Source organism: Gymnogyps californianus, chromosome 21 (assembly GCF_018139145.2).
Source record: "Gymnogyps californianus isolate 813 chromosome 21, ASM1813914v2, whole genome shotgun sequence".
Lineage (NCBI taxonomy): Eukaryota > Metazoa > Chordata > Aves > Accipitriformes > Cathartidae > Gymnogyps > Gymnogyps californianus.
The window spans coordinates 2,326,069-2,588,505 of record NC_059491.1 but is presented as its reverse complement, the minus strand read 5'-3'; the positions used below and the strand labels follow the sequence as shown (position 1 = coordinate 2,588,505).

Sequence of the window (262,437 nt, the reverse complement as noted above, 5' to 3'; positions counted from 1 at the left end):
CTGAGCACCTTCAGTGTACGAGAGAACACAGTGCAAAAAAACTTGCAGTTATAAAGCTTGAGTAATTTCAAATGTCAGATGTTGTCTACCACTCACTCTAAATCTTGTCTTGTTCTTCCCATTGGATTAAGCACCAGCTTCAGGGAGCCAAGGATCAAACGTGATTATTTGCCTTGGACCTTGTTTCAGTTTTGTTTATAATATCACAGAAAGTAAATCACTAAAAAAAAAAAGAAGGAACTATGGTGAAAAATCAATGAAAGTTTAGATAAATATATACAGTTACATATTATTACAGTATGACTCAGTCAAGCACCAGCCAGTGTAGAAAAGGATCTGCTGCTGCCTACTTGCTCTTCACTCAACATGAATCCTTATTTTGCAAAAGAGACAAAAACTAAATATTAGAATTCTATAGATCTTAAAACGTTTGCTTTTGTAAACAAGGACTTGGAATTTATGTGATTGTTCTATCAGATGCAAGAATAGTATATATCGTAGCAATACTCATTTCCAGTGCAGAAAGGTACTCCACTACACTGCTAGATAGAAGCGGACATCAGAGTCTGATCTTAGCATGAATACCTTGTCAATCAAAATATCTTCATTAGAAACTCCAGATCCCAATTCCTACTTAAAGCAGAGGAGGAACACTGAAAAGGGCAAACACTTAGGATTAGAGCTGTGACAGGGTGTGTCAAAAATGTTGAGAGGGAGTTCAGAAATGGGGGGGTGGGGGTGGGTGTCAGGCAGAGAGAAGCGCAGGGAATTACTGAGGCTCTTCATGATCTCTGTCCATTATTTCCTAAATAACAGTTGGATTTAAAGTTGTCTAAGAGACCCTGCTCCAGTTAGCACTGACTGATTTTAACCTCTCCACCTCTGCCATCTGAAGTTTTTACATAAAAAAATTAGAAAAGAAAATCCCTATAAAAGTAAACATTAGGAAAAGCTTGTTTTGTTTGTAAGTCTTTATGGAAAAATCAGAACATCTTCAATGGACTCTGAAGATATACAAAGGAGGGGTTACACGTACTAGGAACACATATTGCAGTCAAATTCAGCACAGGCTTCTTTTGTCATGTACACTTTCTCTACACTGACCACCCATCTTCATTATGTTTTATACCACCAGATGGAGCTGCACTGTTTGTACTTCTATATGCAATTTTCATGAGAACTCAGCATTTTACCATCTTGAATGGTTCATCCTTTTTAACAGACTTTTTACTCCCTTATTTATTTTGCCATTTAGAAAACTGTTACATCAAATGAACTTTTCATTTTCCACTTCCAGCTCCACAGATGATTACCTCTCAGGGTCAATCACATCTCACTGCACTAATCTAGAGCAAATGGCTTATAATTAAAGAAGGAAAAAAAAAAAGATTCTCTTTGTTCTATTTTATGACAAAATTGACTTGGTTTAAGCCTGGAATTACTTGAATGAGTATTTTGCAGGGCCTGTGTTTCTAGAGGGTGAGTTTTTAGCAGCCAGCTCTCTAAGCAATGAGAAGCTCACCCAGCTTTTATTCACATTTCTATGGCTTCTGTTTTCCCCATGTAAGTGACATGGGGTCACTTTCATTGTAAAATTACTGGGTAATTTTACAAATACAGTCTGTGTTACTATCCCATACACACTTTCAAAATACTCCTTGGAGACTTTTTAGTATTGACTTTTGAAGAAAAAGTGAGCAGACAGTTTCAGAAGGATTCAACTTTGCCTTCCTTTAATGAACACACTTTGAATAGGCCCAGATTATCAGAGGGGAAGTGCTCTGGAACACCAACTCCTGATCTGGGACCCCACAATTTGTCAATATTTGACAAGAGTTTAGGAATCACCATGGGAAGTGTGAGCTGAAGCTTTCCTGCTTCCACTGAATTGATTTAACTCATAGAGCAAGTGCTACATGACAAAACTTCTCCCTGGTCTGCATTTCAACACTCTTAAATATGCATGGGTTACAAACTAGCAGGCAGCAAAGTACAGATCCAAACGTGAGGCCCTGTGGTCAGAAGGCCAGAAATCTGCCACTCATGTACCGTCTCCTGTCAGGAAACAGGAACTGCAGATTGTCCGAACCGCGTTTCCTGGAGAGATGGCTTAACACAAGCAGTTAAGCCTGGAACAACATGCAGCCATGTCAGAATCAAGGCTTTCATTTTCTCAGTCCAAGTGACTGATAGGGCAGGCCCATGGATTTTGATTTACCGGCGGATCAGGTTTCACAAGAACAGTAAGAAAAGAAAAAGACAGCACCCAGTAATGTTTAAGAAAAGACTGGAAGGAGACAGAGCAGGAATTTTTTAACTCATCAGGTACACTGGACCAAAGTAATAATATTTAAATCAGCAAACACTGCCAGAAAAAAAGCACATTTGACAGGATGCAAGCAGCTGCCGTTCAGGATACAAGATGTCGGCTCCCATCACTGAGCATACAGGGAATTTTCACATGACAGGGCCATTCAGAGCAGGGGTGACAAGGGAATGGGCTAAGCATCCCTGTTCTAGAACAGTGGAACTGAAATCTATTGTTTATTCTTTCCAAATTTTCTCCAGCTCTTCTTCCTCCCTCTCTTGTACAACCCTAAAGCAGAAAAAATTCAACTTTTCACATACTTTAGGAGAATTATTACACATTGGAATGTAATATAGATAGAAAGTGACCAATTCAACTCAGATCCATTGAGTAGCCTGATGTTCAAAGCAGAAGCAGACTTTCTAAAGATTATATGAAGAGAAGAAAAACAGAGCATCACTATGCAAAAATAGCCAACTGCTGTTAGAACTTGTTCATTAGTCGGTTCTTTTATTCTTTCCCCTCAAATCTGAATTCATGGTTACACCTACGCTAAAAACAGTGTTAATCATAATACCACGCAGGATCCTGATTTGTTTTAGACCAAGTCACACAGAACTCAGCAAGGGTGACAGGTTTTATTATTCTTTATTTACTCTGCCACTTCCCAGAAACCAGATCATTCTATTTTTAGCTCTTATAGGGCATGACTCCATCAGTAATTTTAAATACGTTTCACAGCTAATTTAAAACATACACTCTGGGGCAATTAATGGTCAAAAGTTAGAATGCCCAACTCACATCTTTTCTTCTACTCAGATCCTCAGATCTTTTAAAATACATTTAATTCACTAAGAAATTAAAGGCCATGAGGGGCACAGAAAACATAATAATTAAAAGTCTTAACTCTAGGTACTGAGATTGAGAAATCTGTTATCTCTTCCTTCACTTGACTCCTTCTCCCTAGCTCCATGGGAGGATTCCAGTCCCATGAAGTCCATTCTATTACCATGACACACTTTCCAAGCCAGGACCAGACAACTGTAACTCCTTTTCCCACCTCCACACCCACTCATTATCCAAATACCTCAGATCCATCGGTCTTGTCCACCTTCACCATCTAACATGCTTCATAAACACGTAAAGTTTTACTCCATTCTCCTTTGCAAAGACACCACTCCTCATCCTTTCATATATCTAATACATAGTCAGGAGCCCACGAGTAAGAAACTGCAAGCGCCGCCACTAAGACCAAGCAGAGACAAACCGTTTTCGCATACTGGTGTTATCAGTTTATGAAATCTTGCTCTAGAAATTTGCCAGCAGGTAGGTGAAGCTGCTCTTTTGGAACCACATCCCAGAATTATCTTTAAGTCAGAATTTTTTCAAAGCCTGGAGGAGCTACTATGTTACTGTGATTGCTATAGGTAAGATTACATAAGCCATTTTGATTTGGGTACTGATCCAAGCCCACCCTAAAATTAAAGGCATTCAAAACTCAAAGACTTGGCCCAAAGTCAAAGACGCAAGAGTTCAGTGCTTCTAACTTTGCATACCCATTTTTCTTCAGTTACAGCTCTGAATAACTAAGCATACAAAGACAGACAGATATTTAAATAATATAGTTTAAAGCTTCATATTTAACAGAAGCACTGTCTGTAATAAGAGGCATTTGCAACTGTTTGCATTTCAAATAAATCACACTGCACATTAGCCTCTTGACCCAAGAAGTTACTACCTTGGCAGGTATTTTATTGCCAGCAAAGGCATTCTCAGCACAGGCAGGAAGCTGTAATTTAACATATGGATGGAGATTAAGGAAAGTAAGACAGATCATGTCTGCATTGATTTTATTACAGACTAGACAAAGTCACATATGAAACATCCGTTGGAATAGAAATATACCACGTGAGTGGAAAAAACAGCTATACCATTTGGAATTGGAAAAGACTAAATTTGAATTCCCAAATTTAAGCATTTCCAGCCATGAGCTACTTACCAGTATTCTGCAGTCCAAAAACCCAAAGCTCACAGTTAACGGCTGCTAGTTAAGTAACGTCACCATCATATTTTCCATACTCACAGCTTTTAAAACCTTCTCCATTGAGGCTGAGAATTTCCATGTTTGGTATGAAACCAAGCCATGGCACTGGAATTTCTCTTGGTTGATGTGAAATGAGGGAAAATCCACTTTTGTTTAGGTCAGAACAAGAGAAGAGACTTTACACACTAAAAATATAAAACAAAACCCTCAAGTGGACCAATACAAGGTTGTTAAATCAATTGCTTTTCAACACTTCTTGTTTCAGGAATTTGCTTCTGTTGGTATAAAATCCATTTATTTTTTTTCTAAATATAATTCTGCCTTGTGGAGACTTTGTTCTTAATGAGGATTAAAATGACAACTACTTACCCTTCTCAATACCTACAGTAAGGACAGCTAACTGACAACAGAGCTTATTTGGCCAGATCCTCAAATGGCAATAACACAAGATGTTCCACTCAATTCTTTTCCTATTAAAGGACACAAAATTTTAAAAGAAGTTACTAAACATTTGCTCTGATTTCCTACTGCAGGTGTTACACTCTTTTATATTCCACAAAGCATTTTTGTGATGTATACCACATGAATCATACTAGCTCCTTTCATTTGGAGTTTGAGCTAAGAGAGCTACCAGCAGTTTTTGAGTAAGCTCTCAAGTAGCTCTAGCAATCAAACGAAGAAACATCCATCTTAACTATTTAAGAATGGAGGAAGCAAAATGCCTGCAGCCACTAAGTTCCACATACTTGCCATTCAGTGTTAGCATATATTGCACATTTACACATACATTTTCAGATACTGCTGGCGACACTTTCCAATAACAAAAATCGCGAGGATTTTAGTTCAATCTTGCAACTCTGTTTTTAGCTTTAAAACAAAACCCACATCCCTTCACATGAATACACACTTTCTAACACACTGCATATTCTGCCCAATTAACCATTAAAAATCCAAGCCATTTTAAAATACTGAACAATTTGTTTTGGGGCAGCATACACTTCTCTCATATGTTTATTTCATAACTCAAATCCTGCCAGAAGCCGTTTTGTGGGTTGAACAATAAGCTGCAAATCAGATCAGTCAAAACTCATGTCAAACTGCTTTATTACATCTTAAATAACATTACATTTTAATATAGTATCTATCTTGCATCCAGCTTTCTTGAAGTACACTGACTTTAAAATTAAATACAAAAGGTGAAGAGGGATACAGGGCGTGGAGAAAGCTCTACAGAGTAGTTTCATGAAAGAGAGTAAGAGGGAATTCATCTTTTATGCCAAATCCAGGCCTAACGCACAATTACAGCACATTTTTGTACAGAATGTTGCAGAAAAAACAAAATGGAGAAAAGCTACTACTGCTGCTAGGAAGGAGCATTTCTGGATACAGTGAGAAGATAGGAAAGTTTAACAGAACAATCTGCTGTCCAAACACTGCTGCTTTTAACATTTTATTTCAAAAGAAAGCCAGGAAAACCTGCTCATTACAAAAATGACTCTGATCAGATGCAAAGGACTCATCCTACAAGAGGAACTGGCTGTGAGGAACTGATTTATAAAGAAGATGGTCTAGGTTCCCTCCTCCCACACCCCAGAATCTTTGACAGCGATTGTTTGAACAGGCTGTTTCTTTAAAAAAAAAAAAGTGACTTATCACGCTACTCCAAAACGTGCATAGCTTTGTACTTGAGTTCTTCATAGATTTATGCACAGAGTAGCAACAATAAATGAATACAGCGACAATGGTTACAGTTTTTAAACAGGTTATTTCTTCAAAGAAAAAACATCTAAGGACTTAGTCCAATATGCACTTTTTAGCATTTCTACAGCATGCGATTCTAAGAGTAAACCCACCCAGTATGGCAAACAATCAAAAAAGGTTTTTTTTTGTTTAACTTAGAAAGTTCAAGATCATTATTTTCAAAACATTGATTTGTACATCATTTCATACACAAAGAATTGACTCAATACCCAAGTGTAGGATAGGTCTCTTTTGAAAACAGAGATTCCTGGTTGTTGAGACTTATAGGATAGTGTTAGGATATATAAACTGCCCTTTCAAGTGGACAAAACCAAAACAGATTAAAAAAATCAGTGTGGTGAAAAAGGGGGGGGCAGGAGGGACCAAGGATTGCATTTGTTATCCATAAAAGGTGAAAGGATTCTTTAAACAAGCATTCATTACCTTTTACAGCATGTGCTTGGTTACCTTACTGCTTAACATTATCCTATATATGCCAAGTTTTGTGCAACAATTATCTGTGATACTAGAAAATAAAATAAAAAAAGTAGGGACTAAATTTACAGCGTTAACAACCCCCAGATGCTCTGGGCTAGGACTCCCTTGTTCTGCTCAATTAAATACATAAAGAAATGTATTTAAAAAGGAAACTTGAAAAAAATCCTGCTACAAACATGACTTTAAAATTTGCAAGTGTGTGAGATAAAGTCCTTAACTTCAACTTGGAAACTACAGTGAAAGCTAACTGTTTCACAATTATGCTCAAGTTTATTTTCTGGTCATGCTTTTATGATAGTGTTTCATTTTTAAATTCTCAAGACAAAAAAAAATGGTCCCAAAAGGAATGCACAATTTCATTTTGCTTACAACACAGAAATTCTTCTTGGAAAGGTAATTGTGCTCTTCATTTCAGCAACAGGAGACGGAAAAGATCTTGCCCTTTGAAGTTGGGGAGGATGGGGGTCCAAGTTAGTATGGTTGGATTGGATATGCTATCATTTTTAATTTTCAACCGTTGGAAACTTCTTCCAGTCATGGAGTCCGCCGCTTTTCTGACACACAGAAAGATTTATTAAGAGTTGCACTTTGATAAACTGTAATCAAGTTTCAAGCTTTGCTCTCGCTACCCACTGATGCATTTAGCCATTATCTCACCATTTTCAAGAACGCCATTTATTTACTAACCCAGATTCAAAAGACCGTACAGTCATCCCTACCAGGAAAATAAAATATGCCAAAAATAGTTCATCACAAAAAAAGTCATTGCATACATTAAACAAATAGCCTTCTAAAAAAACAAACTGATTTTTTTTTTTCTCAAGGACTTTCCTAGTCTGAACTATAACCTTGCAGCATCAGTAAAACAGCACTGTTCGGACTTGGAAAAAAGCATTCTGAATACCAAACAAGGACAGCCTTAATTAATTGGATACCTACCTACTTCAGTTCCAGATCTTGAGGAAGCTGTCCCATGATCCTGTTGCCACTGCCATACCATCATCAGTCACACCTAAGCAACTGACACGGTTATCATGACCAGCAAGGACACCTATAAATAAGAACATGTAACAAACATATTACATTACTTTGATGATTTCGTATTTCAGTTCAAGTAACACTGAGGCACTCATGTTTGGATTAGTCAACCTATACATTCAAAAATCCTCAAACACGGTTGGATTTTTTAAATGCTTCTGATTTTATAAAGCACAAACTTAGATATAACTGGGTGGGTTTGCAAGGGGGTAATTCAGTAAATGCATTACTCCGAAGTTTTCCTTGTATATTCCCCACATTATGACCCTTACTGGTTTCTTGCAAGTTGTGAAATCACAGCCCCAAAAATTCTGCTGACAATGTCATAACAATAAATATAGTATAACCATGCATTGCATAGCTCTTAGTATTTCCTCTCCATAGTAATAAAGATCAGTTAGATTTTACAAAATCTTTTAATGTATAAAATCAGAAGTTAAGCTGAATTATGTTATGAACACTAAAGCATTTTTCATCTAATTTTATCTTACTACGTTTACAAGCACTTACAAGACAAACTCCTACATACAATCTATTTGTCAATACAGAGTTCTGCTACAATTCAATTATAGTACCATTAAAAAAAAGAATTGAGACACTAAACCAAAAAATTAAGGGAGCCAACATTCTCCTCTATCCCCTTTAATTTAACAGTTTCAAGGAGGTAAAAAGAAAACCTAATTATGTTCAAGCTCTTTCCAGTCCACAGCACTGAGCTAAGATATTCTTGGTAGACTTAAAATTAATCTTATACATCAATTACACTGCTCATAGGACTCTCTTCATTCATATTTTGGGCTTTTCCCCTCCATTTACTATTCTCCAATACCGAACATGAATTAAGTCAGTTTTTGTTCTTACACTAACTAATATGTTTAAAAATTAATATTTTTAACTGTTAATTCAGTGTAAAAATGAATACTTCATACACAAAGATTCTTGATGTTTGAAGAAGTAACATTTCTGATATACTTTATAAAAGCAGTAACGCTGTGTAACACCATTAATCTCCAGATCCTATGAAATCCATACAAGTGTCTAAGCCTCAGCACAGAACTGTGCACTTCTGCAGCAGAAGCCAAAGTGTTGAAGCGGACGATACAATCTTCAGTAATTCAGTGCGATACAGAAGCCAGCTGCCAGAGCTAACAGAAGTACCTAGGAGTTACCTAGAATTTACTGTGGAAATAGCATTAATATATCAAAATTCAGTCTACCATCAACATTAGTAAGTGCTGCAATTTGGTAAAACAAAGAGAGCGCCAACAAGTCTTCTACAATTTGAACGGAATACATAACCACAAAGGTGTTTAATATAGAATCAGGCACAATAGAAGTGTCAAATCTACTCAGAAATCTTAGGTCTCGGAACATTTCAATAAGCAGAATACTTGACAAAGTAGTTGTTTAAATTAGTTCTAAAACTTGGCAATAAAGAATCACACTTCATGAGTACATGGGCTGTAAACCCAGATCAGCATAAAGAATTGTTTCTCATTTCTACGGGTAAGCAAGATCACCACCTCCTTCTGTTCTTTTTCTTAATGAAGGTCTTTCAAAGAAAAGATACAGGAAAAACCACATAATTTGGAAGAAACAAAGAATAAAATCTGAGTGGTAAAACAAAGTTGCTAGAGACAGAAATTAACAAACCTAATGGAAACTATTTTGGTATATATATTTTTCATTCATAAACAATGCCATGAAGCCTAAAAAAAAAAAAAAAAAAATAGCCCTCCACCCCCAAAACCTTGTTTTTAATAGCAATCTTCCTGTTGTCAAGCATCCATTGTTCCTTTCTATCCTTTAGCAGTATTCCAATTTATTTGTTAACATCATTAAGCTACTTTCATCATCGGTCATCCTAAAACAGGTTATCACAAAGTTTTAAAGTTGAGACAGGGAATACTAACAGGTCTGTACATATGACTCAACTCTCACATTCAGTATTTCACACTGTGTTTATAGTATTTAAAACCAAAAACATTTACCTGCTCTATCAGCTTTCAGTGTGTCCCAGACATTGCAGTTGAAGTCATCATAACCAGCTAAGAGGAGACGTCCACTCTTGGAAAATGCTACAGAGGTGATGCCACAGATGATGTTATCGTGTGAATAAACCATAAGTTCCTGATCAGCCCGAAGATCAAAAAGCCTGCACGTAGCATCATCCGAGCCTGTGGCAAACGCATTGCCATTTGGGAAGAACTTTGGGGGTGGGAGGGAGGGGGAGGAAAAAAAGACACATCATTTCAGACTTGATTCCTCTGTCTCATCGAATATACCATTTTGTACAGACCAAGGGGAAAAAGAAAGCAGCAAAGAAGAGCATACACCTCTCCACTACTGGGATATGGGCAAAACCAGTGAAGTAATTAAGAGCATGTGAAGAACAGCCACTGTTTCCATTTACAACAATGGATCTGAAGTTGTACAAATTTCAGGTACTTTCCCCAGCTACAAAAACTATTAATTAAAGAAAATATGCCATAATACGACATCATACAGTACATGCTTAAGAGCCGAGACCAGAGAAATATAAACATATAAATTTAAATCCCATGTCCTCTGTTCAAGTCGATACATACACAGATGGCATTGATGTCCGACTCATGGCCAGTGAAGGTTTGCCGACACATTCCTTCTCTAACATCCCACAGTTTGGCAGAGGCATCACAGGCACCAGAAACAAAACACCGGGCATCAGGAGCAAGAGACAAACTCATGACATCTCCAGTGTGCCCGGTAAATGTAGTTGTCTGCTGACCAGTTTCTATGTCCCAGAGAGCACTTGAAAGAATAATTAAAAAGGCAAAAATCAACACATTTGTGCTCCATTAGAAGGTCTAGACAGCAATTCTTGTCTAAATCTGTTACTTTTTAGCAGTGATATAAATGAAAACTCCATAAAGTATTAACAAAAAATATACTGAGAGTAGAAAAACCAAAACATTCTTTGTTGAACTATTTGGCTACGTTACAGGATAACTGTGCATAGAAGATTTTAAAAGCCACCTTCTATTTTAAAATATTGGGGGGGTTAAATTGAAAAACAGTGAAAAAAATTACTAACACTCATGGTTGTTTATACACAAAGTTCTTGTGACATGCCAATGACTATTGTCCAATACTACTACAAGCTTGATTTAAAGCAGCAGTGGTAAGGCTACAGCAAAAGCTGAGTCAGCATTTCTCATTTTGAAAAACTCACTGAGGATATGTAACTTTGTGAATTGTGTCTGTCATCTTAAAGCTGCACCACTTCCCCAAGACAGCAAAAATCACTACTACAGTGACAATCAAAGAGTATAAAAAGATGAAAGAACAATATCACCTCCCTAACAAGAGATCTAAACATTTAAGGAATATTAAGGATTTTTAATTCCTGTAATTACTCAGTAAACCAGACCCATCAGTGGCAGATTTGCACTAGGTAAATAAGAGATGACTGTACTTTGATACTGTACTTTGAAGCTTGGCTGAAGTGATGTCAAGGACAAACTGTTATCCAGACAACTGTAGAGTTACTACAGTAACTCCTGAAGCAGCTGTATTCTCTTATAAAGAGCATAATTTTAACAAGTCTTGGTTGTTTTTTAAAAAAAAACCACCAACACGTATTTAGAAACCTTTTTGTATAAAACCAAATGTATATATTCAATAGCTACTCAGAATCAGTGGACTAATAGATGGGCATTCAAAGAGACTGACGCTGTGTAGGAGAGGTATTTATTAAGACAACCTTTGCTATAAGAACCACTGCTTGGGAGAGCTGTAATGCTTTTAAGAATTAAATATAATAGAAAAATCTATAAAAAAAGATTGAGGTCTTTTTTCGTTCAGAAGCTAGTATTTATTAAGGCATACACCTACATTCTCCTCAAAAAAACCATCTACTGTCACTGTAGAAATTGTCTAGGAGCTCTTCTGAAAAACAACATAAACTAAATTCTGTATTAGAAAAATCCAAATATGACTTTTTAAGTAATAAATACTGAATACTAAACAAGTTTGAGAAAATTCATTAGTCCAATGCACTTATTTCTGAAAGCTAAATAGTTATAGTAAAAAAAATTTCCCATGCCATCTTAACACAGAGAATTAGGTCAGGCTCTTCATCAGAACATGAGCATAACTAAACAGCCAAAGCTAACAAACTTGAAAGTCCAAGTTTTCCATTACTAATAAAACCGTGACATATGAACAATAATTAATCACATTTAGTCTTCTGGATGACTATCAGGTTTATGAAGAATAAAGTTTCCTTCAATAATAGAGTATAGCTGTGAAAAGTCATTACTGACAGTCATGTCAAAATTTTACTGCTTACCAAGTGGTGTCGCCAGAGCTGGTAACGATTTGATTATCATCCAAGAAACGACAGCATGACAAGTATCCTGAAAACAAAACAAAAAGTTGATGAATAAGACCAGAGATTCCTCTTCACGTTGCATACTGGCTTGCTTATATGTTGCTTCCTCCTCTCCTGAAGAGGCAGCAAGAACTACTATATAAGCCTAAAACACAACATAGACAATTTTGATATAGGAACCTCCAATGTTTTGGACAAAATGTAGTTTGGCTCTTTACAGACCATGCCCAATTCAACCACTACACTAGCACAGCGATACACTGGCATCACAGCAAGTTGACCTAAACAAAGATGTAACACAGAAGAAAATAAACTTAAGGAGCTTAACCAAACAGGGTAGACACTGTTTTGGAAATACCTTGCCAATTTTTCTTTCGGTAGAGAGTGGGGCGAGGAGGAGGAGGAACAGAAAGAGGGAGTAGTAAGGCAAAAGTGTGGAATCCACTGGCCAAGCTGGAGAGAAGCATGGGTAACCCTGCACTGTACACACTAAACTTTCTTAGAAAGTGGATCTGTACGTCACTGCATCCAGGAGCAACAAAGGCTTATGACCTCAACTGTATCATACAACTACCGAGAAAAAATAAACTACATTCTTGGTCAGTACAAAGAACAGAGCCTATACATTGGATGTTTCCCAACAGTGGCATCAAAGAATTTCATCTGAATGCTCTGAAGCATCTTTGTACTGAAGTACCACATGCCAAACTATCAACATAACAACTCTGATTACAAAATTAGTCTGTCCTGCCAGCCACCTCTATTTCACAAAGCACAAACATCTTCTGAAAATCCAAACTACAGCAAAATATGAAAACCTGTAAACATCAGCTTCCAGCTATAGGCTTTGTTCAATTCTGCAACAGAAAAGCAGCTCATTGAAACTGTTCCTTCGAGAAGATTCCACACAAACTGGTCAGGTCTCAAATGTACTCCTTTGATGTCCCTTGCATTACAGAAAAATTCTGCTTCTCATGTTATGTAAAAATTCATGTTTTCCCAGCTATACAGTTTATAATCATAAAGACCATTAAGCAGCTAGAATATCATAGAAATAATGCTCTTTTTATTGCTAAAATATTTTTCAGTATTTTGATACACACACACACACGGTCACATACTGAAAGCCAAAGCTCCCTGTGTCCAAACATCATTCCAATTTTCCCTGTGTCCTGAAGGGCAGGCAGGAGGCAGGGGAAGAAGAGTACCTTCTTAGAAATCACTTCACTGGTCACAACACAACCACTATCTGAAGGCCAAATCAGCACTGCATTCTCACACCCTTAACTACAACGCAGAGGGTAGACAATTCCTCTAAACTACATAAATCATGCTTTGTAAGAAAAACAGTTGAAAGAAAATTAAATAGCATTAAGTGTACTTTAATTCACATTTAACTTTTTCTGTATAAAAATTCATTACTGTATAACTATTTATTTCTGAGTAACCTTATTTTCCTTCAATGAACAGTCTTTATACCATTTTCTTTACTCTTTATAGTTAGAGGCTTGATCAGGCAGAAAACCAGCAAGACACAGAGCCCACCTGACCTTTTCTCTAAAGAACTGTTAGAGGTTTTCTCTGGAGCCAAGCTGACATCCTCTAGAGCAATCTACCTTTGTTTTGCTGTGTTTTGGATTACACTCTTTGTGGAAACAAAGAGACCGTAAAGGGGACGTGCAGCTTCAGAGCTGCAGCTTTAGGAGAAATGCCTAATTACAGTACATTCCCTTTCTCAGATTGTTGGAGGTATTACTGATTCTGCAAGAATGCAGAAGACTACTGATGTGTGCGACAGGCTCAGTACTACGCTAGTACTTTACAGGCTACCAGAGTGCCTACCAAATAGGCAGTGTTTTAATTTTCAGTGGAGTTCAAGAAACCACCCACCCAGCTTTCTTCTGAAAAATCTCCAATCCCATTCACAAAAAAATAAAAATACAATCTGTCCATTATCAGACAATATACAAAAGCAGTTCACATTTTCTAGGTTACTACTGCTTATAAGGTGCTCCTCTCCATTAGCTGTACATTCTTTAGGACGTGAGAATATCTTCAGCCACTGAATTTGCTTTTAAAGGTACTTTGTGACACTGAGTTTCTTGGTTTGTTCAGAAAGAAAAATTTTCATCTCATCCCCCACACTTAAAACACTAGCTTTTAAGCACCATGAGGGACTTTCTTGCTTCAGAAACTCTAATACCTGTGTTTCTACAATCCTTCTTACCTAAGAAGATGAATTGTGCTTCATCTGTCACTATGAGAACTTTGCAGCTACAGTTTACATCCTAATTCACCAGGCAAAGCCTACAAGTCTACCTGTCTCTTCTCATCAATCACAAGACAGTCCATCTTAGAAACAGAAACTGAAGGTAAAAATTCAGCTACTGTGTTCTGGGAAAAAGGGAGAGCAGGAGAAACAGAAGAGGAAGTAATGAGAACTCAAACTAACTTTTGCAACTAAAGAATAGCTCCACCAGAAGGCAGCTGTCTTACTTATGAAAAGTTAAAACACATTCTCATTACACTTCTTTTGTTCAAAGAGTATCATCCTTAAAAAAAGTTTTTAAAAAGGAGGGAGAAAAAGCCACTTAAAAACAGGCAGTATGAAGCTAAGGTCCCGCCTGAGAAATAGAGGTGCACAATGAAGTATATCTTTTTAATTAGGAAATGATATTTAAAAGATTTTTTTTTTTTTAAATCTTCACCAGGTGCTTAGGTAACTTAGATCATTCTGAACAGACACTCACCTGTGTGACCAGCTAGTTCACGGCTGACACGTACATTCCCTTCACGAGTTTTCAAGTTATAAATGGAACAGATGTTATCAAGACCACCACAAGCCACATAATTTCCAGAAGGAGCATATGCACAAGTCATGACCCAAGATGAACGCAGGGGAATAGCATGCACCTGAAACCAATACATTAATGTATTTAATCTGCAAAACAACTGGTTCAATAATTTACCATCAGGAAGTTTTTCACCTGTCTCTCAAGACATACATCATCTTTTTGTCAAAAGGACAAGAAGAAAACAGTGAAAAGGAAAGTCTTTCGCTGTTTGAGTATCAAACTATTTTGAGGGTAACTTGCATATATAGCTCGTCAGACCAAGTAATGATGTAATTAAATCCTCAGATTTGCCTTTCCTGAATCCAGTTTAATCAGCAATATTGCTAAAAACTGAATTATTTCATTTCAGTGCTCTGATTACTATTGGTTTATTATAGGTTCAGGAAAATATTGACTTCCAAGTACAGTCAGCAAAACTGCCAATTCCAGGCTTAGATGCTATGCTATGAATGAACAAGTAGTTGCCGGCTGGGGTTAAACCACGACATATCCTTATACATAATGTGAGATTTCATGCAATACTACTTAAAAAATGCAGGAAGATTGTTAAACAGTAAAGATTACTGTCTGTTCCTCTACTGCTACAGTATTCAGTGATCCTGCAGCAATCAGTAGTAAAAAACAATACCCTGCACTAAAACCACAACCAGCTCAGTTTTGGAAGTCTTCTACCAAGGAGCTAATTAGAATATTCACCTTAAGCCATTTTATTTTATCATTAGGAAAAGATCACATTTATGACAACTCTGTTACTTCCATTGTGTGCTGCAACTGCCAAAAGAACATCTGCAGACTATCATTCAAGTATTTTTGCACTAACTGCTTCGGAGTGCTACCTAGTCAAATTTAATACTGTTTCAACACCAAGCTGTTTGCTACCTATAATTCCAGAGGGTATGTGGTTTGGTTTTTCATGGGTTTTGTTTGTTTGGGGTTTTTTACTTGGGGGGGGGGGGGGGGGGGGGGGGGGGGGAGGTGGGTGGTGGTGTTTTTAACTCAATTGCTATTTCACTGAATCAATACTGCCAAGAGGTATGGGAGGAGGACATTTTTGCAGCTGAAGAGTTCTATTTCTCATTCTAGTAAAAATTTTACCAGTCAAGTAACAACCTCTGATTCCATCCCCCCCAGATAAGAAAGCTGCTTTCTGCCTCTTGGTGATGCCATGGATTAATTAGCATTCATTGAAGATACTAATATGGAAATCATGGTATACAGTGATTATTCTGCCATCTTATCTTTCAGTTATTACAGTAATTTAGATCACATTTATCTGCAGGCTGGGGTCAGAGGAGGAGGAGGAGGAAGGCAAAAAAGGGAGAGTTTATTTTTATTTTGCAAACAGTATTATCACTCTTTACTAAAGTTATGGATTCATTAGTTTCACAACTGGGATTCAGCAATAATCCCAGCTTTAGGAGTTGCTGCTGCAGTTATTTGTTTCTGCTTCTCTCTCCTCTGTAGCATGCCATTTGCTCAAGTGCATTGGCAAAACTGTTTTTAAGGCTATGATGAGCTAAGCCAGGAAAATTGACTTGAAATAAAGTCAGTTCCATACTCCTGCGCACAACAGACTTAAGCAGCTCTGTCAACCTAACTCAAAGGGGCAACATGTGAATTGTTGCTAGCCCCGATAACAGTAACCATAACCAGTAAATACCAATCACTATCACATGAAAGTAAAAGTAATCCTGAACTGCATCATGTGATCGCAGCCAGAAAGTGATGACCCATTATATATGTCAGGTCTTTCAATACTTAACTGCAGACAACAAATTACTATGGCTATGCTTAAATCTCTGACTGTTCTGGTGCAACATGCTGATTACTTCTTGCTCTCTGTTGATCAATTTCTGTGCAGTATCAAAACAAATCAAAACATTCTCTAGAATTAAGTATCTCATTGTTTTCCATTTGTGGTGCACATTTCCATACGCAATGCATTTAAGACACTGCTATATTCTTTAAATGCAAACTTTATTGTTTTGGAGAATTCGAAATTTGGTCTTAGGACTATGAAAGTAATGCAGCCAAAATCATGACAGGTAACATTTCCTTCCTTTGTATTTACAGTTGAATTACATAGCAACATATCAATTAGCCTTACCTTGTTTGTAGTATAGCTGTCCCAAATTATAAGTTTGCCATCCTGGGAGGCACTAACTAGAAGCCTAGAGAGGAAACAGGAGGTAAACACAATCATTGCAGGAAGACAAGAAGGGACATCTTTGTGATGGCATTTGTCTCCATTATCAAGGCCAAGGTACTTGAAACCATGTAAGTACGGTGCGGCATTACCCAGTTCAGTTATTAGCACTATAAAAATAATTTTGCAAGTACTCAATTTCAATGCTAAATATTATTGAAATGTGTGATGGAACACCTACATGTTAACACATTCTGACTTCAGGAAAAACTGTAGCCATTTAACTAACATCTCAGTCTTGAAAACTGAGGGAGAAAACTTGCATGGAATCAGTGCTTCTGTGTTCTGCACACAGGCTTCAGATTCATTGAGTTTGGGAATCTGCACTATCAACACATTCTCCTTTTTCCTACTTCTAAAATGGGAATTTAAGTTCTAAGACATCCAAAAACCCTGAATGAATGTCAGCACTGAAATACAATAGAAATGAAAATGAAACACAGCAAAGATATCACTAATGGAAGGGGTAGCGTTAGGAAGATTTTTACTCTAAATCAACACCACCTCAACCCCCACTCAGCAATCATGTTTGAAACATGATGCACCTAATTCATTGTTCAGAGCTCTCTTACCTGCTTTTATTCTGTTTAAAGATAGATCAGGTATACTGACATGAAAAATCTTTATAGTCTCCACATTTTCTAAGTCATTTTGGATAAAATACTCCAATATGGTATTCAAATTTGTTCTGTGCATCTTCTTCTGACCATTTCCAAGCTGAACAATACAGTGCAATCATTGAAGTACTCCAGTGTCTCTGCACTAATTTTTTTTTGCTCTAGGTTGTATTTTAGAGCTGTCTTGAAACACTTTTGCCAAACAAGAAACTGAATCCCCATCTTTTAAATCAGCTATATGCCAAAAAGATGCCTGAAGCAATGAATTCTACCTATCTGTGAGAAATTAGCTTCTTTCACAGGCATAGAAAATTGAGGTGCAAAACACTAAAGTTTAATTCAAAGTAACAATTTTGTTCACTCTGATTTTTAAGTACTAAGCAATTCAGAAACGAAAAGTATAACACATCATGAATTATTTTTCATCGTCATAATGCATACTGTCGTCTTTGTTAAACACTTGGTTATTTTGCTTTAGTGTATTTACTGTATGCATACACAGAAATGTTCATGCAGTTCTTTCATAAGGCACAGCTTGTTTACACAAATTTGGTAAGAAGGTAACTTTAACGACATCAAGCTTCCTTTGAAAATCTCTACTGAGTAGAAAGAGGCTAGCTGTAACTTACAAACTCCTTAGTTGTAACTTAAAAATTCCTAAGGGGAATTTTTTTTAATCTGTTCCTGCAAGGAAGCAGCAACATATTCTTTTAACTGAAGTTTGAAAATTTGCTGCCATTAGTGTGCCTTAAAATTCTTGTAAAGAAAAGAGAATGAAAGTAGCTGATAGTAGTATCATTTAGTTTCTCTCTAACTGAACATCAGTACTTAACAGGAAGCATTTAAGGAAAAAAGACAACTGATAATGAAATCTACTCTATCTCCACAGTTCCTCAGAACTCATGTGGTACCACAACTGTATTTTTCAGGCAAGTAGATGAAGACTGGTATTTTGGCACCAAATTTAGATTTGGATAACAAAAACATGGACATTAGGAGGAAAAAAGTTATATTAAGTGTTTCTGAATTCTCTTGGTTGTCCGAGTTCTCTTGGAATTAGTGGTTCCTAGTGGTAGGAACAGGAAAAATAACAGTCCTGTGCACTCAACTTTGCAAAGAACAGTGAAGCCACGTGATTCGATTTTGTATCACTAGCACCCACCTGGAATCAGTTCCCCAGTGCATTGCATAAATTTTAGCCAGGTGTCCCCGGAGTGTTCTTCTAGTGCGCATTTGAATTCTCCCCACTGGGTCAATATTGGCTGTGATCTGAAATAGGAATGGTGTCATACACTGAATTTTTTACTTCATAGTTCTAAAAGTAACACATCATATACAATTACATTTAAAAGAGCATTCCAATGCAGACCAAAGTCCCACATTTTGAATATTGACTGAGTTTTTAAAAATTGCCTAATCAAAAGTTACATCGTTTTTTGTTACATCATTTTTTCTTTATCAAATGAAGAAAGCAGCCTCTCTATCACATTTATAAAGACTCTCAGAAATTACTTCGTTTAAGTCATATCTTCTTAGACTTCTAGGATTTCAGACCTTTGATCTGGGTTTTCTACTCCTGTATAGATAAATGTGGTAGACTAACTTCCCCCCCGCCCCCCCCCCGAAAGGTGGGTGTGGGGAGGTGTATCAGGCTTTAAACATGTCTCCATTTTTAAAGGATGAATTAATAACTCGCTTTCAGATCCAAATGGCCTTCCCTTCCAAGTATAGGATTATTAAATTCACAGTATTCCTGATTTATTTAACTTCTTGAAGATAAAAGTAGTCTCTGGAATAAGTGAATAGCGAAGTAAGGAAGCAATCAGTTTAGCTGTCCTTACACTGTTAAATTTAATACAAGCAAGTCCTCCAGTCTGGAGAGTTCAAAAAAACCCCACAAAACAGCACAACACACTTCCAGTACTGTAAGTAGTACACATCACAACAAATCCAAGAGTTTGTAAGTTTATTTTATGGATAACATCTGCATACTTCTCATGTCTCTATGTTACAAAATTCTTTAGCAAGTGCATTTGAGTAAAGATCTCTGCTTCTTTTCAAAGGCTATCAACACAGCTTAGGACTCAGATGAACAGATAAGAATGTTTCTCTGACATAAAACTCCTTTCATGGTGGACATCTCTCATATTAACTAATACTGAAGCTTTTTTTTTTTTTTTCTTTTTCCATACTTTCACCCTGGAAAATACTCAACATTGCGCCTCACAAAAAAAATGAGGCCACAAGATACGTACACTCAAAAAAATGTTGGTGTTACCTTTATTACTTGATATTTTAGTGACATTTTAAATTAATTAACTGACATCAATCACTTCTGTACCAACTATCTTAAATCAGACACACAGGATTAATAGTCAACATTTAAGCAAATGGACTGAAATAGGTGACAAGAGTAAACTGATTCATGATATATCTAGGAAAAAAAAAAAAAGCAAAGGCTTGCCACCTCTTCCAATGCCATAATAATCTGTTTCAGTCTAAATTCCTACCAGATTTCTAGAAAAAAACCCACCGTATCCCCACGATATGTACTACAGAGTACAGATTTCCGTTTCCCCAAGTTAATGTTGACTGAAGCCAAGCCAATAGGGTCAAAATGTGACAGTACAGCAAGATGCAAAGGTATTAGCTCAGGTTCAGAAGCAGTTCAGACATAAGTGCAGCATTGTGTGGAAATTAGTAAGTAGGTTAACCTCAGCAGGTCTTATGGTTCAGATTATCATGGTAATGCAACTGTACTACCACCATATCCATAGCAGGACACCGGGGCTCCCCTGCATTATTTTCCATTGAGCAGCAGAGATGTGCCCTGAGTCACTTCTTAAAGAAAGTACTGCTCAAGGCTACTGCTCTCAGAAACTGGACAAACATAAACAATGTACTTTTTTCTGGAAAAAAACACCTAAAGGCAAAATAAAAAAATTGATAAAGGAGACAAAAAAGATTCACTTGCACTTACCTTTTTACACCATATTTTCTTTTTGTAAAGGAGACAAATTTTCATAATTCACGTTAAACTCTTAAATGCTTACCTGAGCCAGGGTGGCATCCGCACATGCTTTCCTAGCATCCTGCAACAAAAGAAAGTTAGAGAAATCGGAAGAAGTTCTGTACATTTCTTTATCTCTGTTTTGTCAAGTTGATCAAGCACCCTCAAAACAAGGTTCAAAAAGCGTTTCTGCTTGTCATCCAGAGAGGACCCATCCTAACTGCAGCATGAACATAATATGCTGTCTGCTGTCAAAACACATTGAGCATTTAACTTTGAAGTTTTCTTCTTCTTCTGACAGAAAGGTAACATGATTTTAACCACGAAGACAGTCAAGCAATGGAACTGCTTGTGCAGACAGGCTGTGCAGTCTCCATCCTCAGAGGTTTTCAAGACCTAACTGGACAAAGCCCTGAATAACTTTATATCTGACCTTATTTTAAGCAGGAAGTTTGCTTAACATTGGTTATGGTCTGGCTCAGAAAAACTTCAGTAAATGTTCATTTTGATCTAATCCATTTTGTGCATTATTTGTGTAACTACTATTTTCTAAGCAATATTAAAGACCAAAAAGTAATTTCCTAAGGCAGTTACATGTGCTTGCCCTTTCTAAATATCCACAACATTAACTTTGACATTGTGAAAACATTTAACTTAATGCATCATTTCTGTCCATCTCTGTTCTCCTCAAGATGCACAAATGACCATTCATCTGTACTGTGGCTTCAAGATCCACTGATACAATACATACTCTGATTTGGTTTTTCAGTTGTTCAGCCTCCTGGCGTAACTGGTCAAGCTCACTCATTTTCCTGTGCTAAAGGCGTGCTTCACTGCCACCTCTGAAACAACCAGAAATCTGAAAGACAGGTGATAACAATGAGAATTAGCAGAAGTCATAGCTTGAAATTACTAGAGTAGACAAATCCTTTCAACCATCTCAAACAACGCTTGAAAAAAGGCAGACTGGTTTTAAGTACTGGAATACAGGTGAAAATATTTCTCTGAAATCTCTTCAGAATAAGGTGTTACCACACACGAATGTGCTTAGCTTTTTTCCAGCCACACTAAATAAAATATAATTTGGACTTATTCCTTTCCTCCAGGCCTCTGTTTTGCATTTTTTTCATTAGTGTTTTTCTAATTCAGTTTTGTATAAACTCAAATTTCCCAAGAGTGAACCAGCAGATACCATTAATGTTAGACATGAAAGTCAGAACTTCTCTGTTGGTCTTAAGAATAGAGTAACGAATCCTCCTATCAAAGAATAAGCACCTTAAGTATTTACAGACTGACAAAAGCACTTGCAAAATGCTGTAAAAAGACCTATTATGAATGCTATCTATAACACAGCAGTTATGAGAAATGTTGTTCTGATATCTGGATAAAAGGAGAACACTCAAAATGTTGTTCAGGATTTTACTCGTTAACTGCTAAAATGTCTCCCTGAGATTTCCAGCATGGATTCTAACATTAACATGTTGTCAGAATAAAACTAGTATTTTTTGAATATTAGGTTGAGGGGAGGAGTTTGAGAAACCGCTGCCAACAGACATTTTCCCCCTCTAAGACTATTTTCCTAGCATCAATAAGCACCAAATTACTAAAATATATCACTCTGTCTGCTGTACTCTGTAGCCAGCAAGATAGAGGCTCAATAAAACATCACTATCACTGAACACCCTCAACTATTGCCTGTAGAGTTCCTCAACTATTGGACTGTTTTCCAATACAATAAGCATATAGATATCTTCCATTAAGCATACAACTTATCTTTAAAAGTCACTGTTCCAGAAAGATATTGTTGGCATTTTCACTAGCATTCCATACCTAAAACTCAGCTGTTCTTAACCTTTTTGTTTTGAAGTCTCTGCAGTTTGATACCAATATAAGATGCTAAAGAAATGTGCTGATGAAGTTTATCTTTTATTGCAGAACAAGGTAATTGGTTCCTTTTTCAAATGCTACATGGAGCACCTGGGGTTTATAAACAAACACAGGTAGAGTGTTTTTAGAACATTTTATTAGCCAGAATTGACGCTTTACTATTAAATAAAGCAAATGCTTTGCTAGCAGCTTTACATATTATTCTGTTAAGATTTAATCAGCTTATTTATCTTTGCAAGCAGGTGGGTTTTGTTTTTTTCCTAAAGCCCTTCCCAAGGAGGAAGATGAGGATAACTTCCAAATTTTTATCTAGTCACAGTAACAGAGAACATATTGTGAAGGCAAATTAAAGCAGTAGAGCAAACATCACTGATGAAAGAAAAGAAGTTTCAAAAGAGTTATTAAGACTTTAACATTCCCTAAATATTGCTATCCCACATAACCAGACTTATCTCAGAGCTCTCTTCATAGTAGCTAGTATTCCAAACCAAGGACCTCAAGACAAATCTGGTCATATCATCATCTACAAATTTATACTCTTCTCTGAAACACAAAATACTTTAGAAAAGGAATTTTAGTTAGCTTCTGTATCAAAACCTCCATTCATACAACTTCAAAGCCCTTTCACTTTATTGTGAAACTAGGTGTCTCCTTTCTCTCTTCTGGTTCCAGGGTCATCTTTAAGCCCCTTTACGATTGCTTGTTCAGCTTAGTCCAAAATCCAGTTAAGACAAAACCCATCAAGAGTGTTTTATTATCCTATAACCACCTTCTTTCCTTTTGAATGCTCTTTTGTCTCTCAAGATGTTTTGTTCATTCTACATTTAAGACAAAACACTCTGTGGCTGGGTCTCCACAGTTTTTAGCATGCAGTCATCACCGTCCACAGCTCCTGCGTAGTTCACACACACTGTGAAATAGTATGCACTACTCTTGTAATAAAGGAATTAAGAAATTCTAAAGACTGTTCTTAAGAATAAACTGCAAATTTTCAGATCTTCTAGCTTTTTGATATCCAGTTCTATTTCTGCCATTCTCTAAGTTAATATATAAGCCCATTTCCCACTAAACAAATACCAACCTCTCCAGACAGAGTAGAAAGAATTTAGAGATGGTATCAGTCTTATTTCAGAGAAAGAAATTACAATCCAAAACTTAAGCATTCTGCTCAAGGTCACAGCAACTCAACAACAGGATTAAGATAAAGATTTAGGACACCAGAATTCCAGCTGCAGAATTACAGATAACTACATTGCAGATTTACATGCAGCTTTATTTAAAAATATAATAGGATGAATAATCTAATGTCAATCAAAGCAGATATGTTCTCCTGTAACATACAGCTTAAAATAGTGCCAATTTATTTCTGCCAGAATTTGTGCACTATGCAATAGAATTCTCTTGCATTTAAATGAAACAAAACTTCTTTGTATGGAACAGGAAGAGGCCTGAGGAGATGAACACCAATCCTAGGAAAAAAGTCATATTGAGAAAGTTCACTTCACAGAAACTGAACCCTGTAGTTTCATTCTGGATTATTTGCATACACTGAGTTTAAAACAAATCATACAAGCTTATTTCATGCTTGTGCCTTATTGCTTAATAGCATGCACTGAAGGGTACTACTGCGAATGACAAAGCCAGATGAAGCAGCCCAATAGTGTCAAGTGTCTTCTGCAGTAACACAGAAGCAGTAACATTGATACAGCCATATAAGAAGCTGAAGGGACGTAAGTCACATCCCCCGGTTGATGGGGTATCATAGCTTAACTAGCACGTATATGTCTGTCTTCACACAAATAAAACCTCCATTACACTTTGAAAGGCCTAGCACAGTAACTATATGTACACTTTTGTTACAGAAGAAACTCTCACATCAAATTCAAGACAGTACTCTGCCTCAGCACTTTGCCTCCATTCTCTTCCAAGTCCAACTTTACACAGGGGCAGAACCACCCAAACTCCTTCACAATCTGTAAGAATTAACTAAACACAGTAACAGAACCCAACCTTCAGAGACATTTCACAAATGCACTTTATCATACAGTTAGTCAGACATGCATATACATAACCTGCCCTACTTACTGTGCAGCTAAGCTCCTAAAATGCTTTATTTGTGAACTCCACATTTGAGACAATCACTCACTAATGTTTTAAGGAAAGCTTCCTTTTAATGAACAACTTCAAAATGGTTTACCAACACTACAGAAACCTTTACACCTACATGCAGGCAGCAAGGAGTTCAAGGAACTTAACAGCTACTATTGTTAAAGTAGCTTCTATGGATCTTGACCTTCAGTCACGTGCTAGGTAGGACTCATGTTTCAATATTCACTGCGTGACAATTAGTAGCTGAACGCATCCAACCCTTGATGTCTTTCCCATCTGTAATATATTCATATGGTAAGTTCATATCTTGAAGTTAGATACACTTTTAGAGTTACAAGTTAGCCCCTATGCATTCCAAGCAACTCCAAACTCTGAACTGCGTTTCTGACAGCATCCATAGGAATTGTTTAAACCAGATTTCCATATTCCCTTTGTAGTCTTCGTTGTTTCAACATCAACAGGAAGTTCTAATTCCTGCCAACATAACTGAACTCACTAACACTCAGGAAACGAAAATCCTAATGGAGCCAAGGGCATTAAAATATAGTAGTTCTCTGAAGCAGACTGCAAAATTTATGGGACAACCAGCCAACCAACTTGGCTGTTCCTCTATTTCTTTTACACTAAGTCTTAGGCAATTAAATTTATGGCAGAAACCTGAGATCATGGGGGGGAAGAAGAATTCCATCTTCTTGTGTATTTTTCAGCGATACTGTAAAGCAGCAGAGCTTACTAGTACCTAGCATTAAAAAAAAAAAAAAAAAAAAAAAAATCTTTAAAAGAGCAAGAACTACAGGTAAGGTCAGGAAAGTGTATGGGAAAACAAATATTTTTATCTATTCTCACTTCATACATGGGAAATTTTTATATAGATTTATTCGTATTACAGACACAGAAGTAACAAGCAGAGACTGTTCAATATGTGATCTATGCTCATCGCAAACTAGCACAATTGAATATCATGAAATAATATATTTTTGTTTCTCAGCATGTTCTAAAGGCATTTAACTCCATTTCAAAAGAAGGTTTCTAGGAGAAACTGTAAGCTTGATATGGATGATGCTTCTATTTCTGGGGTTTTGAAAGAAGTTATTAAATTTCTAAATCAAGCAAATCTCATGCAAAAAGTCACTACTCAAGTTCCACACTCCTTTTTTCCAAGTTATCACCATAGCTGTGAAGAAATAGGTAGCAGCCAAACTCATGCTTACCTCACTTTCTTTTGAATATGTTACTGTGTTCTTGAAGGCAGGCGTCTCAAGAATAACACATTCACTTTGCTGAACTCACTCAAGACCTTTCCAGAGGCTGAAGTGCTTAAGTGTCTCTGCTCTAAGCCTAATTCCCCCTAATCCTGTTGACAAGCATACCTTGTAGATAATTCTCTTCTTGCTAGAGACAACAATATGCGTACTTGCAAGGTAGTTTACTATTCTTCACTACTCCAAATGATCTAAGTTTCTAATCTCTTCTTACAAGTTACCCATAGAAGAGTCACTTTGTTCCTCTGTTTCCCACATAGGAAAATCAAGTATTGACTTCACCTAATTTGTTACTTTCCATATATGATAAAACTTCACAATTCAACTATGTCAAAAGGATTTATCGTGTCACTCATCTCAAAGTAACAACTTCTGGGTTTGTTTTTCTCTAAGCTACATGAGCTATATTCCTATCTAAGAGGAAAGTTATATATGTCCAGGCAGTCAATTACGTGTTGAATGACTCTGCACAGAATCTTTGAACTGAATAGAAAGCCTTATGAAATCTACAAAACTTCCACACACTTCCTGCAAATGGAGATATACTCAGGATCTCAGTATAATAAATCTAATTTAAAGGTAAAGCTCACTACTCAGAAAACAGTGACAGAACAATTCAAAGGCTAAGGAAGAACTCAAATTCATTCATTTCATTGTTACAACTTTAATGTCCTTTCCAGAGCTCAAGCTGTTTATCCAATTAAGTCCAGTTACTGAAACCAAGGTATCATTAACACCATCACATTTATATGTAGACTGATGCTTGCCTACACTATAATAGAAATGGGAAGAGTTGAATACAACTCATCCAAACATACATTCTTGGGTTAAATATGATTCCTCTCTAAAACTACCTGGTAACAGCAATGAGGCAATACTTACTAAACAGTTATTGCATTTTCTCACACCATTCCTCTAAAAAAGAATAAAAAAGGATAGAGTCTTCCATCCTCTCCTAAATAGCCTGTCCTGTGAATAATCTCTACAGATTAAAAGAAGAGAACACAGATTTGAAATCACAGCTATCATTAAGTCAAATATTTAGAACTTCTGTCCCTTGATGGCTAAACTTTGTTTGCTATAAGGCATTTTTACTACAAATTACTACTACTAACAAGTAAAGTAATCCCACCAAGCCACTGTTGATGCAAAGTCTGGTAACACAGAGGGTTTAAATTTATATTGTTAGAGTATCAGCCAAGTACAGTAATTTCATAAGAAGGTTAGCCAAATCACCTTTCTCCCAAATGACCAGGCTGTCTGATATTTGTTCCCTCAACATCTTTCCTGTTAATACACATCACTCCAGTGTGTACGAAACAGCCAGAAGAAAAGCAAAACACATCATTTGCAAAAACAGAGCCACAACTTTACAGCCTTAATAATGAGTTCATGTTATGCCTACCAGACAGTCTCATAGCAGGTCATCTGATTAAATGAAGCTGTGCTAATCTATTAGATACCATAAATCCTATTAGCAACATGCACAGCAGCTTGTACTTTTTCACAATGACAAAGGAATTATGCACAATCTACTGTTAGTTCCAACGTTTTGACATCATATTGGCTTTGAAAAGCTGAGGGTTTTTTTGTTATTTAATTGGAAGTATATATTGATTCCTATTTGACTTTTATTCAATAGAAAACAAAGTAAGTGAGATCAGAATTGCTTGTGGAACAAATTTGAGGTGTTCTCTCTCCCATTTACATGATCCAAAATAGAAGACAAAAAAATTCAGGGGTGCCTTCTGATCCTGAAGTACACACATCTCCAGATATGGTGATCACCACAAGAGAAGGTATAGATAATTTTAGAAGTTAGAAATCATAGAAAAGGTATACAGGAACACAACATAAGAAATGTACAGAATCACACAAGCTTCTGTGATACAAACTTCATTTGAAGGGGGGAAAAAAACCCTGTAGAACATGCACTGAATAGCTCAAAGACATGGGCTTAATACCCAGCACTCGTTAAAACAAAAGGCTATATAGAAAATAGGACAGAAAATACTGAAAATACCGTAACGCCACTGAGTAAAAGCAATGGTTTGTCTACACTGGGAACACGGTGTTCAGTTTCAGTTTTTGCTCCTCCAAAAAAGAACACTGGAGGTGTCTAGGGTTGACCAAGGTTAACTAATTAGAGAACAACTCAGAAGACAGGTTTAGAGAAAGAGATGGGGGCTAGCTTGCTGCTTGCCTTTTCAATTACTAGATATTTACCTGTTTTTTAAAGTAACAAATTTAACTGAGCAAATACTTTCTACACAATACATGGCTAACTAGTAATGTTCCTCAGACTAAGGGGCTTCACAAGAGGCAGAAACAATTGAAGCTATAGTCTGGAAGGTAATGAAGGTTTCACTGTTCCAAGAACATTAGTAATAATTACAATTGCACAGAATATAAACTCTGAAACTTTTAGATTCTGTTTAAATAATACTGACACATTGAAAAGAACATTCTGACAAGAGCCACTTTGCTCAAAAGAAATTTGGCCTTCTTCTGTCAAACATGGCGGATAAGTAATTTTTCATTCATGAGAGAATAACTATTCTCATCATTTTATTTATTACAGTTCCCTGCCCCACTGAGATGAAACAGTTTCATCTATGGTCTCCCTCTGCTTTGCCAGTTCAATTTCTGAGAGAAGGCAGGCACTAACATCTATTATTTAGCAGGTTTCCTGGCCATTTTAAAATCCTTCCTGTTGACATAAGAATACACATGCTAAAGTAGAAAACAGGTACTTTAGGCCTGAACAGATTAACAGCTAAAAACCTGAAGTTAGCCACTTTTTAAAAATAGTATGAGTTTCTCGAGCACTAGAAAAAAGAATTACCTTACTTCTCTACTTACATTTTCTCTCACTGCAGTAGAAATCCAACTTCTGCTGTCAAACATGTAAATTCTAGAGAAAAAAACAAAACAAAACAAAACCAGAATTAGTACAGTTATCAAGAAATACCACCAAATTCTTAACAAATCTAGCAGAAATTAAAACACTATCAAAGCACAGATCATTTTTTGTTAGCTAACTTAAACAGCCAGCTTGTCTTCATGAAGGAAATGGGCATTGCTTTAATAATACTAACGTAACCAAAAGACTTGCTCATGTCAAGAAGCTTTTAACATTTTTTCCAAGAAAACTCTTGCAATCCTCAGATCATACTATTAGAGAGTTTAGGATTGTAACAAAACATTGTCTCACTCATACAAGACTGTAATTTTCACTGCGCTACAAAGTGCCCCACCATCTGCATTTTCAAAGCATTGAAATTATTTCTGCTTAATACCGTTCCTGAGGTATGCTTGCTTTCTAAGTACAGTTAAATATCAAGTTATCTATTTTATCAAAAGAAGTTAGATAAACCTCCTACTAATGAGCTCAAGTGAGAGCACAACACTCTTCTAGAAGAGTTATGACTTCTAATCACTAAAGATATTAAAAAGTAAAAAAGTAAAAATTTACATCTTAAGTAACACACACTTGCAGTCTAGAAGACTAATGATTTAACATACAAACTGGCTTTCTAGCAAGGTGAAAAAATTTCTTGTAAGAAATTTCGGAACAATTTTTTCCTCTGGCAGCACAAAGTAATAATTATAGTTTACCCCCAAGATTTGAAACATGGATAACCGCTTATACATTCAAAACATCTGCAATCTGTCTCTATCACACAGCAAGACAAGGGCTATGGGTGATGTCAATGGACACCTGAGCATACATCTTCAAACCCGCTGCATCAGGACAGTGGAAGATTATTCTAAGCACAAAGCAAGAATGTACTGAAGCAAAATAATCTTAAATGAGAAAGCCAGACTACAACTTCATATACTTTAAACTGAAATGCTTACATGTAATGCGTCTTTCTGATTTTACAGTTCACTATTAGCTGGAAAATTTACAAACCACTTCAGTGTCTGGTATGGAGGTTAAGCTACTTAGGATATGGATCATCCTCATCCAAGCTCATTTATAGATGAACAGTTTAATACCGTGATTATGAAACCATCACAGTGTAAGCAGTTTTGTTTGTTACTGCCAGAACACCACACTTTTAAACATAAAACAGTAACTCAGACTTAAGAGGCCAAACTCCACCCCCCGCAAGACACAAACACATGACATGACCACTTTAAGTTCTGAAAAAAGATCAACTATATTCAACTTTCAGAAGTCTTGACAGAAAAAATTTGCCCACACTGCAGAGATAAGGAAATCTAATGAAATTCTGAAAGAATTACCTGAAATGTAAACAAGTAAAATTATGCTGGAACACTAACAGCACACAGAATACACAATAGCAAAGGCCAAAACACACACCATTATTGTCCTGTGCTGCACCCTCATTAATGCAGGAGAGGTGTTGCAGATTTCATATGCCTTCTGCAAAAAAGAAAAACAAAAACAAAACAAAAAAGCTACTTTAACCAGCCTGCAAGAATAGTAAGGAAGCATAACAGCAAATTTTTCCACAAAGTTTACTTTATTTTTTAAACCAGGTTAAGTTTTCAGTTAGGTATGCTGAAAGCATCCTGTGATGCCTGCAGAAAGCAATCCTGGCAACTGAGATATTTTCAATTCTACATTAAAGATGGAGCTCATTTAAGAACAAAAGTAGACAAGCCACTTGAGAAAAGAGATCTGCATTGCCACAAGCTTCCATTTTTAGCTAAAATGTAGCCTGGTAAAAGCAACATGAAAATTACAGGCCAACTCATTCACCGCACCACAGTACTGATTCAGGAAAGAAAGAGTTCTTGTAACCAGCTTCATATACTCTGCCTTAATCAGCCCTTATAACCCTGCTCAGCTGAGAGCTTGAGGTTCTCAACATCAAGAACTGGGGTTTCTGAAACAGGAGAGAACAAAAAGTACCACAGAATACTTCAAGCATGGTTCAAGTGGTTAAACCATTATACCAAAGCACCTGGAGGCCAGTCAGCCCTACACATGGTTGGTATACCCAGTGTCCCCACGTTCCCACAGCCTTCTGCTCCAAGCAAAGCAGCACAGCAATTTGGACCAAAAAACAATAAAGTAAATCCAGAAGGCAAACGCATCATCATTTCTGGGTAAAGCTTCCCTACTACAGGCAGTCACTGCTATCAACCTAATACTCTTTTTTCTTTAAAGGTATTGAAGTAGTTACACTGAGGTGACAACCCAGCCTAAAAATTTATCTCAACTCTAACATCCACCAGAATACAAGTCTTCACATGAAGACCACTCTTCTGCAGAAGAGACTACAACTTTTTTCACGAGGTTGGGGAAAGCAGGGAAGAAAAGAGGGAAGAAAGGAAGAAAAGGGACTTTGAAGAGTAGGGAAAGCATCTAAAGTATTTTACTTTAACATCGTAGAAAATCTGAACAACCCTCCAAAATTAAGCAACTTCCTAGAATAAATACATTCACTGTAGCCTTCTCCAAAGCCATTAGCTGCATAAATACATTTTTCTTCTTGACCTATGGATTCAATGAGAGACTTAAAACCCAAATATTCTCTATGTTAATTCCACCTGCACACCTTCTTAAGACTGCTTTACACATACATTGACTAGATGCCAAGGCCAATATTTGAACTGCAGCAAAAGCATTCTAGCTTCTTAAAACACACCATTAATTCATACATAACCTGATGCGAGGCCAGGCACAGCACATCAGACAAGGCACCTGCTCACCGAGGGTTTGGCTCAGTCCCTGGGACAAGGTTTGACCAGGCTTCATAAGCAGCTGCCCCTGCTGTAAGGACACGGACAGAGCACAGGCAACACCAATTCTTCTTTAGCAGGCAGATCTCCAGCACAGCTGCAGGAAGGATCCCACCACAAATCAGTCCCCAAGAGAGGCACACCACTTCATGTTTTGGGGGTCCTGGCTGACTGCAAGTTGAACATGAGCCAACAATGCTCCCTCGTGGCAAAGACAGCCAACAGCATCCAGCGCTGCATTGGGAAGAGCATTACCAGCACGTCAAGGGAGGTGATCCTTCCCCTCTACTCAGCACTGGTGAGGCCACACCTGGAGTACTGTGTCCAGTTCCACGCTCCACAGTACACGAGAGACATGGAGCTACTGGAGAGAGTCCAGCGAAGGGCCCTGAAGATGATTAAGGGACTGGAGCACCTCTCATATGACGGGAGGCTGAGACACATGTTCAGCCTGAAGAAGGCTCAAAGGGGGATTTTATCAATGTGTGCAGTCTTCTGTATACACATGTATTTTGCGCAGCCTTATCAACATAGTTTAAAACGGATGTCAACCAACACTAGTAAAAACTAGGTTTCCATGACCATTACACCACTTGAATCTTAAAAATTTCTTGCATAACATATCCTCCTGCAAGAGCGGTACATAAGGTTGTTTTATCCAAGGCACTCAACAGGAGATGATTTCACTGGAGGGGAAAAAATAACCAAAACCAAAAACCTACTAGCAAACATCAATATTACTACTAAGGTAAAACAACAATTTCAAATAAAGTTATTTTGCTGCTCTGGTATATCTTCCTTACCAACATGCACCCATCTGAATGGTATGCATCCTACACCCAGCAAGGATGGCTGTATGTAGGCAGGCAGTTACTAATTTAGCATGCAGATGCTTCTGTTCAGGTACCCAACACTTATCACCACTATGATATATCAACTACATCGTAGAGATAATGTCTGTGAAACCAGGAATTGGAAGTTAGTTTATTAAAATTATTTCTTATAGTCTACATAGCTGATTATTATCATAGAACAGTACCTTGGTGCCCAAGAGATTACACGACCTTTCCAAAGCACCAACAACAAAACGAAATTCCAATTATGCCACCAGGCAACAGTAACTAGAAGTCTGAAATTTAAAGCTATGCTTCAAGACTATTCTGTACACATAAAACCCCCCTATCCTCAGTTTGATGGCTTGGTCCTAACTACCAACATAAACTGTTCTATCAGCTGGAAATGTGAAGGACGTTTTGATATCTGCATATGTATGTGCTCCTCCAGGAGTTAATTCTAGTACAGACTTTTCTTGTGGAGTACAGATCTGTATTCCAGAAAGCCTAGTCTTTGCTGTCACCTCCTACAAGAGCAGCTTTGAAGGACAGCCTACAGAAGTACAAAACAATAATTACAAATTCATAAATCTAAATATGCTCAAGTGAATGGATACAACCCCTTCTCATTTATTTGATGTCTTCTTTCTGCTGCGTCTATAATTTCCAAGCACATAAGCTTTGAAAAGCAAGCAATACCTTACTAACAGGTTTGCAAAACAGATTACCCTAGTAGGGACAATGCTAGATTGTACAACTCCTTCAAAAACTTACTGAAAACACTTCTGTAGTCAAAGGCTAGTATGGCTGGACCATTTCTGTGGGAGGTATTGGCTGCTTCTTGTGTTGAAGAATTGCCAAGTTTCCAGCTGAAGCATTGTGCTCAATAGACATTTTTCCATATATTAGTGTGAAGTACACACAAAATAAGCGAATATCAGGTCAGTACATGTTAATGCTCATTATGCAATAGTTACACTAGCTGGTTCAAGAGCTAAAAAATTTCTATTTTCAATATAGTGTGCAAGTACAAAATAGTAATTACACAAGCTAAAAATACCTGTAACTGAACCAACTGATTTCACAAATGCTTCATTATTACATATAGCTCAATTCTTGAATTACAGGTCCCATTTTAACTAGGCAGCTTCTACAAAGGTCACTGATATTAATACTTAAGGGATTTTGTGCATAAAAAACCCCCTGCAGAATACCTGGTAATGCAAGATTCTAAAAAATTAGGGGTTTTGTGTTTGTTCTGTCTGAAGACAAGTTTTTCTGGTAAATGAAATCCTTCACCTGTTTCCCAGGCACAAGATTTTGAGGAAAATACATTCAAACTCCACTCATGACTTAACAGTGTAAAGTTGCAGCCCTATTAAGAGCTATGATCTTCAAGATTACAACTGACATGTCCTTCCCCCCCCCCCCCCCCCCCCCATTTTAGTAGTAGAAATCTAGAAATGCTTTCCTCTTGAAGAAATTTGTGCACTTTTTCTACTCTGCTTGACGTATCTAGAAGACTGCATTAGGAAAAAAATTTTCTCATAGCTGCAGAGAACACAGGAAAATTGCTGGCTAAAGAATAAAGGTCAGTTTTACGGTCCTTCCAAAGTTCTGGCTACATTCCTTCATCTGTAACCTTATTCACACAAAACAGCACATATAACAGGAAAATCCAGGCATAACAGATCTACATGAAAGCTTCTGACCAGTCAACATGGCCTTCCATCAAACTGCCTTCAACTAAGCAGTGAGGACAGCAGTTTTAGCACTTCAGAATCCCAGACAAAAACAAAAAAAAAACCCAAGAAAGCCCATCCACCATAAATAGCTGCTAGTACTCAGGAAAAATAAAAATAAATAAAAAAAATAAGCTTTTATTTCAGAAAATTCAGGGGACAAGCCAGATATTAACAAATCTAGAAACCTTGCAAGACCTTGCAAAGCCCAAATTCAATAAGACAGTTTCACATTCAATGTCCCAAATTTGAATTACTGTCTCAGAGAAACAGTGCATTTTTGTCTCCTCCAAAAGTTACAGAATAAGAATAATTCACAAAAAAAGTTAACTTCTATGTGCAAATTCCTCAATATGCCAGAAGTTATTACTACACAGTAAAGCAAAACATCCACTGAAAATCACCAAACTCTAGCTATATATGCATAATCCATCAGCTTTTGCTTGCATGCTTAGATTTTCTAAGACCTGAGGACTCATCACTCCCTATGTTTAACAAGTATTTGAAAATAAACCTTTTGGATAGTTTACCACTGTCTCAAAAGAGAATACTAATCAGCAGACAACAATGCTTAAGATCGTGGCAGGGACACATGCTTGCAATAAACAGCTCTGTAGTGAAGTAGCCTGTCTCCTTCTGCCACCAACAGTGAACAAATTCAAGCTGTCTTCATGGAAGACAGCATCCCTATGTTGCCAAAATACTCACATTTCCTGATGCTAATCCCATGACCTACATCTAAAAAAAAAAAAATCATACTGATGCAATACTTAAGCATAAAAATCTGGACTGTAGCAGGTCACTTCATTAATCCTGTCTAAATGCATGGGCAAGCTATGTGCATTATTAAAAACAAAAATCTTAATTCTAGGTACAGTGGATAATTTATGTAAAAAATAAAAAACCTCATTATTACAAGTTTAACAGATGCCTAAAGCCAAATGCTTAAAATCACACTTCCTAAAAAGAGGGGTCTTAGGAGATCTTTGAAGTAGTTCACGAATATTAATAACTGTTGCTACTTTAGTGACCCAAGTCAAAAGATTTCCTAACTACATCTCTTCTTTTCTGCCTTGCTCTGAAAGAAATTCACATTTAAGAGCATTCTAACACTTCCTGATAAGTGGCGGGCATAGGAAGCTAACTTATTTTAAGAACAAAAGTTACTGATATTTAGTATAAGTTTTCAACAAACTTTTATTTATTAAGAATGTCAAAAGCCAATACTCTAGGTTTTATTCCTTTGTTCAAAATTATCTATATGCAATTACTCCTTCTGAAGAGCAACACATCTATCGATAAACTGCATCAAACTGGCCAGTGATGTTTTTGGCTGTCTTCTTTCCTGATCTTACAACTAAAAAAACCCCCAAAACCCACAGTAAGTCAGGAAAACTTAGAACCTACTGGTGCATAAATTTCTAGCCACTTTTATCAGAAAAATAAGTTACTGAAAATTGTCACTTAATAAACTATCCCCTTATCCAAAACCAAGCAATTTTGTTGTCACATACCACCAGACATCTCCCTTCAGACTGAAAAACAAAACCCAGGCAGCATTGAAGGAGAATACATTACTATTAATTAACCAACACAGAAGTGACTAAGCATTTATTACTAGATGCTTCTATCTGCAGAGTCTTACAGTAACTGAACAGTTGTTTCTTACTTCAACTGTCATCTTTCATTGCTTCCTTCAACTCTTTTATCATTAACCTCCAGTTTTTACTGGCATTTTCACTTCATTTGTAAACTGACCAAAATCTCTGTTTACCTAAACAGGGCAGACCACATGCACAACAGGGATATCACAGTCCTACTTTAATACTAACGCCACTGACACACACCATATTTGTCACTATTTAATTTCTCACTATTTAGAATTAATATTATTGCCATGAACAGAGAAGTAGCTACAAAGGTAAGAATATGTAACCAAATATTGCTGGATCCAGACACCTTCTTGGTAACACACAACTAACTATTCATGAGCTGCAGAAACAAAAACTAGGTCTTACTGGCTAAAAAAATGCCACTGTTTTGCACTTTAACTGCAAGAGACAAATCAAAACGGTTTTAGTTACTTTCTCAGGCCCACTAATATGAATCAACTAGGCTTTGTGCCATTTGTCCAGATACTATTGTTCCTTCCAATTTTTTTAATTTTTTTTTTTTTAAATCACAGTAACTATTTATATCCCCTTGGAATTGTGCTAAAGTTACTCTTTGTAATTTTTTGAGGAAATACATTTTTTGACATAAGCCCTTTAGCATCAGGAATGCTTGAGACCTTTACTTATGAGGAAAAAAAACCACACATAGCAGGAGCTATCTGGAAAGCTGCTAATAATGAGAACAGTTTCATGGTTTGGATTTAGAAGTGTTAAGGAGGCAACAGAGGAAAAAACCAAGGGTAAAATGACAGCACAAATCAGTCAGATATAGGAAGGTTGCCTGGTGTGAAGTGTTACCAGCAATGTGTTTGCAGAGAAGTTGAACAAAATAATGCAAAAAAACCCCACAGAAACAAAACAAGAAATCCATTATTTCTTCTCCAGGGGACCTAAAGTAGTGCCACAGTATCAGGATATTATCTCTTCAGGAAATGTGTAATCTCTTATCTAGATCAGCTGAATCTATAGATGGCAGGTTTAGAGCAGTTCAGAATGCAAGCTATACACAGCACATTTTCTCCTAGAAGCTAGAAATGGAAGCATGCTGTTGTAGGACCAGTTTACACATCATCCCAGTGTGACAAATCAGTGACAGAATCATAAAATAGCAAATGAAAACACATTACACACCTAAATACGTATACTTGTTTCTTTTTAGTAAAAGTCAACATTAGAAACACATTTATTCAGGTATCAAAACAAGTTTGTAATCCACAATTTAAGAACATGCCTATAGTAAGTTGCAATCCTATTAAGAAACGTAATTCTTACCAATTCTCCTGAAGTTTCCAAAGATTGTTTTTTAAAGTCACTTTTGGGTATACCAATTTTCCAGTAGGTCTTCAGTTCATTTTTTGTGATTTAAATATGTTCAAGAAGTTCTCATGAAGATTGATGTATTTCTCTATCATGATGATGTTCTGCTGAAGCTCTCCCCAAATAACTCACAGTAGGTGCTGAGGAGAGCACAGCGTGTGACCGGATCATGTTGCACTGAACTCACAAGCAAAGAAACGACTAGATGCAAAACCTGGCACAGAGGTAGGTGATTACACCACCTCCTGTTACCAAAATCCCAAAGATTACAATAAAATCCATTGGGTGGATCAATTGCCACTGTCTGGGGGCTAAAGTGTAAGAGAAGAACAAGTATTTTCCAAAAGCCTGAATGATATTTCTCTCAGCTCTGCTTGCCAACACATCTGTATTGGCATGATCTTCTCAACCTTGTTAAAAATCATGTATTGTTTCAGATATTACCGTTACAGTGACATCATTAGGTACATTAAGATCTTCACTACAATATTTATTATATTAGAGGAGGAAATGGGCTATGTGATTGCTTATTTACAATACAAAAAACAGAAACAAAAATAGCAAAATTATGCTAATAAAGAAATCCATAAGACTGTGTACATGCATAAGCACAGAAAATTAGTAGAAATTCCTATTATTGTATTTTGTATTTCCATAAATTTCAACTCAACTATTTTATCAACAGAAACTGAATCATCCATTTCATTCTACATATGCCAGCTAGTAAAGTCAACTGAGTCAAAGGAGAATCAGCTGCTTCCTATTTACACCCTTTTAAAAAAATACAACTAACTTTCAGAATGCTACTTTTTACATCCTTAAAAGTCAAACCATTTAAAATTAGAAGAAATCACCAATCAAATCGACATACCCTTATTCTTGAGCTAAGTGAGACATTTACAGATATAAGATAGTCTTTTATGGACAATTTTGCTTCTGAAAAGCATCCCCCTAATCCATGCATGTAGGCACAGACTTTAATTGAGATACTCACATGCTTACATATCTCACTGCACTAAGGCCCTCAAAACACTAATGAAAAACACATTATGTTTCCAGAAGCAGCAAGATAATTTATATTCTATCAAATCTGAATTGTGCTTTACCATACGGATCAAGAGTTCCACCCAAAATGCCTTTCATTGTTAGGATCGAATCCTGAAAGAGTACTTCAGTAACATGGATTCTTCTTTCTGCTCTGACTTAGAACAAAAATAAAAATAATAATGATTAAAAAATCCAATAGAAGCAGCAGAGGTACCCCATCTTAGAGACAGGCTGGACAAGACTTGATAACTATCTTCTGACCATAACTACTATCACATCCTGCCTCAACAAAAACATGGTAGTTAAGACATTTGAACAAACTGCCTGCTCTCTTTGTGCCTCTGCTACACAGACTGTACAAAACAGCCTCAGAGATCATCTAAAAAAATATATTCATTCTTTACGACTCTGTTAAAGATCTTATGAAGGTTCAGCTAATTAATAAAAATAATACATTTATTTCATTGAAATAAAAATTTAGGTGTTCAAACAGTACACTGATCTTCAGTAAGAGATTAACAGAGCACTGTTAGAAAGAAGTTAAGCTACACCATGAAATAAGTGCTTTCCAGCACCAGTCCGTAGATAAAAAGTATTTCAGTGGACCTTAAAAATCAACAAAATGTATTATATGCATATAGCAGATAAAAGAATACTCAGTAGAGATTAAATTATGGCATGACTTCTCTAATCTTTTAACCCAAAATAGACTGAGCAATACTTTGTTCTCTAGCCCCGCAATCAACATAATCCATCGTCAATCAATGTGCAAGCAGTTCCATTAGTTTTGATAGCAATGATTTATACACCCAGTAGCTCATTGATTTCTCCCAGCAATTGCTGTATTTCGATATGTGCTGTTGATACAAAATAAGTTAAGGTACAGAAGAACAGGAACAAGAAAAGCAAGGCTGACAGACTGAAAAGTAGAGTAACACAGGAGACCTTGAAGCCATTAGACTGAGAAGTGGTGTCTGGGAACACACAATGCAACAATGCTTAATGCTGATACAAAAGATAAACTTCAAGTACAACCCAGGGACAGTATCACAACAGAAAGCACAAAGGTACAACAGGAAATACTTGCTTTCACCCTTGGATGTTCTTCTTTCCATAGTACCGCATTAACCCTCTTAAAACTTCTGGCATTAGTCTTTAAGTAGCAGTTGTATTCCTCTAGATAGTGTGAATCTGGTTAGGTGATCAAAATAAAGAGGAAAATATGATAAAAAGAAAACAAGTAAAGTACTACTAGGGTTAGGAGCCAGGGTGGGAATTAACTAAGAAAGACAAAACTGAAAACATGAGAAGACAATCCCATTGTCATGGTTGAACCCCAGCTGGCAACTAAGCACCACACAGCCGCTCGCTCACTCCCCCCGGCTGGGATGGGGGAGAGAATCGGAAGGGTAAAAGTGAAAAAACTCATGGGTTGAGATAAAGACAGTTTAATAAGTAAAGCAAAAGTCGCACACACAAGCAAAGCAAAACAAGGAATTCGTTTACTACTTCCCAGCGGCAGGCAGGCGTTCAGCCATCTCCAGGAAAGCAGGGCTCCATCACGCGTAAGGGTTACTTGGGAAGACAAATGCCATCACTCCGAACGTCCCCCCCTTCCTTCTTCTTCCCCCAGCTTTATAAGCTGAGCATGATGTCATATGGTGTGGAATATCCCTTTGGTCAGTTGGGGTCAGCTGTCCCAGCTGTGTCCCCTCCCAACTCCTTGTGCACCCCCAGCCTGCTCACTGGTGGGGTGTCCTGAGAAGCAGAAAAGGCCTTGACTCTGTGTAAGCACTGCTCAGCAATAACTAAAACATCCCTGTATTATAAAAACTGTTTTCAGCACAAATCCAAAACATAGCCTCATACTAACTACTATGAAGAAAATTAACTCTATCCCAGGCAAACCCAGCACATATCTATTTTAGGGAAAAAAATACGTTCAAAGTGAAGTCAAAAAAGCAAAGTCTGTGCAAAGCCAGCAGCCAGTAAGGTTAGTTGAAATCTGTAACTCCTAAGGTTCTGCACTGATTTCCTTGATCCTCTGCATACTCCCTTTATACAAGCAGTGCTTGATGTTTATTTGCAGCCCCTGGATGCTATTGTTGTGCAAAACAATGTGCATTTTTGAGGGGAGGGTGGTTTTAAGTTTGTTTTTAAAACAGAAAACACACTAACTGCAGTAGACAATATATCAGCTTAGTCCTTTAAAAATAGAAGGGGAGAGAGCTTTGAAGACAGGCCACTTCCACCTAATACAGAATATTAAGGATTTTGACTTGGGAAAAACACAGTTGTTGTTTCCAACTCCAGCTTCCACCTCAGCTTGCTTTTATAAGTTCCTTCCTCTTCTGTAAGAGCCGAGCTGCTCATTAACTAGCAGCCAAACCATCACAGTTTTGCAGCACAGTGCATGGTAATAAACTATTCGCCCATCTTGGTTTCCTTAACATGCTCAGTTGTGAACTGGCAAGGCAGCTGCTGAACAGCAGATGTCTATGCCACCTTTTGTGACAGAGGACAGCAATAACTGACTTTCCCAGAGTGAGCCCTTCTGAGTTAAATTCACAACAGCAAGGATATGGAACAAAAAAATTACTACAGGATAAATTAGACTGAGAAATCAAAACCAAATGAATTAAATCTGGAATTCTCCACGGTATGTATCCAGGCAAACAGGTAGGCGCTGCTAGCTAGGTGACGCAGCTTAATATCCCATCTCATCATCATCAAGAAAATCTGTTCAAAATGCTTTATATTTGATCCCCAGTGCGGCAAACAAAAAGTGAACTTTCCAATGCCTGATTTAGTATGAGTTCCATCTTCTAATATGAGTTAAAGGGAAGAGAGAAGAGTCAGACTAGAAGCAAACATGAAGACTGCTAGGCATCTTCTCACATCTAAGGACTTGCCTAAGATTTCCAAAATGTCTGGAAAAACTTCATTCTATTTTCAAAGTTTCTGAGTTTATAGTGGTTTTAAGATGTTTTCTCATTTTCTTCAAGATACTGTACTCCATTTGATTATAAGGATACAGTTTTTTCTTTTTGAAATCACTACATAATTGAATCTTGGATATCCTGAATTCGTAGTATGTCAAATTCAAGACTAATGAGAGACTTTGAATAATCAGATACCTAAGTACTCACACCTGTGAACTACTGCGTCCAACTATGAAAGCCCCAAACGCAGGTTCTGCACAAGTTCCACCTCGTCCGTATATCAGCAATGAATCTTTTTGTAGGACAAACCAAAGTATTTCCTGAAATGCTGAAGCTTCACCTATTGTCTATAGGCACACGAATAAAGGAAGTTGAACTAACCAGTTTGACTTCACTGTCCAAAGTTTCTATGATATTTGAGTTTTCATACATGAAAAAACACTTCCCCAACTTCTCAAGCATCTATTAAAGGCACACTACTTTGTCAAGATTTCAAATTGTTAAATTGTTCCCGTTCAATATTATTTTATTTTCTTTAAGTATTATACAGTCTTTTAACCAAAGTACAGTATACTAACTTCTACAGTAAGTTTTCAGGCACTAGCCAGATAATATCTGACAACTTGTAGTGAAATCCAGGACTTCATAACCTGAAGCACAATTAAATTGCCATAAGCATCAAGCAAACTGTTCTTGATCTTTGTACAGACAACACCTTTGTTAAACAGACAGCAGTGTATCTTCAGTATTTTACCACTTCACAAAGAATGTGCAACAGGGGTATCAAACATATGTTCCAACAAAGAGAGCTCTTTAATTAGTACAGTATAATCTTATTCCAAGTACCAAAGGTTTCAGGAGACTATCACATCTACTTGGTTTTTCTAGACAAACAGAAAAAGTTACCACACCACCCTCCAAACACATTTGTTAGGCTATCTGAAGAAAACAGTTTTGGGAACTAAACAGGAAAAATCCAAGAGGACCATAAACGGATTTCTTCTCAGCATCTTGAAGCACGTGTAGGCCTGCTTTGTTGAGCACTATTACTTCATTTACTGGAAACAAAACATATACTAAGTTTTGTATTATGCAGTTACAACTCCTGGTATTTTATATACTGAAATGTAAGTTTACTTTTTTTGAGATTCAAGCATTGCTACGTTCAACACATACCTTGAACCACTTGGTGTTAACTAAGATGTATCAGCTCAACAATTTAAATAAACGTAAATGGAACAGAACTTTACATATATGGCAAAAACAGACTTACTGCACTAGTTTTCACCACAAAGATCTTACTAGAAAATATTAGTATTGCACACATATCAAACTAAGAAATAAGTTCGGGGACTTCTGGTCAATGCTGCTCACAGAGTGATTGGCCTTACGAATTTCACTACTGAAGATAACTAAGCATTAACTTTTAAGATCTCTGCATCAACAAAAAAGGCACATTCATACCGTCTTCTGTACGCTTTTAACCTTGGAGCTTTGACACCCCTCCTGTCCCTCAATTGTTTCGGTAAATCCCTCAAATACCTACAAAAGTACAAACAGTTGGGCTGAATACAAAGTGTTCCAATTTTAAAAGAAAGTATACCAGGGCAGTTCAGTTTCTCTAATTCCAGAAGAAAGGCACATTCCTCACCAATTACAAAGGGGCAGCAACACCTCAGGCAGCAGCTTGCAAGGCACAACATCTGGACAGATACAAGCATACCACATAATCTCCAAAAACATTTGTAAGCTCAACAGCCTGCTCAGTAACCCTCAGCAAAAGAAGTCTAATAAAATATACCCTGTGTTACCACAGATGTCCCAATGAGAAAGTCCTTACAGTGAAGCATACACCATTAATACTGGGCACGTATATTTCGGTTTCCACTGAAGTTAAACTGCAATTTTGAAGTGCACAATTAAAAATTCTTCTGTCAGAGCAGTGTTGGAAATTTCTTTCAACATTTCACAAAAATAAAACAAAACCCACTTAGTTTGTCAAATAACTTCATGGTTTTGCAAATAATTTTAGGTAACCTCTACTGACAGATTTCAATAAATCCTAAAATGTCAGGATGAACACAAAGCACGTTACTGAACAGACTTTTAAGATGGCTCCCTAAACCTAGCCCAAGATAGGCAAGAAGGCCAGAAAAGCAGTAAGAAAATAAAGATGTATAGAATTAACAGCTCACCTGCAATAGTTAAGCAGAAACTCTTTCTTTCTTACAAAGAAAGAAAATAACTGGCATCAGCTGTTGTAATTAAGCCTACTATAACAGAAGAAAAGCCACAGAAGTAAGGCATTGCTTTCCTGTCAGTGATGTCAGCTTTGTGGGTGTTTGCCTTTCTGAAAGTCATACAGAAAGCCTTGCAAAATTTCTTATTTAGTCCCCCATACTCAATACAGTTCGATTTTGTAATAAGGATGAGCAAAATCAGCACTGATATCTGAACTGGTAAAATATTCACAACTACTTTGACAGACGGCATGCAGGAGTTTCCAGAGAGAATTATTTTGTTTTTACTTTTTTTTCCCCCTTTGCTAGGGGGAAAAAAAAAGAAAGAGCTGAAAATAGTGACAAAAATCTTTACATAGTTTTTAATATAGGACTGCATTACATAAAGCTACAAAAAAATTTATCTAATCCATCTAATTACAGATAATTAATATTTTCTTTTTGGGGAGTGCTGGCAGGCATTACTGCAGTTTTCAAGAAGACATCAAAAATATTCTCATATGAGAAAAACATGATAAACATAACTGGCAAGAAATTTCAGGCAAATCTTCCTCAGACCAGTATAGGAACACACAGAAAGAAATATTTAGCTATCTACAATTCAATTAATCCTTTAATATATAGAAGGTATTTCTTTTCTACACATAGAACCTTTAGAAATTGCAGTGATACGACAGGCTGAAATTCTACTTAATCAAATGAAAATACTTATTTTTAATAAAGCAGTTTCACACAAACTACTTACAGAAATGAACTACATTTCACATTAAAATGGCAACTAGATTTTTAATCACTCTTTCCCTTCACTATATTATCTGCTACTAATTTTTCCCCTCATCAAGTTCTAAATACTATCTATGAAAATAATTTGAAGATTTAGCCTATCTTTACCACTGTCAGTTACAGAGCTACCTTATATCTTGTCTCCTTTAAGCTCCCTCAGATCACCTTCTTCAAGCCTTCAGCCACATTTTCACTTATCCATTATGAGGATTCCAAAACAGACACAGCACAGGAGGATCAAATTTTAAACCTTCAGTCCCACCAAATAAAAAATAACTATAGCTCTTCTCTTCCTAAGTCTGTGACAAGTGACAAAAATACCTTGTTTTCAACAATTCTTAAGCCAAAAATATTCAGAAAAAATAACTTTAAAGCAAGCCTACCTGAGTATTCAAGTCAGTAAGAAATCTCAGAGATCTTGATATTAACCTACAGATTCTGCTTGCCCACAAGCCAAACAGGGCTCAGACTCATGAGCAAGTTTCCAACATTAGCTGACCCACAGGAGTCATCTATATGCACCCTTTAAGCCTACATTGAGTTTGAGATACTGGGATTAATTTGGTCCCCCATGAAAAAGGGCTATGCTTATTTGAATAACCTTGCGTTTATCTTAAGAGTGCAGGTATGGATAATTACCATGGAATAGCTGACAGAGGGTAACCTATTCATTAATCCAAAGCCAGGTCTTCTGAACATCTGCAACATCTTCTAAAGCATTCCTACTTTAAACCTGCTATAGTTATTTGTATTGGATTTCATCCGGCAACATGTAAACAACTGAAGTATTTGCTTCATAACTACTTTCTCAAGCACTTATTCCTGTGTCCTGTCATCCCCCCACCCCACCCCCAATGAACTAAAATATCAATAACCAGGTCAATGTGTAACATTTTGTATGGGATCCTTATTTTCTGCTACTTCAAAATTTTGAGAACCAAACAACTGAGTGTTCAGGTCAGTGCCGAAAATCCTGGACAGAATTTAAAGTTACAATTTCCAAGACACCCTACAAATTACACTTCCATGATATCCCCAAAAATATTTTTTTGGCTTACACACACAAATTACCATGTAGGCATCTAATTACAGCATCCCCAGTAACACTGAGCGTAAGATATACATAGCAAGCGACACCATATCCTAGCTGTTTCCAGATGGCATGCATGAATATTGTCATGTCACTACTCTCTAGCTGGGTTCAAGAAAGAAGATTCCTGGATGTCTAAGAATATACTGGGCAAGGCAAACATTACCCCCGGTACCTAGTACACTCAAGGTTCCAACTGCAGTCTTCCAGACAAGCAGAAATACTTCACTATATTTCAAGAGACTAACAATCATAACACATTCTATACCACTCTAATAAATGCAATGGACACAAGCATTTAATACAAATGAATATAGTCTTACAAGATATTAATTGTAAAGAACACATTTCAGAAGGTCAGCTGTTAAAAAAACAGGCCAAGAACATCTGATCTTTATGTTCCCCAAAATACTTTTAAATGTGTATTTTTATTCAAAGGCTAACCATCTCCTCTCTCTATTTAGAAGTCTTCTAGTGCTTTAATAAAAATGCAGTATTCTGCTTCAAAACCTATTTTGAAGTGTCCATATTTTTGTACTAGGAAGCCTTCCACAGTAATTTACATTGATTATTTTGGCATCTAAAGTAAAGGTACTGTTCATAGCCAGCTCAAAGCTTTTAAAAAGCTCTTAATGTTCTGCTGAACTACCAGTTGGCTCAAGTATCTATGGATTCTGCATACATTTCTGTTTGGTGAAAAACAAATCCATGCACACGAAATCCCCAGCATACTAGACACCCTGTGAAGAAATAATAAATTGAGATACTATGTTAAATAGAAACAGAGGGGCTTGGGGGTATTTTTGTTTTTTATCACGACCTTGGCTAATACTAGTTCCAACATTATCAGTGGGGAGAAAAAAAACATTTTGAATAGAATATGTATTCTTTTCATTTTGAGTCTGCACTTCGAGCAATCAAGAGAGTCCCTTAAAAAAATTTCCACTTTATCTTCAATCACGTGCTTAAGAAACATTTCATTAAAACAAGCTAGTTGCTTTCAAGGTTATAGATTTTTTCCCAGCATAACCAGTAAAATACCAAAAAAAAAAACCCCCAACCCCAAAACATTGGCATGAACATAGGCATTAGAGACTCCAAAGACAACTCATCTAAGCATAATTCAACCACTTGAATGCATGATTTCTCATTTCAACTCGCTAGTAACAAACTAGCGCTAAATGCAATTCTTGAAACAATACGGTATGCCATATGGCTAAAACTGGATATTAAAATTGAGAATATCAATTACCAATCCACTAATGCTGAGAGCCAAAATCCATGGACAGTAAGAATTTAATCCAATTCAGCGACTAAAACACGAGCTGAGCCCGACATACAGAAGACAAATGTATTGCTGGTTTCACAGAAAGCAAGCAACTCCAATTTCTTATTGCAGTAACTACAAAACTAGCTAACTGTAACACTTCCTTAACATTCCGAACTACAGCAGTGGGCATCGTAAGATCTGCAAAAGCAACACAAGTTTCATATGAATTGGCATCTTGTTTCACACTGATTGAGAAATCATAACTAAGTAACTATTTAAGAAGAAACAGTTATAGTTGTTTTCCACATGACCAAATTGAAGCCTCCAAAGCAGCAGGAAGTTATTACATACTGCAGCCACCAACATCTTGTTTAATTTCAGGAAAAGGCATCCTACAAACACAGAAGATATATATTTCTACTATAATAAAGGATCCTTAAAGTAATTGCATTAATTGAAGGATTTTCTTATTCTAAATATATTAGTTTAATTGTTCTAGTTTTAAAATTTTTAATAGCTGTAGAGTGTTTATTCTTGGATGATATTAAGAATGATGCTACACAAAATTCTACACACTTCCTAATTATACAAAACTTTATTGGTTACTTACACAAGAAGAATTCTCATTAAGTCTAAATACAACATTTTCAGATTTTCATGAGGTATAGAGGCAATTTCAAAGCCATTCTGCTAAGATTTACTGTGGAATTCTAACTTTACATGTTGCCGACGATTTCATGGTAGGATGCTTGCTACGTACTGACTTAGCAGCTGCAAGGACTAAACAAGGATAAATGCAATTTATCTTACCCAATGCAGAATCCCACTTCACCCTACTCCTTTCTGATCCTCTACTGAAAGGCCAAAGTAGTAATGCCAAAAACACTGCACAACTAGTTTCAAGTTCAACAGCACATTACAAGTACCATCAAATGGAACTAATAGTTTATTGGACAAGTATTCTTGATTAAAACATTGTTCTTGACATACTAGAGGAGTAAAATGCTTTCAGCTAATTTCAGCTTTTTTTTTCTTTTGCCTTTTTTTTTTTAAAAAAAAAAAACCAACAACAGAAGTCTCAACTGCAAATTAGCTTTTCTGCTTCCTAGCTTCTTTCTGTGTGAACTACAGCTGGGCTATTACAATAAACTAACAAACAACTGATTACACATTAAGCCATAGATAAACAGTACTAAAAAGACTGATATTACCAAAGGTTTGGAGGTCACTGGAATACAGAAGACACAACAAGCATTTCTTATTTTTCTTGCTGGGAAGTGTATTATTTTAAGCCTGAGTCCAGGATATCAAATATTTAACCAAGCCATTTTATTTAGGCTACCAAAGTTAAGAAGCTTGGCACTATAGTGAAATATCATGAAAGTTACAAACTGAAAGTCCATTTTTCTTAAAAGATGCTACAACACACACATAAAAGGCTTCAGAAATTTGTAATGTAATTTTAAAATGCAATACTTCACAGACACAGACCTGTTTTAATATCCCCAAAGCCTTTCTTATTCTTTCCCTTAAAAAGAACAGTTACCTAGAGTATGATAATAATTCCGGGTCAAAAGCAGTTTTAAAAGCCTCCACAAATTGTTAGCATTCTGAAGCAGATGGGAGACTCTTTTGTATTACAGAAAGATAACTGTCTGCACGGGGTCTGATGATTACCTGGCTAGTAGAGAACCAGTAACAGTACACAGCCCCAGCAGAGTCTTTGTATACCTGTGCTCTAGGTTTAAAACACTGTTTTTCAGCAACAGGCTTAATAAAAGCCAAGAACAGTTTGATAGTATTAAGCAGGCACGGCAAGGTAAAAAAGAAAATCATGTCACCCCTTTCTCCAGTAAGAGCCTATGTGAACATTTCAATAAAACTATTTACTCCTCCCACCTAGTTCCTATCTGGAGAAGCTCACAAAAATTAAGGAAAAAACCCACAGATTTCTTGCAGCAATCTTCCAAATGCTCCTCCTACCCCCACCCCAAAGAATAAGAAAGCAAAGAGAATGAGAAAGTAAATCTAAAATACAATTACAAAATAAGATCTAGTTTGGCAAAGCTGTGGTGAGGAGGAGTTGAAAAATGAGAGCTGCCTTGCTGCAAACGCCATCTTGTTGCAGCTATTGGGCCCAGGCACAGAAAGATCCATTCATTCACAGCAAAAAGAAAATCAAACACACACCCTGGCTAATCTGCAGCCACCAAAACAACTACACTATTATCACCCCTTCTCTTTCTCCTCTCCTAAAGCACACAAGCGAAAAAAAATAAACTCTGATATATTACATTTAGAACAAATTTAGATATTAATATAATATCTTCCTTTTCTCACATGTATTTCACGTACACATCGACAGCATTTTGTCTTGATTAATATTCTTGTGTTTAGCAGATCAGCTTAAAATATGGGATAAATCCCTCGTGATAAGGTGCGGATATTTTACAGCAGCAAAATATTTAATTTTTCAGTCTTAAATCACCTCTCCAAGTTGAGCTAACTATTCTCAAAAGCTGTTTCAATAATGACTTAAGCCTTACATTTACAGTCCTTTCCTCCTATTTTCTACTGTGGAGACAATACATAATAACGTGGCCGTCGGCATCCTAGAAAGGATGCCTTATTTAAAATAACGAGTCCCAACCACGACTTTGTTGGAGAATAATGAAATATCACATTAAATTTTCAGTTCATCTTCAGGAATGATAAATTGACATCTTACAACAACCTCTATATCATTCTGATTTTCTTCTGGACAAGATTTATTTTTTTTTAATAAAACATCTCGTCTCTTTCATATTTACATGCAAGACTTTACACCTCTTCATTTCCCACAAAGCTGTAGAATTAAAAATCCAACACCTTAAATATCCCTTGTATGGATAAAAAAAAAAAATACTGAAATCCTTTCAATAATAACCTGGGAATGGAAATAATATTTTTAACAACATTTCCGATGAGAAAACTCCATTTTTCTATTGTAGCAAACACCCTCCATGATCTTCGTTATTGCTGCTACGAGCACACAAAAATATGCAGCACCGTAATACATGGGGGAACAACAAATATGCGGTCTAAATCCATCTTCGGTTCCGATTTTAAAGAGAACAAAACCTTCTCTACCCCTCCCTCCCCCGGTATACACAGCATAAACCCAATCTGCGAGACCTTCACTGGATTGGGGGCTGCTGGAAGCAGTCTTACCCTGTTTGTCTCACCCCCGTCTCCTCTTAATCAGTTTTCCACCATTACAGCAGACACACCATAGCTTTTTCTTGAATCTCTCTCCAAATATTCCCTCTGCTGGCTGGATCGCTGGGGAAACTCGCCTTTTGTATCTTAACGCGTACAAGAAAACACCTCAAACCGTCTAACAGAGACCACTACAGCGTAATTATAATTAAAAATGGAACCCCGCAAGATCCAAGGTCTCCTCCCTTTTCGCCTTAAAGCCTTCAAGAGAGAATCAGTCCCACCCCCACCTTTTTCTCCTCCTCCTCCTCCTCCAGCTACAAACACACTTCTTTTTTAGGGGAAGCTCGAGCAGCGAGGAGGTGGGGAAGCGCGGGGGAGGGGGGCTATTTCCAACCCCGCCATGCTAAAAGGTGGACAAACCATTAGCCGCCCTTCTCTCCTGCGGGGGCCGTGAAGAACGGGTGGGCGAGGAGGAGGGCACCGCCGCGGCGGGGGGGGGGGGGGGGGAAGTGGGGGGGCAACCCGGTGCCCAGGCGACGCGAGAACCGAGGGAGCGGCGGAAGGGGAGGACGAAGGGAAAGGAGAAGTGCGGCAGCGAGGAGGAAGAGCGGGGGAGGGGAGCGGGGGACGGGCGCAGCCGCGCAGAGGAAGAAGGAACCGGGGATGAGGGGGAGCCGGGGCCGCCGCCGGCGGGAAGATGGCCTCAGGGTGGGGCCGGGACGGGGCCGGGCGCTCGGCGAGCCGGACGGCGGCGGGAAGACACAGGGGAGGGCGACGAGGCTTTTGTGCGGACCCCCCGCGCCCCCACCCCACCGCCTTTCCCCTCAGACGGTTACCTGCCCTTCCGGCCGCTGCTCATTAACCGGGCCGGTACGTCCGTCGCCCGCGGCTCCTGCCCGCGTCCCGCCGGCCTAGGGAGGGGAAGGGGGGCGGAGGAGGAGGAGGGAGCGGAGGAGGAGGAAGGGAGCCGCCCGCGCTCTGCCCGGCTGGTCCCGGGGAGGCAGCAGCGCCGGCCGGGGAGTCGAGTCGGAAGGAGAGAAGCCGCGGGGGAGGGGGGTGTCGCTGGGTCTCGACTCCTCCTCGCGCGCTCGGTGCCCGCTCAGCTCCCCGCAGCCATCGGGAAGCGAGAGCCTGGGCGCGGTTAACCTCCCCCCCCCCCCTCCGCCCCGCCCGTGCTGCCCGGCCGGGAAACCCCGGCTCGGCTCGGCTCGCTTCCCCGCCCCGCCCCACCGCCAGCCCCCGGCACCGCCCCGCCCTGCCCCCCCTCCCCCCCCCCTACGGGGTGGCGGCGCCGACGGCAAGCGCAGGGTCTGGCCTCGCCGCGCCGGAGGCCTCGCAGCCTCGACGGGGGACCCGCCAGCACGGCCGGGAGGGCCGCGGCCGCGGTGCGCGCTCCCCGGCCCCCCCCCCCCCCCGCGCGCGCGCACAGGCGGGCAACGCCCTTCCAGTCAGCCCCGCGGGCGGCGGGAAGGGGGACGCGCGCGCGAGTGCCCGTCTCCCGCCCATCGTGGTTTGGTTCGGCCCCGCTCTCGGGCGCTTCCTCCCCGAGCGCGAACAAAGGCCGCGGGCGGCGAAGGGGAAGGGGGGGGGTGTTTCGCTTCTGCCCCGCCGCGCCCAGGCCGCCCCTGCAGGCCGAAAACAAGTGTTTAAAAGCCTGTCGTGAACAAAAGAAAAACAGACCCGAAAACAGAACCCCCAAAACGACGTTATTTAAGTAGAGAATCTCCCTGAGAGAGCAGGGCTCAGAGGAGGAGCAGATACCCCTTCACCGGAATAAGACAATGTTGAATGTAAGAACTTTGGGCTGCTGAGCACGAGTAAGGGGGGGGGTGAGAGCCAGAGATCTTAAAACGCTACTTGTGAGAAGGCTAGCAAGCAGTAAATACCTTCATATTACCATTTTTCCCTCAGGAACTTGACAACGAGTGACAATTCAGTAGGCTTACAACTTCTTTTTTCTAACATTGCTTATAAGGGTACTTGCACAGCCAAAGTTTCCAGAGCCTTCTTTTCATATTCTTCTCACAGGATGAGCATCCATCACCGCTCTGGAACGCATTGCAGAAAAGAGCAAGTCAAAGGAAAAATAAGGGAACATAAAAAAATGCAATTTCTGTTTTACAGACTGGGCCTCATGTAAGCCAGGCAGGACAGATGTTACCAAGATGGAATCATTTCACACCAGCACTCACATACTAAAACATTATTACTTAATAATGGAAAGTAAGTATACATAAATATTGCATCACTTTTTCTCCTATCAACAGGTCTAAATCTGGGTGTTTTTTCCCCTGTTTGTTTATACTTTGTTAAGAAGTGAGATTACCTCGCTACATAAGAAATTACCTTGCTATCCAGAAAGAAAATGTTGTAATAAAAAAAAAAAAAAAGGTTGAAGAGACTACTTTTTATGCAAACTCTCCCCCTAGTAGTTGCTTGCTTCTCCAGAATTTAAAACAAACTGTTACTTGCCATCATGCTTTCTGGGAAGGTAGGCGTGGTTACCTGTAATTAGTAATGAAAGAACAGGTTTGCCAATTGAACTGTAGGAAAGTGGGTTGGCTATTATTCAGGTTGTCTGTTATGAATAACTTTTAGATCATGGTGTGGTTAAGCCTTTGTTTTTCATAATCAAATGTTTGTTTTTAAAAAACCTGTATACTGCGCTAAAGCTTTAATTCTTCACCCTGGGATTCACAAATAACAAAATAAGAGATTTACTGAAATTAGAATAAAGGATTCTTGAATTATGGTCCCAAATTGCTTATATTCTATTCAGTAACCATGAGGAAATAATTTCTGTTCCACCCCTGAAAGAAATACGCATGCATGTGCATCGTGGACAGGAATTACCCCATTAAAATCTGTGGAACCACATGTATGCAGGTTGGGGATGTTCTTTAGGTTGGGGCTAGAGATTCATTTAGCATTCCTATCTGCAAAATACTGACTAAATGTAAGTGCTTAAGGAACACCACAAGTTTATTAGATATTTACAAAGTTTTCTAGAGATTTCAAAAGCAGTTACACACATTACTGCAGTGTTTAAGCCAAAAAGTCTCAGGGAGATTTGTAGTAGGCAAGTTGCATGATTTTTTTTTTTTTTTTTTTTTTTTAAGTTAGAGATTGCTTTTATGCATAGCAGAGATTAAAATGCCCTTTTGGGGATACACCACGATTTGTGTGGAAAAGAATGACCACTTACTACATCAGGGGGAAAAAAAGTATGATGCATGAAAGATTCAAAAAAAAAAAGAAAAAGCCTTGATTTGCTAAGGAATATTCCTAAGTCTTATGAGATTTTCTGGAAAATTTTCAGCTAACACTGGATCATACAGAAGAAATCTGTGTAATGAACAAAAATAACGTTCTGAGGTTCGTAACAAATAGTAAATCACATTTTGTTTCTTCAAGAGAGCAGTGGCAATGAGATTTTGTTATTGGACTAGAAGAATTGTTGTGTGAATTAACTATATCGTAATAAACTAATGCATGCTTTTTGCCCATTGCACGTGCCTTATCATACAAATACTTACTGCTTTTCTTCCTTATAATTCTCTTACATGCTTTTACTAGTGGGACAATTGTAGTACCTAAATGTGGGGGGTTTTAATAAAGTACACATTCAGATCTTATCCTTTCCTAGGAATCTCTAATTTTTTTTGCTTTCTAATTTTTATGCATTCTCTGTTTTATGAGAGCTAAAGGGAATTTCTGTCCACAGGTCTGTGCTCTGCCACCTCTAAATCCATGGAATTTGGGTAAGGAAACTGGACCAGCCAAATGTGTTTATACATGCCAAGTATAACCACATATATACATAAGTAATTTTTCACCACACCTATTCTTTTGTAAAAATACAACTATTGCAGTAGTTACTGTTTCTGATCCAGTGACTTAATTATATCTTATTCTCCAGTGAAAAATTTGATTGATATATAGTTATACTACTGGTATGAAGAGGGATTATGAAGATTGGAAATGGTTGTTTACAGGGTGGAGGGTTGTTTCAGGTGGGGTGGGTGGGGTTTTTTGGTTTTGTTTTATAAATCTCACTGGAGAAATCAGTTTTGCTGCATTTTAAAATTTCAGAAGAATCACACATTACTGTGTGCAACACAGTGTTTAATTCTGATGTCTTCATATAGTCCTGGGCTGGAAGCTAGTGTATATGCATTAGCTTTATTTTTTTAATTTCTTTTTCATTTTTAATCTTCATTATTTTGTATGTGCATGCAGATACATACAGAAAATGTCCTAGATTGTAGTATTCAGTGGAAGAGTGTGCAAATCACCAGAAATAAGTGGACTTATTCGATATATGAGTTTATCTCTTTCTGTATATTACAAAAAATACTGTATGTAACTAAAAATTTAGCTGAAAATATCTGCTAATACCTGAAGATCTAATATACATAATTAACAAAACCAAATCTTTACGTTTTTTTCGTTAGTCAACTTTGATGTAGCTAGTATAGCCAAAGCAAATTAAAATACCTGAAATAGATGGGAAATGTAACTCACACAATTTCACAAAATAGTGAAACATCTCAAACATGAGGCTTCCACATATGCTAGGACTAGGTCAGCTGATGCAAAAATAGAAGTTTTTCTCCTGAAGCTTGGTTTAGATCTAAAGAAAACCTCTCCTGTAAGCAAGTTGCTCCATAGTTCTCAGTTGCAAAATTTCTTGCACCTTTTTCTCAATCAGCTGATATTAACCCCTTTATAGAGAGCATACTGAATTAAATGAATCTTTAGGCAGTTTCACTAGTTTGTGTGTTTGTTCAGCTGTTTCAAACATGATGACAAAACTAGCCAGAATCTGTCATAACTGGTATGCTACTAGAACACCTGTTTTTGCAGGCTGCTCTGCCATTCAAAACCTGCGTGTTACAGCACCACTATAGCAGCACACTGGTGGTGAGGCTGTGAAAAATCATTATTTCAAGCCTTTTGTGGAATACAAAGAAGTTGGTTGTTAAAATGAAAAATGGCTGTCTCAGTATTACTGTGAAACTTTTCCAAATGGGGAACAGTTATGCCACACATAGTTTTATACTTTTACCAACTCCTGATTAATAGGGCATCTGATTAAACAGAGCCAATGATTGCATACAATCAAAAGTTGCTTTCCAGCTTTCAGCCTCCAGGCTCTGCTTTCACTCTTACATGTGTGTGACTGCCATCAACAGGTAAAAATGAAGGCTATTGAGAGGCTTTAAAGTATTTGTGAAATACAGACTTAAGAATTTTGACAACCCAAAATGCCATTTTTCTTCCCTCATCTGCAAAGGTCTTGCACTGCATAAGAGAGAGGGAGTGGAAGTCCTGGAATGTTTCCTACATACTGGCCTTCTCACTTATGTGTCATGGTCATCGGATCTGTAAAACTTTGTCTCACATCTGCAGGATGCCATATGATGAAACTCAGTGGCTCAGATAGCCACGTGTGTCCTATTCAGACATCTCCTCCTATTCAAAGGCAACAACCTTCAATCAAACATGCAGATTAGACAGGTTATGTTAATGAACTGCTTTAGGAATCCCAGCTACACTTTCTGTTAGATATGCGGCTTAATAGTAAGGCAATTAGAAATGCAGAGCTGGAGGGTACAGTTGAATTTTTGAGTCCAGTAGCTCATATGACAAGTAACCATGCCACGTGATATCCTTTAAAAGCTGTGGAAACTTCACCTTAAAATTAGTTTGTTTGGTTTTTTTCTTTGCTAGTCCACTTGTAAGGCAATTTGCCTCTCAAAGGCTTATTGCATTGTTTAGAAACAGTGAAATTTACTCATTTAATGATGCCATAATGCATACTGCAGTACTTTTGGAGGCATCCATATCAGATCTTCATCAGTGTAATAGTTAAAAAGGCAACTGCTGCTTTTCTTAGGCTGCAGGAGTAGGAAGTCTTGTTCAAAAGCAAAACCATAGAAGGACAGATATTGCATAGTCCTGAGAGAAGGTGTTCTTGTTCAACAAGACCAGCAAGGATGTAACGTGGTGCCCAAAGTATTAACAAGTACAAGTTTTATTTGCAAGTGAGATTACCATTGCACATTGTTTAGAAATACACTGTATTAATGTTTTATTGAATGTTTTGTCAGTATTTTTGTAATTTCTAAGAAAGTAATTCATTTTTGCATACAAATAGCATTGTTACTGCATTGTTATAATAAAAATTTACATATTGTTATCTGAGTAAATATACTGCATGATTCTTATGATAACTCAAGATGCTCCTGGACTCTGAAAGAATAACTGTCACTAAACAGGCATGAATTATGCTTTCTGAAGAAAGGGTGAAAATCAGTCGTTCTCAAAATTGCATAGCTCCTCAGATAGTATAAAAATACTACAGAAGTAATAAATAATTATGTTTTGCCTACTTCTCTATTTGTGAGTTCCCAGGTGAGTGTTGCTAATGGACTTACCCAAAATAGTAACTCAAAGTACCACCTCATATTCCAGAATCACACCAGCACTATTTCCCATTCCAGAATATTTTGTTTGCCTTTGTGTTCTTTGATTTCTATAGTGTGCATTCTATTAAAACTGCAGAGATTCATAGAGACATTCATGTGATTTTGATCTTGTTTGAAGTTCTCACTCCATTTGGTCCCAAAAGCAATGCAGAACCCTTGTTTCTCCTGTCTTTCTAACAAAATTAAATGAAGCTTATACAATGTTTCAATTTCAGCTATGCTTCAGTCCCAAGTCTGTTCAATCAGGAAGTCTTTTTTTTTAATTATTACTTTATTTTTTTAAACTGATTCAGAACTGTTCCAACCTGTTGTTATCTGCCAGTTCTTTAACAATTGAATGAAAATCATGGCTGCTATTTTCTGAGCAAGAACCCAGGTAGCAGAGTATCAAGATCGTTCATTAAAGAAAATAAATAAATAAAAGTGTACTGAATAGAACTGCTCAGTGAGACCAGGCAGAGGAAAAAGTAGGAGTAACTCAGTCTCCTTAGTTACATTCTACATTCTCACAGTTTGTTTCAGTTTGCCTATTACTATGGAACAAAAGAGTTATTTTGAACGAATTCTGAGAACAAGGCATAAAATTAGCAAAACTGTTTTAGTCTGAAGGGAATATAATTGACAAGATTTTAAGGTAGGGGGAACTAGTTTTGAGAGTCTTCATGTAATTTAGGACAAAAAGGCAGGAAAATCCATATACCTGAGTTTCCTAACTAATACAGTCTCGGAAGATGATATTGAACTTCTTACTTATGGTATGGATTAGAATGGTTTGTGAAATGGATTCAAGAACAGTTAATTCAGAATTGTTGAGAGACTTTGCAAGTCATTTCAAAATCCTTTGAAACAAATCCATTGTCTGTAAGCGAAGTAGAACAGAGTTGTGAAGGCCCACAGCTTTCCTATAGATTTCATTCTACTGCATCAATGTACATGTATGTTACTGTGAATGTAATAAGCATATCTATTACATGACTGTCTTTGTATATCTCATTCTTGACAGAGGCAGAATAAGCTATACGAGGACAGTATATGCTGGTCTACATATGTCCTAAAGGGCATTATATGTAGTCTTGTTTTCTCATAAATTCTGGCTGAGGTAGTTTTATTTCCAGGGGAAAACCTTGTTCCTGTTGCCTTGTGACCCATTTAAAAATCAATGCCATAAGCATCTCCGACTTCAACAATCATAAAAATTTATTGCCTAGTTCCCGAGTGTGATTGTTATGTTTGGCATACCTTGAAGCATTTTCCAAAGCCAAAAAATATCACTACTGTTGTCTTAGACATAGGAAACTGATGCATAACAATGTGAAATTATTTAGCCACTGCCACCCAGCAGTTTATGGAAAGAAGCGAGATGAAATGTTAGGGTTGCTTGAACCTGGATCTAGTATTCCTTGCAGTCAGTGCCATAACTGTGATACAATCTTACAGTGCGATACAAATATGTAATTTTGTAATCTATATTTATACTTGTTCAACAAAATAACAGAACTTTTCTGCTGGGAGTAAGCTCTGTTCTGAATTTTTCTGTATGTTCATCTTCCAATGCTGAAACATATATGGGTGCCTTAAGGCTGGTCCAGGCCTGTTTGTATAGTTACCAACCAATTTCTCCTTTTTTTTCCTTCTATTTATACAAACCCATTTTGAGAGCGCCAGAAGAATAGGGTTTTGGTGCTTTTTTCCTACAATCAGAATTGTATCAGAGCTCTTTTCCATGTGCTGGGGATTGTACAAGATCTTGTTCTGTTTTTCCTTCATATTCAAGTGTGTGTTACTCATTTACATTTTTTTGCTGTACCTTTAAACTGGGCAAGCCATAGCTCGGCTTTTAAAAGTCCTTTGGTGCTCCCGGCAAAGAGGCTGCCCTACCTGGGCCAATGGATACTTTTTCAACATGATGAAATCCTTTAGTGGCATGGAACAAACGTAGCTGGCTTTGCAGTGGCTTGAATCACAGCAAACATTGCTAGGAACAGGGGAGAATATAAAATAGGCCACGAACATCTTTTTCAAAATCTCATATCCTGTACTGACGATAGGTCATTCAGAGCTGAGGTGGATCTGAAGGAGTAAGTATAGAGATATTTAGAAGCAAATAAATGGAAGTATGTTTCCCTGTATGGACACCTATCCTGCAGTTATAATAGCAACAAAGGGCATTGTTATAATAATCTTGGAGATCAGATTCAACAGTGTGTGTGTACACATATATATAAATACACACATGCGTGCACACAACCAACTGCACACCTATAGGTCTTCCTTTAAGTAAGTAATCTTTTAAGTAACATTTCAGTTGCATGAATGCTGATTAAGCACTCTGAGTAAAAGCTTAAAGCCTACTATTTCCCCATTTAAAGGGACTTCCCTCAAGGGGATCATTGTCTTATTGAGCAACTAACAGAAAAACAACTGGTACCCTGGAGATGCTGAGAATTTAGAATCCACATTGAGAATTCAGCCTAGCTACTGAACTTTCCATGATGTCAGACGCATCAGACCTGCAGCAAAGTTTGCCTGCAAGAAATACCTCTAAATACGAGAAAGAATTTGCTTACCTAGCTATGTATCAGATTCCTATAGAACATTCTTCCATCCTTGACATAGCAGTTTCAGAAAGTGGGCACAGGTGTGTGTCCTAGTGAAGCAGCTACCAAACACTGGAATTACTGATAAGAACACTGTTCTTTCAAAGAGCCTTACCTTATTTCATTGCTGCAGTTGAAGGAAAGCTTCAGTGCTGCTGCAGATTCCGGAATCCAGAAAAAACACGCCTACATTCATAAAGCAAAAATATTTGGAGTAGGGGGACTTGTACTACTGTCCTTGGAGAACCTGTTTAGTCAAACAAAGCCTATTTGTGATACAGGAAAGGGATAAGGCATGCTTAGAATGTTCAGTAGTCATTAATTTAATCACAATAGGTACTAAAATGAGTAGATTCAATAATGGTTACATCCTGTACTTCAAAAGTAAGCATTTATTTGGGAAAGTGTACTGGGACTGAGCAAAACACGGTGATGAAAGATAGTCTGAAAAATGGGTGTACTTCCATCATCCATATCAAGCAAAACTGGCAACTGAATTCAGCCCAACCACTCTGTTCTTGCAGTGGAAGGGAACTCAGGAAAGAACAAAAAATGCATGCTAGTCTTATTATTTCAGAAGCAGCTCCAGAAAAATCTGTGTGAATGTTATATAAGGTGTGTAGGGGTTATTCATAGACTGAATGACAATGTAGGCTGTTTTTTAAGTGGCTCTAGGAGCTTTAGGGACTGAAGATACAAAATAGTTAAATGACACAGCTGGGCATGAAGTTGTGAGAGAAGCAATAAGAATCACCAGTCATCAAGTCCCATGTTGTGTGGGTTTAGTTATGTGTACTCCCTGCTGTGCTGGTCTTGGACAGGAAAGCACTGCATAGAAAACCTAGAAAATTGGTTCTAATGGTACATTAAACCACAACGTGAGCAGGCTAAATGATAGAGTGATTCCGAGAAAGACCTGCATATTGCATTTCCTTACTCACCAGAGCAGAAGGAATTAGTATGAGAAATTCATGAAGATCATGGGAGGAGCAGAAGGGAGGATATTTCTTTACAGAACTGAGTTGCAAAAAACCAAGCTAACAGAGTCAAAGTGTGAGCATTCGGGACCCCTATCTACCTTGCTGTTCAGTTGCTGCTGAGAATGAAAGAACTTGCAGCAAAGGTCTACACTTGTATCTCTGAAAATTTATGCCCTTTGAACAAGAGGGTTGGGTGAGTCTTCTAATTTACAAAAAGAGAACTTTCTTGTGACCTCTGGGATTCTGTTACAGTAAACATCCCAAATCTCAAACCACTTGTCAAAGATCTCGATCCTGCAAAACCCTTTCTTGTGAGCACCTGTTAGAAAAAAATGTGCTTATAAAATTCATGTTTCCAAGCAACAAAACAAAACATAAAGTGAAACATCTTTCAAGCCACTACCCAAGGGAACTGACAGAGACAGTTGCCTAGTAAGTAAAGTCTGATTTTCAGAGGCCGAGCAGTACTATTCCAAGAGTTCAGTGGAGATTTTAAGTTACATGAACATATGATATACAGGAGTTTTACCCCTGTCTTAACAGCCAGAATTTCACTGTGCATGCTTGAATATTTAAGCTGGTTATAAAAAAAATACAAGAGCAAATACCATCATGAACAGAGAGGTGAGCATACACTCCAGCCTTACTTCCCATGAGCTGGGCAGCTTCAATTACTCAGCACTGGATAAAAAGGAACATGCATAGTTTCTCATGACTTTATTTAAAAATTCATAAAGCAGTAACATAACTTTTTCATTTCATTCCACCTTTTCCCCAATATCCACAAACTGCCTTGATACAAAATTCTGTGTTGAAATCCATAAAATGTACTTTTGTTTTTTAGGTGCTGGCTTGTATTTCTTAGGGAAATAACTCCCATTGACAACATTGGAAATAAGATGTGGGCTGTGTTGTTTTTTATATACAATATAGACCTTTCCATACTGTGCATTTCAAATACTGTATCGTAGCATCTCCTTGGTGCTAACTATTGTTTATCAACGTTGTAATTTACTTTAAAGGAAATCTAACTTCAGTTTTCTTCTTATCCATGCTTCCACTATCTTTATAACTCTTCAGCTCCCTCCAGGGGTGTCAATACATCGTTTGCTATCGTAGTCGGTTATCTTGTTTAAAGAAAAATCCATTTACAGTTTATCCTGCCTGCAGAACAGTCTTGTTGATAGTTCCCCATGCACTTGAAATTCCAGAGTGGGACTCTATAATCTTTTGAGTTTTATTCTTGGCTTAGCTGTGGAGGCTGATTTTGAATGAATTATTTAGCTCCTTTGCTTTATATGCGCCAATGGGGAATGGACATAGTAATGCACAACTGTATTGCAAAACTTAATCCAGTAACACTTTCAAAGTACTTCGAGATTCTTGGATTGGAAGAGATGAAGAAATTGTAACTATTGTTGCTGCTGTTACTGAATTCTGTTTCTCAGCTCTGAAAATAGGATTCAAAATTCATTGGCAGGGATATGGGATGAGAAAAGTTACAATCCTTCTCCTGTATTTTGCGAGATTTGCATATGGAAATATCTCTGTGTGTTTCAGCCAGTAGGAAGTTTCTCTTGGGAAGAATTAACATTTTAGTAAATAAACAGCAAGCAAAACTGAGTTTTTATACAAGGACAATTACACGTAATGGAAAAAAAATAAGTCCCTCTACATGTATATTTTTGCTTAGTCAAACCAAAATATTTATTGAAGAAATAATTTTGATGGGAAATATTTTGATAAACATTAAAACACAAACAGATTTGGACTAAGAAGTTCTAAAGGGTCAAGGAACACATTAAAAAAATAGGTAGTCAAAGTAACATAAACTGCCCACTTTCCCCAATGGTAACAGGTCTCCATGAACAACCACAAAACTAGGAGGAAAACCCATAAAAAACCAGTGTTCTCCAAAACCCTTTAACTTTTAATTAACTGAACAAACTAGTTTCAGAACTGATAATAAATTCTATTCATAGGTGATTGTGTGTTGAGTTTTGATGCTTGATTAAAGACATTTTTACTTGAGAACTGTAACAGCTGGAAACCAGGTTTTATATTATACTGTGAGCAACATGCTGACAAATTTCTTACCTACAAAAGCTCAGCAACAGAGCTATAATATTGCCTATGCGTGTTTAGGCTGAGTTATGCTGTTATATTACTGATGTGTATTGTGCTAATCCAATAAAACATAAAGACTGTTGCATCTTTTGTGACTTCTACCACACTGGTACCAGTAGGGATTTGCATTGGTAATATAACAGCAGCAGAACAATCTAGAGAATTGTTGATGCGTCCTATTTTGAGGTTATGGATTCTAGCCTGCAAGTAAGTAAAATTTCCCACTAACTTCAGTGACTCCTGAAAGCTTTAGAACATCCTAGAAAAGATTCAGCATTATGAAAGACTGACATATTAATATGCTATTCAGCACTTAATTAAAAAAATACAAAAAAAATATGGTGACAATTTCAAATATGTGAACTTACTGCAGTATTTTGAACAGCTTAGATGACTGGATAGTACTTTAAAGAATAGTTTTGTTTCCTTTGAATTTAGTATTTCAAAAAAGTAATCAAATGGTTTCATTTCTCCATGTTCCTACCTTTTATTTAATGTTTTAGTCCTATGGCTTATGGTCTACCGTCATAATGTACCTACAGATAATTTAGCTTGCAAGGGATTTAAAAAGAACACCTTAGAGAAAAAACAAACCTTGAAAAACAAGTCCTATCAGTAACACCTTATAGTATTAGAAATATAAGAAGTTAATGTACTTCTCACTATTTAAAACATGAGTTTCTGTTTTGAGTTTCATTTATTTTTATGATCACATTAGTCAATTTCAAATTTTGTGTCTCTCCATAGTTCTATATTGGGGTTTAAATCCTCGTAACAAATGCAATACAAATAAAGATGAATGACATTTTCAGTACTTTTAAAACCTCTTTCCACTGCCAAAATTAATGTTGGAGTTGAAGCTAAAAGCACTATGTGGTTTACTAATATGCACTAGTCAGCAGATATGCATCTAGATACAGCATCACCCTTTGGCATTTGTTATTGACGGTACTGCTATTATTTATTAATCTCTGTTACTTTCAGCATCTGAATGTGACTGAAACTCAATGATTCTTTTTGTATTCTTTTTTCTTGTATGAATAAGTGGGTGACATGGTATGGATTTTAAACACTCACTGCTTCCCAAAGCAAGCAATTGCATTTGGCACTGAGGTTACTCCCCTTTTTGTGCTTTCAGATTTTGACTTTCTGCCAGCCTTGTGGTAGGTTGTCAAATATGATTCAAGGGCAGTGTTCTGCTCTATCTGTATGGACTGCATTAGTTTATTTTCAATAATGCACTTGCTCAGCCTGTGCTACAGCTAAAACCGGATCTGTGTACTTACTTCTGCCAGCATATGTATGGCAGTCAGAGAAGTGAGGGGAGATCTTAGGAACAGAAGGATTCAATCCGAGGGGGCTAAAAGAGCTATAGCTCTCTGCCTGTCCTCTTCCTAGTATAACTACTCAGAATAGTCTGCATTCTGGATCACGTGACGAGCTATTAGCTGTGCAGGCCTCTCTCCCCGTTCATATTGCAGCTGTACAGATGTCTATTCTAGCTATGCTGGTGAAAGGTGCTGAAGCAGGTGCTGCTACTGTTCTTTTCCCCAGTATAGCATGTTCTGTTCTGGAGATAGGTTGATGATGGCATAAACTATGCATGGTAGAGCTTAGTCATACATGCTCTGCAAATACAGCATGTTGGTTTTGTTATACCAAGAGAGCATTCTTATAGGGAATATATACACCATACACTGAAGCACTACTAGCGTAGCCACACATCCCAGAGATAGCTCAACAGGCAAATTCCAGAACTGAAAGTGTCATAAGCTACATCAGTGTATTGCCATACTTCAATTTAGCCCTGCTGTACAGTGCTTCACTGCCGTGGCTATATTGCTTCTGTGATCCTAGCAAGGATCTTTGCACGTATACATATATACACCACAAAGTAGTGCCAGTTTCTACAGACCTAGCTCAGAGGTCTTTAACATTGTGTCACACTTTAAACATCGTCATTTTCCTAGCATACTTAACATGCACTTCCAGAGCTTAGTTATAATGTAGTTTGCATTTTTTTCTACGTATTTCAGTTTGAGGCTCAAACTGGACTGACTGGCCTTCAGCCTGGAGTCTAGCAAGTTGTTTTTAAAGGACACTGAAGCCTAGATAAAAATCTAGGAAGTGAAATTAGCCTATTAAAATTAGTGATAGCTTAGGCATTGACTTGATCCAAACTTGGTTTTCCATAGTTTTTCTTACTCTGCAATTGTAGCAAATTTACATTATGGCTAAATTCCCCACTGTCATCAATAAGAGTTTTGCCTAATTCACTGTGGAAATGGGATTGAATGTCAATAAGAGTCACCTTTATCACCCATTTTGATCATATTTGCTTTAAGGACTAGGCGCAGCTTTGTGTGCAGTTACAAAATGCAACTAAACAGTTCAGGATATTTTGGGGATTAAGTCTCATCATTAAGAACCACTGTCTTCTGTGCCGCCTGTCTTGAACGCTTCAGCTGGAGGTATTGGGTATAAACAGAAACTGCCCTACAGTCTTAAGAGTTTTCACTCAGCACAGGCAGGGCTTAAATATGTTCCCTGCTATTCTGCATATAAGGAGGTGAAGGAAGGAAATCTGGAGAGGAAGCTGAACTTCCTGTGCCAGAGATTTTGTACCGGAGCCTTCCCTGAATTCAAGACGATGTAGCAACAGCTTAAGATATGAATCACTAGAACTGCAGACATGCAGGATTTGAAGAAAGACCCTTCTGCATCCACACCTGTGATTATGAATTTACAGAAACACATGAATCCCTAAAGAACAATCTGACTAATTTTTGGACCTGGCAGTTGCCTCTTCCATCCCCCACCCCATCTCCAGACTGATAAGAAAACGCCCCCTTTTTTTAGTTTCATTTCTCTGAATGTTGTTTCAGACTTGTGAAGTAGCCAATTTGGGCATCTGGATTAATCACGGGTACATGGGTAAGTGACTGCACAAACTGAGATACAGAAGACTCGGGCACCAAATGGCCATCTTAAAGGACTAGGTCTAAGCAGACAAACAGGGGAGGTGAGAAGTAGGAAGGGCTGTGTGTAATAGAACTATCAACTGATTAGACACACGTACACACTTGCAGTTTTATGTTTTATAATTATAAATGGATTAAGAAGTCACCAAACTAATCCCACAGATGCTCAAATTATCCTTGTCCCTTTTTTTTTTTTTCTGTTGTTTAATTATGTTAACATGTGTTACCTAGCATCTTGCACATCAATTAAAGGATTAAAGCTTAGAGATTTTGGGGTATAAGTTTTGTACCTAAAATAGTGGGATATGTTAGGAAATAAAGAGGTAGAAATTGATCAGAAATTTTGATTTTTCTTTATTATAGCATAGCACTGAGCAGTGGGTTTACAGTATCACTAGCTACAATTCACATGAGAAAACAAGGGCAAATATTTTTTGTCAGTAACCGATCAATTTGATTGAAACCTGTGGGAGCAAGGATGTGCTCTGATGAAATACGGTTTTCTTGTTGGTGACAATGAGATAAACTAGAGAAAGGAAAGGAAATATCTCTTCCTTTTCTGCCCTGGAAGATCATTATTCCTTATGTTCTTTTTTTAATCCAGGCAATTTCCTGTACTTCTAAAGCATGGTCTCCCACAGGAGGGGTATTTGTATAGCATCTTCCACCCAAAAGCACCATGCAAAGCAGTAGGAAGATTGCATTTATTTTTCCTGCTTTCAAGCAGCTTATCCATTTCTGATTAATCAGTTCACATAGATGCATCTCCTCTCTTTCCTCTGCTCTTTGTCTGATTTCATCTTGCCAATTTTCTTACCGTTGGGACACAAATCAGCAGCATACTGAGCTGACCGCTGTAATCACAGGCTTGTGTTGAACTCTCACTGTACGAGATGATGCAATGTCAGTCTAAGTAGTGCAATAAAAAACGTTGCATAGGTAGCATCAGCAAAGCTTACAGCCTGCCAGCACAGTATGAGGAGGTAAATAGAGTGATTAGGTATCCAGCTCATGTGATATTTCCCATGGTCTGCTTTATGCAACTGTTTATTCTAGGCCCACATTCAGTAGAAATATACTAAATACCACAATTAAATTCAGGTGAAATTCCTGAACAATTTAGACAAGTTGTACAAAAGATGAGATTAAATATTTTGATAATTAAGGGATTGAAGCATCTGACATATGAGGAGAGGACGAGCAAGCTGGGATTCTTTGGCCTCAAGAAGAGATGGTTCAGGAGGGATCTTACTAATGTGTATAAATACCTGATGGGAAGGCATAAAGACGACAGAGACAGGCTTTTCTCAATGGGCACCAACTGGCAGGGTGAGAAGCAGTGGGAACAACCCAAAACACAGGAAATTCCACTAAAGCATTCAAAAAACTACTTTTACTCTAAGGGTGGTCAGACAGTAGAACAGGTTGCCCAGAGAGGCAGTGGCATCTCCATCCTTGGAGAATTCAAAGCCAGAGCGGACAGGGCCCTGAGCAAGCTGCTCTAGTTGACCCCCTAGTGAGCAGGAGGGTTGGACTAGGTGATGTCCAAAGGTCCCTTCCAACCTCTGTGATTCTATAATTGTTTACCAGTGGAAAATAGAGGCAAAGACATTGAAAGCGGTACATGTATAGATAGCCAGGATATCTGTGGTAGAGCTGGCATCTGTCACACTCCAGGATGTTTCTTGATTGAAAGATAGCCCTTCCCATTATCAAGAATTTTTCTTGAGTATTACAGTGAAAATAACAGAACATACGCTTTTTTACTTCCCGTATGGCCCTAGTCAGTTGAATTTCAGTCTTTTACAGCAGGTGTGGGGGACCTTTTATCGAGATGAAAAAGTCTACTCTATATGTGCAATTTTAAAGTAAGGAATAAAAGCGTATAACGTTTTTTCCTCCAAACAATCTTCTCACAAAATTTAATTGACTGCCTGTGTGTTGCCTTCCAGCACCGTGTCTGAAAAACAGACGTTCACATAGGCCACGTAGGCTCACTTGTGCCATCTTGTGGAAGAAGGCAGTTTAGCCGGAATAACAGAAGTGTAGGGACAAGTTCTCCAAATACAGATGGTGTATTTATTTTTATGGCCTTCTGGTTACCTAGCTCATCACAATTATATTGCCTTTAAAAGAGCTGAAGTGACCTCATGTGCAGTGCAGAACAGCTTCCTTCTGCCTTCTTCACAGAACACTGGTGTCTGATAACTGCCTTTTGACAAGAGATGCAGCCACTTGGCAAGTGCTGTTCGGGGGTAAAAAGGATAGCATTTCTTGTCCCATGGAGCTGAACAAAGCTTCTTGCCCAGTCTGATCTGATAAGTGTGGAGAGGGTGGAAAGCAGACTACAGAGACTTCTGAACTAGACCAAAAGATATAGATTACAGAACAAAGGCTGAATTTCAGCAAGAGAGAAATCAAAGTTGTAAAAATCAAGTGCTTGTACAAACTGACAAAGAAGTAGCATTCTTTTTCGTGTTTACATCTGAGGTGGTATCTTGCAGGACATTTGATCCCCAACGGGTCAGCAATCTTGCAAGATAAGCTGCCGTCACAAGACTCCTACCATCATCTCATCAGGCATCTCGCACTGATCCTGGGCCTGTCTTTTAAATTTCTCTCCCCTCTGCTTCTTCCTCTAGTTAGGAATGTTGTAATGATGACTGGATTAGGCACCTGAAGTCCAGAGGCTATTTCTAAATCTCACACTGTTTGTTTTGCCCAAGTTTCTTCTCTAGATTCCCCCCCACTTAAGAGGGGGAGGGAACAGGGAATTTTTTTTTCCTGAGCTTCATGTCCCACACAAAGTTCATCATGGTCTGACTGTGTATCTGTATTTCATTATGACAGTGCAGCCCATGCTTAATGTATTCATCCTCAAAATTCTTTGCAAGATAAGATAGCACTACCGTCCCCATTTTATAGACCAGGAACAGTGGCCAGCAGAGACTAAGTGACTTTCCCAGTGTCATATGGGAAGTCTGTGGCAGAACAAGTAGCTGAGCTGGGTTTCCCAGCTCAATACTTTGACCTCGGGACTATACTTCCTTACTTGTGGGAAGGAAGTAGCTTATGCCATAAACTGTTAGCATGGAAAGAGGAAAAACAATGCACACATAAGAGCTCAACATCAGGCTCTTATTTTTTGTTTCCTTTTTGAGCTACTTGGGAAAGCTGGGTAAAAAAGTGAGTAAAAATTAAGCACTTCAATGCAGATTCAGGCATTTCTAGATTTGAAATAGAAATTGATTTTCTCCTTTCTCCAAGTGCCCAAAATGAGCTTTATTATTCTAAAAAGATGTGAAATATCTTTGAAAGTGTGCATTCTTTTCTACAGCCCCCTTTTTCCCCCCAGTAAGATAAAAAGAGCTCTGGCATTTTATATTCTAAATTTTCACTGACCAGAACAAAATGTTTTCCCAGTGATGTGGTTTTACACCTAAGCTTTTTTTTGTGCATTGGATTTAACCTTAGGATGTAATATTTCATAAAACATTTATTGTCTTCTCCATTTTTATAGAGCAAAATTCCCCTACGATACTTTGTTTTCATAGTCTGCTCTGAATATGATTCAAAGGCTTCTCTCACAGTTTGAATTTTAGTTGTGGGTAAAGGAAAGAACCTCTACTATTTGCAGCAAAATTAGTAAATATCTCCCTAAGCAAAAATAGTTCCAACAGGTAAAGATGATTAGAATCAGAGCCAGGAGACAGCTAAAAGCAAAAATCTGGAAAGTGATTCTGTGAGAGCTATTTTATTCCATAAGTGAGCAGGTTTTGCACATGCGTCTAAATGTCCCACTCATCAGTACTGGCAACAGCGGTGATTCTTTTCCCTCAAAAACTGCATCTGATCTAGTTGAAATGCAGTTAGAAAACAAACAAACCAAACCTTCTTCCAAGCTATTTGGGGGCAGCAAGGCAGACAAAGGCAACTGCAAGACAGAAAAAGAAACGGTTTTTCTCTGACTCTTACTGTATCCAGACCCTATTGGTACTTCACTCAGGATGCTGCAGGTTTGCCACTTAATACTCTCCAAAGATTATAATGCATCGATTATAAAAAGCCATTATAGATGTACCACTTTACTTATATTGTTAACGAGCTTGGCTATAAAGGGATTTGCAACCTGAATTTCCTGACAGAGCCAAGGTATAATTTGCTCTGAGCTATAAAGCCTATGAATTATTGAGGCAATTTACTTCCAAGTCTGCATTTTCTTTCTGAGCACAAGTGCTCATGATAAGTGCATGTGTGTGTGAGAGGAGAGAGACAGGACTGCAAGCTGCTGACAGTGATGTAAGCACCAACTTCTCTGGCAGTACGTCTCCCCATCATTGGCTCTTTTACACGGCCAGCAAATAACAACAGAAAATAACTGGCAAAACGATCATTTTGGACAAGTGAGAGAAGAAAAAAATGCATGCTGAACAGCGCCAAATGAGCATGAAATTCAAATCACAATTAAAAATGCACTTCGGGTAATTACAGAGAGGGGCTTTTCCCTTAGAGATGTCACAAAGCTTGTGTGGGTATAATCAGACTTGAGTGGATCCAGTGACGGTGAAAAACACTAGACTGACAAATCAGAATTCTTAGATCCTCCACCCAGCTGAGCATATAACCTGCTGTGGGACCAAGCCTCCCACTTGATGTTCTTTTTAAATCTGGTTTCTTATGGAAGTGAGGCTTTGTATTCACAGTCAAACCTGTGTCCTGTCTCCCCTTCTTCCACTCTCCACACCCAGCTAATAACTTCTGAATCCACTGACCAACTTCAAGCAAGGTGATAGAGAACTGGAGGTTTCAAAGACATGAAGCTTCTAAATGTTTCATGAAAACAGGAGCTGCGTAGAGAAGAGGCATCTTTTAATACCCCCACTGCAAGAAAGACTCCAGCATGAGCTCACCCTTCTTAGGCACTGGAAAATGCACACAAGAAAGATCTTATGCATGTCCTAACTATAAGGAAACCTTCCACTGAAGGTTACATATTCCTAAATGTTAGGGAACTTTGTCGTAAGATTTAGAAATCTAGAAAACCAGGCTCCATTACTTCTGCTGCTCAAAGAATTCAAAGGGTTTGGGGGGGTGGGGGGTGGTGTTTGTGGGTTTCAGGGGCTTTTTTTCCCCCTCTCCAACTGTTGGCATTATTTGAATATGGAGAAGATCCCTTTGTGACCAGATTCCCACTATGGTAGGCACTGTGGGAGAATTTCCTGCACCAGAGAACATAAAAGTCTTAAACACCAGACCGACAGGCTGGGAAAAGAAACAGAGACATGAGAGAGGAAGTGACTCGATGGAGGTCACCTAACAGACTTCTAAACAGAACACATCTCAATAGCACATGCACAGGCAGCTGCAAGCAGATTTCCTCAGCCAGGGAGTAGAAGCATTATAAAGGGAGATTGCTTCAATAGCAATGTTGACAGGAGTTCACACTTTTCAGTGCCTTCCTACAACAGGTGAGAGCAACCTGATAAAAATCAATAGTAAAACCTGAGCACTTGCATCAATATGCTGTCAATGCAGCTCTAGGTAAGAAAAACGCTGCCTTTGAAAATCGCCAAGTTAACTTTGGTCATCAGCAACCTGTCTAGATTATGGCTTCCAATACTGCTAGGACCATTGGAGCTGATTTAGCATAAGCAATCCTGGGAAGAGTTTGTAGATTTCTTCAGCAGAGACCAGACTAATCTTCGGTATATTGTCGCAATAGGCCTTTTCTTACCCCTGCCAGTGGTAAAAGTATTTTTTGTGCCAGCCGAGTACCAGGGGACAATCAGTATCATCAATGGATTATTTCTTATTACTCAAAAGGTTAAAGGAAACCTCCATCACATGTTTTGTCAATCTTCTTTTCTGAGATTCCTAGCAAGTGTATCTATAATACTTATCTTTTATAAAACTTATCTTTTAAAATATATGGTTTAGGAAGATGCGTCCTTTGGACACGTTAGACACAGAGCTTGGCTGTGAGCTCCTGTCTCAAGCAGATACTCAGAAGCAAGTCTTCCAAAAATAGGGCTCTTTTAGTCTCAAGCTCTTGAAGCCATAAAAGGTGTTCAAGAAACCCTGTCCCTAGATGACTAACTGCCTAGCTCTCTTCTGCAATATGAAAGGGAGGGTTCATCTTCCATTTGGGGCCAGCACTTAGCAGTAGATTGGGGATTTTCTATCATCTAAGCATTCTTCAAAGATACTGAGAACACGGCAAGTACATTGCCTTTCTTTGCTGTACCACACTGTAACACCTGCAGCTTATGTGCCTGTAATATTAAATCTTTTACACACATGGCATGAGACTTGTATGAAAAATGTGTTGTGATACACACCTGTCAAAGACAAATGATTTCAGAGTAACCCTGAGCAGATCTAACAATGAGTGAAGTCCTGTTTAGTTAATTGCCTGGTTTAAAATTATTTAGACATTAATTTAAAATTATTTAGACATGCTTGAATGACTACCTTATTAGAAAATAAATGAATTTTTAAAATCTGTCCATTTAAATTCATTTCTCTGTTCTGGAAAACCTTTTTTTTTTTTTTTAACCTGTTTAATTATTAAAGCATTTTTGAGGGGGGAAAATGTATTGATTAATTCTTTATGAGTGGAAATATGTTGATCCTAGATCTTCCTGAGAGGCTATTCTATACTACCACCAGGGATAGCACATTTCTCATGAAAGGCTTCTGGTTTAGACATTCACAGTTTAGATGACTATGGCACTAATAAATAGTATCAGTTATAGTGTCTTGTTTTGAAACTTCAGAGTACTTTAAAAACTGGCTATAAGAAATACATCCATAGAGATCGCTTCATTTCTCACTGACATACACCCACCTCTGGATGCTATTTGATGGCTCTTAAAGAGCCTACGGCAACATGTGCAAGATTTCTGATCAAAAATAGAGACATCATACCTGTTTCGAAATAGAGGAGGCAATGTATATGTGGCTAAGAGGAGTAAAATGGAATGTAAACCAAGCTTTTTTTTCTGCAGCAGAATCTCATTTTGTTTCCTCTGACTTTAATTGTGCAGAATCCAAATCTAAAGGCAAACTAACCATTTACATTCCGAATACTTTCACTGACAAAACCAGGGACCCAGTCATCATACCCAGTAAGAACAAGTAATGTTTAAGACTAGTCCTATCCCTCCTTTCCCTTTTACATGCTCAGTAGAATAAACACAAAGGAACACTATGTCTATCTAGATTGGGAGCTTTTGAAAGTATCCCACTTGCTGATTAAGCCTCACTAAGAGCATCAACAACAAAACAAAGTTTTCTAGCACCATAAAGTCAGATCCCACACTGAGAGATAAACAGAGCTTTGCAGAACACAAAGCAAAAGTCAAAAGAGAAACTTCTATGGAAAACAGCAGTAGAGATGAAGACAGAGCATTAATCTCCAGTCCACATTTTTGGATTTGGTTAGTGAGTTTTAAAACATCAGCTAAAACAAAGATGTTCATTTTAACTTACCATACAGTAGGGTTAGGAGCTCATAGCATCCTCTTCCTAGTCATATTGCAAAAATGCATGTTGAGTGGAAGCTGGCTACTACGCCTATTTTTACAGGCATTAACAACAAGAAAGTCTGTCTTTCTCTAACTTGCCCAATTAAACAGAAAAGACCCAGGTGATCAACAGACACTCTTTTCCATTCTACTTCCTGCTATTTAGCATTATGTAAGGCATCTAGGAGCAACATTTTCAAGCTGTTGCTTGTGTAGAGCAGGATTCAGGAGACCGCCCTTTCAAGTCTTTTTTCTGACATTAGTTCGTTAAGAGGTCATTTTCTCTCACTGTGTTCCCACATGCAATAGTGATTCTAATTGATGAACTGGACTTTCTACACAAATATAAATTCTCAAGATGGGAAGAGAGCTCTTTGTTCGCTGCAGGAATTTAAATGGAATTTGTAAATCCCCTAGTCATGATCTTTCTGTCTGGAGGGATATAACTTCTGCAATGCTATTGAGCTGAAGAAACCTGTTAAGTGGAGATGTAAATAATGAACAGTTGGGGGGGTAATCTGCCTCCTCAAAGACAGAGGGCCAGGGACAGCTTTGATTATCAGCTTTCTGTGAGGATTCAGGTGATTTTGATAAAGGGCTGAGACATCACTATTGAAAACATTGTGAGGAGCAAACTGAGCTGCTTTTGATGTGCGAAGAAAATTCTGTGTTCCTGCAGGCTGATTAGGTCAGTAGTTTATGTTAACAAATAGTATATGTTTGAATTAATGAACCATGTTATAAGGCAAGAGCCTGGGCAAGACACAAGACTTTTCCTTAGGTGTTAGAAAGAAAACACCAGATTATGCCCTTCTTCCTAGGAAGTCAGGGAAAAAACTAAGTGCTTTATTCACTACGCTGTGTCAAACAACACTTGCTTCCTACATACATATCACGGAAACTCAGTTCCTGCAGTGTTACTCCCTCTTTGCCTACTCTGTACTTTTGTAAAGAAGAGGCAAGTCCAGTTGTTATTTTTTTAGTCTGGATAATGACTTGTGGAAGTATGCAATTAAGGACATGAGCAACAGATTACTGCAGGGCAATTCTAACTAGGCTAGACTGGCAACAGAGGTGCTCCAGAGTAAGACAGGCTTTTCTATTAATCCAGGTGGTAACAGAGTCAGATCTGATTTGTAAGCACTCCATGGGCATTTAGGGTTTTGACTGGGGTCTTGCAGTTAAAACTATCATCCCCCATAACCAAATGGAAACAGACCTTGCAGTTTGGTAGACAGTCTGTCAGGTACTGCTGACGACTCACAGGACAGAAGCGTTGTGCAAGCAAAAGCATGAAGCGAAGGGAAGTCAAACCGTTGTGATTATTCCCCCGTCCTCCTCAAGCAAGCTCAGTCCTTGCACTGCAGAGTAATCTCTGAAGAACTGAGCAAACCTGAGCCTTAGAAGCGCCCTCGCCTCTTTGCAACACCAAGAGCTCGTCTCTTAGAAAGCTGTTCCCAGTGGTGATATAATGCAATACGCTGAAAAGTGAAGGACTGCCCTCTTGTGTCAGTCGCTATTTTCTCATTTGCCTGGTTTTATATTCCTGTTTGTATTAGTGAGTGAGCACTCGGAGCCATTTCCCTCCAACAGATATTTCTTCTTTGGAAAGGCATAGGATTTGTTTCTGAGTACTACCCTGATGGAAAAGTTCAATAAATAAAAATACGTCTGCTGTATTTGTGACTTGGAGACACCCAGGACTGGGCATATATTGCTCTTCCAGCTAGAGATATCCAAATAGCTACACTGGGTTATGCCTAGTAACCATTTTGACAAAAAGAAGGCAGAGGAGAGAATAAAACAGGAGAAGTATAATTAAGAAGGACAGAGGAGAGACAGAAGAGAAGAAGATTTATTAAACTAATCTTCCCCTGCAACTCTCATAGTAAGCTATATGCAAGTTAAATACAGAACCAACACTTCTCTAGGGAGCCAGGCTCGTGAACAGCTCACACACCATGAATGTGTAGCAAAGATTCTAGTCTCGGTCCTGTTGGCTGGCAGAGAGATCTTCATTTTTAAATCATTAATGCTCATTTCCAGGGTAGTCCTTGCAGTAATGGTTGTCAGAGAATAGTATTCTAAAAGCTGTGCAAGATTTTGTGTCCACCACTTCTACTGCTTATTAATGACAGACACCTAAATACTTGCAGAAGGTAGCCCCTTTTCACAGCTACCAAAGCAACTTCAGCAAAAAGGAAGACCATCAGTCATATTCTTGTTAGTAGGTCAGTCAACATTAATTCTGACCTAGCACTCCACACTTTATGTTACGTTCATTAATAGCACCTACTGCTTATGCTTTCGTTCCTGGTCTTATCCCATAGATAATCCCATAGCAATGAACAATCCTGTAGATTGCTCATGTTCTTAAAGGTAGCCAAATTAGCACCTTGCTAAAGTGGATTCAAAGAAAATCATTACTCGGGAGTGGACAAAATTCATACTATTTGCAATATGGGAGGGGCAAGAAAGAGAAAGAGCTGTCATTTAAAAAAAGGCCTCTCATAGCCCTTATTTTTGTCTGGGCTGAGACCACTGTAATCAGCTCCAAGCTCCCAGTTTTAAAATGATGCATAGCAGTTATCCTTGCTATCAGTACTTCATGAAGAATCATCCCTAAAGAGTAATTTCTTTGGACTATTGCCCAACCTGTACTACGATATTTTGTATTTATAACTTATTCTAGATGGCACAGCTAGAGCATGCTTTGTTTCATCCTGCACATTACTGAGCTCATCTACGTAGGAAACTGGCAAAAGCTGCCAGGAATCTTTGATTTTTTTTCTTTTCTGTACTGACTGGGACCCTGACACCTAAACAGATAACAAAGTATAAAGGTATCTTTGAAATATTTGATGAATATTTGAAAAACATTAGTAATACTTAACCACGTGTGCAAGTGTCTCTTTGAGACTAATTTGTACTTTAACTGGCAAAAATAAGTAGTAAAGTGATCCCACCCACAAGCCAGCTCATCTTGAAAATAGAAGTTTAAAGATTTAAGAAACCTCAAAAACAATCCCTTCAGGTCTCATGACCAACAAAGAAAAAAAGTATCTTATCTGTCTCATTCCTTGTCTCTAGTTGTGAAACATAACATAATGCATTTCCTTCCACACACTTTCCTGTCCTTGTTTGCCATCTTCCTTCAGTTTAAGGAACACGTGCCATTATGTACCAATTTGCACTCCAGCCAATTTGCTGGACAGTTAAGCTTCTCAAAAGAAGAGAAACTGCAGAGGCTGTTCAGTGTGACTTGCTAGGATTCCCCTTTCAACTCCAGTTTGGGAAGCTTCTGTTCTGGAACAACAACTTGACGTTTGTACTGTTCTGACTCTCCATGTGTGTTCCCAAGACAGCAAAATTCCCCTGACCTTTTTATTGCCATATGCTGGACACAAGGAATTTTTTTTTTTTTTTAATCAGATGAACAAGCATTCATGTCCCACTTTTACAGGCATTTTTAAACCGCTGCCCTTTTACTTCATTTCATATCCTTGAAGAAGCTTTACCAGGATATTACAGCAGTCATAGAAAACATTTCTTCTAACTGACAGATCGTTACAAGGGCATGAGAGGAAACATCTTTCCATCATAACTTGCCTATAAAACCAAACTCTTCATGTCTTCTTTAACTCTTCCAGTCCTTCCCTTCCTTTACTCCCCATCTGAAATGAGTCAGAGCTGCGGCTGTTCTTGTGTTGCATCTTCTGAATTTTCTGAATTTGCCTGTGTTGCTGGATCTCAGGTGGATACTGGGTGGGACTCAGCCCTCCTGGTGTCACCTGTCCAGGGATGTCATTGAGTTTCGGGCTTATCCGTGCTACTTCAGTGTATTGTTTACCCATTTGGACAGCTTCATCATAAGAAGGTGGCAACTCCATTGCATAGAGACTGTAAGCTGGAGGGGACACAGTGTTCTTATCCATATCCACAAATATCGAAGGAATAGGGGCACTTAGAGGGTACTGCAACGAGCTATATGCTGTGAAGAAAAGGAATTTTAAAAAAATTAAACACCTGCATGGAATGCTGATATATAAAGAGCTAATCCTGCTTTTCTCCAAGAAATTATGGATTCATTTTTGTGGTGTCAGAACATGTGCACTATATACTAAAAGCTATCAGTATAGAATTACCCATGATGGAATCTATACATTCTCCAGAAGAAAGCAGTCAGAAGAGAAAATGTCTCTGCATATCACCATCCAGTAATTATTGTGAAATAGTACGTGTATGTTGTAACAGGCAGTTTCAGTCAGGTTCGTACGTGAACAGCTGTGAACAATTCCTCACATTAGAGATAACTTTGGCTGGAATAGTTGAACAGTGAGATGGGCAGAAAAGTTAAAAAAATGAGGGAATGGCGATAAGAACAGATGTGGGAGATGACACATAAGAGGTTAACTCACCATGAACTTTATTTTAACCTCTATAGCATGAAATCCTACTTGTCTTCTGCACTCACTTACTGTGTTGCCCTGATGACCTTCCTTCATCTCTCTTGCCCACCCTATGGGGCTGAAAGTTGTTCTGGGAGTACATCAGAAAGTCCCCATTATTGCAAGAGCTAGACACAGAATTCTAGGCACACGTTCAATAGCAAAGCACTGTTGAATAGTTGACTCCCAGAGGATACTTACAGGTCACTGTGCTATGGGCAGTGCTGTCACTGTCAATAGCAATAACGGTCAAATCACAAGGGTGCCTAGGGAAGGTCTCAACTGGAAGCTTCTTCTTGTGGCAGCAGAATTTGATGCAGCTTGCTGTGATCCCACAGAGCAGGAGCAGGAACACAGTCAGCAAGATTAACCTTAGAGAAGGAGGGAGAATACCATAATTTCATTGCTTATGTTTTACTTCTTCCAGAGCTGAATATAATTTCACTCTAAATGGGTGAAAGACAGGCCAAACCTCCTAGCTTTAGTTCTGAATGGGTGTTGGATCCTGAATTAGAAAGTTGGATCACAAACACTTAATCACAAGTTGAAGTACTACTGACCATTGCTACAATGCCTTCTGGCTCACAGATGCCATAACATTAATTATCTTGAGTTGTATTTTCAGCTTTTATGCAGTGAGAATGGCTCCACTTTCAACAGTAAGAGTGGGTATGTACTTGGAGGGAAATACAAGTACAAGCTTTCATAAGTCTAGGACCTATATTTATAAATGAGCACAGAAATTACATTTTGCAGTATGTCTTGAAAATGCAATTCTATCTCTAGCTATTGTTTAAGGAAGTTTATCATTTAACAATTTGTAGTGTACCTAGGTCGACATACTAGTGTTTCAGGTTCTCCTCTCAGTTGAAACTCTACCTTCTCATCCCCCAATTTCTCAAATGAATCCACTCTTCTCATGAGCTAGGTGAGCAGTAAGACATGTCATGAGAAGATGAGATAATAAGAAATGCTTGAAAGTCCTGTAAAGAAGTAGGTCCAAGGACAAAGTTGAAGTACATTCCTAGTGACTTGATAGGAATTACTGTGGGACAGATCATGCTCCTGAATTTCTCGTTAGGATTGTATTCCACTCCAAATATGCATAGAAATGGCCGCAGTAGCATTCTATTCTTTTTTCCAAACCAAAGGTAGTACTTGCCCATAAGAATCATGATTCCAAAATGAACATTTCTTTAATAACTGTTTTATTTAGTTTTAACAAGAGTGTATTTCTGTTAGTATGAGCGTCAGATACACACAAAGACTACACCAAGTATAAAGGTTGGATTTGAGGGCCTCAAACTTCCACAAATTTCATGCATTTTCTTGCAAATTATTGTTTTAGAAAAACGCTTTCAGGCAACTTAAAACCGTGTGTGAGAAGAACATGCTGCCTTGCTGGAACTTTGCATTGAAACATTCCTCCAGTGCGAGGTGTATTACCTCATCGCTAGCCAATCAGCGTTTCCTGACGCTCCATGAGCTGCACGATAGTGTGTTCTGTGAACTCATCGTGCCTTCATATGCTGCTGCCCTCTCAGAAATCACCTAGGTATAGGCATCTCAGCAGTATAAATCTCAGCACTAGCTCATTAGCTTTCATGATTTCAACACTGCCTAATTACAGAAGCCTTCTTAAAATATTTTATGTAACAATGTATTTTTAAACAGTCCTATGTATCAGCACGTTCTAAGAAAGCAAAGAGTATCAACCAAAATTAGTCCAGACTGAATGACAGCTAAAGGTAACCAACTCACTCTGCGTGCTACCATCAAAATTACTATATTGACAGAATGCAAACTATAAAAATAACGTTAGGATACCTATAATGCATGTGTTAGGCAAGCAACGAATCCACTTGTGAGAAGAGCTTACCCTTTGACTTATCACTATCTTCCCCCTTTCAGTCATTCAAACAGCCAGTAAACAGGTTTGCAATCAGCTTGAGTTCAGAATGAAAACGCAACACTACAAGCTAACCATCTCTTGTCCCGTAAAAGGGAGAGAGCTGAGGACTGTGCGTTAGGCGATGCAGTGCCGAGCCCCAACAAGTCCATGCTGTGTAGCTGCCATTGCGTTCAGCAAAGTTGTCTATTTAGAAAGAACAAACAAGCCCTGCAGTTAAACTGTAGTGTACTCAGAAAGGAAAGATGACATATCCCTAGACGAATGCCGTACCCTGCCTGACACCTTATCTCCCCTGTGGTCTCATCTGTAATATATTCCACTGGTAGCTTTCAGAAAACCGAGGAGAAACCCTTTCCTCCATCCTGTCTGGGAGAAGAGTGTTTCCATTGCCTTACTACAATTACTGCTCATAATAACTTTCAAATTGTTCTGGGTTAGTAAGATTAATAATAAACTTACCAGACATACCACAGACTTGTCCAATTAGACATGTTCTGAGGGCATCTGTGAACGAAGGTAGATGATTCACTGATTTAAATATCTACAGTCAAACAGTGAATGTATGACAGGGAATAAATTTCACATGATTTCTGAGGTGAAAAAGGGAAAGCATTCAGTAAGAATACAGAGTAAAAACCCTTTAGATTTAGTTTCAGAGGACTGTTCTTCATAGTCGTAAAATTACTCCAGCTGAGAACATGCAAATAATCCCACTTTAAAAGCTGGCTTTTGAGTCAATAAATGTTTTTGCAAAGTGGTACTTTACTGTTGCTTAGAAGAGAGAACTACACATGCTGGATTCTCAAAAAACGAATCAAAGAGTTATTTAAAGTTAACTGAGATGAAGTACCTAATACCATAGGCCTGTCTGAAAATGCCAGCCTAAGACAACTGCCTACTTCCCCTAGTTATTTTTAAATTACTTTCTCATAGCTCCAATGCAACCAGAAATGTTTTTTTCAGGTCTACGGACAGTACAAAAAAAGGAGAACAGTTTCTATTTCTATTCTAAAGTTTCTATTACATTTCAGGAGTGCAGCTGTCACAACAGTATTGTACGTAGTGAATTGCATGCAATGGATTTCACGTAATAGAACAATGCTTTTGGCCACAGAAGAGAATCTGCAAACTGACTTTTCAGAAGATGGCACTTCAGAGTCATTTTGAAAGAGAGGATCATTCACCTTAGTCTACAGAGCAAGGCCAGCCAAGCCAAATTTGTAAATTGGTAACGATCTTAGAGATAAAAAAAGCAGCAGTGATGGGTGGCCATCAGCAAGTCATCATTCTGATCTGATAATGCCACTCGATCATGACGGGAACAGGTTTGGTAACAGACATTTGAAAATTTTTGATTACTCACTGATCAGAGTTCTTGCAGTTATTCTCAGAAGAACAGAGCGATGCCTAGGAAAGGGGGGAAAAAAGGAGTGAGATAAGCAGGTGGCCAGAAGAGAAGCACCTCGTTTATCTGATGCATCTGCTCAGCGGAGTCCAGCGGTGTGAGTTTCCCCTGACCGCCACGGGTGCGGGCCGCAGCCTCCGACGCCGCTGTAGCAAGTTCCAGACGTCCACGCTGCAGCAGGGTGAGCGCAACAACAGGAGTTTCTCCACGAAGAAGCGGCCCGAGCCTCTGGAAGGGGACACCGAGCCTCCGGGCAGCCCGAGCTCTGCGCCCCGCGCTTGGGGCCTCCTCCGGCGGAGGCAGCTGAATAAATAACCGCCGGTTATCACGCGGGGTGCCGTGACCAAGCGAGCGATGCCGTTGCCCAGCGGCGGCGGGAGAGGCGCGCCCCGGCGGGGGCGAGCGCCGGGCAGGGCCCCCCCCGCGCCTCCGGCCGCCGCCCCGGGTCCCTGCGCCCGGCTCGGCGGCTCCGCCGCTCGCCCCCGCCGCTCGGGAGGCAAAGCCGCCATCGGAGTTGGCGCACGGCCGGCCTCGCCGAGGGACGGCGCTAAGCCGCCTAGCCCCAGCGACCGCGCCGAAGGGCCCGGCCCGGGCCGGCCCGCCCGGCGGGGAGGGCGCCGGGGCGAGGCGGGGCAGAGCCGCCGGGCCCCCCTCGCCTCGGTCCCGCCTGGGAGGCAGCAGCGCGCCCCGCGTCAGCCGCTCTCCCAGCCTGCCGGTGGCCGTGAAGTTAGGAGGGTGACAGGAAGGGAGGCAGAATGGAGGGAGTTCGGCTTTCAGAGATTTCCCTGAAGCGGTCTGGGGCTGCTACTCAGCGCTCTTCTGAAGAGAAGGTAACCTATCAGGGATGCTAGCAGTTGAACACGCACTTGTGCCTATGCAGTGTCAGAGAGATTTTGAAGGAGAAATGAAAAAAGAATGAGAAACTAGGTACGAAAAATATTTGAAAGAAACAAAAGTTTGGAAAAGCAGATCGTTTCCCTTTTTAAAAACGGTCTTGTTAAAACACATGAAACATGACTGAAAAGGTATTGACTGCGCTCTGAAGATTGGTTTGCTCCAAAATAATTTAACTGTGTCCAACATTTCAAATGTAGAAGTTCAATTAAAATATCTGCATGTTGTTTTATGGTTATCCTGCACATCAGTATCCCAAACCCCTAGTGTTGATACTCTTTGGTAGAAATTTCATGGAGCAATGTTTCATTGCTGTGATTATGCTGATCATTGTGGCCATTTGGCCCATCTCTAAAAGACAGCTTTCCTCCAGTTCTCTTCAGGATGAAGTCTAGCTATTTTAATAGGATTGTATGTAGCCCATAGTGTTAAAAAGCTCCCCAAACCCCTTTAGTAGTTAGGACTTGCTACAAGTTACAGAAGTCTTACCGTCACTAGGGAAGAACAAAACATGTGCCAAAGGTCAACCATATCCACCATATGAATGAGCAAGGATTATATCTGCTTCAAAGTAGAAGGTGGCTTAAAGGTCGGACACCTTTGAAGCACTAATATAGCAGAGGTCAGTTACATGGCAAAAAAAGATGTTAGTCAATGTAAGAGATGATCAAAATTCAGGTGATCATGATACGTGACTGGATAAGCAACAAAAAGAGAGACATCTAGAGCTGAAAAGCAGGGGAGCTAATTAATGGATTATAAAGATTCCAACTGGAGAACAAAGGGGAAGATCAACTAAAAGAATGGCATTTTGACATATCTGTTGAGGTCCCTGATATCCTTAGAGGTGTGTATGTGGGTGCATATATAAAAGCTTCTCCAGTAATGAGAATGGGACAAAATACAAGGATTTTTTTTTTTTTTTTTTTTTTGAGATGTTAATGCAACAGGAGGAGAATATAGTTGGACTTGGGTTGCCAGAGGTTTCTTCTATAAGAAGCATGGATAAGCTCCAATACACCAGGGGCAATCATGCCATTGGGAGCAACAGTGGACACAATAGCTTGGAAGTACCGGGTTCGATAGACCGTTCTCCAGATGACATTCACTATTTTTGCTCCATAAGGCTCAAAACCAGTGTTTCAAGGCTCAGTAATGGCATGTGGCATACTGACTAAAGTATTTCCCTACAGGACTGCTCAGGGTCATGGGACCATTGCTCATTTAGGAAAAGCTGCCTTCGTAAGTGTGAAGCAATCTCTGAAGTCGCTGGATAAGCAGAACATGTATTAATAAGATGTGTATGACACTAGTACTTATTCTCTCACTTCCTTTCTGTTTTAGAAATGAGCTAGATATAGCTTTTAAAGATTACAAAGATCATACATGGATGTGAATTGCTTTCTTCTTAAACTAGAACTGCATCAGAGCCAACAAGTATATGTTTGCATTTAGATCCAAATCTGAAAGCACAAGAGTTTGTGTCCAGTGACCCAAGAGTGATCACAGTTGCAAAACTCAGTCTGAAAGCATAATGTTCAGAAATGCAGTTAGAGGAGCAGAAAACTTAAGCTTCTGGGAAACTTAGATATATTTCTGAGGTTACATTTTCCGTATTATCCTCATAATAAGGGATCCATCCCTATCGGAGTCCTATAATACGGAAACAGAAACATCAGATTACATGTTTAGAATCTCTTGGCAATTTTAATACCAAATGTGCTATGATTGTTGATAACCTGCTTTCGAAGCACAGTATTGAACAGGATATTTTGCTTCTTCAAGAGATTAACTTGCATGAAGGCTAGAGCTGCTGTGTTGAGCTTCTTCTGGTAGTTGTGGACTTGGCATTAAGCCATGCAAGTAGAATGCAATAGCTCTCTCAGCTATGTCCTCAAGGAGTTACCTACAAACCCACTATTTCTAGTTCAGCTTGGTGTATCTTAATTAGCAGGAGAATTGTTTCCAGTAGTCAGTCATCTCAGCCAATTTTCTGTTTCCTGTATTGGAGAAAGATCAAGAAGCTATTTTCGTATACATTATACATAAGAATTGTTTACATAGGAGCATCTACAAAGAATTCCTAAATTTTCAGTAGACAGTGTGCATCTTGGATCATTGCAAATTTGCATTGTGATGATTTTAAAGAGGCTCAGCACCAATTAAAAATATAGCAAAAGTAACTGTTAATCTAAATGAAATTATTTTAGTTATTTCTGTTTTAAAAGTCAGATCTATTAGTGAATCCTTGGCTTGCTTGCTCAACATCCACACACATAAGCAAGAGGTTTTAGGCAAGTGAAGAGTCCCAGTAAGGAAACAGCATACAGCTGTCACAGGGTGTAGGCACTGACTTTTCCACTTCAGTTAGCTTAGTCAAAGAAACAAGCTCTGTCAGATGTCTAGTAAGGGAAACCTACTTACTCTAGATTGGTAAACTTCATTTAAGTGCTAAGTCAAGCCCAAGAATTGCAGCAAATATATCAGAGGATTAGTTGTTTCCTTCTGGAAAGGATCCCACTGTTTTCTATCCCTTGGTGAAATGTGGTAATTCTAATTTGAATGATAGTGGAACATCCAAGGGCTAAATTTTGCAGAAAAAGTAACTGTGCTTTTACTTTTTAAGTTTTAGTTGTGTTCTGGATGAAGCAGCATAGTCTGCATGCCTGTGTTAAGTTTTACAATGGATCTGCTTTCCCACATCAGACAATTTGTTTTTCCCTTTCACATCAGCTTGTCTGTCTCATTGCTGAAGTATTGCTTCATGCAAGAGCTAGGCACATTGAACTATGTGTGCCAAAAGAACAATCCGTTAAGAAAGGAAAACCCAATGCTGCAAGGATCAGCCATTATGCCCCCAAGAAGTCAAATATAATTACTTTCGAGGCCCGAGACACAGTAACAGGCTTTTTGCTCATGAAAGAGAATAAAAAATGTTCCGATTTCCGTAAGTGCTTTACAGAATGTCAGCTGGTATATTGCAAGCGTAGTTTTCTTTATTTTCAGTACTCCAGAAATAGTAACCTATTCTTATTATCATGGTTCAACACTCCCCCTGGAGAGAATGAATACACATTTAGCTTTAAGCATGGAAACTTTGACCAGTGAAACCTAGAACCTTATGCTCACTTCAAGTCTGTGAAATTATTCATGGAAGTTTTCAAGATCAAGTCCAAAGAATGCAGTTAAAAATGGGTTACACCCTTTGCTTACCTTTTAAGCTACTCAGTACAGACAATGACTTAAGCCAGTCAATGGCAGCTGCTCTTTATAACCAGCTTAACTTTCTGAATGCACTAATATAATGCTGTGTGCTTGACCCTCCAACTTCTACAACTGAATGGGTGCATCCAGAGCTCTCCAAAGTTGTTATGAGTCTTTCAGATTCAGTGTCCAAGCAAATACTTTTGGTTGGATGAGCTAGTTCTTGTGTATACACCTTCTTTCTGCTTACTAAGCCGCCCTCTTATTCTTGCAAGCAACCTCCACATTTTTTCAACATCGTCACAGTCTTTACATGTGTTCTTTAAAGTTTTTACTTTTTTTAATCCTTTGGATGCTTTTTCACAGTACCTGACCTCTATGAAGTGGAAGATTCGAAGACAGGGGTGCCATTTCCTGGTAGATAATTTTACACTTATTTTCAGCAGATTACATGGTTATGAGAGGCTGGAGACTAATTTATTCTCAGGCATTACTTTTCAGTTTCCAAGAGCAAAATCCAAATGGATGCCCCTAAATTAACTGCCTGAAATAAACTTTCTACTCCAACGTGCTGTGCCCTTCCTTGCTTTCTGAAAACTTCCCTATCATTAGGTGACTGTCAACTGTGCAGTACTATTTGCAACAGTTTCATTTTACCTAGCGGTATTTAATCTCCCTGTTAGGGCTGCAAGGACTATAAGAAAATCAGCACACAAACTTCATTGTCCTCAACTTCAACCCGACTGCCCCAGCTGTGCCAGCAGAAATACTCAGTGCCTCTCTTATGAAGGCAGTGCTGCCTCTGGCTAGCGCTGCCACTCGCCTCCCAGCTCCTGCCTCCTCACATGGTGACTGTTTATTGCTTTGGCATCTGTAGTGCTTTAGACTGAAGAGTTAAGTAACTTCGCAGCCACTTGATCCATTATTAAATGAGAACAGATCTGAATGGATCAAACATACTGTCTTTGGAAAAACAAGGAACCCCTCTTCATCAGTTATACAAGCTTCCTCTATAAAAGGGGGAAACTAGTTAAAATATTTATTGTGACAATTGCTTTACTGTTTTTTCCTGCAGTCCAACTAGCCTGACACATTTTACTTTGGGGATATTTACACATAGTCTGTTTCTCTTTTCTTACTGCATAATCTAAATAAGCAATGTTAACAGCTACACAGGGTCAAATGGCAATACACCTTTGCAGTAGTGGCAAGGGTGATTTTGCCACAGACTCACTGTGATTCAAGAAAAAGTGAGATACAAGATTTAAAATATCATCTGTGTTTCTGGATGTCTGCTAACTTCCTGGTCCCTTCATTCTCCATAGTGTAGTGCCTCTGTACTTTTCTCTTCCCTGAACTAGCTACTGCTTCCTGACAGAAGTTATACCTGCAGGGCACTCCAACTTCCCCAGTAACAGGCAGAAATCTACTCTGTCAGAATTCAGAGGAAAGCAAGTGTAGAAATACAAAGTTCCTGGACAGCCGTGATCTAGGGCACGTGTCTAACCATATCCTGTGATTCAGTGAACAGCATGGTCACTATTTCCTCCTTGACCATCTGTCATCAGGAAGATTTCACCGTGTATTGTAAAAATGACTGCCCAAACGATTTGGAGGAGACTTGAATAAGAAGCTTTATTCTGGTCTTAAGAGGGAAAAAGTCAAGGATTTTCCAAATCCATTAAAATGCATCTGAAATTGGAAAAAGACACGTTGTTTGAAACTCACCCATATAGATGTTAAAAAGATACTCCTCCTCAGGGAATGCCCACCTTTGGAAGACACTGTGATTAACAGCAGATGTATCTACTTGGGCCCCTCATCAATTCTTTCTTCTACCACAAGATTATTGTCACAGTCAGCTTGAAAATGAAACTAGCGGATTTACATAGAATTTTGTGGGGGGAAAAAAGCAAAAATATTACATGTCACCTTCCTTCCCACTTCCCTGCTCCCCTCACATATTTGCAACAATCTCAAAATCTTTCCAGGTTTCAACCGAGATCCAATGACCTCCCAGTAATATAAGCCTCCATCTTCCTTTCCATTTAGCTCGGTTCCCTCACTTAGTGGGAGCATATGCAGACACAACTTTTGCCATGAAGAGGATTCGGTAAGATTCCTTAATATCACCTTTTAAGGTCAGGAGGGCTGTCACAAGCAGAGGGTCATCGGCCTACAAAAAAAATCCACACATAAAACCAACCTATATTTTTTTGTACACAGAACAGATTAGTTGATCAAGTTCTAAACTATGTATTTTACATCTCAGTTGTAAGACGTACCAGTTATAGCTGTAGATTACCTCTCTTCCCACTGTGTTGGCTCTTTTATATTTCCACGCAATGCTCATACTGCAGTAAGTAAAGTAGCAATGACTAAGCGTTCTATCTCCAGAGCGCTACAGATACCGTCACCACATTACAACCATGACAACTGGGCACAGCAGCAACAGAGTATGTTGCAGTGAGGGTTGGGAAAAAAATGGATCCTGTTAGCCATCAGTTAGTGTTAAATCTTGTGTAACAACGGAGTGGTTACCAAGAGGCATGATGTCAACCTGATACATCGTGCCAGGAACTCTACTGCCTTCTTTCTGCACATGATAGCAGCAGTCTCTTAATTTTGGAACAAGCTACTCATTCTGCCATCCCCCACACAGCCCACAACAAAAAGCAGGGGAGTAAATTCTTTCAGTCTCCATGAATGCCCAAGAAGATGAATCAGGAAGGGCAATCACAGCCCTGTAGAGATGTTTGGGCCTCATACCTAGGCTCTGCAATACAAAAAGGTATAAGTAGCCAGGGAAACAGGGTTCATAAAGCAGTTCATAAAGTGGAAAATCAAAAAGGCCCCACCGACTTCCAGGAATATACCAAAGGAAAGGCAGCCCACAGCCAAACAAAATGTGAACACTGTAGCAGAATGATCCATGTAAACTCAGTTCTGTGCCAGCAGGGCTGCAGATTTTCCTGCACAGGGGGCATTAAAAAGCTCACTTCAGTGTGATCAAAGCTGTGGTTTTTAGTTAAAAGCAGCAGCAGCATTTTGGCCTTTTGATGCTATACAATGCAGTGACCTTAAGAAGTTACTCTAAGTTCTATAAGACGCAAGTGACCAATGCTTGTTCGTTTCATCACACAGATGAATGGGAGTCCGTGGTGAGGCAGCAAGCCTCCCAATCTTACATATTGTTCCTGGCTTTTATTCTCATATCAGTGTTTATACCAGCCTATACTCCCTTTGATAACTACATGTGTTCATCATCCTAATGTGTCAAAGCAGCCTATACTGCTGACATCTTCAAGATCAGCTTTTGTCTTCCTCCCACAAGTCGGTGAGAACAGCTGCCACACACTTCCAGTTTAAGCAGCAACATGCTGTAGCAACTGTAACTTACGTGAAAGTCAGCAGGTGGCACCCAAGAAACACCGATGCGTTTGACTTGACCCCGTTCAATCGTTCCCTTCACAGATTCAATAGTGAATCCCTTCTGCTGCAGGAGTGGCAGGCTATCAAAACTGAACTCCACGTTCTACGAGAGACACACACACCACACACCCTCATTACAGCCAGTTCTGCGCCTTCAAACACCATGACTGTTCATTAAAGGCTGCATTGCCCAGATGCTATATGTGGGCCTACTGCTTGCCAAATTGCTTCTGCCCTTTGAAGCTGCAAGTATCCATCTTGTTCATTGTGTCAAGTTGTCACAAAGTACTATACTAAAATAACGGAATCAGACCTGTAATTCAGTTCTGTGCTCATACTTCTGTATTTCAGAATTAGGGAAGCATGCTGCTAAATTAATTTTGTTGCTGACTTAGTATGATAATGCTAATTCCTCATATTAGCCTCTGAAAAATAATCTTTTCTTTTCAAACACTGATGCTTTTATAATGTAAAGTTCATCAGAACCCCTGAAAGCTGTATTTTTTAAGTTACAGACCGAATTTTTGACAGAAAGAACTAGTAGCCATTTGTACACTGTCAGTATTCCTTACAGCGTCTGACATAAAACTGCACTTTTTATTTTCTTCACCTTCTTAGATGCAAACTGAGCTGTCTGTATAGCTCCGACTTTCAGTTCTGTCATTGCTGGCACTGGAGAACTCTCTCCCTCGATGTACTCCAGAATGAGGAGAATGGACTTCACTGGTTCTTGTAGCTCTAAACAAATATGAATCAAGTAAACTTTGAGACAGTCAAAACGGAGCGATTATCAGTTTGGAACAAGCATAAATTACACCAGGACGGTTCAAAACAAAACGATGTGTGGCAAATTCGTGAGTTGGCATAGATAAGGAGATCCTTCTTACAGAGTTAGTGAAGGATTAAGCAAAAGGAGGTTTTGCATCATTTGCAGTTACTAACTGTAATTGTTAATTGTTTATCAAGTTTCATGTTCATTTTCTAGCCCCATGGTTCATTGTGTGTACTATATTCCTACTTGTGTATGGTATGTGCTTGGATTTATTTATAGCTCAGGAGCTAGGAGTTGCTTATGTACTGTCTCTGAACACAGATCCTGTCCAAAGAAATTAAGGAAGGATAAACTCAAACCCCTGAAAGTGTGTCTGTTTCTTAACAGTCCAATCAGGAGAGTCCAGGATATGTTATTATGTATGAAATAATTTTATAAACATTTAATACAAGTCAGAGAAGTGGCAGAAAGCAAATACATCTTAATACTTTGTAGTAGTATTAAATTATAATCATTTTTGCAAGGTAAGTTGCAAAGATAGGAGACCATCATTAAGATATAACTGCGTTAAAATTAAGAGAAATACTTTCCTTAAGAGAAAGTTTCCTGCATTTTTTTGTGTGTTACAAATATGGGCTATACCATAATGCTTATTTGTTCTGATTCTGGAAAAGTTACCTTTAATTTACTTTTTCTTAACAGATGAGGAACATGCCCATGTCTTATCACTCACTGTTTTGTAATAAAGTGTAAGTGGTAGCACATTACCTCCTTTTAGTGCTTCCTGCAATGGCATAGGTAATGTTACAGCCAAGGACTCAATGGGCACATCTAGAGGAACTCCCCCTTCCACAAACATTGGATGATCTCTTGCTGCACCCTTTAGGTGGATTACACGGGCTATTTTCTGTATAAGACAAGAATGCTTCAAATGCAGGTTACAGCTCAAGTACCGACGTAACTGGAATACTGACACAACAGCATCAGTTGCATAGAAATTATTACATCATCTGCCTATATAAATGCCAAGAGGCCCTGTACTCTAACGCAAGAATCCTGCATCTTCCCCTTGTCTTGTCCACTCAGGCACTTCTGTTTTAAACAACCTTTCATTCTTGGGCAATGTGCCTCAGGAGGGGACTGGACAAACCACTATACTAGAGCCACTGAAAGAGGCAAAACTTATCTGTCCCCAAACTTGGCTAAAGTTTGTGAACTAGGACCAGTCTCCATTCATCTTCAGCTTACTCTGATTTGCATTCTTAACCGCAATTCCAAAGACAATCTGGAGATACAAAACAAGGAGACAAACAGTACTTATTTACTCACTACCAGTTTCTGCTCTGTTTGCAGTGCCTGCTGATGGTCATTAGTTGGCACCCTTCATTAACTTCTGGTCAGTCTGTTTTGGAACAGGGCATAAAGCCACCTGCTATGCTGCCAGCCTGTATATCCTGACTTGGGCTCCATCTAAGCTCAACTGCTGCTCTACAGATGGAAACCTTCCTCATGCTGAGGGACTGCAGAAGCAGCTTCCTGGTACTCAGTGCACCTGCCAGTTTGCACTGTGCAGGTGTAGCTCCACTCTCCGCTGCCATTAAATGCTACTTGCAGAGAACCCACTCAGAGCTGTGCTCAGCAGTGTGGCGGCAACCTAGCTCCCATCACCTCTCATTTACGCAGTGCGGACAGCTGGGCAGAAGACAGGACTGAATCCCAAGTCACTATTGTTACGAATCAATAACTGAATATTTAAAACCTGAAAAAAGTCAGTGGGCCCCAAACCTGCCATCTCCTACCTACATCAGCTAATCTCATAAAGATAATATTTCTGCCTACAAATGCTGTCCGCTAGATATAATTATTTGAAACTCCTACTAAGACCCATGCTGATAAAAATCACTGAAGGTCATATTTAGACTTTGATTTCATAATCCAGGTATCTTGATTGTCTCACCTTGTCAAAGAGCACAACCTTGAGACAGTCAGAATAGTACAGACTTTCGTGATCAGGACTGAAAGTAACAACAAAATCCTGACTCTTCCCAGCAACAATTTCTCCTTCTGTTGGAAAGATGCTGAACACACTTAAGCCATTATAGTTCTGTGTTCCTGGTAAATAAAAATGAGGATACAAATAAGAAAGGAGGACAGCTCCGTTTTTCATATATTTTAAACCCATTTAATTTTTGTTGGAACAGCAAATAAATAAGATCTGATACATGGTTTTGCAGCAAAACAGGGTGTTAGAAATACCAGATAAATCCATCTATATCAGTTTAATGCATTCATCTCTAGAGGAACTGAAGAAGCATCACCAAACCCTTCCTATATTCTAACATATTTTTACAGAGATGGACATCCCTAAATATAATCTTTAATATGCAATTACTGTGTGCGTTTATTTAGAGTCAAACACTAGTATCTCCTTATTTGTGGCTATTTGCTCAGGCTGCATAAATTTACAGCTACCCATACTGAAAGAATTTGTACAGCTCCTACTGGGGAAACAAAAATATGTCTTTAGTTTCAGTGATGTGATGTCCCAGGTTTTGACAGTTGTGTAGATCTAACAGGACAAAGTAATGCTGCTTTATACTTCATGAGTCTTTAGCAAAAGAGAAAAGAAAAAAAACAAGTTTACCAACAAACTCTGTTCTTTGCAAAGAGGACGTAATAAAGGATGGAAGTCTCTGCTGATCTTTGTCCCTTGTTGATGAAAGCGAATCTAGTTGTATGGAGTATCGCAGGGTCAGTGTGGAAGTGTTCTGTATCTGATGACATTAATTCACACAACAGCATTTTCATTAAGAAAATTGATTCTCAAGCCTGTAGGATCCATAGTTTGTGAACTGGCTGAATTTATTTTGCTGCATTACTGCACTACTATGTACCCAGATACCACCGAAAGCACGCGTTATTGCTACACGTAACGTGTCACGTCAACCCCCGCCCCCCAACAACAGGGACCAGGCTCCTTTTAAGAGTCTTGCCACAAGTAATATATTTTGGTTATTGACATACTTAGACAAAATCTGAGAGGAGAAAAATCATGCCTAGATCTTGGCCTGTTTCTGAGTCTGTGGGAATTTGCAGTGAATGAGTGAATCTGTTAAACTTCCCTAGATTGTACCACGGCAGACCCTCATGTGCTCTTTGTAGGACCAGTTTTGCATTTCACCCATGTACCTCTGTCACTGCTTTGTGTGGACACAGAGCAGCCTCAATTGTGATAGCAGTAATGGACAGAATAAAGAAAGAGGGCAAATATTTCTAACACTGGTAAAAGCAAAGCCATTTCTGACTTCACATCCCTCTGCATACTGGCTAGATCTACAGAGAAGATCACACAGACCATTTCTCTTTTTGTTTTACAGAAGGTACAGGATTTCTATTTTTTTTGTATAGGCTGCAGGCAGGACAGAAGCAGCTAACAAGATCTTCCCCGCACAGCTTTGTTACCTTTGGCCTGAAACTACCTCAGCACCAAATCACTCTGCCAGACATGCTTTTAAAGCTAGGTTCTTCTGTCTACAGTTTGCCACTCAGCCTTACGTTCTGCTGGACTAGAAACTACAGAACTCCTCTTCCTCCTTACAAAAACTGCTGATGTGCTTTCCGGTTCAGCATAGAGGGATTTACCTTGAATGTGGAAGTCACCTTCTCTCTGGCTATGACATATCCCATATTGAGTACTTCTTCCGCAGAGCAAACAATTGATGGCATCACCCCATGACCGGTGATACTTAGGGTTAGATTGTTTTTTGCCGTCCGGATGTCCAGCGTTTCAAAAAACTGCCAAGAGGATGTCTGTGTTAGCCCATTTAGCTGAAGGAAAACATCCGCCACCCCTCCAGCTGACCCCCCTCCCACAAATGGGCCGTTACTACAGAACTTCTGGATTTAGTGCATAGACAAAGATCCAAATGTTGGGAGGGGCTATGCACACGCAACAAAGTTTTTCTTATTATTATACAGCCTCATCCTGGTCAGTAATATGTGTATATTACACAGCCCATTACATCTCTCCATCTCTCCTCTTCCCATTACTGTTGTATCTCTTACTCACCCATTTATTCTCATTTGGACAAAAAGAGATGATGAGGGTTTTATTTTCACCTGGCTCAAGCATTCCAACTGGTCTGACCAACAGGAAGGGACCACTGGGATTCAGAACTGAGAATCCTAGCTAAAATAGTGCAACTCAAGGAAAAAAGTTTATAAACAAAGATTGGGGAAAAAGATGTAAGAACAGATTCTAAGTATTGTTCAGACCAAAGATGTATAAACTAACCATCTATAAGCTCTTTCAGAGATCAATAACTAACTCAGAGAAAAGAAGAACTAATCCAATTATTTTTTTTCCCCCACAGAATTCAAATAGCTGCAAGATCCTTTTCCAGGTAATAAGATCTCCACGTAACTCCATTTTCAGATTTTGCCTGGAATGGGTCATTAGCCCCCTAAGATCCGGGACATGCCTTCTCCTATATTATCCCACACAGCTTAACCCAGACAAGCCAGTGTAGCAGCCTCTTCTCACAAGGTATTCAGAAGTTCAGAGAAGCATTGTGCAAAAATTGAGCTGTTGGTTCTGTTTCACAGGTATGTCATACTGTATTGAAACTAGCTTTGTCATCAGTACCCTATACTCTTTAGAAAGTGGTTAAACGCTTCTCAAGTTTGGCTCTGTGCAGAATTATTTCCAGTTAACAGGGTGGAATGGAATCAGCTTTCCAGTAGATCACCTAGGCTCGTCCAATATATTCTTCACATCACCTCCTGCCTCACTCTGAAAGATGTGTATTAAGTCTGGAATCTGCTACCTCCTACTTGCTTTAGTGTCAAACAGTTCCTCCTACAGATAAAGAGTCAAATTAAACAGAAACTGAATGGCAGATTAACTTACATGTTCCAAACAAGGATACTTCCAGCTTCTCTGGGGAGATATTTTGTATTGTAATTCGCTTAATCATTCTGTGGCCTGACAGGAATGAAAACATTTCAGAAAGTGATGATGCTCACTCATGCACTACCATTCCTCCTTTTTACTCATGCTTCTACCTGGGCCAAACTTTCATTCCATTTCTACGGCTAATACACTAGTCAACGCTCACCAAAATACTTTCAAATGTGGACAGTTACTTGTAGAGCTTCCGATTCCATGTTTTGGGATCAAGTCTGCTTTTTTACATGCCTCAGCTGGCCAGATAGGTTCCTAATTTTCCACCTGGGTACCTATTACAGGGCTAATTTCTATATTTACTTTTGAAAATAAACTGAACAATGTAAAAGAAAATGCAAAACTATGCTCAGAAGAAGTTAATGTCAGACAGAAAAAAATCAAAACTTGAATTCAAATTTCATACCTACTGCAACATCACCAAAACTGACTGTGTTTCTTCCATTATCTGAAGTGACCACAACAGATGGTGCTACAGCTGGACAGTGCAACTCCAAATACAAAGTGTTGTAAGGGCTAGAGAGATAGTAAAAGGATATTTGCTTTTGGATCATACAGAAAGAAAAACTAGTCAGAAATCTGTTCTTGCACTGTTCATATCACAGGGTATCATTAAATTGGTATTACACAACAATACATAATTTCTGGTGGCTGACTTTTTTGGGTATGCCTAAGCAAAAAGATGAACTACATCTGGCTTAAATTTTTCATACAATTATTCCTTAAGCTGCTTTGATATTCATGTGTTTGATTCTTATCCAACTAGTGGGTTGTAAGCATGAGTTTCTACCACTGACCTGTGAAGTAATTAAGATCAGAAAACACATTTCCTCCCCAAATGAATAATTAACATGCCCACCATTTCCCCCTCAGATTTCTGAACTATCATGAATTGCAAATATCTAATTGCAAATACCTGCAGCTTAGGTTTTCAGAGCCTTTCTTTTCATCGATATGTCCGCTTGCAACAAAGCACGGTATGATGTATTTTTCAAATCTCCCACTGAAATTCCTCATCAGGAAAGCCTGGGCTGCCATATAAGCATCAGAACTAGAAAATCCAGGAATAAGAATGATCTTAGTAAGTGAGAGAGCAAGGAAAAAAAAAATAAAATAGATATCTGCTGAGCTATTTGTGTTTACTGTTTCTTAGTCATACATTCAAAATGAACATAACAGTGAAAATAAGCGACTGTCTTGATGCACAGTAATGGACCCACCCTACTAAGTGGTTTGCTTTTCTCGCCAAAAGAGAATAAAAACTATAAACCCAGATGATAGATGTTATACTGAAAATTGCAAAATCCTGAATACGATTTCCTTATGTTGAATACATTAAGTATTCCAGTGTCTTCCAGTACTTCCACATCATTTCAATGATATGTAAACACACATGATCACATTCTGTAATGCAATATGCCAAGCAGTACTTCATAATGGGAGTTTTCAAATATAAATTTTATTTTTATGACCTGTACTGAAAGTATTTAAAAGTTATAATTAATGGATTGCAATGAACATGGGATTTTAGTAAAAAATATCTACTGTCCAGTACAGCCAAATGCCTGGTGTTTAGGCATGTATTTACTTCCAAACACTTCTAAATTCCTCAGATCAGGCAGAAGTATGGTTCTAAAAATTTGAATTATATGCTAAGCAAGGGACCTCAAGTATCTGATTTTGCATCTAAGTATCCAAATTTCTAGCTAGCACATGCTATTAATGTTAATTCTCACTGAGGGACACGTATTGTAAAATGACTATTTAAAATGCACATTTTACAGCATCGTTACATTTCCAGGAATGAAGATGACCATGACTAATATGATAGACTATGTAAGCCCTCAAAAAAAAAAAAAAAAGTAACCCAAACCCATGGATACGGGCCATCAGATGGTTTCCATCTGGGTTGAATGTATTCAGCTCTGTTAGACCTATTCAGAAAAGGTATATTAGTAGTAGTTTCCTTTGGTAACTAAGTTCAGCTTTCTAGTTGCCCTTTAAAATAATACCCTTGTTGCTTCAGCCAAATTTACCCACACAGCCACATCTCACGCTTTCTGATATATTCTTTGAAGTCTTCAATCCCTCTGATGCATAAAGGGATTCTTTGCCTTACATGAGAGAGTACAGCTGTGTGGCTCAAAAGCAGTACTAATTTTGGAAACAGCCTTTGCAACATAGCTAAAGCTATTTCTTCTCTACAGTTTGCTTTCTTGTCTACCTATAGGTTTTAGTAGATTTATTAAACCACTTATCAAGAGAACATTGTCTACGTAGTACAAGATGCTTTTGCTGACTTACTCAGGCTTTAACTCTTTGGGTTTTGGTTGTTCAGAACTGTATAGAGAAGTCAGGTATTTACTGCCTCCATCCCTTACAAGCTGTCTGGAAGACTGCTGTCTGGTAATGGAAATGCTTAATTTCTTTTCCTCTCTCTTTTCATCTTTCTTCCTTTTCTGCAAATACACACACGGAGACATTATACACTGAGGGTGATCACTGGTACTCCAATCAAGACATCAACTTACAGATACACAGTCGCTGGCCCAAGGATACAGAACCTCAGAGGTGACAGAGTACATGAAACAAAGTAACAGCAGTAGGATTATGGTAACAAGCCATAGACACAGTAGTTATTTCATACATTTCTAATAATGTAACATTAAGTTGAAATGGACATATTTTACCCCATCTTAAAAAAAGAGTTCCCCTATTGGAGCAGACGAGTAAAAGACTGTATCTCTCACGGGAATTTTACCTATCTGTCTCATAATTAAAGACAGCCATAGGCGCTCACATAAATTAATCGACCCACAGCATTGCATATGAAGTCCACGTATGCTGTAAATCTGCAAGAAGTGCAGCAACTTGGTTTTCTAGGAGTACTTGCAGTTAGCGTTTGCAAGAAAATCTTCTAGCAATGCTTTTGAAATTGTTAGCATGAAATTAAATTATTGCTCAGTGAAGAGACTACACATTAAATGCAACAGTACAGTCATACTCTTGTCCTTTATAGGCAGGTCTTAGTGGATCATGAGTTTGGGCTTCATTAATACGCAAATAGTTTTACGATAAAAATACCATCCAGAGAAACAAATATCTGGAAGTAACAGACCAACAGCACGTGCTAGTTCTTCGCATTCCTTACTTGTATTTCTGCCCCTGTTGCAGCTGCTCTGCCAAGCCTCCGAACTGCCTCTTCTCTGATTAGCTGATCTGACAAAGTTGGTCTGAAGGACACTTGAATCAAGCTTTTCTGGGAATGTGAGAGCATACACAAGAACGATAGGCAAAATTCAGCACTCATACATGTGTTATACCTACAAGGCTCAATAGGAGCATATACATGACAGCAAAAAAAATCAACAAATAAAATACAAATTTTTTTCCAAGTGAATAAGATGATCCTAAGGACGAGGTCACTTGCAGCTTTTTTGGAAGTCCGCTATGTTACAGTGGGCTGGTTTTACATGACCAATGTTTTTCATATTTAAACATTCTTCAAATAAATCATAATGACAACACTGGGGAAAGAACATTCAGGGTGAAAGCTCCCATGAAGCATTAGCCAGATTAGATGGTTAACCCCTCATGTCCGATTTAAAACATTATTTCAAACAATACAAAATATTCCAGCCATTCTAATAATAATTTATGTTTTGAGCTTCTTTTACAAGTGACAGCATTTGTAGGGATGTAGATGATCAAAAGATTTGGCAGAACACTTAACGTTTAAAGTGAATTTACCTTCCCAGGCAACACCGTTCCAACGGAAGGTGTAATTGTCACTGGACAGTCTTCTGGCACCCGGAATTCAAATGAAGTGGGTCCAACAGGGGCAACTTCCCCATTGCCAATTCTTGGGACAGCATGAGTAAAGTGGTTGACACTCACATGGGAATTCATCACATACAGTGTTGCTGTAGACACACCATTTAAAGCTGTTGCAGCAAACTGAACTAAGGATTGAGACAATTCAAGAGGTGGGTGGACTCCAACTGCTTTGCATGACAGCTTGAATTGTCTAAAAATAAACACATGATAAATTGTCTCAGCATAAAATAGTCTCTTAATCAGCCCGGAAAATAGGGAACTAATCCTGTAGTCCCTATTTAAGCAGAATTTCAAGCTTGCAATGGGAATTTTGCCTAAAGATGAACAATAATACTATCTATTTTTAATGCACAATTGGCTAGAGTCCCTACTTGAATTCTTCCTCTATGAACTTCTGAAAATACATCCAGTCAAATCAAAATTTATGCCATCATTATTTCAGTAGCATTAGCTTAATGTATGAAGCATTTTTACAAAAAAAAAAATCCTTCAGTAATTCTGCTGAAAAAGCAAGCAGAACATTGCAGGCTAAGATGACTTGGGGCAAACTTGCAGCTTGGTTATGTGACAAGGATAACTTTCAGGTGGGGTAGGAAAAGTCATCTCAGTAAAGACAGACATGTAAATGAAGGATGAAACTAACAGGCATTGAGCAACTCTTGTCAACTGCAGAATTCCTACCTGCCTCACATTTTTATCCGAGCCTTACCTCTTCAAAATAGGCAAGGATTTAATTTCTGAACTAGCTTAAGAATGGAAATCCAGTGTGATTTAGACTTCTAGATTACCTACTACTCAATCAGTTTCTTAACATACCTATTAATCTCTGACTTGCAGGTTAGATCAAAGCTGTATTCTTTTGCCTTGTTAGCTTTAAAGATTATGTCCAATGTCAGGCTTTCAAGGGGAAGAATAATTCCAAGTCCGTCATTGGGTTGGATTTCAACAAACTTCAAAATGGCAGGATAAGAAATTATTGTTATTAAAATAAGAAATTATTAGTTAAATTATCAAATTATTAATAATTTAAAATAAGACATTACTGGCAAGGTAAGAAAATTTTGTTATTAAACATACAAGTGTCAGGAAAACAGAAACCTTCTAGTGAGCAGCTTTCATTTGAGTTAGTGACTAGTGTCTAACTGATGTGCAGATTTCTAATCTCAAAGTAACTTGAAAAGCATTAAATCCATTAACTCAGACTTCAGTAGAATCTCTTCCCCAGCTTATCATCATCTATGGTAATCCCCTTTCTCTAATAAAGTTTATTTACTCTTCATAGACAACTGAATGAAATATGATAAGAATCTCAACAGTTCCCCCTGTATCTTCAGAGCTGATTCCTGTATCATGGGTGGATACCACAGTGACAAGTACCAGTTTAATAGCTACAAACATATATTGGTTTGTGTTTGTGAACCGATGATGATTCAAGAATGTCTTCCCATCACATTTTAAGCTAATCATGAAACACACGCTGTGAAGTAAAGCTTTAACAAAGCTGAAGATTCCAATTTCTTTTAGCTAACTCCTTAATTTTAATCCCTAAAACAGCAGAGAAAGGGAGAATGCCTAATTAAATGTCAGGTTCCTCTAGCTCTGATTCCAATATGCCAAACCATTTCACACTGTGATCATCATGCTATTATGAAGCTTGAACAGCTAACTTTTTTTGGGGGGGGAATAAAAATAAATATCAGTAGACCTAGCCCACACGAAACTGGCAGCTCCTGTGATTAATTTAGCTTCCACGTCAACTTACAGTCAGTCAGAAAATAGCTAAGCATGGTTTAGGGGATGATTCCCAATAAGCAGTTTGGACATGGCCATCCTGCTTTAAAGACAAAGTGTCTAGGCATTTGGCTGCAAACTGTGCAATATTCCTCAGCCTCAAGGCCAAAGCAACATCCCTAAGCCTGTTTTATTTAGTAGTATAAGCAACCTGTGAGTCTGAAAGAAAAGTGCACCAGGTATTCTGTTAGTAGATTTCTTGGCGTAAAAAATAGGTATTCTAATAGCATAAAGTTAGCCTAATAATGGTATGTAGGTGAGAATAGTAAAATCTCCTCAAAGATGTTTACACTGCTTGGAAAATGCTTAGGGTATAATAAGATGAAACTTACACAAACCAGTACCAGAACTAATCTGCAAGTTTCCACAGTGGTGCAGGCAGAAGTATTTCCATGGGTTTCCAAGAAACAGTCATGATTTATTTACACTCACATTGAAACATGTTTTCATAATAATTAAATGTATTTTGGTACAAGAGGTGCATGTGGGATAACTACATACCTCTGGAAGTCCCACAAATCCAAACTCTTGTGGCAAGATAGATTTGTTTGTTAGCATGACATTTGCCTGCACAGCTTCATAGATTGTGCAGTATCCAAAATTGATTTGTGCTGGACTGATTTCCAAATCAGAAGTAGTAACAATTGCATGGACAGTAAAATTAACTTTTTTAGCCTGAAACAAATGCAAGAGCACAGGATAAAAACCTCTATCTGTAGCATTGTAGGGACAGGATTTAAGTGAAATGTCATCCAAAAAGATAACTGCAAAAAAGTTATTCTACTCTATTCCTTGACAATAGATATGTTACATTTACATGTTATCTTGAACTTCAGCCTCATTGTTCTCCAAAAATAAGCAACAGGAAATGTCTTTTTGACAAGTAAAATTAAAAAAAAAAAAAATCTGTATCTCAAAATCCATATGCTAGAATGGAATCATACCTGCATCTCTGGGAAATGTAAACTCTAAGAATATGCTACATCTGCAGTACAGATCAGAATAAAGAGATCGTGCTATGGTATCTGATAACTCTCTGGTACAAACTATACTAGGGAATAGATGAGCATTAACTAGAAAGGATTTAACTTTCTGTATTGTAAACACACTGACAAGAAGAAACTATCAAATCCGTGTTATCACTTTAAGCACCTTTTACTATTATCATAGGACTTCAACTAGTAAAGAACTAATCTAAGATTAGGCATCATTAAGTGAACATTCACTAAAATAATTTACATCTATTTTCAGTCTGATAACCAGCATAATAAAAATCACTAACTTTATCCACAATCAGTATTGTCACTGGAACTTCCAGAACTCTTGTCTCTTCATTAAAATAACTCCCTGCATCTTCAGGAAGAGAGTGCCTAAAAAAATCCAAAAGTACATTCAGTTTCATAAAAATATTTTTACTTTTTTCTAGTTAAGAGGAATAATAAACTTTCGATGGATGTATTTCTGAACAACAACAAAAAAAACCATGTTACTTAAGGTCTAAAAGTTTTATTGTTCACAGCTTTTAATCTTAACACAGTATTTGTGCTCAAATAGGAGTATTCACATATATAGTTGGTTAAGCATCAACTCCAATGCTTCAGTGAAGTCTAACTAAAATATTGTATGCCAGATATATGCAAGTATTAGGGAAAATGGTGGAAGAATGGTGTAAGAAAATGCCAATCAAAAATTAGTGACCTATAAAGTTCCACCTTCAGACCAAGAAAAAGAAGATGCACTCAGATCAGAAATATTATGGACTTGTCACAGATTTCCTATAGAATGGCGTACCTCCAGACAATCTGCTCTGAGCAGGTACGCACAGATTGCAAGGGTATCTAGCAGTGAAGTCAGAATAATTGACCTTGTACATTAATGTTGGATTTTTTTTTTTTTTTAAACTTTTTTTTTTAAAGACAGGATTTTGGACACACAGGAGTTTAAGGGAGTTATTCATAGAGGTCTGCATCTATTTATGCTTTTTTAAAAGGCCATCCAGTCATTTAAAATTCTAAAAAATGTAAAGCTTACTTCAGAATATAAGCCTTCTGCATCTTTGCTGCAACCACAGCACATAACCAACCCAACCTAGGCAATTGTTTCCTTTTCACACTGATATTAGTTAATTACCAGCCAGTTTGAGGCAGAACGAATTGTATCACAAAGCACAGAGACATAAAGTGAAACAAACTTGGGGACCAACAGTGTCTGATTATATACCAGATTAGTAATTTATCAGAAATATGTGGGGTTTCTGTAGCTGAAGCATCTTGCTATCGTGAGCTCAATTTCAGAGCTTCAAGCCAAGACAATACAAAAGCTCTAGCATTTTTAGCTCTGCTGGTCTATTTATAGTGTCTTACAGCATCAGAGTGAATTGCTTCCTGTTCTTAGGTCTCCACAGTGATAACGTTACTACTACTGGAATTACATGCAATTTTTTAATGTATTGTTAAAGAATAGTTAATGAACAAATAGCACCCACTCAGTCACCATGGTGATCTGAAATCTTGCTGGCTGTTATTTTGCAAGTCTGAACTGTGACTTTAGAAGGTAATCTTCAAAGGTATTGCCAACTTGTTTAAAGATAGGAACTGGAGTTAAATACAAGGTAGGAATAAAGTATCAGCTTTCACTTTGGCACAGGACATCAGAACAGCATAAGAAATTCATGTATTACAAAATAATCCGGGGCGGGGGCGGGAAATGTAACTACATACACAGTGATGGACTCTAAATTAGCTGTTGTGCCTTGGGGAAGAGATACTAAAATCCTTCAGATAGTTCTCTGAAAATGGCATCTTCATGCTTAAAAGCAATTAAAGAGAAGCATAAAAGACAAATCAGATTTAGACTGCCAGCATCTGCAGCACTAGTTCCAAATGCAGAAAAACTAAAAGATGTGGTATTTGGGAATTCTGAAAGTCAGCAGATTAGAGAACTTGCCTTCAAATAAACAGAAAATGTCTGCTTCAAACACCCAGCAAGTTATGAGTATTGTAACATCTGACCAAGCATTTTAGCGTGCACAGAATACTCAGGAGAGCTTCCCAAGCCTTCAGTCATCTATCTGTTCACTTAGTATTACTGAATGAGTGTTTCTTTTTACTTTTGTGTTACTTTTAATATAGCTATTCTTTCTTCTGAGAAAACCAAGCTTATAATACTAAGTCAATGAGGAGGCATTTACAGAAATGTGTCACTAGCGCAGTACTTCACATCAGCTTGTAGCAAGCTCATCTTTCACTGTCATACATGCACTCCTCCTGTGTGTTAGGTCTTTTAAAACTGATCTGTATGCTGAAACAGCCAGATACTTATTTTGTGTGTCAGAAATGCGTTAATCTCATCAAATCTCCTTTCTGAAGCTTCCCCATTTTTCAAAGGATGATTAATGTCCTAAATCCAAGCTATGCTTCCATCCACTCGGTAAGTGTAACAGTGCTTTACAGCATCTGAAGTTTAGGAACTGAAAAATGTCATAATAGCAGTTACTGTTGTTGTAATCTGATAGGATTTGAGATGTTGGAAGAACTGTAAATACTTCTAGTTCTTTGAGTATTAACCTGGTGAAAAGTGATTATACTCTCAATTTAGAATCCAGAGATGCTGAGCACATCAGTGAAAATCCAAATTTACTTACATCAGTGGGACTAGATAACCTATATGAAAAAAGCAGCAGGTTTTGAGCAGCAATCAATGCAGAAGCCACTGAAGTATTTGGCTGTACACCAGAATTAAGAACTATATAATTTAATTTATATTTGAAAAGAAATGTCCTGCTAAATTCTTTAGGATGGCAATGATGAGATAAATAAAATTAACAGTGGTCAGAGCTCCTGAATTTAAGTTTTTAAAAATGGGAATTCTTTGTTTCCTATAACCGAGTCATGTTTTTATATGTAGATGTATCATGAAATGGAGAAGAGAAACTTGCTGGGATAAGGCTTTTAGCATCTTAGAAGATGTTATATAAAATGCCACATGAAATTCAAGATCACTACATTCCTATTTTGGAGAAGAATGTACATGGGTAGGAGAGATATGAACAGGAAGCCCAACCATTCTTACCTTAATTAGCAAGCACAGGAGTTCTTGTCCAGAAATTATTTAATCAGTGATCCATGAAGTAGCCACCTGCCTAGATAACCTCTCTCTTGTATAAGAATAGCTTCCCCACAGAAATGGGAGCAGCCTAGCAGGAATGCAACTGCTAAGATTTTCACACTACTGCTGTCACCACAGGAAAAGCATTTCCTCACAGGTATGTGATCCAAGTTAATTTCCTCCTTGAGCATCTGGCAACTTTTAAGGGGGAAAGAGCGGGGAGGCTAGGAGTGCACTGACACCAGCAGTGTGAAGTCCAGCCTGCTAGCGTGAAGGAAGAAAAAACTTTGACCTGCTCAGGTTTTCCACTGACAGCCTCCTACAGATATTGTCTTAAATACTGAAAAGATTAATGTTGTTAGGTTACCTGGGCAGAAACTTCAACTGCACACTGAAGGATGACTGAGCTTGAATGTAACCTGTTTTTGGAAGCAGCTCCATGTGCTTACTCAATTCTTTGCATACTTCAAATTTCAAACGCAGCGTGGCTTTTGCTCTGCAAACAGATCAGACATGCTTAGGTGGCTTTGAGGCTACCTGTACTGCCATCTCAGCAACATTTGCTCTTGGAATTTGGTCCCACCCCGCCCCCACCCTTGCATCTCTACTCTACGTTACGTTTATAACAATTCCAAGCTTCCTTTGAAAATGATGGGCATGTAAAACTGCTACAGCAAAATCACACAGTTGTATTCTCTTTTAAGTATAGAAAACAATATTTTGGAAGTACTGTAAGTAAACCCAGCTGTATTTCAAGCAATATACACAGCTGATCAGAACATAATTATCAAAGCGCAGCACAGTGGTAAGTCAGGGCAGGGGAAAAGCAAAGCCAAATTATTGCGAACTATCAGCTAATTATTTGCTCCTAACATACATTCCCTCTCCCTGAATCAACAGGAATGACTCACATAATGTTTGAGACACCTAATTGGTCCTAGCTCCACCACAGAACCCACTCAAGATGGAAAAGGAGTATTCTTCTTGTAATGCTGGATCTAGGTTATGTAACAATTGCTGGTGGGTGGGATGCAACAAATAAAAACCCGTTATTCTGTCTGAGAGACAGAAAAATGAAGACCAGCGACCCCTAAGTGGAGCCAAGGATACCTAGATGCTGCTTAAGTGGCTAACAAGCATTTAATGTCCCAGCCGGTAGTCAGAAGAATCAAAAGAATGAACCCGAAAGAGCGTAATACACCTAAAACATCAACATGTACCCAGTTTGTGAATTCCATTCACCCTCATTATCATCATAATTATCTCAAAACCTTCAATAACAAAAATTAAGTCTGTACAGGCAGGTAAAAAAAACTCAAATTTGGGGAGAAGGGGGCCTGTCTTATGCCAGAAATGCACTGAGGGTGCCGCTGCTTTTGCTTTTTCTCCCCAAAACCGTAGTGACTTCTTTTAAATACATGTGAATTCACAGATCTCTCCTAACTTCTCCTCTAACAGCAGAGATTCTACAGGGCTAGAAGTCATAGTGTGGCTCAGCTGGTACTGCCAGTTCCTCTGCTAAAACTTGTGATCAATTTGCCCTATGAATGGCATATTGGAAGGTAGGAAACATCTCCCTGTTTACTGAATTCTGGTCATATTATAACACAGCGATAGCCACAGACCATACCCTGCTTAGGAATTTTATGCCTAAGTGCAAAATTGCCAAGCAATTTACAAATATTTCAGCTTGTCATTTTCCTTCTCTTGGACTGGTTTACAAGCTGTCAGTCCAGATGGTCTGCTCTAAATCAACAGCTATAGCATGTGGCACCGGGAGCCTGGAATGATTTCTGACTGTTGACAGTCTAAGAGAACTATATACTACTACTTCAAATCAGTGCAGATTATAACCTGCCAAAGAAATTACTTTTCAGAGTGATTTATATTGCACAGAATTCTGATAAGACACTTTCACCCTTTATGCTGTTTATTTATGCTTCCTGATTACTGTATTCTATGTGACAAGAAAAAAAACAAACAAAACCCAAAACAAAACCAGTATGAACTAACATTTTGCAATTCTACAGAGCTTGCTGGGGCACTTAAGCGCCAGAGCTATCTAACTTGAAAACTTGATCTTCTACTTATGCTACAGACTATAATGTCATAGGTTGCAGCAGCAATAAGATACAGGCAAGTTCTTTCTGCTCTGCTTCTGTCAGATGTTTGTGTATTGGTGGTGAACGAAAAGCTACTCTAAAACATCACCTCCCTCAAAATCTGGGTCAGATTTTGCCCCGAAAATCTAAAGAATTATCTCACTACAAGTTTTAGGGTTTGGTTTTTTTTTTTTTCCCCTATAGCTAGTTAGGGATTGGAGCAGAAATTTGTAAGAATATTCCTGAATAGCAGGATTATTTAAGTATCTAATTAACATTTAATTAAAGAATCTGTGTTCTAGAAGTTATGCTAATAAGATTTTACATCTACTGGATCTGAACTTTAGTTCTCACTAGCTAAGGCATTTCAGTAGTAGTTAGACAAGCAGCCTTTATAGCTGGGCTGTGGTAATCTTACCTTTGGTCTCCTTCAGTGAATACCTGCTACGAGCATTAGTTCAGACAGCACTGTAGTAACTCTTTAGCAGATACACAGTTCACACATAAAGCCGTTGTAACAAACTATTATCTTTGGTTGTATGTTGACAGCAGTTTGGACGCTTCTTTGCTAGCCTGATAATTGTCCTTGGCTCTGGATCCTTTGTCTGTGCATAGTTCCAGACCATAGACCTTAGCAAGACTACCTTTCCCCAGTTTTTCACTATTGCAATTAAAATACAGCTACTTACTAGTCTAACGTAAGAAATTGGCCTTGACTGATAGTAATTTATAGTTATTTTCAGCAGTTTAAATTCATTCTGTTTGAGAAGTGGTTTGACATGTACCATGTAACAATGAGGAATCCTCTTTCTGATACACACTACAGAAAAATTTCAATAGCTACTAGAGGAAGAAAATTCTCAGGCACCACATCTGAATGATGAAATCTATCTACTTTTGCAGGATAAAAAGTTGAGACATGATATTCCTGCACATGAAATACTTTGAATTTCAGCCCAGCTGTATAACAAAGACAATTTTTCCTAACTATGGAGAATTGCGTGATAAATCAACGACTTGGTCTGCCAAGGTACTAAGGACAGTATACTACATATTAAGTGCTCTTAATTTAGTGAAACTTGGCAAAGGATCAGCAGGATTTTTCCCGCAGTTAAGAAGTTTTGCCCTAAGCAATTTGACAGCTTCTATCTTTGGGATCCCCTTGAAATCTTAACTTTTCATTAGCAGAGTTATTCTGCTTCTATACTTTTAAGTTTTATCCCTGGGTTATCTAGACCAAGTAAAATCACTTACATAACAACTTGTGCTTGTCATATCTGTAAGCTGAATTTCTGAGATAACAGCTTTACTCATTTCTTTCCAACTGTGAAGAATCTCTGCAGTCTGTAATTCTGGTAAGAGCTTTAGAATGGATGCCTTCTACAGAACCAATCTCTCCCCCACCCTCCCACAAACCCACCCCAATCCTATTTAAATAGAATCTAAGAAATGCAAATCATTAACATAAGCATTCAATAGTGACTGCATTAGGTAGAGGGAAGACACCCAGCAGCTGAAGACAATTGAGAGATGAAAAGTTCATGTAGCCACTCTCTAATAGCATGACATCTCTGGGAGCCAACGAGCTGAAATATTATCTTTATACTACAGTGCAAACAGAACCAGTCTTCAGACATTACTGACTTGGACTACAGAAACACCCAGATATTTTTTCCCCTGTAAATTGCTATTTGGTCACTATCTGTGTACTTACAAGGCATCTGTCACTCCAGTGCAGTGCTTAAGGCCTGTCTGGGTTAGGAAAAGTTGTACGCTTCCCATTTTATAGTAAATGCAAAAGGACTGACATGATTTATCCAGCATCACATCCCAAGTCTGGAAAGACTGGTGATTGACCTTCTCACTAAAGAACAGTTGGCATGAGGCTGGCTTCCAGATCATAAGTCTCCCATGGACTTTAATTAAAGGTAAAATAGCTGAGAAATAACAAAATATTCTTTCATAAAATTTCCTGGCTGAATCAACTATACCCAATGTGCACTTAATTTTAGACACATTTATCTCCTTAATGTTTAGTGTGCAAATTCCCCATGATGGAACTCTGTGGGGTTGCTATTCCCTAGGGACTTTACAGTTATGCCACAGAACAGGCACAACATAGGGAATCTTGTAGGAGTGGAAAGGCATGTATTAACCCAGATGCTTCGCAGCTACGGCTGGTCTTGGGAATCTGGGATAGCAGGATACCCAAGTCCAATTTCCACAGCAGTGTGGAACTCAGAGGGCTCGTAATCAGGATGTCCTCCTGAAATGCCAAGGAAAAACCAAACTGTTCTTCAGCTTCCTATGAGGACAAGATGGGTCTGGCACAATGGAACATCAAGACGTCACCTAGTGACTTAAGATCTCATTATTTAGCTATAGAAGGCACCTGATAATGAAAGGGTAGCTCACCTGCTTTGAATGACAATGCAATCCTGATAAAGTCGGTCATACATACAGATCTTTAAATCAATGTTGGGATTGGGCACCCAAACCGGCACATCAATAGAAACTCCAATGGCACTAAAGCACAGCTGTTAATACATAAATCAAGAGTGTAATTATTTTTGTTAGTCTTAAATTCTTACTGATCTAGACAGGGCAAGAATTTCTGCTACAAACTACAGCTGAGTAAAACTCTTTATTATTCATATTGCAACAGGTTCTTTAATTAGGAAAAGCTATGAAAATCATTTGTAAAATAAAACCTAGATGTTACGGTGTCCCAGCAGAAAAAAAGAATTCTACTTTGGTTTGGATTCTTTGACAGAGAACATGAAGGAATAGCATGCTGCCCATGACATTGAAAAGAAATCTTTAAAGTGCATCTAGCTTAAGTGAATGTGCCATAATTCAGAAACTCAAGAGACTGCAGCTTGTTTAGCCAGTAAAGAAATACAGTAATGGCAGCACAGTGCTGTACTTCCTATAATGACCTTAGGTCTGACATCAGTGACAACACAGCTCAGACTTGGAAAAAATGAACCTGAAAGAGAGGGTACCCATAGGAGCCTTCAGTACACATCTGCAGTTCCTTTTGTAGACTACTCCGTCTGTAGACCGTGGGGAGAGCCAAGACTGGCCTACTGAGCTTCTTGGAAGGTTTTCTTTATTTTTTTGGCAAGCTTCTGTGAACTGTTCCTAGGCAGAATTTGGCTTCCAATAAAGTGTAGAATCAAAATATGCTGAAGTGGTAACTAAAGTTGTCATCTCTTCCAGCTTTCACACATCAGTTTCACTACTACATGCTAAATAATTCCAATTCTGATATATCAGAAAGAAATAAACTATGTGGGTTGGGAATAGAAGAGAATACTTTCATGTTTGTTTCCAGGACATTAGATGTTTTCTAGTATGATGTCTGATAAAACGGGAATATCAGGATTATTTGCATAGAAATTTAAGAGAATCAACAGGTTTAATAACCATACTGCATCAGAAAGAAGGGCCATGATTTACAAAGTTACATCCCATCACACCACGTAATACAAAAATCACATGGTACCTCATTGTTATTTCTTGTAATGTTCATAAACATATCTGTCCTCTACCTCCTTCTCCTGTTTCTACTATAGGATTCTGAGCTCTTTTAATTCTTGGGAAAAGCAGAAGTAGGAGGATTTTAAACTCTCTTTCTACAGTGTTTTGAAGCAAGTCTTGCACAAAATCACTCACTGGTTTGCAGTCTGAGTTGTCAAACATGATCACAAACTCTGCCCGCACATCCCCACGGACAGCTGGGACAAATATAATCTGAAGTTTGATTGAGCTGAAGGGTCCAATTTCACCTTCAGTAACCTAAACGAGAAGTAACATGTTTTTAATGAAAGTGACTGTGTTACTGTAGTTGGCTATAAATTGTACTGAAATACAGAAGCAGTATATACTCATACTATACAAACACTCTACTATACCTAGTTTGTAACTAGATTGAATGCACTATGCAAGGGAAAAATCAGTATCAGTAGCTCCCTAGGAGGTTTATTGTGGGGAAAAGATTTGGCACGACATATGGTTTCACAAACAGGCGTGGTCAGAATCTCACCGAATGTCTCCTTTTACTGCAAGACTGTATGACAGCTAGATAATGTGGTTTACCAAAGTGTTTCCATCATATATTGGTGAATATGTAACTAAAACACGGAGAAGCTGTCTTGCGCTACCATTCAAAGATCTGCTCTACTGATTTCAGCATTAAGTCCACCTGCCTTTTGTACGCATAGGTAGAAGCCATAAATGCTAGCACGAACTAGTATCTCGACTCTCATACCCAGATTTTTTAATATGGCTCAAGTTTGATGTTTCCCAGACATTCTTCCTACCCCATCTTTTGTGTTGTCACTAGACTTTGTATAACCACAGAACAACACAGCAGAAAAAACAGTTTGACAAAAAAAAAAGTTAAATATGGGAAATGTAAATGTATACAGAATCTTTCAGCTCAAATAAGTCTTTATAGATCAAAAGGAAGGGCCAATGTGTCATGGGATTTCATTTTAAGAATTAACTGTGATACAGTGAAGTCCAGTGGGCTTGAAATTGATCATGTACTTAAGCATTTCCCAACAGAGCCAGAGCAATTTATTTGATGTCGGCTTAGACTAGTGAAAATCTTGTCTGTATATCAGGATATTCATTACCTTTCCAAGCATAATTTCGACTGGTGTTTCTTCAGGAGAAAGTTCCACTAAATTATGTGCACTGTCTGTGTCTAGATCTGATCTGGAATTTAATACATCTTGACCAAGTTGTTCTGCGGAAAAAAAGACACAAAAAAACCCCCACAAAATGCTGGATGTGTGCATCTATTCACTAAACAAAAATATCAAACAGAGCAGAAGTACATTGACTTTGGTCAATATTGCAAATCCAATAATGTATACCAATGATGGGGAAATACAAATGTCTAGAAGGAAATTTCTGTTTGGCCATACAACTTTGCCCTAGCCCAGAAGTCTACCTTAGGCACCTGAGCCTTCCACTACAGAATAACAATATTAATGTTTCAGTAGAATAAAGTATATATCAGAGATTGTTACATCAAGGAATGTAAGTTCAGCTGAAAGCGTGAACTGGGCTTTAAGAACAATTTCAGTGGGAGAAAGCAATGCAGTCAGGAGGACCTGCAAAGCAAGTGGAAGTGCTGCTTCACTTTATTTTCAAAACAACTGCAATAATAAGTACCTTTTAATTAAACAGTCTTCCACTAGGGCTTCAAAGTGCCTTAAACTAATGCATCACAAGAGAGACAAAGCTAAGTCTGGACAGTATGGCAGTAATCAACTGGCAAACATATGCTTCACATTAACCAGGAAAAAGATCAAAGTGTCATGAAATATGTTAATGTGCCAAAACAATGGTTTGGGTTTTTTTTTTTTTTTTTTTTTTTTTTTTTTTTTTTTAAGGTCTGAAAACATCTTTAAAGGTATGTGTTCTGTGGAGAGAGATACCGTGACTTATGGAATCACTCCATTTCACAATAAGATCCCAGATTTAAAAAGAAAAACCACCTCCAACTTTCTCATGGAACTTTTAGTTTCCTGCAATTGGAATGATCAATATCCAGAAGAAATGTTAAAGAATATAGATAATAATAAAATTTAAAAAGTCTTTCTTCTACAAGACTGGATTTTATTAAGCACATCGTAAACATTAGGAATGAGATGGAAAATGTCTGAGGAGTTTAATCTTTCTGCTTCCTTGTTCCTAGAATTACAGACTATAAAAATAAACCTGTCGTGTGGATTTCTGAGAAGTGGGTATTCAGTTGCTGAGACAAGAACGATGATAACAATTTTGCAGTTTCTGTAAGCTAGTTGGTTTCTGTATTCTTCTGAGACTGAGCTGTTGATCGCTAATGAGAAGTGAGATTCTCTGCTGCTTTTGATATAATGGTGTCAGTACATTATTTTTAGTCTTTTTTTGTGAGGCAGCATACGAAGAAATATAACATTACTACTAGAATGATGAACTACTTAATTTACTGAGTTACTTTGCAAACTGAATTCCACAGTTCATTACAGGAAACTCTACAAATGGATAATGCTTAGCCTGGGAAACTGCACTGCCAATTTCCTAAAATAGTCATCTTACCTGTGGAACTACTGCTCAGGCTTTTCTCAGTCCTTTGCTGCTCCACCTGGGCTACACAACAGGTCACTTCTTCACTATGGTCAGGACAAATTTGTTCCTTCTTTTCAACCACAGATGTCACAGGACTATTGCTGACTTTCTTTTCAGGGACACAGTCACTGAAATGTCGACTAACCTGTTAGAAAACACAGAAAAAATATTTTCTACTGTGACTGTTCATCTAGCTTACACCAGCTCCAATTTTACCAAGCAGTTGCAAATCAGACTTGTGTTTTCTTGCAACTGTTCCATGTTATAAATGGAGAAATGTGTTGCACTTCCTAAAAACTGCACATTCTACTAGACCTTTATCAATGAGCAGATTTAATTTTTGCTGGCTGCCCAAAACACGTAAATAATATAATGGGAGCAATACAATGTAGCGTCAGTTATTTTACAATTAACAGAACTAACATTTTTCTAGTGGAAACACAGGCAGTTCTATGTCAAAACTAAGTCTGCTAAAACTAGACTTCTGTTTATTACACACCTACAAAAGACAGGATATAGAAGGAAAACCATGGATACAGATGGTATTATTTCACAAATTCTTTATTTGAACCACGCTTTTAACATAAGGATAGTATGAGAGTTGAAAACCATGGCAAACAGCTCAGCAGTTTCACTGTACATGCTATTTAATGTGTTGTTTCAAAAGAGAGGTCAACCCTTTTCTCAGAACTTAAAAATGGGTTAGATTATCAAGTAGAGAATTTTGAAAACCATCTGAGCCAATTGCTCTTCAACCATCAAAGAAGTTAAAGACTGCACTGATGGAACAAAGATGAAGTATCTGTACTGTGTTTACAAGAACATGTAGGCACTTCATAACGAAGACATGCAACCTAGTAGTGATATTCTCTCTGATCAAGGACCTGTAAAATCTATCTATTTATGGGTACTACATATGCAACACCTGAAGAAAAAGGAACATTTATGATAATGATATTCATCAACACAGGAATTACAAAGCACAAGTGGGTGGTGGTTTGGTTTTTTTGGTGTGTTTGTTTTTTAAAATCTGAAGATTTCCCCACTTTAACAATAAAATCCACAACTTATTTAGAAAAGGAGCAAGTACGTCTTCAGACTTAAGCTGTTCAGTCTTCTCAAAAATCTGCCCCACAGTGCTGACATGCAGAGACAATTGTATGCATGCTTTCTTTGTAAGTGTTTTTCACTTAAAATTACCTGCTACATCGAGGAGTACAGCTGTTAGGATTCCTTAGTTTTCTGTCAGCTTTGAAAATGGCATGCTGTAGGAGCAATCAATATCAGGTCTAACACCACACATTTTGTCAGCTCTGCACCAAGTGTCTGAGTTTTGGTACGTTTCTTCAACGATCTCTGTTTCATTCCCGCCCAGGACATTCCACAGGACACAGAATTACAATCATTTGCATTCATTCCACTGTTGATTTGAGAGATCTTCCTTCAGTTCTTTTAACACTATTTAGTATTATAGTTTTCAGGCAACAGCCCTCAATGTAATTCTTAGTTTGACTAAGGAGACTACTTCCCTTGTAACAACAGCTTGTCAATAGCTGTGGCTGTTGTTCTTTGATAGGAAATTTAAATGAACAGCTCTGAATTTTTAAAGGCAGATCGCAGGCTAGTGCTCCCAATTCTCATTACTTTATTGCTAGTTTTGCAACAGTTGGCATTTTTCTGAAGTCCAGGAGCTGGGATTTTAAATGACTCTGTCAGAATCTCCTCTTTTTACTAAAGTATTTTTTCCTAATTTTAATGGATGTGGAGAAAATAGGAATGACATAAATGAATAAAATGTTTCTCCCCTCCCCCCCCATAATTGTTTTTAAATTTGTCTTGTGATATTTGGGGGTTTTATATTAAGATATGCCAACTCAAACATAAACAAACTGCTAAAGGTTGGACCAGATCTTCTGAAGTCCCTCGCAACCTGAGCTGTTCTATGATTCTGTATGATTCTACCACACTTTGCAAAGAAGAATGTTTCCATCAACTTCGGGAAATGCTTTTGAACCTACCATTCTTCCAGGAGAAGATTTTGCTGTTGCTCTGCGTGTACTACTGTCACCTGCTGACGTCTGAACTTTGAATCTTGTTCCCAAAGCTCCACTGTTTGTCAGGTTGATGGTCCGTGAAATTGTCTCTCCCACCACATGGCTGCCAAAGTCAATGAGCTCTTTATCTAGTGCCAGCTGTGAGAAGATAAACCATTAATTACTACTGTCCTAGATAGTCAGTAACGTCAACTAAATGAGCATCCACCTTTTCAAGAATAGGTCTTTAAAGTTCTTATTTCATTTCAAAGATGGTATCAAATAACAACATGAACTGTGGGTATCCTTCTGCCTTTTTGTAGAAGCCGACTCATTAAAACAATGTCTGGTTAAACTGAGCCACTTCCGTTTCAGTCCACTATATGACAATGGAAAAAACAGGTTAAATTCTGTTCATAGTAGCAGCTTGCATAAGTCTTCAGGTAGTTACTCTGGAAGTAGGTAATATTTACATACCGATTCAACATTGTTGCTCCTGTGTTACAGTGAAATGGTGTTACTAGCATCAAGCTGAGAAGCAAGCAACATTTAACATCATATAGTGACTACATATCAGTTTATAACACACCCTGTCTTCTTTCTTTGAGCTACCATGGTTTACAACCAGTTTAAAAAGTAATACACTACTTCATATAGAATTTTTAATGACTTTGTAACTGGGTATATGATAACGAAAGGCTTGTAATTCAAGTTCAAGCATCAAAAAGACAAAGACAACTTGGTTGCTTGCTAGTATCCTGCTTACAGCTGAACTCTTCCCACTTTCAGGGCATAAAGGAGCTCCTGGGTGTAATTAGCACACAATGATGGTATGAATTCTCTAGGTGAAGACAAATACCCCTCTGATCAAAGATTAATGTGCTGGCTTTCTACTGCATTGTGCATTCTCATCTTCAAGGTCTTTTAACTGAAAACCATCAGAGTCCTATATGCAGTCAGATTTAAGTATGCAATATTGATGTGATATCATTCTAGCTTCCTACAAGTGCTTAAAACTAAGCACATCCTTAAATACTTTGCTAGATTGTTAATATAATAATTTTAGTGCACTACCTTTCAGTTACTTCCCCCTTCTATTTTCTGTGTAACAGATTATCCTTGATTCATTTCCCTGGGCACAAAAGTTTAAATGTGCAGCCCAGTAAATAAACTTTATGTGCAATCTTTTTCATACAGTTTACTGAAACATAATATTACAAACTCCAGGAAGACATTCATGTGTCTAAAGCCTTTTTAAAATTATTTTTTAATTTTTATTATTAAGTATGCTCCCAGTATATCCCAAATTTTGCATTTACCAGTCTTATTCTGATACTGGGTGTCTCCTTGCATAATCTTTTTCCTCTAGCATTGTATAGTCTCATCTATAATTTCTTTTGGCCTGTAAAGCCAAAGCTGCTCTTAGATGTGAAGGAAGTAATTTAAAAACAAAGTTGTTGCTTTTATCAAATACTTTCTTGAAGTTAGCTAATAGGAAGTTAAGGTATCTAAAAAAAGTTAGTGCTGCCTGTAGCTTCATCTCTTAACAGTAAGAAAATTATGTTCTCTGCTTAAAATTCAGTATAGAATTCTCAAAAGATTTTGAGATGCTGAAAGAAAGGAGAGATTATATGTTTTTTTATAAATGCCAGAAAACATAGAAAGATACTGTGATATTTTGATTTTTGTCTACATAGAAAATTAAAGAATAAATTACTGTAGGTCTGGGATGGAATTTCCAAAAGTTACAAGGAGAAAAAGATAGCTCATTTCCAGCCACCATTTCTCTTCCCTCCATTCACAATGTAAAATTGTGTCATCAATTTCTGAACAGAACTACTTCAGTTAATTCCACTCTGAAGTTACAGTTACAGTTCATGGTTAAGTAAATCCATTAAGATAATTTTGTATAAATCTCAGTGTAATCTGGGAAACTAAGGAATGAATCATTTTCTGGAAAGAGACTCGCCATTTAAAAGGAAAAAAGGAAAGAAATATAAATACCTCTTGCTAAATATTTTCAATATTGTTTATGCTATCTCACATTTTCTATTACTGTTGTTATACTGACTCTGAACATACTTTTAAAAAGTCACTTACAATGCATCTCTTGGCTGTACATTTCAATGGAACAGAAAAAGAACCTGTCTGTGCCATAAACATGACTTCTCCTTCCAGAGTTTCATTTATCTAGAAAACAAAACAAAACACCCAGCCAAGTAATTTGCAAAGATTTAGCCGATGTAGTCTGACAAAAAATATTTTCACTTATTCTTTGAGTAACATATTAAAATGTATCTCTACAGATTCTACATTTCCACTTTAAAACAGTCCTTGGTAACTGCCTGGCTAACTTTAGCTAGGCAATACTATAAATCTTTTTGTTTGGAGCAAGTTTCAAAACTTACTCCAAGAATACTTAGTGATGGGCATTTTTCTAAAGTGTGCGCTTAGAATGTGCCTTATTACGACTTAACAGAGCTTGAACATGCACACAGTTGTCCGAGTACAACAGTACCTTTTCTAGACACGTAGTTTGTTTCATTGTTAACAGTTAAGAAATTAAATTAATGATGTTTGTAATCAGACTAGTGGATTATACTAGGATTCTCATCATTGTGTAACTTCACACTCAGGTGCACTTACCATTGGCTTAAATGTTACCACTATTTCACAGGACATTCCAGCGGATATTTTGCCAGGTGGGTCAAAACTATGGAGATAATTAACATAAAACTCCAAATTAAAGCTAAGCATGAAACATCCAGGTCCTGTTCTGGTAACAATGGCAGATTTTTATCTGCTCTGATGTCTCCTATTTGTCAGTAAGCTTCACTTACACACAAACAAGAGCTTTAGCATTTTTTCACTTTTAGGCTAAACTACAATCAATTTTTTTTTTTGTTTCACAGAGTTCCAAGTAAATATATTATTTTCTTGACTTCATTTTTTAAAGGCAAGTTGTGAAAAGTAGTATTTTATATTTTTAAAGGCTTGGAATATCTCCAGAGAAAGCTAGTCTCTAAATTATTCTTAGAAAGAAACAATTTGGGGATACTTCCATTTGTTTATTTATAAACAGTCAAATAAATTATCAATATAGTTAAACTGAGATTAATTTGCAATCTCTCCCAACTGGACAGAGTACTTCATTATATAACCTGTCATCAGAATTATATGAAGGGATTGATGGGAAAGACCACAGGATTTCAGTTTAAGTGCTCTTTGCTCTGAGATCGATTCCTTTATTTCATCAGCTTCTTCATATTTAAACTTCAGCAGTAATCTGGAAGTTAGTGTGAATCACGCTATGAAGGATGGCAGCTGGTGAAAGAGGTTTGCCTAGGCTTAAAGGCCCTTGTGGTGGCCTAGAAAGAAGCTTGGGTCCTCTTGTACTTCTTTGTACCTACAAAGAGATCCTTTTCCCCTTTTTAAAAGGGTCTGACATTTTGGGGGGAAAAAAAAAAAAAAAAAAAAAAAAAAAGCTTTCTCCTTGTTCAGGGCTGGCAGTTACCACAGGTCTATACTGCTTTCCACAGATTAGGGACTGGTCCCTTGCTGTCACCACTATAGAAACCAATGACATGCAGCTCAGGCTCAGTAAGCCTCTTACTCCTCAGCTCTGAGACGCAGTTCCCTTCCTCATCACACAAGAATGGAATATAATAATTTAGATGTATTTACTGAAATCTATTTAATTTGCTACAGAATCTGGGTACATCTCCTGTTGTGGTACAAAGGTAAAACAAGCAACTAGTCTACAGTTAATTTCACTTACTGAATACTGATGAAGTCCTTGAGCCATTCACTGATTCCCACTAGTCTGCAGAAGTTAACACTGTAGGATGCATTTGTCAAAACTATCTTCTTTTTGTAGATTTGACCAACATCAAAATCCTTGGAACACCAAATGTATCAGGTGGTGTGAATTACAGGAAGTAGCATTTACACATGTAATGACAAAACCAACTACTTTTACCACAGTTGTGCTCACAGTCCCTAGCGGGATCACAGGCCTGTGTGCAAAGTATTGTATAAACCCATAACGCATTGCCTTGCTCCAGACAAACCCTTTTAAAACATACAGCCTATAAAGCCAGGAACTCATGCTTCATGGGTGGGGCAACATTATCCCGGTTTGTGCACAGCTAATGCACAAAGCTGCTCTGTCTTTTCCTGTAGTGAATGTCAAAGACATTATGTCACGTGCATGGTCTAACAGAGTTGTTAACAATTTAGACTGTGCGTGACAAAGGCAATACAGATTTTCTTGAACACAGAGCTAGGTGCCACTGTCTTCCAATGGAGGTCTGCTGTTTCCGTGCAAGGCACAGGCTCCCAGCTCCTAATAAAACCAGAACGCCATGAAAGCCGTACACCTGGGCACATTCATTAACACATAGACAAGAGCAGCCCTGCAGGCTGACCGGCAGCATGTTTCTCTGACACAGAACACTCGTCTGATGCGCCACACTAGCAACCTTTTCAAGTACAGAGAAGAACCTAGGCAGCGTGTTACACTTTCTCACAGTACACTTGTTAATTAGAATACAGAGATAAACTGCAGCTCAGTTTCCTCCTATACCAGTATAATATGATGGTCACTCGCAAACTGAAATCTTAACTGGATTGTAGGCATGACTTCTTTAAGGACATTGTTTTACAGTAATAATGTATATACAAACGATATATAAGTAACAGTTACACTGCCTTTTAAAAAACATGTCTAACAAGATGTTTCATCATTTGCTCACTTTTCTGACAGTATTTAAATTCCCCTAGGTAAAGGAAGTATTTTATAATTTAGACCTAAGTAGTAAAACAAAGCAGTTTATTTAATCTGACTATAACTTACCTAAGAGATTGCTAGAGAAAAAGGCAAGTACTGTTTCAGGTTTGACTAAAGACCTATTAAAGACAACAAGAATTTTTTTTTTTTTCTTCCCAGTGCAACAGAATTTTGATCAAGGCATTGGTATATACATACAGCAGATACATACATCATCTTTATAGATCCTATGCAGAATGGCCACTAACCTTGAAATGAATGCAGCTTGGTTTACTATAGAAAGTACATCCCTTACATTCATGACCAGACACTATTTGCTTGTGAAAAATTCCAGTTTGGGATTCGTCCATTTTTTTCTGAAAAATTTCTTTTTTCACTACCCTTGTAGCCAGCTGCTTTGGATCCATTTCTTCTTTGGATATCTAATAAGGAACATCAGTAAAACACACCATGACTGTAAGTAAGGGTGATCACAGAATCCGTAGCTCCAAGTAGAAAAGTCTGCGAATGGAATCTTTTAGTATCTGGCCAGCCTTTTTCTGTTTCTCTCCAGATCAAACTCAGCCTCCCAACTTCTATATGAAGAATTTAATTTATTCTCAGCTGTCTGTTCTCTAGCTTATCATCATCCCACACCATGACATAGTGTTTTTAATGGCAGTATTAGCTCGTCTGCACTTAACGAGTTTTTTCCCCTCCACTTCTTAAACAAATAGTCATTCAGAAAAAAAATCAGTAACTTCACTGGAATATTTCAGTTATGGTCCAGTGCTTCTTTCATGCAAGTATATGAATATGTACTGACATTATTTCTTTTTGATTGATTATAAAGTCTGCTCTTAAAGGTCTTCTACATCTCAAAAAAGCAATATATGCAAGTATGCCTTGGAATAACATTTAAGATTTTAACTACACGATTCCACTCTATAAGAGTGTATTATTTACTTCTGTTCAGCGTATAGAATACTGTTACTTTGCTAGAAGATATGCTTTTCTTTGCCTAGTACGGTATGAAAAAAGTTGTTTCCACATAAAGCAATCTCTGTTGCCAACTCAACAGAAAGTCATGTTTAGTTTTTTTTAAACTCAAAAAAGTGAACATGATGTGATGTATGTCTTCACATATCTCTGAACTAAAACTGAAGTATTTTTTTCTCTTTAAGAGAACAAACACTGCAAGAATAGTGTAAAACAGCAATTACTCTGATGATATTCTCACATCTGAATCTAAATCTATGTAATAAAGTCTGCATTTTAACTGCAAAATAGGTAATTACTGTTTTTAAGCAAGGTTCCTAAACCAGCACTTGCCAGTGTTATTACTTCAGATATCTACAACTACTAGAGAGGCAAATGAAACTTTTCTAATCCATTAAGATACTTTTATGGATACTATCAAAATTCTGTAAAGACTAACTTCACAATGAGTCAATTACAAAAGGAGTTCATCCTCATTTTTTTTTCTTTTCTAATAAGAGATATCACAACATTTACCTTGTGCAAGTCACATTCCTGACTCCAAAGTCCCGGGAACTCCGGTTCTACTAGGGTCTCATCCCTCTCTTTCTCATCTTCACCACTTTCACAGAGTACATCATGGGGTATTTTTTCAGAAATCTCTCCTACAGAAGCAGTTCTCTCACCAGCTGAGGAACAAGCTGATGGAGAGCACCACGACTTTTGTGAAAGAACACAAGTTTTGAAGATATAGTTAAAAATTACCAGAGGACAGTTACTTCAACAGTTAACAGTTTCTGAGGAGACCTTTTAAGACAAAAGTGACAGGTCTGTAAAGCTCAGAGGCCAACAATGACAATTTAGGTCAATCCCTTCTTAAGACACTGAATACAGACAAAAATCTTACGTTAAAAGCACCTATATGACATTAATTGTATACTATAGGAAGCTAGAAACGAGTCCTCAGGCATGAGAATACTGACTGTAGTTTTTGAATGTTTTGTGTATCACATGATAACCAGGGACTTTGTTGTAGTATGACTATTTCTACCAACACCTCTCCCCCCCCCTTTTCTTTTAAATACCTAAAGATTGCATGAAGCCACTAGTTTCATCAGGGAATTCAATTCACTCCACCTCCATTTTCCAGGCCAGTACTCCCTGGAATACTGCACAGATAAAAAAAAATCCAGGAAGCTTATGTCTAGAGAGAACCACTGTCTCCTTTCTAATACAGTGGAAACATTTCTCTTGTGCTGACAAACTGATCTGAATCCTTACTCAGGGATGAAGGTAATAAACAGGAAGCGAGGGTACTTTGCATGGGTTTTGATGCCTGTTGCGATTCATGTGTTTGAAAATTCACCACTTCTTACAAATGCCCATAAAAAAAACCAACCCCGCACCAAACAGCACAATGTCTTTATTCATACAAGCATCAACAATCAAGAAAAGGGAGACTAACAGTCATTAAGAGATCTAATGGAGAAATTACTCCCCTCTTGTTCTGTACTGTCTGGTATTTGCCTGTAGCCTGTGCTATTCCCAGGCAAATGAATTCACTGCCCTGCACCCTGGACAAAAAATAAATCTTAAGACAGTTAATTCTTATGCCTTTGTTTACCTGTGACATTGCTCCAGCTGAATGTTTGCAGGTCTTCTCAATATATTGCCATGTTTTCATTCTCCACAGTAAAGAATCCTCAAGTTTACCACCACCCTTAATTGCCTTAGTACAGGACTGATGTTTTTTCTGCTTGTGAATAGAAGCTTTTTCTTGCAAAATTTGAGATACAATCTCAATTTTTCTTGATTTTTGCTGTTCTCTAGAAGCTCTGTAATCCAGTGTTTGTTGTAAGAAATATTAAACCAACCATGATTCTTTGCTAGTAATACTAAACTACAGTCCAGTTTCTTTTGAGCCTTTAAGCTAAATAGCAAGTCTTTAAATTGAGTGCAGTGGTAATTTGTGTCAAGACACCAGGCGATTCAGAGGCTATTTATACATTTTTGCGGACTAAATATACTCAATTACAGTGTTTCAGAAGTTGAGGAGTTGACAAAGCGTAACAGTCATCACTACTGAAAACAAAGTTTTTAAATACTTTTCCTAACCTAGTTAGCTATTTAAAGAAAACTGCCTATCTGAAATCCAGTGGATTTAATAAAGGGAAGAAGAATGGTTAAAGGTAAGGACATAAGTACTGAACTTGGAAGACAGGAATTCAAAGCTATGTACGGCTACAAATCCCATGACACACTGGGTAGTGTGACAGAAGTGACAGGAGATAATTTAATCTCAGTTTTAAAACCAGCAGTTTAATACACAATTTTCTGCAACAAATATTACCCACACTAATGATGGCTTTTAATATAGACTTTCACCTCTTCAACTAATCCATATAAATAATTACTGATTCTAAATAGAAGCAAAGAAAATATCACCTCATTTAAATACAGGCTACTGCTTACTGAAGCACTTTAATGTCTGAATTTAGCCTCATGATGCCCCATTGCAGCAGATAAATAGCACTGTATTTATAATGTATTTTTGGAAAATCATGGTACAAAGAAATTAATCATGGTTACAAAGACATAGGAATGCTATACTGACTCCCAGTGCTGTCTGCCTCAAGTATAAAGCCATCATCTGTTCTATGATCAGTTCTTGTCTTTATGAATCTTTTTATAGGTGATATACAAATTAATGACATAATGGTTTTAATGACTAAAGTTATTTTCTTTTGCAGATAATTCAGAAATACGCATTCAGTCTGAAATATACTCAGAGAAAACAGAATATCCCTTCACAGAAAAGGAGAAAGGCAGAGCCCTGGGAGAAATAACTAAGCAGTTCTTCAGCAGATTAGCAGGATGGTAGCCGAAATTAGAAAAGAACTCCTGTGAGAAACATGACACAGCTAACATTAAGACTAACAAACTGATCTCCCTTGGCCTGCAAAGGGAAACAGTGAAAGGGAGAAAGCAAGCAAGGTGAAAAGGATTAAACTTAGGTAGAGTTGGATATTTCCAGCAGATCTCTACAAACTGACGAGATTATTTTATTAACATGATTTTTAGAACATATTTAGGGATAGCAGAAGTGGTGTTATGCAGCTGTCAAGACTGAAGCTTTATTTAATCAAAACTTAAGACTTAGCGAACCTTTACTTATTAAATCTCTACCATTTGCTACAGGTTACTGCCCTTGTAGCAGAGCCAGCATGCAGAAACACACACCTCAGCCACTCTCTAGTATCTTAGCTCAAACTCATCTTCATAAGTGGTTAAAAACAATAATTAAGCTTTGCACTGGAGCAGATGAGATACAGGCACATTCCTATCAACTTTGCTACAAAGGCAGAGGAGTAATTTCAATCAAAAAAAGCATGAAGGAGACTACCTTGCTTCTGACCTTACTGCAGTGCAATCTTCCAGAGACTGCCTCTAAAAGCCTAAGAAAGCGATTCAATTTTTATAGGGACAGTGTTCAGGAAATGCAGAAGTACAGTTACTTCAGGCATCCAGTTTAGGTTCACTGAATTTCCCTCCTGGAGGGTTTATCTTCTTTGCACTACTCATAGAACACAGGCTCCTAACTTTGGTTCTCTGAATAATACACCAAAGCTAAAAGTTCAAGTCGCTTAAAACAGACTATACAAATATCACACATACAGAGTACAAGAATGAGTTCACTCCCTTGAGACAGCATCATAGATGTTACGTTTTCAGAATCTGATTAAGAGCTCCAATATATTCCTGCATGAGCATCAGTACGCAGCTGAGAGTTTGGTATAGATATGAATACTTACTGTTTCTCTTTTTCATGCTCTAGCAGTTGTTTATGGAGAAAAGTTTCCTTGGCAACATTGCCTCCTTCTGCTAGGATAGCTTCCCTCATTTTCATCTCCTGCTTCTTTGCCTCAAAGGCCATTGCTTTGTTCCAAAGCTGGAGAGTTTGCAGTTTTTCCTATGAAGCCATATAAACCAGTTACATATTTGATTCACATATTAAAGAATATAAAACAGAGATTCTAGTGTTGGTCCCCTTATCTAAGTATAAATTTGTGGTAGATTTCTCTGAAGTAGAACTTATTGTTTCTAATATACACAGTAGTCATGGTGTGCTGAGATGCAGAAAGCTCTGACTAGGTCAGGGCTACTTCTTTACCCTTCTAGCCTGCCCTTGAAATGCTACTCCATGAAGCAATGTGAAAGCTACAGTTCTAATCAAATCAGTATTAAGTTAAAGTCATTCCCTTGGATTCTACAGAACATAAGTAGAAGAGCAAAGTAGCATAGCTCAGAAATTCTTAATTTACATTATTTAAATTCTTAAGTAACTGTTTTTCTTCCATATATTTTCTCCATATGAAGTATTTCTGCATTGGGATCTAAATAACTGGAAATGCTTCTGGCTGAGTTTTCAGAGAACTTACTTGTAGCGTGCATTATTTTCAAGAGAGTTACCCTACCAGAACAACTAGATTGTTGACAGAATAAACTCCATAAGCAGAAGTGTCAAAATCTGCCCATACAAATCTAATACCATTATTCGTATAGATAAATTCTCCCCAGTTTCAAGAGATCTGGTCGGTGATCCGACAGCATCACACAACAATTCTGCAATGAAAACTGAAATTACTTGCATCAAAACCTAGCAGTCTAACAAGTCAATTTCTTCATTCCCCATCTAAGCCACAGCAGCAGTACCCTATTGGAAGTTATGCTGTTTTTCAGGGAAAGCACAGCTTGTATCCTTCTCTCCATATGCTCCTGAGTTTTCACTTCTTCCTTTGCATTTTTTTCACGAATTCTGTAAGCAAAGTAAAATCTTTCAGGCTCGTATCCTGGAAAGCTTTTAGTATTAGAATGTTTAACCTGACAAGTAGTAATTGTCAATGTCACCAAACATTCTTCCTGTAAGCCTCTGTGTTTACTATGATACTGGGTGTGGGTAAAGTGGAACAGTTGGAAGACTCTTCTATATACGGTACCGCTCAAGTTACAAGTGCCAACAGGCTTTCAACTAGTTTGCTCAACAACTTTTTTTTTAAATTTTGAATATGAAGAATGTGTTCCACATTATGACATATGTCTAGTTGCTAAAATAAAGTAAGAATTCAGGTGTTGCTCATATAACCAATATCTAAACAATTACGTAGTGAACTTTATATGAGCCAATCACTTGTACCCACGCTAAAAATAAACCCTAGAAACTCTAAAAGCTAGAAATATGTGGGCATGAATCAAGCCTGATGGTATTTCAGCTAATATAATGGTAAACTAGAAAAAAATTAGTAAGATCGATATATTTGATGCATTACTCAGGGGGGGGGAAAAAAAAAATCTATTTGGTTGTTTGTTTTTCTTAATTACTATAAGTTTGCACATCTAATGAAAAATAAACCAACACAGAAACAGTACAATTATTTCAATCATTTTTTCATTTAAGTCCTAATATACAAGTAACAAATGTTCACAGTTTCTCTAGTAGCAAAATAAATCAACACCACAGTAATTATATCAACATAAACCTATGAAGAGAACATCTAATATACCATCAACCAGAAAAGAACAGGAGCACAAAGAAACAGCCTATCAACCAATTTTACCAGACAGCAAGAAAGCTTTTTTACCACATTTCAGAGGGAATATAGAACGGCAGAGCGCAAGTTTCAAACCTTTAGTTATACTAATTCAAACTGCTTCAGTTAATGACACACACATATATATAAAATGTTTCAAATCGTTATGAATGCCTACAAGTAGTCAGACCCCTCTGCATCTCATCAAAAAGACAGTCCCTTCAGCTACAGGGAATCTGAAGACCATACTAGGACAGTAAGTGGATTTTCTTCTTTCCTAGTCCTTTTGTGCCATGTAAGATTTGAATGCTTCACAGCACTGGTACTGTGGCAGAAGGTTTCCAAGTGTAACAGAAGATCTACCTAGCAGAAAAATGATTATTTTTCAAAGACTAAAGGATAAAATATTGTACACCAGAGAATGTACAATGACAGAAAAAGGAGTGAACAATAACCTTGCCATGCTTTTTCTCAGGAAGCAGACTGCTTTTTCATGGTTCCTTTTGGCATCTTCAAGTATTTTTTTATGCCTTTCTTCATATTCTTTCTGGGCTTCCTGCTCTTTTCTACAAAAGACAGGCAAACCAACAGTTGCAGCAGGACTAAGGAAACCTTGATCAAAGTTCAGAAGGTCCTGGCAGCCAACAACAATGCAGACACATGCAGTTAGCCTGATCTAATAAACTTCATTTCCTTAGCATTCACGGTTTTTGTCTTTAGCAAGTTTATTTTCATAGATCAGAAATCTTTACTTGCATTACTGCAAGACTGTGGGCAATTCTTATTTTAATGTCATTTCCTCATAAAATATTCCTGAAGCAACACCCAGCTAAGAAACACAATACCACTAGTATTTGAATTAGCTAATCTTCTCAACACTTGAAACCGTGAATTGGCTAAAAATAATACTGAGAAAGGAGGCAGAGTCTGACTTATAGGCGCTTACTTTTCTCTAGACCGACGATTTTCTTCTGCTTGCAGTGCTGCTATTTTTTCCTTCCATATCCGCACTTCTGCTCGTTCTTGGTATTGCATCTCTAGCTCCTCCTGATCTTTTTTAAGTTGTTCACGGAGGATTTCATATTTTCCCTGCTCAGTTTCTATGTGCCACATCTCAAGCCTTTAAAACAAAGTGTGAGCTGTTTTCACTGAAATACTGACATTCTTTCACTTACCTAACGCTATTGAGTAGGTAAGGCTCCATGGTGAAAACAAAAATCTAGCCATGTTTTATTTTATTTTTTTAAATTATATTGTAAATCATACTCTGTTACTGACACAGGTATTGTACCTTTCAGACTAAGGCTCATTTCTAATAGCATATCTCATTCTAAAGACATCAAAAACATCGGTCAAAAAAAAGTAAAAAAAAAAAAAAAAAAGCTCAAGGTTCTGTTTCTCAAATTCACATTTACCCAGAAGAAAAAATAAAAACCAAGAAAAATTAGAAAAATAGCCTTTTCTTCAACAGTAAATAATTTCAGGGACAGGCCACAGCTTTTATTCTTCTATGCTTTGCTAAAGGAATTTAGATATGATAGGGATACATATAAACAGATTAATATAATCACACAATAAACGAGTCAAGTATTTTAAAGCTATTACACAACACTGCAGCAGAACATACTGTATTCTGGTTAACCACTTGGTTAATCACATCTAGCAACTCGTGCTTGTATTCCTCCTTTGATGCAGTGGCATTAGTAGTTGTACCTCTGGTGCCAAAATATAAACACACTCGCCTGTTGCCTTCCACAAAAGACAGTTTTATTCTGTCTTACATAAATAAATAATTCACTATGTGTGAAAAATCAATTACAAGCAGCAATATTAGCTTAGCATAAAAATACACAGTACCACTACAATGTCTCCATCATTCTCAGTTTCAATCTTTTCCTTTATGCCCTATAAAAAACACTAAGAGGCATAAATTAGAATTATTTATGCTCATTCAGAGACCAGTATCACAGACAGGTTTACTTTAGTCCAGCTTAGTTTCCATTTAAAGTGAGACCTGTTTAGGTCCACAACTTATGCACAACTCCAAATAAAATCAAAACTTCATTTATGTGTGCAAAACTAACTCAGGGGCTGAGCCACAGCAACCAATTTCCTAAGCAATGAACTGTTCAGGCTAAAAGTTGTTCTCAAGATCCTTTACCTTACAGTCAACCTCACGTGACCTCAAATTATGTAGTTCAGTATTTACAAGCAACTTCTGTAGTGATTAACTTTTGAATCCATTAAACAGCGTATGAAGACCATAATAAAGATTGACTCCCATCACACTGTTTTCTCATTCCCTCACTTACATGTTTTCTTTTAGTGTCAAAGTAATTTTCAACTCAAAGTCCTTCTCTTTCTCCAGTTCAGTGCACAGTCGTCTGTGCATTGCCTGAAGGCGGGACAAGGCTGCACTGTTAACATTAAAAAGAAACAATCAGGAAGAAATTTGAACTAATAAAGGTTAAAAAAAAAAAAAAAGACACCCCCTCCCAACATCAGCAACAATAAATAGCAGCTTTGAGGCTGAGATTTATGTATTAGAATTCCACTAATTTATGCAGACTCTTATTTAGCCTTAAGTCTCCATTCTTCATTCAAAGGCACAGCTTTCTTTAAACTACTACACAATGGTTGAAATTTACAGAGCAGTATTTATTTCAAAAGCACTGACCAGTAGCTTAATGCAACTATTCATTTCTCAAGCTGATAAAAGTAGTATTATTAATGAAAATAAGTTTAGGCGAACCCAGAGAACCTAGACTGATTTTGCTTTCAAAATGGCATTACAATATTCCCATGTACTTTGCCTACACTGGCAGCGTTGCCACACAGTTGTTTATTCTCCTTGGTCTTCTCCACCCGGGAAAACTAGTAGACAGTATACTACAGAATCAACTGACAGTGAACTGACTATATTCAACAAACTCCCTTCCTTGAAATGAAAGTTGGAAATGGATCTTCCACCTGCAGTTACTACTCTAACCTCAAAATTTTTGTATTGGGCATCAGTAATGCTAATGGTAGCTAGTATTTTCACTATTGCTAAAACACGATGCCTTTGAGCTTCATAAGCCAGAAATTTATCAAGTCTTCTTACTCCACTATTCACTTGCTAAATGTAATAGATTGTGAGAACTGCTATTTTTCTGCATATCTAGACTTCACAATTTGACCCATTATAAGCATAAAAACTTCTACAATGCTTTTCTGTCTTTGTTGGGTTTTGTTACTAAGACTGTCTCTTCGAGATCCTGAACAGGGAGTACTAGCATCCATAACAGGAGTCTCATTAGCACTCAACTCATCATTTTTGTTTAACCTACCTTTATTATTCTATCATTCATCGACACACTAACTTGAAGATTAACACAGGTCATAAAATGCAGCTGCGAAGTTTGTTCACAATACACTCGTTCCTGGTACACAAGCCACCCACTTCTTTCTATTTAAACCAAATGTGAAGAGTACAGTAAATTGCCTCCCACTTTATAGCAAAAGTGTTTCAGAACAGCTCCTGTATGCAGAACTACTCCTGAAAGGTATTCATGCATTTCACAACATAAAACAAACAAAAAAAGAAATGGCACATATATATATATAAAAAAATATAAAAATCCTGATTGTAATAGCTACCAGAAGCAAAACTATGACCTCTAAAACTGCCATAGCACATTGGTGTTGGTTCATCATACTGAATAGAAGTGATTGAGACCATGATAAACATAATTGACAGTAGTGGGCTAGGCTGATTTAATAACCTGTTGTTGTTATATTTTAAAATATAGGCCTCTTTCCTATCCATTCCTAAGTTTCCGCCTCTTTCTACACTGATTTACCTAACAGAATATTACCTCTAGACCAGAAAGCAGAGATCAATGATTCCCAAGCCAATGCACCATTATTCTTCATTTCAAAAGGAGGAATTATTGCTGAAAATACGTCAGCCGGAAAGTGACTGCAATATTACTGTTCACCAACATGGGAGAGTATGCATTGCTCTGCTCACTAGCTGAAAGTGCAATACACTTGTATCAGAATAGCCTTCCAAGCTAATGCAGTTACATCTTAACCTGAGAACAGCAACAGGTTTCATCACTGATCTATTAACATCTATAATATATATGCTCAAAAATTCTACCAACTGTTCAACAATATGAAGAGATGAAAGCAGGAAAGTTTATCTCATTAATTACACACAGATAAACACAGTGGATACCTGTAATCTTTGGTATCCAGAAATACTCTCTACCTACACATTGCCAGCCTCCTCCTCTTTCTCCATTTCAATGCCTACATAATCCAGCTGCTTTGCTAGCATCTTGATCCGCAGTTGACAGGTATTCAGTTTGTCTCTGCAAGAAACAAACAGATTATTTCTATTTTGTAAGTTCTTTACTCTTTCCAATGAAACTCTCCCAACTCCCCGCCGCCATCCCACTTTTTCTTTTAAGATCTTACTATGAGGTTCTTCAGAAGCTCTTGTAATTTCAAACATTTTCTCCAAAAATCCAGAAAAATGTAACACGAGTTTATTCTGACTTCACCCATAGTTGATATTATCAAAAATGACAACAGCATAAACGGCATGTTTTTACATTAGCCTTCTTCAGATGCATTTGCTGCTAAAGAACATCTTTGTGACCTTAACATAGCAAAACACTCATAGCAGGTGCTTCTCTTAAAGTATGGGAGTAACTTCACCGATTCTAATGTACCATTTCCGTCACAGTTAAGAAAATGTTTACAATGAATTTTCCCCTCGATGTTTCCAACTGACTGTTGAACCAGCAGGATTGTGCAGACATCACTGAAAGGAATTAGCATCTAATTCTCCCAGACCAAACGCCTCTTCTTTAACATTCGTTATTGTATTTCATTTTTTCAAGTATGTAATTAATTTTTATCCTTGATTCTTAATTCTTTACAAAGGTTTGGGGATATATTGAATATATTATATTAAATAAGTGTTTGCATCATGTAACTTTCATGAAAAAATTCTATAACTCAAATATTTATAACAGATACAGTATCCCAGTATTTGATGGTGATTTATGCTGATGGATTATGTTCACTTAAACACTTACCTTGCTTTTTGGACCACAAGTTCCTTTTCTTTGGCTATGTCATTGAGCTCTTTTAGGTTCCTCTGTAAGGTTAACATGCAAATTCTATCTGTATACTTCATAGCCTGAATATTATTAGTGTCACCCAAATAGTGTTCCAAGCTTTCCCTTTGAATTGAAACACACGATTAACAATGAAAACATAATGAGAAATTGAAGTTACGTGAAGTTCGTACATCATCCACTTACGCATTTGTGGGTTAATTGCTTTCCATTTTATTCTAGCAGAACTGTTACAAATACGACCAGTATAAATACGGAAAAAAATTAACATAATCTGTGCAAGAAGTTTACATACATGCACTTAAGCCAAGATTTTTAGACTTGGATATCTAATGTTGAACATTTATACTCACATTTAATGCATTAAGTATACGTCTTTGTTTTTAAATGCCTGTGGCTCCTCTTGATTATACCTAGGGTTTGCAAATTCTAGTTTTCCTGAACAATTGTTTAAAACTTTAAAGGGAACATTCTAAACTAGTTCAAAACATCTTATATACAGCTGATCAGTTTGTGGGGTGAGCTAATCTTTTACCATTTTGGTCTGCTGAAATATATAGCAAGAAGAGGTCTGAAGGTTTGGGTTTGGTGTTTTTGTTTTGGTTTTTTTTAATCATTTTGGTGTATTTTCAGTTTCTCTGTTGATAATGGTAACACTGTCAACTTTTACTGGCAGGAGGCATATGTGCTATGCCACTTCTCACATACATATATTAATAAACATCATTTGAGTTTTTCATCATGCCTTATAACCCTATGCCCAGTCTTTCCAAGGCAGAGATTAACAGTCTTGTCCAAGTAAGCCAAACTGTGCATTGATCTTTGTGAAGAGAGCAGCAACTACTTAAGGCCACATTCAAACTACTAAATTCCTTTTCATGCACGACCTCTGTTACATGTAAATTTATTCCTTCAGGAATAAATCTGCTGTATCACCTACTTGTAAAATCAATGTAGTACTAATCTATCATCATACCAATTCTGTGCCAATTGACTTTACACAGTGGTACAAAACTCTGTATATATTAAAAAACTTACAGTCCTACACTGATATTCTTCAGCAGACAAACTTCTCTTTTTCCAAGAGCTCCTGATGTTCTACAAGTACAGAGGGATACGAACACAAGACTACATATTATTACAAACAGCTGGCTGGGTTTTAGAAGAAGTGGAAATTGGTTAGTTAATGCTCCTTTGAGGAGAGCCAATTAGCCCACATTAATGTGGTGCAATCGTGTTATATGTACATACCTACAATGGCTTCAGATTAAAAAGTGTCCAGAGTCTGTCTTTGTCTTACTCACCTCATTGTTTTAACAGTAGTAACCAATTTATTTTTTGTGGAAAGGTCTATATTGCCTATGACTAATTTGACAAAAAATGCATAGTTGAATTAACCAAACCTTCTCTTGAAAAGGTAAGTTAACACTATAACAGAAATTACAGTTAGAACTGGTAACAAGTTATTTACATGCTAGAATCAGATTTATCTCCAACTCCTTCAGAAGCATCCTTGTTTCCCATCTTGCCACCACCAGCCAACTCTTCTTCAAGCTTGTACTCTAATAGATATTAAAACAACAGTTCAATAAAGAGACTTTGAACTTTAAAATGCAAAGCTCTAGTATACTTGCTGTGAAGTCAAAACGTGGGGAATCAGAGGTGACATTTTATAGCGTTACCGTAGCATATATAAAAAAATTCATACGGCAAAACACACAGGACTACTATTGTACACCTGCAAACCAAACCAGGAAAATGCTCTCTGCCTTCGTTATGGAAGTGTCACCAACAACCCAATGTACATGGAAAAAAACACCAAACAAAAACAGGGAGGAGAGGCAGGGGGGAGGCTAATGTATTGACAAGTTTTGGCCAACAGTCTAATACGTTTATCTTACATTACCTTATCCTACTGTACTGTAAGATAGAAAATTTTTTTTTAAGTATTTATGCAATCAAGAAAATGACAGTGAGAAAAGAATAGCCTAAGAACTCTTTTTAACATAGAGATCAGTATTCAGCACTACACCATACATGATAATCTGTAAAATGGCAGATATGTTGCCTCACATACTATACTGAAACATACTTCTGGACACAATTAGAGAAACCAGCTGCCTCTTAAGAGGTATCTGGTGCCAGTTTAGATGTCTTCAGGTATCCAACATCTTCACAGAGTTGAATCTGTGGAAGACCTATGCCATTCTGGAGCCAGACGAGAGAGTCTAGAGCACTTCAAATGGCACTAGATGCCAATGTATGAGCAACTGAATCAAGTCCATACAGTCAAATATTAGATTTTTACCATCCATAACTGAATCAAAATGCCTTACAGAGGTAGAAAGTAGAGAATTTACTGCTACAGAAATAATGGGTCAGATTTGGATTAGTTACTGCTGTGTAGTGTAATGCTAGAGAACACCTGCTGGAATCATTGCATTTACCTGGAGTATCATTCAACCCTAGAACTGTACTGTTCCCATCTACTAAATTAGAAGACACATCAATGTTAGTTTTTTGTGAGTTATCAAAACAATTCATCATTTTCACCTCCCCAGTGTTCTTCCACATTAGAGAACTGACCAGCTTTGTCTTCTTTTTCTTCCTCTTCCAGAAACGGTAGAAGAGATTTTTGCTCTTCTTCCTTACTATAACTGATCTCATTATCTTCCATACTGATAGTTCTTTCAAAACAACCAGCCTAAGAAAGAGAAGAGCGCAGGTTTTACATATGTAATCTCCAAGAACTTGCAATAGTGGTGACTATATCTTAAGATTAATTAATAGCATTGAGTAAATACGTAATGCATGTGAAATAACTGGATACAATCACACACCTTTGTACTAGTCACACATTTTGAGTATCAACTTTAATAAATCTCTTCTAGAAAAGAAAGGACATTGCCATTTTTAATTTTTTGTTAATAACAATCACTTCAACAATAAAACAAACCTTCTGAATGTATTTTATTCACCTAAGTAACCACTTTACCCAGAATGATTAGGGAACAAGTCCAACAAACACTACTTGCTCTTGTGTCTTATGCAGTTCTCCAACGTTAAGTAAACTGTTCTCAAATATTGATAAAATTTATTAGAATTCAGTAAATTCTATATGTCATCTAGAATGAGTTATTCCCACATGGCTGAGCATTTCATCAAGATCTTACTCATACAGAGACTTGTACATATGACAAACTTTAATGAAGGTGGGGGCTCAGCTCTGAGTGCATTTATGTAAATCCTCTTGCAGAACTCAAAAACATAAACTAGAAGAGAGTATCTAGCTAAGGAACAGAGAAAATACACCATGGAATTTGAACTATGGAATAGACTAACTAAATGATAAGAACCACCTTAAAACCAAGACAGAATTCCTACACTGGGCTATGGTTGATTGAAGGATGTTAGCGGCACTAAAAAGTAACACAAACATAAAATGAGCTGCCAATGCACCAGTAGTAGCCTAAATACTTTCTGCTAAGCCACTACATTGTCAGGCAGTGCAACTCCAACTTCAATGCAACAGAGCTTTGGGTAAACTCGGCCAAAGTCTACAATATGGTAGAAGGCCCAAAGGCCTTCCATAAGGAAATCACAATCCAGGCAGTGAAAGCCACATTGCTTTCACAATTCGTCACACTGCGGGACGCCTCACGGCGCCTGAACCTCGTGTTATCAAGACACCATCTCGACATTGGATTCACACCGTCTCCCAGCAATACCACGCACAACTACACGGTACAGGGCACCCCTGCGCGAGCTGCCAGAAGCCCGCACCAGGGCCGGCGGCAGGGCTGCGGGAACACCTCCCGCACCGGCGCGCCTCTCTGCTAAGAGCCGCTCGAGGGTCAGCCCGCCAAGCGAGCCGAGGTCGAGGCAGGGGCCAGCCCGGCGGCCCACAGCGCGGGGCCGGGGCGACGAGACACCGTCACGGCGACCACGACACCTCTTTCTTTCTTTCTTTCTTTCTTTCTTTCTCTCCCTCCCGCGGAGGCGGGCAGGGCAGGGCAGGGCAGGGCAGGGCAGGGGGGCCGTTCCCGCGACCCTCGCCCACCGTCCGGCCGCGGAGAAGCCCTCCACACGCCGCGACCCAGACACCTATCTCCGCGGCTGTGCCCGGCGGCCGTTGAATCCGCTGCCACGGCAACGGAGCAAACCACCGCGAGGGCGCGGCAGGGGCGCCGGAGCGAGCCCGTTCCCTGTCCGGGCCCCCTGCAGCCGCTGAAGGAGCGCGGCGCTGCTTGCGCGGCTCGCCGTGTCCCCCCCCACCTCCGCCCCGCGGGGTGGTGCGTGCCGGGGCGGGCGGCGCGGCGGGCTCTGGCAGGGCGGCGGGCGCCCTCAGGCAGTGCCCCACATTGGCAAACGCCGGGTAAATGTATCGTGAGCAAATGCCTGCTTCTAAATTCTCGCTTCTAAATTTGCACTCTTATAAGTACGCAGCATTACAAGATGTAGGGCGGATATTCACGGGTTTATTCAAGCCAATGAATTACAAAGATTTGAACCAGCTGAGCTGTTGATCAGGGTTTTTTTTTTTTCCTGCTTGACGATTATTTTATTTTTAGTAGAGTAGGTTAAAATATGACCTACTATGAAACGCAACGTCTTTCCGGTTTTGATTGGCAAGGGTTTTCATACATTTTTGTGAGCTTTTGACACGTTCTCTAATATATGAAAGGATGACTGATACTTTAAAAATACGGTGGCATTAATGCTTCCATTGCATTAATGTGAATAATTGCACAGGCGAGAGCACTTGTGACACCTGTTTAGCCTATCTTGGGCATCCAGTTCGGGTGATTTCAGGTAACATCAGAGAAATTTTCAGTGAACTTTCAGCTTAGTATTTATTCTACATACATTGATAAATTTTAAGCAAGTTGGTAGCGTTATGATTAAAAAAAATCTTTTTAGTGAATTCACATGACTTTCTGCAATGCAGAAGTCATATAGATTTGAGGTTGGAGTACACATGTTTTAGAATACTGAAGATTTCCGAGTTTCGATCCAGAATGAAGCTGTCTTAAATGTCTTTTCAGAAATAAGCCTGTACTATTCTGACAATAGGATTTCACCATTAGTTACTAATTAAAGGTTATTACAGCAAAAATCATGTGTACTGATCATGTTGCCCATTTATAATGTCACACTCTGAATGCTTCCTCTAGCTTCAGCAGAAACGGCAGGTTTTGAAGTCCCTTGTAACACTTTAATAATCGTTACACGTATGCACAAAATCACTAAATTTCTGAAAAAGTATTTAGATGATACTTCAGTAATTTACATACTAAAGCTAAATGTCTGTATTCATAAAATGTGTCTCAGTCGGAATACTCTGTTCTTCAGAGGAATCTCTGAACCTGCGTGTTTGCTACCATGCATTCAGCTACCAGATTTTAGCTCTTAATTGGTAATTAACTAGGTTTCCTTTCTATTCTGTTCCATGTATTACCTTGACAAAGTTAAGGAACAGTGCAGTTCAATTCACAGAAAAGCAGATTCTTGTCCCCTTATTCTTGGCACTAGGCCTAAATGACATGCTAGAGAAATTCAACTATTCAAAGTGATTCAGTTATTAAAATATTGGGACATCATTCTTTAAGCGGAGCTCTATACTGAAATACATACTGATCTGTACATACAGACAGAAGGCATTCTCAGATTTATTTAATTGAAAATGTTCCTCAATTGTAAGCAATATTTCTGTAATTTTTCATAGTTGCTATGAGAAGTAAGGTCTGGTTTTTTGATACCATGCACATAAGCACATGCTGCTAATCTAAGTATTTATTTCCACTGGCACCCACATTATGGAGTATATATTACTCACAGTGACCAATTCATTGTCCTACACTTATGCTATAGGTCCTCATTCTTTAGAAATATATGGACATTCTTAGCTCTATAGATGGTGGAATCTTGATTTTGTGGCATCTATTCATATTACATAAAACAAATTACATACAGACATTTGCAGGATTAAAGCTACAAGATGTAGGCTAAAAATATGCAGTGATTAACTGTATAGCTCTCTCTGCAGATCTAGAATAGATATAACTTGTTAACTCTGAACCTGCCAGTTCTCACACTCCTGTAGTCAGGATGTAAAAGATCCAAGCATGGTTTTTTCCCTCAAGAAAACACTTGTAAGAACACCTGGTAATATCACTGATTTTCAGTTTCTTGTGATATTTTTATTCAGGGTATTTATTCAGTCCCAGTTTACAACTGTTTGGATGATTTTCATAACAACAACAACAAAAAATGATAACTGTAGTTTTAGCAATAAATAAATACGAGTTTAACCTCTAAGTTTCCTAAAAACCTAACCAGCACTTGGGTCAAAAAAGAATAGCTGCTTTGTAACTTTGCTGTAAACCATAATGGATTATAACCACTGCTGCAGCCAGAGACATAGCGTTCAGAGATGATTAGAAATTGGATCATCATTCCGTAGGAAATGTTGATATAGTATTCACTCTGAACTGGAACAAAGTTCAAATTGCTAATCCAACTTAATACAGAAATACCAGATGTTTTGTTATTAAAGTTTTACAACAGACTGCTTCCAATCAGCACCAGTCATTTCAGAGTGTGCACTACCAGTTACATCTGACTGTATGATTTCCTGGCCACTGGCCATGATTTTGTGTCAGGTGAATAATTTGTCACTAGGGAAAGGCAATCTAGATTTTTATCTCCCATATAGATGCGAGAAGAGAGAAGAGAGGAGGTATCTGCAGTTCCTCTGAAGATGCTAAATGATGGCTCCCCAGACAAGTTCTTATCTCCCAATCCACAACTCATGTCTATCAACTTGAAGTCAGTGAATCTATTCCAGCTTGAAGCTCCAGGAGACGTACAAAAAGGCATTGGTTGATGCTACTCTTCTAGATTTTGTAGGCACTGACCACCGGTGATACATCTCTGAGAAACTGGGTAATGGAGTGAGCATGTATAAATTAAAATCCTGCTGTTTTCTTTCTGTGAAGTTAAATTTAGAGGCATTTCAGTGAAGTTACTTTAGTACCACCTCATGATCGATTTGAAACTTAGTAGAACGGGACAGTTCAGTTTGCTATACAGCTACATACTGCGCTTCTACAGGCGGTTGGTATTTCTTTTCTGAACGTTTCCAAGGTGACAGTAGCTCATATATGGAGCTTTCTAGCTTTTAGGCAGGAAGACATGCCAATAACGGAATCTTAATTTTTGCAGTGTTCATATCAGATTACATAAAACAACTTTTCTGCCCCTATTCTATGATACAAAACAACGTTGGACTGTAAACAATGGCAAAACATTGATAAGCATCTTACCAATGAGTCATCCTTACAGATGTAGTACGAAAGAATGAGAGGGGCATTTGCTATCAGAGCGCTCTACAGAGGAATGACCCAGGATGACATCAGCTGGGAGTGCACCATTGAGAGCAACACATCTGGAGGAAGACAATCATCTCCAGTCCTGGCACTAGCCCTGGCTCAGGGGCAAAGTGGGGAATTTCATCCCAAATCTGTTGCAGAGAGAAAAAAAAAAAGGGCAAAGTGTCTGGCCGCACTGCGCTTCATGATTATCAAAAAAATCTATGCAGACTGAGGAGGAACTGGATGTTCTACAGAACGTTTGGAAACAGATAAAAACTAGATTTCTCAGCCAGTGCTTTAGGTGAAAGGAAAATTAATGTTGTGGTTATACTGATTTTTATTAAATACAGACACGTTTGTGTTGTGGCCATGGGACATTCACACAGTGCAAGTACAGTACAACCTCTGAAATGAGCTAAATATTCCCAGCATGCGATTGCTACTGCTATTCCCAAATCTCATTTATAAAAATAGGCATATGTGTGTAATTTATATATCTAGAGACATTTGGCGACATTGCCACAACAGTCTTTCACGAGCTGTTTATGTGGAATCGTGGGAGAGCGAAACTAATTATCCATGTGGTACATTTTTTGCCTCTAAAAATTGAGGAAAAATGTGTCATGTGACAACATGACATCTTTACTTTGCTGGCAGTAAAACCACCTGTCCTATTTAGAAAATGATCTATTAAGAATATCAGGTAATGCAGTGCAACTGTAAAATAAATTTAAATAATGTCCTTTTGATACGCTCTCAAAATCCTGAGGTAACAAAGGACTATGAAAACTTGTTATTTGGCCCAAATCACTGAGCATATTTCTCCTCAATCCCATCAAATTATGCCCTCCAATAAATTATTTTATGGTAGCAGTCACAAAAGCATGGATGACTATGATCAGGAAAAAATCACACCTGTTAAATGTTCCAGAAGAACAAATACTTGACAGATTTTGAAATGTGGGTTTCTGGTTTTAATTATAGTAATATATTACTTCAAAGTTGTGACCTTTGCTTACTACTTGAGAAAGAGTAAATACTTCAAAAGTTAGTAATTGTTAATATAGTAATACTAACTAATGATTTAATAAATAATAATGTTTAAATGATATTTACTTGTAAAATTGTCCAGATACGGGAGGAGCCCATCAACTTTTGATAGTGGACATGGTCAGATAATATGGAAATACTGACCTAGGTATCACGTCGGTCATTGTTACGTTGCTTTGCCAGATCTACTATAGCTTTATGCGTACAACAGCAAAGATGAAAGTTTGTTCCAAACTGTGTGACTCCGACCTGACAACCTGGTCGTGTTGGAGCACGGTTTGATCTCATGCACTCTCTGATGATCCATCTGAGCTCCATATGCAAGGTCAGATCATCGGGTGGGTATTTTCATAAAAGCTAGAGCCTGCAGCCATACAGATTGAGGAGAGGTAGTAATTTAGTCGAGTGACAAAAAGGCTTAAGAAACATTTAGTATCATGGGCCATCTTTTTAAGAATATTTGACAGTTCCAAGCCATTAGCTAAAGGAAAGCTTTAATTATTTTCAAGAGGATTAGATGAAGAAGATTTGGGGAGCTTATTTATTTTGTTTTGTTTTGGTGTTTTAATAGCAATTTTAATTGTTTTTTAATCTATCTCTTGAGTAATTTTAATCTGCCATTGACTTTAAAGAGTTTGGGATAGTCTGCTAGAATTGTAGGAAATTAAATACATTGTTGATCATGATTATTTTATCCCCTCGCTTCCCTTTGGCTAATAGGAATTATTAATTTTGAGTGGGGGTGTACATATATATGTGTGTGTGTATATATATGTAGCAGCCTATTTTGCTTAAATATGTATTTGTATGCAGAATCAACTACAAACAAGGATGAATGACCTAGTATTTGTCCTTCTATTTAATATAGAGGATATAATTAAGGCCCATATACATCAAATGTAATTTATTTATCTGAGAGAAGTCACACATTTATTTTAGGATTTCGTGGGAATGGATCTCAGAACATCTCTTTTTCTGAAGTACAGACACAAAGTGCTAGCTAAATCAGTCCTGTGAAAATAACATGAGATTTTGTTAAACCTAGGCACTGTTATGGTGGTGACAGAAAACTTCCCGTATATTTATTTCATCCATGATGACATTATTAATCCAAATCTATAGTATAAAACCTTGATCATTGAAGATGATTTCAGCAATTGGATAAATATCCCTTGCAATGCCCAGTGAAAGGAATGGGACAGTTAATTTTTTCCAGGGATAATCAGAACCCTGATAATATACCTTGATTACCAGATTTTTTCAGAAAAATTATTAAAATCCTGAAGCTAAACATATTCCCATCACAACTGCATTGAAGATTTTGTGGGCAGTCACCTTACTGGTTTTGGCTGTAGAGCTGCTGAAAAAGGAGCATAGCAGTAGAAGGAGAATTAAGAAAGAGAACTAGCTTAATGAATTTAGAGAAAATATGTAGATGATACTCCTCTTCTTTTGCTTTTTTGCAATATCAGAACCACTGACAGCAAAGAACTTTCTCATGGGGTCAAAGTGAGTAAGTGCTGAAAGTGTAGTTGTAGAAATACAGTTCTTTCAGTAATGATTCTTTTAGAGGATTGCCATTGTATTTTTACTTGTTTTAATGGTCAAATTTGTAGCAATGTCTATCCCTTTAGAGCATATGTTGCCATGATATACCAACACACAAATACACACACTTACATATGTGTTATACAGGTATAAAATACACATATACAGATACTCATTCTAAATGTACAAATTGCCTCGGCTGATTTTCACTATTTTTACAGATGTATGCTGAAGACATAGAAAACTGTTCTTTTTTACTAGTCAATTAGATGACAGCTGTCTAGCCAGAGAAAAACAACACCAAGGAATTCTCAGAGTAGGTACATAGCTCATTGGAACACCATCCTTAAGAGTAGGAAAAATGTCAACTGAAAATATCCTGAAAGGTGTAAATCTGTTCTATTATACAGAGAGACAAAATCATTCTGTTCTGTATGTCATCCTGTAAATTCCATTAAAAATCTTTTCGTTTCCCTCCTCCAAAGAAACAGTTTTCATGCAACAATCCAACTCCTTGAGTTTAAATTTAGGTCTTTTCCTCCTTAGCGTGCATTAGCTGCAGGCATGACTATTGAAATATGCAGAGGAAGGAAAAGATCAGAAAGAAAATAACCCCCCACATCATTCTCACATGTTTATGACATATGATCTTATGTGTGTGTGTATGTATGTTTGTGTATGTATTGTGCACATCTGTACATCTGTTCTCCTCCTGGATCCCACGGGGCTGTTATTCCCCTCACCCACCACCCCTTAGTTGCCATTAGAAATACTGGTATTAAAAAATAATACAAAATTAAGCATACAAAAAGATAAATCAAACACTTTACCCCAGGTGCATCCTTTCATTTGATTAAGGTATCTGCACATTCATTTTTTGCTTTACGATATAATTTCTTTGAAATGTCTCCTCCACAGTGTTTCCTTTGTGGGTTGGTTTTAAAATTGTCATTCTAGATTGAACAGCACCAAAAAGCAGAGGAGGCGGAGGAGGAGAGAAGAAAAGAGCGAATATGGAGGAGAAAATCGAGTTTGACCTGCAAGTAAAGATGAAACCAAACTCCCGAAAAGCCTTCTGGCCGGGTTCCCTACTGACCCTCCTGCGGTGAGTCACGTTCCTTATGAGCAAGCGGAGGTCCCCGGGAGTTTGCAAGGCACAAAAGGTGGAAACGTGCACGGCGTTATTGAGTGCTAACGATGTCAGCCCCCGAGGAACCGTGGGATGGAGTATTGCAAACGCAGTTTCACAGCTCCGTGCTTGCTGAAGTAACCTGAAGCTTTTCACTTTAGAGAAGCCCCTTAGGCATCTGAGCGCGACGAGGCAGAAGTTTGTAAAACCTTGGGTCTGCCTCTTTCGGTTTCGTACCGCCAGTCTGGGACAGCTTTTAAAAAGCGAAGAGGTGGCAGCTTCTCCTCGCCAGAGTCCCCCCTATTTATATTCCCTCTTCACTTGGAAAGCTGCTGGAAGACGGGCTGCAGCTGCGGTCGCCCCGGAGTTATGCAGCCGGGATTTGCACAGGGAGGAACGGGGGGGGGCGGGGGGCGGCGGCAGCGTGCTGCCAGCACACAGCGGCACTCGGTTCCTGCACTTCACATGCCCTTTGCTGGGCCGAGTAAAGCCGCTCCTCGGCTCGCTCGGAGCACTCTCTGCCTAAATCGCCTTTGCCCTCAGCTCGGGCTGCATCTCCCCCCTCCTCCCTGTGATTATTTGCACCGGACACGTCTAGTATCTCCGGAGCGCTTTTGGTCTGCTCCCACCCGCGCTTGGTGGGATTAATCTATCATTTTGGAGGTTATTTTCGGCAACCAGCCTTGCAGCCGGGCAGACCGGCCGGAGGAAGAGCGAGGCGCTTCTGAAAGCAGCAGAGGAGGTATGCCACAGCGGGGCAGGGGAGCCGGGGGGGAGTGAGCCGGCGGAGCAGAGCCGAGGTGCCACCCCGCAGAGGAGGAGAGCTGCCCTGCTACCTGCTCCCTGTTTCTGGCTGCCTGCATGGCTCCCGGGCACTGTAGAGATTGTGGGGGCTGCTGCTGCTGAGCAACAATACATTGCTTTAAACTCAGCCTCAACTTATCACAGCAAGCAAGGATGGCAACACTGCTGGAGCTTTGCAGCTGCCAAGAGAGCCAGGGAACCTGGGTTTTTTTTGCCACTGTCTAATATATGGGAGTAAAATGGAATTTCTTACCTGGGTTTTTCCTGCCTTGGTTCTACTGTGCACCCAACAGCACAGGTGTATCAGGTAAGAAGACGCCTTATCATTCTTTCTTAGACTGGTCTTAGACAGCCCTTCTCTCGGTGTGGCTGGGGTGAAAAATGCCAGGTCTGTCCATAGCTCCCACTCCCACTTTTGCACAGGGATGCTCTCCATTTAAGGGCTACGACTGCTTTGAGTGAGTGTTCAGTAGAAAAAGGGGTCTTGACTGAAGAGTTTCCTCAATGTGCCCCATCTTTTTTTTTCCCCCCTTCTTCTTCTAGCAGAGCATGCACTTCTGCCAATTGAGCAGCAGTTTCTTGGGTTAATCAAGGGGTGTGTTTTTAACAGGATGCCCGTGGAAGCTTTTTCCCGAGGGCACTTACTCTAAATTGGGGGCAATCACTTTTTGTAATGGCACTGCACATCCCAGCGCAGCCTCATCCCCTTAAACAGCTCTGTAGGGGGCCTGCTTGAACATGAAACTCTTCCATAAAACCCAACACAACCAGTGGGGTACTAACTGAACATCTTTGCTTAGGGCCTCCCTAGGTACAATTAAAAAAACCCAAATACAGACTTTCCTTTCTAATGGGTTCATTAAGCCTCCTGAACTTGAGATAAGAGGAAGAGACTGGCAGAGATCTTAGAAAAAACGTTTGAAGAACGCCAACCATTTCTTAAAATAATAAATTGTAAAGATGTGTTTGCAGTTCTCGGTCACATTTATTCTGAAGGTGTTAGCTAGGCAACCAGCTATGTTCTCCATATATTCTCTACAGATCTGGAGGCTGCATGTGGAGATAGCTTGCCATGATTATGCAATGAAAATAGAAGGGGGAGTAAAAAAGAACTTGCTGCATGTAAAAACATGCCTACATCATCTAGAGCAGAGATGGCTGTGGTATTAAAGGGGTCTTCCTACTTCTACTTTATAGACGTTATTAATAGCTTCGGAGGAGTATAAGAAGCAAAGTGGTAATTGTAGTAAGTCATAACATTGCTGTTACAGTTTTTGGAATTAATTAGTGTGATCTGATTTTTTCACTGGGAAGGAAAAGGATCTTGCATTAGAGGAAGTGTCAAGTCAACTGCTCTTATTCAGGACTGACATAATGATTTATCCTGTGACCTTGAATCTGTTAGCCAGGGTCAAATCCTGACACCCTCATGCTCTGAAGCAATCCAGTCTTAGAGTGAAGGCAGAGAAAATACTGCTTATGACCTAAGGGCATCAAGATCTTGCCCATAATTTCAATGATCCTGTTTCTCTATCTGCACTTGGGCTAGCATTAAGTGTTTTGGTTGAAAAGTGGTGTTTGAGTATAAAAGAAGAAAAAAAAGAATTTTAAGGAAGAGTCAGCCTTCTCAGCCTCTGTCTTCAAGGTCTGTTTCTAGGCACAGCAACTGCCAGGATATGTGCAACCTATAATTTGTTGGATAAATGATTTTATATTTGGATTAATTACCTAGTTCCTTGACTTTCTTCCTCCAGTTACACAATAGTGATGAGTTGTTTGTTAGAAATATCTATACTTGTGGCAGAGAGTAAGGCAAGGCAAATTCTGGCTGGTGTAATTCCAACTGTTCAGTTTGAAGTAGTTTTCCAAATATGCCAAAGTGTAAGACATTCATTGGTCAAAGAAAGCTGCCCTGTTTAGTACAACAGTATTCTGAAGATTGAGGATTTAGCGTGGCTATGGCGGAACATTGTTTAATCTTGTAAAAAGTGAGTAACCTTGCTTACATGTGTACTTTTGATGAGTTAAACAGAACTAAACCAAAATTTTATCCTTGCATCACTGAAATTACTCACACATAGATGACCTATGAAATAATTCCCTTTGTAAGGGCCCAAGAAGCACATTAACCTCCTTATTCTTCTTCCTTGGAGTTCTGTAATATGATATTACATATAATTATTTTTGGTAAGAGATGCTTGTATGAAGAGCAGTATTTTATTAATACTGTGGTTTTATAATAATGGGCAAAACTGCCAATAGCTACATTTTATTGCTCTGATTTTGTTTTCTGAATGTAATGGGATCCATGGTTATGATGACAGAGGCCATCCAACACCACTAAGTTCTCTGCTTGTGAGTTCTATGGACTGTATATTGACAGGTGTAAGCAAAAACATATTCAAAAAACGAAGAACATTTCAGTGAGTTCTGAGCTCAATGGTATGACATAAGACTTCCCAAAGGCAAAACTACCTATTAAAATAATGGTAAGGTTTGGCAGAGGAGGGAAGTGGGGAATACATGTAGCCTGCTTCCTCACAGCATTTTTGAATATCCTCTCAGGGTGCTTTAGAGGGCTGTATTTGAAGCAATTTCTCTGTCATGTGTGCTATTTGACTGAAGTGAATGAGCCAAATTCAGCCTAAGTCAGCACATCCTACTTATGCCAGTGCTGTTTTCAGGTAAACATTTTTAAAAAGTAGTATTTTGTGGTCTGCTTGAGGCAGTGATTAGTGGCAAGAAATTTGACATTTATATGATTGACAGCTCTTTGGGGCAAAGACTGTAGCTTCCATTATTTTATCAGAGTTTGATATGCTGGGGATGCTGCAATAATAAATGTGTCATAGTGAATGAGATCATCTGCTGAAATACACTTAGTGAAATATTTCTTCATTTGTGTGGGGAAAGAGTACTATTGATAGGAGTTTTGGGGTGTATGTCCGTACTTTGTAATTCTTTACTGAAAGAGATTTTAATTCTCTAATTAAAAATAGGTGTATCTTTTATATTTAAGATTCTACTATGTTAAATGACTTTTATACATTTGCATAGAATTGTCCTTCTGTTGTGTGTCTCCCTCAGCCTTTTACTTCTATTCATGGAAACAGAGCAGCTTTAACACACGAATATATGCAAAGAATGGTCCATTTTTTGTAGCTTAAAACTCACAGAGAGGAAATACGGGCTTTTATGTTCAAAAGGTTGCCACGAATTAAGCCTAATGCTTTTTCAATTACATTTCAAAATACAAAACATATTTACAGTGAGCTTCACTTAGAGTCAGGAGTGGCAGATGGGAAGGATACACATACTGCTCTGGATAATCCAGCAGTTTGACAGAGGCCAGATTGTTCACTGACCTTGCACGATATTCCTTGTCTTTTTCCCAAGAAAAAGTTTTCTTGAGTGGCAATGACATCTGGGACATTTGCCCCCAAAAGATTATCTCAAAGAAAATGAAATGTACTCCATCCCAGTCCTCAGTATCAGTCAAACCAGTATTTTCATCTACCAGGTTAAAAGATTCATGTAACAACTATGTCACAGTCCCAAAAAGAATCAGGTTAGCAGATTTAAAGAAGAAGCAGAAGATGCAAAAAGTGATTTTCCACATCTTACTGCTATGCATGTTTGTCAAAAGGTTAGTGCACTCTCCCTACAAATGTAACCTAAAATCAGTATCTCATTGGCCACTGACTTAAAGATGCTGCTGAGCTCTTTGCACTGCTGTGCAAAAATAATATTGCTAATGTTATCTCTTATTCAGCTGCTGTAGTGCACTCATTCACACAGAACATATAGATTGCCTCTTTCCTTGGTGTAATTTAAATACTTACCAGATTTTTTCTGGTAACATTGATAAATTTCTAGCAACTGTTCTCAAGCAGTGTTCTGGCAGATAGTGAAAACAAGGTAATACCTCACTTGCCTGACAAGCCCTTTAAAGATGTGCTGTCCAAGTTGATTGATGCTTCTCCTCCAGATCACTCCCCATTAGTAGAATGCAATGGTCTTGCAGCAGCTGGGAGAAAGATGTCAGCTTGGATAGAAAGGATTTGGGGATATATGTACTTTTTATTCTAGAACTGACAGTACTTAGCTCTGAAAGAGATGTATTTCTTTGTCATTTGAGATTCATTGCTTGGAGTTGCTTTCCCTAACCTGTGACAAGGACAGTTCTGTTAGGCAAAGAAGAACTTCATAGTTTTGCCAGGTTTATCAATGGTGATTTCCTCTCCCCTTTGTCTAGTGTGCAAGAGAACTAACTATTCTTTTCATAGTTTAAACAGCAGTAATCTGTTTTCTACTGCTAACAACGAGCTCTGCTGAAGTTCTCACAATGCTTAAACTCCAGATATGGACAGATGCAAATATATTCTCCAGAATATCTGCTTGAAATGAGATGTGTACAGAGTCAGAGTGTGGATGAAAAAACATCTTCTTCAGCTTTAGATTTGGGAATGACTTCCAGAGTGATATTAGTACACACGACTATGTTCCCATTCAGTCAGCTAGGCACCCCACTCTGGCCTGGTGCAAAGTAAAGGTAAGCTTTTTGATGAGCCGTTATGCCCCTTAAATTTTACAAATCAATAGCTTAATTTTACAAAGTCCTTTTCTTACTAAAACAAGCTTTACAGCAGCTTACGTCAGGAAGTGAAGTTGCTGAATCAACTAATAGTAGTTTCCTTTCTTTTCATCTTTACTGCTTACACTATGAAAAGTTAATCCCTTCCAATGTGTCTTTTCTGTGCTAATCTTCCTTTTTCAGGTACAATAAATGAATACTACTTTAGGCCATATATAATCCCAACTGTTTATCAAGGATGTATGAGATTCTCCCACCGTCCTTCATGTAACTTTAAAGCACTGCATCTGATGTACAGAAGTCTAGAGGAATGGCTTAAAGGAGTTATCACAAACTGGCCTGTAAAGTGCAATGAAAGTAAAGGTCTGCTTTCCAAAGTCATAATTTTTGACTGAGGACTGCTATACTATCTGCTAATATTTACACTTTTGTCTTCATCAGATAAAAAATAAATGAAAATATTATAGGTAGAGTAATATTCTTGAGTTTGTTATTTCTCCTCTCCCTCAATATTCTTGAGGGACAAAAAAGAGGGGAATGGGAGATTTCTACTGTGCTGGAGGACCTGGGGTGACTTTAGACCTAAAGAGCACGTATCAGACTGACACAAGCAGAACTTGGACTCATTTACACCACGCTGAATCATACACCCAAGCATACAGCCCCTGCTACATTAGTTCTTATGTCTGTATTATTTCCGTTGCTCCATCAGCCTCCATGTCAGTCTGACAAAATGTCATTTGAAGAATATGGCTGTTTAAAGTGATCACTGGGTAGTTTAAAGGTACAGTATAGGTTCACAATCACAGAATGGTTGAGGTTGGAAAGGACCTCTGGAGGTCATCTGGTCTACCCCCATGCTCAAGCAGGGCCACCCAGAGCCAATTGCCCAGGACCATGTTCATGCAGCATTTAAATATCGCCAAGGAGGGAGACCACAACCTCTCGCAGCAACCTGTCCCAGGGCTCAGTCACCCTCACAGTGAAAAAGTGTTTCCTGATGTTCAAGCAGATCCTCCTGTGTTTCAGTTTGTGCCCATTGCCTCTGGTCCTGTCGCTGGGCACCACTGCAAAGAGCCTGGCTCTGCCTTCTTTACGTCCTCCCTTCATGTATTGATATACATTGATAAGATCCCCCCTGAGCCTTCTCTTCTCCAGGCTAAATAGTCCCAGCTCTCTCAGCTTTTCCTCATGTGAGAGATGTTCTAGTCCCTTAATCATCTGCATGAAAAATGCCTAATATTAGCAAAAGCTTTTGGTAACTCAGTGATAACTGTTTGTAAATGAAACTGTAGGTTATTCTGATTCACATATTCTCTTTGAGTATCTAGGAGCCATTCTGTAAGCATCATGCTAGTGTGTGAGAATGGCAGTAACTGAGTAAGAGTAATTTTGTTGCCCATTTCAAAGAAATTTAAAAATGAACCAGTAGTATAAACATCAACAAAGTAAATCTAGCCATAAAATTATTTCAGCTGTAATACTTTAATAACCCCCACTAGTATTAAGTGCATATAGCTCCACTAACTTCAACACATTTGTTACACTGATGATCTGACCCTAAGGCTTTATTAATAATAGAAACAAGATTCTTTTTAATTGTGTCATGGATATTTAAGTAAAACTCCCTCTAGATTGTAATCTGCTTAAAACACAGGGCAAGCTGCAGCCCACAGTTTTGAACCCAACTCTCGTCATTTTAACTTCCTTTTAGCTCTATGGCTTTCCTTAATGCCATTAAAATAGAATACTGACACCAGATAACTGCTGCATACTGTAAGTGCTTTTTCAAAAAAGATGAGGCTCCTGGCAGTTCTTATAGTGACGTTACTTCTTTTATAGCAAGTGACTGATTATAAGTCAGTTATCTGGGAATGCGTTCTTGATGCACACAAGTAGCAATACCTATTGTGAAAGGGGAGCAGCAGAATTTGTTTTTATTATTTTTCTCAGGTTGAGTGCTCATAAATGTACATGGTATTCTAATTTTACAACAATTTGTACCTAGCACTTTCGTACTATTGTGTATGTAGGAAGCATAAGCCAGATTCTCCCACCCTCACAGATCAGGCATGCAAGATAGGTCACTACGGTGTACTCACCTTTTGACTTAAGTAGTGTTTTCAAAACACTTCACAGAACTTGGCTGCAGTTTTAGTAACAGGAGTCAAAAAGCACCATCTTCTACTGAAAAGGCAGAGAGATTTTAGGCAGATACATTCATTCAAGCGTATTCTAGTTATTTACTCTAATTATGAACAGACTTAAAGTATCGTTCTTTACCTATAAAAGGAGCTCAGATATTTTACTGATTAGGAATACCATTACATACCTATGGCTGAGACTTACAAGTTACAAATAAGTACATTTTTAAACAAAATACTTTCAACATAATCTCATATTCTCTAATCTGCCAAGGCCTTAACTTAAAAAAATATTTGTTTTCTGTATTAACTGATAGCCTTAGTATTTCCAGAAATAGGGTAGTGAATGTAAAAGAAAATAAATGAAAGAATTTCTGAACTGCAGTGTGTGATGGTATTGCAGAAAAAAGCCAGACCTTAACATCTGGATCTTGCCAAGTATTATGAAACTATAATTTCATTTAAATAAATACTGACAGTTGGATGATTGAAAGACCAGCACATAGGAAACAGCAGTCTGAGAGAAAGAAGTGTTTATATAGTTGATGAGACCCAATAAAGAAGGAGAAAACTCTGTCAACATCTGTTATAAATCTTCAAAGCCCTTGTCTAAATCAATTATGTTATTCCAATTTATGTAGCTGAAAATATGGCTCTGAGTCTTCCAAGATCCTTACTCAGAAGAGATATAGGAAACTGAGAAATATCTGAGATGATAGTCATTTGAGATGAACATAAAGCAGTGTGCTCATGGCAAGGAAACATTATAAATGCAATTTAATATATATCCCCAATTTTAACATTTTGCCATGAACTAATGAAGTTTCACTTTGGAGCAGCGTCCCTATGCTTTAAGGTCACTTCAGCTTTGACGACTCCGTTAATGCAAGTTTTCAGTGTCTCTGCTGCTCAGAACTTACATTTATACATTGTGATCCCACAACTCCTTCCTTATATAATTGACTCCATACATGTGGAGCAAGAATTTTGTGACCAGGGCAATCAAAGATTTTTCTTTCAGTCCCCTGTGAGAAGAAGAGTTGGTTATTGTAGGATACTCTGCTGCTGTGCTAGCAGTAACTGCATGTGCTGAGCTGAATGCCCAGACTGGCATATTTTGGAGAGGAAAAACATGTGCTTTATGTGGGTCAATGTCGCATGAACGCTCTAAGAAAGTTATGTAAGTACCAAGGCAGAATATGTTTATGGTATTCTACTCTGCAGCCTTTCATCGATGTTTAACGAGTTTCTCTTCTGTTACTAGTGATATATATCTCTCAAATGCCGTATTTATTGCTGGACTCAGTGGAAGATGCTAAAACAGTGCTCAGACAGTTTTGATACAGCACTTGCATTCAGATACAGGCCCTTTCAAACCACTGGCAATTTTTCTCTTTGCAAATAGTTGTGGTAGACGTTGTCACAGTCCTTCATTTATCTATTCCTGTCATGTCAATCACAGTGCTGGCAAGAGGAATTATGTGAGCAGGCACAGATCTTCTTCAAATGAAGTCTGCCAGCTCAGTTTAAACAGTTAATGAAGACAATATAAGCTTGCCTTTGTTTATAAGAGATTATGGAATATCCACATAACTGCTTGTACCAGGAGGGCTGAGGGGCTGGCATCTGCTGGGTGGTGGAAAATGGCAACAAGAAACTGTGCTAATGTCTTCAGGGAGCATCACTGGATCAGAAAGAAGCATATGCCTAGCACTTGAGGGACGGAGCCTTATTTCTGGGAGGGGGGGCTATGGCATGCTGCACAAATCTGACAGCAACACATTACCTCCCAAACAAAACCTACTCCTGTTTGGTGGCTCACTCAGGTCCCAAGAGTGACTACAAAAGGATGCGTGCATTATGGCATCCCACACTCCTGACCTGAGGACTGATGGCTGAACACCCACACCGCCTGATGCTGGCAAGTGCAAAACAGCACAAGCAGGTGAGCTGGGGCCCTCCCAGCATGATGGAACCATCCCCATACGCCCAAAACCCTGGGGCACCTGTGGGAAGATGGAGTGGGACAGAGACATCTCAGTGCTATGGATACCTCACTTACCACTCAAGACCATGGACAAGAATGTCCCCAAATCCAGGACCATAGTCAGGACTCTTGCCCCTGCATTTCTAGGATCATGGAGCACACCTCAGGTTCCAGGACAATGGCCAAATCCTTCAGGCTCACCACTATGGGCAGCTCCTCGCACTGCAGAACCATGGGCCCCTCTCGAGGTTTCTGGAGGCTCCTGAGTCGCCTGGACCGTAAGCAGCCACCGCTTTGGCTCAGAACGTGGGAGAACCACCAAGGGAGAACCACCGGGGCTCAGAACGAGGGAGAACCACCAAGGGAGAACCACCGGGGCTCAGAACGTGGGAGAACCACCAAGGGAGAACCACCGGGGCTCAGAACGAGGGAGAACCACGGGGGCACCACGGACAGCATCTCCTGAGTTCCAGTGCCACAGCCCGCTCCCGCCAAGGTTCGGGTCTGGCCCATGGGCAGCTCCGTGCCGGGTCAGGGCCGTGGGGATGCCCCCTTCGGTGTTTCTGTGCTTTCAGCTGTTTACTTTTTAAGCGAGATGTCCTTTTTGACCATATCTTTGCAGTTTTCACGTGTTTGTACACCTTCTATTAGCATTGCTTTTCATATTTCTGAGGCCCAACGGTACTTTTCACAGTATCGAAGATGTTAAATCCAAATGCCAGCTGTGTAATTTTTACTGTTTTCCCGTCACATTTGACAATATACCAGCCTTCTTGATCTCAGCTGTTCCATAGTGGTACTAGGAGCTGTCACAGCTGCTGCGTCCTGCTACCCAGATAGCTGCATTTCAGCATCCACAGATGCATTTTATGCAGTATACAAAGTATCTTGGTTTCCCTCATGCTTTCTTTACATTTCTAAATCTTTTTTTTCCTACTTTTTTTTTTGGAAAAGAAAAAACCTTAGAAAAGTATGTGCTTGTATTTCAGAAAGAGGCCATAGTCTTGCCTGAAATATGTTTTGATTTAAACAGAAATATCTGAAATGGTTTTCCTATCTATATACAGTGTTTTCCAACTAAATTACCAATATAGCTGATTATACTGTAGGTGGTCTCTGGTGTAAAAGAAGTCAATGTCTTCCATTTTCTGTTATTTTTCTGTTTGTAAACATGGCCAAGTTTTAAAAGATACTTATTCTCTTTACCTAGAGCTATGAATGACATCGGAGATTACATAGGTTCCAACATCGAAATATCCTGGTTACCCAACCTGGATGATTTAATGAAAGGGTATGCACGTAATTTCAGGCCTGGGATTGGAGGTGAGACTTTGAGAATAACGTCTCTTTTGTTTCTTACAATCCTTCTACCCTCTGATGTTTATGTGAACTTCATCCTCTACATGATTAAAAGGTTGTGATTATCTATTACTTAGATACTGGAATTAATAATGATCAACAATTTGCTTGATTTTGAAAAAAGACTGTACGACAGAATTAGCACTGCAGTCTTCTTGCTGATACAGTTCTTAAATCACTGATATCTAAGTTAAAGGAATTTTGGATTACATTAAATGGTGACAATTTCTGCATTTGCTTCAAGTCATGCTGTCTTAAACTAGATGATGCTGTTTCCAGAAAGGATTCCATCATTTTCAGTAGTTGTGATTATATCTCATATCCTTTGTCACTGAAGCGAGGTGTTCTGTTGGAAATTGAGGACGCAATCTGTAAAAGATTTAAATCTCCTGCTTTAAGGTAGATTTTACTTGGAAAGCGTACTTTATCATGGAAAACACTTTCATGAATTCACTCAGTATGAAAGAATTAACAGTCTTGGGTCATCTATATTTTTATAGGTACTATGATGATGTAAATCACCCCATTCAAACATTTTTTCTCAGGTCCTCCTGTTAATGTTGCTCTTGCAATTGAAGTAGCCAGCATTGACCACATCTCAGAAGTGAACATGGTATGTTATCAGTTAAACCTACCAAGTTGTGAACGTATGTACTGCCATGACAGAAAGTGTAGAAAACTAACTAAATAGAGAGACTGTTGATCCGCAACATGTTTGGAGTGGAGAAATTACCACAAGAGGATACTGCAAAGAACAAACATTGTATTTTAAGACACAGGTAGAGTCTCTTCTGGCAGACATTGGCAATTACAAGAATCTAGCCATGTATAAGTCACTGAGATTTCTTACTACAGTTAGCAAGGTTGGATATGTGCAGCACTTACTAACGAAAGCCTAATTTTAAGTATTAATGCCAACTTCTGTTCAAATTCCTTTTAACCACAGATACTTCCAAAAAGAAGCTAAGGGAACAACTGGTTGTGAGACACTCCTCTTTTTTGTGTAAAGACCTTTCAATAAAGCAGTGGAGTAAACAACTTACAAGTCACATAAACAAGCTGTCCTGGTTTGGCTGGGATAGAGTTAATTTTCTTCTTAGTAGCTGGTACAGTGCTGTGTTTTGGATTTAGTGCGAGAATAATGTTGATCACACTCTGATGTTTTAGTTGTCGCTAAGTAGCGCTTATCCCAAGTTAAGGATTTTCAGTTTCCCATGCTCTGCCAGCAAGCAGGTGTGCAAGAAGCTGGGAGGGAGCATGGCCAGGACAGCTGACCCGAACTAGCCAAAGGGATATTCCATACCATAGAATGTCGTGCCCAGTATATAAATGGGGGGGAGCTGGCCGGGAGGGGCGGATTGCTGCTTGGGCATCAGTCAGTGGGTGGTGAGCAATTGCATTGTACATCACTTGTAATTTCTTGGGGTTTTTTTTCTCTCTTTTTTTTTTTTTTGTTATATTCCTTTTCATTACAATTACTATTATTATTATATTTTTATTATTGTTAGTAGTATATTTTATTTTACTTTAGTTATTAAACTGCTCTTATCTCAACCCAGGAGTTTTACTTTTTTTTCCCCCCGATCCTCCTCCCCATCCAACCAGGAGGAGGGAGGAGTGAGCGAGCGGCTGTGTGGTGCTTAGTTGCTGGCTGGGGTTAAACCACAACACAAGCATAGGCATGGATTAACTGCATTTCTGGAACACAATAGATTTAATTTTAAAACCAAAACTTTGACTTTCCCTCCATCCTTCCCTTCATTACAGATGCATAACTTCACCTGATTTTTTAGTTTTGCTTTAAAAAACCTTCAAAAACAAAAATTGTACTTGTGGAGATACATAAACTGATTTTCTTCACTAAGACACATGCAACTCTTGCAACATGTTATATATAACACTGACATTGAATCACTTTTTGATATCTTGGGTTTATCCATGGTAGAAGCATACAACAGAAATTAAAATGCTTGAGCAGCTTTATAGTTGACTGAGTATAAAAATACTTATCTGCACTGGAAGCAGTTAATACATTTCTAGGCTAATACCATGATTTTTGACCAAGTCCCAAGACATTATCATTGTGTTTGTTTAGCGCCACTTTTTAATTGGGATTTCTCTTGTCGTAGGAATATACCATGACGGTATTTTTGCACCAGAGCTGGCGAGATGACCGTCTGTCTTACAACCACACCAATGAAACTTTGGGCTTAGACAGCCGGTTTGTGGACAAGCTCTGGTTGCCAGATACTTTCATAGTAAATGCCAAGTCTGCCTGGTTCCATGATGTGACTGTGGAAAACAAACTTATCAGGCTCCAGCCAGATGGAGTCATTTTATACAGTATCAGGTGAGTGGGAAAGAGTGCAAGTGTACTCTATCGTGTATTAACTTTTTGAACAGACTACAAAGTAATCACTCAGTTTTCCTAGGATGATTTCCTAAAATAATTATTAATTTAAAATGGAAGAAAGTACTGGTGGCTTCTATCAGAGATCCCTTTGCTTTGCAAGGATTACACTGCCAGGAGTGTATCTTTGGCAGCACTAACACATTTTCCACTGCATAATCACTGATCACTTTTGGAATGTCGTTCATGGGAGATAAGCATCTCGTAACTATTTGGTCACCAGGCAAGGAGACGCTGAATACAGAGCAAAGATTCTGTTCTCCACTCTCTCACTATTTTCCAAGGGAACTAGGAGCCTGATTTAGGCTCAACTTCCCCATCTTTCAAACAGAAAAAGTAGTATTTCCTCACTTTGGAAGAGTGTTCTTGCTAGAACTCAGTAACTATATTTAAAGTTAGTTGTGTAATGTTCTAAAAAATAATGAGTGTGCACCTTTGAAATTTTAAGTCCAAAGTCACTCTTAAGGTATTGGTAGTGATCTCGGGGACAGTGGAAGGGAGTAGATTTGACTCAGAAAAGTCCTTTTTATCATCACAAGTAGCTGAAGCGTCCTTTGACATTAGACAAATCATTTGACCTTTCTTCAATTTCCTCCTGCCTTTGGGTTTCCCACAGACTTAGTAAAGGCAAGAGCCATAAGGATTTTGAAAATAGTTTCCTGTATTAGTATTAAGGTTTCAAAGCTTTCCCTTTAGTCTTTAAAGTTCTGAGGAAAAGGCTCTATCTGAATGCAACTAACTGGTGTTCACGTTGCTTGGAACAGGATTACCTCAACAGTGGCCTGTGACATGGACCTTTCCAAGTATCCAATGGATGAGCAAGAATGCATGTTGGATTTGGAGAGCTGTAAGGGCTGAGTACAGTGTTTCATATAATCTGTATTTTGTTTAAAGCCTGCATATATGGTACTTAGCTTGGTGGAGTTTGCTGGAATGATTCTGCTTTAGTCAATGAAATGTAAGGGGTGCCTTAGGATTTAGAAATAAAGGGTACAAACACGAATCCCTTCATTCTCTGTGTTGGGCATTAGGCTATGGACTTTTCAATACCAGTTCAGCTCTGATCCAATTCAAAACTATAGGATTTAATTTAGTGCAGATGAACAACCTACAGTCCTGCTGACAAACGTCTGGAACTTTGTGCTTGATGTAAAACCTAGTGCAATTGTGACAGTTGCCAGCATTACTGAGGTCTGCATCAAATCCAGTGAGAATAAGTAGAGAAGCCCACAGGCAAAAATTTGATGTGCTATTTTTTCTTTATGAGAAAACAGGAAAAAGAAAGAATTCCCTGCTTTTAATGAATGCCATTGTGACTAACCCTTACATAGCTGTTTAGCTTGCCTAGGCATTCCTGTATCTGGTACACAGAAATCAATCAGAATACTGCATGGATTGGCTTAAATTTATTTGTACTCACAAAGGAGGGTGAAGAATGAATTTATATTTTGTCCAACCTGTATTTTATCATATAATTCCCATAGGCATTAATACTTTTGAATGAAATTCACCACTGACACAAGCAGGGGCCACCCAATCAATGGCAATGAATCTGGCCTTTTGTGGTTTTTATATCAAGGAGTCTACAGGTCCTGAGGGTTCCAGAGATTTGTGAATAGCCGTTTCTGAGCAGATCCACTGGCCTTTTGTGCAAGTTTCTCTTTTTCTTTTTTAGCACTGACTTTGTTTTCTAGGCAGTTAACCACAATACCATTTTATCCTGTCAAAAATAGCAATCTACAGTTTTACTTATGTAATCACCAAATGCAGAGGCAGCAGACAGTGAACCAGCAATCGATTCTCTCTCCCAGCAAGTTCTGCAGGGAGTTTTGGTGGTGGTTGAATTTTTTAATTGCATTTGAGGGTTTTGATTTCAGTGAAACAAACATGTAGAAATAAAGCCTCCTTAAACAAATGAATGGTTTAGTAGCAAGTTGTCCATTAACAGCAAAACTAGCAAAGATTGATTTCCTATGGATTTGCATATTACATAAATCCCCTCATATATATCCCCTCCCTTCTCTCGTGTCCCTGGTGCCCTGCACCTCTTCCTAGCGGTTATCTTCCAGCTGCCACCCGTGCCAAACTGCAGTCATTGATAGGCTGATATACATGGTGATTGTCAAGCTAGCTGGTGCATCTCAGAATGGACATGGGTCTGAGTTATACTGCTGTTCTCTAACTGGATGCACAAATTTGATTTTCTGTTCTCTGTGCACCATTTCTTACAAAACTTTCAAGAATCTAGCATCTTTGAAACCTTTACATTTTTGTCATTTTGGTTTGAAAATATTGATGAAGTTCAAAAGCTGTTAGGAGGAGAACTGACAGGAAAACACTGCATAGGCAGTTTGCATAGGCATTGTTTTCTTATTAAACTACTTTAAGCCTGGGGGAGGCCCTAACAGTTGTTTCCAAGAGTGGGGATTCATACGAGCAAATCAGCTGTATACTCTGCTTTCATGCAGTGTCCATTTGTAAAAGCACTGTAGGGCTTGCAAGGGGAGATACAGAACCAACTGGACGCATACCTTTTGAGGACACTGGGGGAATCCCTGACAAAGGAAATCTCTTTCCCCAACACTGCCTGACTGGTACAGAGTACCTCTCTCATAAAATCAATGTGTCAACTTGGAGATAGACTTGCAGTACAGAATTACACTCTGGTCTGTCTTCAGTAGGATAGGCATAGATAGATTAGATTTGGTAGTTATTTTCTTTTACGGTCAGAAATTTCTGTGACTCTTGAGATCCACACACAGTGCAGGGGTAAGTAGGCTAGTTTGAGTGCTACAGTAACAGTTCCTCTGAGTATGCAAATGACCTTTTGAGAGATAATTTGAATATTTCTCATGACACTGAAGTGCATTGTGCCATACCACATATTGCTAGTCAGTGTGAATCAACTTGGATTATTCTCCCTGTAGGAAAGCTACCCCAGTGTGACACTGGCAACATTGGTGTTGCCAGGACAGTGAATTATCCAGACTGAATCGCAGCATGTTTGCAATGGGACCGATGAAAATCAGCATAGCAGAAGAATTAGAGGACTGCCACTATGAGTCCTCTAAGTTCTTAATTTCTTCCTCAAACTTTGTGTTTATTCAGCTTTCTTTTGGCAGATGGCTACTCTTCAGAGGACATCGTCTACCACTGGTCAGAAAACCAGGAGGAGATCCATGGGCTGGATAAGCTACAGCTCGCTCAATTCACAATTACCAATTACCAGTTCACAACAGAAATGATGAACTTCAAATCTGGTAACAGGATCTGTCTTCAATTCAGGGATAGTATCTGACTTTTTCCTGCATAGGGAAACCTGCTATATCTATAATAGAAAATCCCTCTTCTTAAGTAACTAATTTAAGAACCTGTCAGGTTTCTGATAAGAGTTTTCTTTAGCTTACACTTGCAAAAAATGCCAACCTTCGCTGAGCCTTTAGGTAGCCACTGTAGCATATTATGCCCTTTAGCTCTGTATGCTTGACAAAATACTGCATGGAGTAGCCAGACAGCACTTGATAAAAAACACGTGAAGTATAGCTCACATTTTCTTGACCTAATTTGCAACTTTGGATAAAGAAAAATTTCCATTAGCCCTGACGTTATGAGGCTTATGACGTACAATCAGATCATTCTAATTCTATCCAGTAGAAGTCAGTGGTGTGTATGCGTATCACTGGGTTTATTGCAATGTTTGTAAAAGATTGGAGTAATTTCTTTCCTGCTGATTTTTCATCCTCTTTCATGTATTCAGATTCTCATTTATGCTGCACATCTCCTCTAAGCTCTTTTTTGAGTTTGAAATTAACTTGGCCTTTTAAAAAATCTAAATTTAGTATCTGGAGGACTTTCTACAGCAGATGATAAGACAGTACACATTTTGAAGCAATACTGTTATTCAAGAAGACTCATGATTTTATTTTCAGATCTGGCATTGATATGACCTGAGACAAATCATTTGACCTATTCTTAGCTGATGAGAACTGCAGTACCTCATGCAGGGTTTATGAAGACTAACTGAAAAACATTCAAAAAAGCTTTTTGTGATCCTTGTCCGAAAGATGTTTAAGAATGTAGATCTGTGTCATTATAGGAAATGTTATTTTGAATACCAGTTTAACTGTAATTCACACAGTCGGAATCTTTCTTTGTCTGCTCTTTTTTCCAGCAGGTCAGTTTCCCAGGCTCAGTCTCCACTTCCACCTTCGGCGAAACCGAGGAGTTTACATCATTCAGTCTTATGTTCCTTCTATCTTACTAGTGGCCATGTCATGGGTATCCTTCTGGATCAGTCAGTCAGCTGTGCCTGCCAGAGTGTCATTAGGTAAAACAGATAGTTTGGGGAACTAACAGGGAAGGGTATGCTGAAGCTGTAATTATGCTCTCTAACAATCCTCATTTTCCATGAAGGTGCATTTATGAATACTATGTTTACATTTGCAGAAGAGATGGTCCTTTAAAAGATTTCTCTTGTGTTTTAATTTCTGTCAGAAATTAATTCTGCTATCAGAGCAGCTGCCTCAGTAAAGAACAGAAAATAACCACCTAAAGAGGGTTAAAAGCAACAGTGAATGTGAGGCGGATGTATGAAAGAATTGATTTGAAGGAACTGGGACAGTGACAAAAAAATGTTCCTAGAGCTTGTGGATTTGTTTGCCTCAGTAAGGGCTGCAAGTCCAGATGCAAAAGTTTTTGAGGGTTAAGTCGTCTGGTTTTGTTTGTCCTTATCTAGAGCAAAACCAAGGAGAACACGTTCAAAGCTGCCTTAGTCATACAAATGCACAGGTTTTTACAAGCTCCCCTGTTTTGAAAATCAGAAGCCACAATATTAAGGGGCTTCTACTGTGAAAATATTCCTCAGCTTCATATTAGTAAATACACTTATTACAGCGTATACTATGAAACCTAAAGTAAAATTTCTCACACTACGCTGCAGGTATAACTACTGTTCTTACTATGACTACACTGATGGTCAGTGCCCGATCTTCGCTTCCACGAGCATCTGCCATCAAGGCGCTTGATGTTTACTTCTGGATTTGCTATGTGTTTGTCTTTGCTGCACTGGTAGAATATGCATTTGCACATTTCAATGCTGACTACATGAAAAAGCAGAAGAACAAGATAAAGGCAAGAAGGCAGAGTGGAGAGGTCAGTAAGCGTAATACTGTGAATAACTTTGCAAAAGCAATCACCCTGCATCATGATTTTTCTACTATAGAAGCAAATTCTTCTACCCCTTTTGAAAAAAAAAAATTCCTGGTTAATTCTTTTGTCACATTAGTATGACAAAAATATTGCTGTATTTAAGATAGGATATGGAGAATAAGAGAGAACGAGTAAGAAGAGAGGCAAAGTATCTCTTGAGCCAGGTTTGTACATCTTACACTTTGAGAATATATTTAGACCCTTTGATATTTGTCCAGTCCTCAGTGTAAGTTACAGTAACCTTGAGTTGCTCCTGTAGTGTCAGGGCAAAGTCATTATGACAGTATTACATGAGATGGGAAAGAAAGGCCTTTTCTCAGAAGGTATTCTTTAGTAACTGCTTCTGCTAAGACTCTTTTAGCTCTGCTATAGCATAGTAAAATGCTGTCAGCAAAACAAAAACTAGGCCTGTAGTCTTCAGTGTTGTCCCCTGGAGATTACATTTTTTACACCCAAGCTGCATAAGGTAAATACAGATATAATTAGCATGGATATAAGTTATGTAGGTATGAAGTCCAGTGAAACTGAACAAAGGAGTCTGTAGATGAAGTTTCTTCCAGGAACGCCAGATGCGCTTTGCTGCTTTCTTCATGTACATACATGCATGTTAGTGATGAAGCAGAGTGAATTGATTAAGGAATCTTTTTTTTGACAATTCACAATTTGTAGTCCAGGCCTATGTATTTTTGAACTCTCTGGCACCTTGGGTATTATTTATGATTATTATTACTTCCTTTTATTAAGCTGTAGTGGATATGACTGATCCATATTCATTTTCTGTCCCACCTCCACATTCTCTCAGCTTTGACAAGAGCCTGAGAACTGCCTGTTGGCTTTGGCCACACAATGGGATAACTGTCTCCTTGAAGTCAGTCAATTATTTTCAGTCAGGAGGGCCTAAGCATGCTATTTCAAGGGTGCCTCAGTAATTCAGAGCATGTAAAATTATAACCAGAATTTAGACATGGTAGCACAGAGTCTTTCAGTGGTCCTTCTGCCAAAGCAAGTGATAAATACCATTCAGCACTTACGGATCTCATAGGTATTTCACCATGTCAGTATCATGGCTAGCTTGGATGAAGTACACTACCTTTGCCCTATAAATTGCTATTATAGATTCTCCTCTTTCCTTTGCAGATAAACGTGAAGAATGCCATTGTTCTGTTTTCCCTTTCCATAGCTGGTGTGAACCAGGAACTGGCCATTTCCAATAGGCAGCACCGAATTCCCAGAAGCCTGCCTGGATCATATGGCACAATAGAAATAGAAACTGGAGAGACAAAACAGCACCAAGTAATGAAACTGGATAAAAAGAGTGGTCTGAAGTCCCTCTTTAAGCCCATTGATGCTGATACCATTGATATATATGCCAGAGCTGTGTTCCCAGCAGCCTTTGCAGCAGTCAATGTTATATACTGGGTTGCATACACAATGTAAAAAAAAAAAAAAAAGAAAACTCATATGAAGAGCTACAAATTGAACAATACCTACGGACTAAAAAGCCCTTGCTGAAACTGTATTGATCCATCTCGTCTCAAAATATTTTCCAATGAGCTCAAGACACTTCTAAAGTCAAGAAAATCCTGCTATCAATTCCTACTAAAAGCAGCAATTTATTACCGATCTGATTTGATACAGTAATAACTGTACTCTGCCAAACAATTCCAGCTTCTTATTTCCTGTATTACCCTGAGACAATTTTTCATATGTATATATTTGCAGCAAAAGTTTAAATCTTAAATTACCATGGTTTTCCTCCACTGTAAGGGTTGATCAGTAATGAAGACTTGGCTTTTCACATTCAGATCATTTCCTTTTTTGTAGTGGAAGAGCTAATTCCTCACTTCCACACAGTGATTTTCTGCATCTGGCCTTCTGTGGGATGGTCTAGGTTTAACAGTAGTGGTAAAGTTGGAGTTTTTAATCATAAAAATCTCATGAACAAAGTAAAAGGGAATAGAGGGGAGTGGCGGCTTTTTCTTAATTTATTATTTCTCTTGGATAAAGTATTGAAAACATTTCAGTGCTCTTAGTCACAGCATGAAATAAAATATACTACATAAAATTCTACTGAATTGTTAATGACTGTATTACATTTCAGATCTAAGGTAATGAAAGTTTAAACACTTAAACACAGTAATGTTTATTAGTTTAATAGGCCCAAAAATAGATAAAAGTGATTTAGAAACACAGGGAAAGCTTCGGCTTCCTATGTGGGATTGGGAAAAATTTTATAGGTGCTTGATAACGAAGGAACTCAGACTCTATTTTCAGGAAGGACTTTAGAATTCGTTCTGTTAATTTTCAGTAAGAGTCTACCATGTGTGGCTCTGAAAATATCCTTTTTGCATCTGTCCCTAAATAGCTGAGTGAAGTAAAAAAATGTGATAACTGGCTTTAAGTTACTCAGTTGCTTTGGATATTTTTGCCATTTTAATTCAGGGACTGACTTAATATGTTAGGCCTCCTCACTTCCATTATTTGACAGTGAAATTTGTGGGTACTCATACACACTCCTTAATTCAGGACTAGATCCTCTCACCCAACTCATGTAAAATAACACTATGGTCTGTAAATAATTCCAGTGGACTCAGCAAATGAACGCAGTATTCACAACAAACACAAGTTTCACAATTAATCTCTAAAAAACTCCACAGTAAATATATTGGGATATGAATTAAAACAACTGAAATATTGTTAGTGTAGGAAACCAATGGAAGACACTTCAAAAGGGAAATTTTTTTTGAGGGTTTTGTTGTCTTGAAAGTGAGAGGTTGTTTTAAATATAGAGACTGACACAAAAGAAAATATAAAATGAGAGAGGGAGGGAAAGAAGGAAGCAAAGCAAGTGGCTGAGAGCTACGATGGAAGGGAGCAGGGGGAAGTGTGAGATTAAACAAGCCAAAAGATGTAGATAAGAGAAGAGCTGCACTGGGCTTTGAAGATGGAGTCTTGAATGTAGTGGCTGCTGATTAATAGTTGCAATTGCAATAAGGATGAAACAAGCATTTGATCACAGTGGAGTATGCGCACATTCCTCCTGCCTTACTTATCTGTGACATATGGTTTGATTTCATATGACCAGCACTGAAAGACAGAGCATTTTAACTCAGATTTATAACTTACAATAAGATTTTTTGAATATCAGTGAAGTAAGAGAATGCTTTGAAGAAAAAATAATGATCCTGAACTGAGCTATAATAGAAAATATGCTCCCATCTTAAGTCAGGCTTAGGTTCACCTCAATCTTTAGTTTCTGTTATAATGGAAAAACCATCTGCCAGCAGTGTGCTGGAAAGCGCAAACTGACATCAAGCTATAATTGTTCCACAAAGTTCTCACCAGTCTAGCCCTGGACTGAGACACTCGGATTCTGCTCCAACATCTTGCCACTGACTTGTTGGGGAATCTTAGTTAAGTCATTTCAGTGCATCATCTGCAAAATTGATATAATGATACTGATTTCTTTCCTATATCTTTGAGTTTTACAGAAGAAAAACCCTTCAGGAGAGACAGAAACTCTTATCCTCCAACTAGGTAAGTGCATCCAACTAGTACTTCTGTGGTGCTATTTACCATAGTTTCTGAGACTCTCACATACTGAATTAAAGCAAAGTATCACTCAACTTTCACCTTACCTAGAAAGCTAATGAAATTCTGCATCTCCTTCAATATATGCAGGTAATCCGGCTTCTCTTTTTCCTCCTGCTTCTCTGCTATTTTATTTTTCTTGGTGTTTGTTCCTGATGTTGATGAAATGCTACATTACAGAAATAGACCATTTTTTTTCTAAGTGCATTTTTGGTCATAACCACTTTCTCCCCAAAGAAGTTCAACCCCTCCTGCTCTCTTCTGAATCATTCTTACTGTTTTATATAATGATTAAGTGCAGAGTGGAATAAAACCAGCAGAAACATGACTTTACAATGCCTTTTCCTTACTCAGTTGTTGCTTTTTCCATGATCCTGGGTCAGGTCCTTGACGTATCTTAAGTCCCCTTTCTACCTCTCCTTTCAGCTTAAAACTGAGCTTTTCCAATTTACACCTGAGCTAATTCTTGTCTGGCCTCAGAAGCATCAGAAGTTTAAATGTAACTCTTGGATGATGCACTTTCACAGGCAAGGCAAGATGGTAGGCAAGTCTGAAATATTCTGCTCAGCACTTTGAACAGTATCACCACAACACTACTACACCCTTTAGAAAGGCCATAGTGCCTTATTCTTCTCTGTTACACTTGCATAATTCAGAAATAATCTTTGGTTTAAAATCAGTAGATTAACTACTGCTGTGAAAGCAGAGTCTAACCTTTTTGTATCCTGCTGGTTTCTCTAGCTCTTAGTTTATTACATTGCCTGTCAGGGCCAGTATCTACTGCTAAGAGTGACATTATTGACTAAATCCAGCTGAAGAAATACTCGCAGCAAGTTCCTGTGGAGTGTAAATCACAAGAAAATAATCCATGATTTGGGAATTAAAGTTATTAAAGAGCAGAGAACAAAGCATTGACCTAGTCCCTCTAGTGTGCAGTGGCTGGTTATTTAGAGTAATTAGCAAGAAGGTGGCTGCAGATATTATAAAGGCAATGTCTAATCTAATTACTTCGGCAGTAGTAGTTGTAATTGTGCACCTGACATAACTCCTTACGCTGAAGCCAACTGAGTAATCACATGGGGTTATTGGACAAAATTAGTTGCTTCTCCATCTCGGAGACAGTCAAAGGCTGCATGCCCTGCTGACTTCTTCAAAAGATTTATTAAATGAATTTTTTCTGTAGTTTGACTGCAGATCTTCAAGGTGCACAGCTCAGTTGTGATTGATCAAAGTAAAGGTGGCAGCAATCTTTTCCTCAAAAAAAACCAAAGCCAGAATGCTAGACTATCACAATGTTGTAGACAGAAGCATAAATAAGGGGAAAAAAAATTCTCAAAACATTGCAGGCAGTCGGTAGTGTGCACTGTGAGCATACATATGGCAACTGTGTCCATTCCAGGAACAAGGTGACTCAGAGCGGAGAACAGGTGTTTCAGCTACTGTTACTGCACTTGCAGGAGTAGCCCAAGACAAAACACCCCCAGCATGAAGAGTGGGATTTTCTTAAATCTGTTTCCAGAGCCGGAAATAGAAAAGTCAGATGCCATTCAAACTCTTTTAAGGAGAAACTTCAGTACAGGAGTATGGTGTAATGATTGGAGTTTTGCATAAATTTGAATGTTCTGTACTTCTGCGTGTGCTTTACTTTTTTTTTTCTTCATTTAAAGTCATCATACTTAAAAATCATCCAACATTAATACTTTAGACGTATTAACATCTAAAGACAATGCCCTATTCAAATCTAATTTCATGATGCCCTTAATAAACAGAAATAAACTAAATTTGATGTCAGTTGAATGCTAACTTTGGATGGGTTGTACTAGTGTCAACGAGAGGGGGAAAAGAAAAAAAGTATGTGACAGATCAGAAGGCAGTACACTTTTTCTGTGGTGTACCTGAAAGCATTTGTATTCCTTTCAGCAATTTAGAGTACTGCTCTATGGACTGGCGTGTCTGTGAGAAAAAGAGTGGGATATGTGTTAATGTAATCATTCTAAATGTGAAGTGTTAATAAAATGCAGATACACAGAAATTGGAGCTTCTATAAACCGACAAAATAGACATTCCAACTATTGAACTGGAAGAGAAAATGCATTAGAAGGCAACTCCAAATAACCTCAGAGATTTCATCCCATAATGAAATCCTGCCTGTTCAGTGCCCAAGGGCTTGTAAAACTCTACTTTGGCCTTGACAACAGAAGAGAAAGTACCATTCTGCATTAATGAGTGCTTTCTGTGGGGCACTTATGCAGACTACTGTATTTATGTTAAAAAATAGCTGTGCTGCCTCAAGAGGTTGAAAAGAATCAGAAAGCACAAGATGAAGAAGAGCAAGATACTGCATGATTTGTTTGAAAGTAATGCTGGCAGTGACAGCACTATTAAGAGGTTAATATACAGAAATGTCTGTCCTGTTTCTGGGTAAAAATGAAAGCATTTATCCAAGTTAAAGTAAAAGCTCTCACATCAGTTCTTAACCAGTTTGCTAATCCAATAGATAATGTAGCAAAACCAATTTAAGTCAATGAGGCTTCTACTGTTGGCACAACAAAACACTTAAAACAATTGCTCTGATTTTAAATACTCAGTCATTAACCTAAGAAAGCACTTCACATTAGGAGGAAAACAGCACCCCTGCATATTTCTCTATGAAGCAGAATAGATAACAAAAAGCTTATTGAAAGTTTCTGAGAATATTTTCATTAAAAAAAAATCTGAAGCAACTCCCTCATGCCCTCTTTATTATAGCAGCTTAAAACACTTGCAATGGTTGAAAGCTTGTTTGATGTTATAATAATACTGCATGCAATATATGTTACAAACATATATAGCTAATTCTTCTTAATGAAAACTGAATAAAAAATTGGCAATGAACATGTCTATTTGACATGTTTGAAATAGGTAACAAATATTTTACAGGCTTTGAAACTAAGTTGTTCAACAATAATTAGCCCTGCAACTAGTCCAGATTTCACCTGACAAGAAGAGGATTTCTGATAGTGTCCTACAGATGCATTAAGGGACAGGGGATGTAAACAAATATTTATATTATGAAACTGACTGTGCATTCTTTATTTCCTGATTGCTTTTAAACAGTTTTTATATTCCTGTAGTAACCATAAAACATTAACCAATAGAGAACAATTATCTTCTGGCTAAGGTAAGAAGATTCCTCATACAGTTTGTGCTCCTTGGGAACTTTCATAAACAAAATATTGCCTTCTATGCCTCCTTTGCATTAGGATGCAGTATTTTATTGAATAGAAAGTTAACTCTACAGTTACATTCCTTAATTTGTTGGCTCAGTTTACTTTATTGCAAATAGATGTGGTTTTGGTTTTGGGTTTTTTTTAAAGTATTTGATGTAAGAAGAAATAAAGGAAATAAGGAAACCCAGTCTTTCAAGACCTGAGAGTCACAAGCTCAAACGTTCATGTTCACAGGATCCACAACAACTTCAGCAGAAAGCCTGGCACTTAAAGAGCCAGTGAGATCAGGCTCTTACCATGTAACTAGTAATGCATAATACAATTATTTATTACAAAAGGTCCCAACTAATATTACAGTTCCTAGCTTACTGGGATTTTAAAGATATGTTTGAGAGATAATACTTATCCCAACAACTTTAAAAACTTAACTGGCAAAGGAGTAGCAAAAATAAACCTGCTGTGTAAGTAAGGAGGAGACACTTTAGCAAGTTGGTCAGATGGAGTTGAATTCAGAGTAGCTTTGGAAATTTAACAGCTGTGAAAGGAATCCAAACTCTGGAAATGTATCCCTTTCTTTAACTCTTGCAATACTTCTATTTCACTTGATACTCAGTTATCTTTCCCTTTTTTTCACTTGAAAAGTATTTCACACTTTGCAAAAAAGAGGAAATTTTCTTTCTCTTTGGCACGAGAACATACTAAGCAAAACTAATATAATCTCGTCACACAGGTATGAAAAACAGTGAGAGTAGAAGTCTCAGTTTACAAACCTTGTACCTTCCCATGAGTATTACATAAAAGGCAAGAAACTCAACCCTGTGATCATTTTATAAGTTAACCAGCACATTCCCACACAAACACACTCTTTCTCCCCACTGCTTCATTTTCTTGCACCACACACTGGTAACCCCATATATGCAATAGAGAGAAAAAAATAGTTTAACGCATTCCTCAAATTCTCCACACTCTGAAACAAACTCTTCTGAAGATCATAATTTTGGCCCAAACATCTTTAATATAGTCACTGGGTAACAAGTTACTAACAAATACATGTTTGCATCAGTTGCTTATTGGGTAAGTTATCTGAACAAGAGCAGCACTGGAAATTACCTTTGCTAGCACAAATATCACAAAACTCCCAATTTTCATGCATTGGGTTACCAGATGGGGTAGGGAGGACATTTTTCTTTACATAGTAATAAATAATTGGCAAGGAACAGGCATAGCTGGCAGTAGCAAAATAATATATAGGCCATTGAGCTATTCCAGTATTACAATTACTACAGTCTTAAGATTAAATAAAGATTGAGTGATGAAATACAGAGTAATCTGTAAAACATCTGGTATAATACTCCATCCAGACTGTTCTTCCTTTATTGCTACATTTCTTTCAGATTTAGATGAACACAAAAGATCTATTTCTGTACATCTTAAACTTACCACGTTTTTATAGATATATTTAAGATTATGCTACCCTCATTTTTCCAGGTTTTGTGTGCAACTTTTGCATATACAAATTCATATGTACATATCTATAAAAGACAGGAGGATTCTATATATTGTTTATAAACAATAGTGCATATAGTATTTTAAAATTGAATCTGTACTTTATAAAGAAGAAACATTTAATATGTCAGCTATGATTATTTTCAGATTGCCTACAATGGTGGTTCTGTGCATGCTTATTGAAGGAACCATCAGGCACTTCTTGGATTTGGAATATTTTGAACTAAGAATGCCTGTCTTTCAATCAAACTGAATGCTGGCTGAACCAATAATGAGAACTTGGGACAGCACAATTATGTCTGGTCCAGGGAAAGCAATAAAAAGAGGATTCTTGAGGAACCAAGATGAAAACTTGATATTCAGGGTTAAGTCTTTTTTGTTTAAAATTTTCACCATTTCTTCCATCCTCTGAAATGACAATTGCATGTCTTCAATGGTAGAAGCATTAATTTTCTTTCTTCCATAGTTTCTTTCACTGTTACCTTTCAGAAGAGGGATCATTGCTTTCTAAAGGATTAGGACCAGGTTATGCAGCAAGAAGAAAGGAGCCCCTATGATTTACAGTGTATTGTGTGCTGGTGAACACATACCAAAGGGAAGTGGGCAAAAATTGTGTTTCTGCAGAGACAGGTTTTTTAAATATCCTGAAAAAAAAATACAGAAGCATAGAGGTTTGGTTTTATTTGCTTTTAAACATATGTAGCTTGGACTACCCATAGAATTCTTTATTCTCCTAGCTAATGTGGTGTCAACAAAAGTGAGTTAGCTTCTGGGTGCTTCTATCTTATATAAGAAAGACAAGTAAGGGAGGTGTTGACTTAAAATAGTCTTGAAACATTATTCATTTTGTCTATTTTAACATGGGCTAGAAAAACACTAATATTCAATCCAGCAAGAAAATTTGCAAAGAATTACCATGGTGATTTCTGATGTTATGTAGGATATATGCTTTACTCCAGTTTATGTTAAAATATATTAATGCTTTGCCTTATAATTTTTATCCAAACTTAGTGGCATTTGGCCCAAATTCATTCCCACTGGACTCGACAATTTCACTGCCATTGATTTCAATAGAAACAACAGCTTGTCTCTTGCTTGGCAAAAAAAGAGTAAGTAGGCTGAAGAGCAGCCTGCATGTCTGCCCATGTTGCTGGTTTGACCTGCTAAAGAAGACATTCTATGGGGATGCATTTTCATTCTAGAGCGACACAGAACTGGTTACTAACATTTCACATATGTTTGAAGATAGTAGCTGTCTCTCTCAATTTATCTGTTGTTTAGTTCATAGTCGGAAATCATCATTCTAATCCCTACTAAATCTTTAAAACCTTGGAAAGTTGGCAGGTCCTAATATAGCTAAAGATCTTAAGTAATTAATTCAAGTAATAACAGGATACTTTTCTTTTTCTACTGAGGTAAAACTAGTACCAATTGCCCCTTTTTTTTTTCAACAATTGTCTTTAAGAACTAGTTGTTATAATGATGTCTTAATTGAAGCATTTAGGAGGGAGAAAATCGAGAAGGATTTTTTTTTGTCAACCTCATCAGAAACATACAAGTACTTTGTGGATAGAGCAGTTAAAAAAAAAAAAGTAATTTCAGCAAAGAAAAGGTAGAAAAATCTGCAAGTCCTGCCACCCAGTCATCAGGTTTAAAAACTTACAACTCTATATCTTTCTGTCTGAATTTGTAAGAATAACTTTGTACATAATCTGTTCTGTGAGGAGTCCATATAGTGCAATGATTCTTCAACAACCTTCAGTAGTAGGAACATTCCCAATAGTTTTAGTCATTTAAGCAATGAAGGTCCTAGCTGAGCCACTTGCTAATTAATTGCACAACTTTATGTGTTCATTGAACTATCAAAATTAAAACAGAGAGCTTTTCTTCCTTGTTTCTTACACCAGTGGAAAAAGGGAGATGTAAACATCAATATAGCAACAACAGTAGCTCCCAAACTACAAGGACGGGGTCTTCATCTCTGCTGAATTCCTCACCTGTGAAATAAAATGAACCATAACAAATATGTATCCTTCGATCTTTGTTTCTAAAGAGATATATTCCTTTCAAGGGAAAGCCTTTTGTAAGCCAGAGATAGTGCTCTGGAGATGAGACAGGTCAACTGGCAGTGATAGCGAGCTAAGAGCCTCCTAGCTATGACTGATAATTCATGTTATGCTTTCAGTCCAATAGCGCCTTTGCCTCCCACTCACATCTTAACCAGCAGATCTGGAGTGTTTCTCTCAGTAATCTGCAATTCTCCTACTCCTGGAATGAGCGCTAAGCAATAGCACCTTAAACATTAAACTCAGTAGTCCTCACTGGGTCAAATAGCAGATCTTTTCCCCTTTAGGAGCTGGGATACATGATGATAAAGGTTATCAGACAGACTTTCTAAACTAATACATAATTAAGTCTTAAAGGTGAAAACAAAGCACTTCAACATGAAAATCTCAAAACAATGAGCAATCTATGAGCATGCCTGTTTTAGTCAAACACTGATCATTGGTGGCACATTGGCAAAACTAACTTTGAACTAACTTGAGACATTCTAGCAGATTTTTATGTATATAATTAAGTTTCCTTGAAAAATTCTCTTTTATTGCCATAACAGTTCATTAGTGAGTGTGAGTATCACTTTCAGTCAAGATCCTTCGGTTCCTCAAACCTTGGGATTCAAGAGTATCAGTCAAAAACAATTTTGTGATCTGAGCTACAGAAAAAATAAACTTTGCTAGTCAATAAATCTTCTTTTCTGTGATGATTCTCAATTATTTTTTATGTGATATCTTGTTTCAGACCATTCTTCATCTGATTTTATAACCCCTTCTCCATTAAATGAACATTTTAATATGGTAAATATCCCAATGCCGATGTTGCATAAGTGCTTCATAAATATTTAAAGAGTTGCCCCACTTGTGACTTAACTTGTTTTAACCAAAAGTACTGTTCACAAGAATTAGCCACCATATTTGTTTACTAACCCAACTGCATGAACTTCAGATGCTGAAATACAAAACATGGCTTACTGCATTCTACTAAGCAAAAACATTCTTTTTAATGGCTATAAATTGGCTAAGCTTTCTTTCATGCAACCAAAACACCCAGCACCATCTTTAAATCTCTTTCCCATTGTTTGTAGCCTGGATTCACAGACTCACTTTTTTTGGATCTGTACTTATCTTTACAATACCAACTTGTACAAGTGGAAGCACGTAGTATGAATGGGTAAGCATTAGGATACTGCTTTTTTTCTTTCTTTCCGCAGCAGCTGTTGCTGGCAGAATAACAATAGGTTAATATAAGCACAAGCACTCAAACAGATCTGTACATCAAAATGTGAAAAAAGAACTGCTGAGATTATTTGCAAAGGGAGGTTGGAGCTATTTGGAAAAGTTAAAATGCTTTTCCATTAGACAAATGCATCTATCAGTAGATCGGAAAGAGGCAAATGCACAGTGGAAACAATAGGCACAAGAGTTAAAATATAATAAAATTCAATACACACAATCAGTTTCAGAAGCAGTAGGTACCTTCCAAAAACATGCATTACTTACAGATTTTAAGCAGGATGAGTAAAGATGACAAGATAAAATTTGTTTCTCTTGGATATGCTGAAGTCCAGCTTGAAGAGAAAATGGTTTCCTCTGACCTAAAAACAAACAGAAAAGAATTGTACATTGTTAGTTTTTTCTCCTGGTTTTGTAGATATTTGTGCCAAAGTACTAGTTACAAGTACTACACCTGCCATATCAAATTATTTTACAGTATTCACCAAGCTAGATAACTTTTCAATCCAGAAATATTCTCATTTCCTCCTGGCTGCAGCATATAAAATTATATTTGACAATCAGTTGTTTCTTTTGAGTGATGCATGTAAAGGAAATGCTCTGAGACATTTTGGAATATTACTCCTTTCACTGAAAAGGTTAAAAGACACTACTTTCTTCATGTGAAGCCTGGAATAAATTATTTTGGTTTCATTCTGTGGACTCAGTGAGGTATTTAGGTGCTTCATTTTTTCAAGCACGCAGGACAAATTATTCTCTGAATAATGGCCCAAGACAGCAAGGAATGTATATCCCTACAACACAGTTTTCCTATGGAACCACAGCCTGTTTCTTTCAAGACATCAACTAAAAAAGGAGATAAGGAAGCTTACTACATTCTTGTGAGAGGCACTAAAACAGTGATACTGTGTAGTCTAAGAGTTTCCAAACCCATTAAGTGGCAAATGTTTTTTAGAATTTTAAAAAGGAAAATACAGCTAGAAAAACATTGCACTGGAGTGAGATTAATAGACATTAATACAAATATCTGACGCCTGAAGCAGTACTTTAGATTAATGCTATCATTAACCCTAAATAATTTTTTCCCTTTAAACTGATTTTTAAAAAACAGTTCTCAACAACCTGTAGCATTAAAATAAAGAACTAGCACTTACAAGCATTGTATATACAACTGTTTCCCAGTTGCCTAGGAATATCTTGCCATCTGCTGGAAACGTGCAGATATGCATGCTTAAATAAACACAAGCTTCAAAGTTACTGTCAGAGACAATAGCACAATGAAATAACGAAGGAGATGTTAAGTTTGGAAACCAACACTCTGGATGCTCATAACGTTTAGTCAAAAAGACAATTCAATACCGAGGTAACATCAGATTACGAGGCTGCAGCAGTTGAAATACCAACATTAGATTCCTTAGCAAATCAGCCTTCTCTGCTGCCACTATAAATCTGTGGCACAATTGGATGCTGAGGTTGAATGTAGTATTACATGTGTGAAGCCAGATGATCACCATGGCCATATCTGTATAAAACAGGAGTAGCTCCACTGTAGATGAGGTGATGGGATAATAACACAAGCTAACACAGAACCTGAGATCCTGACACATTTCACTAAGAACTCTCTGTATATTAAGTATGTCCTTCTTAAGATAACTTACACAAGACTTCAGCAGCTCCTGGTTAGTATTGGCTGCTATTGATCCTGGTTGCTAATAAGCCACACTGACTTTTAAAAAAAACAAAATAGAAAGGCAAATCCACATGGCTATTTCCAGCAGGAGGGAACTCTTCCTTCTTTCTTACAGAACTTAACTACCAATACTGGTAAGGAGATCACTATTATCCCACCTCTTAAAAAAATTGTTTTAGGCCATGTGACACAGATTTGTGATTTGCCAAAGCTCATCATATAAAGAAAGGAATGCAAGAATGGGAAACTCCCATTTTGTTGTGCTGGATATGATAGGACTTACAAAATTGAAATACTTGAAAAAAACTTTTTTTAAGCTTTCTATTTCTCAAACAGCTCAGTTCACTTCATAGTCTGCTCTTCAGAGTAAAAGATCTGATATCAAGAGATAATAATAATTAAAAAAAGAACTAAAATTTTAGATGCAGTAAATATCTCATTTAAACCTGGAATAAAATAAAATTAAATTACTTGTAGGAGCCTGTCAGCTCTTCAAATCTAGATGTAGTGGACAGCTATATTACAATTTTTTTATTAAGCTGAGGATGGTTTAGTAGAAGATAAAAGTGCAATGCCCTGCCATCTGGGGGAAAAAAAAAAAAGGGCAAAAAAAAAAAGCTCAGGAATACACTCAGGATTTACAGCTCTAGGACAGTAGAAGTCAATTGTGTTTCAAAAACAATGTGCCAGAAAAAATGATCATAAAATCTGTTGCATTTTCAAAGCAGTTACAACCTTGTTAGCTAATGCACAGAGCAAAGCTGACATCCTCTCCCAAAAATGCCATCTGCCCAGAAGTGGGAAGCATCTATTAAGAAATTCAAATGTTTAAACAGTCTTGTAATATAAGAAAATACAAACCAACTCATAATAAGACTTCTAAAATAACAGCATTAGTACTAAGTGATCAACTACAAAATATCTCTGCAAGATGTGAGAATATTATTGTTGAGATTTTCTTCAAGCACTGAAAATGTACCTAATCTTTTGTCCTCAGTAAGTTGTGCTAGGAAAAAATAACAATAAACCACACAAAACCTCAAATCACAGTTCTGAAGAACTGCACTACCTTTTATCTCCCAATCCAACAACTCAAGGAGCTGAAGTTGTCTAATTGACGTGACAGGGAGATCAAAGTCTAGCTTGCCCTGAAAGAATTATGTTTGTAGACATATCTTACATAATGTTCTCCATTTTAAGCAGAGGAAATTTGGAACACATGAAGATTTAAGGGCCCATTTTGAAACCATATTGACAGTTCCCACTCAGATAAAACTAACAGTGGATACACGAATAATTCAGATTAAAGACTGATAAATGAAACCATTTGGTGCATTTCCTTGGTGTCAGAGAAAACATCTAGACTGATGGGAATAAGTTTTGACACTTTACTGCTGCTTAAACTAGTGCTAACTGTTACTTGTTTGTATTTTGGAAGATTGTAGAAACACCCAAAAGAAGGCTTAGGGCTACACTGATGCAAAACCACCAACACCCACCAACACCCACAAACCCTCATAAAGATATTGTGAAAGTGCTAAATGGTGTCTAAAAAGAACTTGATGTAGGTGTACACAAGGTAATAGCAGGAGACTAAGGATCGATTTTTTTTTTTTCCATTTTCAAAATACAGATTATGAGTGCTCAACTCCAGGTAGTCAAAAAAAATCTAATAGTTGTGATGACACCTTGGTTTGGTTTATTTTTCAAATTTGGTGGGTTACTGTTGCCCAATGGCGGATATAAATAGATCAACAAAAGCCCCAAAACAAACCTTTTGCTTGGATAGCTTATTTGCTTGGAAAATCGTTTTAAGATATACAAGGAAAATAGCTGTTTGGGCAGTATAAGCAGCATTTCCACTAGGGGACTCTCCGAGTTAACTATCCCACGCCTTCATCTGAAGAACAGGCAAAGCCCCGATCTCCTTTACACAAGAGACGGCTTTGCTTCAATCACAGCTTGAAATCAAAAGATCAAAGTCTCATTAGAAAAAAACCAAAAACAACTTTATAAAGCTAAGGGCATTAACCATTTCACAGACTTGCTTCTGTGAAATTGTGGTTAATTCGACAACACTGCTACAACGTATTCTGTTGTTTTTCTCTCTCCCCTCTGGTCTGGCCGCTCAGAAGTCTAATATTGTTTATCTTTGTTATTTTACTTCCTCTTGATTATCTTGGCCGCGGTTTTCCTGCTTTAACAGTTTTGAATGAAACCTCTTAAGGTTGGATGCTGTATTTACACTCATGGGAGATCACACTCGGGTGGAAGTGAGTTTTCCCAGAAAGCAATTCTGACAGCTTCGGGTGCGGCAGCCAGGCCATTGGGTCGGGGGGTGTGTGTGCTGGCAGGGTATTTGGGGGGGGGGGGGGGGGGGCTTTTTTTTTTTGGTTGTTTGAGAGTGGGGGGGGTTTTTGGAGAGAGCGAGCGAGAGCTGTGCCTGTGGGCGACCACGGGAAAGACCCCCTCCTCCACCAGGCCCCCCCGCTAGGACCCCCCGGGCGGCAGCCACCGCTGCTCCCGGGCTGCGCTCCGCCCCTCGCCTCAGCACCGCCCCGGCCCAGCCCTGAGGCGGCCCCGCGCCCCCTGTCGCTCGCCCGGCGCGGGGCACCGCTCGCCGGGGAGCCCGCCGCTGCCACCCAAGCTACCCAGCTCCTTCCACCGAGGGCGAGCCCAGCGAGGCCACATTGGGAAGCCACAGGCCTGCGGCAGTCGGGACAACTCACTACCTCTCCAGAGGGCTCCGAGGAGGGTAGAGGCACAAGCTCGCTGCCCCCACAGCGCGGTAACGGTCGCACCCGCCTCTCCTCTCAGGCCTGGGGCCTCCTTCCGCCACGGCGCTAACGCGTCTCGGAGCGCCGAGGCGCTGCACGGGGACGGCGGGGCACCGAAACTCCCCGGTGGGGCCAAGGCGAATCGCGGCGGCGGCGGCGCGACCCCGGAGCGCGGCCGGCAGCAGCCCCGCGAGGCCACGGAGGAGGGCGGCCCGCCGGCCCCTGCCCTCCGCACCTGTCACCTCAGCCGCCACCCTCGCGGGAGCGGCGCGCTTGCCGCTTCCTTCTCCGATTGGCTGCAGGTGTTCTCCTACCGCTTCATCGCTCGCTTTTGATTGGCTAAGGCGCTCCTACTCCCCAGGTAACGGTTCCCGGCCCATGATTGGTCGTGGGTGGGCGGGATCCTTTTGGGGATTGGCTCCAGGTGAGTTGGAGCTTGCTATTGGCTGACAGGTAGTGTAGGAGGTGTTCTATTGGCTGCGGGCGCTAACCTTCTTAGTCCGCCATGTTCGGCGCGGTGGCGCCGTTGCTACGAGAGCTGGCGGGAGAGGGGTGCTGAGGCGGGGCAGCGGGTCGGGGGCTGAGGGGGAACCGGAGGCTTCTTCCGCCGCGCGCTGCCGCCGTTCTTCTCCGGGGACCCGCCGGCAGGGAGGGCGGCGGGGAGTCAAAGTCCGATCCTAAACTTCATCGCCGGACTTTGAGCAACTTCAGGCCGTGGAGGTGTAGCCGAGCATCGCTGGGACGCGGCCAGAGACGCGGGCCCCGGGCAAAGAGCGTCCCCTGCTCTCGGCGGGTTCGCGGAGCAGGAGGGAAGCGGGACCCGAGGGGCCCCGGTCTCTGGGGTGGGACTTCCCTCGGTCGGAGCAGGTAGGAGGAAGGGGCAGTCCCGAAGGCGTTGAGTGGGGAGGCTGGGGAGAGCCCGCTCCGCCCGCCGTCCCGGCTCGGAGCGCGACAGCAGCCGGGGAAGTGCCGGCGCGACCTCGTCCCGAGCGGCAGTGTCGCCTCCCGGTCGCTCCCCACCCGCGTTGTGTGTAGCCCGTGTCTCCGGCGGGCGCTGAGGGGGGTCCCTGGGGTCGGACAGGAAAGGGCTGCGTGTTCCTCCTGACTCTACAGGAGAAAAAAGGTGGGGAAGCCGAATTCTGGAGTCTCTCACTGGTACCTATGGACCTGCTTCCACAGGCAGTGCGGTTCGGGAGCTATCTGAATATATATGTATGTATAAGGGAAGGTGGTGGTAATTTTGAATAAACAGGATGCTTGTCAGTCTCCAATCGTAAAGGTAGCTTAAATCGCCCCTTGGAGTTCCTCTTCTGCTTTTTTGGGTAAATTTGTAACCAACATTAATTGATAGCAGTCTTCCATGTATATAAAACCTCTTTTGAATTAAAATACTCTACTCTTTGGAAGAAAAGAGCCAGAAGCTGTGTTGATGAATAAGTAAAGATTTCTTTGGAGTATTTTTGGCCAAGAGGGAACTGCTGAAATTTTTATGAAAAAAACATCCTTAAATGCTTGGAATATTTCTGTAAAACTAAACTGTACAGGGCATTTTTAACTGGTCTCATTTAATTTCTCTGCAGGTCAATGTTCTTATATATTTTCTTTTGATTTTTTTGCTGTTCTATGTAAAGCTATTTGTGTTTATAAAATTTGACACGACTTGTTTAGTAGAGTGAGTGTATATTCATCTGTATTCTGTTTTTCTTTCTATGCAGCTAGATTGGAAATCATCTGGAGGATAAACGCATATTTTGCATGTGAAGCTGTTCACTTCAGAATTAAATGAGTTAGCTGTCTTGAATGAACTTATTTCTATATATTTATAATTTCATTTAGACTGCTAAATATAGACCATGCCTAGCAGAATGGGCTCAAAAATTGATTTGAACAAAGACTTCATCAGAGTAAAAACACACTATAGTGGGTAAGTCAGCATATTCTTTCCTCTGTATTGTGTCCTGTCTCATTTTGAAGCATATTGAGCAGGAGTTCATAGTCTGACCTAGTGACAGAGTAACCAGGGCGTTGGTGGATTTATAATTAATGTCAGATCAGGTAGGTAAACTTCTGGGCTATTATAATACCATCCAGACTCCTGCAGCATGCTGATTGTGGAAAAGAGTTGATAGTTTATTCTTCTCTTGACAGGGAGGAAAATGTGCAAAACTAGCATATATCTATTCAGTTATGATGAGTTATTGATTTCTGTTTTGTTACAAGTGTTTGTGGTCACAGACAGGTATAGATCCATCTCTTGCATCCAGATGCAGTTACTACATTTTATCATATCTACTTTATAATAAAGATATGATAAATCTTACATAACGAACTCTACAAGTTACTGCTGAAATTAGCAGGAGGCTATGAAGTACAGGTTGCCTACCTACAGATGTTGGTTTGTGACTGTGTGCTCCATGGGACAAAACATGTAGTGTTTAATAAGAGTCCTTTTCTAGTGGGGATTTTTAGATACTGTTTTAACTTACAGCACTTTCTGTCTTGGAAAATTAGAGGAGGTGTTTCTCTGTGGATAGATATGTAAATCTTGAAATAATAAGTCGTTGCCATTGGTTTTGTCCTTTTTTGTTTGTCTTGCAGGAATTTTAGAAGGAATTATTATTGGAATTATTTAGGTAAATATGAGAAATGGGGAAATTTTGCTTAGATCACAAGTTATCAGTAAACTTAGATGAACCTATGCAAGCTGTGTGAAGACTCAGTTTTAAATGATTAAAAAAAAAAATCAAACCCACAATCTTTGTTTTCCTGTTGTGAATAAATACTAAAAGTCAACTCTTGTATAGTTTGCCCTTTAATTTTTGATAGCTGATTCCCCCACTCCCCTCCTAGTAATTTGACTAATGCAGCTTTAAGGGCAATGAGGTGTTAACACAGCTGCTTCAGTTATCTTCACAATGCTTATTTTTGCAGCTCTGATTTAGGACAATAATAAAAAAAAGTCATGGTCCTTTATGACTTCAGTCAGTTGTTAGTACAGTCAGGAAGATTTTATTACTTCAACAGGAAATTTGGTTTTTCAGACATTTTTAATCTAATTGGTTTGCTGCCACTGTGAGTACCTTGTAAATTAATGTTGCTTTGGTCTCTCCTGTCTTTCTCCAAGGCCTAAGTTTAAGTCATTTGAGGAGTTAAATATTTGGCCGAAGTAAATCCTTAGACTTGATTTGAAGTATTTAGACTGAACTTACTGGCATTTGATAAGTGACCAGAGTTATTTAGCAGTAAAACATCAGAAAAGATAAGTAAATGTTGCTACTGCTGTGGTTGTTCTTGCTGTGGTGTAGAAAAATGCTATTTTGAATTAAATGTAATGTAATTATGGAAGTCACTTCACCAAATTTTATTGAAAACAAAATGCTTTCTTGTTAAACTTATCTACCAGGTCAATGCCAAGTACTTTGAGGTCCTGAGTTTAGAATTCTAGAGCAATTGTATTAATTTGGTAAATGCCAGTTTTCTCATAAATTAGTATGAAAATGTATCTGTTTTTACTTTAGCTGGCTTCGATTTCTAGCTGCGCTACTGACTCTAATTCTTTCCTTATGCTTAGTCATTTGATTTTTATGTCTTCATTTTGCCACCTGTAAATAGAAAGTCTAGTACAATCTGTTAATTTACAGTTCATTTATCTACAGGTTAAATTTTCATATGAAAATTTGCTTAGTAAAAACATAGGTAAGCTTTTAGTGATGAGAATTCATGTCAAAACTTAAGTCTTAACAAAATACAGAAATTTGCTACTTTATATGAAGTAAAATTTACAAGAAATCCATGTATTGAAGTAAATGGATGCACTGCATGCTGTGGTTCATTGTTACTGCTGCTCAGTAATTTCTGAAATGTGTCCATAATAGTTAATGCAGATCAGTTGGGTTTTGTTATCATTAATCTGCACCATGGTTTTGTTTTGGTTATTTAATAGATGCATGTAAACTGCTTTGTGAACTCCAGGAGAAAGATCTGTACCATATGTTTGCCATTACTAAAAATTATTTTCTGCTCCATAGTTTTATCCTACACCTCTGAATCATGTCATACATAGGCTTAAGTTGGAAAGAACATCTGAACTTCAAATACTTGTGTGATGTGCTTTTCTGAGGTGCATGGATATGCATGCTTCTCTGAAACAGCAATAGGAGAGCTGCCTTAGCTCTGTAAGGGAAGGCACTATAAACACAAATAGAACTTAGTGTAAACAATTTGGGATAGCTTGCTGGCAGATAGTGTTGATACAAAGTAAAAGGAGTCTGTCTGTAGAACTTGTCTGTGCAGAAATGGAGGAGGTGATAATACTTGTGTCACTATTAGAATTCATGTGTAATTATTATGATGTTTTACAATAAACTACTACTGTAGTTTCTCCTGCCACACGATAGTCAGTAATTTCCATGAGCTGTGAAGTCTATAATATGTCAGTTTACAAAACAAGAGTTCCAAAGTCAATGAATTTTCATTTTGTTCTACTGATCAAATTCTGTGAGTAAGAGCTGACTATTTTTGGCATTGTAGACTGTATAACTGATTATCTCAGTATCTCCATTAAAGTACTGTACTCTTCTTTTGAAGAAATTTGACAAACTGCAGGAAATCATTGATGCTGGACAACTTCAGAATTAAGGACAAGCTCCCTCTGGTAGCTGCTAAAAAATTAAAGTGATAGTACAATATATCATTGTGAGATCCCAGTTAAAAATCTAAGCATGAGGAAGTTCTAAAACACGTGAATGTTGAGTCTATCTCTGTGGAGTCCTAGTATCTTAGGTATTCATGTTTCTGGGTGTGACAGAGTTCCTAACATAGCATAGTATAAATAACCACATAAGTAGATTGCAAAAGATACCTGACAAAAAAGTGTCCTGTGGGGTTCTTTAGTGTTAAACAATGAATGATTTTCATTTATCTGTGCCCTGATTGCCTAATGTGGCTATACAGACATTAAGGTTAAACACAGTAAATCTCAAAGGAACATGGATGTCATTGAGATAATAATTTGAATAAATATCATTAATGTTTGCATCTGCAATAGGTGCTATTTAGCATACTTAGTTGTGTTTTGTCCATTATGAAGTTTATTAATTTTCCTGTAGAATGGCAGTGCCATCTGTTATAATTTTAACAATTTAAGGGTGATTAGTATTTGTCACCTTTAGTTGGAGTTTGTAGTGTGCATAGTATTGTCTTACTACACAGTTTCAGTTTTTGAATATTATTTAGATACTTGTGAAAGTGTAATTGTCCAGAGTTACCACAGATCCATAGCTACTTGATTTCATGAGTAGCTTGTGGTGGCAGTGCATTAAGTAATGAGCTGCAGTTGTTAGTGACCTTGTCTTGGCGCAAGGCAGTGCACCAGACCTCAAACGCTACTTGGAGAACTGGTTTGGTCTCTTACTTTTGTGAGTGCATAAAATATGACTTTTTTTGACAGGGAGATATTCTTAAACTCAACCTCACCTAACAGCTTTCAGTATCATACAATAATACAGATTTACAAGTTGGCAGTTAGCGTATGTATTTCTTTCTCCGTTGTTATTATGAAGAATTACTAAGTTGCAAAGGTACACTTGAAAACGTAGCAGTGCTTTTAATCTGAATTTGAAACTTAGTACAGTTCTTTAAAATGATTGTTTTGGAGCTTTGCTTACTGTAATTTTTCTCAGCAAAGGCAAGATGCGAAGTTATTAGTGCATATCGTTTAAAATATAAGTCACAGAATTTAAGGTTCTTAGTTTAGTGTAGTACCTTTCGGCTTCTAGTTGAAAGACATAAGTAGGCAAAATATGTAATATAACATGTTTTCTAAAATGACATGTCACACAGTATGAAAATAGGAAAACTATCTCAGTCATGTTGGGAAACTTCTGATATATTTACTTTATTAAACTAAGAGGGGAAAGAGTTACATATGCCAGTAGCCATTACCTATAAAAATGCTTCCTCCTCATCCCCTAGAAGGTTTTGAAAGCACTGAGATGACTTAAGTACATCTCCACTTTCTTCCTGCACTTGCTTAATCAGTTGGTTTCCTTGAGTCTGTCATTTCAAAAATATTTAGAAAACAGGAGAAAGTCTACTTTGTATCCTCAGATTTTGTTTTGCATAATCTTTTTTTTTTTAATCTTTGTCCTGCTTTGACAGTACTGTGTGGGCTTTCATTATATCAAGAGTTATTCTCACAAATGCCTGAGCATACTGTATGGTTTACATTAGCAGAGTTCAGTATTGGGTTCATGTTCTCAAAACACTATAAAGGTAGAGCACAAGATGCAGAATTTGAGTAAGATTTTATCTGAATTTCCTTGTAATGATATCTTTTGAGAATTCACCTAATCAAAGCTTTCTCTCTAACAATATAGTGGATGTGAGGAAAAAAAATCTACATTTTAAAAGGATTTTACAGTAAATGAGATTTTACTTATCTCCTGATGGAAGAAGTACCTGGATAAAATTTAATTCTTACAAAATCTTATGTTTTTTTACAACACTTCAAAAGCTGATAGTTACAGTAAGGGAACTTGACTCACCCAAGTAAACATGCATTAAAGATGGATCATTAACACAGTTAATTCCTGCATACTAAAGTATTTTTTAAAAGTTAGACACTGTGAGATGTAATCCTGTTGACTCCTATTTACATTAGTGGGAGCATTTTGTATGAGGAATGCTGATTCTGTCAGTATGATTTTGCAGCTTAGAGTCCATAGATGGAATTGTTGGAATATGCAGGCTAATGCAGATTTTTCTGATAAAAGCTTATGTTTTCATCTCATGCAGGGACATCCTGATAACAAACTTGGATGCATCAATAAGCTATGATGAACTTTGTGATGAAGTGCACGAGATGTGTAATTTACAACAGGAACAGCCAATTACTCTCAAGTGGATTGATGATGAAGGTATTGTACTGAAATACTACTTAGGTGTTCTTGGGTTTACTGTTCATTGTGGTACAAAGAAGGGGCATTGAGGAAACTTGTTTATATAGGTTTCATATTGTGGCGTTACTTTTCATTTCTAAATACCAGGCTACATAACCCTGTCTTATAAAGCAGGGAGCTTGGGGAAATGAGCCTCAAAACATCAAGGTTGATTGCAGTAGCACTTGAATTCACTTCTGTAGAAGTGAAGGCTTTGTAGAACTTTAATATTTTACTATTCCATACTTCTATGCTGAATGCAAAGTTTGTTTTAATTTCAGACTTTCATAGGCCTAATGCTATACCCCTCAAACTTCTCAATTTCAAAATCTTGGCAAGATCACTTTTTGATGTTTTTAACCCTGTCAGCTTCCAGAATGACATAGGCATTTGCATCTTCTGAATTGTGATTTATCTCTTGAATGAGTGTGTTCTGAGAAGCAATGCAATTGTAATACCAGAAGATTGTTTTTAACTCTTCTAGGATTTTTGTATTTTATGCAAGGTAGGTGCTAAGAATTCCAGTCATGATAATTGATTTTCTCTTTTTATGGTGGTTGTCCCTGGCAACTGCGTGATAGTCACTGACTGTAGTGTTGATTATATTAATGGTCTAACATACCCTGTTCAAGAATTAGAGGGTAGATGTTGTCTATATTTAAAGGAGCATTCTACTGAATTGGTTGTTAATATGCTGTTGATGTAAAATACAATGACCAAACATGACATAAAGGTAACTTGAATTTGGTTCTGTCTTTTTTCCACTTGACTGATACTTCAGAGCTCCATTTTTCAAAGGTAGTAGGCATTAAATAAAAACTTATCAGAAATAAGTTGTTTCCCTATTGTGGTGGGGAAAAACGCCCCATATATCTAAAGTCAGTCATGTCCAGAAAAAGAAAATGGGAGGGGCGTTCATATGTGGGAAAAATAGTGCATCCCACTGCCTTCATCCACTGCATCATTCATAGGCAAGCTATTGCAGCAAAGGAATTGGAGCCAGAAGTGCATGGAGTGCTACAGGATGTCATCAATGTGATTAATTTTATAAAACCAAGAACTTCAGAGAGCACAATGTTTACAATACTTAGTAATAAGTTGGGGAGTGACCATGAAACTTTTGTACCTCACAGAGGTTAGCTGGTTATCTTGCAGCAAAGTGCTTAAAAGAGTTATTAAACTTAAAGAGGAGTTATGCATTTTTCTTTTACAAAAAGATAAATGTTCCAAATATGCGGACATTCTGTGATGACAAGTGGCTGTCAGTAGTATGCTACCTAGCAGTTATTTTCAAAAAAATTAGCAATCCCAATGACTGAGAAAGTAACTGCTTTCAAAAGGAACTTATGCTATATGGAGACAGCATTTTGAAAATGGCTATTTGGAGATATTTCTATTGTTCCATCGGTATGCTTTAACTTGGAAATGGAATTTTTTAACCTGTTAAAACTTCCAGTTTCAGTGGGTTTTGAACCCATTAGCTAAAAATGCAACACTTTGAGATTAGTTTGCAAGAACAGCTGATTGATATCAGGGAAGATGAAAATTTACTAACTGAATGCTGACGAAACCTTTACATGAATGGTGGATGGGATTGAAGAATGAGTATTATGATTTAGTAAGTGCAGCGTAATAAAGAACTAAGAACGATGCACTGCTTTCATTTAGATATCTATCTTTGAGGTATCTTTTTTTAGCTATGACACCATTAAAACCAAGTATTGAAATAAACTGAGCTTAGAACCGGACCTTTGAGTCATTATATCATAAAATGTTAAACCAAGATTTTCAAAAGTCATGAAGCATATTCAATCACATAACTCTTTAATTAAAAATATTTTTAATTAATTTTAATATTTTGAGAGGTACAGTTTTGTGCCATTAATAAATATTTTAATTTTTTATATTATTTAAAATTCCTATCTTTATGTTTTTATAATATACATAATTTATAAATATACATTAGGGGTTTGTGCACAAAAAATTTTAATGATGGGGTGTGCTGTCAAAAAAGTTTGAAGACCACTGATCTAGAGGTTGTTATGGGCTGTTAAAACAGTATTTCTGCCTACCAGAGAGGTATTCCTGTATTATCTTCTAATTCCGATGTTTAACATGAAGTAAAAATGTCCTCACTTAACCTGATTAAGATTTACACCTTGGAAAAGTCATTTTCTGAAATATAGGTCTCAGTAATACATGTGGACTGGCTTAGCTTCCACTTCTCCCAAGAAGCTTTTCCAGTACTTTGTTTCTCTGGCACCAACAAATTAATTCAGTGGTTTTTTTATGGAACATCACCGATGTATCATATCACTGTTTCCAAATTGTATTGAAGTCCATGGTGTTAGCTGTGAAGAGCCATCTTTGGGCTGTCTCTCCTTCAGAGCTTTGGAGAAATGGAGTTCATTTTCACTGCTGTCTTGGTTTTGGCTGGGATAGAGTTGGGGGGGAGTGAGGAGCGGCTCTGTGGTGCTTAGCTGCTGGCTGGGGTTAAACCACGGCAACTGCTTAAAGGCTAATATCCATACCACAGGTAGTTTTTAGTCTTCCAAACATTACTAGTTAATAATGTTTTGCGGGTACTCTTGTCTGACTGGATACTTGCATTCCTGTGTATTTTCTTAATGTAAAGCTAATGGTATATGTCAGAGATAAATGGTAATAAAGTGTGAATAAGGCATGGTACTTGAGCCCAGGCCTTAGTGTGCAATAATGCTTTTGTCTCAATTTATTTTATTCTTTTCCCTGTGAATTTCATCCTGAATGATACCTTGTCGTTTGGGGTGTGTGGGTTTTTCTGTTTTATCTATTTTAATAGTTAGGCTCTTTAGAATATGCTTTAAATTGCAGCTGGCATGTTGCCTTTTTGAGAACTTTTAAAAGCTCTGTTTGTTGAATCTGCTACTAAAGAATGTGGGTACAGAAGACAAAGTCATAGAAACTAAAGCTTGATATATCTTTTTCTGAAAGAGAGGGTTGTTTGTGGCTAGGAAGGTTTCATGATCTTTTTCCTTCTGTTTGCTTTTCTTGTACTTCTATATCTAAGTTGAAAGAAAAAGTGTGAACCTATTTTCCTCAAAACATACAGGCAAACCCTGAAAATTTTAGAGACTTTTAGAGAGAAATTAACTTTACGTTAATTGTATCTCTACAGGCACTGGAACAGGTTGCCCAGAGAGGCTGTGGATGCCCCATCCCTGGCAGTGTTCAAGGCCAGGTTGGACGGGGCTTTGAGCAACCTGGTCTAGTGGAAGGTGTCCCTGCCTGTGGCAGCAGGGTTGGAACTAGATGATCTTTAAGGTCCCTTCCAACCCAAAGCAATCTATGATCAGCGTTGGCATATTTGTATCCCATCCGTAACTTTCATCTGTGTATCTTATTTTTTACACTTTTTAATCATAGATTGCTTTTCTGTCAGTCTAGCAAGAGAGACTCAACTAGAATCTATGTGTACCTTCATAACTTTTAAGTTATCATATCATGGTTCTGAAGTAATAGAGGTTAAGGTAGCAAGATAATGGGCCTTTTAACAAAGGGTAAATTAATTTTGAATTAAACTTAAATTTTCAGGTTCCTAGGAAGTGATCTTCTTTTCTTTTGCTGTGTTAAAGATCTTTAAGCATATCTATTCACTTTGGTTTGCAAGGAGACAACAAAATACAAATGTGTATTTCTATCTACTCAGTTTTGATAAAATTAGAAGGAAAAAAAATTGTGTTGATATATTTTGGCTTTGATCAAAATGCCAGCTTAATATTAAATGACTGAAAGAAAAGCAATCCTGGGGGCTGGTACATTTCCTACTAATTGAAATTCTCCACTTCTTCAGTCATAAATTTGCCTATGTATTGCTTTTTGTTAGGTGACCCATGTACCATCTCATCTCAGATGGAACTGGAAGAAGCCTTCCGTTTGTATTGTCAAAACAGAGATGAAGGGCTGATTATTCACGGCAAGTATTACACAGTTCAAGAACCTGTACACATTTATTGATAATCCTAACAGCTTCTTAAATGTGAGATTGGAACAACTCCTTTGCCCATCAAATAACATTCTTCTTATGTAGCTGGTGCCCTATAGTTTGATGTTGTAAGAAGGAAGTGTTCTTCCGGGTGTGGAGCCCAAAGCTGAAACTATACAGTAGGCTTTGAGGGGGCTTCAGGTTCTAAACTGCACAGATTTGTTAATGCTGTAGTCAAGTATAAGATCTTGCCAGTATGGAACCAAATTTTGATTGTCATTTCTCATGCAGGATTATTTAGAAACTGTCTTTGTGTAAATATATTCAATAATTAAGGAAAAAGTACTACCGAGAATCTTTTCACTTAAAAAAGTAATGTTTTTGTTTTAGTTTTCCCAAGTATTCCAGAGAAACCCGGCATGCCTTGTCCAGGAGAAGATAGTGAGTACTAAAATGTTACCAAGTTTTAGCTTAATTCTTTCAGTCATATGGAAAAGAAATATATTGAAAGATTTTCATAATCTAGGGTTAAGTACATGTGGTTTCTTAACAGAATGTAAATGTTTGCTGTTTTATCAACAGAGAAATTATATAAATCAACATTGTAATACTGTTTTAATGTTTCTGAGGATTAATACTCTTTTCCAGTAGCTGATACCAGGATTTTAGATGCATATTTGAATGCTTTTGTGGTTCTTTTGGTTTCTTAACTTGCAGGGAAAAGTGATGTACTGAAGAAGAGGGAGATACAGCCTTTTTTATAAAAAGGTTATTAATCTCTAAAAAAATCTTGTGAAAGGTAGATAAATGTCCAGAGGAAGGACACACAATTGATATGGTTTACGTGTATTTCAATAACTTAAACTGCACAGGGATAAAAGGATTAAATAGCTGTATAGTCACTTTTCATTGTGGAGGGACGTCATCAGTACATTAATTCATATCTTTGTAAATGTTAAGGAAAGGAATGTGAATAATTGGGTGACACAGTTACCAGATGATGCTTGGCTAGTCACAGTGGTATGAGTAAAAGGTAACTGAAGAATTGAAGGACCTTTGCTCTTCTCTTTGGAAGATACAAGAGCAGATAAAATTAATTGCTGACAAAAGCAAGTAATGCATACTAGGAGAAGACTACTTACCTGATCAGGATCTACACTGACAGACTGGCTGAAAATGTGTAGTGCAGTGGTCAATAGTTGTGAATAATATTTTCAATTAGAGAAATAATACTAATATACTAATAATTGCTCTATTGAGAACTTTTACTGAAATTTAGAAGATGGAGTGAGATGGAATAAATACCAAAATATTACAATTTAAATATGATTTTTTACATTTTAAACTACGGTAGATGAAAGGTTAAATGTAAAAAGCAGACAAGTTTTCATGTTGTGACTGGTTATTAAAGTTGTCTTAAAGAAAGAAAAAAGAGTAAATGTGCAACACTATCTGCTGTCCTTGTTCAGCCAATTAGAGAAAATAAAGACTATTTTCTATGCTGATTAGAAGTGTTAAAGAAATTATTTTCCTTGAAACACTTCATTTCCCCCCCCCCCCCCCCCCGAAGGAAAAAGAAGATATCTATGTGGTCTTCCCAGTTTATTTTTAGGGTGAGCCAAGCAAGCATTTGTGTAGCTGTTTCCAATATACTGTTTTCCATATATCGAGTTTTTTCATGCTTTGTTTAATGTTCTTGTTTGTATACTTTCTTGTATCTATCAGAGTAGCAGCTCAGTGGTTTTCTTACTAATTTTGCTCAGGTTTCAGCAAGGAAATGGGCAACCAGTCCATCTTGCTATATCACATAATGTACTTCTACTGCATGTGCAAGCAAATAAGACTTAATTTCAATGCTTGTTTGTCCATGAGTTAAAATTCAAGTGAGGACTGTGTAGCTATATTTTACTGTATGTTGAAAATGTATAGGTTTTACTGTGCTGTCACTTTCTGGTTTAGCTTACCAGTTTGCAAATATCTATGGGAAAATATTTTCAGGCTCAAGTTTCATGATAATTCTGGAGAGAGTGGTCTTAGTTCTGTGGGTTTAAATGTGTTCTTGATGTGAATTGTATAGAAGGAACACTGCTTTATTCTGGGACCTGAGTTATAGAAGGTGTTATGTCCTCAACTGAATCTCTTCCCTGGAAAGGTGTCAGGTTTGCATCGGCAGGCAAAAATTGAACCTCTACAGAAAATATTGTTAGCAACAGTAAAAGTTTTGTTTTTTCCCTGTATCTTGTTACTTTTCCCAAATATTACTTTGGTAATGATGTTTTAGGATGTTTGGGTAGTTCAATGTCTTGCATGCCTTTGACTTTTGTGAGAATTACAGTAAAAGAGAAAGTGATGAATTTGGGGATTAGCTAGCCTTATAATGCTTGTAATATTCTACCAGGGCAGATTTTGATGCCAAAGATAAATGTAAGTGTTAATACTCCATCATAAGTCTTCAGATGGTGTTTTGTGAAACAGCTGTCTTTCAGTGAAGAGAGGATGGTTAATTTTATTTAAATTTCTAACTTTGGGGTGCCTCCCCCCTTAATTCTGCAACTAAGAATGGAACAACCAAGTCTGGCATCCCTATAGTATTCAGGGCTATTTCACAATGTGTTGAAACCTATTTTGTTTTCTTTTTCTAACTTGCTTCTAACTTGTTGCATGAAAATTGTAGGGAGTGAGCTCAGGGGCATCCATGCCACACTGCTTTCCCAATATAAGAACTGAAAGAACCAGCTGACTCTAGCTCTGCTTCCATTCCCGTAGCTGTTTAAAGAGGGAAGGAGGAAATACTCATGTTGTACCAACCTAGAGCGGTGCTAGTCCTGAATAGAATTATTTACCCTTATTTGTGAAAACACAAAGCAAACTAATGTGAAATACTGTCAAGAAAAGTGAGCTAACTGGAGAAGAGAGAGGGCTGTTGCTTAAAGGGGTATCTGCGCAAATAATGTGGCGTAATAAAGTTCACTGCAATGTAATGATCTCATTAAAAGTGTAGATATTTCAATACAAAAGGTTTTTAATACAACACTTTTGTATTAACGAGTGTTAATTTGTTAGATGTTTTAGTTATCTCAAGCCATGAGATGAACTACAGAAGCACATAGATCAGTGTGGCTCAGATGACCTGGTTATTCTGTCTGTAGGGTATTCTCCCTGTATGGTTTTACAGGTCATGTTGAATCATACTTTGATTGTTTAAAAAGCCTGTTTAGTAGGATGTGCTTGGTAAGTGATTTGTGGTCAGGTTTCTCATAATTTAATGAATTAATTCAGGGCATATTGCCTCTTTGCATCCATGGGGCCTGCTTGGAAATCTGGTATTGTGGCCTAGTTGTAACTATTTTCAAATTGTTTTACAACAGACCTGTTAAATTGTATTAGTTTATGCTAAATTAGCACCAACGCATTCAATGTTATTGCTTGTTAGCTAAAGGCATGCAACAAACATCTACATTACACTTAGACTGTATGGAAATGTTATTGATATTGGTGATATAGTTTATTTAAAGGACTATTTATTTTGACAGGACTAAAATATTGTCCTTTGTTCAGAAAATACTCAGTATGTTTCAAACTATTTTTTTATTTTATGTGGCTTTATCACTGTAGTTAGGTTCGTAGGAGATCCTTTTAAAAAATGAGAAAATTACGCATGCACTTTTCTAGAGCATCATGTTTACACTATAAAGGAGCTTGTGAGTTTGCTTCAAGTTATTTCCAGAGACAAATAAACAGTTAACTAGTCACTCTGTCCAAAATGGGCTTCTACTTAAATTAGCAGTCTCTAAGTGTGGACTTCTAGTTTGTTACAGAACTGCATACAGTTTGAAATGGATTTTTTAAACGAAACTATTCATTTGCAATATATTGCTCAGACTTGTTCATATTAGGTCACGGAGTGACTATTTCCAGTAGTATGTGATCTTCTGAATTGCAAATATTTTGTGGTGAATTTCTGTAGAATTGTAGGTTTTTCTTTGCAGTTCCTTCAGAACAATAATGCTTTGGAAGAAGAGTGCAGAAATACATACTGAATGTTTTGCATTTGTGTTGAAATATAATAATATAGTTGCTAGCTGTCCTGGACCTTTGTGAAATTGATATGGTTTTGAGATTGTACCAGCCAGCAAAGCTTGAAATAAAAGCATGTAATCCATTCATGGAATAAACCATGTGACCATAAATATTTCAGTTCTATTTGCATGCCTTAAGAAAAGTTCTTTTCGTGCTTGAAGAACCTACCTTCTTATATTGAGGCGATGCTGTCTGCAAGATAGAATTTGCAGTCTCCAGCATCTGAACTTGTATTGCCTCTGTATTCCCTTTGCTCCTGAATTTTTGCACTTTTTTTTTTGCACCAGACCCAGCTCCCACTATAAATGTATGGCTGCTATTGTAGAAACAGTACCTTTTACCTTCAGCGAGACAGTTAACCCATCCCCACAGACTGGAATGGCAGTGCTGCTATGTGGGTGAGGTGACAGGATTTCTAAAACATCTTGCATCTCTTCCCAGATACTGAATGTGACCTCTCATAGGCGTTTCTAGCATCTGCTGGACTGGAGCCTTGGATACTTTATCACAGTGTTTTCTGATAAAGACGGCAGACTTTTAAGCCAGTCTTTTGTATTTAAAAATATTTTTACTTTTTAGTAGATTAGCTATTCTTTTGGAATTGATATTAAACAAGGTTGTTTCTGAAATGTTTAGGTGTGTATTTCTCTGCTCATAAGTGATAGCCTTCCTGATACCCTGATACAAAGCATGGTATCTGATTGGCAGTTTTATAACTTAGTTACTGTAGTCTCAGCTTATTTACACTGACAGATCTTGATCTGATTTATCACTCTTGGTGCTGCAGCGCATTGTATAACAAAGCATGTTCAGCTGAACAATTTCTATCGATTTGTGGGACTTCCCTAATGGAATTGCCGGTTTTATCAGAGAAATACTTGTTTTTGTGACATCAGCTCCTTGACATCCATGCCATGTTTTAGTTTGTGCCTCAGCTGCTAGCTACAGCCTCTCAAGGGAGCCTGTACCACCCGTGCCTGGATACATGAGGCAGAGATGTGAAAGGGAGAGACGGGGGTAACCAGTCTTCCATTAAATATTTGCTCTTAATGTTCGAGCTGATCCTGCCTATTGTCCTTGGTATCTAATGGTATTCAAACAGCGGCATCAGTGGAATAAAGGGAAAATGTTTCATTTCATACCTACTACATTGTAAAGCATAAAGAATTCCATGCTGAAGAAGCTAAAGAATAAAATCCAGTGAGTAATGCATGCTTTTTCTATAGATTTTATGTGTCATCATTGTGATTGCTGTTATAAATTGAGGCCATTGATGCAGTATGTGTGTACGTGTGGTGCAATAGATAATAGAACTCAGCATTTTGGTTTATGATACAGTTGCTTTGCCTACCACCCTCCTTTGCAGCCATAGATTGTTACAAATGCAGAGATCCCTGCTGCCTCTTGTGCGTAGGGATGTGGCTGAGAGACCTCTCAGAAATGCTGATAAAATTGCATTGAAAGGACTCTTGGGGAATGTATTTTAGGAGGAAAAGAACAGAAGAGTGAGTGATGCTGCTGCTGCTAATATTGGAGATTAACGAAAGAAATGTATCCAAAAAACCCTGACGGTATGTGTTCAGGGCCTGTTTATTCTAAGATTGCTGATGTAAAGATTAACGATTTAGAAGCGTAATTTTCTAAGGCCTTTTTGTTGAATTGTGTTTAGTGGATTGTCTTAGATGGATTTTTCTTAATTGTGGAGTACTTCTTTTGAATTAAGGTTTACTTAGTTTCTAATATTGTCAGAATAAACTGTGCTAGTACACTTCTGCATTTTTACATCGGAACAAATAGATATGTGTATTTAATGTTAAAATTCATCTTGGATTTGGGTAGCTAGTGCTAACAAATTTTAGGGTTGTTTTGCTGTTGGCTTCATTAAATAGAAGAATGCAGACTAGGAAACCTTTAAATAATTTCACAAAAGAGAATGAATACGTTTTTAATGTATAAGTACTTACGGCATTCGTATGACAGTAGACTAATGTTTTTATTATCTAATATTTCTGGCTGATTTTGCTGCCTTTTTTTTGGTAATGATTACACTGTGTTGTAGATGTCTCTTATGCTCTTTGTTTATCTGCTCAGTATTTTAGCATTAGGTGTTTGGACTTCATTTTTCCCCAAGCCATCTTTCTTGAAAATTTCAGCATAAGGTTGAGTAAAGGTATCTTACTAACCTAGTTATTGTTGTGAGCTATTTTATTTTAGGTGTAGATATTTGGTTTTGCTTTACGCTCTGTCTGATACTACAAAATAGCTCTAAAAGGCTTCTTGCTACAGTAGTGTGGCCTGTAAATATTTTTCTAGCTCATAAGGCAGGTTTTTCCCTTCATTTGTTATTGTATTGGCAGCAGTGATTAGGTTATTCAGAGCACGTGAACCAATTTCATCCCCCAATGAAGAAAGGAACTATTGCGACCATAGAGACTATTCTGAAGACATAGATTGGATTGCACTGGATAATTAGGCAATTTTGAAACTGCTCGTAACCCTCTCCTGGTTTTTAGTAACTGAACTGACAGAGGGGAAAATTGTACTATTTTTAATGTAAGATATATTGTTGCTTAGGCATTGAAAATAGCTGTGTCATAGTTTCTTAAGAATACCTGAAATCTCTTCCTCTGTCTTAAGTGTACCACGTTTTTTTCATATGTGATATATTTGAAAAATATACATACAGATTATGAGGCAGCATAACTTACTGAAAACAGAATTGTAGTTAAAGGTCTATTTTGCTTATAATCATTTAATGTTTTTAATTCTAAAATAATTTCAACATTTTTCTTATCTATGAAGCATCCAATGAAGAATAAAGAGTTAGGCCTCCCTTTGATATCTTCCCTTACTTTAAGATACTGGATGTTTTAGCAGATGTTTGTATACCAATTCGTAAATTATAAACTAAAAATACAATGGAATAAGGAATGCTTGGGCTAGTTTTTAAGGTGTCATAACAAATAGCCTGTGTTCTCTTTTTTTTATTTATTCCGCCACCCCCCCCCCCGCTATTACTCAGAATGTAGTGTAATCACACCCCCCCCCCCAGCTATTACTCAGAATGTAGTGTAATCATGCAGGAAAGATGTCACCTGGTTTTAGAAAACTTCTCTTGAATGTAATGTCTAGCTCCATCCCCCTGTATTATCTCTCATACTTGCAATCTATATACTTCTCATAAGTTGGTTAATCCACTTTTGATATACAGGCATTTGGGGTAACTAAATTGGCAAGAAAGGGATGCAGCTTTTTGTGTTGGAATTAGTGGACATCTGTGAGACTGTTAAACCTTTGTTAGGCCTGTCTGTTTCAGTAGCCTGAAAGCTATTTAATGTGTAACCTCTTTAAATGATATGGTCAAGGTTAATTATATATTATTATACTTGGAGTTCTGTGTAATACTTTTTGAAATTAGTTGCTCTATGCAAGTTATGTTTTTTAATGTTTAACTGAGCCACAGAAATAGCAACAGAGGCCTGCAGGGCAGATAAATGGCTCTTCAACATTTATCTCTTGGATTTTTGAGTTGCTGTGTGAGAAACCAGATTTAGTGAGAGATTTCAGGTGCTGCTAATTTGAAATGGAGAGCACTTCAGAAGTGAAGCCTTGTAAGACTAGTTGGCTAGCCACTGAAGACTTGCTGTCAGTACAAATCTGGATAGTAAATAAATCTGAAGTAAAAAAGCAAAAAGCAGCTAACTTCAGGCATGCTGAAAGGGTGGTTTTCAGACGAGGCATGTGAGAGTCCTAATCATCACTGTCAGTGCAAGAGTTAAGTGTTGAACAGACTGCAGTTCTGTCCTTAAACCACAGGGGGAAGGTAGTGACTTGGGTAGTGGGAAAAACGAAAAACTGAGATTCTCAATACTGACTAGAAAGCACCTCATTCGTAGTTCTAAGTGCCATTACTAATTCTTCTGCATGTGTAAGTGCTTATCCTTGAATTATTAGCTAGGGATATATTTAAAAGGAAACCAGAAACAGTTTGAAGGCAAAACTTCAAGATTTTAGTATGGTCCTCTTTACTTTTACAATAATGTGCTTGTTCTAATAATAATAACAATGCTATTATATGCATCTTTCAATAATTTAGGTTATCTGCTGCATTCTTCAGTAAAGCAGATACAGATGCCCTGTGACTGGTACAGGACTCCCTGTTTTTAGATTGTCAACTCTGATAAAAACTATTACCCATAGGGATTGCAAAGAAAGGAATACCTCAGGCAGGCAGTGATAAAATTGATATTGTAGAGCCTGAAACAATAGGTCTGGGATTGGAACTGATCCATTAATTTCAAGGTGCAATCATTGTTTTTAACAATAGCACTACAAGCTATCTCAATGTTACTTTAAACTTGTTAGAAGGAATAGTTATCATAAAATGATTTTACACAGTAGGTCTCATTATACACAGATAATGGAGAGCATGGTAGAAATCAAAAGGGTTTTAGGCGGGAAGCAGTGTGTAAACTTTGCAGATCTGGTATAATTATCTTCCTTTCCTCTATAGGGTGAGTTGAAAGCCCCCTTCCAAAAGCTGAAAGACAAACACCATTATTAATTTGAAAGATTTAAACATGCTTTCTTTAACATGTTAAACACTGTAGCTTTCCATTAACACACCAGATGAAAGGGCAGTACATAAGACTGTGTCACATGCAATTTTTTTCCCCATAAGAATGAGAAGCTCTAGGATGGAAGGTTGCTTTCTTGGGAAACAATAATTCTCTGCATCATAAAAGAATTAACTCAGCTGGAAGACTTACTCAGTTTGCTATTAGAATTAGCATATAATCATTTAATCCAGAATATAACAGGTATGATAAGTAACTCCTGAAACTATTCAGATTTTTTTTATTTAGCTACTGTCACTAAATAATAAGTTTAGTGATACTTATATTGCTGCAAACTCTACTTCTTATGTTATACCTGTGAAATGTATAAATGCTATATCCATATAGTATATGAGGAAGCTTAGAAGGAGTAAAAATACAAATGGGAGAACCTCTGAGATGAGTGTTATTTATTGAGTGGTAAAAACTGAGCACAATTCATAGAACTCAAATTGTGCCATAATAAGAATGGACATTGTGTGCACTTAATTTCAGCTTGCTTTCTTCCTAATACGAAGCAGAATAAGGTACTGTGAGGTACAGGTGTGTCAAAACTGTTGGACTGAAAAGCAATAGATCTGGAGAGTTAGTCCTGCTGCAAGGTAATAGTGTCCTCTGTCATACTGAGGTATTGCATGCTTTTCTGGGTATAATATTAGCAGACAACTGATTAAATTGGAAAGAATTCAGAGAAATACGCTCAAGAGTCTAATTTCTTAGGAAAGATAAAGTACACCTTTATGAAGTAATAGCTAAACTGAGTTTGTCGTTGCACTAATATTGGAATAATGTAAACTTTGGGAAGGGAAATGGAACTGTTTTAGTGTGGATCATAAGCTGAAGAAATGGAACCATGCTGTGAAGGAAAACAGCTTGACTCAGAAAATGTGTCCTAACACTGAGACTGTAGGAACCAAATAATGGTTTCAAGGGCATTGTGAAGGCCACCTTATAAAAGCTTTATGAATTTGAAATAAATATTAAATCCATTTTGAATAGCTGGTGGGTTTTTGAACAGTGTTACATTTTTAGTGATCATGTAATCAAATAGGTGTTGATGCCTATCATTTGAGGGCAAATCAAGTAATTCGATATGCACTGCAAAAAACTTTAAGAAATAACATTATTTAAGAAATAACAGAATCTTTTTGGACTTTTATTAACAATGTAATGCAAGCTTAGTTTTGTGGTGCATGTAACCACTGTGGTTTTGTAAACAGAGGACCCAACTACATATCATGAAAGTGTGTGAAGTTTAAAGTTGCATAGAAGGCCAAGTTAGAGAAGGGGAAATTTGAACTTTTTTCTTTCCTAAACCAAAATGTTAATCACCTTCAGAAGTATGGATTCACCACCAATTGTCTTCCATCCGTTTTCCTAACACGTTCTTTCAAATTAGAGCAACAAATACAGCATCATTTTATCCTGTGTTTGGGATAGCCTTGCAAAATGCATACATGTCAGCAAGAGACGCTGAGAAGGACATACAACAGATTGTGATCACTGCTGTGCACAAACACCCTCATAATCAGGACATTTTCACTTCTGGAGTAGCATCTAGTAACTGAATTTAGTGAGGATTTCTTGAGTAACACTTTGTGTACTTTGCTATGTTATTTTCAAGTATGTCTGATAAATTCCACATAAAATCATAGAATTCTAATCTGGGATTGCAAAATTAGGATCTTTATAGAAAAGCCGTGACCCTTGCATAGAAAAATGTGTTTAAGTTCTGAGTTATTTCTTCAACAACCAGTAAGAAAAAGCCTTGTGAAGTCATGAAGTGTCTTTTGGACAGTGAAAGCATAAATACCTTCAGCGACTTCAAAATATTTTAAATGATGCTATTTTTCCTGTATATCTGCCATCTTAAATTCTTGGGGTTTTTGGTTAAGAAGGGTTTTTAAATAATGCTAGTAAAATAATGCTCTCTTCTATTATTTTGTCCTGTAATGCTATCATATTTTGGCGATTAGTTCCAAAATAATTACTCTCCTTCCAAAGAAAATGAAAATTTAAGTTCATTGGTGTATGCTCGAAAGACTACAAAAACTTTTATAGACGCTGTATACAGGTCAATGTATCATTGTATATTTAAAACAAATCGACACTTTTCGGCAGACAACTGTCGTGATGCATGAATACCAAATTTGTTTTCACTTAATTGACAAACATTTTTGCTTTGACTAGATAATAATATATGAGTAAACTCTGGGCTGTTAGTCACTGAGTCGAATTCTTAGCAGTTCTTAGTGATTAGTTAATAAATGGTTAGTCTCACAAGTAAAAAGAGAATTCAAATTCTGTGGAATTTCAAATTCTAGAATTCAGTATAGAAGTAAGTGGATCATCCAAACGTGCTACAATTTCCTCACCAGGTGACTGGGAGAATCCTACTCTTACCCTAGTTTAATACCAGATTCATCCATCTTGGTAACATTGCAAGCGTATTCAACTGTTCAACTCCTACATGCACAGCAGTCTTTAATGAAAAGAAACAAATTGTTGAATGTGATGTAGATATGTTAAATTGTGCAATCCTTCTTTGCTGAAGGTGATGTTCAGTTTTGCATGAGGTTCAGGCTATAACTGTCTGTTCCTGTGCATTGCCCAACTTGTATCCCAGCCAGACAGATGGCTACTTTAGCCATGGGCCGTACTGCGCTCAGCAGCCTAACCAAAACAATTACAGTTCTTATAATTGATGTTAAGGCAACCTGGATCAATTAAAAAGGTGGGGTTTGCTATATCTTATTATGAGATTTTTTAAGTCATTCTTTTTTTTTGTTTGCCAGAAACATGCATTTTTTTTTGCCATGATTGTTGGAGGGTTACGTTTCCATTACGTTTTCAAGAAATAATGCTGTAAACTGTTTGCTACTAAATGTTTAGATATCTCTTTTAAAGTATCAGTTGACTATTTTCTTTCGCTCAAGAGCAGTCAAATCCTTGGATGTCTCCTGTTTGTTTGATAGCTAAAGTAACTATCTTGCTTGTTATCCTGGTAGGATGAATTGTTGTCTTCCACACTGGGTGTCTCTGAGGTGCATCTCTGAGGCCTCATCCACAATATTTTTTCCAATTGATCAGTCCCTCCGTTGATCACAAGTAAAGGGAACTTTTAAGGACAACTTACGTATTGTCTAAAGGTTTTATTTCTTGTATTTCTGTGAATATAAGGTGGTATTTTTTTTGTTTGTTTCAAAGTGAAAGCCTGTATTTTTAAAAATAGTTTTTAGATCCCTTTGTTTCTTAATTTTCTCATATTTTGAATGCAATCAGTATTTTTAATGACAAAGCAATCCAGATTTTCTAATTGCCATTCATAATGAGCTTTTTAACTTGGAGACCAAGAAGAAGCATAAGGCATTAACAGGTGTGATTGATCTAAAGGGGCATACAGCATCAGTGCAGCAGAGACTTTTTCAAAATGGGATGTTAGCTCTGTTTTTATTGGCATTGTCTTTGTAAATGTGACTTATCACCTTGCAATGGCATGGAGCCATTTAAACAGAAGGATATGAATATGAGCAACCAAGAGATCATGCATGAGAAAACAGTATGGAGGACAGGTTTTCCACCTAGCAGTCCTGAAGGAGTCAGTTGACCCCCTTGTAAGTCAGTGGGGAATAGGATACTCAAACAGGATTGTAGCTGTGTTGCAATAAATGCTGGGTAAATATTACTGTTCTGAGAGAGTTTTATTTCCTTGTTGGTTCTCTGCTGATGCTATATGTAGTACACTTCCTTTGTCATTATTGCTGTCTTAATTGTGCTTGATTTCCCCCCCCCCCCCGAGGTTGATCTGACTTTGTAGTTAATTTCAGTGTCTGTTGAAAAAGAAAAGAAGGATGGGGATACATTCCCCAACTGCTAATGAGTTTTAAATTAAATAAAAAAATAAAATGTTATCTTCTGACCATTTTACTAACTGCAAGAGGTGAAAGCACTTAATACCTGTATATTGTTAAGGATACTCTCTTTTCCTTTTCTAACTTCTGAAAAGGAATGGCAGTTGTACATAGCAGCTTATTCATAATATGAAGAAGAGACAATTAACATCCCATACAATGTATGTCTGTTACATGCTTCAGAAAGCAGTTTTATTGTTTCAATTTAACTATTTGGGATCTATTAAGTAACAGATATGTGAAACAACATACTATCAAATTTCTTTAGAATTTACTTTCCCAAAATTTGTTCTATCTTTACATGTAATTATTTTTGTTATCTTTTTATCTAATTCAGAGTCTATCTGAAATACCAATATCAATTTCCTACTTGTAACTCATGAGTTGGTTTTGAAAGAATGCTCGCTTGTCTGCTCAGCAAAACATTAAAAGAACAAAACAAAAACTGGGCATTCTCATACTGGCCAGCTGGCAGGCAGTGTAATTGGCCTGTAAACAAGTTGCATTAATCTCTGAAGTGATTTGCAGCAATAGCAAATTATCTCTGTGCTTAGTATAGTAAAAGATTTCATTATAGTTTGATCACATAAAAGCAGACTTTGGAATTGCATTTGTAAATCCAAATGCAGAGGAAATAATTTTTTTTGTGGCCATCTTACTGCCATTCATTGGTATAAACCACACTGTTCAGACAACTGATTAATTCTCTTACATATTCTGGAAAATACAAGCATTTCTAAACTTTCAGATGGAAAAAATATTTTGGGCTTGGGGGCAGGTTGGGCCTGTCTTTTAAATTGTTTCTCTTCTCCAGGGCTGGGAAAGTATGTTGTCATTTGAAAAATAATTGTGCTGCCTTCTATTTCTCTGTACTTTACCAAGTTACGTTTTCAAAGGCAAGGTTCACATCCTTTCTGCTAAGTTCTGAGGAGGTCATTATTGAATTGGGGGAGTATCTTTTGTAGATGAGTTAATTTGGAATGAATGCTGAACAACAGACAAATTGCTCATCCATTTATATCCACAACTAAATTTTTTTGTGTATTTAATTTTTTCCTTCAAAGCTGCTTCTACAATATTTTTTAAAAGATGAAAAAAGCCAACCCTAGGGAATGTCTTTGAAAGACCAATATTAAATATATTTACAAGGTTCATTGTGCATTAGTGATGTAGTTGCACAGCTTGACAACAGAGGGAAGAATTGCACAACAGCAACAGTCAGTTGTTTCACACTGCTTTTTACGTAGAGACAGCTGGTTAATTTTGTTTCAGGCATTCAGTTTGAGTATTTTTATTTCCCTTGTAAGCTTAATTTGAAAAACAGTATCTTTTTTCCTCCAATTTTCCAGTCTTGGAAGTAGATAGAGTTCAGTACATTCATTGTAATTAGAATATATATTTGTGTTCCCCAATAAAAATTTGTTATCCCTGTTAGCGGCTTAAAATATCTTTTGAGTTTTCATCTAAACTTGTTCACATACCAAATGAATAGTCAAAAAAATTCTTGTTTGTTAGGCAAAACCTTGTCTTTAATATCAATCAGAGAGGAAATATTACTTTGTTTAATTAGGAGTATGATATCTCCTTCAGCCTCCAAGCAGCTAACTCCAGGTCCTTAATGAGTTAACTGATGTGTACTGTAAAATAAATGAAAAAGTAGCCCTTTTCATTAAACACAGTAATAAAATACTCATGCTTTTGTGATGGCATTCCTTTTTCTAGGTGGCTGGGATCAATCACGGCTGTAAAAACTTGTTTTAGTTCTTGGTTATCAAGAATCATGGAATCCCTTACTTGTTTTATTCTAAAGTGTTCTAGAAACATGTACGAAAACATTTTGTTTCAGGTTCAAAAGTATCCTTTTCCCATATGAAGTGTAGGGGTGAAATGCATACTAAGATTAGAGCTTTGGTCTCACAGAACACTGCCAATAAATAGTTTGTTTCTTATTTCAAGATATATACTTCTGCCATTTTCAGAATCTGTTTATTGTTCAAGATGGTTTCTTTGATCTAGTATAGCTCTAGCTAGGATTTTTGAAGCTGATAATGCTTCAAAATAATAATGATATTAAAAACCAAACTTCTTTTTATAATCTGCCATTATCCTTAAGTGAATTTTAAGGAGGATGTCCTCTTTCATGAGTGCATTACTAGATACATAGAATATACATTTTAGTCCAGTTCTATAGGTTATTCTAAGCAGGTTGCCAAGGTTCATGTCCAGATGGCTTTTGAATATCTCTACAACCTCTCTGGGCAACCTGTTCCAGTGCTCGGTCACCCTCACTGTGAAGAAGTGTTTCCTGATGTTCAGATGGAACCTCCAGTGTTTCGGTTTGTGCCCATTGCCTCTGGTCCTGTCACTAGGCACCACTGAAAACAGTCTGACTTAGCCTTAATTACACATTCCCTTCAGGTTTTTGTATACATTGAGATGTCTCTGAGCCTTCTCTTTTCTAGACTAAACAGTCCCAGTTCTCTCAGCCTCTCCTCATATAAGAGATACTCCAGTCCCTTACTCATCTTCGTGGCCCTTCTGTGGACTCTCTCGTGTACTGGGGAGCATGGAGCTGGACACAGTACTCCAGATGTGGCCTCACCAGTGCTGAGTACAGAGGAAGGATCACTTAGCTTGACCTGCTGGCAATGCTCTTCCTAATGCAGCCCAGGACACTGTTAGCCGCCTTTGCCACAAGGGTGCATTGCTGGCTCATGTTCAGCTTGGTGCCCACCAGGACCACCAGGTCCTTTTCTTCAAAGCTGCTTTCCAGCTGGTCAGCCCCTAGCGTACACTGGTGCATGGAGTTATTCCTCCCTGGGTGCAGGACTTTGTGCTTTCCTTTGAACTTCATGAGGTTCCTGCCTGCTCAGTTCTCCAGGGATTGAGGTGTCTCTGGCTGCACAACAATGTGGTGTATCAGCCACTCCTCACAGTTTTGTATCGTCAGCAAACTTGCTGGGGGTATGCTCTGCCCCATGCAGATCACTAACGAGGATGTTGAACAGGATTGGAGCCCATATTGTCCCCTGGGCTACACTGATAGTCACTGGACTCCAACTAGGCTTGGTGCCACTGACTGAATATGGATTACAAAAATGAATACTATTATTGATAATACTAAGAACATATTATTCTGTCATATAAATTTAATCTTATTGTGTAATAATAATAGAACTTGTGATATAAAGGTATATCTTAGAATGGTTGCTGTTTTCTCATTTTTTACCTTGGCCCCTTTTAGAGACAGGGAATAGGAATCGGTTTGCCTTAGACCCTACACTGAATTAGTGGCAGTCGTAGCAGTAAGTTGTAGGGGTTCCTACTTTTTAAAGCTATGCTATATTAAGTTCAGTTTTTGTTAGACTGTTGCCTCACAAGTATATGATATAAAACTCTGACTATGATTTAATATTTATCATTAATTAGGGAAGTGACTTGCTCCTTTATTTACAGACTTCATCAGCACAAGCTGCTTGTTAACTTATCATTCACTTAATATTCCTCATGTCAGTGATAAGCTAATGTTCAGAAGACAGATGTATTAGGTTGTCTCCATATGGTGCTTTGTCTAATGAATCAATTAGCTATTTTGGAAAAAATCCTTGTGAAGTTTTTTTCTCTTGGTGAAAAGTCATCCCACAAATGGTGGAACAGTTTTTCATTGATGTTTGTGTTTGAGCATATTTATAGGCAAAAACTTTGCAATAGTTTTGCTACGTTCTCATTTAAATTTTCTTTGCACTTTGGAAAAGCAGGGTTTTTTTGTTTGCTTTAAAGTTTATATTTGGCAGATTTTGAAGAGCTATGAATCAAACATATCAAGTGATACACCTCTATTCTAGTAACAGTATCTGCCACTTCTGTGGCAAGCAGTCTTTCAGCTCCTTTGAGAAGTTGGGTTTTTTCCAAATTGTTAACAATTCATTTAATAGTGCAATGTCTGTTTCAAAGGCTTGCAAAGTAAACATTTGCACATGCAAATAGAGTAACATGAATGTTTGCAGATTCGGCACTGTAGATTTGTGGAGTCACAGAAACTTCAATACTCTTATGCGCCTTGCTTTTGAAGGACAAAAAGAGTATCTAAAATCAGACCCAGTATTACAGTCAGTGTTCACACATTGTATTTGTGGTGGGTTGACCGTGGCTAGATGCCAGGTGCCCACCAAAGCCACTTTATCACTCCCCCTCCTAAGCTGGACAGGGGGGATAAAATATAACAAAAGGCTCATGGGTCGAGATAAGGACAGGGAGATCACTCAGCAATTACTGTCATAGACAAGACAGACTTGACTTGGGGAAAAAATTAAATTAATTTATTACCAGTCAATCAGAGCAGGATAATGAGAAATAAAACCAAATCTTAAAAACACCTTCCCCCCACCCCTCCCTTCTTCCCAGGCTTAACTTTGTTCCCGAATTCTCTACCTTCTCCCTGCCAGCGGCACAGGGGGACGGGGAATGGGGGTTGCGGTCAGTTCATCACACGTTGTTTCTGCTGCTCCTTCCTCCTCAGGGGAGGACTCCTCACACTCTTCTCGTGCTCCAGCATGGGGTCCCTCCCATGGGCGACTGTCTTCCATGGACTTCTCCAGTGTGAGTCCTTCCCATGGGCTACAGTTCTTCATGAACTGCTCCAGCGTAGGTCCCTTCCATGGGGTGCAGTCCTTCAGGAACAGACTGCTCCAGCGTGGGTCCCCCATGGGGTCACAAGCCCTGCCAGCAAACCTGCTCCAGCCTGGGCTCCTCTTTCTGCGGGGCCACAGGTCCTGCCAGGAGCCTGCTCCAGCGCAGGCTTCCCACAGGGTCACAGCCTCCTTCGGGCATCCGCCTGCTCTGGCATGGGGTCCTCCATGGGCTGCAGGTAGATATCTGCTCCACTGTGGACCTCCATGGGCTGCAGGGGACAGCCTGCCTCGCCGTGGGCTGCATGGGAATCTCTGCTCTGGTGCCTGGAGCACCTCCTCCCCCTCCTTCTTCCCTGACCTTGGTGTCTGCAGAGTTGTTTCTCTCACGTATTCTCACTGCGCTCTCTGGCTGCAATTGCTGCTGCGCAGTAACTTTTCCCCCTTCTTAAATATGTTCTCAGAGAGGTGCTACCGCCGTTGCTGATGGGCTCGGCCTTGGCCAGTGGCGCGTCCGTCTTGGAGCCAGCTGGCATTGGCTCTGTTGGATGTAGGGGAAGCTTCTAGCAGCTTCTCACAGAAGCCACCCCTGTAGGCCCCCCGCTACCAAAACCTTGCCACACAAACCCAATACAGTATGTCAGTAGCCTGTGACTTTTGGCTTGCTCAATATTAAGTTAAAATAATTTTTCAACAAAGAAACTATTTACTACTTACATTATCTTCTGACAGTGAAAATGTTTGGGTGTTTTATTAAAGAAAAAAAAGACTTCATCTTTAAGTTGTGGATATTTAAAACTTAACTATTTAAATCTTGAAAGACAGAAACATTGAAGAGGAAATTTTAAGATGGTTTTGCATTAACTTCTGAGGATTATAAATTTACAGTTTAATACCTTGTCAGAATGTAGCAATGTTTATCAATCAAGTCTATCAAAGTTTTTATATTAAATGTTCTTTGCTGTATTGTCTGGGGCATTTAAGTTAACATTACATAATTTTCTACGTACGATATTGGTTGTTATAGAGTTTCACTTGTATTAGACTGATTAAAGGACAGCTTTAACAGCTAACGTAATATTGGACTCTCAGTTTAAAACCAAACAAAAAACCACAACACAATGCCCTTCCCCTGTTCAACTTCCTGATTGAGATTCTTACGGAGAAGTTGCAACTTTTCTAAAAGAGAAAAATAAAGTGGTATGATAGACCCTGTTAAGGTGACAGGGAAGAAGTGAGGATCATTTTATATTGACCAAGTACAATTGCTTATTATGAAACTGAGTTGTTTTCATTGGCAGAACCAGTGTACCTAGGTACCAAATATAGCATATATGTAGCCAGCCACAAGACACCATAAAAGTGTATATTTTACTGTTGTCTCCTCAGAGTTATTTATACTTCCTATGCTGGTTAGTTCTCCATTCTGTATGAAACTGCTGTACTTACCAATTTTTCTGTTTGAAGTAGATGAAATATATTTTATACAAGCTGCCAGCTGTGTTAAGTTGCATTATAACTAATATAAATAATTTCTTTTTAAAAAGACACAAATAAAACTTTGTATTGGAAAATCCTACTTATGTTACTGAACATAGCTTTAAAATAATGTTGATATTGAAATAAGAGTTATTCTAGTCTTTTGCATTTCTTTTTGAAGTAAGAGGACATTATAACACCTATAAAACACTGTAAAATACTTTTCCTGGAAATGTTTAAGAGGATGTGTCAGACTTGTCTCACTGTCTAAAATATGCTCGTTAACTTTAAATATTACAGTAAACTTTGAGAACTCCTAAATTTGAATCTATTAATAGGTGTAATTAGAACTAATTATTCGTGAATGAAAATCTTGCCAAATCTGACTTTCTTATTTTTTAGCTTCTTGATAGCAGGAGTATGTTGTCAGTTTTAACATCACTGCTGAATTTTTTGCTTAACTCACCCCCCTCTTCTTTTCCCCCTGTACTCGCCACTTCACCCAGTACCCACTGTATTGCCTGCTATGGAAAGCTCGTGATCCTGGTTATGTGGCAGAGGTTGACTGTGTCACCATTACAGCTGTGTGCAGCTCTAAATAGGACTGGTGTTGCACAACACATTTTTTCAACACTTAATATTAAATATCAAATTCTCTAATCAGCCAGTCACACAAAAATTGCACATATGTATGTGAAAGTGACAACAAAAGTAATTTGGAGTAGATGCTAGGTACTGTCATGTATGGCCTCTTGGAAAGTCTGGCTTAAACAGATTAAATGATTTCTTGTTATGTTTAGAATATATTAGAAATAATTGCAGACCTACACTTGAACTGTTTCTCTAACAGAAGAAATATTTTTGTAATGTTTAATGGCAGGATAAAAATGAAGTCAAATAATGTAACTCTCAAGACTTGTAACGTCTTTAATATTGCATATCTAAAGCATTATGAGCACCAAACATCCTTTACATGTTTACATATGAAGGTGACATTGTGAGATCAACATCGTAATTTTACCAGTGGAAGCTGTTTCTTTAACAGTTATCTGTCCCTCTCACCTGAGCTTGAACAGCAAGCAGCCAAGAAACTGTAACAAGATTATGATCATGTGAGGGAAAAGAGACAGGGATAGAGAAAAGGGAGAGGCAGTGGTGAAAGCACATCCTGCAGAAGCTGTCATTTACGGCTGCCTTTTAAAAAAAAAAAAAAAAAAACAGCAGGGATTTTAGCTGTGCGTTGATATTTAGAAAAGCAAGATTGTTTTAAGTCACAACTTGCTTAACATAGTGTCTCTGGTATTGCTGTGCTACCATGCTGCTTCTTTACACCTTTTTAATTTCTTTCTTAGAATCAATCTACCGACGTGGAGCCAGAAGATGGAGGAAGCTGTACCGAGTGAATGGGCATTTGTTTCAAGCCAAACGTTTTAACAGAGTGAGTACTATTGCATAAAATGTTGGGTTTTGGTAATGTTCTGTGGTAATTGTTTTCTCAGTCTGTGCTTTTTCTGCATTTGAGTGTTGAAAGGAAAAGCAAATGCTTATTCTTGTGACTTCTCAGTCTATACAGTGTTATTCAGGTCATAACAATCAGAAAAACTTGGAAGTCTTTGAATCTGGGATGGAGTTAATATATGATTGATGGAAATTACTTGTTTTTAAAGTCTCTAAAAAACTGCTTTTGTGAGTATTTAAACTGACGCATACTTAGAGCAGCTTTTCTCCTCTCCACTGTGATTTTGGTTGCTTGTTAGCATCATCTTTTAGCTTCAGTAATTTTTGTCATTCTTAAAGATTAGAGCTCTTGATGTTAGCTTTAACTGTTTTGAATCTGAGGTATTATGTAATCTAAGTAAGAAAAAAAATACCTGGTTTATTGGGCTAAAATACAACTGCATTAAGAATCTGACTTAATCCACATAAGCAAGTGAATGTAGCTTTAAAGCTGAGCCACCTCCTTCACTTATCCCATTATGCTGAAGTATTGCAGCATATATACAAATGTAGTATACACTTTTGGGAATTCCGTACAAAACTGAATACAGTGAGGTGAGTTAACTTTTTGATTCAGCAGTAACATTTTTTTTAAATGAAATTAGCATTTTTGTCTAATGCTCCCCATTCCAAAACTGCATTGAAAGAAGGAAAAGCCCCTTAAAACTCAGTATCTTATCACTAGACATGTGAAAAATGTCATATATCTGAATTATAACATGCATTTGTATAATGTGGTGTACCAACTCAATTTTTTTAATTTGTGGTATGAAATATATACTTTTTTGTGCTTATCTGCTACATAGCTAAAACATTTTTTTGAAACATTGTGAATGCATACCTACCCCATTAATAATCCATAATGTTATAGATAATGATGTTTTAATTGAAATTAGGCAGATAGTGAATATACACATCAAGATTTTTGAAACCTCGTTAGCATGCCCATTTTTCAACAATCCTAAACAAGGCTACTTTGTTACAGCTGTCTGTATACAAATGAAATCATATAAAGCCAGAACACAAACCATATCCAACTGCAGTTAGTAATAAAGTTGACATGAACTGTAAAATGTGACATTAAAATGTATTAATTAATAATAAATTATGGTCGTATATGTATTACTGAATTAGATAACAAATTTTAACGTTGACTGAGTTTTTAAGTCTGGAGTATTACGTTATGAATTCATTCCTTTTTCAAAATAACCTTTTAAAACTTTCAGATAATTCAGGTAAATGAACACATGCAAGAATCTAAACTTTAATCTTGTTGAACATAATGTAAAGGTTAACTCTTTGTTATGCATATTTGTATGCATTTTGGAGAGATATGAGAGGGATACTTGTACTACTGAAGGAATTTGGGAGCTGCCCCTACATCTTTTTTTTTTTTTTTTTTTTTTTTCCTCCTCTTCCCTCCTTGCTTCCCTGCATCTGACTGAAGTAAATGAGATTATTTTCTTGTATGTCACTTCCAGGGCCTAAGACATTTTATTTAGTCTTAATATTACTGCTGCCAAACCTGTACAAGAATACTGAAGGAAGTCTGATGGACCAGGAATTTTGAAAGAAGTGGCTATAGATGTCAAAGGCTTCCTCTCTTATTAGGCAGTATGTTTTTTGTTTTTTTTTCCTGGGCGGTGCCTTTTGGGTTTCTCCTGATCAAGGAGGACTGGTTGTACAGATGAATGGGATGTAGTTAAATTTTGTTTTCTACAACTGTCAAAATATGAAAAGGGCAATATAGAAAAAGTTTTTTAAAAAAGATCCATTCTTTGATTAGTATTTGGTTTTTTCTTTTTTTTTTCTTTTTTATTTTTTCTAATACTACTAGTAAGGATTTATAGTAGCTTAACAGTTTTGGGCAGGACACCGTGTGTGATTCATTAGTCTGAGGATCTGAATAACTGCACTCTTAACTTGCAGTTTGCTGGGAGGAACAGACTTTCACTGTTTTGTGGCTTTGGGACAGTTGCAGAGTTCTGTCTAAGCCTGAAATGGGGGATGAGTGCAGGACTTTGTGTGCAGCTTGCAGGATGACAGGCAGTGTCTTAGTCTGTTACAATAATTACTGGAGAAAATTTGCAGATAAGGAATAATGAGTAAGTCTTCCGTTGGCAACCTGTGCACTGCGTAGAGGGATAACTGAGACTAGGTGACTTCTTGGCATGTAAGAATCTCAGATTGCTATTTGGCACTTTGGGTAAAGTGGATAAAATGACCACAGCACACATACACTGGAAAAATTATTTAAAGACCTGCCCTGTTAAAGTCAGCAGTAGAATGTCTGGCTTCTTAATTTGTCCTCATTTTGGTTTAATTTATTCAGATGCCATTTTGTCACATGTATAAAAAAAGGCCATATATTTTTGATATTAAACAGTGCAACATACCGAGGTTTTACATCAGACTTGATAGATAAGTTTTAATTATGCAAAGTTTCTACTGATGTTCTACCACTGCTAAAGTATATAGGTGCAGATGTAGAACATTATTCATACTTTAACTTGTCTTTTGTAACATTTTGTGCCAGTGTTCTCCAAAGCGGTCAGTTTGGGTGCTTTTTATGCATAATTGTGTAGTACAAATTCCTGTCAGTTTTGTTTGGGTAACCTGTGTCAGAACCTGAAATTCAAAATATACTTATTCTCTAAGAATGATTTGCTAATGTTAGGCTGCAATATGTTCCGTCTGCTTGAGATATTTGTTTTCTTAACATTCATTAAAAAGGACTGCATTTAGCTGAATTCTAAGTATGAAATTTAACCTTCAGTTATTAGGGAAACCTTGGATATTCTAAAAGAATTATTATTGAACATCTATTAGGAGGTGACTAGGATGGGTTCTTGTGGGGTGGATTCTTGCTGCTAGATAACTACTCACCTACAGAAAGGAACTGATAATTGAATTGATAATATGCATTCTGGCTTTTAGAGAGCGTATTGTGGCCAGTGCAGTGAAAGGATATGGGGTCTCGGAAGGCAAGGCTACAAGTGTATCAACTGCAAATTGTTGGTCCATAAACGTTGTCATATACTTGTTCCACTGACCTGCAAAAGGCATATGGTAAGTTTGCATTCTGTATAAAGCTCAGATGTTTCATAGTGTCCTGTGTTACTGTGTGTAGATGTGCATCCTAAGAAATTAAATGCTGTGTGTGGTTGTAGATTTATAACACTTGATTGTATTTAGTTTTCAGTTTCTGAAATGTCTATGAAGGATAAGACTTTGGATTGTGAGCAGTAGAGACAAAGTGAGAAAAGAAAACTTGTGATATGATTTAAGTGTGAGCAAGCTTGAGTTTGACTTCTCCAGTAGACATGTTGTATTTTACAGATAGATAAAGAGTTGTCATTGACAATCTTAGCGTTTGTTCCTTTTAGCCTATGGGAATGTTTTAACAACTAAGGCGCTTGTGTGGTTTTTACACTACTGCTTGCAAAAAGGCTTGTTTCATGTTCTTGCCATCTCAGTTTCTCCGGTACTGTTCTCATCCCTCATATATTCCAGTGGCAATGCTAGTGTCTTTCCTAGACTTTAAACATTAATCTGTATCCCTGAATTTTAGCCCTTCCCCATAATCATCACAGACTATAACCAGTATCTCACTGGTTGTTGCATCATGTTTTTTCTAACTCAAAACTTAGACCAGTGTTTTTCTTCATTGGTATTGCATGTGACTTGCCTTGACATTACTAGATTCTTTGCCAATTTATGCATGTTGCTATACCTACTGGAATAGTCCTACATGTCTCATTATGAGTTGTGAATGAGACCGGTGTCCAAATGTACTATAAAACTATTTAGTATTGTGATCTTTACTCTTGCATAATGAGTAACAATTCCTGTTTTTTAAACAGGAAAAGAGTATGCCAGTGCTCTAAAATGAGTGTGTAACGTCATGCTGAAGTGTTTACTTTGTTGCAGTTCCATATGAAACACTCAGAAGTCTTAAACAGAATTAAAATTTGAACTTTGCAATAAAATATACTAATCTTTCTTTTAGAAGACAGCTACACATCTGTTGTAGTTGCAGAGAATGGCTGACAACATTTAGGCTTTTGGTAGTCTGGTTTTATAATGCATTACAAAATGTTAGTATTCGGAAATACTTTCTACAAAATCCAGTTTTCATTCTGGAAGATACAAATGTAAGGTTCTCATTGTGTTGTAGTTATATGGCAAGACATACTCACTTAAAAGGAACTGCATAAACCGTTTTTTTCCTATGTAACTCATGTATTTTTCAAGGATTCGGTCATGCCTTCCCAGGAACCTCAGATAGATGATAAAAATGATGAAGTTGACCTCCCTTCAGAAGAAACTGATGGAAGTGAGTACTTTCTTGTTAAGTTGGAATTCATGTGTTTCCCCTCTTGGAGGCCCAGTTTCCACTCTACCTGTTTGGGTTTTTTTTAAAGTTTACTTTGGATTAGCTCTAGTTTAGTCCCATGGACTAAATGCTTGTTAGGGACTCAATTACAGTAAATGTACTTCTGAAGCATATAATCTGGTTTGGTTTAATCCTAAATTCATATGCTCTGAAACCTTTCTAGAATGTGAAATTAAGCACGGAGCAATTGGCAACAATAGATTTACTTTTTAAAACAACCTGCATTTCAGCTCCAAACTATGATGCTAATATAAGTGCACCTTCAGTATTTCTTAATTTTGTGCAATTCGGAGTACTCTTTCTAGGCTATTTTTTGATGGTTTAACCTGTCTTGTTTTAAGGGCCCATTTATCGTACCCATTCTCCAAAATTACTCTGGCCTTTGTCAGATACTGTTATGAGCTCAAAGGTTCCTTGATGAATTTCTTACTGTCTCAGAGTTGGTTGTTTCTGCAGTGCCCTTAGGATCTGCTGTCAGGATTACAAGAATAAAGTGGAAAAATTTGATCAACTGTACCATAGTATTTAAAGCAAACTGCTGACCCTAAGCTACTAAATCATCTTTCCATTCATCAATTCGTAAAATTATTTCTAATGAAGGCCTTAATAACCACACTACTTGTTTGATTTCTTTTCCAGTTCCCTACATTCCTTCAAACCGGAAACATGACAACATTAAAGATGACTCTGAGGTATGTTTTAAAAATATTTTTGTAATTCACATTTACACACTCTTAATCATACAACTTTTTATAAAATAGCTAATTATTTGTCCTATTTTTTCTGCTACCTTTTAAAAAAACAAGTCTGGGTTTTCTTTCTGAAAAAAAAATTTTTTTTAAGCATTTTTGTTGGATTTTTCAGATTTCTTCTGTATACAGCTCTTGTTATCAGAACCATGATGTGAGAGAGACTTTTTTCTTTTTTTTTCTCCCCTCCATTCGTATTGGAACAACAGTGATTTAACAGAAGGTTTGACTTTATTGGCCCTTGCAACAAATGGTGGCTTTGACATTGTCTTGTCTGCTCTCTCTAATGGATGTACACCCTTTATCACCCTCAGGCGACCTCTACAGGCTATCATTATGGAAGTTGGTTCAGTCTGATAATACATTAACTATCCGCTCTCTGAAATGTTTCATGTAAATAATACATAGTAATTTATAGACAGCTGTGGAAATACAAGTAGAATAACATACACTTAAACTCTGTTTTTCAGCTCTTTTGTAGATGGCCTGACACAATCTCTGCATACCAAGAATGTTATTCCCTTAAAGCAGTTTGAAAAATCCCAATACACTTTAATTCTAAAGGGCTTCAAGACATTTCTTTTAAAAATGCTTCTGGCATATTTAAAATAAATAGGATGCACTCTGCAGAACACTAGCGGTTAGTTTGATATCCCACTTTTAACAAGCCTGCACCTTTTTTCCCCTCTACTTCCACTACAATACTTGTCACTACCATTATTTCACACTTGAGTAGTTCCTGCTCTTGGGTAAGTGACTGCCTTATTTTCAGTCACGTGTCTTCAGATTTTATCTCAAATTGAGAGATGGAAGGGTATAACTTTAAAACATGTCAGAGAATTTTAATTGCTATCTAGAATTGCTGACTTCTGCTATGGTTAGTGCTCAGGTAGATACTGTTTATGTTTAAATTGTGATAGGTGCTGTTTGCTCAACTGTCCTGAATTATGCTGCTCTGATTTTCCCACCTTGCTTTTGAGCTTTACTAAAATAATTTAACGTATCCTACAGAGAGGAAGTGGCATTCTGGGAGCTTTGTTGACTAGAATCTTTAAGCTCAGAGCAATCTCTTCTAATAGCAGTCAATCCTAGATCAAGATTCTTTATATAAATACTTTCCATAGTTCAGCAGAATGCTGATCTGTCTACAAGTACAGTAGTATGAGGTCAGATAAAAATAGGCCACAGAAGTATGTCAGAGCATTGTATATATTGGTAAAACATGAAATGTCAAAGTACATGCTGCATTTGTCTAGTTCACCTGCTTGATCTTCAGTCTCACATGTTCACATCTAATTCCAGCAAACAGTCAAGATAAATTTTATCTTTTTAAATAATGAATTTTAAAATAACATTCTTCACAGTGGAATATTGCCTGTAAATTCTCACAGTTGAGAAATTGGCATCTGCTTCTGTATGTTCCCAGGCACCTATTAAAAATCTTTGTTTTCATTAAAACTGTAGCGAACTTTAGACAGCTGTTGCCTCAACTGAAACCACGACAAGTATATTCAATGGCAAATTATTGTTTCCTTATCCATCATCTTTTTAGATAGCCTTTATTAATTAGTACTACAATATCTGTCAGAAATGAAAGATGCTCTTCACTTAGTGCAAAGGATAATTCTGCATGGCCTGCAGTTCAAGAATTTGAATAAAACCTCATTTCTCAAGGCATTGCCTTCTGTTTTCCAGTAGGGAATATTTAAATGATTCATTGAACGAACTACTACTGCCTTGAAAAACACAGTAACTTTTAGTAAGAGCGAAACCAATACCAACCAAACATTTCTAAACAAATGTGTTATAATCAGCCATTCAGATCTGTGTGCCAGTCACAATGGCAAGCAAACTCAGCAAATTCTGTCCAGTGGTTAAAGACCTCTTTGCTGTAATAGTTACTTGTTATGAAAATGTCTTCTGTTTCTAGCATCTGTTTCTTTTTATACAGGATATCAAACCAGTCATTGATGGAATGGATGGAATTAAGATTTCTCAGGGGCTTGGACTACAGGACTTTGATTTAATCAGAGTTATCGGACGTGGAAGTTATGCCAAAGTTCTTTTAGTTCGGTTAAAAAAGAATGATCAAATTTATGCTATGAAAGTAGTGAAAAAAGAATTGGTCCATGATGATGAGGTAAAAGTCTGTGTTAATTGCATTCTATTACATATCGTAAAAACTTAGTATGCTTTAGAAAAAAAACATTCAACTAAGAAAGCAGCTAAGGTTTTAGACAACATTTCTGTATTAGAAGTTTTACTGACTTTTGAACTCATTTGTCATCAACTGTCTGCATGAAGCACCAAGATTAAATCTCAGATAAATGTCCCTTATTTTAATAACAATTAACAATTATTAATAGTCTTAGTAGAACGCATGTGAAAAATATTCCAACCTGGATGTGCTAATCTGTAAGTGATGAGATAAATAGGGTGGAATTTGGGCACTTAATTTTGAAAGAAAACAAAGATGTTTTCAAAGGCAAATGAAGGTAGCTGCAAAATATTGTCTGTATTTCAGAATACGAGCTGAAACTGTGTTCTTACAGTCACGATTATAGAGCTTATGTGCAAGTGACACAGTACTCTGGAATATTGTTTTTTTCCATGGGTTTAAAAAAAATTATGGTACTGCCATTTGAGGTCACTATGGTTTAACGGGCTTGTAAAAAAAATTCTGTCTGCCACAGAAATTAGTGCTGCATTTCTCGATTATTTTCAAAATCCTGTTGAAATTTTTTTAATACAGGATCTCAAATGCACAAGCGGGGGTGGGAGGGAGAAAAAAAGAAAAAAAAAAAACCCCTTCATCTTTTTCCTGTAATATTCACACTTCTTGAAAAGTATAGATTTTATATCCATTCTATTTTTTTCTTAAATGTGATGAAGCAATCACAGCAAGCAAGGAAGGCAGATTTGAACCACCTACAATGCCATTAGACTGGAACCTGCTGTGTTAAGTAATGGAACAGGGGATGGGGTAACTGGAATGCATGTGGTCAGACCACAGCCCTATAAAACAGCTGAGAGACCTGACAGAATGATAGCAAGTGTTGTCAGGCTACCAGCTTTATTGGAATGCTGCAGTGTGACATGCTCATGCAGGAGTTGCAGTGTGTATGACGGGGTACATAAAGTATGACACCATTAAATATTTGAAGAGTAAAGAAGTACTGTGTCATCCTTGTGGGTGGAATCCCAAACTCTAATAAAATAAAAAAGAGAAGGACAATCAGTCTCACCTCATAGGGAATTTCTTATACAGCTGTTCTTACAATACAAAGTGAATTTTTCAAATAGAATGCAATTTTTAAGCTGATGGTGTTATATTAATTTTACGCTGTTAGGAAGACTGGATTTCTTGAAAGTAGGATGTTGGAAAAAAAAAACAAAACACATTGTTTTAAGTACTAATTGTGTTGGTAGTTTCAATCAGTTTCTCTGGCTGCCATTTTTGTCATTATTCAAGAGGCTAGTGTTAGGACAGTAAGTTGTAAAGTTCTTCTAAAATACTTTGGCCTGCTCATTTATTTGATGTTTCTTTTTATGACCAAAGATTAGACTGTTGTGTGGTTTATTTACTGTTTCCTTTTTAACATGTGTTTTTCCAAGAAGGTAGAAGCTAAAGAAAACTAATATTTTCAGGAGTTATGCAGTTGTTCCTGAGAATCAGAGGTAGATGAGAAAAGTCGTTCTTGAATAGTGGCTCTCATAGATAATTACATAGAAGATTGAGCTAATTGGTTTTTCTTTTCTATAAGATAGGCTGTATAATGAAATTCTGGGAATTGATAGGAAATTCACTGAACTCTGTGAATGCATGAGGTATTGCAAGTAATGGAAATTTCACCTACTAAGTGTTTCATGGAGAAAGAAAATTAATTGCATAGCAAGTATCAGTATGTTTAAATCGGCTAGTGCTTTCCAGGTAATGGTTGATATTGGAGAGAAGTAAAGATTCGTTTCTAAATGAGATTGGAGCAAATCAAATACCTGGGCTTCTGCTATTAAATTTTTTCTAAGCATAATCTTGTTAACAGTAGTGCGCTAGTATAATACTAATGTACTAGTACACAAGTGCAATAATGAAGAGGTTAGTTTAAAGACTAAAAGAGAAGCTTATTCAGTAAAAACAAAAAGAAGTGGACGTGTTTATTGTTCTATCCAAAATTGGATTTTTGGCTCATGTTTGGACCCAGGTCTACCCTTCCAAGGTGTTATGTCTTCAGGAGTGTCTGAACACAAAACCTAACAGATTTATTTAATTTGATGGTGACATTTCTTGATTTCCATTGAGACTTTAGTTTCACTAACTGTCCTTGACATGAAGGCCTGGTTTCTCAGTATCTGTCTTTGCTGTCTCCAGATTGGTTGGAAAGCTGGAAGTATCTGTTGGAAATGGAGAATTTTTAGAACAATTATATTTCTAGTTTATTGGCAGGGTACTGATACTGAGTGTTTGCAGGGTGGAACATGATCGGTGTATTGCATGAAGAGTGAATATCTACTGCTAAAACCAGTTGTCTGTAAGGTTTAAATTTTGTGTGGTTATATGAAAAATTATTAAATGCTTTGTTATTATGGATGTGAATTTTGCAATACTATGCTAGTATCATTCAAATTTTGATAGGTTTTTATTATATGGTATTGCACTGGGTATTCAGGACTTCTCCCTGTTGAAGTGTTAAAGGTAGTCTCTGATACTTTTAAGAATTATTTTGGTTGGACAAACTAATCAGAATTTGATAGTTTCATTGAATTCATTTTGAGTTTCAGATGAGAAAATGAAGTTCAGTTTATTTGAACCTTTTAAAAACTGGAGATTCACATTGCTTGTGTTACTGGCATGGGTTGCCCCAGCAGCCTTAGGATCATTTGTCTAAGATAATTGAATTTATTTCTATGAAGCAGTATGAGCAGTGTATCAAATATTGCAGATGTATGGTATTTTTAAATGGCTCAAATTTTGTGCAGACCTTTCTAAATGGTTAAGAAACTTCTGAATATATAATTGAATTAAATGTTTTATAGCTTCCTCCAGATTTTAGGGGGTTTGTCTTTCTGAAGAACATATGTAACAATGATGGTATATGTAAGGGAGCATAGATGTTCACAATTTCTTTTCTGGGAATACCCACAGTGGTTATCCAGCAGGAGTTCTGATTGTTCAATTACTCTATTTCAGGATATTGATTGGGTACAGACAGAGAAACATGTGTTTGAACAGGCATCCAGTAACCCATTCCTAGTTGGTTTACATTCATGCTTTCAAACAACAAGTCGGTAAGAAAGATCTGAAATTATTTTGTTTTGAAAATCTTGATCATTGTACTAACTGCTTCTCATAAAGCAAACATAACCACTGCCATCACATAGTCAGTAATTTTTGGAAGGAAGCGTTAGTATCGTCAGGGATTCACTACTACAACAAAGCCAGTTCTAGCAGGGTAGCTTAGCCAATGTGTGGAGAAAAAGGCAGGGTTTTCCAGGTCCAGATCTGAAGGCAGAAGATGAATGAGAAAGAGGAGGAACTGTGCACTGTCTTCCTGAGCACAGGCCATGTGGCTTCAGGAATAGGAGGATGGTAGCGGGGCAGAACAGAGCTTTGTAAGAGGTAGTTTATAATTCCTGATTCTTCTGAGGAGGGCCAAATTGGTTCTTAGAGGGCCAAACTGTAGTTCTCTGTTCTTCAAAATGGCAGAAGAGTTGGGCTGCTCAGTAATAATAGTTTTTAATAATAACTTAAAAACCTACATGTGTATGAAGTATTTTTTTACCTAGGAGGCTTATGCGCCCTTAGCACATATTGATGAAGTATGTGATTTTATTTGAAAAAGTGCTTAATAAACTCTTAGCTACTTTGAAATACTATTTTTTTTGTCCTTGTATGCACAATCCGAAGTGGATTATTTGCTTTTTATTTTGCAATTGGAATATGAAGAAAATTAAGAAGAACTTTCATGCCCATGCTTATGTATGTCACTGGGGAATTTCAATGTGTGGGGTTTTGAGGTTTGTTGGGGTTTTTTGTTTTCACAGGCACCTGTTTGCTGTTACACTTTTATAATGCCTGGTGCCATATGTATCAGAAGATAAAAGTCATTCTATATGGCTTACTTGAATGGCTTGCAGTGTAGAGTGCAAACAGTTTTAAGAAGTTTTCATGGATTGTCTAGTAATTTATCCTTAAGAATAATCACCTGTTCATTACAATGTATTATCAGTTTTTAAAATACGAAGCCATGCACTGTACGATTTCTTCAGTCCCCAAACTTTCAACCCCTTAATGGTTATAGTCATAGGAAATAGCATTTTCCTAGCAGGGAAAACATAGCTAAGATAAAGCAAGTAAAGAAGCTCTATGAAGAGTGTTCTGAAGGTACGTGGACTAGGGAGTATTTTGGAGCAGGGGAGAAAGAATGATCTCCAAAGGTGACTGACTAAGGATTTGACCAAAAGAAATTTGTCTTGCAGACAGAAAAAAGAAAAATATCTTTAGACAACTAACAAACTGTTGTAAAAGACCCTTTAAGTTAAACCAACATTCACAAACACCTTCTCATCAAATACTAAGTAATATTGAACATCTAATATAAAAATTTAAGTGGTTGGGCAGGGCGAAGTATTGAGAATGAGGTTTCTTATAAATATTGGAAACAAGAAAAAGGCTGAAGTCAGCAATAGAAAGATCTTTTGCGTACCACTTTTGGTAGCTACGCTGACATAGTTGAGGAGCAGAAATAGAAAAAAAATATGCTGAACGTAGTCAAAGCTTTCTATATTCCTGTTGTATCTTCAGGAGTCCTGTTTTTCCAGCCTAGCTTCTCCTTGCAGTGAAACTATAGTTTTTTGTTTATAACTTCAGCCATTTGCCATGGATATAGCCATAATGTCATGAATTCACAATTTCGTTGTAGCTGTAACGATAAAATTATGACCTCATTACAGGAACAAAGAGAAGCACGAAACTGATTTCAAGTGAATAAATTAATCAACATCAGATTGTGTTAACTGGCCCAAAGAAAACAAGTTGTAATATGACAACAGGTTGTGTATATGTGGACTTGTAGAGGGGGGAAAAGTTGCAAAAGAACGTGTTCTTTCTCTTAAATATAATTTTAAATAAATTTTTAAGATAAAAGAAATGTATACTTAAAGATGCTAATTGATGCTAAATGTAGCTGTTTACATTGTTTCAGATACTACTGATGCTTGTTTTATTATTGTAATAAAATATGTGCCTTGGGCTTGCCCAGAATTGCCAGATAAGTGTCTTCCAAGGATGGCAATAATCTGAAACCTCCATCCTGCATAATCATTGGTGTTTGAGTAAATCCTTCTAAAAACGGCGAGGACTACCGGTATTCACACACTTACGTGCTTGAACGTGACTTGACACAAGGAACTTTAAATTGCAGGTTCTGAATGGTGATAAAACATTGGAAGCTCCTAAATAGGATAGGAAAGTTGGAAGCAAAAAATATCAGGAATGCTGTAATAAAATACTCATGGCATGGTTATCTATTTTATTTATTGTTTCTTTAATTTTAGTTTAGTGTTTATATTCTTGTGGGGAGGCCACTGGAAGACTTGCAAGCTGGGTTGTATCCAATAATTTTTGCTGGTTTACTTTTAAAGTTTTTAACACTTTAAGTGTTTCAAATGAAGAATCCTTTTCAAAGGGGGAAAAAAAAAAATCTTCTTTAATTGTTACGAATTAGAATGGTCTGAGAGACTGGAGCATGTGTTTTCCAAATGGAATGTTTTCCAGTGTGTGGATATATGGAAAGGAGTTTTCAGCTCATGGAAAATTAGGTGTATAAGGAAATACTGCCTCCTGGGACAGCCGCAACCTTCATAAGAAACTCTCACTCAGCATGTTTCTATCCTGTAGGTCTCTCTGACCTTGGCAGCATTGCCTGGATCATATTTTCCCAAGGATGAAACCTTTCCTGCAAACTGTAATAGAAGTCTTTTTATATGGCTGATTCCACCTATATATCTTTCCCCAACTGGCTTTTCTCATGTTTGTTTTGAGAAGACTGTTTCAAAAACTTGTTCTACAGAGGAACTAATAAGCCTTGATGCTGCAGCCTTTCTGTGCCCAGATCTTCCATTTAGTGCATATGCTATGTAGAGACTAACAGAAGTGGGTCCATTACGTTTTCTTTTAATTCACCTTTTTCTACAGATAAAGGTCTTGGCAAAGTCAAGGGAGGGTGGGATTTCATTCTCTGTCCTGCTAGCTCACAAAATCTGGCTTTCATCTCTGATAAATAATGGACATATGTGAATTGAGTCTCTCAGTCCTCAAATTCTTTAGTCCCAGTCTATCTATACAAATAAAATAGAACTTTTTTTTTCTTCTGGGAATGACAGTATGTTTCTTAACAGTGTATCAGGAGTTCAGTGATGATCATAGGGTTTAATAGGAATAATCTTGTATGTGTATATTAATAATGTGCTAGATCATGTAACTTTAATTGGAAAAAAGATTATTGTGTTATATGCTATTCAGATAAAACTTACAGTTTTTTTGAAAGTAAATTTGGGTTACATTCCTCTAAGTAGAGTCTTAAGTCATCTTGCTTTCAATAGATCTGAGCTTTTCAGGAACTGAAACAGCACAAACAGCATGCTTCATAGTTATATATTTAATTAATATCACAAGTCCTACAAAACATATTGATCTCTGTAATATTGCCAGATACTCATTAATTATTGTTAATGATGAAGTAATTGTTAAAAGATGATGACGTTTCAGTGGCAAAACTATATCAAAAATACAAATGAGAATTCTCAGATTTTGCCCATGCAGAAACCTTGTTCATCTTAGGTGTATATAAACTACACTTCATCTACAAAGCTCTTCAGATCTGATGCTGCAGCTTGGCTATTAAACAAGAACAATATTTAGTCAAGCAGAGTAACAATTTAATAATTATTACATCAGGATAAATCTGTCAGATTTAATAAGAAAGGTTTGAATTTAAATTGATGCATCTTTTAAAGTATTTTTGAATCTTAAAACCTTTATTTTAAATAATCAACATTGTTTCAGGCAGGCTTATTTTTTTCAGTCAATCAGATGTTATTCAAAGCAGTGCACTGACTGAGCAAATTTTACACTGTGGAATTTTGTTCCTTAAAAGTCAAAAGAATCAACATCTTTGAATAAGAGATAGTCATGTAACTATGTTGTTGTTGTTATGTCTTTTTCAAATGAATGACAATTTTACCTTTGTCATCTTCTAGCACACTTCCATGATTTTGCTATTGTTTCTAAGTAATTTTTAAAGAACTCTATGTATCATTATACACTATGGGGTTTTTTTACATCTGTCACCGAGTGAGTACCTCATTATATTAGGCAAATGTTGTTGTATTCTGTACTGTTTAAATAGTTCTGCAGGTTTCACACAAAATAGTAGCCTGTTGTATGCAGCTGCCTCTCCTTTACATTTAGTCTGGCATTTAAATAAGGGAAGTGATCCTGCATAATATGGATCAAAGTAGTACTCTCTTTTTTTCTCTTAAGTATTTTCTGTAACTATAAGAAATCTAGAAGTCTAATTCAAGAGTGGAAGTGAAAATGGGTCAAATTGGAAGGATAAGAATAGTTTTTCTTCTTGAGAGTTTCCCTGGAATCCATTAATTGTATTATATACTTTCAGATTGTTTCTTGTCATAGAGTATGTGAATGGGGGAGATCTTATGTTTCATATGCAACGACAAAGGAAACTTCCTGAAGAACATGCAAGGTATTTTACTAACACAGTTATAGTGGTTTTCTTGTGTTGTAGTTGTTTAATGTTGTATGAAATGCTTTCCAAACTTTATTCCATAAAAGAATATGAATAGCAAAGAAAGAACGAAAGGTTGATTCTTAAGTTTAGAATGTACTGCCGTGGGAAGAAATGTTAATTTTATTTTTTGAAGGATATGTATTTTTTTAAAGAAAGCAAGCATTTGATATGTAGTAACAGTTATTCCTATTTACTTTTGTTTATTGCCTCATATTTAGCTAATGCTTCTTTGATCTGTTGATAGAAGATGTAACTATTCTACTTATTTTGGTCTTATGTTGAATTAATATAGTGTTGGTAGGAGAAGATGAAAAACCTATTTTGCATGGCTTTACGCTAACACAGAGTCTCATTGTAACTCTTAATAAGCTGAAAATACAGATCTTCTATGTCATGCTTGGAATTTTAAGAAAAAATTCTGTAGGATAAAGAATAAATATTTTCGTAATTAGTAGAGTGAAAAAAAAAATTCCCATATTTAATTTAAGGGATAGTTTTACAATATACGAGGTCAGTGTCCTTATGAATAAACGTAGCTTGTTTTTGGTATACTGTTGATAGATAAAAGCTAACTGTAAAGTGATGTTTTAAGAACAGATTTTTTTTTTTTAATTGCACCAGCTTTTGTACAATCTTAATGCTAATACAAATTTTCTCCTTTTTAATTACAGGTTTTATGCTGCTGAAATTTGTATTGCTCTAAACTTCCTACATGAAAGAGGCATAATCTACAGAGATTTAAAACTAGACAATGTTCTTTTAGATGCAGAGGGTCATATCAAATTAACAGATTATGGCATGTGCAAGGTAGGATTTTTCTTACCTTTCTTTTGTCACTTTGTCATTCAGTAGTATATCTCTCTGGTCATGCTTTTAAGTCAAATACTGCATCCAGTGGTATTAAGAGAAAACTGAGAAAATTTATCCTTATCTTAACGCTAGTGTTACTGAGCCCAGAATTTGGTTGTGGAATAGGAACTTTATTCTGAAAAATGACTGTTGAAGAGTAGAACCACATTTGTAATTTTTTCCTTTGTGTATTTCAAGTTATGTGGGTCATTTGGGAGGATAAAAGAAGTTTGGCCTGTTGGCCAAGTTCATTTCTCTTATCTATTTAAGTTTCCTATGTGACCCAAGTTAGAAAAATCTATCTTTAAGACAAGTATGTTTTTAAAAGGGTCTTTTCCATCTCTTAGTAGCTGTGCTCCTGTGAATATGAATTGCATTCATCATTCTCTGTGTCTGGACTGTACAGATTATTAACCAAGAGGGGCTCTCTAGTATCTCAGTTTTTAGGCTGCAATCTTTGGCACTGAGAGGCAATTTAGAGAGCACTGCTTTCAAAGCACCTGGTAAAGTGTAGCATGTACTTAATGTGATGCAGAGGAAAGCAAGAAAGTGTCAATAGAAAATATGAGTATAGAAAATATTAAATTTAAAACTTATGTGTGTAAAGTTGGAATGCCAGACATGACTGAAGTGGTTGTAATCTGATAAGAATTCTGCTGTCCCCTTAGAGCTGTTGATTTGACCTCAAGTGTCCTTGTTACTGCCACACTGTTTCTAGCTAGTATGTGAAATGAGATTAGAGTCCACTCTATTTCTTGGTGAGAGTAAGTTTCTGAAGCCAAAATTGCAACTTGCATTGTGTTGATTTTTAGAAGTCCAAGGATTGAGTGTATAATACTCATTTTTATTTAGCTTATGTCAGAACGTGGTTAAGGCATGTTATGGTCACATAATGAGGAAAGCTTGTCTCATTCCTTCCGTAGAATAGATATTGCACCAATTTCTAAGAATGCTGGACTAGAATGTTTCTCCACTATCAAAGTGCACAGGTTGTGGGGCTTCACTTGGAATGCAGGAGTTATGTAAAAGTTTGATTCCTTCATTCCTAAAAACAGAAGTTTTTTTCCAAACATCTATTTGAAAAGGACTTCCCAACTGGTTTTGATCTGAATTTTTTTAAAATGTATCTGTAAATAGTAAGCAGTATGTTGTTATGAATGTGTTGTGACTCAGTTTTAATCAATTAATTTGCTGAAGATAAGCTGTAAAGTCATAAGTCAGCTTTGAGCACTATGAGTATTTATTTTTCTCTAGCATTGCCTTTTTTGAAAGGAAAGTCTTTAGACTCCCTACGTAACTTGGCTTTATAAGCCTAATTAAGGGAAATTCCTGGAAAAGGAGGTCGGCTTTTAATTTATGAAATGTTTTATGCGTGCAGGAAGGTTTGGGCCCTGGTGACACTACAAGCACTTTCTGTGGGACACCAAATTATATTGCACCAGAGATCCTCAGAGGAGAAGAATATGGTAAGCTGTGACTAAACAATTTGTAGTTTATAATAAATCACAAAGCAAAGTTCTAGTTGTAGGTTGGTTCAAATACAATTATTTTTAGATTTCCACATTTTTCTGCCATTATATATTGAGAAAATTGAATGCATATTGTACAGTTTAATTTTTTGTGAAATAAGGTTATTTTTGTTTTTGTCTTGCAATCACTCATTTCAGCTTCTTTTAAATCATACTTTGCCTGAAAAATAACTATTAAATGATACTGTAGCAAAACCAAGTCCACTCCTTGAGGAACTTGACATCCCAGCTACTATTGTCCTCCAGACAAGGTTGTAGAATGCTATAACAAAGTTATTGCTCATGCAGAAGTCGAAAGCATAATAGTGTTTTTAACCAGTCTTGTTATTTGTGAACTTAACTGATCAATAAGTTGAATCTGTCATTTAGTTGTAAGATACTAAAATGTTCAATTTCTTTTAAAAAAAAACCTGAAAATTTTCAGCTTAAATACACTGAATTTTCATTGAAGCATTGCTGTCTGGCAGACACCTGCAAACTCCTATACAGATTACATTTGTAATCCCAGTCCAGAAAACTCTCTCAAGTCTCATCCAGTGATAGTTTAAGTCATGATCTCTGTGGCTTCAGTGAAAGCAGAGAATTTCAGTACTTTGTAGAACCAGGCCATTAATCTTCATTTATATGAGAGATAACACCTAAATTCAAGGAGTCCTGGCAGAAAATCTGCTTTGCAAATATTTACAGGGTTCAGTGTGGACTGGTGGGCTCTTGGTGTGTTGATGTTTGAAATGATGGCAGGAAGGTCTCCGTTTGATATTATTACTGACAATCCAGACATGAACACTGAAGATTACCTCTTCCAAGGTATGGTCATTTTGATTTTGATTTTGTTTTGTTTGGTTTGGTTGTTTTGTTCCTGGGGGGGAAATAATGAAAATTAGTGGTTCCAGTAGGACAGTTAGGTTTTCCTTTTCTATTGTTATCCCATAGCTGCCTGTAAATCTACTGTAGATGAAGGGCCCCAATATTTCCAGTTCTTCATCCCAGGAACTTATGTTGTTGAACTCAGATAAAATGGTCTGGAATTAGGGAAGCCTTCTTCAGACAAGAAAACATTTTTTTAAAATGTCCACAGTTCAAAAATAACAGACAGAAACTGTATGGAATGGTATCTTTGTTAGAAGGAAGTCCACAGGCCAAGAATGAATTTTAAAATTCAGTGCTACATGAGAGGATAGGAGGATCTTTCTTGACAGAAATGTATCAACCTGTAGTTTTGCTCCAGATAACTTTTAATTTTTTTTTTTTTTTTTAAATTACTGATGAAATTAATATAACTTTTTTAACAGTTTTACACTTCAGGAGTAGTGATGTATGAATTTTTCTAAACAAAAGTAGTAATACTTGCCATATTTATTACAACACAAACTCTGTAACAGTTTGGGGAATTGCGAGGTTGCCTACTCCCTACTATGCAGAACCATTCTTTAAACTAGCTACTGCAATTATGTAACAGAATCAGCCATGGTCTTCTTGACGAGCCTAATATTAAATCAAGTACTGTTTAAAATCACAATTTTCCATACACTGAGGACACTGAAAAAGTTTTATTCGCTGTTTATACTACAAACAATAGAAGAAGAGAATGGAGCTAACATTTCTTTTAGGAAATCTTGAAATGTCAGTATAACAGTGCCTTGAATTAGTGTAGCTCCTTTTGTTTGCATTATTTTAAATAATTACCATATCTTCCCATTTTCCAGATGGTAACATATTTAACTAATATAGTGTTTGTATTGAAATCATGGTCAATGTCATAAAACAAAAACCAACATTGCTGTTTTTAAACCTGTTTTTAAACCTGTAACAGTTATTCTTGAGAAGCCAATCCGGATTCCAAGGTTTCTTTCTGTCAAGGCTTCCCATGTGTTAAAAGGATTTTTAAACAAGGTAAATAACATTCTCTTATTTTTAGCATCTAAAATCTGGAAGTCAGAGCTTCCTGTTGAAAGCAATACAGTTAAGAAGTTAATCTGCTTACTCTTAAGAAAATCTATAAAACCTTGGTATCCTGTATGTTAAAAAACCCCACTTCTTATTTGCTAATTTACTGAGGGAATTCCACAGCACAGACTTGATTTAAAAGCCTGCACCTAGTTGAAAAAAGTAACTATAGGTTTGTTTATAAACTCTTTTCTGTAATACTTATTACTCATTTAATTAAGCTGATTGAAATGTGTAGAACCATTATAATTTTTAATGGAGAAAAGAAGGATATGAATTATACACTACTAAATAATTTTTTTTTACTTTAAGAAGTTGTAAAATATCATTTAAAAATGAAATTTCAAACAAACTTCATTAAAAAAAAAAAAAGAATGAAAATCCCTTGCTGGCCATAATATGTTTATCTTAGCAGCAGTTTGCATAGTAATAGGGAATGCTGGAGTCATGTATGTGGGCTTGTGACAAACATGGGCTGTAACTGGCTTAAAGTATGTAATACAAGTTTCTGTGTTTTCCACAGGATCCCAAAGAAAGGCTTGGTTGTCAGCCACAGACAGGATTTTCTGATATCAAGTCTCATACATTTTTCCGCAGCATAGACTGGGATCTGGTAAAAATAATTACTTTTGTTTATATGTGTTCAAAAGGAATAGATTCTTTTAGTTAATTAATTGTGTGCATATGTAACAACCCCGTTAAAAACAGTGAAATTCAATTCCATAAATGTAAAAGCTATTTTGCTTTCTCCAGGTGATGGAGGAACAAGCTTTTTTCCATGACCATAATGGAAACAAGCTTTATTTCATGACCAAAAATCTGGCTTGCTTCCAAACTCTAAGAATGGTTACAACTTGTGGGTATCGTTTTTAAAATATATGATGAATTTTTAAAAACATGTTAAAGCGTTGGTGGAACCATTTATTCCTTCGTTTCTATTTGTAGATTCTGCAAACTCATGCACTGGGTTCTGCTACTATAAAATTTACCCAGCATACAGGCAAGGTGCCTGCAATTGTAGTGTGAAGGACTGCATAGATTTCCAGTATCAGAATTCAGTGCCTTACTATTCTGGGTGGTTATTTCATATAGTCCTATTAGTAAACATTTCAAGCTCCATTGAACAAGGGAGTGTGGACTAGCAAAGACAGCCTATTGGAATGCTATTCCAGTACTTCATTTCTCTTGTTGATTAGGAACCTTTCTGCCTTGACAAGAAGGTTAGTAGTTGATTAACGCAGCCAACAGACTGGGTAAAGTGTTATGAAACCAGTTTAGATACAACCATGGAAGATGAGGTGCTTCAGATACATGAAGCATTTTTAATCTACTCGTAGTACATTAAAAAAACCAAAACTGAATCTACAAATTATATAATTTTTAAAATCAGTAGGATTATTCAGGTAGGTAAGAGGGTTTAATAACATGAGTAGGTGTGAGTAGGATCAGGTCCTTTTTTTTAAGGATGTGGCTTGAAAGCAGTGTGGTTATTTAAAATGATTCTCTGATTATTACTTTCAGGTTTTCTTTATTACTGCTGGTGTGAGGGAAGTTTTTAGTTCATGGTGAAGTAGGTGACTTGCATTTCAGTGGTTTTGCAAGCATAAAATTTTATTGAAATTGTAGTTTTTTTAAAAGCTTCTGTTACTTGGTAATTGTGCCTACTTCTGTCTTCATCGTAGAAAACTATCACAGAAATGACATTGTTACATTTATTGACACTTGAGCAATAAAACAAATCAGGAACACTGCCATATCAGCATTACGTTTTTTAATAGCTAGTTGAACAGTGGAAAAAAAATGCACATAATATTTTCATAGTCCTAGGAAGTCTACAGGAGGTGTAGAAACAGGCAGGCAGCAGTGCCTGTAATAACATGAAAGAGGTTCAGAGGAGGAGAGAAAACTGCATTTTTACTTTGAAGCCTGCTGTTCAGACCTTCATTGTTAACATTCTTCAGAGAAGACATTCACTACATAAGGAGCCAGTGTTTTAAAGTACCTGTGTTTACAAAATTATTCATATAATGAAGGCTGTCTTTAATTTTGTCAGACATCCCTTGTTTTGTATTCTTCCTTAAGTCTAAGTGTTATTTTTTTATGTTAGCTACCTAGTGGTGCTATAATGCAACTTGCTTGAGTTTGTGGTAGAGCCTAAGCGTCATGTACTGCAGGGTTTCTGTTCTGTTTTGCAGAGTTTTTTGAGAGAGAGGGAAAGAGAGAAGACTACTGGATTTGTGTTTTATTTATTTGTAAAAGAAACTCTTAATTGCAATTGGTACTTCTTGGTCAACGTTTATGCTGATTTGAATTTTGGTGGGGTTTTTTTACCTATTTTTTTGGCTGAAAGCTTTGATATTTTAAAAAAGTTAATGGAAAGATTTAGGTGGTTGTGCTGTTTTGTGATATGATTAGGACAGTGCTGCTCAGGAGGATCTAAAATATCAGATAAATTTTAGGCTAAATTTCTGATAAGAGTGTTGGGAAATATATTCAGGAGAAAATGAAAAAATATTTGGAAAGCTTTTTTAGTTATTAGATTTTTCTTTGAAATGCAGGTGATGAGTAGAAAAGATTTTGACTTAAAAGCTTTTCCAGATCTTTACAAGTTGAAACACAAGGAAACAAAAGCCTAATGCTGACTAAAAATTTTTTCTGTGTGAAGTTTGAGTTAAATGGAAAAAATAAACAATAGTAAAGTGAACACATATACCGTAAACATTATTTTTCCTAGTGTTAGTCATCTGAGTTGTGTGTGGCACAGCTAAGAACATTTTAGATTACTCACTCTGCATATAGGATGGCTTAACAGCATTCAGGGAAGTACCAAGACAACCCTTTTTTGATTGTTTCAGTACGTGAAGTCTATTCTTATCCTAGTGCCTGTTTTTATGGTATTTATCCATTATATGCTGAAAAAAGAACTACAAAGCCATGGCTACTGTTAGCTGTGTACAGAAGCAGTAAGGTTTTTTCTAGAGCTGTACCAACATATTTTTTTCATTCATTTTGTCACGTTAAAGGCTGCAAGTTTACCATATGGTTGATTTAAGAGTGCTTTTATGCTTTACTGAGTATAACATAAAAGAGGCAGTCTGATGTTTAACATCTAGTTCAATGCCTTGATGTTGAAATGTTAATGCATAGCTATGACTGACTTATAATGACAATCTTACCACCCTACTTCAATTTTTAGATATTCATTTTGCTATTTCTTTCATGCTGCCATTCTTGTTTGGGAGGAGCTAATTTTGTCTTCCTTACAACTTTTATTTTGTGATGCTTTCTAAGACCTGGTAACTGATGGGATGTTGATGTATTGAGATTCACTACCCAGTTATAGTTTCATGATTTCCTCATGTCCTGGTTTTGGCTGGGGTAGAGTTAATTTTCTTCCTAGTAACTGGTACAGTGTGTTCTGGATTTAGTGTGAGAATAATGTTGATCACACTCTGATGTTTTAGTTGTCGCTAAGTCGCACTTATCCTAAGTTAAGGATTTTCAGTTTCCCATGCTCTGCCAGCAAGCAGGTGTGCAAGAAGCTGGGAGGGAGCATGGCCAGGACAGCTGGCCTGAACTAGCCAAAGGGATATTCCATACCATGGAACATCATGCCCAGTATATAAATGGGGGGGGAGCTGGCTGGGAGGGACGGATTGCTGCTTGGGCATCAGTCAGCGGGTGGTGAGCAATTGCATTGTGCATCACTTGTCTTTTCTTGGGTGTTAATTTATCTCTCTTTTTTTTTTTGTTATATTCCTTTTCATTACAACTATTATTGTATTTTATTATTATTATTATTGTTAGTAGTGTATTTTATTTTACTTTAGTTATTAAACTTCTCGTATCTCAACCCACGAGTTTTACCTTTTTTTTCCCCCCGATCCTCCTCCCCATCCCACCAGGGAGAAAGTTGACCGAGTACACCATGAGCATTCACAGGAAGAACAGTCTCTGGTCAAGAGTAAATCTAGAAAAGGGAGCAAGGCTTTTTGCATCAGAGCTGCTCTTGGATAATAATTGACCATCATCTATTACCTTAAGAGTGCTACCTCTAGACTCAGAAGGCTGGACCAAAAAAATCTTTACTTGCACTTTTAGGGGAGGGAGGATGGGCAGTTTTTGGATCAGTTTATCAAATTCAAAGATCATAGAGCTCTTTCCAGACAAATATTAAAAATGCAATTCCAATTATCAAAATGCATGTTCCTATTTTCTAATTATTTTCAGCCTTTTTTAGTCTTAATGCTATAAGCCTTCAAAAACATACCACCACCACTACACTAACTAGGGAATCAGAGAAGTCAGAGCTGACTCTTTAATCTTGGGCAGTGATCCGTGATGGACTCTGTGGTAAGGGATCAGAAAGAAAAATGGTCATTCATTTCTTTCTACAGGAATTCTGACGAAACATACATGACTTTTTTTATTACAGCGAAATTGTTTAAATTTGCTTATTATAAACATTACATTTTCTTATAGCTTTGAGGGCTTTTGAATTGTAATTACTATTGCCCTATATTATATATTTGGAAATTTAGTTGTCATACTAACTTTGTCTTTTTACTGAAGTTAACATCGTTTTAATCTCCTATCTCTTGGTTTAATGGACAGTAGAACACTGAACTGCAGTTAAGCAGATGGTTTAAGTACCATCAATCACTGTAAAAATGTATTTTACTGAATTTGTTGTAATTGCAAATAGGATATGATGAATGTGATCCACACGTGAATATCGTAAGGATGGAATTTAAGCCAGGAATGAATTAATTTAATTATGGTTAAAAATCTATGCAAGCTGTATATCTTGTATACATTTTACTTGAATGTCTTTTCACAACTGTAAAATCATACAAATGGGGTGATTTTGCCTGTGATAGTACTCCTTTAAGTAATGATAGGAAAATAAGCTAGTTTTCTGTCCTCTGCAGAAAAGTATGAAATTGCTCCATCTTGTCACCAGCTCTCTTATGTCTGCAGTCAAAACCACTGCTTTGCTGCCTCATTCTATTCTGGAAGTGCTTTCACACAAGTTCCAAATTCGTTTGGCCACATTGAAGCAGGTACCACTTCTTGAAAGGAAGCAGAACTATGATTTGGATCTATAGGAAAAAAACAGCCTAAATAAGGGAGTACACGAGTTCAGCCTTTTCTGAAATTTATCCAGGAAAATCCCTGTTATCTCCCTACGGATTAAAGGGTTAGATTCCTTAAAGAGTTTTCTTTCTTCCTAGGCACCCTGAATAATAAAGCACGTATCCTACGTAAAAGCATGCTGGGACAGATTAATCACTCTTGTTTTGTAGCAACATAGATACATACTTTAAAAGGAGAAAGCATAACGAAACTTTTATTGAAATAGTGTGTCGGTCTGAGTTGCAAATAGTATGCACATTTCCTTTCTCATCTCAGAAGTGAAATTATCAAATGATCTAGCTGCATAACTTGTTAATTCTCAGTGATACCAGATGACCCTCATGATCTCTGAATTTGTCATTGAATTTCCTGTACTCTGAACAGACTATTCCACGTCACTTGTGGAGTTCTGTTACTGTCTTACTGGGACCAAAGAAGGCTAAATATGTCAACATGAAAATATTAAATTTCTCACTGCAGAAAAATTAGTACTTTCCATAAACCAAAGTAAATATTGTAATTTGGTGAGACAGATGTCCAAATGGGAAGTTTTAACCTGAGTCTGTGTTGGAAATTCACCAATGTATTAAAAAAAAAAAAAGGTGGGGAGGGTGAGGGTGTGTATCCACAGGAGATTTTGTTGTATTGTCAGGGTGCTTCAGCTTGCCATATATGGCTCAAAAGTAGAAAAATTCCGGAAATTGCTGGTAGATTGCTGGAAATAGTAGTGTAGAAAGTGAATGGAAACCTAAACAGTGTGGTGAATTGTTTAAATCTCAGAAGAAAAACTTAATGTACAGCGTGGCTGATGAGACGGTTTAGCTTTAATCAGAAGAGAATGCAGACACAGTGCAAACTGCAGAGCTACCATTTCTTTAAAGTGGATCTCACCTTACTGGCAACTTCACAGTAATTAACAGAAAGTTGGGCTTTGCTTTTGCATGAGCAGATACCAAATGATGTTTTAAAAAATTAAGAATTACAACTGGTACTAAATACTATCTAGCATTTAGTATTTCAAAAGGTGGTGAAACAGAAAGAGAAGACTATCTGCTTCTTTCCCAGCAAAATGCACGTAGTGGTTGGCTAATAGCCTGATTAATGTACTTCAGTTTTTAAATGAAAACTGTGAAAACAAAACTTCATAAGGAATTTCAATCTCCATGCAAAACGACATATTAAAACAGGCTTGTCGCTTTGTCGTTTAATACTGTTATCACTGAGGATGTGTTGCATGAAAACAAATTGTGATTTTCAGTTTTCCTTAGTGTCATTAGGTCTCTTCCAAAGGGACTTTTGAATGTTGATTTTCTATCTGATATTTCTCTAGAAGAACGGTGACCTCCAGTGGCCAGCAAGGCTAATCCAAACTGTATATACCACGTAGGCCATAACAGATCAGAATAATGATCAAGTCCGATAGCCTCTCTCTATCAAAGCCAATACCAGAAGCTTCCGAGGAAGGTAAAAATGGTTCCAAATGCTCCTAGCCTACAATATTTCTCATACAAATAACTGACTTCCTTCTGATTCATGTAGTGGTCAATTTTATGCCCTGTAGCATGAGTGTTGATATAGATTGTGTAGATGTATAGCTCAAAAATAATAGTCAGAAAATTCTGTAGTATTCCATATTTTAACCACAGTTTTAAAGTACAAACTTCTGTGGTGACAAATTCCTTAATATAACAGGGAGTAAGTGGATTACACTTCCTATGATTAAAAAAAAAAAATCTCCACAATTCAGAGAAAGCAGGAAGAATTAATTTAACCAGAATTTAATTCTGAAATAACTAGCAGTTTATTTTTTAATCAATTTCATGCCTATTGGTATCGTTACCAAAAGGAAAATAATTAGTGGTGAATGAGTTATGTAACATAATTTGAAATCTTATCTTCACTCTCCCTGAAAACATCTTTTCTGCCCATACATAAAACCACAATTTTGCACTAGGTTGAATTTTAGTTTTATACAGAATTTTCAAGGAATTTAGTAAGGATCTTAAAGTTACTAAGCTTAGTAATCACATAGTCTGACTTGCTAGTATCAGTGAAGGCTAAGCTCTTGTTTTTGCAGAGGCAATATATTTGTGAAATGGTCTATGGCCTGTCTGTAAGTTTTGAATATCATTAATATTACAGTGTAAACTCTGTTACACAAGTATTCTGGTTCAGATTCTGTGTTCATATCTTTAAGCCACACTGTTGATTTTTTTTTTTTTGAGGGAGGGGAGAAAAATAAACTTGCTGTGGCGTCTTTGTCCCTTTATGATCTGACCAAAGGATTCCCTCCAGCAGGAGTAGCAATATCACCTGTCATAAGTTATGCAATGCATTCACAGATGCCTCTGAGTGATTCTGTTACCCAGAATTTACAGCTATCCTTCCTTCTGTTTGCTGTGTCACCTTCAGTTCTGCCCCAGCATACCTCCTCTCTATTGCAAGAGGATCCATGCGAGTTTTGTACCTCTGTTCTGATGCAGCCCTGTGAGATTCTTCTTTACAAAGCCTGTAACAGTGAGATGCTGATCCTGTTTAAGGTCCTGTAATTTCTGCTTAGGTGACCCACTGAACAAAAAAGACATGCAATAGTGACAAGCACACTCTCTTAGTATTGGAAGCCTGGATTTATTTACGTTGTTTTCCTCTGTTCTTCTAATTAATGTTTAATTCACTAACGTTAAATGGGAAAAACAGATTCCTAACTGTATCATATATAAGAAATCCCTAGTGTTTTGTAAGACCATTTCAAACAGCTATGGAAGCAAAGAATGTAGCTTGAAAGCTCCACTCTGAAAATAGCAATGCTGACAAACGTGTTATAAGCATTATTCAGAAAGAGATACATGTGCCAACGCTGACAAACAGGATTCGTACAATTTTTTTGCATTCTTATCTCAGAAACTTTTCTATCATTTTCTTCTACAGGCAAAGTAATGGCTTGAATCCATTTACGGGTTCAAGATTGGTGTACGTAGTCAGTGCCTCCTTAAATTAAAGGAGGTTTGTATGAACGCAGCATAACAATTAAGTAAACATTTTGCAGAATTGGCGTTTTAGATGGTCATAAATAGAAGAATTGTGAAAATATATGGTTATCTATTATGTATAACATAGTTATGGTTATAACAATTGCTAAATTGGCAATCTGGGGCCAAATTAAAATTTTCACTTTCTTTAATGTTCAATAACAGCTCTTGAAGTGTTGCTGCAAGGATTGTGTTCTTTTTACAAAATATACAAAATCTACTACCATCTATAAATAATTATAAAAAAGTAAAAATACAGTTGATAAAAAAGCACATTTTATGAGGCAATATATGCTAGCATCTTCATTGAGATGGTATATTTAATTGCCAGTTTAATAATTTGCCGTGACTTGCTCTGTAACTAGCACGCTGGTTATCCTTTTGAAGTTGGCTTTCTAATGAAACTGTTTTCTCAGTCTGATGTGTGGCTAACAAGAAGTGCCACAGTCTGGTCCTAAAATAATTTTGAAGCATGAGACTCAATGGCAGAATTTATTAGAAGAATTAGGGGATTCAATCAAATGTTTAAAAAAGAAATAAAAAGCATTGACGTTTTGGAGACAAAGGGGAATTTTCTGGGTAGTCTTAATGTTTCTCACAGTACTCCCAGTGTCAATGTGTTGCAATTTTGCCTGATCCTCCAAATTCCTAAGACTTGGTATTTACCTCTGGGAGTTCACTGATGTGAAAGTAAATATATAAGCCAGTTGGTTTGTAGGATTTAGCCATGTAAAGTTCTTTTAATTAAACCTTTTGAATGGCAAGTTGAAAATGTCTGATTTATCTTCCTGCCTTTCACTGCATTGATGCATATGTTTTACTGTTTGGAATATATGATGTATATGGTTTGGGAACTAAACTTCCAGTGATACCTTCTAAGTATTACATACTGAGCTATAAAAGAAAGATTATAGATTGTGAAAGGGAAATTGATCAAGCTTCTGTGACTTTGTATAGGTTAAAACTAGTCTTGATTCCATGAAATCAGGTGGAGCCTCCATCTGAAAGGTTTAATGTAACTCCCTTCAAATGCTTATGTTACAGCAATAGTACTTTTAATATAATTGTGAAGGAAGAGGGACTTCCACATTGTACTGTTCATTTGCCAGTTACAACCCTAATAAGTTTTGAGCAGTTTCATCAGTTTTTGCTTATTTTGAAGGCAGGTAGATTTCAAAGATATTACGTTCTGTTTTATGCGAAAATGAGCATCCTGGTAGATGAGACTGATGTAGTTCCCTAGTGGGGGAAGACAGGGGAATTCAGCTCTTATCTGTTCTGTCTCTCAAAAGCAGCTGTCTGATCAGAACACTTGTATTGGTTGGTAGTCAATAATATATTTCTTGAGTAGCCTGGGGAAAAAAAAAAAACCTGAGAGATGGACATGTGATCATGGTAGAGGAGGTAGAGGAGATACAGGATGTTGGATGTGAGAGAACTCTGGAAGTATTGTGGTCAGTATTGCATGGGATTTGGGAAAGCTAAGGCCAGAACTCAGAGTTGCTTATTTCAAAAGTACTAGTTTCAGTCCAGTGCAGGTGAGTGTCCAAAGTCATTGCAGTAGCTTCTTTAAAGAAATAAGTTTTCTCAGAAAAAAATGGCCATGCAATATCGAGTTAATCTAGAGTATTCAGGAAAACTTAATCAGTTGCTTGTAATTTTGGACTCGATGATCCTTATGGATGGGTCCCTTCCAGCTTGAGATATTCTATGGTTCTATGAATTTTTAATGTCCATTTGTGAGCTGATTTTAGACTTCAGTGTATGACATTTTCTTATTTAATGCTTAGTGAATATGATGATTCTTTACTTAGCAAGCTAATAAGATTTCTTCATGGCTAGTTTGCCCATAAGGATTTTTGCCATACTTGATCTTATACTTAGAACAAAAGATACTATTAATTGGTTTTAGTCCTACTATTTTTCTGTCATTGCTTACTGCAGCACACAGACATTTTTGTTTTCTTACTATTTCTAATTAGTGAGGCATTAGAAATGCATAGAGGTACAGTTTACACATTCTAAAATGTTATGCTTTTTCATACATAATTCTTTTCTAGTGTTAACGTGTATTCCTTGTTACCTTTCTCATATTCCATCCCTGAATTATATATTTTTGGTAAAAGGCATTACCTCAGCACGTTGACAGCTATGGACATTAGTATTTGGTCAGTCATCTTGCCATGAAACACACAGATGTTAGTAGAACAAACTTAACTAGAATCATACGATGTTAAGCAACGTAATGTCTTTGAAATGCTGTGAATTTCTAGTTAGACTAAAAAGTGTTTGAAAAATTAGCTGTTCTCTTGCGTGTTATGTGGTTCAGTTGACACTGTTTTTATTATTTAAGTTCCTGTCTTTGATGTTAAGCAGTATTGTTTACCTGTTATTGATTTTCCAGAATATAATGCTCTGAACTAGCTTGTTTGCTTGTATGAAGGAATTGAGCAGTAGCTATCACTTGGCTGTTGCATGGTCTGCTTAGTGTATAAAAGAATAGTTTGAATGTTCCCTAGACTGTATGGATGGGAGAGAGGCAGCTAATGCTGATTTGCAACCAGTGAGTTTAAGCATCAATTGAAGTAATGTGTTGCACTTGAGATTTTTTTTCTTCCCTCTTTCTCTTTATGAAGCAGAAGAGAGCTTTCTTTGGTTTGTTAGACAGTATTTATATTAGAGCGCAGTGTAAAATTGCAAGTCATGATGAAGAGGATTCTGTTGACAAAAGTGAGTAGTGTATAATTAATAACTTCAGGAAAAATGTGAGAAGTATAAATCAATTTGAGTAATTCATAGTCAATTCTACAAGAGCTCAATTGGTTTATTGTCATTTAAGATACTTCATATTCTATAATATTTCAACTGGGAGACTCAGTAAAAGAGGTGTAACATGTAGAAAACATAGTAGTATTACTTGTCATTTGTGGTAACAAGTGATTTAGCTGGTAAGAACTTAGCTGGCCATGCAAAATATCAAAACATGATTATTGACTGGTTTTGAGATACGGGTTTCCAGTATATCAGCTGGATCGGTTGCTCAGGCTTCCACAAGTTAAAACTCGTATATGTGATTTTCTACTGGGCCTGGAACTATGACTACTTGAAAACAAGCTTTAAAAGGTGGAATTCTTCTTGCACCTTTTTTTGGAGCTGCCATGGGTAGTGATTTAAACAAATAATAACATTTAATCTGTCATCAGCTCCTGTGTCACTCAAACTGTGATAAAAGCTATCTAATAACTCTGGAGGATAGTAGGGATTTGCCTTAATCAGAAAACTGTAGATACTGTTGAACATGCTCCTGGTATAGCAAATGAGAAAAGGTTCTTAATGACTACAACGGCATTATTTGACTCAAAAAAAATTTTTCCCATGTTTTGTCTGTCCCTGGTGAGGAACATACGTATGGGTTTCCAGTTCCTGTAGCAGGAAATATTGTATCTAAATGTATTCATGGTTAAATATTAATTGCAGAATAAAATTCTGAGCTGCTTTAGCTATTTTGTTGATTAGCACTACTTGCTTTTAATGATTGCTTACCCATGTGGCTAGCGATTGATTGGGATGTAAATTTTGCTTACTTTTTTGTTCTGTGCTGGAATTAACATTAACAAATAAGCCTGGTTATGTTGATTTGACGTAATCTAAGAGGCTGCCTTTAGAAGAGGCACCTTTAGAGGAGCTTATAAAAGGGAAAAATGAGTTATACTCTGGGAAAGCATCTTGGCCTGAATGGAAAGCTTCTGGAGTATGTTCTCAGTTTAAAAACTGTTGAGCCAGATGTATATAGCAACAATGTTTCTTCTTAATATATAGGGCAAGAGACCTGGGAAACAGGTTTTGCTATAGCCTTAAACTTAAAATTTTATTAATTTCTGATAATTTTTGAAGTTTTTGTATTTAAAATACAGCAATAGGATAAACAGGATAAGCATATACCATTTAGTGTCAAAATCTACTAGTTTAAAACTTAATGTCAGATTGTATTTAACACGTTTATATCTTCCACCAATACTAAACTCAATTATAGTGACTTTTCTGTGCGTGTACTCTAGAGCCAATGTATGTTGATGTTCTTAGGGGATTTTGTAAATATTCGATATTTTAATTTTTCCCCTCCCCCATTATATTTTTTTCTTAGCTGGAAAAGAAGCAAGCAACCCCTCCATTTCAGCCTCAGATCACAGACGATTATGGTTTGGATAACTTTGATACACAGTTCACCAGCGAACCTGTGCAGCTAACCCCAGATGATGAGTATGTTTTTCTTTTTCCCCAAATACAATTGCATATTAAGAAATCAATTTATAAATTACTTGAAAATTACTAAGAAAAGACTATGTACTTAGCATTAGAACGTAGTCAAGTTAAAGTAAATTTGAAATTCTTTGTATCCTACATATCTTGCATAACTTATCCTACTTCTTATGTATTAGAAGACTGCCTAGTATTCTAATGAAAGTTCAGAATACAGTATTGATTTGCTGTTGAGCACGTGCTTGGCACTGAAAGAAGAGACGGAAATTTGATTCCTGACCCAGGCAGCTTGCATTTCTGTGCTCAGGAGAAACAATTGAGGCACAGCTCCTTGGGTCTCAGAATAAGCTTGAGATAGCAGGAAAATCTTACAGAAAGCTGTTGTTTAGATGTGCTATGGAAAAATCTTGCAGGATGAAAAAGTATACTTTAATAAAGGAATTTGAAGGCTGAGGAGTCATCGCTGTACACAGAGGAAGAAGTTCCTTCAAATACAAGATGGCATATAAGACGACATGCTGTAGTTTTGGTAGTTAGATGGGAGACTTAGCTTGCCCAAACTCTGTAAGAGAATAATTGTACACAGTTTTGAGGGTTTACTGAAGTGTAAAAATTTAAAATTGGAATTTGAACTTCCTTTGGAAAAACAAGAGGAAGTTCTGTGCGATGGGGGAAAGTGTCGGAGAAAAAGCAGTCTTGTTGACTTCATTTGTCTGTGAAGCGTTTAGCATATATCTGATGATAAATGTATTATGAGAGCTAAGGGAGGAGGGTGGGCCAAGTGACATCACTGTGAGAATTGTAGTATCTAATTGCTGAGGAATGCAACAGTTTGGGGGGGGGTTCCATTCTTTTTTTTTCCCAAGGTGCATTTTTCTTTCAAGGCTTGACTGTGTGACACGTTTTAAAGAATAGCACCTGTTAAAGAACTTTAAAATATAGTTTCTCATTAAAGAGCATAGTAGTGTGTGTTTTCTTTTGAAATTTTTGTGCTATTCTATGAAAAATACGATGACACTTTCTGCTGCTTAGTTAGCATTTTGATACAGAAGTAAAATGAATCAAAGGAGTTTGGTGTTATTAAAAATCTGAGACTCAGAATCCCGAAATCTGTGCAGCTAGGATTTTTAAGTGAGCTTTACTGTGAGAGCACAGCAAAGATTTGCTTGCATGTTATACACTTATATTTTCCCAGTATATTTCATTTATTTACGTTCATTTTTCCTTACCTGACTAGATGCCCTCTGCTGAAGACTATAATGCGTTCTTTTCCGAATGTTTTCAGCCTGTCGTCCTGTTTGCCACTTTCGTGTTTGAAGAAAACATATTTCTTAAATTTCCAGTGATTTGCATTCTTTACAATTTCCAACTGAAGTCTGTAGAGCTACTGATTGATGGTGTTCTAGAATGAATATTTGGGTCTAATCAGATGTTTAATAAAGCTGATTCTAACATACTGCTTTTGGAAATGGGATTTTAATAATGGATTTATGATTTCTACTTTCTTAGATACTGTCTGAAGTACTGCATGTAGTGGGATGCCATGTTGGCAAGCAGAGGCTGTTGCATACCATCCAAAGGCTTTCATAACCAAAGGCACAAGATTGTCACATTCCAGCCTATGTGCTTCTGTTAGTTTTCCCTCTTCTTTGTTGCTACACAACAAAGCTAAACTGCTCTGAAAGACAGACAATACCGTTTCAAAGCCTCTTTCATAAAGTGCCTGCTAATCCTAGGTCAACCCCCAGGATTAGCTGGTTGGTCAGGGAATTTTTATTTTACAAATAAATGTTACATTGGTTAAATTTGTGATTGTAAAAATGAGCACTGTAACTAGCAATGCATTGAGTCTACTCCAGTGGCAATAAATTCACTGTTGTAGGATCTTTCTCTTGCTGCCATTCTTGGGTAGCAGGTGTTCATCCTCAAGTAATCATGTGTTTGGCGATTTCATTGTGGATATTTGTGCGTCTAGGTGCTTAAGCTTGAATTTTGTAAAACTGTTACCTATGTATCATAGATCCATAGTTCACAGCCTATTCTTTCTTTCTCGAGTGCCTCAGTTATTGTTTGTGTGACACCAAAGAATTGCAAGGCATATTTGTGCTTTACAGGTTCTAATTGACAAAAAAATTACAAATACCAAGTGTATGCGCACCTATAGTGGGAAGTTTTATGAACATGAGATCTTAAAAGAAATTCTGTCTGTCTTTTATATACGTCAATTTATAAGTCTTTCCTTGGATTTCCTGTGCATACAATATGTATTTTTTAAAAAGTATTAGCTTTGTGCTTGACTCTTTCGTAGTACTTATCTTACATATAACATGAGCAGCCCTTGCTGACAGCAAAGTATCTGTTTCTTGTTTGTAAATTGGTATTCTAAAACAACAGTTACTTATTATATGCTTCTTTTTGGGCCCTGTAAGTATGCATGTCGCCTAACTGGAAGGGCAGAAGAAACTTTTTATCAGATGTTTCAAAACTTCCAGTCATATTGCTTTAGATATTGGCATAAAACACTAGCGTTAAGTATTTGTATGTTCAGAGACTGACTTTTTTCCCATTTATTGTTGCTTCTGTAGAACTTCATATACAAACATTTCTTTAAGGTATTTTGTTATTATTTGAAGAAAAAATACAGCAACAAAAATAGTATTTGCAATTGATAAAACTAAATGCTTTTATTTGTTTTTCAGAGATATAATAAAGCGAATAGATCAGTCAGAATTTGAAGGATTTGAATATATTAATCCATTGTTGCTGTCAACAGAAGAAACAGTATGAAGGAATGACATCTTCGTTGTGGACAATGTGAATGACCTTTAAATTTATCCTTAACTACAGTATATGCATGCAAGGCTGGGGAACTGTAAGATTTTGGACGGAGACCAATGATTTTAAAAAAAATTGCTGCTGAAAATCAAAGAAGAGAATAATGATTTTAGTGGGTGTCTTCTGCCACTTAGTGATTCTTAAGTTCTGGGCACTGACACAACTGGCTTCATTAATGAAGGAATTTGCAATTTGTGCCTGTTTCATGAAGGATTGAAATGTTCATTGCATCCCTGGAAAAGGAGATTCTGAAAAACTTTGAGATCCACACACTTTCTACAAACATTTGATGCAATGAGCTACCAATTGAAGAATATTACAGTGTAACATCCTGAAGAATAAAATATATTACGGTGGTGTTGAAGCTTATTTTTGATGCCTTTTTTCACAAGTGGTACCTGTCTAAACGTCTCAGATATATTTAAAAGGAGTTGTGTTTTATTAGCAATCAAAACATAAATTTGGGTACAAGATTTAAGTGCCTAAATGGATAAACTGCATTGAAGAATTATTACATATTTGGAACGTTCTTAAACCTGGTAAGTTCTGCTTGTTAATATTAAGTAACCATTTACATATGAAACATACAGTTCACAGCTGCAGCCTAATGTTCATTTGCATCTTTATAGAATTTGAAATGCAGAGTGACTCAGCAATATTAATTCCAAATTAGAATTTACAGTATCAATTTCAAAATCTGTTGTCTTAAACTCCAAATTTACCAAAATGTATAGATTGAAGAAAACTAAATTTGCACACAAAGGATTTCTGAAAATACTTAAGCAGTGCCTACACCTACAATGATGTTGTGTTGTATATTAGACTTTTGAAAAGTATTTTTATCAACAATACAAATATTCAGAAATAGAGCAAAAGCATAATAAAGCATAGCCTTAAAGTTTAAATAGTAATTCTAGAATAACCATAATATAAAATATACTTTCCTGATAAAGCACACCTCCTACTTATGATAAACTGTCTGCTTACAGTTACTCAGTGTATATTAATAACTAATCACTCTACATAAGAGAATGGGATGTTTTGGTAAAATGATTTGCATCAAAGTAGTAAATTTTTTTAATGGAAGAAAAATTAATACCTAAGAAATTGGATAAAGCAAAAGATAACTATCAACTCCCTTCTCGTGGAAATTGGGGGGGGGGGGGGGGCAGGGGCAGGGGCAGGGAAAGGGTGTATTACATCAAAAAGGTTAGCAATTCATCAGCTTGGAAAAGCTCATGTCATTACATCTGAGGATTAGTAAGTGTGCATTGCTCTCTGAAACTTCAGATGCTGTGAAGATTTACCTGCCTCTATAAGTAACAACAGCAGAGGCAGTATTTCTTTTTGCTAGATTTTGGTTCAACTACTATTGTGTGGGTTGTAGAGATAGAAAAAAAAAAAAAAATTATGTGGGAAGGAAAAAAAATGAGAAACCCTGTGCCATGACATCTCACCTAATTTGATGTAAAATGCAGGATAAATTACAACACTTCCACTTTCTTTACATTAACATATGGTTTTCTCAGGGTACAGCATTTGCATTAGGTGCTGAACATGACATCTTTCGGATTCACATCCAAGTCATGAGGTGCTAGGACGAGACTGCCAAAACATTGTTTAAAATTTTCAATTAATCATTAACAATCTGTATTTTGTATCCCCTCATTAGCCACAATTATGCAGACCTGTGGTATTTAGTTATATTAATCCCATTCAGATTTAAGTTCTGGGTTTCCCTCTATTGGACTGTAGCTTTTCATATTAAGCAAAATGTGTTTTAATCAGCACTAAATTAACCAGTAAGAAGTACTTGCCTCAAATGCCTGGACTTTAGATACTTTATTATCTACTAAAGGAAACATTTACCTTTTAAATGTAATCTGACATTTTTTAATTAGTCTTTTTTTCCCTTCTCCCTGGCAACTACTTTATTTACCCTGAATAATTTTTCTTTCAGTGTTTTCAACTCCCCTGGTAATAAAACTAATCAATAGTTATCAGAGTGACTGCAGGCAGCTCATGAATGGAAATATGACAGATTAAGCTGTCCTTTGACATGCCAGGGCATAGGACTTTAAAATGGAAATATTAGAAATGTGGGTTGGGGTTTTTTTAACCTTTTTTCTAGGTTTCAGAACATTTTGGGAGGGAGGGAAGGAAGGAAGAACAGAAAGACGCATTTGCTAAACAAACATTGTAAAGACAACTTGATTTTATTTAAAAATTTACAGGCATTTACAATGTTGCTGTGTTGCCAAATAGTTTGCTGGATACAAGTTTGGTTGCTCATGTGCAAGTGTTTGAATAATGTTCTGTTCATGATGAAGGGGAAATTTTTTATATAAAGTACTTGTTTTATAAATAAAAGAAAATGAAGGATGTAATTAAATGTGTGGTTTGGAAAAAAAAATCCTAATATATTACAAATGGATCTGGTAATGATATATAGTTGTCTTATTTGAAATAGTAAATGAAAATTCTAGCTAATTTAATGATTGTAAAACAGTAAATATGTTCTTGTAGTTTTGTATAATTAATTAGTTGGGATCTTTGCTGACCAGTTTTAATTGTGCAGAAGATGGTATACTAATCCATAACAGCTAAGATCATTTATATTCTTGCACATCTATTAAAGACTTTAATGAAAAAGTTATAGACTGTTATTATTTATCAGTAAACTGAGCTATGTCCAACTTGCACTTTTTAAAGAGACCCCATTGTAAATTAAATCTATAGGATTCTTCCTGTATTTTGATACTGTATTCTGTGTTTATTCTGTATCTTTGGATCGCACCTGAACTGTATGTTTTTGAGGTCCAGGGCACAGGTTTGTTGAGATAGAAAACCATTCAGATATTGGAGTTTGTTAATCTGAGTTGCACTCTTCTTCACTGTATGTGAAGGCAGTTGTGATCGAAATAGCTGAAACAGGCACGACAGTACTACTCTGGCATACAGCCCTTTGACAAGAAACTAATTTGAACTGTAAGGCTGTGACTGAAGACGTGGTGTACTGCATGAATAAGATACCCTGTTCAGTAAACAATTAACTCTACTTGGGGGAAATGAACAACCTACTCTAGTTTATTTCATCCTTTCCATTTGTTGTTACTAAACTATTGCTAAATGTCATTTATTGTCATTCGTGGAAAAGGTTGCTTTTCTCCAGCTTACAAAATGTTTACCTGCTACTATTAGGAAGTTACAAAAATAGTAGATGAGTCTTCTGAATACCTTCTAGCCAAAACAAACTCTCAGGTGTTCTTTATTCTTGAACATTGATGGTTTCTAAGGGGGCATAGGGGGTGTGGAACAAATAGAAAAAGCAGTTGTTTTGGCTGACTGACTGTATTAAATCTTGCTTTGCATTTCAGTATTGTGAAATTGGCAGAAGTGTTCATTCTGGAGCTGGATACTGACTTAGAAACCTACAAAGTAAGGTTATCAGTTTAGCTGTGTTCCTTCAGAAAGATTAAAAAACCCACACCCTTTATTTGGTCTGGGTTGTGTTTTCTTTTAACATAGATATACTCACAGAATCAGCTGTACAATCATATAAGTTCTTACTTAGATATTAAAATCATAAAAAATGCTAAGCTTGAATGACTTTTTTTAATTAAGCTTATTTTCACCCATTACCTGTTTAGAAAAAAAAAAAAGAGGTCAGTAAAGTTTTGGATTAGATTAAATAATAGTTATTTTTTGTTCAGCTGCTTTCTTCTGCACTTAGAGATTCAGAACAACTGCGGTGCATCAGACAAAACAGGTTCTTCAGGGATTTACAGTAGTAAATTTTTTCAGAAGTACCCAGACTGATTTCCCTGGGGGTCTCTGGGACATCCTATAGCACCATTTTCAGAACTAGAACTACTTTACATGCATTTGAGAGGATTTAAAATAAAAAGACCCCAAACAGGCAGGTGGCACTTGAGCTTCTACTGAGGTATTGGTTTGTGATCCTTAAGCAAGTCTGAGACAAGGATGTGCTTCCTTGACACATTTTTCCTTTTCCTTTGAGAAAGGTTCATCCTTGGCCTTGTTCCTTTGCTCTTCATTCTTCTGGATTTACCACATTACATCATCTGCACTTTCAGACAAGCACCTAGCAAGATGGCCATCAATATCCAATTGTGACAGTCTGCAAACACAGAGAATTTGTTCAGTGAGAAACAAAATCCTTCTATTTACACTATTCTTCACCTTCACTCTCTCATTTCCTAAGCAATCACAGAAGTGTTCTTAATGGGTAAGTCATTCCTATGCTCAGAAGCACTGCAACCTGCCACAAACTCTTGTAGTTGCTATTGCCTGCTGCTAGATAGTTTGATAATGTCATTTACTAGAAGACAATGCTCACACTCCACATGCTCGGGACAAGTAATGCTATCCTTGGAAACATCAAGGCTATTGATACAGGATAGAAAACCATTACTGTATTCCACATCCCGCTCCAACTTGAGGATACAGGAAATGAGATTTCTGATAGAGGAAGGGTGCTTTCTGATGTCTGCTTTCAGTTTCCTTTTTTGGAGGGCTAGTTTTGTGATTGTGACATGACCCTCCCCACTGCCTGCATTACAACAATTTTTTGTAAAGCGGCTTCTATAAAAATTGAAACTAATCCTAATCAGCACAGAGTTACCAGTAGCACAGAACTGAATATGAAGACCTGAAGTATGTTTAGCCTTTCTGTCTAAATCTCTTGATATAGACCACAATTTTATAAATACTAATGAAGCCATCCTTTTGTCTCCTTGTTCAGCCTCCAAAAGAAAGCAAACAAAGTTGCAGCCAATAGATCTTACAGTGTAAGAGGACCTGTTGAAAAGCACACTTTTTCAGCAACTATGACAGCTTAAATACTATTAAATAGTGTAATTTCAAGAGACAACATAATACTTATTGTAGAGTAGATATTCAGTTGCTGGGAGGGAGAATTTTTTTTTTTAATAAAGGTAGCCTGACAGCAATGGAGTCTCATTTAGTTGTACTAATCAGAGCTTGCATAAGAAAAATCTGCTTCCTTCCATCTTGCCCAGACTTTGAAAGCTAAATCTAAAATTAAGAGCACAGTTGCTTAGCCAAAGGTATCCAGATACTTGCTGAACAGGTACCAGTATAGCTGTAATAGTCAACTCTAGATCTTGAAGAGAAAGTAACAGGTATGAGATTAATCCATCTAGCTCTAAAGTTAGCTTTTAACTATCAAGAATGCTGCACTGAAATAGTTTTTGGATTATGATACAAATCGCACAAAAAAGTCTTTTCATACTCAAGTATTTAAAAATGCTAATTCTGCATATACTAGCAAGGTTTACCAGAGGGCTCAAACTTCACTTTCTTTTTGAAGCAGTGTAATCTAGTAGAACTTCTAAACTGAGTTAAAGTAGGTAATTCTGACAGTTAAAAAGTACTTTACAGTAGTTTTGTCTATTTTCATTATTTTGTATATAGAGAATGCATCCAGAACCATTTTGGGTTTTGTATACTGTGAAGTTATTTAAAAAAAAAAAAAAAAAAACAACTTACGTTCCACTAAAATTCATCAGACACATTGGACAACTGTCAAGAGCTGAAGATCCTTCACTCTGATTTTCCGTCTTCTTGCAGCTTTCAGTTCCAGGTACGCTCACAAGAGGAGGCTTCTCTTCTGCAGGCACGTGTCTGGCCTCACCAAATGAAATATTCCCTTGATGCATTTGTATTTGAAGCTCTTGCCTATAATTTTCTTTTCTGTTTTCCCTGCTGTTCTGTACAGTCTCTCTGCAGTGCTGTTGAAAGCTAAAAGCTTCTGTAGAACTTTGCGACAATGCCCAGTGGTGTGTAGAACTGTGCTGAGTGAGTTTACGTGACTTAGGACTTACATCCAGTTTTAAAATACCTTGTGTGTCTTCCCGAACCATATTTTTGGCTTGATCTGTAATAGTTACACAGCATGTTTTCTCAGCTGTAGAAGGTAAACTTTTCAGTTTATCTGCTTGGCCCTGTCCTTTATGTAAATGGTCGATCTGGCTCTGTGTTAGCTGATGAGAGCTAAGATCCTTTGGTTTTAGACATTTTTCTTTGCAAAAAGATGGGAATGATACCCACTGAAAGTCTTTCATTCCAATTGTAAAGACTTCTTGTTTTCGTACACTCTCTTCCTCAGAACTCTGTAACACACACACACACACACACAGAGTCTTCAAACAAATGCTGTTCAATCAATACATAAAACCAAGGCTGAACATATTACAAATACTGAGAAGGCTAAAGTATATTGAAGAAAAGAACATTTTATTTACATCCCTCTCCAGTGCTTGCAAAGCAATCAAGAACTTCCTGCAGTTTATGCAATATGTGTCTTCCCTTAACATTTCTAAATTGATACAATAGGCTACTCTCTTGCTATGTTCCATAGAGACTAAGGATGAAAACAACAACCTGCTGCTCTTCAGGAAAAAAAGTTCTACTTTAGAAGGACTGTGGTTTTTGTGTTATGATATTGCCTGACACTACCGGAGCAATATAATGGTTGTTTCTGTGTAATTAACCTCTCTGTTACAGTTTGCCTTTTCTAGTTTCATTCCGTTAGGGAGATGCTAGTGCTTATGAGCAGTCAGTATACTTACACAGGTTACCTCTTTCCAGCAAAATGTTGTAAAGAATTTGCTATACTGCAAAAAAAGTCCCTAGTAGTTGTCCTTACACTACCTGCCACACAATGCTATCACGCCACTATATGAAAACCAACATCTATTTAAAAGCTATTTCAGATTGTTTCCCCTGTTAACATCATCATTCAGACTGTCACTATTGTGAGCAGTACACAAAGTGCCAACAAGGACACAGCACGTTACCTTTCCAAAGAACTCTGGGAAACTGGGCACTGTTTGCCAGTTTGTGCATTGTAAATCTTGACTGATGTCTTTCAGTAAGAAAATCCATGTTTTTTCATACTCATTTAAGTCTTCTTTTTCAAACCAGGAACATCTGTCAGTCAATGTCCTGTAAAGACAGAAACAGTCCAATAGTTTGAGGGTGGGAGAGAGGGAAGAAAATATTCTGCATTGCTATTAGTTTGCCTCTTAATTAACTTGACTTACTCCTCCTGTAACGGTGATGTTTCAAAAACGTAGCTATCCTTAACTGTGATTTATCAAAGCAGAAGTTTTACAACTAACTTCCAGTAGCTGACAGTGCATCAACCTCTCTCAGCTCAAATCAATGGCTAAATGTGGTGACCCCTTTCCTTTTGTCAACGGCTAAGGACAAGGTAGGGATTTTATGACTGAAAACGTGTATAACTTTTCCATTGGTACAACATAAAACTCCATTCTTACCTATTTTCTTTTGATCAAGTAGCACTACATGTGCTAAACCAAGAATAATATTTGACAACTTTGCCATGTCAAACCACAAAGGCATGTAAAAAGCATTTGTCAGTAGGCGCAAGTATGCAAATGCAGATTTTTGAGTTTAAAAGAGAGGTAAGACGGCCTGTGAAGGAAAAAAGATTTAGCTGTTTATAATATTATTTGTTTACCAAGGGAACATCCATCTAGCCTACAGCAAGATTTTTCTGGAACACAGAGATATTATTTAGCCCGTAAACTAATTTTTACAACTTACCATGACTTACATAACTTGTACAGCTATCAAAAAAATTATCCAATTTTTTAAAAGAATGTCTAAAAGCCTTGCTTTCTACTTGTAACAAATGAGATGTAAGCATTTATTACTGTCTTTCCTTCCAAGTGAAACAGTTAAGTGTAGCCACTGTTTTTTCTTCTCAAATACCGAACTTGACACCTGCTGAGCACAGAAATCATTGAAGTGTTTGCACTGAGGATGGCAATTGCATTGGTTCCCATGTATGCTTGGCCATTCCCATACTGCCGTTTGAAATTACAGATTATCTTTCTAAACAACTTGATCTAATCCATCCTAGGAAGGCATTAGGAAGGTTTAACTGTAAAGTAAGCATTAAAAGGTTTTTATACTAGTAATGCTGTATAAAGACAATTTCAAGAGAAGGATGGATTGTTAATGTCAGAATACTATTTCCAGCGTTCCCACTGCTTACTGATGCATTTTCTTGGGTCACTGTCCAGGAATGATGCTGCACTGAGAAGAAACTAGAGACAAGTCTTACAAGCCCTCAAAAAGCAGAGCAATTGGCCTTTCGAAGCCTGTTTTTAGAAGGGGCACAGCTGATGGTGTGCTTGCTCATCCTAACAGGCCGAAACAAGAACCGAACCACTCACTGCCTACTCACTCCGCCGTTCTTCAATCCTCCCTTGCTGGAGGGCTGGAAAAAACAAGAATTATTTCTGGTCTCCTGTGAGCCTTATTCTGAAGAAAGAAAACTTAATTTTCACACGTTAACATCTCTCACGGGCCCCATCCTCACTGGTGCTATTCTGTGCCAATGAACGTGCAGAAGGCGCAGGGCCCGGTGCGCTTCATTTTGCAGTTGGCTTCTCAATTTTTTAAAGGCACTACAGCTGGTGTTACATGAAGTAGCCTTTAACACAATCAGCAACGTGCTAGGGGCGCGACTACGGAACACTTGAGGTCGCAGGTGCGTTTGAAGACCCAGCTGCACCTTCACGGCACGGGGGCCGGCGGAAGGCAGGGCGGCCCCTCTTCCGACGCGCCTGACACAGGCGGGAGCGCGTGCGGCCCGACCCCGCACCGGCCTGGGCGAGGCCCTCCGGCCTCCAGCGGCCGCCTGGGCCCCGGCGGGGAAGCGGAGGGCGGGGGCTCGGGGCGGCTGAGGCGGCGCTGCTCCCGGCCCCTCCAAGGAAGCCATTTCCCCACCCGCCCCGGACTCACTGGCGCCGCCGGGGGGACTCCCGGCCAGGGCTGGGCTCCCGGCTGCAGGCTGGCGGCGCCTTCCTGGGCTTGAGGCGTAGCTTGGCGGCTCCTTCCTCAGACATGGCTGAGGCGCGGAGCCCGCCCGGCCCGGCCTTCTCCTACAGCCCCGCTCTGGGCGGGCGAGGGGCGGTGCCGCCTCAGAGCTCCCCCCTGCCTCGCCGGCGGGCGGAGAGGGCCGCGGACTCTTCCTCCCCCTCCTCTTCCTCCCCGTCCTCCTCCTCCCGACTGGCCCGCTGCCAGGGCAGGGCCTCTGGGCGGGCGGGCCGGCCGCGGCGCCGCCAGCTCCCGCTCCGCCCTCGGAGCCGCCCTGACTGAACGCGCGGGGGGAGGGCAGCGGACAGCCGCCAGCCGCGGCCTGAGGGGAAACCCGCCCTGCTCTTTCCCCCCCTGCTGCGGTCAGCGCCGCGCTGAGTTCGACGGGGCCTCTGGTACCCTCAGCTGCTAGGTGCTTGTCTGCCTCGAAAGCCATCCTTTGCGTATTACCTTTACTCCTTAAACTTTACGTATTTGTAGCGTTTTGGTGTATGCGGGGCTTGGATGTGGAGCGGCCGTTGTGGAAATGCAGCGTGCCCCGTTTGTGTAAGGTCACCGGGGTTTATTGGGTGTTCCGAAGGCTGGGCCAGTCGGTGAGGGCAGAATGTTCCGGGCTTTGGTTGAGGTGGACAAAATGGCGGTGGGCTCAGCTCTGCTCGTCATCGCTCGACGGGTTTTTGTACTGATACCCAGGATCTGTTTACTGCGATATAAGGCTGAAGCCAAAGATTGTTAATCCAAATAGTAAAGTGGATTGGGAGTGCATCTCTGATCTAATTTCTCTTTCAGGAAAGGATCTGTTGAAGTGATGCAGTTTGTCGTCTTTGGCAGGAATGTCACTGGGTGACTTGAAATAAAGCACTTGTTAAAGCGGAGCCATCACAGGTAGTTTTTGAAATGGATAGACACACTAATCAGGCTGCAGCCTTTTCAAAAAAAGTCATAATAGAGAAATGATGACAGACTCTTCATAGTTCTCCCAACAGTAGATAAAAGGATCAGAAAGTAACTCTGCCGATTAAGTTCTTCACAATCGATATGAGAATAATTGTACAAGGAAATAAAATGTTCTGCTTGATAACAGGTATTTATGAGGGAGAGTGGGTACAGAGCGCTCTTTTTCATAAAAACAATTTATTATTGGTAAGGGATGAATCCAAGTTCACGTTTCTTTTCTATAACTACATTTATGCAGTGCTGAATGTCTTGTGGACTGTTTCATCCTTGGAGTCTTAAGACTAAAAAGTAGGCATCAGTATTGACTGCAGCACTGTATTGAAAGTTATGCCTGTGAATTATTGTGTTGGGCACACAGACCACCAAAAATGTATTAAGTGACAGTTGACCTGAGTTTCTACGTGTCTAGAACAGATCTAAACCAGGAAAATGGCATTCAGATATCAGAGTTCATAGATTCACGTTTGAAATAGATTGGTAGATTTAACCTGAGAAGTGACAGGTACAGCCAGACAACCACCTCCAACTGTGTTATAGGCTGAAGATGATTCAGTTAGAGTGCAGCCAGAGATCTGGGAGGCTCAGTCCAGCTTACAGCTTTCCTATGTTAGCTCAGGTACTTTGTGTTTCTGTGAGTCTGTATCTGTAGTGAGGTAATGTCTTTTACTCTATGTAATAACTGATTTTTTTTAACGTTGAAAGAGCGTTAATGGGTTTCCTTTTTGTGTAGGAGTGAGGATAAAAATCTTAGAAGTGTGAAGTGTTTGGTTACTAATGGGAACTGTGTAAGTTTCTACAATAGATAGCCCAGCTGAAAAATAAAAATAATAAAAAACAATAGTCGTACTAGAGTGCTAGCATTTCTGCTATGTGATAGGCAGACTAAAATGAGAATGAAATTCAGGAAGAAAGAAATGACAATGGAAAAGCCAATCACTGTCATGCAGACTAACGTTTTCCTGTATTAATATTTGTTACAGCTACTGCAGTACCCAGGAAATACCGGGACAGTTACAAACAGTGTTCTGCCTTTCATTTTTGTTGCCATTTAGAAGCTGCTTCCCAGTGAGATGAAATGAGATTCCAGGACATAGGTCCTCCTTTCCCTCTTTGGCAGGAAAGGCATTCTCCCGAAAGTTCCAGGCGGAACAAGGTAAGCTCAACAGAGGCAAGGGGCTAATTTGAATCTGAAGATTTTAGGCCTGCTGTGGAAAGAAAGGTGGTGATGGTAGCAGACACAAAGCAAAGAATAGCAAGAGGAAGTGCATATAAATAAAGCAAAAGTGTAGATTGAAAGAGGGGATCAGCCATGTAAGTAGTTGAAAATGAGATGACAGAGGAGGGGTAGAAATTTTATTTCACAACTGCTGGTGCGAACTGAAGAAGACAAACCAAAAAGTATTTCATTTTGTGTTTTTTACTTGCCGCCCTTAATGACTGCTATGAATTGTAAGACACAGCACTGATTATTGCCACTTGGCGGCAGCAAACGATACAAAAATCTTGCTTTAAAAGAATCTGAGGGGCAGTGAAAGCTATCAGATTGAGCTAATGTCTGCAGGCCTCTGTATGTATTTCTAGGTGTATCTGTGTTAATGATTGTTTATGCCACAGGGTTTCTTCTTTTGTTCCTGTGATGTGTGGATTAGTGTTTCATAAGTCTTATGACCCTTTGGATGCTACTTTGACAATCCTCTGCTCCTAAATCATGCATTGTACCAACAGATTTATTTTGTTAGACATGACTTCACCTGAAACAGCAATCAGATGTGTAGTCTGTTTTTCATGCTGAAGGTGTTGCTGTGTGGTACTGTTAGTCCTGTGAGTCATACATTATAGCATTTGCAAAAGCTTTATTATGGATAAGCATAAAAAATGGTTATTGTGCAGTAAGGGCCACAAATGAAAGAATATAATAAAAAGAATGGTGAAAAGTATTACTGCAGCTGCTGACTGTAAAAAGCAAAAGGGAAAAACCTTGCTTCTGTAGCAATTATAGCTTGTAGGTGTTTTTGTATTTTGTGGATTTAACTGAAAACTTGATGCTGTAAGATTTTTTTTTTTTCCATTGTTACCTGTTTAATGCATACCCATTATAACCTATGAGGGCAGGCACGTGAGCGACTGTTTCCATTCTTGCTCTATCTGCTTCTGTAACTACCTGTAGATTTGAAACTAGCATTCTAGAAATCTTTGTTCATTATGCATACTCAGTATTTTTCATCTGCATCTTTCCAGAATTAATAATGTACTTATAGCATGAAGGTGAAGTATAGAATAGGACCTGTTCTTGGTTCTGCCATATTGGACAAGATCATATCTACTGTTTCCTCCACTGTCATGGAAATCCTATTACTTCTTGCTTGACTTTGGGTCTTGCATAATTTAATAATCAGAATGTTTTGTGATCTTAGAAAAAAGTTCTCATAGAAATGCAGAATAGTCTTTGTCATCATCAGCCTTGACTGGATTTGAGCCAGTGGTCAAGGGATTTGAGCTTTTGGAAGCTAGAATGCTTCTACAGATTATCTTTAGGGATTTCCTTGTAAATGGAGTGCCAGCATGTATAGTTATCTATTCCCTGTAGAGTCTCATCAAGCTGCACATGCTTAATCTTTACTTACATGGTCCCCGATTCTTGCTGTAAAGTGGGCCTCAGTTTTAACTTTTGCTCTCAGGAAGAAGGGGCTGTTATAACAAATTCTAATCCTTTCGCAATTCCACAATCACTAAAGCCTATAAATTGCCTGCCAAACAAACCAAGTGATCTTTTCCTGGGCTGAGGGAAAGAGGAGAGTGTAAAACGCAGGTGCCAGCATTTGCTGGGGAAGAACTGGTACATTATCAACTAATCCGCCTTCTGCTATTTCTGATTTCCTACCCAACAGCTGCAACATTGAATGAGAGCTTCTGCATTTGGGAAGAATTAGAAAGCCTGGTAATGCAGGGTCTCTATTACAGATACAACAACTCACAGACAGGGAGGAGATTTTTGCTGCCGGTGTAGAATTTGGAGTGCTAGGCATTTTATAGCCTGGAAAAATTGTAATTTTCAGCTGCTGTTATGGAGTAATCAATGAAGAAGAGATGCTATAGTTTCTGCTAGGTTTCTCTCAGAGCCTGATGTAATTGCATGCATGAGCTATTATTTTTTTTAATGTACCACTTTGAGACTAGAGTATATGCAGTTTTTATTAAAACTTTTTTTTTTTATGGTGACTGATGCTCGCAGATAGTTTTAGTCCTACTGAAATATCTTTGGTTCTGTAGTGATAGCTTCTGTATCAGATAAAAATGTTAAGAATAAATGGTGCATTGCTAGAAAATTGAAACATTTATGTTTTAATTATTTTATCTAATCAGTGCTTAGTTTAGGAGTATAAGTTGATAATTTTTTGTCCTTGTCAAATAGTCTATGACTTCACTCAAAGATCAGCATGTCCATTCTGCTAAATGTCATAAAGGAAAATGTCCCCAAAGATACCACAGGAGGTGGAAGTATGTATAGTAGAGCATCAGTGAAAGCTGCTGCAGCAAATAGACTTTACGGTGTATCTCCTCTACAGCCTAGTGGCAGCAAATGTAGCACTGGAAAGAGTAGTAACTCAATCATACCGGCTCACTCAGTATAGTGCTAATCACTGTCTTTAGTGAAATGGGAAAGTCTGACTATTTTCATCAACGTGATGTATTACAATTCAAGCCACAAAATTATGAAAGCTGTGTAAGACTTCCTTTAGCATAGTCAGGAGAATAAAGATGACATGCAGTTTCAATTTGAGAAGTGCAGGCTCATTGCTGTTTCCAGAGAAAGTCAGCTGAGTGGAGACAGTTTTGTAGGCTCTCCTAATTTTAGTTGTAGGTGACATAGTCTTTTCAATGAAAAGTCATTGCCTTTGAAACCTGCTTCCTCTGGTAGCTTACCAGAGCCTGAATTTGTTAATGTGCAGAGTCCAGTGCACAACTCATCTTTTCAATTCAGCCTTCCCTTTTCAAGTATAAGGACAGATCAGTACCTGTGTGGCTGTATATAGAAAATCAAGCCTTGTGACATTTATATGCCAAGATGGGAAGACCTAAAAAGAGGACTAGGGAGACTGGCATGGCATTTGTGGGTACCAGGTTGCCAAGGAGGCATATTGTATTGAAACAGTTGCCTGGGAAACATTTAAAAATACATTGAATGGAAAAGCATATGTGATGTGCCCACAAGTGTTCTGTGTGAATGAAATGCCATGGCTGATGATGGCACCAAGAGACTGTTACTATTACATGTAAAGATGCTGCAAGTGATGTGGGTTTCTTTTTCTTTTGTGGTTGGTTTTTTTTTTTTTTTTCCTTCCCTACCATGCCCTATTTGTAGGAGGTGTACCAAAGGAAGATTGTTTTGCTCTTGGCTGATGGATTAAAGTAAATGTAACGAAAGCAGTACATGCAGTCATCATCATCATCAGCAGCTGGAAATGGTAAGAGCAATTTGGCTTCATTTAGGCAACCTAAACCAATTGACAAGAAGCCTGCACAATCCCCCCTCAAAAGTAACAACAACACTGCTGAAACTCCTACAGTATAAAGATAAATGGTTCTCTGAACTTTACCACTTTAATTTGTGCTAAAATTGTATTTGGAGGCTCTGATGTCATTACAATAGGACTTATATGTAAACATCATATAAAATGCAAAGAGTTTATGGTCAAAGCAGGTTGGACAGCATATATGAAAAAGTCTCTCACTGACCTAATTTTTTGTTTGGGGCACTAAAATAGAGGGAGATGAAGGGAGAAATTTTCAGAAGATAGCCCAACTGTTCTAGTTCTTCCTCAGAACAGACTCAATTATTGAGAGATGGTACTGACAAAAAAGAATGACGAAGGAAGGGAACAATATCACTGGAACTAAAACAACAATTATATCCACTCTTTTGTTTCACAGAAAGAAAACTTTTCCTGTGTAGCCAAGAAACAGGGGAGCTAGCAACTCTAATCTATGATATCCTACCTTGGACAAAGAGGTTCATCTGCTAGTAATTTCCAGATATTAAAATGCATCTCTCCTTCACTGAGTGGCAGGTATGAGGCTTCTTAGGATTATAATCTCCCTGCCTAATCCCCCTTTGGAGATTTAGAAACAAATGTCCTACTCTTGATTTGCTAGAGGCTTAAGAAGCCTGTTTGGGAGCCAGCAGATTTAGCTTGGTCCAGCCTTTATGTGGTACAGACTGAGACAGTAAATTTGTTGGGAGAGAGACACGGTGGAGAGGAGTTCAGTTGACTAAGAAGGAAGGTCTAGAGGCCTTTTTGTTAGTAGTAGCTCTGCAAGGATAAGTTGCCTTACAGGGAGAAGGCCCCAGGGGCTTAGCTTCTTGAAGCTGTTGCCTGTTTGAAGCTGTGAAGTTGCTGTTTATTTGGTAATGTGTGTGCTCTTCCCCAGCGAGGAAGCATTTTGACTGACAGAGACTCTGCTCACTTTGCTGTCATTTTGGCCAGCGAGGGGATGCTTTTTGGCTGGCTATCTAATTTGGGCACAATCTGCTCAAGGGTCTGAGGTGATCCAATGATTGTGTTGGAAAACCGTGAATCAGATGGAGTCTTCTGTGTGTCAGTCAAGTCCTAGTATCAGTCATCATTTTTCTGGCCCAGTGTGTGTTTGGTTAAATCAAGTCCTGATGTTTCTAGGCCCTGGGGTTAGTGTAAGAGAGGCGGGGAGAATCTGCCTTTCATCTTCCTCTCACAATTTTGCAATGTGACTGAAAACTGTTGGAGAGAATGTTTCAGATCTCAAACAAAGATTAGGTTTGATGGCATGAAGCCATGGGTTCTGTGGCCCAGCCTAGAGTTCTGCTGAGGGAGTTGTATAACCTCCCCATACTTCAAAGGATTTTGGCTCTGAATTTAGGATCAAATATGGCTTGAGGTTTTCATATTTCTTGCTTGCTTGCTTGCTTGCTTTCTTGGTGTCTTTTTGTTGTTGGTTTTTTTTTTTTTAATTTTAAGTATGTCTCACAGTATTATAGCCTATAGCAGTTTGAGTTCCTTCTGTTTGCTGTGTATCATTCCTTCATTTGAAATCAACATACTAAAGGGCTCCACACACACACACACACACAAATCCATAAATAATAGCTGTAGTAATTACAGCGGATCACCTGTCTTGTTTATAGGCATGAAACCACAAAACAGTGGGGCAAAATTACCAATAGTAGTTAATGTGGTGTGATGTTATCCATATCTAGAATGGTGTATAAAATCAACTTAAAATAGAATGTAATTCAACAGATGACTATTTATTTATTGCTTCAACAAATGTAGATAGTAGGTTTCGTTAGTTTTGCAATTTTTGTAAGGACTAGCTAGTGTGTTAGAAAGAAAATCTAGTAAATCTGAAGGTATAATCAAAGCTGTGGCGGCAAGTATAAATCTTTTCACTGAGAAGGGTGTATTTTAGTTGCAATCTAGTAGTGTAATGATTTTGTTGCATTATGGAAATGTCTTGGAAATATGCAGTATGTCCCTGCTACCCTTCCTAAATTCTTTCCTTTTTCATATTCATTCTCTTTCTGTCTATCATTAGTGCTTAACTTGATAAAAGAAATACAAAATGGGACTAATTTAGAAGACCTGACAGTAAAATACAGTAGAGCTATAGTTTCTTTTTTTCCGTATGTCATTTATCTAATTGTGTCAGACACAGGCTGAGTGTGGTTTATTTACATTGTCTTATACCCACTGAATTGAAACTATCTTGTGACATTGTCAATGTGAAAGGTCATTCTGCCTGGGATATATCTTGTTATGACAAAACTGCGACACCTAGTTAGAGATATTAGAGTAGGTGTTTGCCTTCCTTTGCTGTCACTTTGCAGCTCCCAGCATCTGTAAATCAAATCCATTTAGACTACTTCAAGAAAAAAAAAAGCTGATGCCTTCCTGCCACATCCGAACAGTACCGCTATCAAATGGTAACTTCATGCTACTGTTCCTTTCATGAGTGAATCTAAAATTGGGCTGATTTTGGAGTATTTTCCCCAGCTGACCTCTCCTGTTCCCCAAATCCACTTTGCCGTTCCTTCAATTCATCTGTTCTGCTCTCGTAGAAATTTGATTGCTCCCTTTTAATCAGTGGAGAGTACTCTGAAAGAGATGTGTAGTAGCTGAAACAACATGTTGTGATGCTGGTTTAGGACAGGAAGTGTGTTTAGTTAGCTAAAGTAGTTACTCTGTTTTGTACCACAGACTGGTTCCATTATTAGCCTATTTTTTATTAGTATGTCCTACCATACTGGAATCAGATGTTTTATCATAAGATTGTGAGGAAAAGTAGCAGCTTCACAGCTCTCTGTGGCTGTTCTGTACCCTGCATAAAATAAGTTGGTTAGCTTCTATCCAGATCCCACTGGGCAAGAGTCACAAAGAGCTGCAAAAAAATTGGCACTGTTAAACCTTAGTGTCAAAGGAAGAGATGAATCCAGGTCCTTACAAGAAGCTGTTGGCCTAATTGGATTGGCTGCACGTGATGAGATACGACCAATGCAGCTTTGTAGGCAGAAATGTCAAATATAGATGCATTTAAGTGATAGCTGCCTCATATTCCCTCTAAAACCAAATGAGATTTAGAGGAGCCTGCTTGATGTAGTCTGCTCTACAAGGTTCAAAAGACAGGAGTGATCAGCAGGAAATTGTCATCAGTTCTTCTGGGAGTGGGTTTTGTTTTTTGTAATTACAGAGAAACTAGAATTGACATCCCCGTTTGCTAGTCACATTATTTAGTAAGGGATGGTTGTTTTTCTGAAGAGTTTATCTGTTCAGTGATGATTTAATTTAGGAATTAATTCAGGGAATTTCTACTGCCTGTAGTGTGATGCAGTAAGTCAGAATACTTAATTACAACGGTCCCTTCTGGCCTTAAAGTAGCCCTTTCTTATCTTATTTCATACTTATATCTGTTTATGAGATGGAACACAGGTGCACAAAAATTAAGGATATTACCTGAGATAATGCAAGACCTGGGAACTGAACTCTGGCCTGTTGTTCACTGTGTCTTTGCATGGGCATAAGACTAATCTTCCTTTTCAAGCAACGCTTTACTCCCAAGGGTTTTCAACACAGTGTCTTTCATCAGCTTTGAATTCACTAGAAAAAATAAAAAGATGGGACACCTTTCTGAAAGTCTTTGCCTAATAGCTCGTGTCTTCCAGAGTATTGATAAACACAAGTGCAAATATACAGTCTCCTTTGCCCCAAAGACGTGCTCTGGCTTTAGTACCACACTTTTAATGACAAACATTCACCTAGTTTACCATATGCATTCTTTTATCTTAGCTGTTCTCTGTGCATGTTAGGAGATTTATTTCTACTCATAATGTATTTCATGTGTGTTAGTTGTAAATATTGTGCTCATAAATCAGCCTGGACCATCCAGCCCCAAGGGTGGAGACAGCTTACAATAGGTCTGTCTGCTTCAGATTGTGAGACTGCACTAGTTCTCTGTTTTTTCCATTGCTTGGCTCTGTTAGTGGCATGTTGCCAGTCTCCCGTCTCACATTAACAGGAATATTATGTATTACTGAATTTAAAGTGTTTTTCCTTCAGGACTAGAAGAATGTAATGGAGCATGCATCTGGCAGCATGACACTATTCCTATGGTGTGCAGTGTGCCCTCCACGCAGAGAATCGCCACCATGGATTTCTGCTTCAGTCATCTAGGCATGAGGAGTTTTACCGTGTGCACTGAGGTAGGTCTTAGACCAGGTTGGGGACACATTATGTCAGGGATTGCATGCATGTATACATAATGTGTAATGAAAAACTGATTCTTTTTCCCTTCCCTTCACCAAATTCTCTAAATTAAATACCACAAAAGTAGCAAGTCTGGAGCAGAATCCCAGAACTCCATTTTCTTCATCCTACTTCTAGAACCAGCTCCATCTGTATTCACACCTACTGACACTTTTTTCATCTGAGAGATGGAAGCTTGTTTTACTTGCCTCGTAAGATGTTTTTGGAGAATTTATTAGTTCATAAAGTATATGCATGAGGACATATCAATACTACAGAAGTACATATCAAACTGCCCCAAAACTAGGATTGTTGCTCCTCATTGTCAGGTAGTTTCATTTGGACTCCTCTCCGTTTGTCCTCTTGTTGGAAAGCTTGTCTGCTTGGCAGGAACTGCAAGTATTTTCTGCAGTGCTCCTGTTAAATTATTACCTTTTTTACTGATTTTAAAGATCTTGTGCTCTCAGAATTCCTGTGTTTGCATGAAACAAGCCTGCATTACATTGCATGGTCTAAAGCAATCAATATTCAATAAGCTTCTGGTATTTTGATTGGCTTGGTTTTGGAAGACTGAAATGGGCTGAGCTGCAGGACTGAACTAAACAGAGTCTGTCATACCAAAAATACTCTGAAGGAGAATATTTCTTCATGGTAGTGCAGCTGAAAACACCACATTTACTGTAATTAGTGCATATTGCACTTGTGCCTATGCTTCCTATCTTATTTGTATATACTTAAATATGTTTCTAGGTATCTGATTCCTGGAGACCATGTTAAACCAGTGTCTTCTGTTGTTTATTCTGGTCTAATAAACAGACTCTTGATTTGCCTCACACAGTACGTCCTAAAACTATAACCCTGCATAAAAAAAAAGGTTCCCCAGAACAGTCAGTGACCCAGAGCACATGATGCATTTCAGGAGAGCTGGAAAGGAGAATGGTGTCATCACCTGAGGGGAAACAAAAACCAGAAAGAAACGAGGAGGGGAAATTTTGGTGCTTATTTTTAGACTCCGTGGGTGAGTATTATTTTCAGCTTTGTCTCTATTAATTTCTGCAGAACACAGTGTTAACGTGTGATTAGGCTATCTACGAATAGAGTATCATAATGTCTAGCTAAGGCTAAAGTAATCACTCACTAGCAATCCCTGAAGACTCAATATACCCATTTGTACCAGGATAAGGTAGCAGTCAAAGACATGACTACAGACAGCGTAGATATGTCTGAGGCAGCTATAAGCTAGCTAGTTGAGAAATAAACCTTACGCATTTATTTTCACTTAATGAGTTCAGAAAAAGATGTCCAGGACACTGGGTCAGTCCTCCATGTAGCTGAAGATATTGTGTTACTGGTGTTCATGTGAGTTAGTTTAAAGCTAACTTTTGATACGTTTATGTGGAGCTGTTCTCGTACTTGTGATTGCATACCTTCAGCGTCTTCTCTATTTAGCACAGGACTACACACTCATAAGTTTCATTGAAGAACATGCTGCTTGTTAATCAGCACTTTATTGTCTCAGTATGCTTAAAATAAGCATTTTGTCACATTCAAGTAGAAGAAACTTTATTGGTTTGCATTCTGGCACCATGCTTCATGTTGTCAAGTGCTGTCAGTTGGCTTCTTTCTGTAACTTATTTACAGAGAGAGGGAGCTTGAGATTGAAACATTCTGGTAACAATTTTCACCAGATATGTACTGGTTGTGTTATAGAAGTATCTCTAATGTTACAAAGAACAAGAGACTTAATGGGTGATAGTCTGATCTGGTGTGCTAGAGAGGTCCCCTTTAGAGCCTTTGACTGCTGTATAGGACAGGGAACACAAAGCTAAAATTCCCCTGTTGCACAGTGAATACAGTGAGAGGAAGGAAAGAAGATAGCATCTTATCAAAGGATCTTCTGGTTTCCTTTATAAACAGCTAAGAAGCAGCTTTACCACTTCCCTCACTCAGTATTAAGCAATGGACCTTTGAGAGGACAATAGATGTTAGGCCTACCAAAATTCTCTTTGACTGTCTTAGAATGTGTCTGTAGTCTAAGTAGCAATAAAAGCTAATACTGCATTAAGGCCAGATGTTTCTAGTTAGTCTGCAATGTTGTCTTTTAATTTGATGTGGAGGCAGAAAAGTACAGTGGAGTCTGATCTTTGCTTTGAGAAACCTGCTTTTGTCACTAGTCCTGAAGCTGGCCTTTTGACTAACTCCGTGTGAATCATTTCATCTCTACATCACTCCCATACTTTGCAAACTCATCAGCGGAAGGACTGCTTACTGACAGTGTTGTACCTTACACAATAAAGACCAGATCTTGTTTGACATGATTAGATATCACTGTCATTAAATTTAATAATTTACAGAAATTTACAGTCAGAATGTTCTAAATAAGGATCAAGTACAACAGAAATGTTAAAACTATTTTGCTAGCTTATATTATAAATGGAGCAGCAGAGGAGGCCTGATTTTTGCCTTAGTGTAGATAGGAGGAGCTAAACTCTGA

General features: G+C 37.7%; 6 protein-coding genes and 2 long non-coding RNA genes across 11 annotated transcripts; 4 read left to right on the top strand and 4 right to left on the bottom strand.

The window, feature by feature from the left end:
* Positions 1 to 7,077: 7,077 nt before the first annotated feature.
* GNB1 (G protein subunit beta 1) lies at positions 7,078 to 50,887 on the bottom strand. 2 transcript variants are annotated; one of them, XM_050909246.1, is made up of 13 exons: positions 50,639 to 50,887; positions 30,277 to 30,339; positions 28,809 to 28,860; positions 21,440 to 21,547; positions 20,732 to 20,770; positions 18,841 to 18,947; positions 16,963 to 17,026; positions 14,751 to 14,913; positions 11,959 to 12,025; positions 10,217 to 10,418; positions 9,620 to 9,836; positions 7,530 to 7,641; positions 7,078 to 7,139 (listed from the first exon to the last, which is right to left on the bottom strand). In XM_050909246.1, the coding sequence occupies exons 4-12, from the start codon at positions 21,494 to 21,496 to the stop codon at positions 7,535 to 7,537; spliced, it is 1,023 nt and encodes a 340-aa protein (XP_050765203.1). In that variant the 5' UTR covers positions 21,497 to 21,547; positions 28,809 to 28,860; positions 30,277 to 30,339; positions 50,639 to 50,887; the 3' UTR covers positions 7,078 to 7,139; positions 7,530 to 7,534. The 2 variants fall into 2 exon arrangements, with proteins under 2 accessions (XP_050765203.1, XP_050765202.1); XM_050909245.1 differs by having other exon boundaries at positions 7,081 to 7,144.
* A 521-nt stretch (positions 50,888 to 51,408) lies between these two features.
* LOC127024650 (uncharacterized) lies at positions 51,409 to 56,004 on the top strand. Of its 2 annotated transcripts, XR_007767586.1 has the most exons (5): positions 51,409 to 51,592; positions 51,927 to 52,025; positions 53,122 to 53,177; positions 53,527 to 53,563; positions 55,099 to 56,004. It is a non-coding gene; the product is annotated as an uncharacterized LOC127024650 (long non-coding RNA). The 2 variants fall into 2 exon arrangements; XR_007767585.1 differs by lacking the exon at positions 53,122 to 53,177.
* A 19,860-nt stretch (positions 56,005 to 75,864) lies between these two features.
* TMEM52 (transmembrane protein 52) lies at positions 75,865 to 80,329 on the bottom strand. Its single transcript, XM_050909496.1, is given in 5 exon segments — positions 75,865 to 76,256; positions 76,259 to 76,495; positions 77,154 to 77,323; positions 79,324 to 79,368; positions 80,228 to 80,329. Coding segments are annotated over 4 exon segments (507 nt in total). The 5' UTR covers positions 79,356 to 79,368; positions 80,228 to 80,329; the 3' UTR covers positions 75,865 to 76,188.
* Positions 80,330 to 86,175: 5,846 nt separating this feature from the next.
* Positions 86,176 to 133,626, bottom strand: CFAP74 (cilia and flagella associated protein 74; the record flags this gene model as incomplete). The annotated part of the gene is made up of 39 exons (XM_050909419.1): positions 86,176 to 86,543; positions 87,768 to 87,902; positions 88,410 to 88,537; positions 89,340 to 89,478; positions 90,529 to 90,683; positions 91,216 to 91,345; positions 92,214 to 92,366; positions 92,641 to 92,760; positions 93,500 to 93,555; positions 93,941 to 94,050; positions 94,451 to 94,585; positions 95,839 to 95,993; positions 96,686 to 96,793; positions 97,285 to 97,561; positions 98,188 to 98,321; positions 99,664 to 99,837; positions 100,445 to 100,532; positions 103,637 to 103,765; positions 107,787 to 107,908; positions 109,050 to 109,172; positions 110,015 to 110,127; positions 111,468 to 111,642; positions 113,516 to 113,689; positions 115,631 to 115,720; positions 116,177 to 116,243; positions 117,309 to 117,427; positions 118,568 to 118,741; positions 119,814 to 119,996; positions 120,901 to 121,111; positions 123,089 to 123,246; positions 123,990 to 124,092; positions 125,320 to 125,430; positions 125,811 to 125,984; positions 127,177 to 127,281; positions 129,124 to 129,222; positions 129,955 to 130,101; positions 131,468 to 131,558; positions 132,550 to 132,700; positions 133,558 to 133,626. Coding segments are annotated over 39 exons (5,199 nt in total), but the record flags the coding sequence as incomplete, so codon positions are not given.
* An 8,513-nt stretch (positions 133,627 to 142,139) lies between these two features.
* Positions 142,140 to 161,039, top strand: GABRD (gamma-aminobutyric acid type A receptor subunit delta). Its single transcript, XM_050909396.1, has 9 exons — positions 142,140 to 142,207; positions 151,836 to 151,948; positions 152,530 to 152,597; positions 154,114 to 154,334; positions 155,159 to 155,241; positions 157,517 to 157,654; positions 158,566 to 158,721; positions 159,334 to 159,545; positions 160,740 to 161,039. The coding sequence occupies exons 1-9, from the start codon at positions 142,140 to 142,142 to the stop codon at positions 161,037 to 161,039; spliced, it is 1,359 nt and encodes a 452-aa protein (XP_050765353.1).
* Positions 161,040 to 176,286: 15,247 nt separating this feature from the next.
* On the top strand, positions 176,287 to 242,456 carry PRKCZ (protein kinase C zeta). 2 transcript variants are annotated; one of them, XM_050909335.1, is made up of 19 exons: positions 176,287 to 176,532; positions 177,385 to 177,589; positions 182,461 to 182,582; positions 186,469 to 186,558; positions 186,958 to 187,008; positions 206,634 to 206,719; positions 209,716 to 209,847; positions 211,033 to 211,114; positions 211,814 to 211,866; positions 213,875 to 214,063; positions 217,112 to 217,209; positions 221,601 to 221,687; positions 222,404 to 222,539; positions 223,960 to 224,047; positions 224,798 to 224,917; positions 225,924 to 226,003; positions 226,581 to 226,670; positions 238,367 to 238,482; positions 241,182 to 242,456. In XM_050909335.1, the coding sequence occupies exons 2-19, from the start codon at positions 177,519 to 177,521 to the stop codon at positions 241,267 to 241,269; spliced, it is 1,779 nt and encodes a 592-aa protein (XP_050765292.1). In that variant the 5' UTR covers positions 176,287 to 176,532; positions 177,385 to 177,518; the 3' UTR covers positions 241,270 to 242,456. The 2 variants fall into 2 exon arrangements, with proteins under 2 accessions (XP_050765292.1, XP_050765291.1); XM_050909334.1 differs by having other exon boundaries at positions 177,381 to 177,589.
* Positions 242,457 to 243,514: 1,058 nt separating this feature from the next.
* Positions 243,515 to 247,886, bottom strand: FAAP20 (FA core complex associated protein 20). The gene is made up of 3 exons (XM_050909648.1): positions 247,854 to 247,886; positions 246,850 to 247,472; positions 243,515 to 245,458 (listed from the first exon to the last, which is right to left on the bottom strand). The coding sequence occupies exons 1-3, from the start codon at positions 247,884 to 247,886 to the stop codon at positions 245,386 to 245,388; spliced, it is 729 nt and encodes a 242-aa protein (XP_050765605.1). The 3' UTR covers positions 243,515 to 245,385.
* Positions 247,887 to 251,028: 3,142 nt separating this feature from the next.
* Positions 251,029 to 259,788, top strand: LOC127024896 (uncharacterized). Its single transcript, XR_007767613.1, has 3 exons — positions 251,029 to 251,097; positions 252,150 to 252,322; positions 259,758 to 259,788. It is a non-coding gene; the product is annotated as an uncharacterized LOC127024896 (long non-coding RNA).
* Positions 259,789 to 262,437: the final 2,649 nt, after the last annotated feature.

Coding starts and splice junctions, on each gene's coding strand:
- FAAP20 (XM_050909648.1), bottom strand. CDS start 247,886: ATGAAACTAGAAAAGGCAAACTGTAACAGAGAG. Junction 247,473..247,853: donor AGGCAAACTGTAACAGAGAG/GTTAATTACACA, acceptor TGTGTGTTACAG/AGTTCTGAGGAAGAGAGTGT. Junction 245,459..246,849: donor CTGATGAATTTTAGTGGAAC/GTAAGTTGTTTT, acceptor CTGTGTTTGCAG/ACTGTCACAATTGGATATTG.
- PRKCZ (XM_050909335.1), top strand. CDS start 177,519: ATGCCTAGCAGAATGGGCTCAAAAATTGATTTGAACAAAGACTTCATC. Junction 209,848..211,032: donor TGACCTGCAAAAGGCATATG/GTAAGTTTGCAT, acceptor GTATTTTTCAAG/GATTCGGTCATGCCTTCCCA. Junction 226,671..238,366: donor GCAGCATAGACTGGGATCTG/GTAAAAATAATT, acceptor TTTTTTTCTTAG/CTGGAAAAGAAGCAAGCAAC.
- GABRD (XM_050909396.1), top strand. CDS start 142,140: ATGGAATTTCTTACCTGGGTTTTTCCTGCCTTGGTTCTACTGTGCACC. Junction 151,949..152,529: donor TTTCAGGCCTGGGATTGGAG/GTGAGACTTTGA, acceptor ATTTTTTCTCAG/GTCCTCCTGTTAATGTTGCT. Junction 159,546..160,739: donor CAAGAAGGCAGAGTGGAGAG/GTCAGTAAGCGT, acceptor TTTCCTTTGCAG/ATAAACGTGAAGAATGCCAT.
- GNB1 (XM_050909246.1), bottom strand. CDS start 21,496: ATGAGTGAGCTTGACCAGTTACGCCAGGAGGCTGAACAACTGAAAAAC. Junction 20,771..21,439: donor AACTGAAAAACCAAATCAGA/GTATGTATTGTA, acceptor CTTTTGTTGCAG/GATGCTAGGAAAGCATGTGC. Junction 7,642..9,619: donor ACTGAAAGCTGATAGAGCAG/GTAAATGTTTTT, acceptor TCTTATTTATAG/GTGTCCTTGCTGGTCATGAT.